The sequence below is a fragment of the Peromyscus californicus genome, unplaced genomic scaffold (genome assembly GCF_007827085.1).
Source record: "Peromyscus californicus insignis strain IS unplaced genomic scaffold, ASM782708v3 Scaffold_6__1_contigs__length_162567912, whole genome shotgun sequence".
In the NCBI taxonomy this organism is placed as follows: domain Eukaryota; kingdom Metazoa; phylum Chordata; class Mammalia; order Rodentia; family Cricetidae; genus Peromyscus; species Peromyscus californicus.
In genome coordinates, this window is record NW_026294584.1 from 18,450,512 (window position 1) to 18,687,266 (window position 236,755).

The window sequence follows — 236,755 nt, forward strand, 5'->3', positions numbered from 1 at the left end:
AATTTTCCTCTCTGTTAGTCCTGCCTATACTTCCTGTCTGGCTACCTGGCCAATCAGTGTTTATTTATACAGAGCAATATCCACAACACCTGTAGTTCATTTTTTTTCAAGGGCCCTTAGTGCTTCCTTGTAACTTGGTTTCCACCTCATCTTCTGACGTGTTTATTCCCTTTCCTTATTTCCATAAAGGCCTCCATTTTATCTATTGTTCTCCTCCCCAACCCTGGCCAGGTGCTCCTGGGGATATTGGCTTCCTCTTCATCTCCAAGGACTAAATTCTGAGTGTTATTTTAAGCAAATTTGTCCCATTCCTTTGCCAACAGTTGCTTTGGGGAAGGACATGTAACTAGTTTGGTCAAGAAAACAAATACTGAGCTGGGCGGTGGTAGCACACGCCTTTAATCCCAGCACTCAGGAGGCAGAGCCAGGCGAATCTCTGTGAGTTTGAGGCCAGCTACAAAGTGAGTTCCAGGAGAGGTTCCAAAGCTACACAGAGAAAATCTGTCTCAAAAAAAAAAAAAAAAAAAAAAAAAAAAAAAAAAAAAAAAAAAAAAAAAAAAAAGAAAGAAAGAAAGAAGAAAACAAATACTGAAATTCCAGCAGAGGCTGCAGGGAACATTTTCCTCATACCCAAGAAAATAACTCAGAGAAAGGCTTAGCATGCCAGTGCCATTGTAATGAGTGCTTAGGGCAATTACAGACAGGATGCTAGTTTCTGCTCATCGGTCCTTGCCTTGACTATGCCTCGCCTTACTTCTCATCACTATGATGTTGTTGACAGTTGCTCAGATGGAATCACAATGCTACTTGTCATCAAGACTTTACCCTTGGGGGCTGGAGAGATGGCTCAGTGGTTAAGAGCACTGATTGTTCTTCTGGAGGTCCTGAGTTCAATTCTCAAGTGACCACAACCATCTGTAATGAGGTAATGAGATTTGGTGCCCTCTTCTGGCCTGCAAGGGCACATGCAGGCAGAATACTGTATACAAAATAAATAAATAAATCTTAAAAAAAAAAAAAAAAAAGACATTACCCAAGCAGTTCTCTCTCCCTCAAGTGCTTCACTCACATGTTTTCACCTGGCTGATTCTTGGTCCTTGGAGGTTCAGCTCTCTTCAGGAATGTATGTTTGAATCCTCTGGACTCCATCTGGTGCACTCACAGAAGCTTCTGGGGTGTGCTCTGTGCTATTCCATCATAGTTAGTGTGCCATGTTGTATGTTATGCACTCCTAGTATTTATTACTGTATTCCATCATAGTTAGTGTGCCATGTTGTATGTATGCACTCCTAGTATTTATTACTGTATTCCGTCATAGTTAGTGTGCCATGCTGTATGTATGCACTCCTAGTATTTATTACTGTATTCCGTCATAGTTAGTGTGCCATGTTGTATGTATGCACTCCTAGTATTTATTACTGTATTCCGTCATAGTTAGTGTGCCATGTTGTATGTATGCACTCCTAGTATTTATTACTGTATTCCGTCATAGTTAGTGTGCCATGCTGTATGTATGCACTCCTAGTATTTATTACTGTATTCCATCATAGTTAGTGTGCCATGTTGTATGTATGCACTCCTTGTATTTATTACTGTATTCCGTCATAGTTAGTGTGCCATGTTGTATGTATGCACTCCTAGTATTTATTACTGTATTCCGTCATAGTTAGTGTGCCATGCTGTATGTATGCACTCCTAGTATTTATTACTGTATTCCGTCATAGTTAGTGTGCCATGCTGTATGTATGCACTCCTAGTATTTATTACTGTATTCCGTCATAGTTAGTGTGCCATGTTGTATGTATGCACTCCTAGTATTTATTACTGTATTCCGTCATAGTTAGTGTGCCATGCTGTATGTATGCACTCCTAGTATTTATTACTGTATTCCGTCATAGTTAGTGTGCCATGCTGTATGTATGCACTCCTAGTATTTATTACTGTATTCCGTCATAGTTAGTGTGCCATGTTGTATGTATGCACTCCTAGTATTTATTACTGTATTCCGTCATAGTTAGTGTGCCATGTTGTATGTATGCACTCCTAGTATTTATTACTGTATTCCGTCATAGTTAGTGTGCCATGCTGTATGTATGCACTCCTAGTATTTATTACTGTATTCCGTCATAGTTAGTGTGCCATGTTGTATGTATGCACTCCTAGTATTTATTACTGTATTCCGTCATAGTTAGTGTGCCATGTTGTATGTATGCACTCCTAGTATTTATTACTGTATTCCGTCATAGTTAGTGTGCCATGTTGTATGTATGCACTCCTAGTATTTATTACTGTATTCCGTCATAGTTAGTGTGCCATGCTGTATGTATGCACTCCTAGTATTTATTACTGTATTCCGTCATAGTTAGTGTGCCATGCTGTATGTATGCACTCCTAGTATTTATTACTGTATTCCGTCATAGTTAGTGTGCCATGCTGTATGTATGCACTCCTAGTATTTATTACTGTATTCCGTCATAGTTAGTGTGCCATGTTGTATGTATGCACTCCTAGTATTTATTACTGTATTCCGTCATAGTTAGTGTGCCATGCTGTATGTATGCACTCCTAGTATTTATTACTGTATTCCGTCATAGTTAGTGTGCCATGCTGTATGTATGCACTCCTAGTATTTATTACTGTATTCCGTCATAGTTAGTGTGCCATGCTGTATGTATGCACTCCTAGTATTTATTACTGTATTCCGTCATAGTTAGTGTGCCATGCTGTATGTATGCACTCCTAGTATTTATTACTGTATTCCGTCATAGTTAGTGTGCCATGCTGTATGTATGCACTCCTAGTATTTATTACTGTATTCCGTCATAGTTAGTGTGCCATGCTGTATGTATGCACTCCTAGTATTTATTACTGTATTCCGTCATAGTTAGTGTGCCATGTTGTATGTATGCACTCCTAGTATTTATTACTGTATTCCGTCATAGTTAGTGTGCCATGCTGTATGTGTGCACTCCTAGTATTTATTACTGTATTCCGTCATAGTTAGTGTGCCATGTTGTATGTATGCACTCCTAGTATTTATTACTGTATTCCGTCATAGTTAGTGTGCCATGTTGTATGTATGCACTCCTAGTATTTATTACTGTATTCCGTCATAGTTAGTGTGCCATGTTGTATGTATGCACTCCTAGTATTTATTACTGTATTCCGTCATAGTTAGTGTGCCATGTTGTATGTATGCACTCCTAGTATTTATAACTGTATTCCGTCATAGTTAGTGTGCCATGTTGTATGTTATGCACTCCTAGTATTTATTACTGTATTCCGTCATAGTTAGTGTGCCATGCTGTATGTGTGCACTCCTAGTATTTATTACTGTATTCCGTCATAGTTAGTGTGCCATGCTGTATGTATGCACTCCTAGTATTACTATCAAACACCCTGCCTATTTCTCTGATCGATTATAAATTCTTAGAAGGTAAAGAGTGGACCAAAGTTGATCCTTCTCTGTCTTTTGACACATTGAAGATAGTTAACAGAATATTACCAGCATAATAGAGTTTAAATTTATTTTCCAAGTACTAGATTTATGTGCTTGTATAAATTTCCAAATTACCCCTCCACATGTTCCTTGCATTGCATCTGCCTGCCATGCTTTCTCATTGTATATTACAAATAGTGCTTCATGTCACATGCTCTAAAGCTGATCAACTCTTCTTTAACTGTGATACCATATATGCTGTGAAATTTTTTTCCTGGGTTGCTTGCCTTGATGTTCTCACATACTGCTGCAGCCATATTTAGAGTACAGCATTGTAATGAACTCTTTGTATCATTGACCCATGGCATAACTACAGTAAGGTGACAAGGACTCAATAGATGTGTAATGAGAGCATAAGAAAGTACCTGGTCAGTTGGAGCCATCTGCATGAAAGATTTCCTGTGAGGAAAAACTATTGTTCCTGCTGGTGTGGTGCAGGGTTTTGCACATACCCAGCAGGCATTATACCAGTGAATCACAACCCCAGTCTACTGTGGGATAAATTAAAACTAGGCAGAGACCTTTTATTTTCTGCATGTTTTGAGAGCAAAACTGAGGCCCAGGGTATCTGAGTCTCAGTTTTACTATCCATAAAATGTCTGGTGACTACCGATTTGTAACTTACAAAATAATGAACGTTATTTTATAAGTAATGAAAATAGCATATATAGGTGCAATCACACTTTCAAAATTCCACTTAAAGAACAAACAACTTGAATAGGGTCTTGGTGAACTGTAAGGAAAAAACAGCTCTCAAAGTTATTAAGTGACCTTGGGAGTCAAAGGAGCTTGGTTATTGGAAACAAGGTAATTTATTTGTCTCCTGCAGATGGCATTTTTATTAAACATACAGAGGAGAGGGCATGCAATTCAGCTCAGTGAAGTTCAAAAGGTACTTATTGTGTGGGTTCTAAAATGTGTATGTCAGGAAAGAGGCCACAGGGGACTCTCAGAAGGGCAGGCCTGCAGTTGGGTCACTGAAGCCCTAGCTCCTGAGACAATTGCTTATGTTAGATGTGAGGAGAGCGTCTGCTGGGAATGTTTTCAGGCATGAAAACAATCTATCAGTTTACCCTCTGTCAAGAGAAAGCCCTTGGGCTGTCATCTTTCCTGGGAACATATTGAAATGTAAAAGTTCTTAGACATAAACAAATAAACAAGTGAGTAAACTGTTTTCCGGAAACCCAATTGGATTCGAAGCTAATACAGTTCTCAAGAAAAGGCTGACAGAAGATACATTGCTTTGTGCTCTGTTTCTGGATGCCACGTCCAGAGAATCACGTGGTGTCTTGGAAAGGACCGTTGCCCCAGGCTTGGAGCCAGACAGCAAAGTTAGTTACAAGATCAGCTCTGTCACTCATCGTCATTAGGGAATCACTGAAGCCTCACGGTCTCAGTTTCTCTCACTGTAAAGTGAACATACTTGTTTTAGTCTACAGGTTTGTCGTGTTCTCTATGAAGAGCGAGGACATTAGGTATGCGAAAGTGCTTACAGATGTCAAGGTTAAGGGACTGAGGGTATGGTTGAGTGGCAGAGCATTCCTCTCGCATGTACAAGGTCTGGATTTTATTTCCAGCACTGGGCTAAAAGAAAAGAAATCAAGGCTAAGTTCATAGTCACAATACACAGTGTGTTTATAACGTAAGAAGAAGAGTGGGTAAGAGAATTAAACCCACAGCTAATTCCTATGTCTTTGCCTTTGTTTTCTTATTGTCTCATGAAACTAAAACATATTTATGCAAATGTGAATGTGAACTATAGGTGAATAAAAAGAATGACATGAATAAACATGATTATATACAATAATGTAGAAGCAGAAAATAAATAAAAACTGGGAGAAAGCACAGTAAAAATAGCTACCCATCTGCTCAGTATTTACTGTGTTGTCACTCAAATTTTATTATTGTAACATAACTTTTGAAGGGATATAATCTCCCGGGATGAAGACTCATGTGGACCTGTTTTCTGAGACTGCGCCAATTTAATTGAAACTCCTTATTCACATGGAAATACAAACAGAAAACCAAGGAAAACTGTATGTTACAAGTTTCTGATTGTTGCTTGAAATCCACCCATAGGTTGTGCTGTTTGAAAATAATAAGCACTGAGGTCAGGATTCTTTTCCAAATGATCAGTGGTAACATAAGCTAAAATCCAGCAAGAGCTAAGATTGTGTTTAGTAATAAGAAGAGAATTTTAGGCTGTTTTTTAAAGATTAATTTGTTAATTACGTGAACATCTGGGTTTTGGTTCATCACTTCCCTTGGAAACCTTGATTAATTTATGAGATTTTCATCCCCATTTACTAAAAAAGCAGCGAGTCATCGTCCAGCGTTCCACACCAATGAAGGCAAAAGTTAATTGGATTCGAGGTTTTTTCCTATTTCTCCCTCCAGCAGTTCCTTGCTGCTGCTCTGAGTGGAACCAGGCGCTAAGGGATTCTGTCTGTGTGTGAGAGAGAGATACAGAACTGAGAGGAATTACAAGTGATTGGAAAGTGAGTTTGAAAAAAATATTATTTGGTATTTCCTTTGGTTTGGGTGAGAAAAATCTCGAAAGAAGAACAAAAAAAGCTAACTTCAGGACTAGTAAACATGTTTTCTTGGTGCATGCTTGAAAAAAAAAACTATTTGATTTGGGAATCATGTGTATGCATTACAAGAAAGGGCTGTGTAAGATTTTCTGTGGATTAAAGTGTTTAGGGTTTGGAAAGAGGAAGTCAGCGATGCCCAGAGCTTACAGTCTGCCCTCCTAGTGAGAGATGTATCAGCAGATAAAGGCCCCCGCCCCGCCCCCCAGGAAAAGGGGGCAGGAGACTGAGAAAGGGGTGGGGGAGAGGTGGGTAGAGCTGAGGCAGTTAGCTGATTGCCAATATGGACAACTGCCCGTGGCACTTAAGAAAGCACAGGCAGCTGAGATGGCCATTAGGAGAGACACACCTGCATTTGTAGCTTGATCTTGGTGGCATAAAGCAATAGTCACCCAAGAAGGGGAATTCAGTACACCACTTACAACCTCACTTCTGCCTGCCCTCGTATCTCTCATCTGGTTCTCTCCACAGCATTAGTTTTTGAGTTACATTTGACCTTGTAATCTACACATTTATATGAACTATTAGAAACTTTTTCTGGGGCTTGAAGGAGTATGTTACACATATGAATAATGTTGGGAAATTCTGAGAGGTTGTTTCTGGAAGGTAAGACAGGGATTTTAATTGTGTGAGGGCCAGTGTTCTGCATACCCAGATGTATGGCTATGTTTATGGTGACCATGAATTCGTTTTCTAATCAGATGGGATAGTTCATGTTTTTACTAAGCACAGAAGAAGGGATTTGTGGTAACAAGGATTGACTTTTTCATCAGAAAGATCTGTAAAGGTGGCAGAGCTGGAAGACAGAGAGGAACTGTGAGATTCAGTTCTGATTTTACTTTTACCATATGCCTTTACGAAAATATAAGACAGGAAAAGCATAGTGGTTCACTTCAAATATTTTAAAAAAGAAATTACATTAAAATGTTCTTTTTCTGCATAAAGTAGCCAACCATGAGAGAATAGGTTTTGACTTTTAATAATTTTCCATAATGTTCATTTTATTTGCACAATGGAAAATAAGAATAAAAAAATCTTAACTCTTCAATCTGACTTTAAAATAAGACCTTACAATCTAAAGAATCAAGGCTATGTAACAGCAAAGCAGAACAATCTGTTTCAATTTATTCTTTCCTTGAACACAAATGAAAATGAGACTTTACCAAGCCATTTCCTTAAACATTTTGCCAGTCCTCTCAAAAACACCATTGATAACAAAGTTTATTGACAACACAGACTTACTTTTGTGTTAAGCATCCTCAATTGTTTGTGACACAAATAGCAAGAAATCCGTTTGGGACAGAAGAAGGTGTTTTGCTATCATGACAGTAACGAGCATGTGACAGAACAAAGCTTATCACGAACATATACAAAGGTGAAGTCTCTGAGTTCGTAGGTGGCACAGGGCAGTGCCAGCGTGCATGAGAGTGGAGCCTAGGTGAGCACTAACTGGAATGCTTGAAAGCCTTCACCTACAGAGCAGCTGCAGAGCTCCGTTGTCTTCTTCCTCTCGGTCTAACTGATAAGCAGCGTCCACAGAGGAATAGTCCCACCATGTTCATCGGTCACACAGCCATTCATTGCCTGTGTGTCAGAAAACCTGCCTGTGAGCTGGCTTAGGCGCCTCTACTCCGCATTTACAAGTGTGACTGAGGCTGCCGGGGCGTTATTTCTTCACAGATTCCTGATGTTTTCTCTCAGAATGTTTCTTCATTATTTCACTCCAATATACCATTTTGCCCATGGAATCTCACCTGGTGAAGAGATACATGAAATGTATTAAATGTTCTGTAGATTTCTAGATTTATGGGTAAAAGAACCTTAACTACTTTCATTCCTTTTCATAGCTGTGAAGATGAAGAATATGAGTGTTTTGAGCTGATTTAAGAAAACTATATCAATCAACAGTATAAAGGGTAAAAAACAGTTTTGTAGATAATTAAATTTTGGAACTTAAGGTTTAATTATCTAAATGTCTAGTTTTCAAGATAATAATGACCATGGGAGTAGCCAACCACATTTTGATTTGTTTTAAGGCCCACTCTGTGAGACAGAATCCTTACCTGGTACTGCTAAAGTAGCCCAGAGTCTGATACTAGATAGGTGATGGCCTGGGGAAACCTACTACTGTTATTCTGCTAAAAGAACATAGCAATCAAATGAATCCTAACGATATATCATCATATCCACACACAGCACATTGTTCAACCCCATCAGAGAAGCTTTCTCTTGCAGTAGATGGTAAGTAACAAAGACACCCACAACTGGACACTGTACTCATCCCTAAATGGAATGTCTTTATCAAACCTCTCCTCTCTTGGCTCAGGGAACTGAGCAGAGGGGGGACAGAAAGATTCTAAGAGCCAGAGGTGGTGGATGATGCCAAGAAAACAGCGTCTTCCAGACACAACAGGACTGACGCACATGGGAACTCACAGGGTCTGTCAACGTGCACAGGTTCAAACCAGGGGAAACTGTAGCACCGAGAAGGGGAGTGCACACACAGTCTCACCTCTAACCAAGAAGCTCTTTGCAATTGATGCTGGCTGGAAAGGGAAAACCAGTTTTCTCCAATGGTGTGCCACACTCCAGGGCAGGCCCCATGCCCGGGAGTAGTTGGCTAACACAAAGCAGACTCTGGATTTTTTGTTTGTTTGTTTTTTGTCTTACTGATTTTTTATCTTTTTATTTGATCTTTTTGTTTCTGTTGTTTTTTTTTTTCAGAGAGAGAGAGAGAGAGAGAGAGAGAGAGAGAGAGAGAGAGCACGAGCATGAATTTGAATGTGTAGGGAGGTGGAGAGAATCTAGAAGGAGTTGGAAAGAATATGATCAAAATATATTATGTAAAAAACTGAGTAAAAATTTTTGAAAAGATACTAACAACCAAACGGGTTTAAAACATACTGGGCCAAGATCATTTAATGGTATCAATGAATAATATTTCAGTAAATGCAACTCTGTGTTCAATAAACAAATTATTGAACTGAGTACTAGCATATGAATAGATCAATTTACTGATTTGTTAAACAGGAGTCCAGTTTGTCAACATGTACTAAAAAACAAACAAACAAACAAACAAACAAACAAACCAAAACAGTCTAAGGATCAAAGAATGAAATTACTTAACCAGCTTTCCTACCTTAGAAAAGATTTTCAGTAAAGGTTAGAGAAACCAGTTAGTTAGAATTCTTCCCCTAGAACCAGCTCATTCACTTTGGAAGAGAGGGATGGGACAGAGCCAACACCTTATATGCTCATTATTAATGAAATTGATACATAGAGAAAACCATCTCTGCATCTGCAGGCAACATTTACACTATGAAAGAATTTACTTTATGAAAGCTCTTTTGTTAAGCAAAAAGGAGTCCACAAAATTATGAAATCCTGAAAAGACTGGGTGTTCTTTAATCCTTCTCATTGGGACAGCCCAAAGACTCTGGTAATAGTTGTGGATTTATGTAAATAGGTACAAAATAATTTTTGGTGAAAAATCCTTAAAGTATTCTATTTTTTTTTAATTTAGAATAGGTAGCATGAGTCTGTGTTAAAAAAAAATAAAAATTTTGAAATGTTGGCTTCCTGACTGTATGAGTTAGAAGGAAAAACTTGAAAGGGATAATTTATTACTTGGTGTAGTAGAGATGCTGTTCATGTTCACATCCTTTAAAAAGGAATTGTAGATGGGAGTGGGATAGTCTTACTGAAATAGAGAGAGAGGGAGGAGCAAACTCAAATGTCAAGGGTAAGAGAAAGCCATTGGAGCACATATTGAGAAACAAAAGAACAGATCTCAGAAGACAGGGGACCTCTGAGGGGATGCATGAGTGGAGTTGGGGGTCTGGGTGGCACAGTGTGGAGGGTGAGCACTAGGACTGGAGTGGCACAGGACCTGATGTTCTGGGGGTGATTGCCTATTCAAGCCTGGAGTCCTCAGTGGCAATTTAAAATAGTTCTTTGCTTGAGAAAGTATTCACTTTGTTTTCAATCATCAGAAATTGTTTCTGAAATAAACTTTTATTGGACTAAGGATTTTTGAGGATTTTCTCATTTCAGACAGGCATCTGTTTACATAGAACAATTTTTAAAACTATTAGTTTTTTGAGACGTAAAATTAACTCTTCTACTTTATTTTGTATCCTGAAGTTATACCTGCTATATTCACAACTTTACATTTATTTCAGTGTTAGGAGCCTTTCTTAAAAGACAAATCTTGAGTTTCCATTGGTTTGTTAGCATTCTAGTAGTAAAAGTAGATACTTAGAACACAGAGTATGTAGAAAAACAAGTAAATTTAAATTGGAGAGATTTTAAAATTATCTTAAAAATTTGTGTGTGTGTGTGTGTGTGTGTGTGTGTGTGTGTGTGTGTGTGTATGTATGTATGTGATGTATAAATGTGATGTGTTCCTGTGTGTTATCATGCACATTTGGGTGGGTGCATGTGCAAGTGTGTGTGTGTGTGTGTGTGTGTGTGTGTGTGTGTGTGTGTGTGTATGCAAGGGGAAAGATCATCATCAAGTGTCTTTCTCAATTGCTTTTCTGACTTATTTATTTATTTACTTATAAATAAATACTTATAAGTATTTGAGACAAGGTCTCCCTGAACCTGGAGCTTGATGATTGGCCAGACTGCCTGGCCCACAAACTCCTGGGATTTTCCTGTCTCTGGTTTAGAGCTCTGTGGTTCCCAGTGCTTGCTGCTCTACCAGGCTTTCTACGTGGGTTCTGGGATCCAAACTCAGGCCCTCAGACTTTCATAGCAAGCCCTTTACAAACTGAACCATGCCCCAGCTCCGGGATAAGTTTTATGTTTATTTTTTACTGGATTCAGTCTTAGAAAGTAGACATGATCTCAGGAGTGCTAGATATAGATATGTTAATTAACTTGATTTGATCATTATGCCTTGGGCCAAAACATTATATTGTACCCCCTAACTAAGCACAGCTAATACTTATCAATCAAGCTATTTTTCATCTACCTGACTTCACACGCATTTTCTCTGATGGGGCCCTCTGAAGTTTCTCATCACATATTTAACTCTAAAACAACTGCATTGGCCCTGTGTGTGGGTTCTTTCTCTATCAGAAAATTCTCACTGCACCCCTGTACTCTTAGCTGTTATTTTTAATATTCACCCAGAAGTGAACAGGAATTACGACGTTGGAACTGTTCCATTTGCCAGAGGGGAAGTTCCTGTGTGTGGTTATTGACGTTCTTTTCAAAGTCAACAAATAACAGCTAAAGAAAGGGTGGAAGATGATTTGTGGCAGTTAGGCCTGCAGGCAGCTACACACACGTTAACAGAAGTTGATTTCATTATTTCAAAAGACTGTGGGCTTAGCTCCTCCATGTCAGAGAAGAGACAGGTCTTCTAGTAACAGCCTTGAGCTTAACTGGGTAAGTGGTTTGCTGCCTTTAGTCTCAACACAGGTTTTGTCCTCAGAGGAATCAGTTGTATGTACCCAGAAATAGTCAGCCTTGAACGGAAAGATGTGCCTGGACCATTCTCCCCTGGTAGCCTTTTGACAGCCTCATCTTTAGTGACGGAGCATCGTGGCTATAAAATGATGATGGTCACTGCAAAGCCATGAGGATAAGTAAGATGGCTTGAGCCCTGGCCTGACTGAGCCTTTCATATTCAGATGTGGATTTCTCGGAGGAGACACACTGAACAGCCGAAACACACGCAACAGACAGGCAATTGCAGAACTCTGCCTCTTGTCTACCTGCATGACTCTAGGTGATATTTCTATACTTGCCTGTTCCATTTCTCAAAGTTATTTTCAAATGAGGATGTATCTTGAAGAATTTCACATGTTTTGAAGCTACACTTTCCTGTTTTAGTATTTGGCAGGGGCGGGGGGGGGGAGCTTCCAAAAAACCTTCAGGAAAACAGAAGCTGACCTCTGAGATCCTCCATTTCACCCACCAATGCAGATTCAGACTTACTCCAGATTGTCTTGTTGGGCAGGGATGTGCTGAATAACTTCATAAATGGTTCCATGAAAATCTTGCCCTGTCACACCATCAGAGGCTGGGGCAGACCTACTTGGCATCTAGAAAACACAGCACATTAAAAGAAAAAAACTTAGCCCAAGATTAGCTGGAAACATGCCACAGCTTGAGGACGACAGAACAGATGAATGAACGTTCACCACCTCTGGAATGTGACTGCCTCCTTGCTACAGTTCCCTGCACTCACACTATGTTGTTGATTTATTCCAGGAATAGCTTGGCAATCCTACCACATTTTCATCATTTAAGAAGAAAGCTGGAAACATTGTACAGAAAATAAATAATAGGGAGAAAAGTAGCAAAAAGGGAGATTAAAAAAAAAAACAGCTTGGCAGCTTAGAATCAGAGAGCACAAGTAACCGTTATATTATATCTTAATTGTTCTTTTGGACACGTTTTGCCAATCACACGTGCAAGAGTGGCTTAACAGAAAGAATAATGTGAAGCCAGAAGTCCTCGTCATATCGCAAGTGAGTAAAATGACAGAGTGACACTTTGGTTTTAATGTTACGGTAACGGCTTTGAAAACTAAAGGCTTGCCTGAACATGGAAAGAATGTAGTGTATTTATCTGCTCAACATCATCCTATACCTTGTTGAACCCTGCATTTCACGTGTTTTCCTCCCATCCCTCATATTCTATAGTTGCTTTCTTTCTGTAAACATTATCTTCTGGATTACTGCCAGTCCGGTCTTCCTTCCCTCTCACGCCCCAGTTTAATCGCACTTCTACATATCTTCATATCTACACAGCACCCCTAGGATGTGTTTACCCTGGGCAAGACTGAGGCACACTTTCACTTTCCAATTTGAGCTGCCACGCTATACTGGGACGCCTTCGTTGTATGTGGTTTGGGGAACTTTTCATTCCTCTTCCTAAAGTTCTCATGGGAAGTCCTATGACCACAGGCCATGATTTCTCTGGTCATTTTATGTTGAGATTTTGATAGAATTTACAATTGAGATTGATTTCACTTTCCTTGACATGAAGATGGTCAGGGGCTATGGTAGATGTATGCTAACATATATGATATAATATTAGAACTGTTGAATAAAAACACAGTTGTTAATTTTATGCATTTGTCTTCTGTCCAACTCCTGGAAGAAGTGCTAAGTGGATAATGAACGGCACAACGGGGGAAGAGAGTAGCAATCCATCTTACATGTACTGCAATAACCAAAGAGGTGGTTTTGGTTTTTAAGATCCAAATAAGTTAGCAATTACGTTGATTTCCCTTCTTATTGACAAGTTTGAGATGTTTTTCTTTTATTAATTGTTTTCTTCTCATGTTCATTGCCTTGGGCTACCAATCTTCCCAGGTAGATGCCATCCTGGCTTCTCACTCAGCTCCTTCTCCCCATGCCACTGTCCTCTTTTCCCCCTCCAGCTGTTCGCTTTGATTTCTCACTTCATCCCCAAAGCACATGACATGGTCAATTTAGAATGTCAGCGAAATTCTCAGGAGGTTTCTCATTCGATATGAGTATGGCTGCAAATCAAGTTATGCCATGGGTTACAGAACTAAGCCAAGCCTCTGAGATGCAACTCAGGGGCACATTTCTCTGCTTCAAGTTCCTGAACACTAAGGTACTTGGAGGCAGCGGGGGCTTCAAATAGTACCCCAGTCTGTGTACTGATTAATCACCAGGCTAAATGTAAATTTCTTACATAACTCTCACTCCTTTATAATGAAGTACTTGGAATAAAATGTGTGCATTTTTGAATAAAGATACTCGTTTCAAAACTCAGTGTGCCCTTTTAGCTCTTCATCCCACTGCTCTACTCTCTGAAGCTACACCTTAGAAGGGGGCTTTCTGGCACTGGGTAAGGTCTTTAGTTAACAGATCAACAAAGTATTTATTTCGTCTTTTTGGTTGTAGATGTGAAGAGGGAAACACTCCTGTCTAAGGTTGAATAGGGCACTGCAAAGTCTTTGTCAGATGTGTCTCCTCTTCATCTGTGACAGTGTGGGTGACTCACCCTCGGGGAGGAGGAAATCCAATCAACTCCTCTCCATTACTCACAGGACATTTCTGAAAGAAAGTCTGTGGCCAGGAAACTCACCGGATGAAGCACACAGGGTGATAGAATGCTTAGAACAAAGGGGCCATTTCCTAATAGCAAATAGGTCTTTTCTAAAAAATGGAAGGAAGAACACCCAGAAGCAAGCAATTCATTTTTGGTTCCACCCAAGTGGACTATTATAGGGGAATAAGGAGACAGAGGAAAAACCTGTCCTTTACAAATCTATGAGTGCTCATGAGCTAATAATTCAGGGACACATTCTACATGAAACTGATTATTTACAATTTTTTTAAAAAAGAGACTGACTGAAAACAAATGATTTCAACTGTAAAAGCCCCTACCTTTAAAAATGAGTGCTCCTTTTGGGTAATAATAAAGATATATACCCATCTATTATTAGGTTTTTACTCTACGACAATGTCCTTATGACAAGCAAGGATGTGATTGAATAACTTTGGAAAGTTATTGAGAGTTAGGAGGCAGAAAGGAAGGAAACTGAGGAATAGAGTAAGTTCTGGAGAGTGAAGGGCTGAGGTCACTGAAACAGCATGAAATAATTTAAGCCAAGGACTCCTGGTCCCCTGTTCTTCTTTTCTCTCTCTAGTCAACCTAGTTACTTCTTTATTCATAGACTATATCAGGTAAAGAGTGTTTATTAAATAGTGTAACCTCCTTATTTGTGTCACTTTTATTGTCTCAATAAAAGAAGAAAAGTGAGAAAAATGCCTTAGCTCCACAAATCTCAGTACGCAGTGAGGCCACACTGTGGAATGCAGTGAGGCCCAGCGAAGCCACTGGACATTACTGCCCTCCTCCTTCAACGAATGCTGCTTACACCTCTGGGGAAGCAGAATTCTACTTCTCGGTTAATCAGCCACTAGGAAAACCAACCCTGGAAATACCAGACGCATCTGGAAAAGCCACAAATTCGTATATCCCGAAGTCGCCCAGAGCATCTTCATGGCCTGAAAGGAAAAATGACAGACTTAGAGATGCAATGCTCTCCTTTGATATTTAAACATTCATGCCTTTATTTTCATTTCTTAGGAATAGTCGCAGAACTTATCTTCATTGTCTGCTTCAAATGACATTTGCATGAAACCATTTAATACTCCCTAGTGCCATATGGGCCTACTGGCATTGAATGGTTTGGGGAACAAGTTCTCAAGAGGAAAAAAGAAACTGAAGCTGACCGATTATTCTTAAGGTCTGATGCGGATTTTTGTATTCCATTCTTAAATATACGGACAGGATCAGGGATTCAAGAACACTGAGGACTTAGCCTGGAGGTCATAGCAACCCTTGATCCACCCATGATATCTACTGTGCTGCGACAGATCTAACAGGGGACGTTAGAAAAGAGTGAGTAAGGCCAGAAGCTACACAGACACCCAAAAGCCGCTGCAGCACAATGGGGACACTACCCAAACTTTATCTGGGAAAAGAAGAGGGTGGAGGTGTCTGGGAGGAGCCAGAAGGTCGGTCTCGGGACCCTTCCCCTCTGTGACACCCAGTTACTGTAGTAAGAGAGAGAGGACTAGATAAGAGGAAGAGCCAGTTTCTTTTCTTTCTTTCTTTCTTTCTTTTTTTTTTTTTAAAGAGTCACATTAGGCTCTTCACATCATTTTATTTTAATTCTCATAGCAGCTCCAGGAGGAAGTTTTTATTCCTGTTATATAGATAAGGAATTTGAGGTTAAGAAAAATAATTTTCCCAAGGGAAATGTGGCAGATAGAGGACCAAAACCTGACTCTTGATGACACCGCCATCTGAGCCTAAGCTCCACTGTTGACTCCGAACAACTCAGGACGGAGCCAACCATGGAGGTGGTGAGGGTTGGCTGGGGACAAAGGAGCATCCCTGCCCCTGATCACACCTCCGGTTCTTCCTCTCCTTAGGATGGGCTGCCAGAGTTGTGCATCCTCCAGAAACTACAAAAGGCTCCCTCTGCTCTTACAGACTAATGATGAGAGGGCTAAGGAGAGAGAATGGAGCAGAACTCATCTTCATTTCTCTGGTCTTCCGTTGCCCTGTCTGTGTTTAGAGTTGAGAGTCCCTCCTGAGCTTATCCTACAGACCTGTTTGGCTCACAGAAAACCACTCCAGAGGCAGCACTTTGTAAAGGGGAGACACTGAACAATGTAGGGACTGTGGCTGTGCTAACATCACCTTCTATGAATTCTACTACAGTCATTTACATAGCTGTAAATATCCCCAATAAACACCGATGATTAGTTAACATACATTGCTGTGGATAACACTCCTTTCCAGCCTGGCCATTACCTGAAAAGGTTTGAGCTTTTCTGTATTCCGACTCTGGTCTGAAAAGATAAGTAGATGTATTAATCAGGGGTTATAATTGAGGGGAAAATTTGAAGTTATTTTCACAGAAACATATACATTACCTGCCTTCTAGCTTCTGCCTTATAGCTAAAAGCAAAAGAGAGGGCGAAACACAGTAAGGTATATTTTTGGAATGTTTCGAAAATGTATTGCTATTTTTTTCTAATTTTAACCTACCTTTGTAGGGTTGATATTTTTTCCACAGAAAAAGAAGACACATGGATATAATCAAAAACAGCGATATTCCAGTTATACTTGCTAATGGGGACAGTGATTTTCCTTTTTGTGCAAGCTTCTCCAGCCCTAAAAAATAGTAATAAATTACTATATAATCTGAAATGCTTAGGACTGTTCTCTACTTAAGTAAGACTCCATTGCCTGCTTCTCTCTCTCTCTTTCTCTCTCTCTCTCTCTCTCTCTCTCTCTCTCTCTCTCTCTCTCTCTCCCCTTAGTCTCTCCTTCATCCCCACATGGATGGGACACAGTGATTTAAAACATAATCTCCAAACTCCCTGGGGACATTTGTGCTCGGAGATGTGGCAAGAAACCCAGGAAATACTGACGTAACATCCTAGTCACAGACAGCTGTTCCTGTCACACTTCTCATTTGTGTTTGCCGTGTCCGTCCCAGCTCACTGTCTCTCCACCCTCGGATGCAGGATGCTCTCCCTGAATTCAGTCTTGCTGTTTTAATGATTCAGGGGCGTGATCTTTCCAGGGACACAGTGGTACATATTTAAGGATGTGAGAAGAAGGGTGCCTATTTCAAATATACTTTACCAATTTTAACCAATTAAGAAATGCCAGTTTCCCAAATAACATGTGCGTGCAAGTTTCAATAAAATATTTAAAGTCAGGCCTGCCAGATGGCTTGGCTCAGCTGGTAAAAGTACTCAGTACAAACTTGAAGACCTACCTGAGATTAATACTGCAACCCACTGTGGAAGGAGAAACCTGTCTCCTGAAAATCGACCTCCACATGAGCACTGTGGAACATGTGCAGTGCCACACACACACACACACACACACACACACACACACACACACACACACACACACACATCACACATCACACATCACACATCACACATCACACATACACCAATACAATAAAATTTAAAATGTAAAATTCCATCTTGCAACTAAAAGTCACTTTGTTTTGTAGGCCATTCCTTTTATTACTAGAACTGTATTAAGCATGGTGCTAATAGCTGTAATACACATGCTGAATGCTTGCAGCAAACCGAGCTCTGTGCTCAGAATGCATGATCCATAGTCACTGCTGAATCACCTTGGTAATGTTATTAGAGAGCAATTCTATTATCATCTCTTCTGGATGAGGAAGCTGAGCCTTGCAAAAGTCACCTAGGTTATAATGGTGGGGATAATCCCAGGCTTTTTGCATTCTGCCTCTTTCCAATGCTGTTTGACACAACGTATTGACTGAGGTTACCTTAATATCAGCTGTGGGCTATGATATGTCTAGTCATTTATTAACCTGTGTAGGAGGAAGTAGTTTGTGACCTTTAACAAGCAGCTCTGATATTGATGTGGGAATGATTGGTGGCAGTTGCCTGTCTGCCCAGACTGACGGGGACTGAATTTATGTAATGCCACCTCCATTGCGGACACAGCCTGGGAATCTGGGTGTCATGAGGAATATAGTGGCAACTTAGGTCTGCAATAAATGCCAAACCAGCATCTTCTTCTTCTTCCCCCATAAAGGTTCTGTTGAGGACTCCAGGAGTTAAAGTGAGGGGGAGCCCTTAATCCTCTCCTGTTCCCAATATGGGGCTATCTAAAATTCTCTTGATTTTCCCCTGTAGAATACTATCATTTAAAAATGTCCCATCTTTTTCAACTGTAGCATAGCTGGTAAATTCCAGATTCTAGCGGACAGGTTGCAGAAACCATGCTATCCCCTCTGACTTGACCATGCACTGCTGGTCTCATAACCTCTTTAAGGCTGAGACAAGGATAGTTCCTATTACGAAAATTCTGTGCCATTTTGGGGTCACTGTGATCCTTTTAACTCTCCACCAATGTTTATATGAATACCCTGCTTGTTCGTTAGTGAGGCAAGTGATTTCTCTGCTGACCTGGATTTTAATCACACATTTATCTGAAGTCTAATTTTGTCACATCATGGTTGAATGTCACCATAGGTTAACTCACCAGTGTCGAAGCATTCTGTTGAAAGGATCACTCTCCCTTTGGGAGACATATTTCCCCTAGGCTAGTACCAAGGCCCTAGCTTCTTCCTTCTTTTGTCATGAGACTCTGAGAAAATTCCAATTAAAAAAGATTTATTATTATTATTATTATTATTATTATTATTATTATTATGTGTGTGTATATGTGTGTGTGTGTGTGTGTATTCCACTTCTGTGCAAGGGTCTCTGGAGGCCAGTAAAGACCATCATATTTCCTAGAGCTGGAGTTGCAAGCAGTTGTGAACTTTCTGATCTGAATTTGGGTCTGCTGGAAGAGCAGCAAGTATTCTTAACAGCCAAGTCATCTCTCCAGCCCCAGAAAGTTCCAAGTTTTAACACCAAACTTCAAATGTTTTAGCCTTTTCACCTCACAACAGCCACACTATTAAAATTCAGAACCTCTAAACATAATTAAGTGCTAATATATTTAATTATTCAAAAAAACATTTTAGTATACTTTTGGCCCTTTTTAAATTTTTCCTTAAAATAAAAGTATGTCAATGATGACTGTTTCAGACTATGCTTGATTCACTCTGGCAATCCACTTTTGCCAAGTACTTCTATGATTCTTAAACCTGGCAACAGGTTTAATACAAAATAATTGGCTGTCTTACCCTAAGACACAAAGGACACATATTCCTGTCCTTCATTTTTAACTTCTCCTTCCTTTGACAAGTAATTCAATTTGTCGATTCTCTTCTATAGAGGGTCACAACCTTCCCGAATTCCTCGTTCCTCCTTGTTTCCTTTGACTTCTTCCTTATTGCCCTCTCATGGCCTCCCATTGGCTTCTACTCTTCTGCAGTCAGAGACCCACCTTGTTGTGACCAATTCCTGTCAATCCAAAAGCTTGGCTGTAGTGAAGGCCAGCATCCTCTCCACAGAGAGGGAGGAAGCAAATGGCCCTTTTCTGAAAACAAATGATCTTTCTTGGCTCCCTCATCTAAAGAGCCATAGGTCTCTGCTCTTGTCCCTGTCTCTCCATCTAGAATACACATCAAAGGGCACCGTTGCTGCAGTCTCAGCCTTAGACAAGGGTGCTTTTGGATACATGAGCTTCTAGAACTCTGCCTTGAAAATAGAACAGGAGGGAAATTCTAGTCTTATTGCTTGGGGAGTATATCGGGACCTGCAATGCGGGTCTGAGTACTTAGAGGAGCTCCCTTCTCTCCTTTCAGAGTTTATGTTATTCATTTGTACGTAGCATACCATCCTTCCCACTAGTTAAACACGATGGACTCATTTACCAAAGCCAGAGTGCAAATGATATTTGCCCCCTCCTTAGGCAAACAAATAAAATGGAATAACATGTTAAGTGTAAATATAGGTGAGAGGTGTGGTATCCATGGTATCGCTACCCTGCTGCTTGAGGCTGCACTCCACACAGGACAGCCATATGCTACATAGGCAGTGTGTCTATTTCTAGATGAGAATGGAGCCCCGAGAACTCTTCCATCCAATCTGTTCACTAATTATGGCAGCTGCCTCATGTCCCTATGGAGATGAAGATGCCGTACTCTGGGCTGTGTTACCTCCACACTCTTCATGGCCCCACTTGACAGATATTCTGTGGTAGGTCCTCAAGCAGCTATCATCAAAGGTCTCAGGATCCAGAAGTCAAGGTTAAGGTTGTATCTCAATCTTTATCTTAACTGACCCAAAGTTGAGAAATTTGTAGCTAAATAGGGGAAATTAACCATTTTTTCTTTCTATCTCATGTTCTTTCTTACTTTTTTAATGAAAAGATTTGGATTATAATTTTGGAATGACTGATTTATCTACATTACATATAAATCTAAAACACATGTATTAAAGATACTTCTTAAACTATGTTCCACATGTCCTCAGGGAATTGTAATTATACACTTGAATATCTTCATTAAATACAAAACTTTACATTCCAAGTTGATGGCTACATTCATATATATATATATATATATATATATATATCACAGTTGTAATTTAGGTTCAGTTAATACTTTAAAATATGGATAGTTGTATCCAAAGAAGTCCTTAATTAAGGTAGAAAATTACTACTTTCAAATATAAATGCTAATTTGTTATTTTAATGCCTATTATTTCCTTGTAAAAACTAGTCATTACTTTTGGCTATAGATATTTCACTGTTTCTCATAAGTAGGAAAGAGTATATCTTGTGGACAAAGTATTTGCATGTTTATACATTAAATTAGCTGAGAAGATTATTCAAAGAAAACTACCTTGAATATAGATATCCACATTTTAAAGTATTTACTGAATGTAAATCACTAATGTCACACACACACACACACACACACACACACACACACACACACACACACACTGCTTTATACTCATGATCCTATATGTATTGATTAAAAGGACAACATTCACACAAATAGCTTAATGACCTAAAAAGAGTAGAATTTTTAAGATCATTAAAAAGGAAGGCTTTGAATTCAGATGCTATTTTGTCATGCATTTGTGGTGTGACTCTGCCAATTGCTTCTGTTTTCTTTAGATATCTGCACTGAGTCACAGAAAGGTCAATTAATCATATCTCAAATTAGATGTGAATCATAGCCCGCAGAAGTGGAAGTCCCCATCTGCTTAGCTTCACACAGTCGAAGACAGAGAGCTAATTGTCACATTCTCTAGCTTTCCTCTCCTTAACTGAAAGTCGCCAATAAAACTTTTGATTATTTTCTGTTCTGGCTGTTTTCTTTCCATGTCTGTGACCCTGGAGTCATCTTTGACCCCCTTTTACTTTCTCCTCTACATCTTATTGACGAGACTTCAAGGCAGTTATATAGTTTTGCCTCATTAAAAATAAAGAGATTCATCTATTTCCTGCAAGTTGCCTCTGGAGACACAAAACTTCAACTTGACTCTAGAAAATCTTAAACGCAAACATCTCACCCTTACAAATGATTTCCAAGTCCCTACAAGTCTTAATACAGCTTGTTTATCAGAATGAATTTTCTATCCGTGTTCAGATGACCTTGTAAGCAACGGTCATGTGTGTCAGTTTGTGTGTGTTTAATCTGTATTGCAGAAATCCATTCATTTTGAAACAGAAACATTGAACACATCACATCCACACTAGTGATTTTCTTCCTCTTTTTACTGTTGTTGGAGTCAAAGCTCTGTGAACACTGAAGACTGGGAAACAGCTATGAAGACCGCAATGAGGCCACTAATGTTGACAATCCTGGATCACTCTGGAAAATCAGCACCTGTTCTCCTTATTTACTGCAATAACAAATGCTAGTCTGTGTTCAGGTCAAACAGGTTTTTGAGACTTTGCTAAAGACAATTACCTGACAGGAAGACTGTAGCTGTCTTTGGTAATAAGATCTCAGTCAAATACACGGGGCTTCTGATATTATGAACACTTCCTGGCTGAGTATTAATGCAGAAAGTTTAAGAAGTGGGGAAGTAAGTCTCAACTGTAATATACTACTCCATAGTATATCTGTATTTTTCACTTGCAGTGAGTAAAGAGAACAAGTCTAACATGATACCAAGATCCCACCAAACAATCCCATATATGCTTTGGTACACTCACTCACTCACTCACTCACAGCTTGTTTTGAACTGAGTTTCAGTTAGCTACATGATGAAAAGCTGGTTGAGTCTATAAAAATATAGTAAATTATAAGGCAAAAGATGTTCTTTAGTTGTCTGTATGTTTGACATATTACATTTTGATCAGGGATTATTATTGGGGGTTGCTTGATTCTCAGTTCCTATCTCTTAATTGGCCCATAATAGGTGCCAAATAATGGATGAATACATGCTAATTTTAATCATTTTGAACACATATTCTTTGGAAGGTCTACAAAGAAAATATGTTACCTTTTACTGCCCCAATGAGGCACAATTTAGGTAAGAATTTGTAGCTTTATTCTCTAATATACTAGGTGCTAGAACGAGGTAGTTATGTATAATTCAAATTCAAATGAACAAAGATGAAATAAAATTAAAACTTTAATCCTCAGTTGCATAACCATGGTTGAATTGCAAAAAACTAAGCCAGGTTAGTGGCTGCCATGTTGAAAGTGATAATATTGACAGTTTCTTCCTTGCATAAAGTTCTACTGGACAACAATATTTTAGGCAGTAGAGTCTTCCTCATAAAGATGTTCATAAGATAGTATATGAGTTGTGATATACTTGATTTTACAAATATGAATATCTTAAACCTCAAATAGTTTTAAGAGAGCACACACTTCTTCATCAACCTGTAGTCTTTGTACACTTTGATAAGTCTTTGTGACTCTCTAAGATCTTCTTAATGAATTAAAATTCACTGGAGGGAAATAAAACCTTAAATAAGTAGCTGCCACACTGGCATTAAGTATTATTTGAGTTCAAATGTCAACCCTGCCAGTCTGGAGTGTCTTAAAAGACAATTTGTTTGTTTATCTGTTTATTTTGAGACAAGACCATGCTATGTACTCCATGCTGGCCTTGAAACTGACAGAGGATTCCTCCTGCTGCAGCCACTTGAGGAACTACTGCCTAGGTGATTTTCATGCAAGCAGCTAAATGGCTGTAGATGGCATGTCTTAGCCTAAGGATTAAAAAAATACCTATGCAAATTGGTATTTATTCTTGCTTCCTTTATTGAACACAATATACTGAGCTTCTCTGTGTTATGTGTCTTATTTTGGGCACCAGGGATAATGATGTGGAACAGAAGGCATCTGTGAATTCACGATTGTTATGTTTTGTATACTTGTTCCTTCACCAATGCAATCATCCAAATCATCTTTTCCTATTCAGACCTGTGGGTGTTTCCTTAAGTTGAATCTGGTTTGTCTTTTTTCTGTATGCAAGGATACTGAACATAATAGAGGAAATAATAATGGAAGATTAAAAACAGGAAAGGGTGAAGGGGGAAAGGAAGAAGGGCAACAGAAAAGAAGACAAAGTAGAAGAAAGGAGAGAAGAAAGTAGATTTGGGAGCTAGAAATGTAGACTAGACAGAACTTGGTGACTGAGGGCATAAGTAACAGGAAAGAGGAGTTTGAGGTGACATTTTGTTTTCTGCTAAGCTGGTAGATTATAGGGAAACTCACTTTAAAAATGGGGCAGTACAGGAAGAATAATTATGGAGAAAGAAGGAGAATGGTCCACTTCTGCTAATTTAGATTTATCTTCTGCTTTTAGAACCTCTGAAAGAGGTATCTAGAAGGCAGATGAGAGTAGAGCCTTAGAGCTTTGAAGATGAAGATGTACGGTGGCTAGTGTTACAAGACATTATGGGAATGAGTAAAATGGAACAAGAAATTGTGCCAGAGAACAGAACCATGCTCCACAGAGAAGCTCTGTGATAGGAGTTTGCTACAAGTCCCTAACAAGTTGCCATTCTTGACTTTTGGGCCCTGGCATTTCTAAGATGTAACTTCTAGAGGATGTCAAAATTTTAGACTTATGAAAGTCGTTTCCAAGCAGATGAGGCTCTTGGTAAATACTTTATTGATTTCAGGCATGTCAAGGATGAAAAAATGAGGAACCAATGAAGACCAAGGAACAAGTGGAAAAAATGGAAAACCAAGACCCCAACTCATTCTTATTTGCCCTTCTAACCCGACTTAACAGTATACATAAACTCTTAACTGAGAAGTCTGTTCCTTTTATGTTCCTGCTTGTAAAATCAGCAAAGCAATAACACACACTTAGAAGTAATTTACCGACTCTTCATAGCTCCCCAAAAGCTGGATTTGTATTTCCCTCTATTTTGTTTTGAGTTTTCATTCTTCAAGCCTCATGGCTTAGTGAATTGAGAAAAGGGACCATTCAAACAACATCAAAATTTTGTTCTCTTCTCCATAAGCATTTGGGAAATCAAGGCTGGCATGCTTTTGTGTTTTATAAAGGGTTGACCTTTCACACACTTACCTACAGAAGTGATGATGACGGTGAAATGAGTTTCATCGCGCCTTCCGGTTACGTTGTTGTAAGCACAGCACATGTAGTCAGTGGTCTTCTGGGCCACTTTCTCAGACGCAACTTCTAAACGAGGCCCATGTTTAATGACATACGTTGTATTGTCAGACCTTCGGATCCAGGAGTAGGTGTTGGGGGGATAAGAATCAGCGGAACAATCAAACAGGATGGCTTCTCCTAGGTCAACAGTGAACACTTCTCCCACTTTCAGCCCTTTGTCAGAATTAACTTGAAGTCCGTAAGGTCCATCTGTATTAAAGCAAAAAGAGATGGAGAGTGTGCGTCATATAAACAGTCACAGCACAGTTTCAGGGCTTGAAGAGCTTAGAGTCAGTTTACTTTCTTTAAAGTCTTCATGTGGACTTGAGAAATACGTCCTCATTTAAACCCCCGATTAGATCTCTCTCTGTTTTATTCTGATATTTGCAAAAATGCAAAGTACTTGATTGGACATGTTTGTGATAGTTAAAGCCTGAAACTTAGCTTGCAGATTTACAGACACTGCCATCATCAATGTGGGGCTAATTGATAAATTGGGGCATATTGATAAATGCACACTGTTGCTAGGCAACCTCTGTCTTTCCGGAATAGGAATTACACTTGAAAATACTTTTACAACAAATAGATACTACTTTCTCATTGGCAAGCATACTTTGAGAAGGGTCTGTTTTTCTTCTTAATGCCAGGTCATGCAAATATGCAAATATTTATTGAAGACAGAGTTTCAGAAGGAACACAGATTTGTGCAAATAGGTAGAGAGGTGTTTCAGATTTTCTTAAGATTTTAACATATTAAAAAATCCTTTTAAACTTCAGATTCCATTTGGAATACACACACACACACACACACACACACACACACACACACACTACACACACACATACCACACTCACACAACACTCACACACGTATACACACATATACACTACACACTCACACACTACACACACTCACACACGTATACACACAAACACACTACACACACTACACACACTCACACACTATGTACACAACACTCACACATACATGCATACATACACACACATACTCACACACTCCACACACACACCACACTCACACAACACTCACACACACATACACACCACACACTCACACACTACACACACACACACTTACACACTACATACACAACACTCACACACACATACACACACACACTCAATGACACATCTGTGTCATTAAAAGATAGTCACTGAAAAATTAAAAAGCTATTTAACCATGGCTATTTGATGTTTTCCCACACAGTTCCACACCTATGACAATCCCTAAGGCAGCAGACCAGATGAAGACACGCACCACATGGCTTCTTGTAGAGAATAAGAACAATATTAAAAATACTTCCCAGATACAAAGTTTCTCCTCTAGTCTAAGTCATTTTGGACATGGCTACACTCACTTTTCACTTTACATTAACTGACACTCACTAGACACTGGCCATGGGAAGGGACTCTGTAATCAGACATATAACTTACATTTTATTTTGAAAAAACTTCATGAGAGATGCTAATATTCTCATTATAATGTTCTTAAATGTAATTTCCCATAGTCACATATCTGTTAGATAGCAGTATTAAGACACTTAAAGCAATAAGGTTTATGTTATATAATTTTTCTATGTCAGAAGATTGTTGATTAACCATTTGTTTTATGATAAATTACTGCCTCATATAATTACGTAATTAGTCAAACAATCATTTAATAAACAAATGTTTGAGAGATAATAAGTATAAAATAATTTGTAATTATATATTTAGGAATATATGTGTATATTTGTGACCATTAAAAAAATGGGCCATGAATTTGAGGAGAGATCAAGGAGGTACATGGGAGAGGTTGGAGGTAGGAAAGTACAAGGGGAAATAATGTAATTATAAAAATTATAATATATTTAGTACACAAGAGACATAAACAATTTGCATTGCTAAGGAATTTACACACTGGGTAAAATGCTCAGTATTTTCATTTTTTTAAATAACTATCTCTAAATGTATAATTGTGTGGATGAAAGGACTAGATTTTAGGGTAACATTTTTCTCAATCATGAATTAAGTGTTCTTTAGAAGTTATTTATAGTTTTGGGATCTTTTCATCTTTTAATATAAAAATATGATAAACTGACTGCCAAAATTATTTATGCCTTTGAAATTATGAAAAAATACTTTATGCTACACTCTAGCATTTGAGGCTATTGGCAAGCTGATCTTAATTAAGTTTGTAGATTCCTCAGAGTGATTCTCCACTGTGCCATAATTTTTTGACCCATCTATCATTGTGAAGACAAGTTTCATAAGATATAACAGAAACTGGAAACACTACTTTATAGATTATGTTTAGTTATATAGCATGTCTTCTTTCTGAAGAGATAGGAAAATGTGAAGTGTCCCCACAGCATTATATTACTATGGTTATACCAATAAACCTATTATTAGAAAGAAAGCTGAAGCTAGCTTAGTCAGTCCTTAGCATCCTGAAATATTGGTTTACAGGACCCACTCTGGATACACAAATCGGTAGATGCTGAAGTCATATATAGAAGATAGTATACTAATTGTATATTATTTACATATATCCCCCTGTAAAATTTAAACATGCCTAGATTACTTATGACACTGAATACAATGTAAATGTTCTGCAAATAGTTGTTATGCTTCATCTCTAGGAGATGATGTGCAAAAACCATGTGTGTATGTTCAGTACAGGTGCAATGTGGGAGTCTAGCTCCCACCTTTTGAAGGATTCTTGCGTGGAGGAGAGAGAAATGAAGAAATATTAGGTAGAAAGATAGACCTAGATGATGAGGAGAAAGACAGAGACACAGGATAGCTTCAGGAAGGCCCTGGGTCAATATCCAGCCACCCAAAGGTTTATTCAAAAGGACTTTTTATAATATGCCAAAGGGAGAGGCTAAAGATCTCCCCCTTGCAAGATCAAAGCACAAGATCATACAGCCAAGTGTAGATCCTTCCAAACACCTGGTAAACACATCTGTGGCCAAATCATCTCCTTAGGCAGCCCTGCTGGGTAAAGCAAGCTCAGATTCTCTGACTCTAAGTAATTTGGGCCCCCACAGTGCAATTTTTTCAGTATTTCAATTTGACTTTGGCTGTATCTGATGATGTAAAATACATAGATGTGGAGTGCTGGCTTGCCTCAAATTGAAAGCAATTGGAGGATGGGGATAGATGATGATAATGAGGAAGCCTGGATGCCCCTTTCTGTGAGTGACCTAGGGCTCACCACACTGCCCTCTCCCAGGCTGTGTCTTGGGACAAGTCACTGTGACAAGGGGCTAAGAACACTCAGCCTCTTATCCTGAGCTCGGCTGAGGAGTGAGCAGTATGTCAGGAATGAAAAGCCGCTTTTACTGATTCAGAAAAAAATCAACATCAAGGTGTTCTTATGCACAGTACTGTTCTAGGCATCACAGGAGGAACTGGGATGTTGAAAAAAATGGCTCCTTAGACTATGTCTTTTTCTCTATGCTGCAGCAGGGGCTCTTCCTTCCTCTTGTCAGCACCGATGAGATGTAAGACAGCGTAGCCAGGGGCCACTAACTGCTTCACATGGAAGAAAAGCAATGGAAGGAATGTGTGTGGTTTGGAAGCTCAGGAGACCTATGTTCCTGTGCACGATCTGAAATCTGAGAACTGTTGTAGAGCAGAGCAATGCAGATTTGAGAAGGAACACAAGAGTGATCATTAAAATAGGTCTTTCTGTTTGGACCCCTGTGTTCCCACTGCCTCTCAGGGTTTACAGAATATGCCCATAAACACATGTGAATGATGGTGGTGCCTTTCAAAGTGTGCTGGTCTTCTTCTTGGGAGGAACTCCCCCTTGGAATTGTCTTAAGATCTTGCAATATATTTGAGTGTTCCCACAGAAAGCATTTCTCTAATCTTGGAGGGTGGGTTGACTCTCTAGAGGAAGTCCATATGTAGAGCCATGGTTAGATGAGTAAGGTCAATAATTTAATAAAATAACTAGTTTTAAATAAAACATACTTTGAAAGAAGAGAATCTTATTATGCAGCTTTCTTCTCTCCTCACGTCTGTTGATTTTGCTACTTCCTTATTTGTTGGGTTTCACGGTTGGCATCATCTTTTCTCTTTGTCTTAACATATGCCATATCTGGCTCCCCAGCATCAACTTCACATCTCTTAACCCTCTATGTGCCCTCCTTGCCAAGCATTTCTTCCAGTTCCTAGAAACTAATACTTTGAGGCATTTGAATTCATTACTTCTGATATAATTTTATAAAATGTATATTTTATCTGATTATAAAAAGGAAATGCATGTTTATTGCAAAAAATCATAAAACAGAGTGTGGCACGAATCTTAAAAGGTCTTATTAATAAAAACAAACTCAGGAGCCAGGTATTGGGGTGAATGCTGAAAGATCAGAGAGACAGAACAAACCACAGTCTCACCTCGCCAATTACTCAGCTGATCCTGTTTCCTCAGACTGGAAGCCTCTGAGTCCTCATCCAGAATGAATCTCAGCTGAACTGTTGCTCAAAAGCCTAAAAGTTTAACCAGGCTAGTTCCTGGTCCTCACACCTTATATATCTTTCTTCTTCCTGCCATCACTTCCTGGGATTAAAGGCGTGAGTCACCATGCCTGGCTGTTTCCAGTGTGACTTTAAACTCACAGAGTTCCAGATGGATCTCTGCCTCCCAAGTGATATGATTAAAGGTGTGTGTGCCACCATTTTCTGGCCTCTATGTCTAGCTAGTGGCTGTTCTGTCCTCTGATCCAGATAAGTTTATTAGGATGCACAATATTTTGGGGAACACAATATCACCACAATAGAGAATCACACCAATGAAAAGCTATCTTTAATTTCCTAAAGACCCAACATCTGTACAATCATCCCTTTCTCTAGTTACATCTCTCTCTTTCCCATTATTCTCTTCCACCTCCTCTTTTCTGCTACTCCTATTCTTCTCACTCCTTTCTCTGTGGCTGTGTTTGGGTCTGTGTTCATTTCTTTCTCTGTGTTTCTTCCTCTTAAACACACAAACACACACAGGCATCCACTTCATCTCAAACTGTTTACATTCTATTCTCCCCTGACCAGACTATGATGTGATTTTCTCTAGACTGCTTAGCACTTCAGCACTTCAGACAGAACATCCTTCTATTTTGATAGAGAATTAGCATATTATTCAAATGACCTGGCAGCCCTGTAGGAGACCTTCAGAGCGGCTCAACTAGAGTGGCCTCTGATACAGATAAAAGCAGATGGATGATTCCATTTGGCTTTGGATTATGGTTCACCGTCTTGCCTTTGGCAGAACACTCTCAATAGAAATGAACTCTTTGCCTTAGGGATGGCTGTTTACTAAATGACTTGTAAAATCACATATCATCTGTTCTCTTTAACAATTTATGACTGGGTGGGAACAGTACCTAAGTTTCCATCATGATGCTGCTTGCCACCCTGCGAGGGAGCAGATGGTAAGTATTTACTGTAAATGACCTTTTTTCCCTTTAATTTTTATCACTTAGAGTACTCCCCGCAGCAGTGCCATGTGTTTCACACAAAATGTAGTGGTTATTGGGTTATTATTTACAGTTGGAGCTAGAAGGCATTTACATTTTGTAAGCCATAAGTAGATATTTGCTGACTTTTTACTTGTCATTGTATTCCACCAAGGCTAACACCAGATTATGACATCATGACCCAAGGAACATATAATCAATCTTGATAGATTTTATAACTTTTCTAGCCACAAAAACATAATTCCTGCTTTGCAAGAAGAAAATGTCATGGAAACAATGAAAACAGAATAGATAACTCATGATGGAATTCTAAATCATTATGTGGCTATCTATGGGAGACGATTAGACTATGACAGTCACTTGATTACTGATCTTTGTCTGACCACAGAGCCATGGAGTAAAAGTGGGATCTGAAGCATGACATGAACAAAAGAGTCTATTCCATTTTAGCCAGGTTTACCTGAACTCCTAATGGTGTCGAGTATTGCCCTATAAAATTAAAGATGCTTAAGCCGTGTGGAACTCCTAGGAGAGCTTGTTGTACTGGTACTTATGAATGGAGAAGAGTCAAGGAAGATGTACTGTAGTGAGGACCAGAGAGAGACGTGTGCAGGATGCTGTCTTTGCACAGAGAATTGAATTTCTTAGTGACACTGAGGAGGTGAGAACAGGCCAGGACAGATGGGTCTTTCAGTAGGAGATAATGAAGGAAGAGGAGTAATTACATACAAAGGGAGCATTGGGGAATAGCATCAAACAAGGAAAATATTCCCAGTGTACACGGAATGAGAAAACTGCAAACGCCTCGATGCCACCTCTATAGATCAGTGACAAACACTCATGCGTGCTATTTAAACTTTGTCACCTGAAACCAAGAAAACAAAGCAAAACAAAAACTAGTAATAAAACTTTGATTCAGTTTGTCTGTTCATATTCTCCTTTCCCAGTGCTCACATAGCTCACATATTTATTTTTGTGCTACTTGTCTTTGAATTAAAGTTTTAACTCATGTCATAATAGCTTACGTAGTAAAGAAATACAGATACAAACTGGCTGCACCGTTTCTGAACCGTCCCTACGATTCTCCGCTAGCCGTGCAGCACTGCTATAGCTTAGGCTTTCTCTGTGCAGCTGTTGCCTCTGCTTTAAAAACAGACAGAGCATTCTCAGAGGGCTATCTGGAAAAACCTTTTAAAACCTTTCAAATATAGCTATGAATTAAGCTATAAAAATAATTTGCCATGGTTAATTAAATACAAATCAGGTATCATAGCTCATGCTTGCAATGTCAGTACACAGGAGGCTGACTGGAGATTACCCTAAACTCAAGCCCAGCCTACGCATCAAGTCCCGGGTCACCCTGGAATGTAGAATGATATGCTGTCTCTAAAACAGATGAGCAAACAAACAAAACAAACCATGATCTGTCTCAGTCCTTGAAAAACACGTTTACTTCCTCTTTGTGTCTGGTCTCTTGCTGCCTGGGCATATGATGGTTTTCCAGACCTTTCCACTTGCTCAGCCATATTCATTGTTACACATGAACTCAAATGTCACACTATGAAAGGAGGCTTTTCTTTAGTAGGAAGCAATGTTTTCAGTCTTTGTATTCACATGGGATAACATTATAATGAAACACTGGCGGACCACTCTACAGCACTGACTATGGGCCAGTCAAGGGTTCTATCACTTTACATACAGTAGCAGTTCAGTCCCCACAATTACTCCATGAAGTAAGTTTCCAAGATCATCATTAAATGAATGAAGAGAGCGATGTTCAGAGAGATAAGCTTGCCAACCCAGGATTGAACCCTGGCCCATGACTCCATAGTTCTTACTCCTGTTTGCTATGCTTCTTATGACACATATCTAAATAGCCATGATATTTTACTCCGTACATTTTATCACACACAGCTTCTGTCTTCTACTAAAATATAGGATCAATGTCCAGTTTTAAGATTCAGTAATTCTATTTCCTTCAGTTGAATGGCCAGTTTTCAAGCAAAGCCACTGGGTATATCTTTATCACTCCTCTGTCTTCCTACCAGTCCCAGCAGCTCCCTTCCCTGTCTCAGTGCTGGTATTCAGTTTTATTTTAAGTATTATCTGGTTGCAGAAGACTACATTTTATTCACATGCTATTACTTTTCTCTAAAGTTTTTTTTTGACACATGTCCTTGAGAGAACTCTGTCGGTGTTCTAGTGGAGAAAACAGATGCACATATATGAAGCAGATGAAGACAGATGCATTGATAATAGCACCATCTTCTCTTTAGTGAGTGCTTGTTTGTATGCTTCATTGTCTATTTTTTTGGACAATATCTCATTTAACCTCAGGAATACAGTGAGGTAATTTCAAATGTCTCCATTCTGTAAACGAGGCCCAGAAAGACCAGAGGATTTACTGAGGTCACGTAGGTCATTATCAACTCCATTTCTCATTCCTGTTGTCTGACTCATAAGCACTAGGTGCAGGGTTGTGTGTCTCTTCTGCTATTATGAAGATGTATTTGATGAGTGTGCGGGTATGTGTGCCAGGCTCAGTTCTCCTCTTAGGAGATGAAAGCTGCACCCTCATGCCACATCTCACTTTTCTTAGCTGCATAGTTGCTTTTGCAATCTTACACTAAGTCTTCCCAAAGCGGTAGGCTGTTGGCTTTCAACTGAAGAGGTACTGCCCCACCCACAGAGGTCATACAGCAACGTTCAGAGATAGGTTTTAGTTAGTGCTGGCATGCATGCACTGATGGAGGACAGAGAGGCTTCAGAATGCTCTAAATTGTCCAGGACAGTCCCACAGCAAAGTTATCCAGTCCCCCAATGCCACTGTTGTAAAAGTTGACAAACTCCGTGTTATGTTAAACTTTGCATACAATACGAAGCATCTTAGAGGGTAGGTAAGGTGACTCAGCGGGTAAAGCTGATTTCTTTCAAGCCTGACAATTTGATTTTCCTTTCCTAGGACCTACACGGTGGAAAGAGAGAGAGGACTGACTCTCGAAAATTGTCCTCTGACTTCCACAGGCATGCTGTGGCATGTGCACACCTAAACACACAACACACACACACACACACACACACACACACACACACACACACACACACACACACACACAATACATAAATAAAATGGAATCCTATTAGAGGTAGTGCTATGGCTCTGTAGTGACTAGAAAAATAATAGAATAAGGAAAAGAAGGAACATTGCTTGGGGTTGTGATGGTGATATGATACAACCTGAAGAGTTTGACACATTTTATTTGTATGTGAGATTCGATGTCAACAATGAAAACAATAACTGAAGAGAATGAAAATTCAGAAGTAATTACTAATATTCTTGGGAAAACACTTGAGATTGCTCTGAGTAGGATCCTTCCTGAACCCTTCTTTCAGAAATGGGAAAATCATTTCTTGGCCTTTGGCTAAGATCAAGTGTAGAAATGCTGGAGAGAAAACAGGTGTATGGAACCCTTGTCCTTCAGGGCATTCTTCCACACGTAACCCAGGAGTGCTCCTTTTCCGTGCAGTCCACAGAGCACATCCCACACCCCCAGGAGCCCATCATTTCCTCTTCTTTCTGAAGGGAGATGAATGAATCAGCATCTCTTTGTGGTACTGGATTCTTGAGACTGAGAATTCCACTACACATGATCATTCAATGGTTAGAATCACAAATTTCACTTTGAATGCCTTGAGATTAGTGGTTCACTTGATCTTCAAAAGGTAAAGTTGTGTCAGTAGATATATTTATTTCTGGGCCAGACAATTCCTAGGTGACCTGACTATACCAAGTACTGAGCTACAATACTGGTAAAGACCAAATGACATCTGGTGCTGATATTATCTATACCTATCCCTATGAGATCTTCCCATAAATATTGACATAAGAAAAAAAAAAGGAAGTTACTTACAATATATGGTAGGCATAATGATGTCACTTTCCATCTCACTGACAGGATTTGACACAAGGCAGCTGTAGTTCCCAATGTCCTCCTTCGTCACCGGAACAATCCAAAGGGTGTTGTTTTGGGGAGAAAATGAGTGGTTGGAGTTGATGCAAACAGGCTTCCCATTTTTTCGCCACTGGTAAACTAGCCTGGTACCCCCTTCCACCTGGCAGGTCAAGGTAATGTTGCCCACATACTCCACAGCCCCAGAAGGAGGATGGAACTGAACCACTGGCTTCATGACAGGATCTGTAATATCAAGAGACATAGAAATAATCACTTTCCATCCATGGAGCTAGAGTACAACTCTAAGAAGCCTTTCCAATATTGAGTCCTGGGAAAATGATTCCAACATTTTAATATTTTGTAAATGTAAACAGTTTGGATAACAGTTAAAGAGGACATTAATCAGTCACAGAAATTTAAAAATGGTAAAATATGAAATATCTTTATACAGTTAGAGCTAATCAAATTCTAGAACTTGAATTCAAGTATTGCCAATTAATCTGTTTACTTTTTATATAGTTAATGGTTGAAAGCCCAGAGTTCCACTTTCCTATTCACCATGCTTTCTCTACCACCAAAGCTTCTCTCCCCTCACCATCTCTGAACTTAAGGGGTCATGCAAATGCTTATCTGCTGTAAAGGTACACTCTCACAGGCAAAATGTATACAGTTATTTCCCTTTCCTGACTTGTAATGTACCAAAAGCACCTGGCAAGAAGGGGTGTAGCAACCTCACATTTTTATTCACCATCTGAAAATTAAATTATACAGCTCACATATGGTATATGTTTGAAAGCATGTAGGGGAATTTTTGGAGAGTGGCATATATGCAATTTCATTAACAAGCTAAAGTCTACATTTTTGTCAACACTGAATCAATTTGACAGGAGGACATGATATAGTATTGAGATTTTATTAAACTTGAAATGTAAAAGAAATTCCTGTTAGAAAGTTGAAGCGATAAGAAACTAGCTTTAGTTTATGAATGTGGCACTCAGTCGGCAAACGTAAAGGAACACAAACATTTCTTCACTGACTTGTAGCTCTAGTATATGGATAGAATTGGTAATCACATATGCATTCACTATCATTTCAGCAACCTCATCAATCTTCAAAGTTCTTTACCCTGTTTGATAAAATAGTGATTTGTGGGCCAGCGAGATGGCTCAGTGGTAAAGGCACTTTCTGTCAAGCCAGAGTTTGATCTCCAGATCCTACATGGTGGAAGGAGTGAAACTACTCCAGCAAGCTTCTTCTGACCTCCACATGTGCTCTGAGGCATGTTCAGGAACACACACACACACACACACACACACACACACACACATACACACACACATAGATAAACAGAACAGACATAAGAAAATAGTTACTTGTTCAGAGTTAAACAGCAAAGAGAAGAGACCTTTACACTTGTCAATGTATTGTTCCTGCATTTTAGAAAGATAGATATTAATAGTCTCTATCTCTGTAAGCTCACAGGACACAGAGAGGCCAAGGTTGCAACACCTAGGCAACCTGCGATTGGATCCAGTACTTCAGGTGTTGATTTCCCATCAAGCCTGCAGTTGAGTTTGATGCTTTTTTTCCTCAGGCAAATCTCTCTTATATTATTGTTACATGTTTTTTACAATGGAAACTGCATGAGGGCCCAAACAGACCCAATTCTCCAGCCCAGGGCAAATAGAAACAAATGAAAGATAAGGAAAAACAAGGTTGAAGAAACTAGGAGGGAGCTGAACAACTTGGGAACATCTGGCATTTTTCAAGGTGGATGTCGTCTACTGGTTTGTTCATTTAATTCAGTCCTTTGTCTTCCCTGGCAAGAGCAAAGGGTTTGCAATATCATCTTGAGCATGTTATTATGTTTTAAAAAGAAAAATGAATTGTGTACACTGGTTATAGTTAAACACACCCCAGATATCTCTGTGTGGGGTATATGTGGTATGAGATAACTAGGCAACTGTGACATGGAATAGTCATCCATATCATGCCCTTGCCTGGAACAAACCTGAAGTTTTCCTTTTGAGCAGGCTTAGGTTCTTAAAGCCTGTTTACTACAGTTTTTGGTTCCATTTCACTAAATAAACCCAACATTACAATGCACAGGTAAGGGCTGTCCTGTTAAAACCTGTGTGAGAACTGGCGCAGGGGGACTTTGTGAAAGCTCCTGTCAGGGATTTCTTCCCTTTCCCACAATTGCTTTGTAGACGTCTGGTCCCCCAGCCATTGTCTTAGTCCCCTGGAGCCTCTTCTGCTTCTGCCTGTCTCCTTACTCCACAGGGGCTGCCGAGTCGGCTATGGCCAGTGCGGTTCTGAGCACCGAGAAGAAAGCAGCAAGAACACAGACAAGGCTCCTCTTTCCATAGACTTCATATTCTAGTCATGGAAGTGAAACAATAAAAAATAAATACACATACTATTTACAGGTGATAGTAAGTTTGATGGAAGTTTGATGAACAAAGAGAAAAGTAAAATTAAAGAGAATGAACAGTGTGTGTGTGTGTGTGTGTGTGTGTGTGTGTGTGTGTGTGTGTGTGACAGAGAGAGAGAGAGAGAGAGAGAGAGAGAGAGAGAGAGAGAGAGAGAGAGAGAGAGAGAGACTAAGATGAGTAAGATGTATTTTTATACAGAGTGGAGAGTGGTTAGAAAAGGCTTCACAGATATGACAACTAAGATGATGCCTAAAAGAAATAAAGGATGTGATATTGAGTAAAAGTTGTCTGGATAGAGTGAAGAGTGAGAACAAAGGACCCGAGGTGTGAGTGTATTTGTCCTGCTCAAGGAAAAGCAAGGGACCAGTGTGGCCAGAACAGAGAGTATAGTGGTCAGAGGCAGAGGATGGGGTCAGATGGTTTTGAAGATTATTATTAGTACTTTGACTCCCATTTTGAGTGCAGTAGGAAGCTATGACAGGTGTTTTATGTGACAGGAGGCAGCAAGAGAAGAAGTACAGAGGCTGGAGAGCAAGCTATTATAGCAGTTAGGAGACAGTTAGAGGTGTGAGCAAGGCAGTGGTAAAGGGTAGGCGAAAGCAGCTGGAGTCTATTTTTAAGCTTAGCCAATAAGTTTTTCTTTCAGACAGGGTGTATGTTATGAGAAGATGGGATGGTCAGTGATGTATGCAAAGCCTGGGCCTGAGGAAGTAATAGAATCAATTTAATGCTTACTAAAATGAGATACATTGTCAAAAAAAGAGAAGACAGAAAAATAAGTTGAATTTTGTACATAGTATGTTCAAGGTATGCATGCCACTTATAAATTTTAACAATTAAAAACAAACGCCTGATGGTTAGCTAACTCCAGTCTCCCTCAGAGAACATTTCCCCCAACTTCTATTGTCCTTACATAAAGCCTTTGACTCATCTTTAATGTTGCACCAAATAAAAATCTTCATGTGATTAAAAACAGGGGCCTTCCCAGGATATAGTCTACAAATGAGAAAATAAAGTGTTCATACCTCACTCTTCCAGCAGCTTTATATAAGTCCTAAGAAAACAGTAAGTTTCATTTATTGCTTGAAATCTGTTGCTGGGCATTGGGCACCTCCCTTTTATACATATATAACTAAATCTCAGGAAGCCTTATGAGGTAGGAGATTGTATTAGGGAAATTTGAACATTAATTAATTCACTCAGTGTGGGTAGAGCCAGGACCTTAAATCCCAGCAAGTTTGGTATCCTGAGCCTCTGCTGACTCGACCTAGCCTCCAATCTACTACCACAGAGGACTCACCATCAACAGTGACTTGTATCTTCTGACTTGAGGACAGGGTTCCATTTCCCTGGATGTTGACCTTCACAATGTAATTGCCCTCATCGGTGAACTGCAGCGGATTGATGAGGAGAGAGGCATTGGGTGGCATCATGGTGAACTTGTGCTGGTATTCCAAGTCAGGAACCACAGACTCATTCACAGAGCCCAGCAAGTATTTGGGCATCGTGTGGGATCTTTCAAACAGCCATATGATCTGGATGCCAGATGCTGGAGTGTGGAAGCCATAGTGCACGGGGAGGTAGAGGGCCTGTCCCCTGATGCCATGGACAGTGTGTGAAGGCACGGTCACCTTCAGCCCCGAACAAACACCTGCTATAAAGGGAAAGAAAACTGTGAGTACCCTGAGCCACATCTCATAATACAAAGGTACAGTTGCAGCGAGAACTCAGTCAGATGATAATCCCTTTCAAAGAAGAAGGCTTCTAAGTATTGACTATTCTAGTACCAGTTACAGGTAGAGGTAAATATTTGTCTCTGAAACCTTCTGCATTTGAAAGACTACACCCAGTGACTATGCTGGCTGCATGACTTCCATAAAAACAAGGCAAAAAGGAGAAGCAGAAGCTATTATCTCCTATCATTACAGAATAATAGAGAAAGGAGAACCGAGAAAGATTATGAGCTCTAAAGTTCAATAAAACCATTAAACACATTTGAAAATAGACCATGTCACTGTCATATTCTGATGAAATTATGCAATTTCTGAAATATTAAGGGATTACTTCCCTGCAAGAAATTTCTGCAAAACCTTCTGAATTAGCTTAATACTCCATTTTTGGAAGTCCCTCCCTGCTTTTAGTCAAAGCCACACCAAATCTGAGTCACCTAGTAAACAGCATGATAAACTACATTCAGTTAAAACCAGTCATTCTTTGCCCATAGAGGACTCTGATTGGTGTTTGAGGAACAACAAGGGGCAGGCTTGGATTTAACAGAGTGGGGGAGGAGCTCAGAGAGATAGGAGGTCAGTGGTAACCAGGACAAATGGGGAAGGATTTTAAGAATGCAAGAGTCTGGGAAATTTCACTTTATATGAAATGAAAATGTAACTGGAGTTTTGCTATCAGAAGAGGGGCATGACTTTTCTAATGATTTATTTGTTTCCCACTAGCTGGGATGAGAATGGACTGAACAAAGAGAAAAGCAGGAACACCAAGGTATCTCAGGAAGTGACTTACCAAGGCAGGCAAGAGATGAGGGTGTACCGAGCCATGGTGTGCTGAGCAACACGAGAAATGGCTGTCTCTACCTAAAAGATCAGCTACTGAACTGCAGGGTGGGATCTATAACACAAGGAGGAGTAAGGAATGTCTTCATGCTCTTGAGTCATCTGGGAGAATGGAGATGCAAGCAGTAGATACATCATTGGACCGAGAAAGAGAACTACTAGTTTTGGGAGTGGGATGGGGAAATCAGAAGTCAGTTTAGGGCATACTCATTTTTAGATGCTCACTAGACATCTAAAAGGCAATGCTGAATGAATATAGTGATTATGTTTTCATTATTAAACTCATTAAAGGTAGTTTAGGAGAGAATTAGAGGCCTGAAGTGATGTGAGGCATGGAGTTTTTCCCATGTACAGTCTTATGCCGTACTTGTGTTGTTTGGGTCCATGAACTCACTGATATGCCTTTGTCTTATATTTGCATATTGCTTCTTAACTTCTGGAACCTGTAGATGTTCCAATATATATCATATATACATACACACACATATATACATTGCAAATGGCATACACACACACACACACACACACACACACACACACACGCAGGCACACACACACACACACACACACTGCAAATGGACCATTAGCAATGAAAAAAGTCCTTTCAGGATACTATATTTTTAGAACTCTAATTGAAAACTCTTTGCTTCATTTTATATGTGTGTGGTATTGGTATGAAATCACCATCAGAGGAACATTTGTAATAATAGGGTTGTGTGTGTGATTTAAATGTAGGCTATTTTGAACACCAAAAGAAAAAAACAATGGCACAAGGCCAGTGAGGTGGACTAGTGAGTAATGGTACCTGTCATCAAAGCCTGATAACCTGAGTTCAATCCCCAAGACTCAGAAGGTGGAAAAAGAGAGCTAACTCTCTGCTTCATGTTGTCCACTGACCCACTCTCACACTGTAGCATGTGTATGCACACACACACACACACACACACACACACACACACAGAGAGAGAGAGAGAGAGAGAGAGAGAGAGAGAGAGAGAGAGAGAGAGAGAGAGAGAGAGAGAGGTCAAAACAATTTTTTAAAAATATTGTTGCAGAAGGTTGAAACAGTAAGCGTAGATGCTTTGAGTAACTTTGTTGTAAAGGGGGTGAGAGAAATGGGGTGTAGGCTGGGCTGTAGACTGAAACTGAGCAGGTGAGAGGAGGTGGGAGTTAGGGCCAAAGGTTTTCCATTTCGGTTTTGTTACACACATAAAATGATCATCCTCTTCAACTGCCTTCCATTTTCACTGTTTCCAGGAAAGCTCATCTAAATCAACTTATGGAAGGCAATTGGAACAAAGAAGGAAATGGTACAAAGGTCTGTTTGTCTTTTGTGGTGATTTCCATGGAGAAGTTCATGCATGTTGATGCCATTCTGTGAGGAATCAAGTTCCACCCACAGTGAGTGCTCTCTTCCCTTCCCAGAGTGGAGAGCTAGACACGCAGTGCAGTCAAGCTCCCAGGCCTCTACATGGACTTAGGATAAAAACACACTGCTCATTCACTTTAGTCCATCCACGTCAAAGGTATTACAAGGTGCACGATTTGTTTCTGCACGGAAGAGTACAAGATTGTTAAATTCGGAGTTCTCCCAACTTGAGAGATTAAAAAAGAGTGAATAGGGTGCTAGAATATCTAAAGAGTAGAGTTGCTTGAAGCAAAGGAGTAGTGGATTCTTCAAGGAAGTTGTAGGAGGAAAAAGGAAGATGGGTGAGTAAGCCAGTGTCTTAAACTAGTGGTGTCAAAGATGTGTGAAGCAGAGGCTGAGATGGGAGAAGTTCGAACAGCCGGACACTTAGAAAGACACTGGTCCTGTCCCATGGGGCCCCACAGCCACCAGTCCACAGTTCATGGGCTTCCACTAGTGTGGCCGGTCATCTCTGCATGTCCTCCCATCATGATCTTGACGTCGGAAGATGGTTGTTTGGCTCAAGCTGTTTGGGGGGCACCAAGGCAGGGGGATCGGGATCTGTCCCTGGTGCATGGGCAGGCTTCTGGAATCCCGTGCCTGTGGTATGACACCTTGCACAGTCTTGGTGCAGTGGGAAGGGGCTTGGACCTGCCTAGGCTCAGTGTGCTGGGCTCTGCTGACTCCCCATGGGAGACCTTGATTTGGGGGATGTGGGGTTGCGGGGTGGCTTGGGAAAGAGGGCTGGGGGGTGGGAGGAGGGAAGAGGGGGGATTTGTGGATAGTATGTGGAGTGAGTAGAAAATTTCTTAATAAAGAAAAATGAAAAAATAAAAAAAGACACTGGGCTTTGGGATGGGAGCTGGGACAGGAGCAGGTCCCGCCTCGGATGTGTGTTTGCTGGACAAATAAAAATGCACCTCTGTGCCTTTAGTTGAAAATAGGGACACAGAGTTTCTTGATAAGCAATAAATAAAAACTAGTTGTTAGCTCATTATTTCTATCTTTAGGAATGCCAAGCATAACTTGCACTGTGCCTGTTGGGCTGCTGTCTTTTTTTTTTTTTTTTAAACTTGACTGTGTATGAAAACATCTACCAGCCATGTGTCAGGGTTCGTGTCTGACCTTCGACTCCCTCGGAACTGTGTTCTCCAGTAATTCTTAGATTGCTCACTTGCACGTGGCCCTGAAGTAAAGCTGCTCAGGAACATGTACATTTTCTAAACTTGCGGAGGGGATGTTTTATTGGATATTTTGCTAAAGTTGGAAATGTGAAGTTGCAGCAAAGGACACATATTTAATCTTAAAATAGTGCTTAGCCAGCAAACATGGCCTTGGTAAGCAAGCCGTTTTAAGTCTTTGCTCATTGTCTTGTGTGCGAAGAGAAATACTGGGCGATGCCTGTACCCTCTCTCTGCTCTCTAATTGTTCAGGTGCTCGATATCCTGACGTATTTTTCTCAGAGTAGCCACTACTTACATTTCAAGAGGAAAGGTTCAAAGGATTTTGAAATAGCGAGTCACAGCATTTAGTCCACGTATTAAGTTGTCAATTCCTGGATGTCCTCTAACAAATTGGCAATTCCGTGTTTGTTACCAAGCAATCAAGGGGCTATGGTGGGAATCACATCATCGCCTTGAGAACGCACTGAGAAGAGCTGCGTGGCTGCTGACATAAGTGAGGTGATTGCCTCTGGCACAGAGCAGCTTTGTCACTGGCTTACTGGTGCGTTTAAGACATTTCCCAGCTCAGCCTAGGAATCCCTGCTAGACTGAGGTGGGGATGGATATATGAATCTTGAATGCCATTTCAGCCGCTCCATTTTTCTCATTTGGGAGAGGTTCTTGCTTTTCCATTTTTCTATAATTTAGTGTATGTAATTATAGTTGGAAAAGACTAGTTGAGATTACATTAATATGCTGGGAGTGGTTGCTAGGCACTGCATTACTATGTGGTGACATTATCACTAGAATAGAAATGTTACTAACTTTTGAATCTCGAATGTTGGCTCTCAACTATGAGCAGGATGATTTAGAGATTCTGAATAAGTTATAAGGAGAGACTTATATTTCACAAGACAGTAAATATAATGCAGATACTGCAGTCTGGAGACAAATAAAGCTACTTCAGTAGATCCTGAATGGTGACACATGACTTTAATTCCAGCACGTGGGAGGAAGAGACAGGTGGATTTCTGGGAGGTGGAGTACAGTCTGATCTACATAATAAGTTCAAAGCCAGCCAGGGCTACACAGTGAGACCCTGTCTAAAACACAACCCTCAGCCCTTCCAAAACAAACAAACAAACAAACAAACAAACAAACAATAAAATTGTTTTGAGACAGAGGCTGTTAAATGTACCTCACTAAAATGCTGGCCTGGAACTCAGGGGTCTCCTTCCTCAGCCTCCTGAGTGCAGGGGCTAGAGGTGTGCATCATCACAACAGGTGAAAGTAACAAATTCATGTGGCATTTTCACTCACCATATAAATGCGGAAAACTAGTTCACTGGGCTATTTAAGAGAATGAACCATATATTCAAGTCTTCAATAATATATTGCCAACTGTATTTCTGAATATATTCAGTGCTTTCATATAAAATGAAAATTCCTTACCAAATATATGTGGTTATTTTAAAATATGTACAGTATAGTGAGAGGTGATACAGCTTTTACAATAGTAGTTTGCTTAGAGATTGCTTACATTATTATTATTATTATTTTATTATTAGCAACAGGATCTTACTGTGAGATCTTGGCTAGTATGTAGGTCAGGCTGACATAAAAATCAGAGATATGCTTCTTGCCTATGCCTTCCAAGTACCGGGATTAAAAGTAGGTGCCACCATGCCCAATTCCTATATTATTTTTACAGGACAATTTATAGGTACCGAGTGTCAGCAAGGAATGAGTTTCCTTTTATCAGCACCTATAATCTCCCTATCAGGAAAGGCATGAATCCACTGATATGACACAGTCACTGGGAGATTCTGAGACTAAACAGGTAACATTGTTCTCTGTGGTTTTAGAAGCACATATTCTTTCTATTGATGTTTCTTGCTATAAATGTAACAAACCCACGTCTTCAAACACAGTGGTTTACTAATTTAAAAAAAATGAGGTTCACCTTGAGAAAATTTTAATTGCTCTTTTCTAGTTGCATGAGAAAACATAAAGGACTAAAGCTTTCCTCAGCCTCTGTCTGTGTGAGCAGATAAACTTCAAGAAAGCAATATTAATGGAATTTTAATTTTCAATTGGTATTCCAAACGTTTGCACATAAATGAAAATTTTCGTTTTTATTAGGTTGACAAATACGTCCTGAGCTTAAGAGAGCTGTTAAGACCTTCTGCCTTTTAGGCACTAATAGCAACTGGGGAAAACATTGGAAATACCACTCATAACCTGGCATTCAAAATTACAGCAATAACCTCACTTTAGAGACTTCTTAAGATATATAGTAACAGCACCTTCAAAAATATATAAAGTTAGGAATACTTGAAAGTACACTGTAAGAATTATCCATGTTCCAACAACAGAGGGCTTCTGTGAGCAGTTTTACTGTATTGAATACAAACATTAGGTTTTACAAAGTGACCTCTACAGCAGCTCTGAATAGTTGGTATTTATTTCCCCATTACCACACACAGTATTAGCAAACATAACACAACTGTTGTTGACTGAAAACAAACTCATGCATCTTTAGAAAAAAAATAGAAATTAGAAATCTGTATTTTGAAGAGAGAGACTATTCATACATTTGGAGCTTACTTTTAAAATCTTTTAAAAATACAAAGAAAATTCAGTACTTTAAAATTAAAAGGATTTGCATATTCCTCATTTCCTTTACCACTTGCTGCCTTCAGAGAAAGTGAATTTACATAAAGAGGGGAATCGTGGTCAATAATAACATCTTTATTTTTCAATTTGTGATTTCTCCCAACTGTATTTTAATTTTATTTTAGTCAAATTTTTCAATTGAATTGGTTCCTGAGTTCTTCTTAAGGCCAATTACAAAATCATTATTTGTGAAAAGCTAGAGTCCCACTATTTGAAAATGAAAAGCAAATGAGAAACCAATGTAGGATCACTTATTAGGAAAGGATGATGTTGAAATTATGGTAGCAGATGTTTTTATAACCATTTTAAAATGTAGAACATATTGCATGTTTAAATTTGATAATATGACCATATAGCAATTGAGATGACCACAGTTTTGGGGAACAGGCACCTTAAAAATTTATGTCAGGTAGTTTTATGTCAGTGATATTTATATACATTATATACAAATGTGAATAATAGTCATGTTAATAATGAAATCTAACAAATAGTGACAGTAAGGCTTTAAATACCCCAAAAGTTCAAAGCTCAAATTGCTTTATGTATCTATGTTATTCTTTAAAGAATAAAGCCCCCCTTAGAGTTGTATCAGACCAATGTAAACAAAACAAGAAACTAACTTAACCTTTTAGATCTATAATAGCGAAGATGAAAAATGGGACATTTGTTGAAAAGAATATTGATGAATAAAAGCACAGAATGATATAGAGAGTTCAAATTATGATAAAAAAGAATGAGAGAAAAATATTAAGATACAGCAAAAAAATAGAGCTAGTCATTGACAAAGAGAAAAGCTAAAAGTCATTTTGGAGCACTGAGCCTCTTAAACATATTTCTGTTTTGTCAGTTTAGCCAGAACTTCACATTTTCCCACATTTATATGAAAGAAGAACAGTTTGGGTGTGATCTTTAATTTAAGCAATACCTTTAATTAAAAGAAAAACACCACTATGAATTGCTATGAATTTCATTGTGTGTTTTTAATTTAATACACTATTAGAACATTTTTCAATTAAAAATTCACAATTAAAGATCACTGAGCCTATCTGTAAGCCCCGGCAAAAGAAGAACCCCCCTAGCTTTTTATACTGCCTTAACTTTCTTAGCGAGTCCCATTGACAATAGCTGTTGCTCCAAGGAAACAAAAGCAATCATTTCTTGAACCTCATTTCTCTTACATGTTCCTCTTTCTTTGCTGGAACAGTGTGTTATTGTTAAAAGGTTCTGAACTGTTCTTCAATTATCTGAGAAAATCTACAGCCCAAAGCAAATATTTGCCTTATGCCTACAAAAAATAAGCCACAAAGAAAACCAACAAAACCCCATAACCCAAACCCCAAATACTTAAAAGCCAGTTCATGCAGGGCCTTACCTATAAGAAGAAAGTATATTTTGCAAAGAAAGATCCCAACCATGCTGCTGAGGGGCTCCATGAGAACATCCTGCCCCATGCATACGGCGCCCTGTTCTCAGTGGCAAGTAGGTTCATGGACCAGCAGCTGCTGGTTTATTTGCTAGGGAAATTAGCAGTGAGGTAACAGACCCTATCCTGCCTCTTGCTTCTGTGATTTGAATACAGAATGAATGTGTATACAAAGGACACAGGGAGTAGGAACACCTGTTATATGCTTTGCAAGAACACAGGGCTGTGGCTTTCGGAATAGTTTCTTAGTGATTCTCAGTAATTTTTCAGTATAGCTTTAAAAATTATACTGAGTTATTCATAATCAGGAGGAGGAAGACACTCTCTTTGGGTGACCTCATGATATATAAATCCCAAATATGGTTTCATGTCATGAAAAATTATGTCATTGCTTTGAAATTTGAAAAATTACTTTCTATTGAAAATTGAAGTACTTTATGAATTTGCCATGTAGCTATTCATCTTCATCAAGTTACTGATTATCATGTAAGGACTGTACCAAAGAACCAAAGCAGATAATTAGAGTATTTTTTAAATGTATTTTTTCTTTGTTATATACTCTATTGCAAATGGCTGTGATAGTTTTATTGAATCTACAGATTCATAGATTTAAAAACAAATCACAGGTATGTTTCTAAGTAGGGACGAGGCATGCATTGTGTATTATTATAATGTATAGCATATGCCAACAGATAATACCTGAGGCCAAATTTTCTCAGTTGAATCTTAGAAGAAGTGAACCAGCAATTCATAAAATCTTTACCTGTGTGTTCTGCCTACATCTTCCCATCCTAATTCCTTTCATTATCATGGAAGTAGATGGTCTGAGAATTGCTGCTTAATTTGGTAAGTTACAAGTGAGCTATCATTAAGAAGGCCCAAGCTTTCTGTGTGAAATGGAACATATGTTAAAAAAAAAAACTTACTTAAAAAGCAAGTAGAATTTCAGCACAAGTTGTTTTCAACAGTGAAGTTCCGCTGAAGGAATTCAGTGACAAGAGGAAGAAGGAAGGCATAGACTTTCATTCTAACTGCTTAAAGGAAGACTGTTGTTCAAATATTAAAAATAAAAAAGGGACAGTGGCTATTCTGGGCACCAACTTTAGAAATACTCTTTATATCAAAGTTCCCAACTTGTGAAGAAAGTGTCTAAAGGCAAAGGCACTACTGTTGGGAAACCCAACTCCTTTATACAAGTCAGTCATTTTACAATGCTCCATTCCTCAGAAGTATGTCAAGAATATCCTCAGCACCAAGCAATGACAAGTTTCTCTGCACTCTGAATCTTGCACACTCATTTATTGCAGCGTTAACCATATTCGCTTCAGTTCATTTGCTTAGATGTATACTTCTCAGGTCCTTGACTACAGTGAACGTCTCAGTCATGGACAGTTGGCACCTAAGCATAGTGCTCATTTTCCTTAACATGTTTCCCCAGAAATAAACTCCTTGCATTCTTTAGCCTAAGCTGTCTTCTTCTTAGTTGCTCCTTTAAGAAATTCACACTAGGGGTTGGGGATTTAGCTCAGTGGTAGAGCGCTTGCCTAGCAAGAACAAGGCCCTGGGTTCGGTCCTCAGCTCCAGAAAGAAAAAAAAAAGAAGAAATGCACACTAGTTTTCATATTAAACGACCCATTGGAAAGAAACATTGGACTTAGATACCACACAAGCTCCCTCACTCCACTTAGATCAGTCTTAACAGAAGCTGCTCCTATTAAATAAAATTTTTATAGTGTCCTTAAACCAAAGGATCATTTGTTATGAGGGCTCCAGGATCCTTGCCAAAATGTGAGAAACAAAGACAGTAGAGTGGGTTTTTCCTAGTGTCAAATGTACAGCATTTAAGGGATTTGTAAAAATTCCAGTATTTTCCTCATTTTACCTTAAAATATACATTTTGTGACAGAAGATAATAGGTGTTATAATAAGAATTTAAATACCTGAATGAACCATTCTTGTGCTGTTTTTCCTGTCATTACATACATTAAAAAATTTGCAGTACTTGGGTTTTGTACAGACTGTATACCTTGACCAAGCGCCCTCTAGTGGTAGGTTGTAAATATAACGGCTTACGAGAATAATTTGTGAATTCAGGAAATTTACATTGAATTCACGCAAGCAAATTTAACTTCAAGTGCTGCCAAACTGACAGAATTCTTAAAAATAGTTCCAAAGTGTTTTGTCAGTATAAGAAAAATTCTCGCAGACACATGGCATCACTCAAGGCAGAGGCCGGTAGATCTCTGTGAGTTTGAGGACAGCCTGGGCTATACAGTGAGATCCTGTCTGGGGCTGGGGACAGGGGTGGGATGGGATTGTCTCAACGCAGTATTTTATAGCAAGTTCATAATCAATCAACTGTTTTGGTTTAAAAAAGAGGGGGCTATATCCTCACTGTTTACTGGTCATAGTTATAGTTGCATTAAAAATGATTAACCTACAACAATCTCTGTCCATGATGATTGCATTCCCAGGAATGCAAGGAGTCACTGGGAATGCATGGGGGGGAAGGGAGGGAAGGAGAGAGAGAGAGAGAGAGAGAGAGAGAGAGAGAGAGAGAGAGAGAGAGAGAGAGAGAGAGAGAGAGAGAGAGATTAGAGCACGACTGCTTTCTGACCTCTCCAGTCACACATCCTTTACTGTCTAGTTCATTTAAATGATTAGGCTGGTTTTGTTTTACACAATGGACATCTACTACATGCATTTCAAGCAGCTATATTCTTTAATACAGATCCCTTAATGGAATAGAAAAAGCAACAGAGGAGAGTTGGTGACATCCTTAAGATGACAGGAACGGTTGTGTATAAGATGAACTGGAGGGGGGGAGGCATTCATTATTATAATTAATACTGTAATTACATTTGCTTCTGAGGAGTTGTACAGTCTGCAGGAAGAGCCGACCCCTAGAGGAGGCAACTGCATACGCAGATTCCTGTGGTAGCCACCAAGCCTCCCAGAGGGCCTATTTTTCTAATAAACGTTAAACTGATAAAAGGCACTGGTGTCATGATTTAGGAATCATTCCTCAGCACAATACAGGAAACCTTTAAGCATCTGAATAATCAGTTTACAATCTGCAATAATCTTAGACAAGTTCCTTAGTTTCCCCACACCCTTCATTTTTAACACGGAAATAATAGTAACTCCATAAGGTGCTCGTGCATATGGGCTTGGGTGTGTGTTTCTTTCTTTTTATTTTTATTATTTTTGTTTGTTTATTTGCATTTTTTGAGAGAGAGAGAGAGAGAGAGAGAGAGAGAGAGAGAGAGAGAGAGAGAGAGAGAGATTGGAGTTGGTGGGTGGGGAGGCGGGACCAATCTAGGATGAGTTGAGGGCGGCAAAACCTGATCAGAAAATATTGTATGGAAAAAAATTTGTAATTGAAAAAGAGGAGAAAAAGGTTCTCATGCAGATACATGAGGTCATACACATGAAGCCATTGACAGAGTCCCTTCCAATTTGTAAATTTTTCAGTGTTACCTGAAAATTATTAGCTCTGAGTTTGCTGCCCCTCCCATAGTCTCATGATTTGAAATCCTTATAAAATTGAGTCTCCTAAGCTCCCCTATTACTTTCTCCTTTGTAACCACTAACGAGAGATGACTTTAAAGTGACACGTGCTCTCAGAATGACTGACAGCTGTCTTGACTTGTCTTTGCTTAAGCAGGTAGGAAAATGATAGTTGATTTTATTAGAGCTCTTTACAGGGAATGCCAAGAATGAAGACGAACCTACGGCTGGCCATCAGCATCTTAGGTACCTGCCTCCCCGCTTGCCCCAGGCCACACCCAGAGCCACTGGGAAATTCCACGTTCTAGACACGGTCTCGTTACCCCTCCCACCCCCAGCCCAGTGCCTTCTCTAGCACTCCTGGAGGGCGTCTTGTCAGTCTCCTCAGAGTTTGTTTAGCTGACTGGCCAGAACGCCTAAGTCTTAAGCTCCAGCCTCGTCTAAGCCGGTTCCAAGCGCAGGTGGTCACTCGGACCAACGAGATTTGCTGTTGGCTAAAGAGTTGCTTCTTGGGAAATGTAGTACCCAGGCCGGCCTTCTTCTACGACTGCAGCCGGAAGACTACACTTCCCAGCATGCTCAGCGAAAGGAAGGCTGACCCAGGCGGGCAGCTCCACGTGACTACTCACTATGGCTTCCCTGTGTTGTAGCCGGGTGTCTGGTGGTCTTGTGTGATTTGTTAGTTCTCAGCGCCAGGGTAATCGTCTCTCGACCTCGACATGCAAAAAATCAAATCTCTAATGACCCGGCAGGTGAGTCTTGTAGTCTGAAGCAAACAGGTCCTTCCTCCTGGCTGGGAGAGGAACCGAGCTCCCAGACCCCGGGCAGTGGTGGGCGGAGGCTTAAATTATAGGTGGTGGTAGGTCTTAGGGGCGCTGGGCAGCAAAGTAGTACCCTGGAAAACTCACCTGAGCCTCCTTAATCCGACCTCGACTTTTTGTGGGTAGTGTCCTCTTAGACACAGTCATTTACACAAGGCCAGCCAGGGAGTTGGGCTGTCTTTGTCTCCCCTCTGCTTTTGCTTCCTTTCCAGGACAGCCTCAGCTGCTTTGCAGCATCCCCCTCTTCCTGACTGACGGTGATTTGCCAGTAGGTGTCCTGGGAAAGGACATGGGTCTGTGCAATAGAGAAGACTGGAAAAGAGCTAAAGTGAAGAAACGGCTATTTGTAGACAACATTAGTACCGTTGTGGTTCGGGGGCAACTCTCCAAACCTTGTAGATGTTTTCTGGATGTGAAAATGAAAGTTAACAGTTGCTTTTCTGTTCCTCCTATCTCAGTGTACCGCTGTGAAGGTCATCAGTAAGTTAGTGTATGCGAACATTCTTCGTGTATTGCTACTTTAAAAAAAAATCCTTGTTATGGCAAAACAGTGTCTATTTTGTTCTTGCCAGAATAATTCACGAATAAGACTGCTCTGTGTCTCAATTTCCTTCAAGAAGCTGCAGAAATTTATCTTTTTTAGGTATTTATTGGTAACTTTATTTCAGAAACCTGTTTTGACTGTAGCATATATATATATATATATATATATAATTTGCTATTTTTTTCTTCATTTTAATAAGAAACAAGCATAGTTTGGATGAAAGTTTTAAGTCAGTGTGGCTTAAAATGTTGGTAGAATCCTTTCACTAAAGTGTCACTTGTCATGTGTTTTCCTAACAAAAGAGAACAGGAATACAAATGACTTCCTTACATACTTGAAGATTCAGAATTTTAGCGATGGTGGGACAGTTTCGTAGGTGAGTAGAGGCATCTAGCAGTCCTTCACATTTGAACGCTGGTGCTTCCTGTTGCTTCTTACCTGAGAAGGAGTTTGGAGGCTGCTCCATCCTGAGTGGGGAGGAGAGAGAGCAGGTAAACTCAGAGCTGACATGCAGCCCCTCAGGTGCTAGCCAGTTACGTGCTGGTTTTCTTTCTGTCTGTCTGGTCCTGCTTGGTAAGCAGTATGCTCATTTGTCTGTTATGCCACTTGTAAACTGCCTTGGGGCTGCTGTCCCTAAAGCTGGTGCTCAGTTCTATTTGGTGCCTGGGTTACCAGCGGTATGTAGTAGCTTTGGTGATTTGATTTTTGGTTTTGAACCTTACCTTGTGAATGAGTGGGAGAGAAGAACCAAAAAATCCCGGGTAACTGATGATAATATATTTATTGTTTGTAAATGTAGTGCAGACTCTGCTGAACTTGCTAATTCTTAAACCTCAGTCAGTTTATTGAATTATAGTAGGTTGTATCTGTGTTTAATTGGAGAGGAAAAAATCTTCAGATCATATGCAGGAAGCTGGAGCTATACTGTAAAAAAAAAAAAAGTAAGGTAAAGTTAGGAGGTTTATACAAGTGTTTGGCGCTCCTAATTATATGTGTTTAAGGCTCTGCATATCTAAGGTTTCTACATATTTGATAATTATGCTGTTAATGAATATTAAAGAGAAATGAAATTCTGGTGTATGAAATTTTAATTTTATTTGTGTTCTCTCTCTCTCTCTGGCCATTTTGATCTTTCTTTGCAGAAGATTCGCAGGGAAGGATGCACTTTGTTATCTGGCCTTATTTAGATGAGATCTGTTACTCACCATTCCCCATTATGCTGGCCTCTGTTCTTTCAGTTCAATCAACAAATTGAATTGAGCATTATGTGCCACGCACTATTCCAGGTTTGAAAGAGGCATCAGTGAATAGAATAGACAAGTGCTAAGGCAGACATGGTGAGCAGTGCTTGAGGGAAAGAAGGTAAGCAGGCTTGGGAATTTTGACAATTTAGGATCAATTACATCTTTACATGCAGGGTGGGCATAGAAAGCCTCAGTGGAAAGATAATGCAAAAGACCTGAAAGAAGTGAGGGGGTGAGCTAGGTGGGCAAATACCAGCAGAAGAACAGATTCAGATGCCCCGAGGCAGGAACTGTTATGATCCAATGTGGGCAGAGTAAAGGGAGTAAGGGAAAAGACTTTAGGAGATGAGGTAAGGATGAGGGCATAGAGCTGAAGGCAGGAAGCAAGATCACACTGAACAAGGTAATAGAAATAACGACTTTTATTCTGAGTGAAATGACAGACAGAGGAGCCATGTAGTCTGATAGAGCACTCCAGAAAGGCCATTTTGGCCCCTGTTTTAGTAATAGACTGAGGAAGGAAAAAGCAAGAATCGAGCGACTACTGCAGTGGCCCCTCTGGTAAAGAGTATGGGCCCTGTCCAGGGCGCTAGGGGTAGAGGTGCACAGAAGAGGCTGGATTGTGGACCTGTTGTAAATGGAGAGCTAGAAAAATTTCCTTGTGTGTGTGTAAATGTCAAGGATGGTCCAAGTTGGTTTAACCCCTGTAGATAGACGACTGAAATTGACACTTTCTGAGATGGAGGAAATGGGAGGGGGAGTGATTTGAGTAAAGAGGCTTTTAGACTTGTAAAACGCTGCTTAGATATTTAAATAGAGAAAAAGTGGAGACTTCACCAAATGTATCTGAGTTTATGGGCAGGAATCTGAGGCATAGATAAACCTTCAGGAGTTACAAGTCTATGGCTGTAACTCCTTAAGTTATAGAAAAACAGACAGACAGACAGCATTGCCTGAAGTCAAGTGGAGTGACTGTAGATATATGAAAAGCCTTTTTCACTCGATGTTGAGAGATAGATTATGCAGAGTAGAATATGAAGGAGCTGTCAGTTTTATGAAGTCTTAGCAACTCGAATGACCACCAGCATGTAGCAGATGCTTAATAAATATTACTGAATATTCATTAAGCTAGATAGAGAGAAAAACATAAAGAACAAGGCTTTGAAAGCTGCTGTAGATCAACCAGGTAAGACTTGGGTGAGAGTTAGATTTGGAACCTGACAACAGCACTTACTTACTTTCACAAAAATTATTTATTTAACTTTTATTTTATGTCCATTGTTTTGCCTGCATTCATGTCTGTGTGGGGGTGTCAGATCCCTGGAAATGGAATTACAGACAGTTGTGGCTGCAACGTGGTTGCTGAGAATTGAACCCGGGTCCTCTGGAAGAGCAGCCTGTGCTCTTACTGCTGAGCCGTCATCTCTCCAGCCCTGACAACAGCACTTATGAAGTGGTAGGGAAGAAATTCTGGCTAGGGTAGGCTCAAGAGAAACATGGGGGAGAGAGTTGGAGAGAAATTATGAACACTCAAATCTTGCTAAAAAGAGAAGGAAACACAAATAGTTGCAGATGTCTTTTTGCTCTGATAGAACATAATGACTAGTCTCCTAAGAGGAACAGAGGTTCGTATAGCTGTAATGGAAGTGTCTTTGTTGTTGATCTGATTTGGACAGAGAAAGTGCAAAGGCAGGTGTATTGATGCTGAAATTTATATATGCTTAAATTGTAAAAAAAAAAAAAAAAAAGCAAAGAAGAGAATAAAAGATAGTGGATAGTGACGATAACAAATGTTTTTGTTTACTAAAAGTAGAGCACCACAGTTACAGCAGGGAATTGGTGCCTTAGATGAAAATAGCAGAAAGCTAACTTTATTTTGGTAAGAACTAAAAAAAAAAAAAAAAAAGAAGATGATGATGAAAGGGTTAATAGCCTGTAGTCTTAAATTACAGTTGAGTGCCAGATATATTTATAGACAGCTAGGTCCTTATTTTTTTTTCTTCATTGCTGTTTTGTTGAAAGAAAAGCCATTTTTCTGTGATCCTAGTAATACTAAGAATAATGGTTAAAACTCAAGGAATGTTTGCAAGGTAGCTGGTCCCACTTTGGTTTCTCATGGGAGCTGTCTCATTCTAACAATCCCTGAGTTATCACATGGTTGGGGGTATAATCACAAAGCATGGCTGGCTGGGAAGGTTGTGCAAGGCTGCAGGAGAGTCAGGGTACAAACCAGGTGGTCTCTTCCATTCTCCTGGCTCCTGACATAGGGCTTCCAACTTTTATTCTTATTTTGTACATTTGGCAGAAAGCTGCCATGCTTACTCTTGATAATTATGTAGTAATTTAGAGGTGAAACCTTTTTCTAGATACAAGTACATATCACACTTGCATTCTAGCATCTAGGGAAAGAGGCAGACATGCTATATTCACGCAAGGATTTCTGTCAGATTAGTTAGCCTTGAAAACATGTTTAAAGACATGCTAATTACACTTTGAAAATGGTATTTGAGTAACAGTATCGTTTGAATTATCATTGAGTAACAGTATCATTAATGAAGTTTTACTTCCTATGTGTGTAGTGTATAGCTAATATATGTCTGTGGAAGTTTAGTTGTCTAAGTCAGCCTCGCCATTTTTGATGCTGTGCCATCATGTGAGAAACCCAGTGTAGGACAAACAGCCCAAGTCTTTCGACAGGCTCCAACACGTACTCCATTGCAAGGCATATTAGACTACAGTAAACTTTAATAAAGTGTTCCTGGAAACTACAGACTGCAGTAAGTTGCATGCTCCCATGAGAACAAAGTGCTGAATAGTTGGAGATTGGAGCCTGCACAATAATTTCTACCCAGTAATTCTGTCTGCCTGCCCCCCCCCCCCCCCCTCTCTCTCTGTCTCTGTGTGTGTGTGCGCTCTGTTTGGGAACTTTGCTAGACATTGGGCAATAGAGGCAAATACCATTTGCTTTCTCCTTTAACCTGAGACTTAAAGTGTGAAGGAAATATGTGCACTTAGTATTTAAAACTTCACTGACTGGGCTGAGAGATTGTTTTGAAAATGTCTATAACTGTGTTTCTGAAGCATTAACAATCCTTTGAGTCACCTGAGGTGCTAGTTAAAATGCAAATTCCTGATCCCAGTCCAGAAGTACCTATTCCTTAGGTTCATGGTAGGGCCCTGGGATCTTTAAAAGTTCCCTGGATGATACTACTGGACACAATCTTTAGTTATGCTGGTAAGTACTGTATGCCTTGAAGCATAGGGATTTAGGAAGATTCTTAAGATGAGATACTTTTGAAGCTGGTGGTGTGTTGGTTTTCTATTTTTTGAGACAGGAGAGAGAGTGATAACAGGAAATAAGGATGGGTGGACTGGCTACTCTGGGAACAATGGTAGAAAATATTGTTATAAACCTGTAGATGTGGCTGGTGTTATTTCCTTGCAAGCAAGATAAGCACCCTACATCTTACAGAGAACAGTATTTGAGTCTGAAGTAACTGACAGAAGCACACCATACATTTTGGTGACTGAGGACCCCAAAAGGTCAATATGAGGCACCTAAAGGGCAGTGCAGCTATGTTAGAAATCTCTCCTCAAAATAACGTCTAGCTGCTTTTGCCTAAAGACTAATGTCAGTTCTTTAAATAGCATATTTTAAAGATGGGACTTTGAAATGGAGTGTAAATGCCGAGTTCTTTCTTTCTTCCTAATTTTCCTTGGTATATGTAAGGCTTTCAGAATCCTTTACTTGATGTGCATATAGAAGGTAGCACAGTGCTAAAGAATGGCTGGAAACAGTGAGACGTGGAGTTTATGTCTTATCTTAGGCAGCAAGAATTGGCTACATTAGTGAGAAATAGTCAAGGTTAACAAAGGGCTTACCTATGCTTTAATTAGCATTTTTAAAAGTGTTGAACTAGACCGGTTGGTTAGTGTATTTTTATCTGTAAATCATGAGACTGTGGCTTGCTTGGATCCTTTTTTAAGGTGAATTTGTTAATGATTTAAATAATGGTGTGTTTATAGACAGCTTTGTCATGTTTCCTTCCTTTGGTTGTTTTAAAGTTGTGGTTAAGTTAGACTTCTGCTTCTGTGCTGATGGGTGCCACATGACACTCTTATTTTAAACTACTAACAGCACATCCTTGCTTTCATAGCAGACCATATGTATTGTGATAGTTGGTCTTAGAATGTATATTCTCTGTATTTTCAAGAAGGTAAATCTCATTTTAAAACTGTCATGGCTGTTTCACTAGGTGTGTTCAATCCTTTTACAGTTCTTTAGCACAATTAAATTGTGTTTGTCTCATTTTGTCTTTTTTAAGGGTCTGAAAAGCCCTCCGGAGAGCCTCAGTGATCTTGGTGCCTTTGAGAGTCTTCGGGTCCCTGGAAAGGTATTGATCTCCATGTGTGGTGTGACTTCTCACCTCCACAAGAGCAGACTTACTGCCTCTGTGTACTAATTGCTTCCCTGAAGCTCTGCTTCCCACAGCAGGTGGTTGCTGGGCTAAGCCAGGTGCTGTTTGTGCTTTCATTATGAGGGAGTCAGTGGTAGAGTCCACACTGCCAAATTAACAAAGTTAGGGTTTATTATATCAAATTCCTGGCTTGAAGGCAGATATACATGTATATTTTGCTTACTTTGTTGCTATAATTTAAAAAGTTAAAGTAATTTATTAACTGACTTTTTAATGCTGTAGCATTCTGAGCCCTGAAGTATATTTAATTATGTTTTTCCTTTGGGCAGAGAATTTTGAATAAGCCAGTGAAACCCAACTTATACTAAGTCTGATGCATTTCAGATTTTAATTTCCTAATATTCATGTGAACATCTCAGTTTACAAGTTTAATGTTTGCCACTTGAAAGCTAGCTGGCTTTCCCCTGGAGACCGTCAGCCATTGTTAACCCTGCTGCCGGTGTCTGTGCTGCTGCTGCTGCTGCTGCTGCTGAGAGCTGTGCTGTGGATCACAGCTCCGCCACAGATAAAGGATTTCAAAGGGTTTTAATTGGAGGATTAGAGTGTGTGTGTGTGTGTGTGTGTGTGTGTGTGTATGTGTGTGTATGTGTGTGTGTGTGACTTTTTTTTTTTTTAACAGCTGTTTTTTTTTTGAACCCAGGGTCCCCTGCTTGCTAGGAAAGTAATCTATCACTGAACTAAACCTCCAGCCCCTGAGCATCATAATTAAAAACACTCTTCTGCTGTGTCTGGCATCTCAATACAAGAAGCTTTTTTTCTCTTACTATAGTTTCTTTGACATTTTTATTTTATTATATGGGGTTACATAAGGGCATCTTCATACAACTCTGTAATGCACTTGGGTACATCCCTCTCCACAGCCCGTTATCTGCCCCTCTGAGCCTTCACCTCCTTAGCAGTCCCTTTTGCTGTGCAGATGGTTTAGCTTCTGCTTTTATGCCATTTGTACGTAACCAATTTTATGTATTTTTAGAGTCTTGGACCTGTAAATGAGAGAGAGTATGCACTGGCTGTCTTTGAGACTGAGTTACTTTGCTTAATATGATCATTATGTCCGTTTTTCTGTAAATTACATAATGGCTCAAGAACCTTCTATTATGTATGTCAGTCGCATTTTCTTCATCCATTCCTTGTTGGAAACCTCTGTTGGCCTCATAGCTTAGCTACAGTGACTAATGTTACAGCGAACATTGAGGTGCAAGTTTGTCTCTACTGTGTTGCTGGAGTCTTTGGGTAAATGCACAGAAACTGTCTACGGAATTGCATGGTAGGCCAGTTTTTAGTTGGTTATGGGTGGACTGGTTTACAGTCCACTAGCAGTTCCCATCCTTGTCAACATATGTGCTGTTTCCTTAATACAGGACTTTGCTTGTTCAGTTATCCCAGGCCTCTCACACCCCAGTGTCCGCTCTCATCTCCTTCAGACACCTTCACCACTGGAGTAACATCTGCACTTACTGTTAGTCTTTATTGGAGTTCATACACAAACATAGTGTCTCAGTATGATAAAATGCCAATAATCCTTTTGCATGAAATAGTTCAGACAAAGACTTGGGCATCATATATATGTGTATATAATTATATATGTATATAAAATTATAAAATATGTTATAAATGGATGTGGTGCAGTTAGGAAGTAAGGACTAACCATACATCGTGACTGATAAGCAATTGTCTTTATTTATTTGATGAAGAAAAAAGATGATTATACATTATGGACATACTTTGAATTTAATTGTGTTATGTTTCAGAATCAGTGTCAGGTTGATGAGTGAATCTCAGTAAAAATATATGAATTTCTTAATAGAAATGGTCTGTTGTCGTTAAACGTCAAGATCCGATTTTTTTTGCAATAGTGGTGGCAGTGGATTTATGTATAGTTTTCCTGTGGACCCTTTACTGTGTTTCTTTGAGATATCTGGCCCTGGGTAGAAAGTACAGTCTGGGGTCACAAGATCAGCAAATGAAAATGGTTCAGGTGAATGTCATATCTAAGCACTGGTCTTTTTGACACATACTAAGGAGTTCCTGGATGGTAAAGTAGCTAATAGGAAGTGATGCCTCTGATGTAAGCTGCAGCTAGCCTTATGATAAGAAAGCCTCCCAAGCTCCTCATGCCTGTTCATTCTCTGCTTGTTGACAACATCACAAGAACTAGGGACTGCAGGGCTGCTACCCTCTCTCTGAATGGCTCTACACACACAAGAGTACAGTCCAGAATGGTGGTGCTCTGGTTAGTAGACTGAATTTGATGTGAATCAGGCTTGCAGTCACTACTGAGCTTGACAGCTAAAAGAACTCTGGGATTGCTTACTGAGTGTGGCTTACTTTAACTTTAATGTAGAGCATTACACATACATACATACACATATATATCTATGTGTGTATATATATATATATATATATATATTATTCAGCATTCTGAAGGTTGATGTTTTCTTCTTGTAGTCTCCCTGTGAATTTTCATTAACAATTTTGAGCATCAACTGTGTTCTAGACACACTGTAGGAATTGGCAGTACAGCAGTGGAAAGACAGGTCCTTCAGGAAAGCTGAGGCTTTGCTCTTGTTACATTCATGTCAGAGAAGGCACATAGTAAACAAGATGATTGTAAATTATGACAAAACCTTGAAGGAGAGTACGTGATGAGATGAACTCAGTGAGGCTGGGCTGCTCTACTTGAAGTGTGTTCCCCTCATGTTGTTTTACAAGAGTGGTGTATGTTTCAGAGATTTTCAAATTCTGTAATCTGTCTCTTGCATGCAGTATATTACTGGGGTTAAAGCTACTTAGTGGTGGGTTAAGATGAATGTGTTGATACTTAGTTTATGCTACTTACGTAATTTAAATGCAGTGAAGAAATATTTAAATACTTCCACTTAATGGCATCACCACACACATAAATATATAGGCAGAACATTGAAAATAATCCCTCTGTTCAAGAATGAGCTTGTTTCTTTTTCCTTTTAATGCTATAGCATTCCCGAACCCCAGAGTATATTTAATTACATTTTTCCTTTGGGGGGAGAATTTGAATAAACAAGTGAAACCCAATTTATACTAAGTCTGATATATTGTAGATTTGAATCCCCTAATATTCAGCTCCGTTTTACAAGTTTAATGCATGAATTCTTTTTTCTTTATTATAATATCGTTCAAGTTGAAAGAAGAAACTCTCAATTCAGGAAAGAAATAGATTAGCTTGAGTTGTGATATATTGCAAGGCTTTAGAATAAAGAATAGAGTGTATGGGAGTGGATTATTAGGATGGATCATATTACTGTTGGTTAGGTTAAAAATGATTAATGTTTCCAGATTCCATGCTGGTTCAATTCCCTAGGAAAAGGAGGGCAGTGAAGGAGAACTGAAGAGCCAGAAGACCTGCTTCTTTTGTTTGTTTGTTTGTTTAGTTGTATTTTTTGAGACTTGTGCAAGTACTGTTGGTGGTTGGGAATCACCTTCATGGTGGTGGAGAGCAAGGAGCAGTGCGGGGCAGGTGCACTCATGCAGGGTCCTCTAGAGACTGACTTAAGAGGGTGATGGGGTCTCTGCTGGTTTGTTCCTCGGATTGAAGGCGAGCCTGCTGATAAGGTGATGCAGACCTGAGCTGGAGAAGTGCAGAAGCGTTGAGTTGAGGGACACTGAAAATACAGAGTCCAAGACGGAGGATCTCACTAGATGTGGGAGGTGAAAGACTGGAAAGCACTGAGGCTGGAGGTGCTGTGATGGCTTTTCTCAGCACAGAGCTTATTCTTTTAAGAGGGTCTAGAAAGACCTTAAAACTAACGAAAAATGAAGAGGGTCTGCACTGGATTTTTTCTGCCTGATTCTCCGTTTGTGCTGTCCTTTCCCTCCAGCATTAGGGTCTCATTATTGGCAGACAGTTTAATATTCATTGAAGCTGAAAATTATTTTTAAAGATAGCTTAAAAATTTTAATGTTTCCAACGTCATTATCTTCAGTGTTTTTCATATAATAAATTTAGAAATATAATAAAATCCTGGACTTGGGTTGACTTTTCTTTTTCTTTCTTCTTTTTTTTCTTTCTTTTGGTATTTGAAGACAGGGTTTCTCTGTGCAGCCCTGGCTGTCCTGGAGCTTGCTCTTTAGACCAGGCTGGCCTTGAACTCAGAGATCCACCAGCCTCTGCCTCCCGAGTGCTGGGATTAAAGGTATGCGCCACCACCAACCACCACTAGACATTGGGTTGACATTTTTAACTGATTACAAAGAAATAAGTACAAATATTTGGCAAAGGATCAAATAAAAAATTTGTTTATTTTTTTGTGATTTTTGAAACTATTAAATGCAATAAATTTGTGTGGTTAAAATCATTTTTTATTCATTACTTTTTGCATAAAACGATTAAAATTCTTTTATTACCTAATTTTATTTAAGTCTAGATTAAAATAGTCATATTTTAACAGCCTTGTACAAATGTTCATAAATTATTTAGCTGAGTCCTCCTTCCAAATTGTAATGTAACCAGTCCTCCACTAGATGGCACTGAGAACCTGAAGAAAACAGGATAGGCTTTAAAGCCTGCTTATGTAAAGCACAGAGACAAACTGAGGAAGCCGCTGCATTTGATAGATTATTACTGTTGTTCTAGTGGGAATATGAGAAAATGTGCCATTTCCCCATGTAATCAAACATCTTGCAATTCATTATAATCTTATGTGGTACATGGTTTTAGGGTATCTGAGATCTGAAAATAGGTTTTGAATTGTTTCATTTGGAAGTAGATCAAACCTATATCAATCTGTTCAGTGATTTATGACTTTAATAATACTGATTGAACATTGAGAACCGTATTTTTTCTTCCTATTCTTTGTGTATAGATTTTGGCAACTAAATTTATTTTTTGCTTTCAATTAGAGCTCTAACGTGATGTTAGCTCTATGAGACTGCAGCTTCTAGCTGCAGCAGTTATAACAGAGTGTCATTTTTGTGTTGCCGTCCTGGCTGGTGGAAGAAAGCTAACAGTTCAAAAAAGAAAGCCGAGCAAGCCAGGGAAACAAACGGCAAATGTGGGCTTTAGAAGAACAGGGTCTCTCCTTCCACTGTCCTTCCAGCACACACAGTCAGTCTCTGCCTCTGTCCGTCTGCCTCTAGACCCTGCCATCTAGGTACATAATCAAGCATATGTAAACTGTGGTGTGATAAGGGGGGAGTTGAGGTTCCAGTATTTATTAATTTTCTGCAGAGTTTTGATTATAGCCTATGAACTGAAGAGTTTCATGTCAATTTACGTGACATAATTATGTAATTTGTTTGAATAAAAACCTAAAACTAACTGTTAGGTGTTTAAGCTGTTGTGTGTGTTGACTTTAACTGTGAGGGGGGTGTTGTGCAGTTACAACTAGTTACTTTTGGATTGACTTTGGCTCAATTAGTACGGAGTTTTGGATAATTTGAAAGTAGTAGCTAAATGCAAAACTTAGTTATTTTTTTCTTAAGCACAGATGCATTCTCTTAAGACATGATTCCTTAGTATGAAATTGCTCTGTAAAGTGATCGTCTAGTTCCTTAGAAACCATAAACGTCCTAGAAATGTTTTCATAACATCTTTCATTTGAGGGCTTAAATTGTTTTATGGATTTGAATCCCCATAAAACCTTTTGTTTTTATGTTGAGATAAGAAGTAGCCTGGCTAGAGCAGAGATACTGACTGAAATATCTGTTATGATCGTTTTTCATAAAGTTACATTCATATGTGCATTTTATGTGTTTGCTCATGTAGCTTTATCTCCCTCCGAGATAATCAAAGTGGAAGAGCAGCCTCGGTGGTAATGTAGTCAACCTGTGTGAGGCTGCTGGGGAAACAGCTCTAAGCATCAAGAAACTGTTGGCCTGACAGTCTACTAAAATAATCCTGCTTGCTTTATGCTGTTAATAAAATACTGAACGTTTATGCTTACTGTTGGTACAGTGTCTGACACAATGGCATATCTTATATATTTTAACTAGAGGAATACATAATTCTGACGCATATACATACATGGATGTTTTGCTTCTTGGTGAACATGTATTTTTTTTTTTTTAAATCAGGGCTCTTTATTGCTTGATTTCAGAGTTGCGTTTTGTTTTGTTCCTCGGTTTAGACTTGAATTTCTCTCTGTTCTTCTGTCAGGTTGAGAGGTGTCTTTTGTCTCTGTCCTTCCCTCTGCTCAGCCTCTCCAGGCTGTTTATTTGTTCGTGGTCCCTCGTTAGTAACCGGTTAGGGCAATGCCGAATTTCACTCACCCCTGGCTGCTGTCATCCAGGAGAGTTTTAACATGTTGAGAATAAAATGGCTGTTGTTAGCTGTAGCTCCTCTGACTGAGCAAGGGAAGGCAGTGGAGCTTGTGAAGCAGGCTCGCCAGCTCCCGATGGCAGTGTGGGGCGAGCTGGTTTGCTCTTCTGCTTCTCTGCGTTCGCTTCCTCTGTCTGCATTTAAATCTGTGACTTGAATTGTTCCTTTCCAGTTTTAATTCTGAGGTGCATTGATGTACATTTTCTGTATTTTAGTGATTAGCAGTTAAGTGTTGTTGCATTTTATATAGCCTTGTTGGCAGATTAGGTTTGGATTTTCACATTTTAGAGAGCATTTACACTACATTAATCTTAATACTCATTTAATCATATACTATAAACCAGAACACTTACTATAAAATAAATCCTTTAAACACTTCATTAATAATAAACAGTTGGCAAGACTGAACTATTTAATTCTAAACTTAGTTTAACTATCTCATTATTGTAACCTTTTTTCTTAACATATTTTGATATGCCATGAAGAATTTTATTTGGTTCTGTTTTTTGTTGTTTGCCTTAATATTTTTTGTAGGAAGTCTTTTGTTCATTTTGTGTATTATCTCACACTTATAAATTACTTTGTCAGATTCTGATTTAGATAAAGAATTGCATATTTTTATACATCTCCAATGCTAGGAAGTGAGTTTTTAATTCTAGCAGAATTTTGCAGCAGTTATATAAAGCTATGAAATACAGCTTTTTCTGTTTATTTTTCTCATTTGCATACATAAAATACTCCCAAGTCATCTAATACTTTCGTTATTTCTTGCTAATAGAAGCATTAAGAGTTTATGCACCATGTTGCCTACTAAAACTGTTTTTGTTTCCTATTCCATTTGAATACAGTTGACTGTTGAATATAGTTTGATCTGTAATTATCGGCGTGCTGTGAAGCCTGGCGCTGCAGAGCATAGTGATGAAGACTAAGGAGCGGTTGCAGTTTGAAGTGTGGGGTCTGACTGAGCATGCAGCCTAGCGCCGAGGAAGCATTTAGGGAGTGATTAGGTGGAAGCAGAGCCTGACGGCTGCACATGCAGCGGCACAAGAGACAGTGGCTTCTGAACAGTTTGAATGAGCTCAGCTGTGTGTTTCACAGGGAGCTCGCTAGATAGGCTGAAAGGAGGGTTATTTTATTGGGATACAGTGGCATATCTGAGTTTTTAGTTTGGATGGAGTTCTCCGTTGTATGTTCTGTGTCTTTTCCTGCCTTGCTAGGTTTCATCGCTGCCCTTTTCAGAATGTTGTATTAGAGTATGAAGGATTCCATGGTAGTTCTTTGTGTTCTCTGATGTTGATGGAGTAGATCTCCAGGAAGGAATAGCGTCTGACCTTTGCACTTATACAGATTGTACTGTTCTTATAAATTCATCACATTTTGAAATGTACATTTGTGAGATATTTTTAAATGAAATCACATTTTCCCTTTGGCAATTTTAATAACTTTAAAACAGATGAAAAATTAAAAGTGTAGGTTTGAAGAGGCTAAATCATATTTCCAAGGTTCTAGAGATGCAACTAAAGGTAGAGTCCCTGGCCTCAGGTCGTCCACCCGGTACTGACTGCTGGAGAGCATCAGCGTGGTGTCATGTGCCAGTGCCAATCAAACCCTTAAGATGATACCTTTGATCATTTCATGTACTGGATTTCTGGCTTAGCTACAAATGGTAGTTTCTAATGTTACTGATTTTGTAATGTGCAACATTTCTTTTTGAATGGTACGAACTGCATTTATTTGTTTGTGGTGTTTAGGCAACATTACCCTCCTGAGGCTTGTATTTCAGATGCTTGTGTCCCTTTAAGGGACGGAGGTTTGCTAGAGAATTCTGAGTCCCTTTCCTTTCCATCCCTCTCACTTTATATTTATATCGAATGAGTGAAAGCTGCCTGACTTCCACAGGTGGTGTGGAACACACACACACACACACACACACACACACACACACACACACACACACACACACACACACACATCCACACCCTATGCCAAATTTGAACACCACTCACTGGGTGTTAGAGTTGCAAATAACTTCCCCTTCCCATCAGCTACTACCCGAGAAGTGCAGCTTTCACACGTGTGTGTGTGTGTGTGTGTGTGTGTGTGTGTGTGTGTGTGTGTGTGTGTGTTCAGGTGCTTGTAAATGTTCACATGGGTATGGACCAGAGGCCAAACTTTGTTGTTCTTCAAGAGCCTTCCACCGTATTTTTGGAGACCAGATCTCTCACTTGGATGTCGGACTGTATTAAATAGGCAGTGTGGGATGGCTGGAGAGCCCAGGAATTAGCCTGTCTCTACCTCCCTGCTGCTGAGGTTATAGGTGCAAACCTCTAGCCCTGTGGGTTCTAGGAATTAAACTCAAGTTCCATGCTTATGAGGAAAACATGTTAGCAACTGAGCACTTTCTCAGGCCCAGGATGCTGGGTTTCTTGCTGTGCTCATGGTACCTGTCACATACTGTTGTCCAGAGTACGCATATTGTTGGCCCATTCTGTTAGAGTATTTTATAAATTGAGTTTGGTGTACACAGGCTTGCTTTTTATTCCTGTGTTCTCTTTCCAATGTAGTAGGATTTTAAATTTAAATACTACATTGTTCTTTTAAATTTCTGTCCTAACACTTTTAGCTTGAATTTACAATAGGAATTAATTCTTAGTTTATAAATTAAAAATATAAAATGTTATGCCTTAACATTCAAGCAAATTATTTTTAATAAATAAAAAGTATGCCCACAATAAATCATAGAACATCACTCTGTATCCTTTAATTGGCTACAAATAGTCTAATGATTTTATCGATTGACTTAGTGATGACTTAGGCTGGTGGGCTGGGTTAGCGCTCTGGGATCCATGTGGAAGAAGGAGTGACCCGGCTCCTGCATGTCGTCTCCTGTCCTGCATGTGTGTGCTGTGGCACACCCTCCGAGTAAACAAACAAGTAAACACAGTTAGTGATGATTCATTAAGATTTCTGCTAAACAGTATGTTAATGATGGTAAGTTTTTAAAACAATTGCTTCTTTTTTGTACTTAAATATATTTGATATTAACTCTGAAAAGTTGGATGTTTATACTAGTTGAGGGGCTTTTGGCATTTGATAGCTGTCAGGAGGAGGAGGGTTAGTTTTCCTTAAGAGTGCAGCCCAGGGTCTGTCAGAAGGCCTCACGCCTAAGGATGTTTGCAAAGCACAAACTGGACTTGATGGGTTTCAAGTATAAAGAGAATACAAAGTTGGGCAGGTAGATAAGAGGGGTGGGTCTGGGAGGAGGGGTGGGGAGCTGAGAAAGGTTGAAACACATTAGGTGGAATAGTCAAAGAACCAGTTAAAAACAATGTCTTTGTTTTGCTGTTGTGTGTGACGAAGTCTTTGGCTTCTCTTAGACAGTCTTGCTGGATAGCTCAAGCTGCCTCATCCTTCCAAGGATTGGGATTATAGGCATGTGTACCATAGCTGGCTTAGTGTAGTATCTTGATTAACCAGTGTGGGAAGAAGTAGATATTGATAAATTGAGGACATTTTCAGCTAACCAAGGGTTTGTCAAAATAATTCGATGAAATTGCATAGCATAGGGACACTAATACTAGAGATAGGCATCTGTCTGTCAAGCTTCTTTAGAGGACATGGATGGAGGCCTCATTCTGTATCATGAGAAAGAAGACCTTTTATCTAATACTCAGCTTTGATACACAGTCAGATCCTGAATTGCAGTGTTAGTACACATTGAAGGAAGCATCCTGGAACTCAGCGTGAAGTTTGAAATCTATCCTTGAGCCAGTGATTCTGAGCTGCCCTCTCTGGTTTCTAGCAGAGTTAGATGCTGGCTGCCAGAGTTCCGGTGCTGTGTCCCAGAGGTCATTGAGAAGGTGTTTTGTTATGTGTGATTAGACAGATCACAGAATATTATTGATGGGATAAAATGTGTGTCTGTGATATGTGCCTATGATAGATTCAGGGAGTTGCTTGCATTTCTTTTCTTAAACATTAAGTTCTTTTAACCTTTTTGGCGTACGAGCAATTCAGAATACAATCGGAATTCTTTCTTCCTCTCCAGTAGAAAAGCAGTGTTTTAGTGTTTGGCTATTTCCTAGTTTTCTGGTTCCTAATTAGCTTGTGTCCTTGGTCAGAATGGCTCTCAGAGGTGCATGACTGGAGACACAGGTCATTTGTTCTGTGTAGATGGGATTTGAACAGTTATACATACTATAATTATGACTTTTTTTTTTAAGGAGGAATTCAGGGAGCTTCGAGAACAGCCGAGCGACCCTCAAGCTGAACAAGAGCTAATTAATAGTATCGAGCAAGTCTATTTTTCTGCGGACCCATTTGATATTGTTAAATATGAGCTGGAGGTAAAAAGAAACTTTGATTAAAACACATCTAAAGCTTATTTTCTCAGTGCATAGGAATGACTTTGTGAGATGGGAAGTTTGGAGGGAACTAATATTTCTTAATAACACTAATGGATCTGTGATTATCACGATATGAACTTAGTGAACTATCAGCCCGTATTATTAAGTGCAGCCTGAGAGTGCTGGGTGGGGAAGCACTGCTGTGCCTTGGGTTTTCATTGCTCGTGAGCAGCACGTTGCAGTGCTGCTTCTCATCGTGTTTTCCACATTACCTAATATGTTCAGAAAACGCTAACTTAAGTGAAATTTAAAATGTAATTGTTTAAGATTTAAAATAAATGCTTAGAAAAGCTATGTAGGACCTTTTGTTTGTACACAGGGCCTGACTCTAGGTGTGCGGACTGACTTCAGCTCCTAGGTTTAAGTGATCTTGCTACTCCAGCTTGGCTAGGGCACTGACTCTTTTGATCATGACTATGTATTGTGCTGAAAAGCCTCTGTACAAAACTGTCTGAATGCTGACAGTATAAACTCATGGGACTCCGTAAGAAAAGTCAGAATAGCAAAATGTGTTTAAACTGGGAATTGGTTTCCCAGTATATACAATTGCATGTTCTCTTGCTGCTTCTCCATGCTGACTTAATTCAGAGTGTTGCCTGTCACTGTGGTATTCAGTTTATTCATAATATTCCAGAGGCAAAAGTCTACGTTGAGATTTCTTATAATTAAGGGTAGCAGGTAGAGTGAGGGATCCATGTTAGAACTTTTTCTTGATTTCTTCTGGCCTGGATCATTTGTAAACACTCCCTGTTGGAAGGCTGGTGGAGTCTGGCTTCCTGGAGGAAGGGCAGCAGCAGAGGGTGTGGCAAGACTGGACAAGGTGGAAGCAGAGGCTTGGGTAAGACAGCTCCGTCGGCTTTGTGCCTGGAGTTGAGCGAACGTTGGAGGATGTGGGATGTGCCACTGTTGCACATCCACTTTGCAGTGCTCTAGTTGGAGGTGTTCTGGGAAAGGAAACCAAATTTGTTGAACTGCTTAGCTTTTAAGTTTTTTTTGTTTTTGTTTTTTTGCTATAGAAGCTTCCACCTGTTCTCAATCTGCAAGAATTGGAGGAATACAGAGACAAATTAAAGCAACAACAAGCTGCAGTAAGTACAAGCATTTGTTTTTGGTGAAACTGTACATGAAAAAGAGATGTAATGTTTACAGAGAAATCCTATAGATTAATACATACACATCCTGTTGTCTGTCATGATCCAGTGACGCGTTTGTGTTGTTCTATGTCGCTGCACTTTTCTTGCTGTTGCTTTGGTAGGTTTCCTTTTGGAGACTGAGGCGCTGTCTAGTTCCAGGATATACTCAAAGGGTTTAGAGCTTACCCCCAGGTTAGGAGGCACCTGTAGGTGCCTGCTTTGTCTCTATGACTTCCCTATCCAGGATTTTGTAGTGGAACATCTCTTAGTCTCAAAGTAAAAGTCTCACTTACAGTTGAAATATAGTAAAGAGAATGTAGAACTATGAATCAGAAAGTCATAGTTGTCACTATGTAACTGTGACAATGGGCAGCTTGCCTAACTTCACTGACTCTTGTTTTTCTTGTACAGTGATAGGTGGGCTCACATTTCCTTTAATGCTATGAAGTTCTGTGATTCTATACTTCCTTTGTGTGAAGCTGAACTTCTATGAAGTTCACTGGAAGATTAGTTAATGATACAGTGGTCTTGTAATTATTTTAGGCTAGAGTTTGGGTTTAACACATGATTGTTACTAACACATCTCCAAGTCAAGGAAATAAATGCTCCTCTTGTCTCTTACACACAGAGGAGCGCTAGGAGGTCTTGTTGGGGGTAGGGTAGCAGTGGTGTGTACAGTGCAGACTAACAGTAACCATACCACCAGTCTCCTTGTGAACTCAGCGGGATAAAATTAGAAGGGCTCTTTCTGCGCGTTGTACACATTTCCCTGTGGCAGATTTTGTGATGTAGAGCTAGAGCTTCCTGACTTCATTTTCTTATGGCTCCTCCTTGACACTTTCTTATGGGAATTGTGTTGTCTAACTTAAGCTATTGTTAGTCCTGCAGAGTCTTTAGAATTGTTAAAACAATATTGAGGATTAACATTGAGGTTTCTTCACTATCTGGTCTAAAGCTGTTTAAAGCTTGTTTGTGTTATCTTTAATGAAATACTTCTTAGACAAAAACAGTGTATATAGAAAATAGTTTACATCACTTCAAAGTTGTTATATGTAGATTAAACAAACATTAAAGGGTAAATGGAGTTATTTAATATGCTTCAAAGTTTGTCCTCATATGGCGTGGGGAAGGGGAGCTGACTGTGCACCCACTAAGTACCTGCCTGGCCCAAGCTTGGTACTAGATGTTATGAGTAGTTGAAAAGGCCCCTAAAGTTTAAGAGCCTTATGTTCAAAGTCATTTTATTATTAACCAGTGCACATTGATATTATTCATGGAGTTGGAGAACAAAACCTTCATAGTATTCTAACTAACCAACAAACCCAAACAAACTGATGAGGAACCCCATGTATTTTTAGCTTTTCAAAGTAGGGCAAGAAGTGACTTGTTTATTTTCTAATATGGTGTAAGCGGCAAGCAGCTTCTCTTCCCTACAGATGAATTATCTCTGAAAACTCAGTTAATTAAGTTTTATCTGAACAAATTCATTCATCTTTCCAAACCAGACCCTTCCCCTTGAAAATGATTGTGCTTTTCTTGGTGTTTGTTAAGTCAGAAAATGAAGCACATATTCCCAGCATTCATAGGGCCCGACATTGAGTTTCTAGTGAGGTTATGTCTTATGTTGCTGCTATGCTAATTTATACTTACTTCATAGCCTAGGTAAATGTTTACAGGATGATCATTCTAATACTGTTCCAGAAGTTATCACGGAGACTTGTATTACTGACTAAAGTTTGAAGTATATAGTATAATGGAAAGTGTGAGGGGGTTTTCATTATTTCTTCTATTTGATTGTATGTTCTTGTAGGTCTCTAAAAAAGTAGCAGATTTGATTCTTGAAAAACAGCCTGCTTATGTAAAGGTAGGAAACTCTTTGCCACTTATTGTAGTAAAATTTTAAAATTGGTTGGGTGACTTAATTGAAACTTAAGATATACAAAAGTTATTCTTTTGTCTGTATTCTATAGCAATATAGTGTGTGCCTGTGTACGCATATGTGTATGTGTATATTGTAACATTTTACTAAATTGAATATAGAAGAACCAATGAAAATTGCTCTCATGAACTTTGTGTCAGTTGTATACATTGGTAATTCAATCTGGGTCATTGTGAAAGTACATTGCTATTGGAACTCTGTATAGCTGGATCTCTGTCCTCACAAGAAACAGAGAGCCTTACATTGGAGAGAAGGTTTGTTGGATAAGAATGCTTGAGGCATATGCATGGGTTTGGATTCCAGTACCCATGTGAGGAGTTGGGTTGTTTATATGTGTGCCTCTAACTCCAGTGCTGTGGGACTTGGAGACAGAAGGATCACTGCAGCTTGCTGTTTGCCAGCCTAGCTCTGGGTTCAGTGTGAGACCCTGTCTAAAAGGACCATGAAAGAGTGACAGAGCAGGACATCCAGTATCCTCTGGCTTCTGTGTGCATGCACAATTTCTCATAGTGCACACATATATTGAAAAGGGAGGAAAAAAGAAATGAAAAGCTTTCAAAATTCATGGAAACCCCTTAGCAAACAGAAATCAGGTTTGTCATATCCTTAATTACATTGTAAAGTTATGTTGGGCAGAAACATACATAAATGGATATATTATTGGTATGTATTCCTTCCTGAAACAGATTGGATTTAGATTTCCTTCCAATACTGACTAAATATTTTGTCATTTGTCATTGTGGAAATCAATTGGAAGTAGGTATTTTAAATTAATTTTCATGTAATGTTCTAACAGTTTTCAAGTTGAAGTATCTTTGTTACTAGTTTGTTTTCAAAGCTGGCTTTTCTTTGAAAACACTAGAGTCTTTGCTAGAGTGTCCTTTGAGTAGGAAGACAGCAAATGCCTGAGACCATAATCTGTCTCCTCTTGGCACAGGAGCTTGAAAGAGTGACTTCGTTGCAGACAGGTCTTCAGCTGGCTGCTGTTATCTGCACAAATGGGAGGAGGTATTGCTTTCTATGAGTTTGTTCGCTAAGCTCAGAACTATTTCAAGAGCAGCTGTGAGATCTCTTGTTGATCCTGTGGTATTGTTGATATTGTTGATACCATAATATGTAGAGTACCTTTCAGTAAGCAGACAGGTAATCTAAACCTGCTGAATACCCACAGATTTCCTTATAGTTTAGAAAATCGATGAAACTAGTACTCCCACTGTTCGTAGTGAAGAACCAGTGCGTTCTCCCCGCCTCCCTCCCTCTCTCTGTTATAGGCTATTTTTGTAATATACAATAGAAACAGATTATAAGAAAAGAAAAAGAAACAACAAACACTATATCAGTTCCAGTTTTTTTTTTATTACTAGGTTTACAAATAATAAGATTATTCTGTCAACCTTTGCACTGTTTTGAGACGCCTGTTCTTAATCGCTGTACTTTGTTTACCATGGCCATGAGAGTTGATGGGTTGGCACCAGTCCACCCACCGTATGTGAGTGACGCTCCTCATTTCAGTAGTAACCCAGGTCTCTAGCTCATTGCTTGCCTAACTGCTGTGTGGGTAGTACTCCCGTCGCATAGGAAGTTCTCATGCTGTTGTTCCCATCCTCAGACACTTGAATATTGCGAAGGAAGGTTTTACTCAGGCCAGCTTGGGCCTTCTTGCAAATCAAAGGAAGCGTCAGTTGCTGATTGGACTTCTGAAGTCATTGAGAACCATAAAAACGTTGGTATGTATGAGTCACTTTTTAAAAATTAAAACTTGTAGACTAGAGAGATGGTTCAGTAATTAAGAGCCTAAACTGCTCTTCTAGCAGACGTGAGTTCAGTTCCCAGCACCCACTTTAGGTGGCTCACACCTGCCTGTGACTCTAGGTGGCATGGAGTCTAGAGCCTCTAGCCTCTTCAAGCACCTGCACTCACATGCTGATACTGCCCCACTCTTACGTACACATAATTTAAATTAAAAAAATCCTCAAAAAAGTAATAGTTTCAGAGTTGAAACAGATTTGACCTTTGATTTTTTTTCCTTTTCAGCAAAGAACTGATGTACGCCTAAGTGAAATGCTAGAGGTAAGCTAACAAACTTTGTAAATTTCTTGATGCTAAATTAATATTACAAAGAAAAATTATAGAGGATAAAATTCTGATTGAATTTGATTGGTATCTGCCATAAGGGGAACATTTAACAGGAAAGGTACTCGAGCCTTTTTTGTCAACATATTTGGAAAATGAAGTTTGTTTAGGAAAACATTTACTTTGTAGTGGCCTTTGCATGCTGGCTTTAGGCTTTTGCCTTTGTCCAAACAATCAAATTAAATTTCACAATGAACTTATAGAAGTGACTTCTGAAATGAGTAATATTTTCCTTATATTTGGTATTTCATATAGTAATTAGTTTCTTAAGCTAACCATCTGTTTCTCTTTGGTATTCTCTGTCACAGTAAGCCTTAATAAAGCATAATGACAAATATTATGGAAAATTGCACTTGATCTTCCTGGGATAAGTACTTTGTCATTGTCTTAGCGTCATGGTGTTTGGATTATATCTGCTGGATTTAAATACAAGCATAAAGAAATATTTTTGTGGTTTTCTGTATAACCAGTGTTACTTCTAAACTCTAACTACTCCACTAGGCTCTGAGACATCTATGGGAAATACTCATTTGACATTAAATTACTATTTGGCTAACAGCATGTTCTTAAGTTACTCTGTTAATTAGTTAATTACTATGACAAAATGCCTGAGAGAATAAACTAATAGAAGGGAAATTTCCCCTCAGGGTTTCCAGGTTTCAGTTTATGGTCACTTGGGTCTGTTGTTTTTAAGGCGGTGGTGAGGCAGTCCAGCATGGCAGAGGACCTAGCAGATACATATCACTTTACTCGTCTCTTGGCAGCCAGGAAGGGGAGAGGGGTGCTGAGGGGAGGGCACATCCGCAGTGACCTTCCTTCCAGTTGGCCCTACTTCTTGAAGACTGCACTACAGGCTGGCCACCAAGACTATCACATGGGACTTTGGGCTGTAGTTCAGTTTTAAGCTATGCAGTTATCAATATTTTTTCAGAAATATTTATTGATCGCTTGGTGGTAAAACAGTTGAAACTTACTTGTGAATAGAATTCTGTAGCTGGAATGTTTCTCTCCGGGTTCCGCCAAGCCCCCGCAGTCCTGCAGCCCACTTATAAAATAATCACTCAGAAGCTTATATTACTTATAAACTGTATGGTCATGGCTCAGGCTTGTTATCTAGTTCTTATATCTTAAATTAACCCATTCTGTTAATCTGTAAGTTGCCATGTGGCTCGTGGTTTACCGGTATCTTATCATCTGCTTCTTATCGCAGCTGCTAGCAGCAGCTCCTGACTCAGCCCTCCTGTTCCCAGAATTCTCCTCTCTCTTTGTCCCGCCTATACTTCCTGCCTGGCTACTGACCAATCAGTATTTTATTTATCAATCAGTCATCCATAGCAGAATGCAGACTGTTTGGCACATTTTTTAGAAACATTACAAGAAGATACCCAACAGCTAGAGAAAATCCTCCCTGGGAAGCAGCTCTGACTCTGTAAGTCATGCTCTGGGGAAGGTGTTACCCAGTATTCGAAGGAGCAGAGTAGTTGCACAGTTTTTCTCTATGTATATTTTAGACCTGAGGTTAGTTGTCTGTTGTGTTCGTCATCAGTCATTAGCAGTCTGCTGTTTGATTAGAGTCATATTGTTGGGTTATCAGCAGCAGTGTGTTCTTATCAGGCCGTTTAAGGTCCTGTTTCTAGTCTGATGTCTTCCACTCTGTCTTAGGAGGAGGACTACCCAGGAGCTATTCAGCTGTGCCTAGAGTGTCAGAAGGCTGCCAGCACTTTCAAACACTACAGCTGTATAAGGTAAGGCATTATATACATTTTAACCCGATTCTATTGTCAGTCATTTTATTTAGGGCCTGTTCAGCATATGATGTTAATAAGCATTGAGGCTTAATATGGAGTTCTTGGTTTAACACTTGTGTTCTTAATGGGCACTACAGTAAAGTAATGCACAGCTGTTAAGGTATGGAAGAGCAGATGCTTTTCAGTCCTTCCCCTTGTTACCTCTTGAAACTCTTTTCATGGTCTTTTCAGTCTTAGTGATGTCATTTGGTACACATAGGTGAGAATAAATCTGTTGCCATCTTCCTTGGATCTCTTGAGGACTACTCCTCTAAGCCAGTGGTTCTCAGCTTGTGGGTCGTGACCCCCTTGGGGTCATTTCACAGATATTTAATATCAGATGGCCTGCATCTCAGATATTTACACTGTGATTCATAGCAGTAGCAAAATTACTGTTAGGAAGTAGCAATGGAGTAATTTTATGGTTGGGGGTCACCACAACATGAGGAACTGTACTAAAGGTTGCAGCATTGGGAAGGTTGAAAACCACTGGACTAAGCTTTGTCCATCATGGAAATAGTGAGAGTATTATTTCAGCTTGTTTTAAAGATCCAGATGGTTCAAATGGTTAGTCTTTTGGAAAATTTAAATATTATTTCAGTTTATATAATAACCATCTTTGTGGTATTTAATGATTGCATTTTAATGTGTTTTGCTTCTTGTTTGAAGTGGATATTTTAAAAATATACAATACTGAACTGGCTGCCATTATTAACTGTCATTATTAAAAAGTTTGACAACAGCATTTCCACTTAACTGGATTATCTAAGTGAATATAGAATTTCCTCTAGTATGTTGACTAAACTCAGGAGTTCCTTTCTTCCCTTCTCCCTCCATTCTTTTTAATATTTTTGCTTTGCAAAGGTGGGAATTGAACCCAGGGCCTTGCAAAGATACTTGGAACCTTCTGACATGTTCTGAGTTCCAAAAAAAGCATAGAGTGCCCATTTAGTTATTTTTTTGGTACATTTGTTACGGTGGTAATAACTTGGCTTTGGGAGGCGGTTGTGTGTCTACTGAGTGCTTATACCAGGTTCTTTGCTTTGAATGTGGAGGGACTGTGGGGGCCATACACAGTGCAGCCAGTACAAACCTTTGTGTGCTCTTGCATGGACCGGATAGGGCTAGAACTGGGCATGCAAAGTCAACAGTGCCCATGCACTAGGAGCACTGAGATCTCACCTTCCTCCAGGAGTCGCCCTTGGGGTCTCCTAGGAGGACCTGAAGGAAGAAGGGACTGAGGGATTGTTAGGACAAAATAAAGAGCTATGGATGAGAAATTCCTACACCATGAGTGCAATCTTAATTTTATTTGCCAGGCAAAATGAGGACTGAGAATATCTGTTGTATTTATCAACAAAGCAGTCATAACCAACCATTTTGGGGTCAGATTTAGGGAGAGTTGGCTAAAGTGGAGGTGTAAAATGAGGAAATTTTGTGAAAACACGTGGAATTAAGAAAGAAACTTGAATATTTGGAAGATGATGGAAAAGAGTAAGAACTGGAAAGTAAAATAAAACATAAAATGCCAGGACTTTGCAAGGGTTGACTTTACAAAGGTCACTGTCTATTACAGGAGGAAAAGGTGAGCATAGAATTTGGAAGCAGGAAATTGAGGAAGCTGGTTAGCTGTTGAAACTATACTTTCCATTAATTAAAAATTCTATTTTAGTTATGCTAAAGTAAATGTCTTATATAACAAGATTTGGCTGTAAAATGTCTGAAAGTAATTCCGATTTGGGCTTTTTAAAGTTAATAGGAAGTGCCTCTCAAGGACTTTTATATATTAGTGGATATTGTGATACACGGAAGGGGTGTTATCAGACATGAAATTGAAAGTGATCTGAATGACAGTCTCAATTAATAGTTGCTTGGTCTTAGAAAGCACACATTGTTTGTATACGTGAGAGAGAGTGATGTGTGTGAGGCTTGTCTTTTTCTATAAATGGGTAGAGGTGCACTTGTATGTGCCAAGAAAGTTGGGGTCGTATGTAGATAGAGTTTTCCTGCCTGGCCCACAGTCAGGACAAATCTCTATCACCTGCCAGTCAGTCCCACAGCTGCTCAGACCTGACCAAGTAAACACAGAGACTTATATTGGTTACAAACTGTATGGCTGTGGCAGGCTTCTTGCTAACTGTTCTTACAGCTTAAATTAATCCATTTCCATTAATCTATACCTTGCCACGTAGCTCGTGGCTTACCGGCATCTTCACATGCTGTTTCTCATCGTGGCGGCTGGCAGTGTCTCTCTGACTCAGCTTTCCACTTCCCAGCTTTATTCTCCTCCTTGTCCCGCCTATACTTCCTGCCTAGCCAATGGCCAATCATTGTTTTATTTATTGACCAATCAGCAACACATTTGACATTCAGAACATCCCACAGCAGTCGTATGAGTTCACCCTAGTTCCCTAAGAAAACTGCTGAATGGAGTTGGGTTTTTACCATATGATTTCTCTAACTGTGCAGCTCTGTAGGGCTGTTTGCTCTCTGCCCATAGGAGCACAGTTTGCTTTGTCCTGCCTAGCTCTGCCACTTCCCATTTCACTCCATCTCTCCATGCTACTCCTTGTTCCTGTTTGGGAGAAACATATGTTTCTTTCTTTTTAAGAAATAGTTACTCAATTTTGAGATTGATTTATAGTTTGATGTATTAACAGTTACATATTTATGGAGTACAAAGTGATACTGTAATTTCCCTATATAGCATGGAATGATTAAATCAATCCAGTTAACCTATTATGACCTTAATATTTGATTTTCTGTGATTAAAAACATTTGAGTTTTTATTTCTATAGCAATATTGAAATAGACTGTCTTCAGTTAGTGACATTCTGTCTTTTGTGCAACAGATCTCTAAAATGCAGAACTTGCTCTGTGTTACTAAGGCTTTGTATCCTGTGATGATCCAGTGAATCCCCAGTGTGTAGACCTGAGAATCAGTAAAAAACAATTTGATACTCTATTAATCTTAGGAGTAATATTTAATTTACAATTGAATCTCTATACTCGAATTTTAAGTACTATTTAAGTCTTTGATTCTTGTTGAATACTAGAGAATCATTAATATTCTCCTATGATTATTTATTTGTATTTATCCATTTATTTTTTTATTCATCCATCTAGCTATCATCTTTCTATCTCTCTCTCTCTCTCTCTCTCTCTCTCTCTCTCTCTCTCTCTGTCTCTATCTCTGTCTCTATCTCTATCTATTTTGAGACAGAGGTTGCCAGGAACTTGCCATGTATGTAGGCTGGTCTCAAACTTGTGCCTCTGCATCCCTAGTGTTGGGATTGAAGGTGTGTGCTACCATGCCTGCCTCATGAACTACTTCATGATTTAGAACATTTCTGCATTCTGATAGATTTTTTTTTTTAAGTTTCAGTTAAGTTTGTATGAACCATGTATCCCCATGTCTTAATTTGGTCTTGATTGTTTGAGGGTTCTAGTCACATGACTCCTTGATTTGAAGTAAAATGGAAAGATTGAGGTTGAGCAAAGAGGTCTAGTGGCCTAAGAGGAGGTGCAGAGTAGATTAGAGACAACTTGGGCTGACTCTTAAGGTTCTGAAAGCAGGAAAACTAGAATTCACAGTTTGCTTTTACGTAAGGAAACTGGCCCTGTGTGAGAGACCTCACCTAAGATGCCTGCAGTTTAACAGTCACTGTTCCAAGTGAGACTTGAGGCACTCCGTTGGCTACAGAGTAAAAGGCAGCAAGCGCCTCTTCTGTGTCTTTGTTGAGATGTGCTGTTTCAGAATCCTTAATAAAATAAACTATAATACCAATTTTGTTCACTTTATGACTGACAGAGAACCTCTGCAATGTTATTTGAAAATTCTTGAGTTGATTGACATGGAGCCATATAGTTGAAATTTACTGGGAATAAGATTCACAATGTGCTTATGTTAAAGTGTATCTGAATGAAGTATTTAATTTCTTTTTCACTTGAAATTTATCTAAATCAGTTTCAAGGAAAGTTGTCCCTAAAGTCATAACTACTTTATTACTTTTTATTTCATTGGAGAGAAACTTCTTGGCAGACCCTGAGAGCTCTGTGTTATGTGTGGGAAGTTTGTGAACTAGTTTGTTCAGTACCGCACTTTACCATAACACAATGTTTAAAGACTCCTATATGTTTTTTCTCAGACTATGATCTCGACAGTTTTCCGAACTTCAGTTATATGGTAAATGTCCACAGCTTTTAGCTATGGACACATCTGTGCTGAGGATTTTCCTTCTTTGTTTTCCCAAATCGCTACGAATAAGAATTCATAACGTTTGGAGATGTTTGACTATTTAGCATCCTTCGGTGTGGACTTCACACTTTGTTCTGATTGATTGTGTTAAGTTAGGCAGGGGACTTCTGGACGAAGTGAGGACAGAGATACGATTATAGCCAAAGTCAGCTTCTCAGTTCTGCTGTGTAGTCTTCACACCTGCCTTGGGAGGTTGGAGAGACACTCCATGGCTTCTCAGGGTTGTTGGTCTAGTTTACAGTGTTGGAAAGTTAGGTCTTCTTTGAGGCTTGTGGATAAATTCTCCTTCCCATGAGTAGATTTGGAACCCTCTAGGGTGGCTCTAAACTAAACAGACTAATGTTTTCATGGACCATGGATATAAACTATAAATTTTGGAATTCCATTTACTTATATTCATTCTAAAAGTCTTAGAACTTGCCCAAACCACATAGAAAGATGTGATAATTGAGTCACAGGTGGTCAGTATGTGTTAGACTCAGGAAATCCTAGAGCTAGAAGTCTTTTGGCGTTAGCCTACTTTCTATACAGACTGATGCCCGGAGATCTTAAGGGAATTGACTTGAAACCAGAGCAGGCACAAAGTTCAGCCCAACGCTGATTTTCTGTATACTATCTTGTCTTTTTGTATCATCAGATTTGTATAAAGGTTTGATTTATTTTCAGTCTTCCTAAGATGTGTGTGTGTGTGTGTGTGTGTGTGTGTGTGTGTGTGTGTGTAGAGCAGGTACATAAAAGCACTTAATTAGTTATTTATGGGTACATTATCTTTACGTTTTTCTCTAGTGATGCCTGGACTCAGCAGAAGCATTCAGTCCATTCTGTTGGGCTTGCAGAGAGCTTTTAAAAGCTCTTAGCCTTCCATCTTAGAACTAGTGTTTTTTTTTTTTTTTTTTAAACCACAATGTAGCTTTTATTTATCAAAATGTTTATGGGTAAATCTTTTTAATATACTTTGATTAAGTGACTAAAATGACTTGAACTCAGCATTTCTAAGTGATACCCAAGGACTTCTTTAAAAGCTGCATAACTAATGCCCACTCCTTTATCACTCATTTCTCTCTGTATATTTAATTAGTAGTCAATTGTGGGCAAACTGCAGTTGGAGATTTTGAGAGCCTCTTTAATAAAATGAAATTGATTTCTAGATTTTATATTTATAGGCTTCTACATGCTGTTTACATATCATGCTCACAGAAAGAGAATGTTGCAGCTATAAATAAGAACTGCAGTAAAACAACAGCTAGATTTACAATTTTACAAGTAACCATTTTTATAGTGACTGCATAGTATGAATGGATTCAGAGACGCTTCTTTTCCTCCAAGTGAGACTGTTCCCTAAAAGGAAGTGATTACCAGTTCTGCAATGCCACCGTGTTGTCATTCTTGCTCTCTGTCGCTCTGGCTCCAGCTCCAGCTCAGGCTCACATGGCAGAGGAGAGGCTCTAGGTTTAGCTCTGCCTATTTCTCTGTTGCCGAAGCACCTGCAGACCCAGAGTCTAATGGGCTGTTTTGCTTCTCCTTCTCCTTCTGTCTTTATGATCTTAGGTATTAAAGTAGAAATGGGAGCTAAAATGATTTTTCTTGGCATTGCAGATATGACCCACAGATTTTTGTTTGGCCAAGTCAGGTAGTGAGTTTAGGCCTGGGGAGTCACTGAGGAAGGACTTGTCTCCTGGAGGCACAGTCACAGTCCCCATTGTTTAATAGAGGGGACGATGAACAGAGTAATGATATCTTTGGGGAACAGAAGTGAGCAGAAGAGAATCTCCTAGAGAAGATGACGTTTGGGACTGGAAAGCTAGGTGGGTGTTTGGTAGAAGAGGTATTCTAGTTGTGAGAACTGTGAGCAGGAATAGAGGTTGTGAAAGTCTGGGGTTTGGTCAGGGAAGTGCGTGCAGTCCATATAGATAAAGGATAAAGCATTGAAAAGTGAATGGGAAGTCCAGGGTCTCACACTCCACGCTGACTTTTGCTTTGTCCTTACTTTTTGGGAAGCTACCAAAGTGTATATTGAACATGGGACGTTGTTGTCATCTTACTTTTGATTTAGGTACTGCAAACTTCCTTGTGTTTAAGAACCAGGCAGGCAACAACAATGTGAAAGTGTGGATAAAGACCACAGGGCGTAGGGCAGGAGGGCTCATGGGCTGGGAAGAGCTTGTTCTGGAGGGGTTATTTATTTATTTATTTATTTATTTATTTATTTATTTATTGAAGAAAATCTGCATTCTGCTTATAAGTATTTCTTTAACCTATCACTGTGGATCCTAACATGAGTCAGTTCTGGCTAGAGATCTGAATATTTCTAAGGCATAAACCCTGAAATGCTGGGGGCTTAAGGATCTAGTTTTGCTCACTATTGGTTTTACCAGAGAATTTAACTGCCAGCATCTGAGTTTAGGTGAAAAAATATATATGATAAGCATGGTATGTTTTTAAAAAAGTAAAATTTTCTCTGTAGGTTTGAACATTTATCCTTCAGAGTGTCAAAGACTTCATGCTGCTGGGTTTCCTTTCTGGTGGATTGCTTTGTACCTTTATGGCTGTCTGTATACCTGGCTCCTTACGGTGTTAGCTCCTTGGTGTGCATTGAGAGGCTCTGGAAGGAGCAAGACAAGGAGCCCATGTAGGTCTATAGTATGAGAATAGGGTTGTCAAGGGTGCTTTGGCAATGAATGTTCCTCTTTATTAAAAAAAATTATAAAATTCTTCCAGAGGCTAGTGACATCAGAAGTAAACTTTCTTCTTCTTTTGTATGTTTTTCTGCCCTTCAGCTACTAGAGTGCTTTGATCTTATGCATGGTGAATTGTGCATTGTGATCCTCCCTATTTGCATGGTCTACTAGGAATTTGAGAGCCAAGTTTATCATTAGCAGATAACATTGGAAAAAAAACCTAAGATTTCAGTGTGTTGAACTAAATCTTATACTCATTCTTATTACTTTAAAAAATTTGTCAGTGTTTTTTTGAGATTGAATTTATTTTATTGGACTTCAGAGACCCTTTTTTGATAATATATAATTAAAATAGTATCAACTTGAAGATTTTTGTCTGTTACAAATAGGCTCCGAGAATTGTGTGTTCACTTTGAGTAGATGTGTGCACAGCCCTGTAACAGCTGAGAGATAGCCTGCCTGAGTGTGGACCGCAGTAGCCTTTAAAGTTTTCCAGAGAGCTTATTAGAATATTCCCCTCTTTCAAGCATTGCTTGAATGTTCCATTTGTTGCACATCCAGCCAGAGTTGGAGGATGCAATCTTGATTTAAAAGTATCTTCTGGCCATTCTGCTTGTTACTTTGCTGTCTTTCATAGCTGCTTTTCCAGAATGACTGATGGACTCAAGTGCCACTTATTGTTTTATTTTGTTTCTGTGCATTTGAATATCCCCTTTGCCAAGTGTCTGTTGGAGCCATTTGCCATATGTCCCCTCCATCCTTTGTCCTTTCAGCCTCACAGTCTCATTGCTGTGACTTTACAATGAGGCGTTGCTAACCTTGTCCTGTGAGATTGTCTCAGCTGCTCTTAGCTCTTAAGTTGCTACAGAGACTTAGAAGCCACTTACTGGTTCCTCCAAATAAAGAAGGCTTGCTCAGCTTTTGATTAGAGTTGGTTGTTATAGGAGATCACTTTGGTGAGCACATTGGTGGAGATTTTATCTGTTACCATGCTGTGCTCTGTCATGTATTTAAGCCTAGTTTACTTCAGCTTGGCATTGTATTACATAGCTTTTGTTAACCTTTCTAGGTATATGGTCCCATTCAATTGTATTTTTAAAAAGTTTGTTTTCTATTTCTTTATTCCTGTGTTGTAAAAATTAACTTTATTTGTGAAATTTTACTTTTTATTTAATTATGCCTTTTAATTTTAAAATGTACTGTGAACTTTTAATTCTTAATTCTCTATAGATTCTTTAGTTATTTCTTTCTCTTATCTAACTGTACTGCTTGCCATCAGTAGCCCATATTACTGCACATACTGTAGGTACTGGCTTGTTCTTCACTCATCAGCCATATTTACTTAGCATTTAATCTTTAAAAACAGATACCTCTAACACTCTTTTCTTTGGTAGTGAGCTGAATTCAAAGCTGCAGGATACTTTGGAACAAATTGAGGTAAGGAGCTTTACAACAAGTTGGGCAGCATTTTCCTTTTGGGGGTGTTTGTCCAGGTAGTCACAGCATTCTTTTCTGTGTTTGTTTTGTTTCTCTCACCCCTAGATCACTACATTCAAATCTCTTGTGTTTTATTTGAAATGTCCATGTATAGTCAGAGTAATTCACTTGTAAACTAAATAATGTTTCTAGAATTAGGGGCCTGAAGGCAGAATTTGGAAATGTCACTGTTTCTAGAAATAGTAATCTCTAAACTGGAGATAGATGTGTTGTCATGTTGTAGTATAATAGAAACACTTTCCACAGTAATTTATAAATTACTTATCCTTTGGCCCAGTAACTTGATTTCATTGTAATTATTAACTGGTTAAAAACCCTCCTAAATTCCAGAACCTCCTAATACCATGTTCAGATTAAAAATGTAGAAGTAGGAAGAAAAGGGTTTATCATGCAGCTTCCTCATCCTCCTGCTTACATCAGAATCCTCCTGCCTTGTTGGCAGTATTTCCAAAGCAGGGGGCTCATTTTAATAAGCAATAAGTTACTGGATTCTCTTCTTACCTTTTGCTTTCCTGGTTCGGGTACCATAATTGTACAAGTTAGATTGTCAGATGACCTTTTGTTAAAGAAGTCCTTGTTCATAAATAGTTATTTGCTAATTATAACAATGTCTGTTTGTTTGTTAATCACAAAAGCAACTGACTTGAATTCTGTAAGTAAATAGTACTCAATATTTTTAATGAGGACTTTCTGTTGAGAACTCAGTATTTATTCAGTCTTTTTTTTTTTTTTTTCTCTTTTCTTTTGCTACTTTGAGTCAGGGTTACTGTGTGTAACAGCTCTGGCTGTCCTGGAACTCGCTCTGTGGACCAGGCTGACCTGGAACTCAGAGATCCACCTGCCTCTACTTCCCAAGTGCTGGGATAAAAGGCATGTGCCACCACTGCTGGGCTCTCTATTAATTCTTAATACAAAATATTATTATATGCATGTAGAAAAATCATTGTTTAAAAATGAAATCATTGTAATAGAAACTCAATAAAAAGTACATTTAAGATGGAAAAGCTAGCTGGGCAATGGTGGTGCATGTCTTTAATCTCAGCACTCAGGAGGCAAAGGCAGGTGGATCTCTTGAGTTTGAGGCCAGCCTGGTCTATAGAGCTAGTTCCTTGAAACTCTGTCTTGAAAAACCAAAAAAAAAAAAAAAAAAAAAGAATAACTTAATTGGGTGTGTATTTTCAAAGTCAGTGTTTGGTTGAGAATTACTTTTTCTTGATTGCAAAGTGATTGTTGTATTATTTTTTTATAGCCCCATACATTCAGTTTATATAATTATGCAATTTTAGCAGATCTTTGAGGAAATATAAAGCTAAGAAATACTATAAAGTAAGGTCTCTTGAAAAACTAAACTTACTTTGTTTTTTTCTGAAATGCATAGGTTTCAAGGCAAATAAATTGATAATAATGCTAATTTTTTTATATAAAACTTAAATATAAAACTTAATTAAATGGCTGATTATAATTTACTTATACTTGGTTTTGACTAATCCAGTATAATGGCAAATAGTTATTAATTATGAAGGAAGGGAAGGTAGTCTTAATATTTTCTTTCCATTGCTTGAAAACAGTTTCCTCATCACCTCTTTTTCTATTGATTGCATAGGAACAATTGGATGTAGCTCTTTCCAAAATCTGCAAGAATTTTGACATTAATCATTATACCAAGGTTCAGCAAGCTTATCGACTTCTTGGAAAAACACAGGTTAGTTCTAAACAGAGTTCATAATTAGGAACCCATCAACCTTCATGACTGAGTCTGAATATTACCAATGTGGTCCTTACAAAATTTCATTTAAAGTATATTTTAGTGCTGAATTAATAGGGGTAACATGATATTAACAGAGTCTCAGAGTGTAAATAATGTGACTGAAACAGGCTAAAAGTTTGTTTTGAATGATGTTTCCCAGGTTTAATATTTTCACAATTTTCTGTAGAATTTAAGAAAGTATATTATACTTGAGAGACTGAGACAGGAAGACTGCACACCAAGGGAAGTTTGGGCTGCACAGCAAAAATCAAACCTGTTTTCAAACAAACAAACAAACAAACATTGGCAAAGGAAGGAAAGAAAAGTACAAGCAAATCAAATTCAATGAGAGATTACATGTAGTGTTTTGTACCTTAAGTCTTGGTCCTCTGATGTGCATCTTAATCTGGGGCTTTGTTTGTTCCTAGATAGCCTAGCCTGACTCCCTCAAATGGTATATAAGCTGTTGCTCATTGGGTACATTTATCTGTCAGATAGGTCCATTCATCTAGCAGATTTCCCCAATACCGACGCTTGCCATGTAATATGCACTCGTTATCCCAAGTCTTCCATGAAAAACATGAAACAAGGGTCATGCATGTCCTCTGTGTCTAGGATGATGCATGTATTCAGTCAACTTTTAAACATGATAGACACAAGCTTTATTTCTTTTTCTTTCTTTTAAATGGTGCCGTGTTTTGGAAGGAAATTTAAGACTTTTACGAAATGTTTTAAATTCTGTTTACCATTTAAAGTGCCTACTTTTTGTATCTTGTTAATTTCCATTATCTTAAGCCGTGTCTTGGGAAAACTGCAAGAAGAAAGTCACTTGGCTTTTCTGAGTGGCATGTGTAAAGACCTTTGGAAATAGAATTATGACTTTTAATTTCCTCCATAAGATTGTTTTGTGTTCATTAAATATATATTTGTACCTACTTGCCATATTGCTCCAGGTGCCAGAAAATAGACTATCATATATGTTCTGTTCTGGTGAGGGATGCTGTCTTATTCAGTGTTCTATTGCTGTGAAGAGCCACCATGACCAAGACAACTCTTATAACAGAAGACATTTAATTGAGGGTTTGCTTATAGTTTCAGAGGGTTAGTTCATTGTTACCATGATGGGGAGCATGGCAGCGTGCAGACAGACATGAAGCTGGAGAAGTAGCTGAGAGCTTCACATCCTGATCTGTAGACAGCAAGCAGAGAGGGGGGTCTAGGTCTGAGTCAGGCTTTTTGAAACCTCAGACCCCACCCCCAGTGACACACCTCCAAGACCACACTTACTCCAACAAGGCCAAATCTCCTAATCTTCTAATCCTTTCAAACAGTTCCACTTCCTGATGACTAAGCATTCAAACATATGAGCCTATGGGGGCCATTCTTAGTTCAGACCACCACATATACACATGTTAAGTTTGTAAGTGAAGATGCTGTCAGGTGCTGTAGGAAATGCTACAAAGAACCATAACCAGAGAAAGCAAAAAGAGTGGTGAGAAGTGCTGATTTCAATAGGTTGGTCAGGAAGCTGACCATTGAGGAATGTCCTGAACAGTATAAGAGAGTGTGTATCTGGTAGGACAGAGGACACAGAGCTACAACTATAAATGACATGGTTGAGAATGGACAAGAGTACCAGTTAGAAAACAGAGCAGGAGCAGTTTCACAATTGACACTCAGCCTGAGTCGGGGGATGCCGTGGCTATGTGAGAGCTTCTTTGCAAACAGTCTATACCGTAGTTAATTATAAGGATGATAATGATCTCTGTGTTATAGTTATAGTTGATGAGGGTTTTCTTCTGTGTTTTGTCAAATCATTTGACATTTATTAAGACTATGAATTACATCATTTATTTTTCTTTCCTAGACTGCAATGGATCAACTTCATATGCACTTCACTCAAGCCATTCACAACACTGTGTTTCAAGTTGTGCTTGGCTATGTGGAGCTGTGTGCAGGAAACACAGATACAAAGTTCCAGAAGCTGCAATATAAAGACCTCTGTACGGTATGCGTTCCTTTCACCACTGTTCTTCACTCCCTTCGGTTTTAAGGCAGTAGCTCCCCACTTCTTTGTACCTACTCTCCGAAGATGCCACTGAAGTCAAAAACAAACATGTTTATCTTCTTTTTCTTTCCCAATGTGGTGCTTCATACAAGGCAGGTCAGGAGTGGACGTATTGAGAGTGTGCTTTAGCAGGAGGCTTGGCTGACATAGCTCGGAATGTGAAGAACAGAGGCTGACTGCTGGAAATGGTAGTGTCAGTTGCTTTTACAGGGCAGGTTGGGGAGCAGCAGAACCACAGACAGAAACCAGGCATCTCTTAGCTACTCATCCTTTTGGTTTTTAAAGCATCTCACTCTATAGCCCAAAGTAGTCTTGAGCTTGTGATTCCCTCCCTTAGTCTCCTGAGCTTCAGAGCTGTGGGCACATGCCACCACCTTAGCTTGTTTGGTTCCTGTTAAATGTCAGGTGCCTTGTTGAGACCGTTGGATGAAAGAGCTCAGGCAGGTCAGGGCTGCAGCTGCAGAATTGGAAGTCATTAGAATCTGCTTGTAGTTAGAGCCCTGAGACCAGAAACGATTGAGGAAAGGGTGAAGGGAGATGAAGAAAACATTAAGCTGTTGGCTTTGTGGCATTCTGGGTCTAGGTTATGGAAAGGGGATAAAGAATCTGAAAAAGTAGCTGGCAGGGTGGGAGGGCAGCGAAGAGGGTGGTGTCACAGCAGTGTGCAAGAAGGGTTTGGAGGATGGCGCTGGACGCTGAATGCAGTGGCAATGCATGGGCCCAGTGGCTGCAGTGTGGATGCCATTGTGTACCGTGGTCACTCATTCCAGCTTGGTCTCTCCTGGACAGTGTGAGCCTCTTCAGACTTCAGAGAAGGAAACGCTAACACTTCTAGAACGTAGATAGCTGCTTTAAAAAATATTCCAGGAATTAGCATGAAGAATCAACTAATCTTCACTCTTCAACAAGTTCATGTAAAGTACAGGACACGGACACACACATGTCTTTTGGGAACTGGAGAAATTTTCTTACTTTTGAATATTCTAGCCGGGCAGTGGTGGCGCATGCCTTTAATCCCAGCACTCGGGAGGCAGAGCCAGGCGGATCTCTGTGAGTTCAAGGCCAGCCTGGGCTACCAAGCGAGTTCCAGGAAAGGCGTAAAGCTACACAGGGAAACCCTGTCTCGAAAAAAACAAAAAACCAAAAAATAAACAAACAAACAAACAAAAAATGAATATTCTGGAACAGTGGTTCTCAACCTCCCTAATGCTACGACCCCTTAATACAGTTCCTCATATTGTGGTGACCTCCAACCATAAAATTATTTTCATTGCTACTTCATAACTATAATTTTGCTACTGTTGTGAATTATAATGTAAACACTTTTGTGAATCGTAATGTAAATATCTGTGTTTTCTGATGGTCTTAGGTGACCCCGTGAAAGAGTTTTTCGACTCCCCAGGGGATCTCAACCCACAGATTGAGAACAGCTGATCTAGAAGGTGTATTTGATATATTAGGGAGTTAATAATGACAGGCATTTATGCGGTTGGAATATCTTTTTAAAATAATTTTCTAAATCAGGACTGTTTTACCCATTTTGTGGTTATTAACTTTGAGTCTGATATAGTTACATAATTACATACTTGTCCACTTTTAAATAGAGCCATCATTTGATGTTTCTGAACTTTGAAACATTTATTTTTTTAATCATATATATTTTATTACCAAAATAGTCACCTTTTTTTTTTTTATTTTTTAGTGGGGCTATAATTGATAGATGACTTTAAGTGATAAAGCAAGTTACTACAAGTTTGCAATTTCTATTAAACAGAAAATAATTCCTACTAACTAAAAAAGGTATTTTAGACAAATAAGGGTCTTTTTACACTGGTTAGCTCTGTTGTTTGTATCGGTTTGTGCATATTGTGTATTTTCATATGCTTTTTAAAGTCAAGACTTCATGAGATGGTCCTCTATATTCAAATTATTTAAGGCTGCAATTTGGACTAGGCTTAATGTATTTTGATGAGTGAAAAGTTATACGTAATGTTATGCTTAATTCCCTTTTGTGTTTCTTTTGGATTATTTTCACTGAGAAAAAAGACTGATGATAAGTGATCTTTCGAAGTTGCTGTATGCTTTTAAATTATCAAATTACAAATATCATTGTGGATTGCATCTTGATAAATGCTTTTTAAAATTACTTAGTCAAAGCACAGGGACAAATAGACTAGTGGAAACACATGAACTGTGAACCAATAGCTGAGGAGTCCGTATGGAACAGGACCAGGGCCTCTGGATAAGTGAGACAGTTGATTAGCTTGAACTGTTTGGGAGGCCACCAGGCAGTGGGACCAGGACCTGTCCTTGGTGCATGAGCTGGCTTTTTGGAACCTAGGGCCTATGCTGAGACATTTTGCTCAGCCTTGGTGTAGGGAGGAGGGGACTGAACCTACCTCAACTGAATCTACCAGGCTGAGCTGAATCCCTAGGGGAGACCTTGCCTTGGAGGAGGTGGGAATTGGGGGGTGGATTGGTGGGGAAGTCTAGGGGGTGGGAGGAGGGAAGACGGGAATCTGCGGTTGATATGTAAAATTAAATTAATTATAAAATATATATATATATATATATAAAAGTAAGATAGTGAAAATTACAAAAAAAAAAAAAAAAGAAAGCATACACACATGTGAAGTATTCCTCAGTGTGCTGTCAACAGAAATGAAATAATCTACTGGTAGAAAACTATTTGAAACCTGCTAAAAAATTGCCATTCTTAATTCAACAGTGTTCTTATATTTAAATAATTGTTTTTATGGTCATTTCAGACACCATAACACACTTTATCATTTGAAACTTTGAAATATATGTGTCAGGGTGCATGCTTTGCCTGTTTTATAAATGCTGGTATCTGTTCGATTGAGGCTACTTACCAGCAATTAGAAACACCTAGACTGGTACTCAGGCCTTCTGCGCCGGCCGTTCTTATGCAGTACACTCTTACATCATCTTCTTGTTTATATGCCTGTGCAGCGCTAATGAACAAGGGCTCGATAGTGGGGAATGGTAGTGTTTCCCTACGAGCTGTTTGTGTTTTTTGTCTGGAAGCTAGTCAGGTGCTAGGAATATTTGTCAAATGTTCTATTTAAAAAAACATAATCTATGGAGCGTCATATTGTCTCTGGTGTTCTGTAGGAGTCATGGCTTCAAGCCCAAACATGTCCCATCCAGTTCTGTGCTTTGTCTGCGACTGCTCAGGTTTCTGGTGGTTAGAAAGTGCATATGATATTGACATTACATACAGCCTGGCACGTGAAGAAATCATTAGAGATTTGCAATTGAGAGGAACTGTCTTTTAACCTTAGAGCTGTCTTTTGCACTTAGAGATGGAGTTCAGGATCTGCATAGATGCTTTAGTGATGTTTTGACTGGGCATTGCCGCTGCAGCAGCATTTTTTCCAGTGGTGCTGATGACCTTGTGGCTCTGGTGTTTGCTTAATCTGTGACTCTGCGTGTGTGTGTGTGTGTGTGTGTGTGTGTGTGTGTGTGTGTGTGTGTGTGTGTGTGTGTGTGTGCGTGCGCGCGCAGCGCGCGCGAACTGGCACTGTGGATTTTGGGTCTCCGTGAGATACCAGAGCATCTGTTCTCTGCATGTTTGTTAGGATGTGAGTGGAGTGCTAAATCTAAGTGTGAAACAACAGGAATTCTGTAAGGACCTCCTAAGAATTCCTGTGTGGTGTGTTTTAATAGTAAAGCATCTTTCTGAGTTTTTTGAGTAGATACTTAATAGTATTTTCTTATGAGTACAGCTGTATAATAAATAAAAGACTGTTAGTCTCTTTCTTACTTTTTACTGTAGCAACTTTGAAAAGATGATATTCTTCCATTGTATACTTAAAGTTGAGAAAGATTGCTTATATTTATGGCTGGATGTACACTATACTTGAAAATCACCTAAATTCACTGTTTATAATCAAGGCTAACATGTCACTGCTTTTGAGAAGTTAATTTCTTCATTTGAATTCTGATGAGGTATGCTACTGCCTGTGGTTAATACTAGAGAGGGGAGGTCCTAGGCTTTCTCTGAACTGATTGAGGTGGCATGAGAGGCCAGATCTGTTGAATTTAAGCCATTAATCAAGATTAGATTAAGGAGCCTTCATGGTATTCAACACTTGCGCACTGTGACAGCCAGGATCAGATCCAGATCCCGTGGCAGGGTACTTACTGCCATTTATACTCATCCAAGTTAGGAGACATGAAAATCATTTCTGTAGATGTGGAAGTTTTTCCTTTAATAGTTATTTAAAGTAATCCTTTTCTATGCCAAACACTGTTTCTCAGAGACTGCATTTTTCTTTTCTCTCACTGTACCATCTTCCCTGAGGTGAGCATGGAAAATAACTGTAGAACATGGAGAGATACTAGAAATTGCACTTCTGTTTCCTATCCTTAAAGACAGTTCAAGAAGAGGTATTTTACTGGGTTAGTATTTTCTGAATTGATTCATTCATGATTAACTTCACTTTTCCATCTATGAACATAGAACTGGAATTACAATGTCCAGCCACACACAGTCTACCTGGCCTGAAGTAAATGAGCCCTTCAGTCAGAACTGGAGCTGAGCTTCCTTGTTAGACATTTAGTAACTGATGACTTATTTAAGCAAATGATGAGGTAGGAGGTCTGGTACTCTCTCTCTTTTATGGAAGGTGAAACAGATCCAAAGTGGTTTCTTGTGTAAGTAGAAGTGACTGGCCAGATATGGAACTAGTTCCGTGTGGAACCAGGGCCTCCAGTTTCTTAGGTGAGTCTTCCCCATCATGCTTTAGAGGGCTGAAGGTTTGATTTCTAGGTGGAAGTTTTATAGGCTATTAATCCAGACAGTAATTTTGTCTGGCCGCTTGTTTTCTTTGCCTGCCTGTTTTATGATTGTATGTGATTATATTATCTACCTATTTTTTCTGTTTTGACTCTTTGGTCATGGTTCTACATGCCTGTGTAATATAATAAGGTTTTCTGTGAAATCTGGAAATGCATTTAAAAACATTTATTCCTTGACAATTTCATACATACATACATATATTGTATCTTAGTCATGTAGATACCTAACTCCCCGTCTCACTTTCCCCAGACCCCCAATATAAGCCTCCCTTTCCTAGTCTTTCCTAACTGCAGTCTTCTTTGTGATAATTTGAGGAGTCTGATTAGTGCTGACTGTAAATAAAGGATTTCCTTCCCAGCAGCAAGTAGACAATGCCCTGTCTCAGTTACTTTCCTATCGCTGTGAAGAGACACCATGACGAGGGAAGGCAGCTTATGAAAGAAAGTATTTAATGGGGCTTGTTCACCGTTCCAGAGGATAAGTGCATGACCATCATGCTGGGGAGCATGGCGGCAGGCAGGCAGACATGGCATGGAACAGTAGCTGAGAATTTACATCTCATCCATAAGTTGGAGGCAGAGACAGAGCTAACTAGGTTGGGGTTTTGAAACTTCAGACATCCTTCACCCATGACACATATCCAATAAGGCCATACCTCTTAATCCTTCCAGCTGCAGATCAAGCCTTCAAATCCATTATCATGAAGACTAGTACAGCCCCTCAGTTAAGGGTGGAAGTCTGTGAGTCCCTCCCTTCTCCTGTCCATGTGGAATTGTTGACTGGTTTGATCTTGTGCAGGCCTTTTATAGCTACCGCTAGCTGCCACGAGTTTGGTAGAGAAAGAGCCAGGTCATGCTGACAAGATAGCGTTTCATGCAGAGATCTTACATTCTTTCTAGCCTCTCTCCTGTGATGTTCCTTTAAGCCTTGCAGGAATTGATACAGATGTCCCATTTAGGTCTGAGCACGCAGAGTCACTTACTAGCTTTTTGGCCAGTTATGAGTCTCTCCATTGATTGCTGCCACTACAAAACTGAAACTCCTTGACCAAGGTTGAAAGCAGTACCTCTAAACATTAATACTTAGAAGGCAGATTGATGACAAACCCAGTTAGCAGAACAGCAGTACGAGGTTTCTGTCCCTCCTCTGCCCAGGTCCTATGACCTGCCTAGCTGTGGGCTTTTGGGTAGGCTTACAGTATCAGGCGTGAATTTCTGTATCAGGAACAGACTCACATCTAATCGGAAAGCAGTTGGTTACTCCGATAACTGTCCTGTCACTATTAGGTCTATAGGCACATCTTGCTTGGCAGGTCATTATAGCGGCATAAAGATTTAACCACAGAATAAATTCATGACTTTTCTCCCCCAGTGACCTGCATAGCACCTTTCAACACTGTGAAATCTAGTCAGCAGAGAGGATGTTTCCATATCAGCCCCAGTTTAATTTTAGAGGTGCTTTTCATAAACTAATTAGAATATACAGGTTACAAGTGATTTTTTTATTTTTTTAATCTACGGACTGATTTGTGTTTTGCAGACAAGGTCTCACTATGTAGCCTGTGCTGGACTTGAACTTGTAACACACCTGCCTCTGCCTCTCTCTCTTCACTTAGGTTATAGGTGTGTGTCACCATGCTTGGCTTGCAAAGGTTTTTAAGTACATGTCTAAAAAGCTTTTTTTTTTTTTTTTTTTGAGAGTAGATGCTAATTGCTTGCGTGGTATAGTGGAAATGGCTCAATTTTATTTCAAAATGAGTCTTATTCCCAGCATATTACAAGCACAGAGATTTAATATGTCAGAGTTTATATATATTGGAAACACCATTTAAAACTTTTTTTTTTTTAAATAAAATGGTCTCTGTAGTTTGTACTTTTAGAATATAAACTTAGATGAGAATTATCTTAATGTCTTGTGTTAAATTTGTTAGTCTCATATGCTTGTAGACATTGATGTATTGGATTATAATAAAATTTGAGTTCTTTTGGTAGACATTTAGACAAGGTCATTGATTTAGTTAGATCTGTGATTCATTTATACTTGAATCAGTGACAGACAGGTTTGCTATAATTTCACTTGTTTTTGGAAAATATTACATATATTATATCTGGCTTGATGCATCTATTAAACAACAGTAAGCTCCTAAGACATAGCATAGGAGAGGAGGATTAACACATAGTATAGGAGAGGAGCCCTAAGACAGCATAGGAGAGGAGCCCTGAGACAGCATAGGAGAGGAGCCCTGAGACAGCATAGGAGAGGAGCCCTGAGACATAGCATAGGAGAGGAGCCCTGAGACAGCATAGGAGAGGAGCCCTGAGACAGCATAGGAGAGGAGCCCTGAGACAGCATAGGAGAGGAGCCCTGAGACAGCATAGGAGAGGAGCCCTGAGACACAGCATAGGAGAGGAGCCCTGAGACATAGCATAGGAGAGGAGCCCTGAGACAGCATAGGAGAGGAGCCCTGAGACATAGCATAGGAGAGGAGCCCTGAGACAGCATAGGAGAGGAGCCCTGAGACATAGCATAGGAGAGGAGCCCTGAGACAGCATGGGAGAGGAGCCCTGAGACAGCATAGGAGAGGAGCCCTGAGACAGCATAGGAGAGGAGCCCTGAGACATAGGATAGGAGAGGAGCCCTGAGACACAGCATAGGAGAGGAGCCCTGAGACATAGCATAGGAGAGGAGCCCTGAGACAGCATAGGAGAGGAGCCCTGAGACATAGCATAGGAGAGGAGCCCTGAGACAGCATAGGAGAGGAGCCCTGAGACAGCATAGGAGAGGAGCCCTGAGACAGCATAGGAGAGGAGCCCTGAGACAGCATAGGAGAGGAGCCCTGAGACATAGCATAGGAGAGGAGCCCTGAGACAGCATAGGAGAGGAGCCCTGAGACATAGCATAGGAGAGGAGCCCTGAGACAGCATAGGAGAGGAGCCCTGAGACAGCATAGGAGAGGAGCCCTGAGACATAGCATAGGAGAGGAGCCCTGAGACAGCATAGGAGAGGAGCCCTGAGACATAGTATAGGAGAGGAGCCCTGAGACAGCATAGGAGAGGAGCCCTGAGACATAGCATAGGAGAGGAGCCCTAAGACATAGGATAGGAGAGGAGCCCTGAGACATAGTATAGGAGAGGAGCCCTGAGACATAGGATAGGAGAGGAGCCCTGAGACATAGGATAGGAGAGGAGCCCTGAGACAGCATAGGAGAGGAGCCCTGAGACATAGCATAGGAGAGGAGCCCTGAGACAGCATAGGAGAGGGGCCCTGAGACAGTATAGGAGAGGAGCCCTGAGACAGCATAGGAGAGGAGCCCTGAGACACAGCATAGGAGAGGAGCCCTGAGACATAGTATAGGAGAGGAGCCCTAAGACAGCATAGGAGAGGAGCCCTGAGACATAGCATAGGAGAGGAGCCCTGAGACAGCATAGAAGAGGGGCCCTGAGACAGCATAGGAGAGGAGCCCTGAGACAGCATAGGAGAGGAGCCCTGAGACATAGCATAGGAGAGGAGCCCTAAGACATAGCATAGGAGAGGAACCCTAAGACAGCATAGGAGAGAGGCCCTAAGACATAGTATAGGAGAGGAGCCCTGAGACATAGTATAGGAGAGGAGCCCTAAGACAGCATAGGAGAGGGGCCCTGAGACATAGGATAGATAGGAGAGGAGCCCTGAGACATAGCATAGGAGAGGAGCCCTGAGACATAGCATAGGAGAGGAGCCCTGAGACATAGCATAGGAGAGGAGCCCTGAGACATAGCATAGGAGAGGAGCCCTGAGACGTAGCATAGGAGAGGAGCCCTGAGACAGCATAGGAGAGGAGCCCTGAGACATAGTATAGGAGAAGAGCCCTGAGACATAGGATAGGAGAGGAGCCCTGAGACATAGCATAGGATAGCACATTGTTTAGAGCAGAGGTAGTAGATTTAAGTTTTAAGTTTGTGGTTTGATAAACTATGATGTGATGTAGAAATTCATTGGTGGACTCTAGCAGCCATCTGTATAGTTCTATTTTTTATTTATTTATTTATTTATTTATTTATTCATTTATTTATTATTTTTTAGAGAAAAAAATACACCTAATGCTATCATCCTCTCATCTTCTAGGGAGAATGTTGGGATATACTTAGATGAAATACATTTGCATAATATAAATGTAAATTAAGCAATGTAGATTCTGAAAATTTTTAAAATTGATCTCTGTGGAGTTCTTGTATTGGGTGAATGATTGCCAAGGTACAGCCTGGAACTCTTTGAGTTTTGTTTTACTTGGCCATACACTTTTCATCTTTCCTGATCTTGTTCTTTCTAATATGTATGTGGCAGGAGATGAGTCAGGCATAATGATGTGCTAAAATAAATTGAGAAAAAAATTAAAACTGGCTCATGGTTAGCTAGCAATTATAAAATAAGCATGTGAAATTATTCTTCATAACTACATGGTATTCTTTTATGTGTATGAATGTATTTTTTTCTGCAGATTCCTGTGTTTGCGGATTTAGGTAGACTTCAATAGCTTTTAGTTAAACATTTTGTTATGGTACATCATCGGGATAAATTTCTAGAGGGGCGATTGCTCCGTTGAAGTGGAAGTACATTTGCTGTTCTGTTAGGTGGTTCCTGTTTGCTCCATGAGATTATACCGTTTTAGGTTCCTTCCAGCAGTGGAGTGGGAGTTATGTTTGGCTGTGGCTTTCTTTGTCTACTTTGTCTAGTTAAAATAAAATGAGCTGCAGGGCAGTGTGGTGCACACCTTTAATCCCAGCACTTGGAAGGCAGAGGTCAGGAGATTTCTGAGCTAGAGGCCAGTCTGGTCTACAGAGTGAGTTCCAGGACAGCCAGTGATACATACTGAGACCCTGTCTCAAAAAACAAACAGGTGAGCGTTCTTTCCCAGGTTTCAGGTTGTATTTTGCATTTCTGTTTGTGATAATCTTTCATTTTTGATCTGTCCCCACCAAACTTTGTTGTTGCTCTTCTTGTTTTTGAGAGGGAGGTCTTTTTGTACTGTCTGGGATGGCCTCAAACTCATAGGTTCATCCCCCTGCCTCAACCTTCCAAATAGGTAGTACTGCAGGCATACTTTGTCACATCTAGCTTTTCACACTCTTTAGAGTTATGTCTAGATGTAGGATATTAATTCTTTATGATATATGTGAATTTTTTTGAGTGTATCTTTGCGTTTTGTCTTTGTTTATAGTCATACAAATTCTGTTTTTTTAATGTAAAAATTTGTCAGGTTTTAGTTTTGTTCCCTCTGCGTTTTGAGGTGTACAAAGGAGAGAGAGTTTTGTTTGTAGTAACACTAGAGAGGAAATTTTTTCCTAGTGCTCTATAGTGGTATTTTTTTGTTATTGTTGTTGTTTATATCTCTTATTTAGAGTATATTCTTGTGTATCGGTAGGAAGCGGGTCTCATTTAGTCTTTTCTGTTGGCTGTCTAGTTGCGCGACACCATTTCTGAAAATGACTGCCTAATGATGTGAGGTGCCACTTCCATCATACACTAGGTTTTTCTGAGAGGCTGGGGCTTTAACAGTTGGTATCATAATAAGGTAATGAATTAGCTTTGTATGGTATGTTAATAAAAACTGAAATGTTCTAATCAAGAATAAGCTTGACTCTCTGTTAGCTCAAGTCTTTTACATTTTTCAGGGTGTCTCATGATTTTCGTCATGGAGTCTTTGGCCATGTATTGCAGAGATTCTTCCTAAAGCTTTTTGTCTCTTTTATTGTAAATGAGATGCCCCATGCAGTGTAAATCTAAATGATTGTTATTAATGTGAATCTTATTTTTTGCATGTTAATTTTATAACCTGTGGCTTTGCTGGGTTATTACAGAGTGAGTTCTGTTGACTGTAGGAGCTTGCAGTTCCTGTGTCAGTTAGTCGATCGAAGGAGGGTTTGGTCTGTGTAGCTCTAGTCCTTTGGTCTACTTGTATTGGCCACTGCCTCCCAAAACTGTGAAGCAGTGCTGGAGGTAGAAGTAGCCTTAACTGTTTCTTGACCATAGCAGTTGTGCTTTCAGGAATTATGAGGTCACTCTTAATTTATTCATAAGTTTTTAATTAGGAATGGCTGTTGAATGAATGATGGTCAGCTTTTCTGTCTTGGTATCTGTGAGGTAGTCATTTTTTCCTTCTTAGATCTATTAATAGAGCAAATATTAATTGGTCTTGTAATATTAAACCAGTCAAACATTTCTGTCATAAGTCTTACATTGGCAATATGATTCCAGAGGTTAAGTCTTCTACTTTGTGGTTCAGTTTGAGAAATTTGACGTGCTTCCACAAAAGTATTCTGAGACATCCAGGTTAGTGTTCGGTAAATGTTCGGAGATTGGTGGGGGTGAAGTCGTTCTGGGACTAACAGGCCTTTTGAGAGTGAGGACCATGGATGTATGAGCATCCCAAGCAGCAGCCTGGCAAGGACCTTGGGCATGTTAGCATCCTAACCAGCCCCATGAAGCCTGTGGGCCTGTGAGCATCCTGAGCATCAACCTTGTGAGGGTCATGGCCATGCAGGCTTCCCGAGCAGCCCCATGAAGCCCGTGAGCATGTGAGTATCCTGAGCAGCTCTGCTCTGCTAGCACTTCCCTTGCAGGACTACTCACTCCAGTCCCTGAGCCCTTCTGTGCTCATCAGAAGAGTCCTTTCTGGTGGGTTGATCACAAACTTCAAGGATCTAGAAAATCTAACAATGGAGCAAATGTTGCCTTATGTCAGATGGGAAGCTTGCAAGGTAGAACAGGAAAAGGAAGGCAGGCAGAAGGCTTGTTTTTATAGATGTGGAAAGATGGGAGCAGGGCCCTCGTGCGCATCCCTTAGAGCTTTGCAGTGTTCCATAATCCGTGTGTGTAATAACTTGCTTTAAAATGTTTTACTTTACTGGTACATCTGTAGAATTCAGAGATTGTCAAAATGTTTACTCATTTACACAGATGAAATCATTGGATGGTAAATCTAGCTTTCATTATGCCGTTTGTGACTCTGCTCCAAGAATAAATATAGAGCCATGTCTAAATGTTTAGACATGTATTTGAAAAAGTATATATATTTGGTTGTTTACCACTCTAGTTAGTGTGAACCTGGGAAAGCGAGGCCTAAAATGAGGTAGACTAAAGTCTCATGCAATAGCCAGCTTTATCCAGAGAATCAGACAGTTGATACTCTGAGGGTGAAGAAAATCACATGAGTAAGGTGTTCAATCACAAGGACAAGCCACACGTGGAAAAGCCATGGTTTTCCAGAGAGGCATATGAATAACAACTGCTGAAGTAACTCACTCCTATACCGGGAAGGGCACGAGAGCACATTCCAAGAACAACCCATGTTATGGAAGAACAGAGGTTACAAGACTTGTTCATTTGGAATTTTCTCACAAGGTCTCAGATATCTCACATGACTCTATTCTTGGACTGTGTTCTGACGTTTGAGGAAGTTAAATGTATGTTTTAAGAACACTTATCAGTTCAATAATTTCTTGGATTGGTTCAGGGACTACAATTGAATCATACTATGTGGACTGTTATTACTAACGAGTAATAAAAAGCTATGTTGAAATGGGTATTACTTGAAATTTTTTTCTCATATTGATTTTCTTCTTATGCTATACCCGTGGAAGAAATTTCCTTACTTGTAATTTTACTTGAATCTGATTAATAATAGAACATTTCATTTTGATTAGCTGTGAGTATTTAAGAAAATATCATTCTTGGGAATTGACTCCTTTTCTTCAGCATGTAACACCAGACAGCTATATTCCATGCCTGGCGGACCTGTGCAAAGCACTGTGGGAAGTGATGCTCAGCTATTACAGGACAATGGAGTGGCACGAGAAGCATGACAGTGAGGAGGAGACAGCTTCAGCATCTGGTAGGAGATGGCTTTGACTCTTTGTAAGACTGAGCTGCAACATGTGCCACATTTCTGCCATAATGGTGAGAGAGACAAGGCCCACCCTTAGGATTGAGGCATTTTAGTGGCCATAGATTAAATGTTCAGCAGAGAAGGTTATTCAGACACTATGAAAGCTCAGTTTTCTTTGCGGATTAACTGGTCCAAAGGACTTTTCAAGTGCCACATAATTCCATTTTTGAGGGTACATGCTGATAGCTATAGTGCTGAATTGTTTTGAAAAAGTTTTTTTTTTTTTTTTTTTTTTTTTTAGTGTTATTGATTGTAAACCTGGTAAGACATTGGTCCTTTTGGATTTACTAGGAAAGCAATACTAAATAGTCACTATTACTCTAATTTGCAAGTTGTGAAAATAACGTTAGGTTCTAAGAATTAATAATTATATTGATATTTTCCTTTTTGAAAATACAAGAAGACAGTGTCATGAGAAATTTAAAACAGGGCTGGAGAGATGGCTCAGCAGTTAAGAACGTATACTGCTCTTCATGGGACCCAGGTTCAATTCCGAGTAACCACATGTCAGCTCCCAACTGTCTGTAACTCTAGCTCCCGGGGATCCAGCACCTCACACAGATGTATATGGAGGCAAAACACCAATGCACCTTCACCTGAAATTAAAAAAAAAAGCAAACTTTAAAGCATTCATTTTTGTAAGGAAAATAAACTTAAGTAGTTATGGTATACAGTGCTAAGTAATAAAGAAAGTAAGAGCTTCTAATTTTACTAGGCATTCTTTTTAAATTTATGTCTTAAGTGACCCTCTTCGAACAATAGCCAAAATTAAATATTTCAAATAATTAGAGGTTTGTGAGATGTCTCAGTCAGTAAAGGACTTGCCCTCAAGCATGAGGACCTGAGTTTGGGTCCCCTGTAACTGTAAAAAGCCATGTGGGTAGCTGTAGTCCCTGGATTATAGCTGGAGTTATTGGTCAGTCAACTTAGCCAAGTCAGCATATTACAAGTTCAGGGAGAGACCCTGTCTCAAAACATAAAGTGGAGAACAACTGAGGAAGATACCGGTGTCTTAAGTCACTGTTCTATTGCCGTGAAGAGATGCCATGACCAATGCAACTGTTACAAAGGAAAACATTTCATTAGGCGCTTGCTTACAGTTGCAGAAATTTAGTCTATTATCATGATGGGGAGCATAGTGGCATGTAGGCAGGTGCTGAAACAGAAGGTGAGAGCTATATCTTGATCTATAGGCAGAGAGAGAGAGAGAGAGAGAGAGAGAGAGAGAGAGCCTAGGCCTGGCATGGTGGGACTTCAAAGTCTACCCTCAGGGACACACTTCCTCCAACAAGGCCACACCTCCTAATCCTTCTCAAATAGAACCACTCTCTAGTGACTAAGCATTCAAATATATGAGCCTATGAAGTACATTCTGGTACAAACCACCATATTCTACCCCTGGCTCCCATAGACTTGTAGCCATATCATAATGCAGAAATACATTTAGTCCAACTTCAAAAGTCCCCATAGTCTATCACAGTCTCAATGTTGTTTAAAAGTCCAAAGTTCAGAGTCTCTTCTGGGACTCATAGCATTCTCCTAATTTTAAGACCCTGTAAAATAAAAAACAAAAAACAAACAAACAAAAAAACCCAAGCTGGGCAGTGGTGGCACATGCCCTTAATCTCAGTACTCGGGAGGCAGAGCCAGGTGGATCTCTGTGGGTTCGAGGCCAGCCTGGTCTACAGAGCAAGACCCAGGACAGGCACCAAAACTACACAGGGAAACCCTGTCTTGAAAAAACCAAAAATAAAATAAAATAAAATAAAAATAAAAAAGATTACATACTTCCAACATACAATGACACAGAGAAAGGGAACATAGTTTGGAAATACTGGACCAAAGCAAGATTCAAAACCAGCAGAGCAAACTAAAAAATTTTGCATCTTCTTGTCTGATACTGAAGTGTTTGTTCTTCAGATCTCTAATTCCTTTCAGCTTCGTTGACTGCAAGACATTTCTCTCTCCTGGGCTGGATTCATACCCAGTCTTCAGGTGTTCTTGGCAGATATCCCAGGACTCTGGCGTCTCCCAACATCTTGGGGTCTTTATCAGGGGCCTATGGAGAGTGTAGCTGAAGTTTTCCTGCCTGGCCCACAGTCAGGACAAATCTCTCTCACCCGCCAGTCCCAAGCCGCTTAAACCCGATCAAGTAAACACAGAGACTTATATTGGTTACAAACTGTATGGCCGTGGCAGGCTTCTTTCTAACTGTTCTTACAGCTTAAATTAATCCATTTCTATTAATCTATACCTTGCCACGTGGCTTGTGGCTTGTGGCTTACCGGTACTTTACATCTTCCTTGTCCTGATGGCGGCTGGCAGTGTCTCTCTGACTCAGCCTTCCACTTCCCAGCTTTATTCTCCTCCTTGTCCCGCCTATACTTCCTGCCTGGCCACGGGCCAATCAGTGATTTATTTATTGACCAATCAGCAACACATTTGACATACAGACCATCCCACAGCACCTCCCCTTTTCTTTTCTTAAAAAGGAAGGTTTTAACCTTTACATATCTCCAAAGTCAGCTTGGTATATTTGGGAATTTGGGCGTAGCTTCTCTTACTACTTCCTGCTGGAGGGGGGCGCTGTTTCTTCTGGGGAAACAAAGAAAATTTTAGGATCATGGAGTAGTCCGTGAGGCTGTATCGTCTGAGCCAGTTGCCTTGAAACGGTTCTGGATGTTGGATCATCTGGGCCATGGTGTCATCGGAGACCTTTCAGGTGGTCTTGGCTGGTCAAACCTGATGTATCTTAATCTGGAACAAATCCATAGCCTCTGGCTTTCTGTGGAAACAAAAGCAGAGCCTCCTTTCCAAAGCAACACATCCTTACATCCAAATTTTGAAGTCAAGGTACCTTTAAAATATACATTTTGGCATAACTCAACAGCTTTTACAATCAAATGTTTTTCTGCAGTTAAAAATCCCAAAGACAACACAATCCAAATTCTCTGTGTAATATTCATCTTCACGTGGCTTATTTTTTATATTAATTTTACTGTCTCTTTAAAGACTTTATTTTTTAAAACTATGTATTTGTTTCTATACTGTATATATCACCTTTTTTTTGTCTCTTTCAAGCCTACGAATATTTTACACACATTGTAAACTATTACATCTGAATCTGTCTTATTGTGAATCTGTTGCTTTAAGCTGCAGCAGCTGTGGCTGCTGGCTCCGCCCACCTCAGCTTCCCAACATGGCGGCGGTACTGTAGTTTTCCGCCAGCTCTGGGAGCTATCGTGGGTCTATGCTTTTATCCAAGCAGCGTGTAGCCCAGAAACCTCTTTTTTTTGTTTTGTACTACCAAAGGCTAAATCTACCACACAGCTTAATGTGCCACTTGCAGAGGCCTCATTCCTGCCATACTGCAGATCAAGCATGCACGCACGCTAGGAACCCGCCAGTAGCTCAAACCGGCAGCTGCCGCTAATTTGAGAGAGACAATTAGGAAGCTGTTTTTAGCTCCGTTTTAGAATCTTTTTTTTCAGGTTTTAGGTGGAAACTCTTGCCACCACGTTGGACGCCATTTGTAGCTGAAGTTTTCCTGCCTGGCCCACAGTCAGGACAAATCTCTCTCACCCGCCAGTCCCAAGCCGCTTAAACCCGATCAAGTAAACACAGAGACTTATATTGGTTACAAACTGTATGGCCGTGGCAGGCTTCTTTCTAACTGTTCTTACAGCTTAAATTAATCCATTTCTATTAATCTATACCTTGCCACGTGGCTTGTGGCTTGTGGCTTACCGGTACTTTACATCTTCCTTGTCCTGATGGCGGCTGGCAGTGTCTCTCTGACTCAGCCTTCCACTTCCCAGCTTTATTCTCCTCCTTGTCCCGCCTATACTTCCTGCCTGGCCACGGGCCAATCAGTGATTTATTTATTGACCAATCAGCAACACATTTGACATACAGACCATCCCACAGCAACATTTCTCTCTCCTGGGCTGGATTCATACCCAGTCTTCAGGTGTTCTTGGCAGATATCCCAGGACTCTGGCGTCTCCCAACATCTTGGGGTCTTTATCAGGGGCCTATGGAGAGCCTGCTCCAAGGCCACCTCCATGGTAGTGCAAGAAAATCCACGAAGGCAGCAAGGGCTAGACTTTTTCTATCTGAGAGTATTTAGAAATAAGTTGCTATCTGTCTGACTGGTAAAATAAGAAAACACGCATGCTTTCTGATGTTAACTTTCTCTTTTACTTCTTCTTAATAATGGTCTCTGACTCTTTTGTCTCCATACAGCTACATATCTCCACATTGCTACATTCTGTACATACAGTTTTATGTCTTTCTTTATGTCCATACGGCCATACATCTCCATACACAGTTACATCTGTTGTCACAGGTCTACACATCTTTACATACATTTCTCTTCTGCATCTCTTTTCTATACAGCTTCGTCTTCTTTGTCTCCACACAGTTACAAATCTCCACACGGCCACAGCTAAACCTCTCATTTCCATAGCTCTCTCAGCATACAGCACTTACACAGTTCCTAGGCACAGCTCCTCTACAGCAGCAGCTCTTTCACACGGCTCTCTCTCATACTCACACACATACTTATTCTAGATTATTCACTCACTCTTTACTCACTCACTCTTTCACCCACTCATTCCCTCACACTTCTCTCATGCTTCTTCATCTCTCACTCAGCACACACACACACACACACACACACACACACACACACACACACACACACACACTCTTCACTCACATTCTGCAGCACTCTCACATAAGTCTACACAGCCATCTCTCTTCACATTGTGGCTGCTCCTCCTTCACAGCCAAACTCTGGACAGTTATATTTTCAGGGCCCTACCCATTCTCAAAACACAAGGTGTAAGTCACATGGTTTCTCTTAGGCTAGTAATGTCACATTGACCCATGCATGTAGCTCTAAGTTGGTGAGGGGTCCCAGACAGTAAACAATTGTCTGAACCTTGAGCTGTCAGGGTACATGCAGAAAGGGAGCTACTGCAAGGACTGTGTCTTGATGTAAATAGCCTGGCCTTGATTTAGCAATAAACAACACCTGGGAATTGGTCTTTGTATACATTCTGTAGCGGCAGCTTAGTCTGTTTTGGACTAGTTCTAAGGTCTTTGCAAAATGTTTAAAAGGCTGCCTTTGAGACTGAGAATGCTGTTACTTTCCTGTGTCAGTAAAGAAGAATATTCTGGTAATATTTCTGTTCATCAGAATTACACAGCTTAAACAGAAATCCATAGTGCCCAGAGATGTAAAACACACTACCAAAGGGCTGTGGAAAGCTCCCACAGCTGTTCTTTTTAGGGAGGCATAGCAGTGGCACCCGAGAAAGTCACAGACAGAAAACAACCGGTTTCCACAGCCAGGGATCCCAGGGCTTTGCCTGGTGGGGCTCCCCATCAGGGAGTTGGGTGGACTTGTCAAGCACTAGTTGTCACCTGCTGTATACTGCCACAGCCCTCAGCAGGTCTCCAAGGCAATCCAGGCTTCACTTTCAGAGTTTCACACAGTGGCCTCTCCAGGCCTCCATGCAGGGACACCCCTGACACATGCCTGGCCTCAGAGGCTTTGCTTAGCCAAAGAGGAAGATCTCACAATCCCTTTCTTGTATCCTTGTGTCTAAATCCAGAACCACGTACCCAAAGCTGACAGGTTCTGCTGCTTGCTAGGGCTGGAACATAGCCTCCATGCTCAATTACGTCTACATCAGCTTTCTGTTGTTGATGGTTTCCTTCTCTGCCTAAGCTTTCCTTTAATTCTTTTTCACAAGTTGGAAGCTTAGCCATTTGGGGTCTTGCCCTGAGTTCACTGCTCCCTTTATTCCATTATCATCAGGCTTTTATCTTTTTATCTCCTTGAGCACTGGATTTGACTCCAACAAAACATTCCCTGGTGTTCCTTTTCTCCTCAAACTGAACATTCTGTATTTTTCTTGCCCTACTTGCTTCTTTTTATTATAAATCTGCATAAAAGCAATCACTAATAACCATATGAAATAGTCAATACTACTAGGCTGTTACGAAATCTCTGCCAATGCCATCAATCAAAAACTCTTCAACTTAGCCTCAATCAGATTATTAGGACAGGGCCAAAAAGCAGCCACATTCTTTGCCAAAATATAATAAGAATGGTCTGAAGGCTACTTACCAATATTCTTACCCTCTGAAACTTTTTGAGCCTGGGCATCATAATTTACATTACTCTCAGCACCATTGTCTTCCATGCTTCTACTGGTCTGGCCTATGAAGTCAACTGCTTACCTAATCCAAAATCCCAAAGTCTGCATACTGCCAACAAGCAGCATTTTCAGGCCTGTCACAGAAACTTCTGCGTTAGTCATTGTTCTATTGCTGTGAAGAGACACAATGACAAAAGCAACTCTTATGGAAGAAAGCATTTAATTGGGACTTGCTTAACACTTTCAGAGGTTTACTCTGTTATCATCATGGTAGGGAGCATGATGGCAAGCAAGAAGATGCTAGAGCAGTATCTGAGAGCTACATCCTGATCCGAGAGATCCTAGGCCTGGCATTGAGTTCAAAGCCTGCACCAGTGACATACTTTCTCCACCAAGACCACACCCCCTAATCCTTCTAATCCTTTCAAAGAGTTCCACTCTCTGGTGACTAAGTATTCACATATACAAGCCTATGGAAGCACAACAACCGGGTGGCTTCCACAAGCACATGCACACATGTGCACCTGCACACACAAGCACATGCACATACACCCGTGCACCTGCATGCCCATGCACATTCACCTACACACACAATTACTTTTAAAACAAAAAATTCTATTAGCATTTGTTTAATACAGCATAAATCATGCTGTGTCATGCAATTTAATGCAGTTATTTTTTTTTTCTGAACTTATTTTTGATAACTTCCAGTCTCTGGGGTATCTGGTTTCTGTGATTTGGTCAAACAGGAAATATCCAAATTTTACTCTTTGATTAAACAGAATTTTGAAGCCATGTTTTGAAGGCACGTCTAATCATACATATAGACAGTAAAAATTAAGAGGGGAAAATTGTATCATGGACTAGAAATTTTGTAGGAGAGGGTAAAGAGAGAGGGAGGAGAAAGGAGAGAGCATTGAGGCAAGCCAGAATTGCAAGCCAGTGGACTAGGAGTGCACCTCAGTGGTAGAGTGCCTGCTGAGCATGTGCAGGGCCAGGGTTCAGTCAAAGCTGGAATTCCTAGGCTCACTGAGCCAGGGTTTCATGACACTTATTCTGCTTTGTTACTCTTTGACATTTTTCTAGGTATGGTTCTAATACATTATTTAAAGATAAACCTAAGGACAGGTTTCAGGTAGAATTAGCATACACGTTAGATAGAAGAACTCCTAGATATACATACTTACAGACCCAATACAAATGTTAAAACAAAAACTATAGAGAACAAGATATGACCTTTATGGTGATGAAATACTGAGTCACACCAGATTTGGGCTAATATTCATTTAGACTGTTTTGCTGAAATTCCCTCTTCTAATCTATATCTTAAGAGAATTTGGGTTTTCTGACTAATTCAGCAGTCCACCAGCAATATCTAGGACTCTGAATAGTTACATGCAGACATACAAGAATACAGTGGTAAGAAGCAGAGATATGAAATTATTCCCAGTCCCTTTGTAAAGCTGAAGGCCTCTAGAGTTCCTTTTCTGTAGCTCTGTAGTGGTACTGATTGGCATTCTAATACTGTCCTAAAGAAACCACTAAAGATGTAGTTTAGATGCATAGCTAAGCTGTTGATTCACCACAGCTAGAGCATGTATGCAGTCAAGCTCTAGCAGCGCTAAAGTAGACCAAGCATGTCTGTTGACTGGCAAGGATGGTCTTTTCCTAGTTACCACTGGACACCTTGCTAACCTGGGAGAAGATAATAGACTGTTGTTCTGCTGTATACTAAAGCTACAGTCTCTTTAATACAGATGTGTGTTTGTGTTTTCAGGAGGGAAACTTATTTTGAGGAACAATATTGATCTTGCTTGTTGGACTGAATATTGCTAAATTGTTCATCTGGAATTATTAATATTATAGTTCATTATAAAAACATAATATAAATTATGGAAAATAAAGACATGCAGATTTACCTCCTTCTGTCTCTCTTCTTGTTAGCATACACATTACCTGACAGTTGAATTAATTGATTTTTCTAGTGCTCTGACATCAGCCTGTCACATGGTCGTGAAGTAGGTGGTGTGTGGCTCTGGGACTGCACTGCCTTCATTGGACTCCTAGGCCCATTCACACGTGTAGTTCATAGTCTTGGGTATATTTAGCATTTCTCTAAGTTATCTCTGTATCAAAGGGGTTTAATCCCAATGCCTGATTTTACTATTATTTTGAATGCACATATATTGAGCATACTTTCTTTTTTATTTTATGTGTATGTGTGCCTGTACACCATGCCTGGTGCCTGCAGACACCAGAAGAGGGTGTGGGCTTCCCCCAGGACCAAAGTTACACAGGTTGTGAGAGCCATGTATTTGCTAGGAATCTAACCCCCTGGAAGAGCAGCCAGTGATCTTAACTGTTGAGACACATCTCCTGCCCTGAAAAAAATTGTATTTTATCTTAGGTTGGCTCATAAAAAAAATTTAGGGAAAAAATAGATTGAATTAAAAACATGCCGTGTTTTGTTTTCAGAAGGAAGTCATGTGATGAGTGCTGAAGAGACCAACTTTGACCGTGGCTATGTAACAAAGAAGCTAGAGCACGGCCTTACTCGGATATGGCAGGTTTGGGTTGTTTTCGTGTTGATTTTCACAGAAGCTGGGCTCAAGCTGGGCTCCAAAACACTCACGTTATAGTTGCTGTAGAAATTCTTTTTCTAAACTTGGTGTGTTTGTACTCTCTGCAGGCTTAATCATATGTTCACTCGTCTTTGGAACAAGGCTATCATTTAACTTAATTTCTGTAATTAGTTGATAATTATATTAACTACCAAGAGCAATAGAAAAAAAAAAGTCTCTTAGTTTGAAAATTTCCATTAGAAATATTCATGTGTTGCATGACTAAGGAATTCATGCTTTTCTAAAAAAAAAATTGTGCCCTTTTTATTGAGCTGTCCTGTTTATTTTTATTTTCTTTAGTTTTCTTGATTTCCTTTTTTGCTTAATTTTAGGAAAGAAATAAGTAGGTGACATTTGGGTCAGAATATAGGGAAGAATAAATTTTAGTTCCTCACCGAGCTTCTTTGAGGAAAACTCTATAGTTTTTTGGTTTTTTTAATTTGGGCTCCTGTCAGTGTACGCCATTTGGACTACTACATATAATAAGATACCCTAGACTGGACTGCTTCAAAAGAATAGGAATTGTTTCTTATAGTTCTGGGTCTGGGAAGTTTAAGGTCAGAGTTCTTAGAGTTTGTGTTGGGTGAAATTCTGCTTTCTATTTCACAGATGGTGCCTTTTGTTGTGCCTGCACTTGGTAGACCTGGAAAGCCTGTCCCTGGGGCATCACTCTAAGTCCTAGTCACAGGGACCCCTCCCCCATGACCTACAGCCCTTATGAGGACCTGCCTTTCTGTTGCTCTCACCTTGAGGGTTCAGACAGCATCACATGAATTTTAAGTAGACCTAAATGTGAGACTGGAAGACATCTTTTTACATTTTCTTTCAGTTGACTGGTTCAGTTGTAATCTGAAATTTACTTAAAATTTGGTTCTTCCTAGATCAAAGTGTAATTTCTTTGGAATCTTTGAAGCTTTGAAAAACTGCCCATGCCCCCAATTAGGTTGCTTTTCAGTTTAATTGTCTAATATAGGGTTTCTTTAAAAAATCATTTAGGGAAACATCCTAAAAATGTAAATTTCCTGAAGAATCACTTAATCTTTGTAATTTAGTGCTCTGGTTTATGACAATCATATATTGGATTACACAATTTGAATTTATATTTTAGCGTTTAAATATATTTACGTTGTAGTTATAATTATTTTGACTTCTATAATGTCTCTTAGGACAACATTAAACTATTATGTATTTAACAATTATTTGTGATTTGGGGCTCTTTTTGTTTGAGCGTTATATTTGAATATATATGCTCATGTTCATTAAATACACACCCAGGGCCAGGCATGAATTTTTTATGATTTAGTCTCCTTATAGACCTTTATTGTACTTAATTGAAATTAGCATATTCATGGTAGAATTTCTGGTAATCAGTGGTGCCTTTTGTAATGCCTGGCATCTTATGCAGTTAGTCTCATCTGACATGACATCCTCATAGTATTCCTGGTAAATGAAAATCTATTCAATGTGAAATTTAGTACAACATTCACACTTAAGTATTTGGCCAGTTTATGGAAGTCATTGTCCTTTTAAATGTGACTGTTGTGTTCTTGCCTATCATACTCCAGTTTCAAGTTTTAGTGTGTTGTTATTTCCTCTACTCCTTGCCAACCCCTGCCTCCTCTACTCCAGTATTCAGCCTGTTCTGTATTATTATTACTTCTTTTGTGAATTATTTGGTTTTATAGATTCTTAGTGACTTGTGGTAATGAGTAGTCCCTTATCTGTTATTTTTCTTTTTTACTTATTTAAGTGCAGATAGTATTATTATGATGCCATACTGTGATTTGTATCTTTTTTTCTTACGCTGTACATATAGCCTTGCCCATGTAGAGATCAGCCTAGTGCTCACGTGGCAATTTTGTATATCTGCCTCTAAACTGCATATTAGTTGTTCTATCCATAATGCCTAGAATATTACCTGAAGTGTTTAATAGACACTCAGGAAATGTTTTTGTTGTATTAAATTATTCTATAGTTTCTAATTTTGACCTTTTGAAAATATATAGGAATCATTAATCCATTGTATATTTTGTTTGATATTTGAACAGTAAACATTTTCTTTCTACTAGTTAAGTTTCTTCTTCACCACTTTCTGGATAATTCTACTTCTGTCTACTTCATTTGTTACAAAGCATAGAGATAAAAATGTGACTTTGAAGGAAGATAGACCTTAGGTTTGCCATGTAGCAGGCACAAGAGCTCAGACAATAATACTTGAGCCCCCTAGACTCTGCTCCTCAGAGGTGGAAATGCCTGCCAGACAAAGCTGGTTTGATCCCATATATAAAGTTATTAGTGTAGTGTTTTTGACATGGTTAAATAATCACAAAGCAGACTTTTAAAAAAGTTCAACCACTGTATATGTTAGATGTTTACTGTTTACTGTTACTGAATTATTTGGCTTATTTATCTGAACATTTCATTCATTTATTTTAAATAGTTTATAGTATATTTAATGTATTACAAGTCTATCAGGATTCCTCATAACTTTTATTCCATCCTTACATAGTTTCACTTTTAAAAACAATTATTGCCTATGCTAGGTGAATTTTAGAATAATTGTTTAGAAGAAAAATTCTTGCGATTTTGGCTGGAATTTCATGAATTTGGAAAATTGGTCTCTATTGGTTAGTCATCCATCCACTCAGGCCCATTACTCTCAGTTGCCTGATGCTTATTTTGCAGTTACTCATTTTTAAATGCATTATATTTGGGTTTCTAATGAACCAAAGCCATATATACATAATGATTTTTGTTCCATCTCTTATAAGAATATAATTTTTTGAAAAGGAATTTTATTTAATACTTAATTACGTGTATATGTGTCTGTGTGGTTATGTGCACCTGAGAGTAGGTGTCTTCAGAGTCAGAGACATGGGATCCCTTAAGTTAGAGTCAAAGGCAGTTGTGAGCAGTTGGGGCATTGGAAATAGAACTTGAGTTCTCTGTAGGAGTAGTGTTTGTGCTTAACTGCCGAGTCATCTCTTCAGCACATGATATCCTTCTTATAAGAATTGTGTGTGCATATATGTGTGTCTTTACATTAAGTAGAATTTAACATAGCTATGCCAAATTTTAGTGAGATTGTGGCCATTACTATTTCTTAAAATATTCATGAAACTATCCTTATTAGGTTTGTCTTAAAGATAATTGGCTGTTTGTCTATGTAGATATGTTATCAAACTAAGAATCCATTATTTCATTTTAATATGTTACTACAGAATAAATTTACTTATTTGTTTGTGTCTTACAGGATGTTCAACTAAAAGTAAAAACCTACTTGCTTGGAACTGATTTATCTATATTCAAATACGATGATTTTATCTTTGTTTTGGATATAGTCAGCAGGTAATGTGAGATACTGTCTTCTGTAGCTTAATTCATTCAACCATAAGAATAAAAAATCAGAAATTAATGAGTTTTCTGTCTAAATTCTTCATGGAAGAGGATGTAATTACTCATGACTGATGGACTGGGCTTGTAGGGTCTTTATAATTTTTTTCAAATACCCAAATTTAAATTTCTGTGTGTTATAATTGTTAAAGAAAGAACCTGAACTGTTTTTGTTTTTTATAAGGATGGTCCTGAAATTTATATAGCTCTTTCTGACCAACTAGGTTGATGCAAGTTGGAGAAGAATTTTGTGGTAGCAAGTCTGAAGTTTTGCAGGAGTCCATTAGGAAACAAAGTATCAATTATTTCAAGAACCACCACAGGTAAGAAATACAATAAAATATTTATCTAAGACTTCCTCTTATAAGATTAACTGATATAAAGCCATTTTTAACTTTTAATAAATAAATTTATTGTATCTCTTTGTAGGATAGTTAGGGATACTTCATCCAGAATGTACTAGAAAGTATTCACTATTCATTGTAAATCTAAAATTCTTTGTTGTGAGTGGGTTGAATGTAGGATATGTTCTGGCAGCCACTTCCCAAATAACCACTCAGAGACTTAATATTAATTATAAATGCTCAGCCGATATGAGCTATTGGCTTATTACTAACCTGCTCTTACAACTTAATTAACCCATTTCTATTAATCTGTGTGCCTTCCTGAGGCTTGTGGCTTTTACCTTTCCTGCATATCCTGCTTCCTTTCCATCTGGCTGGCATCTGACTCTGCCCTTCTTCCCAGTGTCCTTAGTCTGGTTCTGTAGCTAGAGTTTTCCTGCCTGGCCCACAGTCAGGGCAAATCTCTCTCACCTGCCAGTCCCACAACCGCTCAGACCCGACCAGGTAAACACAGAGACTTATATTGGTTACAAACTGTATGGTCCTGGCAGGCTTCTTGCTAACTGTTCTTACAGCTTAAATTAATCCATTTCCATTAATCTATACCTTGCCACATGGCTCGTGGCTTACCGGCATCTTCACATGCTGTTTGTCATCGTGGCGGCTGGCAGTGTCTCTCTCACCCAGCTTCCTGTTCTCTCAATTCTCCTCTCTGTTAGTCCCGCCTATACTTCCTGCCTGGCCACTGGCCAATCAGTGATTTATTTATTGACCAATCAGCAACACATTTGACATACAGACCATCCCACAGCATGGTTCTCTTGCCTAACCTCATCCTGTCCAGCTATTGGCTAGTCGGCTTCTTTATTAAGCCAATCACAGCAACATATATTCACACAGTGTAAAGGAATAGTCTACAGTTAAACATATTGAAGTGAACATTGAACTGGTTTCATTAGAAGTAAAAGTTGATCATTACATCAGGGTTACAGAAAGACTCTAGTCACTGGTCTGTGTCTTTACACATATTGAGCAAGTAGTAAGGAAGTGAGAATATAGAGGCAGCACTCAGTGTGGCATGCTTCTGCACATCTGCATTCCAGGAATAAGAAGGCTTGTAGCTGATGTGCTACTCAGACCCTAGCTGCAAAGCTAAGATTGTATGCCGGGTGATTAGGTGTTCTATGAATGGAAGAAGACGCGAATGAATGTTACCATGTACTGTGATCATTTACCCAAGCCATACCAGATGGAGAGAAAAAGGAAAAGCACTGATTATACTCTCATTTTTAAAATTTGGAGAGAGAGTGCAAACACACATGCCGTGGCATATGTGTGGAAGTCAGAGGACAACTTCCAGGAGGGCATCCAGTCTCCTTTTCCAGTGTGTGTGAGTGCTAGGGCTTGGACTTGCCTTCTCAGGCCTGGCAGCAAGTGCTCTTACCCACTGACCCATCTCAACCCCTAGATCTTTCTTGATGTAAGCCAGCTCCCAAGTTGTATTCTTACATATTTTACCATTAAATTATTTATAAATTACTTTTCATTTTTACAACTAAGTTTTGAGTTTGTTATTCTTATTTGGAGTGTCATTGTTTGAAATTCTTTCTCTCCTTGTTTATTTGTCGATACCTTTGTACAGAGATTATGTATCATGTTAATAGTGAGATTATTGGGTGTCAAAAGATTGATTGTTAAATATATTTATGTTAAAGAGAAAAGGCTTTTTGATAAAAACTTAGATTTCTCTGCCAGTTGTCTGCCTTCCCAGAGTGCCTTACACCTAGCATAATCACTGGGAGACTTCTGCTGTTCCTAGTGTTTGGAGGTATGGGCACTGTCAAATGCTGATCTGGGGAGTGGTGTCCATTCTGCATTGTACTGTTGGGATTATCAGAGGGTGTCTGCCTCTCTGGTAACCATATGTAGACATTTTGACTTTAGACTCTGATCATGAATTGTTGAAATTCCCCACTGAAGTTTATCTTGAGGAAATTAGAGAATCCAGAAAAGAGTTAATTATTATTTCCTAAATACTCAGCAAGTTTCAGGACTTTAGACATATGTTCAGAGCCAGCTTCTCACTGATGAAGCTACACTGTGTTGTTAGAACTGGACTGGGAGAGAGGAGGCTCAGGTTTTTGTTCCACCTCTGGTGTGTGCCAGCTCTCAGTGGACAGGTCATTCAGCATCTCAGGGCTGTCCCGCCTGTGCTTCCTGCCTGGCTACCGGCCTGTGGGATGTTCTGTATGTCAAATGTGTTGCTGATTGGTCAATAAATAAATCACTGATTGGCCCGTGGCCAGGCAGGAAGTATAGGCGGGACAAGGAGGAGAATAGAGCTGGGAAGTGGAAGGCTGAGTCAGAGAGACACTGCCAGCCGCCATGATGAGAAACAGCATGTGAAGATGCCGGTAAGCCACGAGCCATGTGGCAAGGTATAGATTAATGGAAATGGATTAATTTAAGCTGTAAGAACAGTTAGCAAGAAGCCTGCCACGGCCATACAGTTTGTAACCAATATAAGTCTCTTGTTTACTTGGTCGGGTCTGAGCGGTTGTGGGACTGGCAGGTGATAGAGATTTGTCCTGACTGTGGGCCAGACAGGAAAACTTTAACTACACTGGCCAGTCAGTTCTTCATTAACCAATGAGAGTAATATATATCCACAGTGTACAGAAGGATTATCCCACAGTATTTCTGTCTTTTTGTTTGTAACTGTCTTGGTAGAGGTAAGGGGTATCTTGTGGTTTCTGTTTGCATTTCCTTAATGAATGAAGATACTGCCAGCTTCCTATGCTTATTGGCTTTTTGAATATCTTCTCTGCAGAAGTGTCTTTAAAGCCCTTGCCCATTTTTAACTGGATTATTAGTCTTTTCATCGTTAAATTGTAAAATTTTATAGTTTTAGTTCCTAGTTAGACTCACTTTTTCCCCTGTGGTTTTACGCATGGACGTAATCATTTTGAGAAATTACTAGCTGTTGCCTGTCCAAACACTGCTTCAGCTCCTTCTTCCTCTCTTCTCCATGTGATTGCATGAACACTAGATCTTTTGTTCCCTCCCTCCCTTCCTCCCTCCCTCCCTGTCTCCTATCCTCCCTCCTCCCTCCCTGTCTCCCTCCCTCCCTGCCTCCCTCTGCCTCTGTGTGTGTGTGTGTGTGTGTGCGCGCGCGCGCGCGTGCGCATGCACTGGCCTGGAAGTTGGCATTGATTGTCTTCCCCAAATTACTCTTCACTGTATTTTTGAGACAGGGTATTTTACTGAGTCAAAGCTTATAAATTCTGGAAGATTGCCCCCTATTTCTATTTCCCTAACACTAAAATACAGGTGTCCATCTGGCTATTTACATGGGTGCTTGGGAATACAGACTCAGTTCCTCATGCTAGTGTAGCCGACATTTTACCAATGGAGCCATTTTCTGGCGCATGCCCACTTACTCCGTCTATCTGTCTGTCTCTCCCTCTGTCTCTCTCATCTATCTGTCATCTCTCTACCTAATGTTAAGATCCTTTCTGTTGACTCGTTTTACTTACAACTTGTGCTACAATTTGTATCTGTTTTCTACTGATCCTTCTTCTGATAACCCTGATGTGCTAGTTTACTTATCCAATCAGGCTTTAACTGAAGGTATCCTGTTTTTCAGTTCTCAAATGTCTTTTTGATGCTTGGCTTTTAAAATTTGTGTACTTATTGAGATGAAGTCTCTCTGTGTAGCCCATACTGTCCTGAACTGATAATCTTCCTGCTTCACCCCATGAGTGTTGTAATTACAGGTGTATACCATGATGTCTGTCCTTGTTTGTTCTTTAGCATTACAATTATTGAATAAATACCTATAACTTGAAATCAGGTGATGATACCTCCAGCAGAGCAGATTCCTGGATATTTTGTATTTCTATATGAAGTTTAAGTTTTTCAATTTCTGTGAAGAATTCTTTTAGAATTTTCATGGGGGTTGTGTTGAATCTGTAGATTGCTTTTGGTAGGTTGACCAGTTTCACAATATTAGTCTTGCTAATCCAGGAGCATGGGGCATCTTCCGTTGCCTGGAATCTTTTTCAGTTTCTTTCTCTCACATCTTAACTTTTTCATTGTACAAGGTATTCTTCACTTCTATGATTAGATTTATTCCAGATTCCTTCTTTGGGTGTGTGTGTGGGGGGGGGGGGGGGGGGGGGGGGGGGAGACAGAGGATGCCGAGGATAGTGAATAGTATTTTCTCCTTGCTGTGAAGGCTCATGATTTTTAAGTGTTAATTTTGTAGCCTGTAACTTTGCTGAGTATATTTATGAGCTGTAGTCCCTGCCTAGTTGTCCCAATGTTTAGAAGTGTTCCTGTGTGTCTAGATCCATCTGTTTTACTCACTCTTGGTCTTCAAATCTGAATTTATTAGAAAACGGCTAGGCTTTGTTTTAGCATGGTGTGGTAGCAATAGCTGGTGGTGTATTGGAGGAAAAAAGGGGAAGCACCAGGCTTTTATTCAAGTAGAAGTAAAGTTTTGTTTTTCTACATTTTTCTATATAATGCAACTTTATTCAAGCAGAAGTAAAGCTTTGTTTTTCTGCATCTTTCTATATAATATAACGATGACTCGGAACATAAAGTAAGAGCAGTGAAGTAGTATTTAAAGCAATCCATGTGGTGTCGGTAGTTAGTAGACTGTCTGGAGTATAAGTGCTGACCTGCTAAGTTTTAAGTGCATTGTAGAGATAGACACTGTAAAAGGCCTTTTCAGAATGATATTTATCTTGGTATTGTCACTTAGTAGCCTGACACTTGTCATATTATGATACACTAATACATAAATGTTTGTGATTTTATATGACCTGATAGTTGTTTTTCTATTTCAGATTTGGTATATGAATAGTTAAGACAAATTTAAGTGCATGAGTTGGTGACAGGTTTTAATTTAGTTCTTTAATAAAAATCGTATTTCTTACACATCATTTTTACGCTTTCAAAAATATTCAGCTTAGTAAATATTTGACATATGTTTATTATGTTTCTCTTAAGGATCATAGGGTAACTAACAGAAGCAAGCTCTTGTAGTTTATATGCTAATGTGAATGGTTTTTGTAGGTGATTATGATAATGATAATTCTGTTGTTATATTGTATTTTGTTACCTCAGTTCTTGTATTTCCTGTTCCATTATTCCTTAAGACTATTTGTGTTCTTTTCTTTTCTTTAAGAATACGACTTGATGAACTGAGAATGTTTCTAGAGAATGAGACATGGGAGCTTTGCCCTGTTAAGTCAAATTTCAGCATCTTGCAGCTTCATGTAAGTTTTTCTTAAGAACAAAGAAATGTGTCTTCTAGTAACTACTTTGAGTTTTTTCTTTTAATAACAACTTCTTGAGCTCCTTCCTTGAAAGGGATTCCTAGTGGCCATTTGATAAGAATTAACTGCTGATGGACTTGAAGTCTACTTTACAATGTTGATCTTACGTGCTTCAGTAAACACTTTTGACTAAAGAAAGTAACAATTGCAATGAATTTTCTTTTGAATTCAGAAGGGAACCCACTGTTTTATATAAGTTTTTCAGAAAATGAGTCAGTTGTATTTTGGTACCATGTGATAAAAATGCTTATTTATTTCAAATGTGGAGGCATTTTGAATTTCACTCAGATTAAGGATGCTTAATGTAAGTGTCCATAATTAATACCATGATTGATCCATATTATTAAATATAGAAGTATGTTTAAATAATCCTGTTAAATTCATAAGGAGTAATTTCATTCTCATGTCTGTTTTAGATCAAATAGAAAATGATAATATATGTTTAGTACTTTAAAAAAAATAGTACAGTTTTCCTTGTTTACTGTTACTTTCATTTTCTATATTCAAAAAAAGTGTTGTTGGGTTTTTTTTGTTTGTTTGTTTTGTTTTCTAGCATAACAAATGGATATTCCACCATAAGAAACTTTTGTTTCTTTTAAAAAAAATTTTAAAGCCAGGCGGCGGTGGTGCACATCTTTAATCCCAGCACTCGGGAGGCAGAGCCAGGCGGATCTCTGCGAGTTCGAGGCCAGCCAGGTCTACAGAGTGAGATCCAGGACAGGCACCAAAACTATACAGAGAAACCCTGTCTTGACACCCCCCCCACCCCCCGCCAAAATAAATAAATAAATAAATAAATAAATAAATATTTTAGAATGTTTTCTGACACTTTTCTGACAATTTTGCAGGGTATTTCAAGAAGATTAAATGAATTTTATGTTTGATGTCTTATCTTCAAGGTCTCTCATTATGTGTATTCAAATATATTAGCAATCACCCATTAAAGTTCTTTAAAAATTTCTGCTTACTAATGTGTTGAATAAAGGCTTCTGAACACACACACACACACACACACACACACACACACACACACACACAAATACTTATTTATATATATAAAATACTAGCAATTTTTTGAAGGCATGAATGGGCATTTAAGTTATAGCACAGTTACAGATTTGCTTGTATTGACAAAATGTTTCATAAATGAAAGAGACACTTATAAGAAATGCTCATTTTATTAGTTAGTTAGGTTCTTTGGAAAGAACAGTTGTGAAAAACTCTTTAATTAGTTTGATTGAAATACAGTGTCGTAAATATTCCTGCATCAAAGATTGTGTTGTAGTCCATGGCCTGAGTACATTGTCTTTAGTGGTTTTCTTCAGGTGGAATGGCTTCTAGAAGAAGAAAAAAAAGAGTACTTTATTAGTAGTAGTTTTCAATTTTATTTTATATATGGGTGTTTTGCCTTCATGTATGTTGGTGTACCCCACATGGCAGCCGTAGGAGACCATGGACTCCCCTGGATCTGGAATTAAAGAAAGTGGTTAGCTGTCATGTGGCTGCTGGGACTTGAACCTAGATCCTCGGAAAGATCAGCTAGTGCTCTTAATTGCTGAGCCATTTCTTCCTATATTTAATTTTAATAGGGAGATAGTCTTTCTGTTCTGTAGTTTCATATCCAATCCTATCATATTGCTTTCCTAATATGACAATAGTAAAAATACTAACAGCAATGACTAGTATGTGCTCAAAGACGACAAAAGTAACATAAATTGTAATTGACATCAATGAAATAACATTAAATTAACAGAATCTTTGACTTCTAAAATAGTTATAATTCCTTAACATTTAAGATTTTAAGCTTAACATTTTAGAGTATCTATTTAAATAATTTTATTGAATTTTTATTTAATAGGTTAATTAATAGATTGATGCTGCATATTTTAATGTGTACTTGGTATAATTTTAAGAGAACTTTTACTAGAAACATGTCATTTCCAACTAAGCAAGCATTTTCTTTTCAAAATGGTTGCCTTAAAAAACCATTTAAAACTTATTATTCAAATGCATTCCTGTGGATTTGTAAAAAAAAAAAATCATGTTGTTATATTAAACAATTGTTTAGAATTATAAAAATAGTGTCATGATTTTCAAGCATTGTGTTGGATCTGATTTAGCATGTAGTTGAAATTTATAAAGAAAGCTGGGGCTGAGACATGGTATAATGATAGAGTGAACAAGTCAATGTACTTTGTAGAAATTTAAGGAACTTTTTAATACTACCCTTGGACCTTTTAAGATTAATACTGAGTACTGAGTATGACAGACATTTAAATTTGAGAGAAATATTGTTAGGTGTAGAAAAATGTTTATTTTTGTGGTAAGTTGTCAAGTCAAGAGCTTTGTAATTCAGATGAACTTTAGAGATTATTTGACTCTTTTCTCCAATTAGCTGTAGCCTTGAACTTGGCACTCAGTCAGTCCTTCCAGACTGCCTCAGTTTGCTCATTTTTGTAATGTGGAAGTTGGATCAGGTATTGCATCTTTTTAGCTCTGTCATTTTTTATTTCTCCAGTCTGGATTGGTCCTCCCATTTTAAAGATGAGGAAATGGATGCAAAGAAAAGGCAGGTGGCATTCATAATGGCCTGAATATAGCAGTCTAGGAGCAATCTGGCCAAATGAATGTTTGTGCTCTTTGCTTCTTGGTCTATAAAGGAAAGTAAATGATAGTTACAGGTACCAACATAAAAAGATAGATATGTACTTGATCCTCTTGGTGTGGTGGTAAGAATGTCTTACATGGTGCAAGCATGAGTCAGCAGTGTCTTAGCAGTTGATCCTTTGAAGGATATTGTGGGTTAAAAAGTATCCTACCCAGACTTCTGTGGCTCTGTCATTCAGATTTCTTGTCATTTCAGAATGTGTCTCTAACTTTCCTTCACGGAAGGCCGGAGTTGCTTGGCCAGGCCACTCTGACTTAAGTGGCACTCTTGACTAAACTGTCTTTTAGAATGGTTATGTGTTTCCAAGATTGTGATCTCAGACGACTTGCAAGATGTAAAGATAAATAACTTGAAGATCGTGTTTTTCCCCCTGTTCTAACTCTACATTTACATTAAGGGGATAAGTTTGTATGCTTAGATTTTATTATTTTTCTAACAGCTATTTCATCCTTTCTCAATGTGTAGGAATTTAAATTCCTGGAACAGTCTCGCTCCCCATCAGTTTCACCTAGTAAGCAGCCATTGACAACTTCTTCAAAACCTGTGACTTTGTTTGAGCAGTACTGTAGTGGTGGGAATCCATTTGAAATTCAAGCCAACCACAAAGATGAAGAAACAGAAGATGTCTTGGCTTCTAATGGGGTATGTGACGTTTTTAAAATGCTTTGTGAAACAGAAGTGAGTTTTCTTTTTAAAAGTGTTCAGAAGTGAACTGCTAATTTGCTGGATTGCTTATCTGTTTACTGTGGCTAGAGTTTTCCTGCCTGGCCCACAGTCAGGACAAATCTCTCTCACCTGCCAGTCCCACAGCCGCTCAAACCCGACCAAGTAAACACAGAGACTTATATTGGTTACAAACTGTATGGCCGTGGCAGGCTTCTTGCTAACTGTTCTTACAGCTTAAATTAATCCATTTCTATAAATCTATACCTTGCCACGTGGCTCGTGGCTTACCGGCATCTTCACATGCTGTTTCTCATCATGGCGGCTGGCAGTGTCTCTCTGACTCAGCCTTCCACTTCCCAGCTTTATTCTCCTCCTTGTCCCGCCTACACTTCCTGCCTAGCCAATGGCCAATCAGTGATTTATTTATTGACCAATCAGCAACACATTTGCCATACAGAACATCCCACAGCAGTTTACTACTCACATTCTTGCCGTATACTGTGTCCCTACAGAATGCCTTGCCTTGTGTAGATAATGACTCTACACTGTGCTTATTCACAATGGTGGCCTGAACTATAAATTTGTTCTTGTTGGCTTGATATTCTTATCAGTGTATTTACCTAGTCATGGTATATGTCTTCTCCTTGAAATATTTTGGTAGCTTACACAGAGAGATGACTGAGGGACTAATGCACCTATATTTCTGTCATGACTCCACTTCTGAGTAACCAAGTTGGTATTTTATTCCATGTCTTTTTTTTATCTGAGAATAAGATTGTCTTAATCAGTTTTCTATTGCTGTGAAGAGACACCATGACCAGAGCAACTCTTATAAAGGAAGCTTTAAATGGGGCTGGATTACAGTTTCAGAGGTTTAGTCCATTGTCCTCATGGTGGGAAGCATGGTGGTACACAGGCAGGCATGTTGCTGGAGAAGTTCCTAGAGTTCTACGTCTAGAGCTACAGGTAGCAGAAAAAGAGACACTGGGCCTGGCATGGGCTTTTGAAACTCCAAAGCCCACCCACAGTGACAGGCTTTCTCCAACAAGTCTACACCTCCTAATACCTCTCAAATAGTGCCATTCCCGGCTGAAAGACATTTAAGGAATTGCTCAACATCCCTAATCATCAGGGAAATGAAAATCAAAACAACTCTGAGATACCACCTTACACCTGTCAGAATGGCTAAGAACAAAAACACTGAAGACAGCTTATGCTAGAGAGGATGTGGAGCAAGGGGAACTCTCCTCTACTGTTGGTGGGAATATAAGCTTGTACAGCCACTTTGGAAATCAATATCATGCTTTCTTAGAAAATTGGGCATCAATCTCCCCCAAGAACCAGCTATACCACTCTTGGGCATATTCCCAAGGAATGCTAAATCATACCACAAGGGCACATGCTCAGCTATGTTCATAGCAGCATTATTTGTAATAGCCAGAATCTGGAAATAACCTAGATGCCCTTCAACTGAAGAATGGATAAATAAAATGTGGTACATATACACAATGGAGTACTTACTACTCAGCAGAGAAAAACAATGACATCATGAGGTTTGTAGGCAAATGGATGGATCTAGAAAAAAATCATCCTGAGTGAGGTAACCCAGACTCAGAAAGACAAACATGATATGTACTCACTTATAGGTGGATACTAGATGTAAAACAAAGGATGACTAGACTGCTACTCACAACTTCAGGGAGGCTACCTAGAAAAGAGGAACCTAAGAAAGACACAGGGATTGCCCAATGACAGAGAAATGGATGAGATCTACATGAGCAAACTGGATGTGAAGGGGGGGTAATGAAGGGCAAGGGTCAATGGAAAGAGAGCTTAGGGGAGTGGGAGATCCCAGCTGGATCAAGAACAGAGTGGGAGAACAAGGAAAAAGAGACCATGATAAATGAAGACCCCATGGGAACATTAAGAAGCAAAGTGCTAGAGAGGTCCCCAGAAATCCACAAAGATACCTCCACTATAGACTACTGGCAGTGGTCGAGAGAAAGCCTGAACTGACCTACTCTGGTGATCGGATGGCCAAACACCCTAACTGTCGTGGTAGAACTCTCATCCAGTGACTGATGGAAGCGGATGCAGAGATCCATGGCCAGGCCTCAAGTGGAGCTCCAGGAGTCCAATCAGCGAGAAAGAGGAGGGATTGTATGAGCGAGAGATGTTGAGACCATGATTGGAAAAAGCACAGGGACAAATAGCCAAACTAGTGGAAACACATGAACTATGAACCAATAGCTGAGGAGCCCCCAACTGGATCAGGCCCTCTGGATAAGTGAGACAGTTTATGAGTTTGAACGGTTTAGGAGGCCCCAAGGCAGTGGGACTGGGACCTGTCCTTAGTGCATGAGTTGACTGTTTGGAACCTGGGGCTTATGCAGGGACAATTTGCTCAGCCCGGGCGAAGGGAGGAGGGGACTGGACCTGCCTGGACTGAATCTGCCAGGCTGAGCTGAATCCCCAGGGGAGTCCTTGCCCTGGAGGAGATGGGAATGGGGGGAGGGCAGGGGCAGGAGGAGGGAGGACAGGAGAATCCGTGGCTGATATGTAAAATTAAATTAAATTATAAAATAAAATAAAAAAAGATCAAGGTCACCCTCTGGTACATGAGGAGTTCAAAAGTTTGAGGCCAGCCTACATAAGACATTGTCCCAAAAGTTAAAAAAATAAAAATAGTGCCATTCCTTGATAATTAAGCATTCAAATATATTGGACCATTTATATTCAAACCACCACAGAATTACGGCCTAGTTGCCTGACAGGGGTTTAAGCAGTTAGGATTCCGAAGTTTGATCTCTTAGCAATCCTTTGAGCAGCTTGAAATAATGTTCAGTATAGGAATTGCTTAGCTTGTAGGAAGGGTTTAGATGCAATAGCATCACATCAGTTTGTTAGCTGTGTGGGCCTTGACTCCTTACTTTATATTTGTGCCTCCTGGTCTGTCCATATTCGTAGAAGAGAGCAGTTCCTGTCTCACAGTCTTCTGTAGCCTGCTTTCAAAATCATGTCATTTGACCCAGGATATTACTTGGTGTGTCCTTTTGTTCTCTGTAATTTCCAGAGGAACCCTCTATGATTTTTAATTTTATACTTGATGAAACCCAATGAGAATTGTTTAGGTCTGAGAAAATCTATTTTTATTTTCTATTTTAGTTTTGAAACCTATTTTCGGCAGATTTTTGAGACAGCGTTTCTCTCTGACTCCGACTGACCTGGATCTCAATATGTAGACCAGGCTAGTCTTGAAATCACAGAGATCTACCTGCCTCTGCCTCCTGAGCAGAATTTTTGTCTGTATGTTAATAGGATCACCTTATGTCTCAATACAGGGAAATGTCATGATTTTTTAAAAAACAATTTTTAGAGTAGAATCTAATCTTTCCAGATACAATCTAAGTTCTTGAGACTCTGATTCATATCTGAATAAGGCCTGACATTTTAACCCAGGAACAGATTATCCAAAAGTAACTGAATTAGGGGCACAAACTTCTGTCCATGTTGTCATCATGTTGGTCTCCTCAGCTATATATGGGGTTAAGACTTAACTGTGTATATGGTTAAGCTCTATATGGAGTTTTTAGGATTCAAGAGATAGAATTACTGAGAGAACTTGGCACAGTACATTGTCAAAGCTTCAGGGAATGCTAGCCAATATTTAGTCACTGCATGTCTGACACTGATGATGACGATGGTGTGTTACCACTGTTTCCTTGCTGGTATTGGTCCATAGTGCCATAAGGGCAAGGAAGATGTTAGGAAGGAACCCTTATCTCAGGAGTGAGCCTCCCAGGAGGCCTCTTGCTGCTAAGTGTTACCTTCTCAGCTCTTCATGTAGCTGAACATCCTCATAGTATGCTGAGTGTATTTATGAAGCTAAAGTAGTGGTGTTAGGGCTAGAATTGGATCTTCAACCTTATAAAGAGTTAAAAACCTGAAAGCAAATATTACAAAATCACCAGAAGATAGTTTCAAGTCTAAAATACATACATTCTTCCTTCTTTGAGGTCCAGTGGGGTATTAGTTGTGGCTGTGAATATTTGGTTTAAGTTTTATTTTACAAATAAACAACACAAATGATATTTTTGTTTTCCTTTTCTTTTGAGCTGGTTAAAGTAAGATGAAAAAGAAAAATGGGAGGGGAATTTGATTCTTCATGGTGAAATTAAAACTACATTAAGAATTTTCCTTTAGCCATTTCTTTAAACTTGCACACGTTTTTGTGTTAAGAGACTGAGGTAAAGTGATCCTGTGTGCCATTGTTGCGTATCCCACTGTGTTCTCTTCAGTATGAGTCTGATGAACAGGAGAAGAGTGCCTATCAGGAGTATGACAGCGACAGTGATGTTCCCGAAGAGCTTAAGCGGGATTATGTGGATGAGCAGACAGGCGATGTACCCGTGAAGAGGTGACTGATGGGGACTGGGTGGTTTTTGCGTTCCTTTGAAGGTTAAGAGAGAACAAAAATTAAAATTTTAAGTGGTTACTGATAATGTGGCAATTCATGTACCTTAAAAAAATGATTTCTGAAAGACTTGAGTATGTAGATTTCCCCCAATAATAGTGAAATTTCAGGAAAAAGAATAAAATACTTATAGGAAAAATTCAAGTTAAGCAAAGCCTAACTTGGTGTTCCACAAATCAGTTTACTTGATGGAATTTGACTGTTACTGGCTCAGAAAGTATTAGTTGATCCTACTTTGCTAAACTTGCTTAAATGTAGCTTTTCTTTTGATTTATATAGTGTATTTAACATTATAAAAATTACTCTGAAATTTGCTCATTCAGTCAATGATCTTGTCAATTCTTCTGTCCCATAGAACACTTTCCTTCACAGGTATCAATCTATTTTTCTTTTTTTGTATATTGATTGCACAGAGCAATAAGTCTTATCATATTTTTGTGCATATGTGTATCATTGCCATTGATTTTTGCAGCAATATTCTAATTTCTTTTTTAATTTTTATTTTATTTTATTGAATTTAATATATGAGTACTACATTTACATCATTTCCAGCTCATCCTCTTCCCCTTCCAAGTCTTCTTATGTTTCTCTTCACTCCCTCTCAAATTCATGAAGTCTTTTTTAAGTATTATTGTTACACACATCCATCATACACACATGCACACAATATAGTCTGCTCAGTCCATTTTATGTTGATCGTTGAGACATGGCTTTAGGGCTGACCATTTGGGATTACATAACCTCTAAGGGGCTTGTCGATGAGACAGACTGATTTCACTCTCTTAGTAGCCAATAATTGCCTGAAGCTCTTTGTCTAGCACTGGGGTCTCATAAAATTTTTCCATCCATGTGCTCATTTCTTTAAAAAAATTAGAGAATCACGCCAGTGGAATGGCTTAGTGGGTGAAGGCATCTGTCGCCAGGTGTGATGACCCAAGTTTGAGCCCCAGGTTCACATGGTAGAAAAGAACCTGTTCCTGTCGTTGCCCTGTGACCTCCACACATGCACCGTGGCACTCACGCCATTGCCACCCCAACAAATAAATGTAATTAACAGAATAAGAAATACTAACACAAGCAAATCTCTTCTCAAATTGTAAAAGTTACTCTATCATCTCATGAAAATATTGAGCCTAATCAAAGAGCTTTCAGTTTAGAGATCAATCATTTTTGCACTGATCTTGTAAATACAGTGTCTCCTCTACTTTTCCAGTCTTTTGGAGTCTGTATTTGATTTTTTTATTAAGCTTCCCTGCTAGGATTAAGTTTTGTTTTATGATAACCTTTACTCTTCAAAACTATGATAATTTTATTAAGAATTTTTGTCACCTCTATCCAGTTAAATGGACCTGGTATTTTTATGCTGAAGTGAATTAATGTCAGATATTTTTAGTTAATAGCACACATATATTTAAATGATAGATGTAAGTATACTTTACACTTAGTTAATAATTGATTAACTTGGAACCTTGACTGAGATAATTCTTCAATTGTGAGCAGTCCATATAGTTGTAAATATATTGATTGGGAAGGTTTGGTTTTATTGGGTTTTGCATATTTAAGACATTAACAGATCTTTGAGCTGAACAGGATGATTTTGTTGAATTTATTATTGGATATGTTTAGGAAATATTTTGGCCAAAGGGAAAGCTCCGTTTTAGTTGAAATTGACATGTAAGGTAGTGTCTGCTGCTCATGGATGTGAATTTCCATTTTTTCTGGAGTTACTTTAGCTCCTTGTCTCCAGACTTTCTCACCTTTTAAACTGTTCCTAGTTGTGCATTTAGAGTTTTTTCTTAGATATAAATTTGATTCACTTCCATGGTGTTTTTTCTGGTTTATTGGCTCACTTTTGCATTTAGAAAACCCCTATACTCCTGGGACTTGATGCTTTTGGTGGCCTGGTCTCTGCTTGCCTCTTCCCTGGCACTTGCCTTTGCCCATGTATTGTACATGGCAGCATGGTGAAGTTCTGTTCAACTCTGTTTTCTCTACCTGTTACATAACCACACCCTTTGAAAGTATTTTTACTAATTTCTGAGAATTTTATTCATTTTGATTATATTCATTTTTTCCCTGTCACCTCATACCCTTAAAAAGTGGCCTTACCATATAACTTGTGCTTTGCTTTTGAAAATACTGTCACCCATTAACCTCATACTCAGTCATCATATCTTCCTTTAATTCCAATTCCATAGAGGATGTTTTTTTCTCATAAGTTTCTGAAATCCATAGATTTGATACATTTATGCCTAGGCATATAACTTTCATAGAAAAACCTGTGTTTCAGAAATGATGCAGATTTTAGAATGGTTGCCATTCCCACACACCAGGCTTAGTGCACAGCTCCTATACTGGCTCAGCCTCACATCAGACACACAATAAAAGCAGCCCATCTGCCTAAGGCACATCACAAAAACAACTGGAATCCTCTAGATGAAGAACCCCAGGACTCCGAACTTGAAAGAACACTCACTTCATCAGGGGATCCTAAGGAGTTAAAAAAGTAACAAACAACTCAAGGAATTTAAAAGAAGAGAACAGTAAATGACTGAGTGGTATAGGCAGAATTTTCTGTCCCTCTAGCCAGCTTCCAAGTAACCACACTTACTATTAATTATAAATGCTCAGCTGATAGCTTAGACTTGTTACTAACTAGCTCTTACAACTTAAATTAACCCATATTTCTCATCTAAGTTCTACCACGTGGCTCATGGCTTGTTACCTCATTTTCTATACATCCTACTTCCTCTGTACCTGGCTTGGGACTCCTCAGACTCCGCCCTTCTTCCCAGTATCCTCCTAGCCTGGCTCTCCCGCCCAACCTCTTCCTGCCCAGCTATAGGCCAGTCAGTTCTTTATTAACCAATGAGAGTAATACATATTTACAGTGTACAAAGATTGTTCTACAGCACAGTGGTATCCAAAAAAACACAGACATAAGTGGAATAAAATAGCAGACTATTTGGAATTTGTAAACTAAATTCAGTAAAGAGCTACAAATGCTGACAGGTACTTAAGGTGGAGTCTTCAGAATGCCTAGAATCAAAGAAATACATTTCTAGAACTTCATTACTTTGTTTATTACTTCTCCTCCCTCTGGGCTGTGAGTTCACCTGTGTGTAGGATTTCAGTAACTAATTTGTGAGTAGGAGCTAGACGATAAGCGGAGTAACTGACTGGTTTATTAGTCTGCAATCTAAAGGCATTTCTCCCTTGTTTTCCATATGAAGTGTTTCACGAGAGACCCTTAAGAGCAGGAAGAAATCAGATTACAGTCTAAATAAAGTGAACGCGCCCATCTTAACAAACACAACATTGAATGTAATAAGACTTGTTGGTGAGTAGCCGTACCTTTCTATTTTTAAAAATTATCTCAGTTACATTAGTTTGCTTTAGTTACCGAATTATTCTTACTTAAATTTCTTTGGACGATTACTAGTGTCTGCTGCAGGGAAGGACTTAGGAATCTTCTATGTCAGTGGTTGTTATCTTGTGAATGCTCACACAGTAGCACACAAATGTCACTGTCAGTTTCATTCACTTCTTCAGTTAGCTACTTTTCCAGTTTTCGTATCTTCTAATTTTTCTGAAGCATTCCAGTTGATTGAGTTAGAGGTCTGTGTACAAGGTGATAGTGCCAGTTTCACAGCACCATATTTTTCAGTTTAATTGCCTCATAGAGCTTCCCAGCCTTCCTGTCAGATAAGCAGAGTGAATAGTGATTGCCTGCTCTTCTCAGACAGAGGGTTTCACAGAGGAAACATCCCAATTGCAGGATGTGTCTCGTTACAGATGAGACCTTTAGATGATCTCATCGAAGGCAAACAGGAACAAATGCCATCCTAAACATACAGCTCCAAGGGGGATATCGATTTTTAATGTCGGTATATCAACATCTTGCATTCTTTCAGCCTTTATATTTCACAAATAGGTCCATACATTTGACAGATAAGTTAAGAGAGTTTCTCTCACAGGGCTGTCTACACCAATCAGGGATTTTAGCAGGTAGCTGCAGGATCTCTGTGTTCTATTTGTGAAGATGCCATTTATCTACTGCCTTGTTTGAGTAACTTCAGTTCGGATGAAATGCCCTATGTTATTTAAGATAATTTCTAAATATCATCAATGAATATGATAAAATGTGCAAAATGCTTTAGTCCTACTTTCTTTAGAGAAAAATATGCAAAAATCATATTGAAATAAGAAGAAAAGGTATACATTTTCAAGCCCCAGAAAAAAAGACAGATTCTAAAAAGCCATTCTGTGGCTAATTATTGTCAGGGGAATTAGCTTTTCTTCTTTTATCCAGGAGAAGTAGCAGAATTGGCATGAATAACTCTTTAGAATTTGCAGAACCAGAATTGGAAGGGTGCTGAGAGGTCATCTGGTGTAAGTCCCCCCAAATGAGATTTTCTTTCAGTGGTTGTCCATAATATGTGATGCCTGTCAAGCTTTTGTTTGATGACTCAGAGTCGCTCGAAGCTAATCACAAGGCTACTTATTCTACTGTTAGACTGATCTATTGCTAAAAGTCCCTTCCCTGTGCTGAATCAGATTCTTTTCCTGGTTCTATTTGTTAGAATTGGTCTGACTAAAAGAGCCTTTTTTTGTGCTCGAGATTTTGCGCTGTCACTTCTCAGATATGTGAAGGTAGTCTTTTGTCTGTACTTCCTGCTGCCTTCCACCCCCAGCCTTCACACTCACTTCTGTGCTCTTTATGATAGGTACTCTAACCCTGGCAGGAGCCTTGTCGTCTTTCTTCACTTCCTGGGACTTAGAAGTTTTTGAGGGATTGCATACACGGCTTGAGATAGTTTGTCTGGTTTTGCTGAATGTGTTAAGTTAGAGGCAGCTGTGCCGTATCAGCTTTAGCCACAGGAAGTGTTTGGGGCAGTGCTGTAGCCAAGAGGTGTGGATGATATCCTGATAGGGAATGGGGAAACATAAGGAAAGTCATGCCGCTGGCCACATATAAAGGGTCTTTTTTTTAAAAAAAAAAAAAACCTTACCCAGTTCAGGTGACTAGAGGAGTCATATTGCATCTTAGTCTGAATGTTTTATTACATTAAAACAAAATGAGCAAGGATGCTGTCATGTTTCCTTCTGTTAAATCCAAGCATCAAACACAACTCTTCCCTTTTTGGTTGATGTAGGAATTTGAAGGTGTGTATTCTTCAGCGTCTATTAGAAATCATTCCTATTCTTATGCCCCACCCCCATCTCCCCTCTGTGGACTTTTCTGTCTCCCTGAGGGTGCTTTTCTCATTAGTTTGTGAATACACATAAAGTAGAATTTGAGGAGAGCCACTCAAGGCAGGGGCAGGAGGTGGGGGGTGGGGGCTGGGAGGTAGGGAGGTGAGGGGTGTCTCTGACTACTGAATGATTGAAGACTGAATAGCAAAGGTAGTGCTTCTCCTTGTAAATAAGAGAAAAAAAAGTTAGTGGGGCTCCCCATTTCAGAGGCTGGGGAGACTTCCTACTGATAGGGAGAAGTGATGGCAGGATGTGCGATGTGAGCAGAAAGGCTTATGTTCCTGTGAGACGCATTTAGAGAGCCTGTCTGTCTGTCTGTCTCACCAGGGCTTTGGCACTCAAGGGTCTGCTCATTGAGGCAGCTTTCACTTGAACATGGTTGATAGGTTTGAAAGACAGGAGATACGTTGGCAGAGGCCATACTTCTACAGAGCTTACAACAACAAATATACACTCAGACCTCTGCACTTAAAATGAAAGCAAAATAAATTGGTCTTAGGGATACTGCGGCAGAGTGTGGCTGTGGTGTGACTAGTGTGGTGTGCATACGATGGAAGAGATCCATTCCTTCATTGGCACATTTATTTTTCACTGCCATTGTTATTTTCTTATTTATTTTACTACTGAGGATTTTAATTTGAAAGATAATGTATAGAAGAGGTTTAAAATTAAAATGCCTCAAAGTTTAAACAAAGCGCTTGAAGTCCAGATCCCCTTCTTTGGAGAAAGCACCCCACTTCCTTCTGTTTTCTACTAGAAGTGCTCATGTGCTTTTCCAAGTATGTGTAGTATACCACCTCCTTATTTGGTTGATTCTACTTTGGTTTCAAGACTTCCATCACACTGTGCATACTATTCTTTATCATGCCCTTTCCCCATTTCATATTCCATGAGGTTTCGTTGACAATATCTTGGTAGGGTATATTGCAGTGTGTTCCAGTCTCTCTTCTTCATGCTCCTGACGTGTAGATGTGTGTAACTTCGCTTACCACTCTCTATCTTTGAACATTTGTTGTTTCATTTGACATGACAGGACATGACAAACCATGGCACGGCAAGTACTCTGGAAGAAATAATTTTGCTCATGTGAAAATACAACTTTAGGACAAACTGGATTAAAGAGTGTACACCTTGTCAGCTTGATAGTCATTCTCAGTTTGACTGCAGAAGTTCTATTAGTTTGCCCTTCTGCCAGCAATCTGGGAGGATTGGTTTCTCAGTCTCACTAACACTGTTCATCGCATAGCTTGAGATGTCTGTCCAATACTCTAAGTGACATCTCATTCAAATATGGATTTAAGAATGTTTGAGTTCGCCGGGCGGTGGTGGCGCACGCCTTTAATCCCAGCACTCGGGAGGCAGAGCCAGGCGGATCTCTGTGAGTTCGAGGCCAGCCTGGTCTCCAAAGCGAGTACCAGGAAAGGCGCAAAGCTACACAGAGAAACCCTGTCTCGAAAAACCAAAAAACAAAAAAAAAAAAACAAAAAAGAATGTTTGAGTTCAAGCCTCTTTTCATATGTTAAACTACATTTCTATTTATTTTTGAACTCTTGTTTATATCTCTTACCCACTTTTCTCTAATAAGGAAGTTATATTTTAATCTTTTTCCTCTTCTTTTGAGCGTCTCTGTTTCAGGCAATCTGCTCTCTACTGGATATAAGAGTCATGGAAAGGACTTAGTCCTTGCACTTAATGAGACCAACATAGGAAATAACACACCAAAGAGAAAACTTAGGTTGTTTTATCAGCATAAATAAGCAGAGAAGAGACAGGGAGAAAGAATGATTAATTTTTCCCCTTTCATTTAATGATTAAATGACTTATTGGGAATGGGACTGACATTCTAGTGGACTTTGAAAGTTGATTATATTCTCATAGATGAGGAAATTGATAAAGCCATTCTAGATAGAAAGAACAATGTGTGCAACACATGGAATGTTTAGAGTGCACTGTGGTTCAGCTGGTAGGCATGTGTCAAGCTTGTTGGGTGGGGGTGGGAATAAGATCAGGGAAGATGTGGCCGAAAGGTAGGTAGGAGCTACTGAAAAAGATCCCATGGTGGAGACATAAGCTCATTTTAAAATTAGAAAGCAGTATTTTCATACATGGTGTGTAAGGAAAAATGTATGCTCTCTTTAGACTATATACAATATTAACATTAATACTGGTATTTCATACATGTTATTATAATATATAAATTTGCTTTAAAAACAGCTTTAGATTATTTCACTTTTGTAGATCTCCAGTATCTATAGAACCTTAATGTTTAAAATTTTGACTCTTAGGGAAGCTCTTTCCCAATGGTCATTACCCGAGTGCCAGGAATTCCCTCCACCCTGGGTGCTTCCTTTACCCTCTGCATTCCCTTTCCCACATAGGAGGTGTGGATATTGATTGAGGAAGTCCTGTTTCCTTGTCTGTGTCGTTCTGGAGGTAGCCACATTCTTCTCTGTGTCTTCTGTTGATGAGTTGGTCAAGGCAGACTGCTATGTCTCTTAATTCTAGGTTCTGTCCATGCTTACATTTGGTTTCTTTTCTCTCCTTCTGTGTCGCTGTCCTAGGTCTGGAGTTGTGAAGAAGGGTTGAAGTGTTTCTGTGAAGCCTTTCCCTATCTTTAGATTGGACTGGGTTTCCATTAGGCAGTATCCCATGCTCCTTTCTAATGCATTCATCATAATTATAATTTTCTTAAAGTAACATCAACAGCTGAGATTCTAACCTGTGTATCATCTGAGAATGTTTGATGTCTTGGAATTCTTTGTGATAGCCTTTTTAAACATCTGGAACTCAGAGACCTTATGGGATGTGTCGGGTAGGTGGGAGAATCCAGGCTGTCCTTTCCTAAAGCCAACAGGTTCTTAACTTCCATGCTTCTCAACCAGAGGGGAAATCATGGATACTAATTCCCATTTCTGGACAGAGTTAAGTTATTCCCAGACTAGAAAAGAGATCATAGAGCTTGGAAGAAGACATAGGACTTTACCATAGTGCATGGCATTCACAGCCTCTCCTGACCATCTGGGTTGTGTTAGCTAACTGTTCAGAGGATAGCAGATGCAATGGCCACTCTTTCTGAAGCTGGCGTGCTGACTTCAGGGCCATGCCTTCTGCATCTGTCAAGGCAGTAAATCTCACAGGAGCACCCTGAATACTGTGGCTCCTGAGAAAAAGCAGGAGACATCCCGAAGCTCCCTGACAGCAGTGCAGAGGTAGACTCTTGGTCTGTTGGTCTTGTCATTTCTCAGAAAAGGAATGTGAGAGCTAAATATTTTGCATTCCTGTTGGTCTGACAATGTCTTTGTTCTGCTCCTTCCTTTGAATGATAATTCATCTGTGAACAGAGCTCTCCATGAGAAGTCCGGTTTTCTTTGGAACTTTCTGAGTGTTCTCCTTGTTCCCGTGTAGATGAACTCCTGTTTCCCACTGTTGCACTAGTGCCTAGTCTCTTGAATTGGCCCTGCACTCTCACTTTTCCCTTAATCCTCTCCCACATTCTTGTCATCTTCCAGGACCTTTTAGGAGATTTCTGTTGTCCATTCCATTTGTTTGCTTGTTTGTTTTTAAAATTCTATTTCTAGTCCCTGAGAGTCCTTCCATATTCACCCTGCTTTTCTCCATCCTCTCTACGACTTCCATGATTACTACTCTTCTGTGGCTGCATATCTTACTCTGTTTTCTGTCACCAGCTTCTCTGTAATGTCAGTCCCTTAGTGTCGTTTGATTATCTACTCATGTCTAAGGTCATGGTCTGGACAGCTGTCATGGGAATCTTCCCAGTAATTTGAACTGGATTGGTCTAGTTGCTGCCTCTCAGTGAAATCTGTGCTTAGAAGCATTGTGTAGAATAAAGTAGGCTCAGCCGGCGTCCTGGCAACCTTTGCTTTATTGGAACAGAGCCCTGAATCCCAAGGTAAGGTAGATTGTAATCTGGTGCCTGTACCCATTTCATAAGCCTTGGCTTTCTTAATAAGTTCAGTTGCTCAGCTGGTCGTTTGTCTTGTCTGAGTTTAGAGAGCTTTATTATAGATTCCTAAATGGGAGCCTAAGAGGGAGAAAGAGAGCCATGATGTTTGGGTTAGTTACGGAGGTCATTCACATGGCAGAGAAGCAGCCACGTGGACTGCAAAGGCACTTTAGGGAAATGGTGAAAACATCAAAAATACCAGCACCCAAAAGGAAAACTGGAGGGAAGAAAAGGAAAAGTTACCTGTCTGTAGGCAGGGTGTTCATTTAGGGGGAGACAAGGAAACAGCTCTCTTTGTCTTTGCTGACCAGAGAACAAAAAACATCCATGGAACTGGTAATTTGGGTAACCCTATCACCAAGTCTGCTTGTCCAGGTTCTAGCCCCCGTTCTCATCAGTCTCCCCTCTGAAGATTCCCTAACTGACATTTAGGCACTGTGGTCCATCTGTCTTGTTTGTTCAAGCTCAATGGGATTGTCAGATTGGCTTTTGGGGTACCCCTCAAATGGGGCTGTCTAGGTAACTCTGAAAGTGAACCGTTAGTCCCATTTGTCTTATGAGCTGGTGTAAAGAACAAAGGAAGTTGTTGGCTGGTGCCTGGATAAGGGGATGTAAAGGCAGAGGGGATTTAGGAGAACTGAAGTTGGAGCCCTTTAGGCAGAGGAGAGTATTCATCGTACTAGGGGTAGACATGTGTTAATGCAGTGGCTTACCATTATAAGACTGAGGCAGAGAACCAGGAGATGCCAGAGCTTCTCAGATGTCTTAATTAAAGTCTATTAGGATCATTGGATGGGCTCGTCAGACATCTGTGTATCCATTGGGTTCATTCTCAGGGTATTTTTTCCTTCGACTTCCAAGGTTACACTAGTCTAAGAGTAATAATCTACTTTCAGGTGCTTCTTGGTAAAATGGCTAGAATCACAGTGTGAGGTCCCTCTCAAATGGTATGAAGGGGATGTGGTGTGGGGGAGATTTACCCATCATTCGAGTTTTAGGTTAAAACACCAGAGGGCATGTCTCTTGACTTCAAGTGGTTTGTAGATACCACAGTGTTGGAATTGAGCCAAGGAAGTGATACCCTATGTCTGGGCAGCATTTTCCTTATCAAAAAGAGATTCACTAGTGAATGTGAATTTAAGCCTCTGTCTACAGAGTACAGTCCCTTTGGTTTTTAAAGATCATACCAATCTTTTTAATCCTTGGTTTTACTTTCCTGTTGGGAATTTAAAACCAGGTAATGTATATGGTCAAAATTAACATTTCTCTTTTTTTTTTTTCTTTCTTTTTGCCTACCTGCCTGCCTGCCTCCCTTCCTCCTTTCCTTTCCTGTCAAAGTCATTTAAGGGTTTGATTTTCAGGGACCTCTTGGGCTTAGGAAGAACCCTCAGTTTCCTCTAGCCCTTTTGTTTGGTTAACCCTTGTTTCATCTACTGAGAATGTCACCTGCTATTTAATTTTTTGTTTTGTTTTTAAGAGAAAAATCGTAAGGACATTGGTTTTGTTAGGTGGGTAAGCTTGGCAGTCATTTCTCCAACTACTGATGGGAGGACATTGGGGGTGGGGAATGAGACCAGTGCGGTGTGTCTCCCATGGATCTCTTTCATCGCTCTCAGCCTGTCCCTCACTTTCTATGCTAGCTTGACTCTGAAGTCGCTGCCTGGCTGGGTACCTTCCACCTTCCCCATGGCGCCTTCAATGGCTTTTTGGTATCTTAACATTTTCCATCAACCTGTTTCTATCATTTTTATTTTTAAGATGCATTTTGATTATCTTAAATAATGTGTGTGTGTGTGTGTGTGTGTGTGTGTGTGTGTGTGTGTGTGTGTGCGTGCGCGCGCGCTCACGCTCTTGGTTTTACAAGTGCCTGCAGGAGGCTGCTGGATCCCCCTGGGGCTGGATTTATAGGGTTGTGAGTCTCCTAACATGTATCCTTAGAACTGAACTCTGGCACTTTACAAGAGCAATACTCTTAACCATTAAACCATTGACCCAGCTCTGTTCATCCATCATCTTTTTTTTCTAGAATAGGAATTGGCAAACTCTTACATATGGACCACATTCATTTTGTCAATAAAGTTTTATTAGAATACAGGCATACTCATTTGTTTACACATTGCCAACTGTGGCTGGCCCCTATTGTTTTATATTAGCAGAATTAAGCAGATTAAAAAAAAGACCAGTGGCACAGTACATTTGCCATAAAGACTGTGTGGTGTGCAAAGGTGAAATTACCTACCACTTGGTCCTTTGTGGCAAAGATTTACCAACCCATTCTGATATTTTGAGACTTTTCTTCTCCCCCACCCTTCATCTCTCTGTGTGTATGTCTGTCTGTCTGTTTCTCTTTTCTTTCTTCAAACCTACCTTTCTTTTCCTTCCTACTTCTTTCTCGTCTTAGACATGGGCTTAGTTCATTGTAAAGTCTTTAATTTGGTTAGACCTGAGGATATATGTGAGCTTCCCCCAGAACCTAAGACCGTGGGCCTGCTCTGCCCCCTTGAATTGGGAAGACAGTCCTCCCTCCCTGATGTGTGCTGTGATACCCTGGGGGCCTCTGATCCATGCTTTCACCTGCAGTCTTTGGAAGTGTGAGAGCTGGGACTCTGCGTAGTTCTTCATACTTTAACACGAGGCCAAATGCATTGTTGTATTCCAAAAGGGCTTATTGATTCATGCTTTTTTGCTTTTTTAGTATTGAAAAAAAAATGGTTTTGCTTTTTTAGGCACACATTTTAAATTGCTTTTACCCACTGAGAAATCATCTATGTGTCTTAGGATTATATGAGCAATGGTTCATATTAGAAGAGATGAAGAGAAGCTGTGTACTTTCGATGTGTAGGAGCCCTGATTTTCTAATTAACCACCTATTATTTTCTTTAAATGACTGGAGTAATAGGCTGTGTTTATACTTTTCCTTTCTGAGGTCATGCTACTTTACCTGTTACCAGGTTGCTGCTTAGAAAATTGTGTGTTTGTAGCTGAGTAGATGCTGGCAGAGTGACCTTGAAATGTTCAAGGAGCAAGTCTTGCAGGTATTTTTCAAATGTGACTTTTAGGGAAAGGTCTGGATGTATGAAATGATTGTGAAAGTTATTTTTAAACAAAAGAGTTGCAAACAGGCATATGAATAGATTGATTGGTTGATGATTGATGGGTTTTATTTCACTTTGATATATTTGCATTTATTTTCTTCCTGACCATCTGATTCTTAGAACTTTCTGTCGTAAAAGTTAAGATAATATACTCTCACTTTGAAGAAATGGCATAGATAGCAGACATTTCTTTTCCTCTACTGCAGTTAATGTATGGTTTTTTGTTTCTGTTTTTGTTTTTTGAGTCTTGTTATCTTTAATAGTGCCAATTTAAAATCTATAGCTACAGGTTACATGGAGTTGAGCCAGGACCTGGGTTATTTTGAAATTCAACACATGGTCTGGTTTAATATTTTATGTCTACAAAGGAAGTATAGATAAAGCATTTTTCATGGGTCTACATATTTCCTGTTAGAAAAGAAACCTAACTGGAGACTTGGAGTTGTGTTCTTGATAGTTAAAACTGCACTCGCTCCTCTTCTGTCCTTCAGATGAGTTGGTAAATGGTATTTGTCTCTTAATTTTGAGGGGAAGCTCAGTCTGAGCAGATGTTTAGAAGAGGACGTAAGATTCCCTCAAAGGAAAGAGTGAGAGTTTGTGTTATTGACACTTTGAGGCTATTGAACTTACGTGGCTGTGATGTGTTAAATGTTGTTGACCTTTGACACATGATTTCACAGGGCTAAGTTTGAAGGGCTTGGGTATTGCTTCCTGTGGACACTTTTCTCAGTTTTCTCACACACTTCCTGTGTGTCTGTGATCTTCTAGATAAAAAACAAACAAACAAACAACCTTTTCCTCAAGTATCTTGTATATTATCTTACTGCAGTTAAATGTTTTTGAAGACATTATTTTTAGTAGAATCATTGAGAACAAGGGTTGTGTGTTTTTACAGTGTCATCTGCAGAAGAGTGAAGGAGCCCATCAGAATTTGACAAGCAAGCAATGCAGTGTAATAGGTAGTGTAATAGGTAACACGGTAGTAGGAGCATTCCAAGAGCTGCCTTGTAGAACATTGCAGAGGTCCTGGAACCGTTTTAATTACTGCCAAGTACTAGAAATTCCACTCATGTGAGGAGGAATGCAATATTTCACTATTTAAATATTTTAATGTAACATTCTTATTGCCTTTCAGTAATCATAGAGTAACAATTTAATTTTGTTCTAATTAATCTTTGGGTTCTTGTTTCCTTTCAGGGAAGTACATGCAGATGATGAACATTCTTAAGCCAATCGCCTTTGATGTTATCCATTTTATGTCCCAGCTGTTTGATTATTACTTGTATGCAATATATACCTTTTTCGGTCGGAATGATTCAGTAAGTCAACTTTTGGAGGGAAAAAAATCTCTTTTCAAATGCATTCATTTTCTCAAAGTGAAGTTTTTATATTTAAGTTATATATGTATTTAATTACATATATATGTGTAAGTTTTATATTCTGTGTAAGTGGGTAACACTATTGAGAATTATTCATAAATTTTGGAATTGTTCTCAGATGTCTGTCTGATTGTGTGGTTTATATATTAATTTTAATCTTTGATATGATAAATATTACATATTGTTCATATCTTTGGCAGAAAAAGTGAAACAGCCTTTTCTAACCTTGATATATTTTGGCAATGAAAAATGTGCAGACTTCTTTATGTAAACTTGGACCTATGTATAATTATTGCACTGTAACTGAGACAGCTTTTTAAGTATTGGCTCACAACTGTAGCATAGATATTTATTAAGGAATTAATTTTGCTAACTGGTACATCTGCCTTCCTCAGAATTATGTCTCCTATACTTTCTTTTCATGTTTCAGGCTTTTCCTGAGTTTATCTCTTTCTACTTGAATGTTAGTGACTTATTTCATGCTGGAAAGTATTGCACAACCTGCCTGCATTTGTGCAAGTTTTCTGTGTGAGAGTGGACCCCTGATTCATAGAAAGAACTTTGTTATTGATGTGTTTCCTTTTTGAAAATGTGTGAACTTTAATGTATACTTACACCATTTCTATGAATATTTGCATCTTTGTCATGGCCACAAGTATACCAAAGACATGATCTTTTAATATAGGTTCTGATGACCCATATTTTTAATTCTGGAATGTTTCCTGGAAAGGATGCCAGTGCAATCAGAGACAAAGTATCAACAAACTATTGCCCCAGAATTTGTTACTTTCAAGTATACTAAGCATCAGTCAGAATTTAGAAACTGGTGGCTGGAGAGATGGCTTAGCAGTTAAGAGTGTTTCCTTGAAGAAGCGTTCAGACTAAAGGGTAATGATGCCAGATGAAAACTTGATCTTCAGATCTGGACCACTAAGCATATCCTAATAGTTTTAAAGACTTGATTATGCAGGATATAATCTAATGACAGTGTAATTGGGTTGGAAATAACTAACAATAAGATAGCTAGGAAAAGCCCAGGTATTTGGAACTTAAGTGACGTACGTCCAGATGAATGGCTCAGAGAAGAAATCACAAGGGAATTAGAAGTTCTTTGAACTGAATGATGATGATGAAAGCCTAACATACTGAAGGTTGTGGGGCATCTCAACTAGGGCTTTGAGGGAAGTGTCTAGACTTAAATGTAACAAGCAAAAAAGAAAGTAGAAAAAATGCAAATTAAACCCCCAAAAGAACAGAAGGAAGTAAATAGTAAAGAGAAATTGAAAGCAAGAGGACAGAAGTCCTTGAAACCAAAAGCTTGTTCTTATACAGAGTGGAACTTGATAAGATGCTGACCATACTGGTGAGGGGTAGGGGCAGTGAGGAGAAATACTCCGTTCATGACTTGGGACAACTAGAGTTCATATTCTTCCCTTGTAGGAAAAAAAAAAGACATAGCTAGTTTAGAAACTGCCATGGCAGTAACTTATAGAATTATAATTATATTTATTATGTGACCCTGAAATTTCACTTTTAGATATTTATCCAATAAATGAAAATAAATGTAATGGTCAGACAAAGACCAGATAGCATTATGCAAAAACCCAAACTGGTACTCAGATGTGCAGTTGGAGATTGAGTTATGTTTACAGTGTCAGCTAGAATTAAGCAACTCAAAGTACCAACGGTCTCACACCACAGATGAATCTTAAAGGCATACTAAGTTTTAAAAAGTCAATAAAAATAAAATTCACTCTGGGTTTGTTTAGGAAAACACAAACCATAGCGATACAGGGAGGTCAGAGGTTAAGGATGGAGAGGAGATAAATGCATAGCCTGTGGTGGCATTTTCAAGGGGAGAGAACTCTGCACGTTAGTTTAGTTGCATTGGTTGAAAGATCATAACAGTTATTGAATATCACACACTTACATTGATGGATTTAGTTTCATATAAATTTTAAGAGGGGAGAGATGAATTAATGAAGCGTATAAAGCCTGAATAAGTAAATCAGCTCACACGGTGTGTCACACATCTGCTTTAGTTTGAGCCTTTTTAGTCTTGTACCTTGGGTGAGAGGAAAGTAAGAATAAACATGTGTGCATGTTTGTACATGTGTCTGTTCACATAATCACACACTCATTATTTCTGTGGCTATGTTAATGAAATTGTATTTTATAGTTTACTACTAAGAACATTTTTAGTTTCTTGGGTCACAGAGGATGGTTTAACTTTTTTTCCAAATACCTGTATGTATTTATTATTATCTTTCAATTAAATTTAATTTCATCCATTGAGTTATTATACAAGGGACTGACTAACTTTATGGTTTAACATTCAGGCTTTCTCATTTATGTGCTGTGGGATGGCGGCTGTGAGTGCTTTGACTCTTTGTAATGAACAGAAATCAGTGCTGTCAAATGTTTGATAGGCCCAAGAAGATTTCATTCCTAGTGACAATAGACTTTCTTTAATTTGTGTATAAAAAAAAAGCAATGCTTTGTTTTTGTTTCTATATAAACACCAGAGATAATACATATCAAAGTGAACCATCTTTAAGAATCTAAAACCTTAACTTTTGTTACTCAAAATACTAACTTGTAGGAAAAAAATTCTGATGCACTCTCTCCTAATAATTCACAGGCTCCTTAGGTGTTATTGTGACTTTCAAGGCCATGGATAGTTTGTTGTTTCATTTTGAGCTAAGATTTGATTTTTTCTTTTGGATGTGTTGGCATTTAAACTTTAAATTCTGGAAACCTGCAGACGCTCAGTGTCTGAGCTAAAAAGCCCATTAATACTTCAGGTCTTCTGCAGCAGCACCTGCAGAGCTGTGTGACGTGCTTTTCCTCATTTTCAGTTGGAATCCACAGGACTTGGCCTCAGTAGTAGCAGACTAAGAACAACACTCAACAGAATACAAGAAAGCCTTATTGACCTGGTAAGTAATGAGTTGGAATTAATTCACTGGAGTTTGTGAAACAAATAGTCGTAAATTAGCTGTATATAAATGTGCATCTGTACACCTGTGGAGTGTCTGAGCTCTTTAGTGTTACAGTGTTTAGTCTTACAGGAAGTAAGAACCTGTTGCTAATAGTCTGACTGATCTCTGATTGGATAGATACCAAAGATCTATGTTCAGGAAGTGTCTGACTTCACTTACAGTCATCTTGAAATTCAAGAGCAAAGTTTGGGTGTGGTTTTCTTTGTAGTAGGAACTACTGGGTTTTCACTGGCATGTCAGATGGTGGAATGCATGGTTTAAGATTATATAGCAATGTGAAGGTGATCCTCAGTAGTTTTGAAGCTAGCATAAGTATTGAAAACTAGAAAGGAACTTCTTTCTTCTGATTAGTCACTGTAGTGAGAAATATCTTGCCAAGACATCTGTCGGCCTCTACATTGACCCAGTCTTATCTTAATTTTCTTTTTTTCCTTTAACTTACTCAAAACAAGTATTCACATTCCTCTTTTTTTCATAATGTTTACATTGCATACATACTTATGTTATTGGAACTTTTATAAAGCAATGATAATGTATCTTTTAAGAAATAATGACTAAGTGTGGTGTGGAGATGCATGACTCTGATCCCAGTCCTTGGGAAGCTGAGTAAGGATTATTGAGAGTTCAAGGCCAACATGGACTATACAGTGAGACTCTGTCTTAGAAAGTATTTAGGTATATAAATGATGAAATAGTAAAACAAAATGGAAAAGAAAGAAAAGCTAAAATGTTATATGTCAAGCATTATTATTGTATTATGAATTTGTCAGTATACAAAAGCAGCAATTCTTATCTCTTGTTCTTAAATTGTATATTTTGTTGTCATGGGAAGGCATTTAGACAAAAAATATCCTGTAATATATATAATATCATGTTGGGCCCTGATGAGTGCTATGATGAAATCAAATGGAGAGTGCTAAGATGGTGACCTTGAGCAGTGATGGAGTATCTGAGTGTTGCTGCCTCTGATGACCATTGCTAACAGTAGAAGAAATAAGTAGTGTCTACCTTTTTGGGATAATTTAGTCTCACACATCTATATCCTGAAGTATTTGCAGGTCGTTAATTCCAGGATCCCACATATACCACCTGTGTTCACATCCCTTATGTAAAAATAGCATTATATTTGTATATAACCTACACATAACTATGTATTGTATATCATCTGTACTTGACATATATCCCTAACACAATGTAAATGTTTTATAAATGGTAGTATGTTGTGTCCTTTCGAAGTAATGACATTCAGTACAGATGTGTACCCTACCCCTCAAGTATGTTTGAACTGTGATTGGCTGACCCGTGAATATGGAGGGCTGACAGTGTAGCTGTAGTACTGCATTTACCTTGACTCCTCCTGGGAAGTGTGCATAGACTATCCTAGGGTCTTTGTATCCTGGTTTAGTTTGACTTCTTTAGGTTTTGCTATTCGTTAATCTTTAATCTTCATTTTCAGATAATGGCTCCTTTTTTTGACCCAGCATTTATTTCCTTCTTACCTGCTTGCCTTTGTTTTTAAAGTCAATTAGCTTTTGCCTACTTGGATAGTTCTCCATGTTTCATTATGCATTTTCTTTGTCTTAGAATGACTTTGGCCATCAGATCTTATTCTAGGTAGTTCTTAGTACTCAACTAAAGTTTTTCTTCTTACTGATAGAATGCCTCAAGACCATTGATGGGTTAACTTCTTCATTAAAATCATTCTGTCATTTCTCTATCACTTGTGCTTGTTTGCCGTAAGGTGTATAATGGAATCACATAACCAAGTAAACAGTGGTCCCAAGCTAGTTCTTCTCTGAAACACATTGCTATTCATCTTCCTGACATTAAAATGCCCATGACATTTGCCTAATTCTTGTGGTGATAACTGAATGAATTTGTGTCCTACGTGGTGAAATTGTCAAATTTACAGTCTTACAGTTAAAAAACAGTATGCCTTCCTTTCTTCCTAACTATTTTTTTAGCATATTTCCTTCTAACATGTTGCTTTATCTTCGGCACAGTGACTGTGTCTTCATCTACGGCTGTTTCAGCCAGCAATTGTGACTCTGCAGTTAACGGCCTGCTTCTCTGGCAGTGGCCTGACCACTCAGGCCATAGCCTGGCAGTAATTCTGTTACCACAGGCACTGGCTTTGTTGCTGCTGCTGCAGGTAGCTTTAACTAAATCTCTACCTTTCTATTTATAATTAAGGCTTGAGAGTCAAAGGCTGGGACGAAAACCTGCTAGTTTGGAGAGGCTGAGTAGCAGCTAGCTGACCTTCTTTCCTTGCTGGTATCTCCTAAAAGGGCCATTCTTCGGCTGGGGGGGGTGGCGGGGGGAAGCTGCACCACTTAATACCCCTCGTGTGTCTCTGTCTCTTCCAGATGTCCTCTGGTGCTCTATGATTACTTTCTGTCAACTAGTTGCTCACCCAGCTTCCTGATGTAAGGTTAATTTTATTTAATTAATGCAAATACTAAATGACTGAATATCCCCAACAAACATGTCCTAATTTGAAGTGCTAGCCTTACCATCTCTTAAATCAGCAGATTGGCTGTAGGATATGGAAACCATCAAGCCTTCATTTGGTCCTCAGTTTGTAAGGATTACTTGTGAAGCTCTGCCCAGTTCCCACTTCAGGAAAGCACTTCCTAGGATACAGTTGAAGTTTTCAAGGCATTTTACATTTGTTTCTAGGTGGTATTTTTGTTTCCCTGTTAGTCTCTATATATTTTTGCACTGAGAAGCCTTGATTTATTGTTTTAGAAAATCTGGTTTGCTCTTTAATATACCTTGATCTAAGATTGTTTTTAAGTTAGCATATAAACTTTAATTCACTTCCACAGTGACAGAAAATATAGTGGATATTGTTTAGATAGGCAAATAACAGACCTATCAACGTGGAACTAAGTAGAAATGCTTTTTCTTATATTACTCCTCATGCCAGTTAAAACCTTAGACTTTTTAAATTTTATTTTCTCTATACATATTTTCTGATTTTCACTTTTAAATTATAAATGGCAAATAGAACCATTTTGATTCTTAAAAATGCTACCTGAAGTAATTTATCATAGTGTTGGAGATTATGGGGGTCCAGCCCCTTGATAGTCCCCTCCCAGGGTCTGGGAAGAATCTACAACCAGCTGATAATCTTTGATGAGAAGAAATAAATCTATGTACATGAAACTCCTAAGTCCATACATTTTATTATTTTGTGATGGTTCTCTCTCTACACAGCTTCTATTCTGCTCTCATGCCTAGCTCCTTTCTTGCCTGATTTCTCTTTCTATTAATCTACTGTTCCCTCTAAGTTCTGTCTTAATTCTCTCGTCTTAATTCTGCCTCATCTAGGTCCTTTACATCTTATTCTTACCCAGCTAGTACTTCCCCATCTGACTCTTCCTCATCTTCCATCTCGTCCACACGTACTCTGTGGTCAAAATCCTCCTTATCCCTCTCCATTCTCCGGCTCTCTATTCTCCACATGCCTCCTAAGTCTCTCAGGAATCCAGCTAGAAACCCAAGTAATCGCAGTCCCCTGGTGGAGCAAGATCACCAGGTTTGAATTCCTGTGTGGTCCTAAAGGCAAGTAAGAGTTTCCTCAGGCAGTGATTGCCAGGCTTCCAGGATCATACGGAGGGGTGATAAGAATCACATAGAGGGACAGTAATTGTTAATTATCATTTGCAACCCAAAGGGGAAGTGACTAATGAATTCACTAAAAGCTAAATTTGAGTAATATCTAAGAAGAGGGATCTTATGTGCTCCACTATAGTCTTAAACGTGATTGGTAGAAAATGTTAAGAATCTACAAGTTGCTAGGTCAATGGGAGAAAATAAAACTGCCTTCTTTTTTCCTGTGGCTCCTCTGTCCAAACTATCTGCTGTTTTTCTGCAGGGTGGGGGAAAGTGTGCTCGGTCGCTAGGCAACCTGTGTACAGCTAGATACCTCTGGTGATAGTTAAAGGGAGATCTGAAACTAGAGGTAAGATTTGGGAAAGGAGGAAGTTAAGCTTAATTGGCACATCCACCAGGCCTTCTCAAACAGGTAGCCTGGACACTAAAGTCTGTTCTTAGGGAATACAGAGGTATCTCTGATAGGGTACTTAACTCCATCTGGGGATGGACCTGGCCAGATGCTGCCAATGATGATAATTACAGGGAGGCTTGAACTGGGGTTCTGGCTGAGCATAGCTGTAAGAGCACAAGGTTATCTAAATATTCTTTTAGTAGCAGGGAAATGGTGCCCAATAAATGATGAAAAAGCTACAATAGCACACAAGAAACTCATAGCAGAAAACGGCTGATAATCAAAAACCAAATATCACCAAGGCTCCTTGAGCCTCAACTTGACCTCTGGAAGGCCCTTGGCTACTTCCAGGTATTAGCTTTGTCATAATCAGCTGAAATTCTACTTTGTATATTTTTGCGGCTTGCAGCATCATAGAAATTCAATTTAAATTTTAGAAAATGTGTTTTCCACATCAAGGGAAAATCTGTAAGGTCTAATAGAGGAAAAGTTCATGGGGAAGTGGCTGCTGCTGATCCCTGGTCAGAAATAGGTCTTTTATCTTCTGTTCAGTGACTGTCTTAGTCACTGTTCTGTTGCTGTGAAGAGACACCATTACCAAGACAACTCTTATAAAAGAAAGCACTGAATTGGGACTTGCTTACAGTTACAGAGGTTTAATCCATTCTCATCATGGTAGGGAGCATGGCAGTAGGCAGGCATATAGGGCTGGAGAAGTAGCTGAGACTTACATCCTGATCCCCAAGTGGAGAGGGGGTGGGTGCAGAGAGACAGAGAGGGACAGAGAGACAGACACTGGCATAGGCTTTTGAAAACTGAAAGCCCACCCCCAATGACACACTTCCTCCAACAAGGCCACACCTCCTAATCCTTCTAATCCTAGCCAAGAGTTCCATTCCCTGGCATTCACATATGAGCCTGTGAAAGCCATTCTTATTTAAACCACCACAGTGATGATAACTAAATTTTTTAAAACCTGTGGCCAACTTCCATTGTTTGTTTGAGACAGAACCTTGCTGTGTAGCCCATGCTAGCTTCAGACTGTTGATCTCCTGCTTCAGCCTCTTAAATCTGAGATTACAGGTGTGCACTACAACATCCAGCTTGAACATTATTTAAAAACTTGAAAACACTATTTTCAATTTACCCAGAAAATCTATTCGTTTAAGTTCTTTTTATAGTGGTAGGATAACAGCAGCAAAGGGTAAAAACAGGACTTCTGACGTGATTAGAGATTAAAATTTCTCTTCCTCTGTTCATGAGGCTGCTGTAAGCTAAACTGCAGCACTACGACTCCCGTGCACGATAAGCACTCCATTCATTTATGTCAGCCTGACCACTTCTGTGGGTTGATAGTGCAGTTGAGTGTATTTTCTTATGTGTAACTCAGTGTAAACAAAGAATTGCCGGAAAACTTGATGACTAATACGTCGGCGATACCAGGAGCAAAGGAAAGCGCTATCGTAAAAACTTTCCAGTGTTCTTTGCATGTATCTGTGGCAGCTTTGTAACTAAAGGGTGAGACCGACACATTTGTGTTGAAAGGACCAAGGAAGCAGTTAGGCAAGCACTTCAGCCCCTCCCCACAGTGCTTTGCCACTGCTCGTGTACATAACATATGTTCTATTAAACTCTGAATTTCTTTTCTAGGAGCTTTTTCAAAATATAATAAATGCATGTTATTGCAAAGTCATTGCTAGAAAAGGTGCTATAAGCCAGGCAAAGGTTATAATTGATTAATATCAGTAGCATTGTTGGGCATTATTTGTGAGCTATGGAGTTTTTTTTTAATGCAATTGTAATGTTGCCCCCTTGAGTCCCCCTCAAAAAGGGTAAATGAATTTATCTTTCTTTGACATTGACTGTAACATGACTACTTAAGTGACTGGTGTGAGGACAATATTCTCCGCAGCAGTTTTTCATGGTTGTTTCATAAAGCTTGTCCACCCAGATGTAACTCTATTCAACTATTTGGAGTGATAAGGACCCAGGATGGCCAACTTCTGGTCTCCAGGTACTCCAAGTTGCCAGTCAAGCACCCTAGCTAGGATCTCAAGGCACTCTCACCTCTAGACCGCTTATGATATGAAATACATTTTTGTGATGTTCAGGAATGTGTGTAACGTGTACCCTGCTTACTCCTTGCCTGGCACTTGAGTGCTGGCAAAGGTCATTTAGTGATGAGAAGATTGCATGTGAGCCTGGTGTCAGGTGAAGGTGAAAAGGATTTGAACTTGAGCATTTTCCTGACCACTGAACTGTCAGTGCTGTTGGCTACATGGCTGTTTATCTGTTTCAGTGCCGCTCTCCTCAACAGTGCCAAGGAGTGCAGCATTTCCATCCACATCTCTCACCTAGATTCACACTGACCATCTTTGTTCTCATAAAAATCTGAACCAGATGTATACAGTGCAGTTAGTTATGTTCAAGTTTATAACTGCATTCTAGTCCTGCCTTCTTGAGATTATACCAAGATTACCTTGGCTAAGCTTTGATTGTGAAATGGTTACTCAAACCATACATCACAGTGTTATCACTAGTCGTTAAGGATCAGTCCCTTGCCTTCCAGATTTTGAGAGATATTTCTCTGTGAAACAGCTGTTAGTTAATGAAGATTCCCTGCATTGGCCAACTTTGGGTCATGCATGTATGGTGCCATGCAGTGTTGGGTGATCTGTGTCATCATTTTAATTTAGTATAAAAGGAAAAATTCTAGTAGTTGCAAAATATAACAATAAGAAAGAAGGGCTGAAGCTCAGTGTGTATCCAGTGCATGCGTGTGCCTGTGAGTGTGCTCACTATAGTTCCGTCGTCAGAGCCATGCTTTAGCACTAGTAGACTTGCTGTTTCAAGTGTTGTGTGTGTGTGTTGTCTTTCTAGGAGGTTTCAACTGATCCTACTGCCACACTCACAGCAGCAGAAGAAAGAAAGGAGAAGGTACCCAGCCCACACCTCAATCAACTAGTGATTTTGACATCTGGGGATACATTATATGGGTTGGCAGAGAGAGTGGTAGCCACAGAATCCTTGTAAGTTGTTGAAAGCAGTTACTTTGCCATAACTATTTAAGGAAAATTATTAAAAGTAAGCCTTGTGTAATTATACTTATTGCTATATAATACTACTACTCCTAAACCACTTAAGCATTATTGTGAAATATATGTTAGCATAAACTACTAATTCAATTTTTTAATTGCATGGGAGTGTGTGTGTGTGTGTGTGTGTGTGTGTGTGTGTGTGTGTGTGTCCATCCATGTGTATGGAAGTGTTCATATTTGTGCAAGTATGTGTCTTTGTACATATAAGAGCCAGATAACTATCTCGGGTATCATTCTTCTGATGCTGTTAACCTGGGTTTTGAGACAGGGTTTCTCATTGGCCTAGAGATTGCCAAGTATGGTAGATCAGGAGAAGAGTGAGCCCCAGAGATCCCCCTGCCTCTGCCTTACCAGACTGGGATTACAGTGCACCATCACCCTTAGCCTTTTGTGGTTGGCTTTAACTGTATAAATGAACATAAGGGAATATGTTACATTGTGATAGTTAACAAGATGATCCTTGTTAAGTGAAACTTTAAGAAGTGAATGGTATATTTCTATTCCCTGTTGGCCAGAGAATCTATAATAACTGTAGTCCATTGTTAACCGTTAACATAGAATCACTTTTTTCATCAGCAAGAATGCTTGCTGATCTTTCTAAACCCCTAAGTTAGTTAAAGCATATAACCTGTTTATAAGGTGCAGCCCAGTGTAAGGTAAATATTCTCTTGTGCATAACAGAAAGCCAAGAAGAGCGTTTTTCAGTGGTAGTGCATCTGCAGGCAATAAATAGTCCAGGTGTACTTACCACCTGCCACTCCTGCACCCAGAATAGATGTGCCTGCCTCTGAGGAGCCTGTGTGCTGTGTTAGTAATGTTTGGTTACTTAAGACAAGTATCCGTTTTGAATCAAGTCTTTTGTATGTATTTATCGAATGGAATCTTTGAAAGAAATCCTCCAAAAGGCAAGCCACGGACTGGAGAGTTAGCCTAGTGTTAAGAGCTAAGAGTTAAAGAGCTCTTGTTACTTTTGCAGAGGACCCAGGTTCAATTCCCAGCATTGATATGGTGGCTCGAAATCATCTATAACCCCAGTCTCAGGGTATCCAATGCCCTGTTAATGACCTTGCTGGGCACCAGGCATGTACATAGCATACATGCATATATATAGGCACAACACTCATACATAAAATAAACCTTTTTTTAAAATGAGCCTTATTTCATTTTTAGGGTTTTTGTTTGTTTGTTTTCTTTTTTATGTTACACAAGCTCATATCTTAAATGAGAAAGGGCATATCTCCATGACTTGGAGCCTGATTGTGTCCCTTGAAGTGACTCTTCCACTAATTGATAAGTGTCATGTTAAAGAAACTTGTCCAGCTCCTAGAACAAAGTCACTAAAGTGAAAGCATTTTCAGTTGAGTTTTGATCATAACAAATTCATTACACAGCAACAATGACAGGTTCTAAATCCTGCAATTTGTTTATGCCATGGTTATTTATCCTCTTTAGGGTGTTTCTGGCTGAACAGTTTGAGTTCCTTCAGCCACATCTGGATGCTGTGATGCCTGCAGCCAAAAAGCCCTTTCTGCAGCAATTTTACTCTCAGGTCAGAGATGGTATGGTCTGTCATTTCAACTGTGAACAAGGCAGAGCCGGCATCATTGAAGTTGATAGTTTATCACTGGAGATCAAGTTCCAGGGGAGCTGGATAAAATATCCTATTTATTTATGGCTTCCTATATTAAATAAACATCTTAGTGAGCATTACAAGTTTTAGTCTGGTGAGATAGATTAGATAGATAGATAGATAGATAGATAGATAGATAGATAGATAGATAGATAGATAGATAGATAGATAGAGTGAGCCAATGAGAATTTAGAACACTGTTGAAAGTGCTTTGAAGATCAGTAGCTGAAGATAAGTTTAACTCAGACTGGAAGTGAGCTGAGTTGGGAGAAGGTTGCCTAGCAAGGCTGTCAGGAGGAAGTGTGTCTGTGTCGTGTTTAAACTGGACCCAGCTGGGTAGGGAGCAAGTTGGAGAGACAGTGAGAAGAGAGCATGATGCATATGAGTCCGAGGAAAGCTACAGTTGTCAGAGCAGGGAAGAGGAGGGTGGTTGGAGTGATAAGCAGAAGCCTTGTTACCTAAAGTGCTCCACCCTAGAATTAGACTTTATTCTAAGGGTACCAGGAGGGTCTTGGAATGATAGAAAAGAGGTGAAAAGCTTGGCTGCATGTGTGTTTTGGAAGGAATCTTTGGAGGTTTATGAAGAATGTTAAGTGGTATCCTAGGGGCGGGAGGTGGGGGAGTAGGGCAATTGAAGGCTGTGAGTGAGGATGGAATTCCAAAATAAGGTACCAGGAGAGATTGGGGAAGTGGGAACAAGGCCTTTATCTCATGTTAAAATATTTTCTTAATTGAAATCTCCAAATATATAATTTATATTTTTGTATGTGGTACATACTAGAAAAGGACAAAGTATTCTTTTTAGGTGTAGCACTTTTAGAAGTAATTGTTTTTGTTTCTGTGGACCATTTCAGACAGTCTCAACTGCCAGTGAACTCCGCAAACCCATTTACTGGATTGTGGCTGGTAAAGCTATTGATTATGAACAGATGCTGCTCCTGATGACTAACGTGAAATGGGATGTCAAAGAGATCATGTCACAGCACAACATATATGTAGATGCATTGCTGAAGGCAAGTGTTCTGGGAACTGTCTGCTAATGATCACTTTGTTGAGAGGTGGGCGGGCTCTAAAATGTGAGATTCTGGTTAATGACTGCTCATTTCTGGGATGGAGCATGGGGTTCAGTTGAGGTACGTGGGCTCTGAATTCTGTACTTGTTTTCAGTTGTGATACTTACAGATTTGTGGGGGTTTTTCATTTTTATTTTTTTGACTTTGCTCCCTAGTTTCTAATGTTAAATTCATTTGAATATTGCATGCCATGGCTGCCTTCCTGATAGGACCCCAGTAGCCACAGCTCTAACCCAAGAAGGTGTTTCTACTTCGAGTCATTCCTACAGCTCTGTGTGTATTCTTTTTGACAGGATCATGTTCCTCACTCCAGGTTGTGTTTTCTAGAAATCACATCACTTTTACAAGGTCTTAGGTGATGAGCTGTGTGGGGGTGATGCCTGCTTTTATATGTTCCCTAAAGAGAATTGCAGTTGACCTTTTTGTCTTTGTGAATCAGTTGATACTTTTGACCACCTGACATGTACCTGAGCTGATAGAAATCTGCCAGTACAGTTGTCAGTCAAGGAACCTGTGTGACTTTGAGGGATATCCTAGTCAGTGTCAAGAGAGGGCCCACAGATGAGTGTGTAATATCCAGGGTATATAATGCTTGCATCGGACAAAGCAGCCAAGAGGGGAACGATAGGAAGTAGGTGGGAGAGGACTATCACCTGATTGCTCTGGTCACAGGAGCCTACTCACAGAAGGAAGAAAAGGTACCACGTGGAATATCTAATAAAGAGTATCCAGGAAAAGCAACTTTCAGAAAGATTTTTTCATTCCTGTCAGCATAGAGAAATTGACCCATAGAGTCCTGGTTTTAATCTCACTTAAAATCATTCTTAGTAGCTGGGGTACCTGAGAACCAATGAAGCCATAGTTTAGAACATGGATTAGGTAGATTGGTCTGCTGTGCCTTACCACAGCTTACAGCACCCTTCTGTAGGGCTATCAGGCGGTCTCCAGACTGGAAGGCTGTGCTTAGTTGTATCTAGGAGTGCCACTGGGATCCAAGGGGTGAGCAACAAGTGTAAGTCTTCTGGCTTTGCTCTCCTGAAACTGAGAGATTCTTGTCTTTGAGATTTCAGTTGCCACTTTAAATTTGGAATGTAAAAAAATAAGTGCAATTTTAAATAATGATGTCTCCTCATTTCAAAACAATATGGTTTTTATTCTGTTTTTATGACATATTTCCTTGGTTTATTGAAACAATACACAGGGTAGGGTAGGTGGGGTTTTTTTGTTGTTGTTGTTGTGTTGTGTTTTGTTTTGTTTGTCAGAGTTCAGATGCCTAGAAAGTCAAGTGTCAAGGCTCAGACAGATTAGCTGAGTGGGCTGGGCTGATTTTTCACAGATCTCATCTTCCTGTTGCATGCTCATGTGATGAAAAAAGGGGTATCTTTTATAAAAGCATCAATCTCCAGGCATACCTCATACCCAGTTACTTTCCAAAGACCCCACTTTCAACACTGTCATCCTGGGGGATTGGGATTTCACAAGATGAACTTGAGGTAACAAAACATACCAAACATCAGACGCATGGAAAAAGGAAAAGACTTCTTGCTCAGAAGTACAGTGCTAGAAGGTACTACTTGATTTCACATCTTAATTCCTTGAAAAATGATTATCCTAAAGCAGAGCCAATGTCATTCAGATTATTAATCTGAACCCATCCTTTTTAGTGGCCCAAGGCCATCTTTAAATTTACAGGTTGTCTGATACTTTCTATTCTTTGCTTTATTTTCCTCAATTTAAATTGTGCAAAAACAAAACCTGATGTTGTTGCTTTTACATGTTCCTGAGTAAAATTCGGTGGTTTATTTAACAAGCTATACTTGTGAATGCTGAACTTAGCAAAAAATATTGTTTGTGGATTAAGCCTATAGCTTTCTAAAGTAAAATATTAATGAAAATGACCAAACTATGACTTGAAATCCGAAGTAGTTTACTGTAGCAAATGCATGAATAAATACCACGGCCAGTGCTGCTGCTCTGTGAGGTCTATGAATTGAAACAGCTGATGGAGAGCAATTACTTATTGAGCTTTGATTTCAAAAAGTCAGCTTAGTGGATTGGAGACACATTTCTTAAAAGAAATAATTAAAAGCAATGAACTGTTAAAAAATAAATCAGCAAGGAAAGCTGTGACTTGGGAAGTAGCCAAGAAGTAACAGGCAGGACAGCTGTCAGCCACACAGCGCACCTGGCCTGACCCAGGTGATTTCCTCCTATGTCTCGTTAGGACCTCTGAACACATGTTGCGCCCAACTTGCTAAACATCATGTCATTTCTCTGTCCAGAAAAATCCCACCTTAATCCTTCTTCAATTTATGTGACATGCATTGCCAGGGAAGAGTCAGTGGCATTCCTTTTGTATGTGAACATCAGTTGAGAGTAGTCCAAAGAGACCATCCACTGAAAGATGAGTTAGTTACTGCTGTTGTGAAGTCACTCGTGTTTCCTAAATTAGCTCTTTATGTTTTCAGCTTTAATATAATCTTGTTGTGAAAGTTAAGACAATAAAAATGCTTAGTTTTTCAGTAGCTAATAAAAATGTTTAATGGTGGTTTTCCTTTGTACTAAAGTTTTGTGACTGACATAACTTTCAAATTCTTTTGCATGTAATAGTGTATTTAATGTTAAATAATGATTAGGAACAAAAACAATTTATCAGATTATTTTCTAGGAAGTGTAAATACTGACACACTATGAATAATTAATTTTGAGTTGAAAGCTTGTTAAGATAGATTTTAAAACTATGTCTCCAGATTAAGTCAGTTAGCTTTTTTTAGTCCACAGTAGACAATCAGAAAATTTTGAGATGTAAAAGTATTTAATCATGGTTAAAATTGTTTAGTCAATTGATGATGCTTATTTTTCTTTAGATAAATGTAATATGTTCTGTGCTATAACATAGTTTATGTTTTTCTTAAAATGTTTGTTCATTTATTTACTTATTGTGTGTGTATGAGAGGAGAAGAAGAAAGATCTGCATGGGCATGAGGTCAGTTTGTGAGTCGGTGTTCCGCAGCCAGGGCTTCACCTGCTGAGCCGTTTTGCCAGCCCTGTTTTTTGTTTGTTTGTTTGATTGATTTGTTTTGTTTTTTAACTTTTATACTAAGTCCAAATTGTCTGTGACATTAATCCTCTCCCCCCCCCCCCTTTTTTTTGCTTCATTTAGTTAAAATCTACATGTTTGGATCTTTTTTTTTTTAATCTTTTTTTTTTTTTTTTTTTTGTGTGTGTGTGTGTGTGTGTGTGTGTGTGTGTGTGTGTGTGTGTGTGTGTGTGAAAATACTGTGGCATTAAAATTATAGCCATGACTTTTGTCCCTCCTAGGAATTTGAGCAGTTTAACAAGCGGTTAAATGAAGTTTCTAAGAGAGTTCGGATACCCTTGCCTGTGTCAAATATACTTTGGGAACATTGTATACGATTAGCTAACAGAACTATTGTGGAAGGGTAAGTGTTAAGAAAGCATTCCTTGTGTCTTAAATTCTAATGTAGTATATGAATGACATATTTGGTTACTAGATAGAGATAATGATCAGTAGCTGACATGCTTGAAACCAAGTTGGAGAGGGAGCCATAGGTCACACTGTGCCCATCCCTGTGGGTTATTTTGTGGATTTTTATCTAATAAGTTTTATGAGTATTCCTAACATTTACTGAATATTATTTACTAAGCCAAAGATTTCACAGATTTTGTTGGCAAATCCTGACTTGCCTCTGTTTATAATTGTCACTGGGAAATCTTGGGTCAGAAAGTCCAGACTTAGAGAGGGTGAGTAACTTGGCCAGGTGTACTGTGTTCAGCGGCAGAGAGGGCTTCTGAACCCCTGGTGCTCCATGGCAAAGTCAGTCTTCAGCACCTGTGTCATCGCCCGTCCTGACTTCATCTCCCGTAGAGTCCCAGTTTGTGCATGGCAGTGCTCCCATTTTGTGCGTGGTAGTGCTCCCACTATTTTTACGCCATCCCTACTCTGTCTACATCATCTGACAGAAAGAAGACAATTTGCTCAATTGGCAGCTATTTGTAAGACCATGTACACATTGAATTTTATACCATCTTTCATCTGATTTCTCTTTCCTTTTTCCTTGTTATGAAAAGAATGCCTTGGAAAGTGGGAAAGTCATGGGGATGGCCTAGTAGAAGCACCATGCTTTATATAAGATGGCTGTGTCAACAGCCACAGCTTAGAAGTATTAGAAAAAAAATTGTTTAAATAAAAAATGATAAATATTTGTTGTTTCCACACAAACCACTTTATTTAAAAAATAAAATACAAAAACCCATTGATTACTAAATAATCTGTGATTTTTTTTTTTCTGGTCAATTTCTTTAAGAAAATGGCTCACTTCTTAACATTGAATATATCACTGACTTAGTAAAATATTATACTGTAGGGTTAATATATCCATTATTACTAGACATCCACCTTAAAACTCAGTATTTCAGTAATGAGGTGTATCAGAATACATCCATGAATTATTTTATTATGGAAAGTATGTACAATGTTGATGGGAGAATTATTTCATTTGTTCCTTTTTCATTGAATTGCTGTAATATTGAAATGTTTTCTAACTTGTATGACTTCAGAGTATTTGAGCATAGTTTTAAAAATAATTCTTGGTAGCCAGAGCACCTAGTTGTCTTTCAGACGACTGTGTTAACTGAATGCAGAAAACTGTAGTCCATAGGGCAAAGAAGAACCTTTGAGCGGCTTACTTTCTTTGTTTTGCAAGTGGGGAAAGCAAAGAGTAGCTAGGACTAGTACTAAAGACTAAACAGATAGGTGAAGGAATAGCACGAGCACAGCCCATTCCTGGGACACAAGGCTGCTGTACTGTGAAGGAATAGCACGAGCACAGCCCATTCCTGGGACACAAGGCTGCTGTACTGTTTTTCTCAGCATCTCATCACTTGTTATGTTATCGTGTGTCTTTTAGATACGCCAATGTCAAGAAGTGCAGTAATGAGGGTCGTGCCTTGATGCAATTGGATTTCCAACAGTTTTTAATGAAGCTTGAAAAACTAACTGATATTAGACCCATTCCTGATAAAGAATTTGTGGAAACATATATCAAAGCCTACTACCTAACTGAGAATGACATGGAGCGCTGGATCAGAGAACACAGGGTGAGAGCAGGGGTCAGATTGTGTTCTTTTCCATTGTGCTGTTCTTGTCTGACTCAAGAGAGTAATACAAAGAAACGCTGCTTAGGTTGGCTTCACCGTATTCACACTAGCTATGTGATGTCTTACCTCATCTCATCCTTTTGAGTCCTAGAATTAGAACATGAGCTCTGATTTTCCTGTGCTGCGTCACAGGTTGAGACTGAACGTGGTTGGTATCAAAATAAATTGAGTGAAGTAACACTGAAATGATTCATAAGCTGTAGAACCTAAGTTTTGTACCCTTAAACAGTGAAATGATAACATCCTCATCATAGTGGCCTGTAGGGATGATTTGAAAATATTAGTACATATGGCTAGACTCTTATCAAGCATTAGATTTTGCCTTTAATATAAGTTTGATTGTTTTTCTTCAGTTATTTAAATGCTGAATTTCTGCAGCTTAATTGAATGAACACACACACACACACACACACAGCAGAGAGCACTTCTGTGTGATCCTTGGATCATTTGTTAGATAGACAGTGTGTAAAGGGGTCTTGAGGAAAACGTGGAGAGGATTAAAGGAACCTGCAACATGCAGGGGTTTCCTAAGTTCAGAACCAGCCTTGGCTTCATAGTGAATTTAGGGCCACCTTGGTCTGCATAAGATTCTGTCTCAAATAGGACAAAATAAAAGCAACCAAACTAAGCAAGAAAGAAAGGAAGGAAGGAAGGAAAGGGAAAGAACAGAAAAGAAAATCACCGAATATTAATACTTGTAATAACTCCAGTGTTCAGTTGATACTAAACATGGGAAAAAGCTGAGTAATGTTTTATTTCATTTGGGTAAGGAAGTAAGTTGTCACTTGTATTTACCTTATTTGGTTTATCCTTTTGAGTTTTAACATTGTAAAAAGATGAAATGATTTTTGTAAATGCCTAGTGCTTGTTGGAAGCGAGTTGAGATGTACATGCTACTTTTAAGGACTTTTTGATAAATAAGCCAAAATTGAGAAACACTTAGCACTCTTTTCCCCACTGATATTTGAGAACCAAAACCACTATATGCAGATGGGCTGTTAAATGTTCACTTGGTTAGCAGAGTGAGCTGCTGGTGTTCAGTGTTGGTGCTGAGGGAGGGTTGTGAGCATGTACAGAGTGCCTATGGAGGGACAGAAAGAAAGCACAGCTCTTACCTGTCTATTGCTTGATGCAGAAATGATGCCACCTTTAGGGTTTATTCTTTTAATGCTGTAAGTAAACTTTGTAGCTTGGCATTTTAGAAGCTTCAACTAGACAGTATTTACAGTTCAGTGACATTTTCCCAATAGCAGTAGGGAATTTCTTACAGGCTCTTTCCAGCTGAAAAGCTGGGAGCTTCTAGAACTACTCATCGCCAGAGCAAGTCCAGTGCTCAGTGATGATGGATACTGAGTACTGACCAGACAGAGGAGATGCCTTGCCAGGTGTACATGTGAAGTCATCTGCTGAGGTTTAGAATGAGCTCTTCCTCGTACTTTACCATGCTGCTCTCTTTAACAATGTCTTTACTATAAACAGGCCTTCTTATCTCTTTTCAGGTGAAAGTGCACAATTGTCCCTCCCTATCTTAACTCCTGTTGTTCTAGAAGAAAAACACTCTGCAGCATTTCTACCCATCCTCCCAATGTCCTCTTGAACACATAAACTAGATAGACTTGGACAGTGAAAGATATTTAGTCTTCATTTTACTAATTGCCTAATAGTTATAATATGAGAAGTTGAAAAGGAGTGACTTTGGGCTGGAGAGGTGGCCCCCCAGTTAAGAGCACTGTCTGCTCTTGCAGATTTGACTCCAGCACCCACATGGTGGCTCACAAACATCAGTAACTCAGGTCCAGGGACTCCAGCACCCTCTTCTAACCTTTGCAGACACCAAGCACATGTATACTACACATACTTATATAAAGGCAAAATACTCATATACATAAAAACAAAATAAATAAATCTTTTAAGTCTTCTAGGGTATCTTTCTGCTTCACTGCCTTGTCTTCATATCATAAAGGAATCATGGTTCTGTTGGAGATACCAACTGAAGTATAAAATGTAGAGTGCATTTTAAAATTTGAACTGGCAGTATATTTTGATAACATAAAGACTACCACAAAAACAAGTATAAAGCATGTGTGCCCTTTAAAGCAATAAACAGCATGTTCCATCACTTTGTATTATTACAACAGATTCTGTTGCTGCCTCCTCCAGTGTATTCTGCCCTAGCTCCCACCTTCCTAGCACAGTAGACAGTTGCCTTTGGTGCTCCAGCTATAACGTCGTCCACTGTTCACCCTGGCTTACAGTGCTCAGAACCACCCACCGGCATCTGATATCTGCCTGCTCTCCTCTTGCACTCATCAGATGCATCAGTTTTCGTAGATTGGGTGTTGAACTTGTATTTGCTTTCTTTGGGCAGGAATATTCAACGAAGCAGCTGACCAACCTGGTGAATGTTTGCCTGGGATCTCATATCAATAAGAAAGCAAGACAAAAGCTCCTAGCAGCCATAGATGATGTGGACAGACCTAAAAGATAATGGCCACAGCTCTCTTTGCTCAGAGGCACTGATCTTCTGCCAGCGGATAAGACATGAAAGGCCATTTTCATGCATTCCCGACAATTCTCTGCTAAGAAAACTTTGAGCATGTCCTTTTGAACTGGAAAATGAAAATACTCAAGTGTGTGTGGTGTTCTCAAGTGACTTTTATATGCCCCAGTCTCTTCAAATTTTGCTCTTTTTTGTTGTAACCTTTTCCTGAAATTATCTTATTGTCATAATTATTATTATGTGGCCACAGTTACACATTTTACAGAAGAGTGTATTATAAGTACATAGTCAGAAGGAACAGTAACTAATGTGTCTATGAATAGTTTTTAGCAGGTGTCTTAATGAACATAAGAGGATGAATGTACAGTATTTCCTAATTATGAGCATTGCATGAGAATCTAAAAGAACATGGAAGTAAAATAGTTGAAAATCAGTATGTTCTCTGTTTTTAACTGTCAGAGCTTCTGCCAGGGTTGATTTGGTTATAACAGTGATCATAAATGATGAAATTTAATAAATGTTACACTCAAATGATCGGCTGTGTGAACTGCATTTTGATATTTCTACCTGACAGGAAGAAACAGTAATGTCATTTTTTTACCGTGCTTTCATTTTAGTTCTCTTCTGTCCTGAAACACCTGGTGGGAGGGCATTTCATTGCACGTACTTTTCCAGTGCACAAGCAGCATGTTGAATGACTATTATAAATTTCCATACATGCATATATATATACACACACACACACACACACACACACACACACACACACACACACACACACACACACACACACATACGTATAAGCTTTGCTCTCTCTGAATTCATTTTTTAAGACAGCAAAATCTGAGTTGAATGACTGAAGGTAGAGTTGTTGTTAGTCATGTATAAGTATGGGTCACACATATGCCTTCCTTAAATATTTTTTTGTAACCCAGTGAAATCTTTGAGTGTATCAATACGGAGCTTTAGAACCCAACTCATTGCTGTGTTTTGCTACTCTGAACTTTTGGAGTCGAGCATCTTCTGATAATGAAAGTCAATGTTGAATGTGTGTTCTTTCTCACCTGGAGTAGAGCTATCTAAGCTGGGGGGTGTTGGGCCAGGGATTACTGTGTAGGATCCTGACATCAGTGGCCCCAGGACTCTGAGGAACTTCATTAGAAATTGGCCTTGTGTCTAGTGAGTCTGAGGGGATGAGGTGAGGAGCACTGTTTGGCATATGGTTGGGCATGGGGCTGGTAAGAAGACAGTTGCCACTTATTTCCCTCAGCCAAGAGACAGAACAGTGTGATGTGAAATCCTTTCAGCATTGGCTGGGGCGGGGAGGGGGGGATGGGGGGAGGTATCACTGATTCGTTTTATTTGTATCCAGCCTTGGGCTCAGCAGTTATCTGTCATCCATTTAAAATTTTCTTCTTGTAACAAGAGGAGTTTGGTGCGCTATGATCTCCTTGTGATAGGAAGTTGGGTACTTACAAGGTAAATTCCCCTTTAGCCTTCATTTATGTGCAACTAGTTAAAAACAAACATGAGATCACCTTGGTCTTGATGTTTAAATGGCATATTCAGTTAGGCAGATAAAGAGCTGATCAGTCTTATTTCTTAATTGACTAGGAACTGCTAATTTTTTTAAAATAGGGATTTTATTTTTAATTTCCATTCATTTCTACTTTAGCTACTGCTGGGTAAAATGAACAACAGTGACCTGCCTGTTAGAGCCTGGTTCTTTCCAGGTGGTAGGACTAGATAGAAAAGAAATGCTTCCTTTGAGACAAGGGACTCAACTACGTGCTCGGCAGACTTGTGCGTCCACCCTTGCTTTACTCTTTCCATCTTCAGAATCAAAGTGGGAGCTTTCCTTCTTCGTGCTTTTTGAAAAAGGATTGTTTTGTTTTTGCATTGAAAGGCACCATAATAAGCTCAACATCAAAACAGTAACAGGAGACTCGAATCACAAAATTACCTAATAACAAGAGAGCTACCAGACATTTCTGGAATACATTATACAGTGACATTGAGTGACAACACTATAATATTTTGTGAACTATGGTAAACAGAACTGAAAAGCTGAGAGATTAAATGGAATTAATTTGTTCTAAAAAATGACTGCAGGTAGCCCCTACCCCTAGTCTATAAATTTTTTTTAATTCAGAGATTTTATGTGAAAGTGTCATGCAGAATTCAGAATCTTAACTTCATATGGGAGCCTGGTATCCTTTGAGAAATTATACTTACACAAATATATTACATCACATTTTAAAGTGCTAGGAAGATGCACATCAGCTCAAATGAACTAATTGGTATGCATTTATTTAGAAAGACCTGCAGAGCACTCACATCCACCTTAATCATCTCATTTAATCCTCTTACAAATGAAACTTCTGTTGAGGAAAAGCCTGTGTAGTTTACCAAATCTTTAGGAAGAATCTCCTTTTAATTTTTTTTTATTTAATTGAATGCTAAAGTGAAACTTTAAATAGCTTTCTTGCACTTACCTACTGAAAAGTAGTCATAAAAAGGCTTATGATTCAATTCGCTTTGAAAACATAGTTATTTTCTGTAATAAAAAAAATTGAACCTGAATATGAATTCCATTTGTATCCAAAGCCAACAGAAGTGGTAGAGGGGTAGGGAGACGTAAACATATATCATATTACTTTGAAAATTAACTTTGATATAGATTTTATAGTTGATTTAATGGCATTTAGCTCTTGACAGTGATTAATGATTAGTGAATTATTATTACTCTGGTGTAATCATTGTAAATGTTAAGACTAGTTCAGCTTCTAATGGATTTTTTTTCCTTATGGAAAATATTTCAGTTCTAATGGTCCACAGATTTTTTGAAGGCTATCAGAAAGTTCATTTTTAGACTACATCTTTTACTATGCAGCCCAAGAAAGCTTCAAACTGAGGCCCCTCCTGCTTCTGCCTCCCCAGTGCTGGCATTACAAGTGAACATTTTCATTTTGGCAAGGCTGGCAGCCCAAGAAAGCTTCAAACTGAGGCCCCTCCTGCTTCTGCCTCCCCAGTGCTGGCATTACAAGTGAACATTTTCATTTTGGCAAAGCTCAATTCTAGAGCCTACACAAGTGTACTATCGTGTATCAGAAGACATTTATTTGGGGGGGGGGGGAGTCCCTGCTGCCTACCTCACTTTATTTCTGTTGTCTTGTGTTACTAATAAAGCCCCTGACCAAAATGTGTCATTTCTATGAAACTTACCTTCTCAAGGACAGGTGTGATGGAATAAGGTGGGTCAGGAGCATTGGAGGACACTATGACAATCCACTTTTAATGTGTGTGGGAAGCCTTGTGGAAGGAGCTGAATGGCTGCCCCTGGGAAGTTGGGTAGATTGTGGTAGGCTGAGAGAACATGATCGGGATGCTGTGGAGGGAACAGCAAAGGGGCCCTGTGGCTGGCACAGTAAGAGAATGAGCAGACAGGCTGTGACAAGAAGAATCCCATGTGAAACTTTGTAGAGAACAGAAACAGATTGAGATTTGACTCAAATGCGAAACACCTGACCAAAGAGGTGGTGACTTCAGTTTTTAGCAAATCACTGTTTTTAAGAAGGCCATACAAGGGTCCCCAGCAAAGCGAGATTACCATAGGAGTGTAAGGCTGAGTATGGCCACAGTGGTAGTGGTGGGTGTGGTGAGATGCTGTCAGACTTCAGAGGACTTTGGAAGTCAGCAACAGTAGAATCTGTTGATGCCCGAGGGGAAGAATTAAACTTGGTTTAAGATTTGCTTGAGAAAATAGAAGTCTTTTGAAAGCTGAGTTTTTGAAAATCAAGCGGGTGTGGAAGCTTGAGATACTTAAGGAGGAGGTGTTGAGGCGGCTGAAGACACCTGAGACAGTTGACAGAAGATGGAAGAGCTGCCAATGCAAAGATGAGTTACAGTGTGGCACAAAGCCAGCATGAATGGGCCAATCTGCTGCAGCCAGGAATGCTAGTGGTGCTGGCCAAGGTGCTGCTTCTGAGTTAATGGTTGCCTGCCAGGCAACTGATCAGGAGGAACTGCACATTGCAGAGGAGTGGGTAAGCAAAAGTCTTTCTTGGGGGAAATGGTCGGGGGGAGGAGAAGGTAGGAGGGTGGAGACAGAAAATGGGGAGAAGGGAGAGCTGGAGGGAGGGTTTTTTGATTGTTTGGTTTTAAAGCAAATATGAGAGAGAGCAGTTCACCACCTAAGGCCCACCTGGGGTCTCAGGCCTTGTAGCTGTTTCACTAGGAAGAAGCCATTGTGTCTCTGGGTAGATGTGTTTTGCCATCCAGGCAACCAGGGGAGGTCCAGAGCCAGCTATACTAGAGCATCTGCTGTCAGGTACTATCTGGATTGAATTGCTCTTGCATTTGGACAGCTTCTGCCCTTGGTGCCTAAATCTGGTAGGATAAGCAGGTACAATCCCCATTACATTAGGTCATATATCAAAGTGCCAGCTGTAACTCAGGAATGCTCCCATTCAGGTGGAGCCTGGGGACAAATGGTGAAAAGACTGAGCAAAAACAAACAAAACAAAACAAAAGTAAAAAGTGTGCTTGAGGATCAGAAAGGCCAGTATCTTGGCCCAAGAAAGAGGCCGGGGTGGGGGTGGGTGAGGGCTGTATTGAGAACGTGTTGTGCAGCCAAGGAGGAAGCATAGGTCTGTAAACAGCATATGTGGGCCAGTACTGAGTGACAGACATGCATTTGGAGAAGTGGACAGTGCAGGCCAGGCAATATCTAAAGCACTGAACTGCCACTTAGAACTGCATCAGCAGAAGGGACCACTTCTGCTGGCCTGTTTGCTGGTGTGCTGGCGGAAGCAGTACATAGAGGAGAATGGCCTAGAACTCCCATGTGTGTGTCAGGGTACAGCCTAAGCAGCATCTATCTAGATAGAATCTTACTTCACTCAAAACACTAGGACGGATGAAATGCAAGCACCCAGGCCCTTGGACAGGAGTTCCTGCCTACCTGGCTTGAGCAGCTGGTCTGTTCCTTTGGGGTAGGATGGTCAGGTACAAACTTATCTTCCAGAGCACCTGTCCTGGATCTAACAATGATTGGACTCTTGTTTATTGACTTCTCAACACTGTGAAAAAAAAAGATTGATCCTCTCATGCCCATTGAAGATAGACATAAATACACACATATACATACATATATATACATACATATACATACACACATATGTGTGCATGCAATTTAAGATGAAATATTGGCAATTTAAAAGAAACAATAGCTAACTTCACTTCCTTAATTTTTAAAATCACCTATGGTCTGCAGACTGTGAAACTTGACTTGTTTTAATAGACTGTCCTAGACCAGTGGTTCTCAAAAGCAGTAACCCAACAGTTTCGGATTACCTATGAACTTGTTAGACATGCAGATTCTTGTGCCCTGCCTAGTTTTGTGGGAAGAAGCTCGGCACTGTTTTATCAAGCCCTGGGGCACACCAAAGTTTGAGAACCATTGCATTTGGCTTCAGCACTTGTGCTGACCAGTCCCTTTTCTGTCACTTTGACATAATACCTAAATTAAATAAAGGAGGAAATTAAGGCCCAAACCACACCACCATAACCCACCCCCACCTATCCTCACCCTTGTTGCCTGATGGACGTGTTGCAGGTTGTTTGCCTGGGACCTCCCTCTGATGACAAAAGTGCAGTCCAGATACTTCATCAGACTTGCTGCTAGGCTTTTCTTTCCATTTTTAGACAACACTTATTCCTCTTTTGCCTAGTTCAGTATAATAAATGTAGTTCTTTCCACTAGATGAATCGTAGAACACTGACCTGTGTTTAGACTGGCTGCCATGTACACAGACTACAGCTGAATGGGAAAGATGCTTCTTGGGGGAGTTCTAACTGATGCCTGAGTTATGAGTGATGTGACAAGTGGAGCCGTGAGGATAGCTAATGTGAAGTATCATACTTTACAGCAATTCAGTCTTTGATTCGCTGATTAAATGAATCAGACAGAGACAGAAACTATGATTTGGTGGAGGTAGCTAACCACCCAGACGGCCATTGTCTGAGAATCAGCTGGTTGCAAATTTTCAGTTTCCTAATAGTCCCTCAAATATAGGAAGGACTCAAACATCTGGCAGGATTGGTTCATCCACAACTGTCCTTACAAATCCTGCAGCATTTGAGGAGGCACCTGTTTCTATTCCAAAACCACAGCTGGGCTCTGCAGGAGGCATGCATGCTCCATTGAAGTACTATTCATTCCTTAAATAAAAAAGTTGGGTTGCTAAACTAAAGATATTCTAAGAGTTCCCTAAAGCTCTATGAACACGTGTGCATGCGGGCACACAAGCACACAACACATAGATACTGTTAGGATTTTTTTTTTCCTAACAGAGTATATCAGGATGACCGTCTTCACCAGTGCATCAGCCAAAATTCCACAGATGAAAGAGTCATGGGGACAAGTGACTTCTGAAAATGCCTGAAGTATGTCCTTTGTTTTGTGTTCATATTCTCCTTCTCTCTGAAGCAAATTGGAAGAACTATAATTTCTGAGGAGTTTTAAATATGTATCCCTTTTCCAAAAGAATATGTATGCACTTATAATTGATAGTAACAATCAAAATGTAAGCTGACAGTCACTAAGACTATTTGGTATTCCTTGTCGCCAATCTATTTGACCCTAAAATCTGTGTGGTATGACCACTGTTGTCTTCCCCAGATTCTACGAGGGAAGAAACTAGGAGAGCCACTTACTTCTGTTTAATTCTTACAGAATGAGTTGAATGCAGAGGTGGACTTAGGTAAGATATGTAGGAGTCTATTTTGATTCCATAACCTATGTGTTTGCCTACTACCCTATAAAGCATTCCAAGTATGTGAATTTTGTTTGGTTAATTTAGGAAAATATATATATTATCCTATGCAGTTAATATGGATTTTCTCCTAATATGAATTTGCTCCTGCCTCTAGCTTACTGAGAGCTGGGTGTGTGTTGATGGCATTCTTAGGTCCTTACCTGGTTTCTGGTCACCTTTTTATGCCATCATGTGAGAGAGCATTTTATTTGCTCTAAAATGGGAATGGTAGTACCTGCTTCCTAGGGGTGAGAAAGGAAATATGAAAACATCTTAGAACAGGGCTTAGTATATAAGTAAATGATATGCATCATCAACTGTATTTGTGGACAATGAAATCACAGCTGGAGTGTTATTCATTTTTCAAAGTCACTCTGCAAACGTGGAACCAGAGCTTAAATCCAGTGCTCTTCCTGTCTGCATCTATTACCACGTGACTCAGAAATTGCCCACTGTCAGGTCTCATCACATTTCCACAGGGCACCTGGTGTGCTTGAATTTCATGGCCATATCCATTTCTTGGCTGGGTCTTTGTCTTCTTCCCAAAGGGCTAGTTAGCACAGTGCACAATGCCTGTGGATCCTTGGTGAGATCCCTTCAATTTTGTGTGCCTCTACATTTAATATTAGAGCCTATTGCTAGCAAAAAAAATAACAGGCCTTGCTTTGTAAATGTTAGAATCCATGGTTACACCATGTACAGGCGAGTGCTCGAAAGTATTTTCTTTTATGCATTCTTGTGGAAAATTCCCTGAAGGACCCTCTTCTGACTGCTAAGAAATTCATGTGACACTGTCACTGTTGCCAGCCATACCAGCTCCAAAGGAAATTCTAACTGGTATGCTCAGTTCTACCTCAGTTGTGGAGAAAATATTCTCTTTAAGGTATACTCCTCTCCCGACCTTCATTCAGGGGGGTGAAGCATGGGCTGCTGAGTGAAAGGAAACCTGCAGGGAATAGAAATGTCATACTGGGGCAGCTCAGCAATGAGTTCCTTCCATGCTGTCCCCTCGCCCCACGGCGGCTTGTCCCCAGTTCCTGCTACGTTTCTTCTGTTCCTTCTCCTTCCCAGACATCTTACTGCATTCTGTGCTTCTATCCCCAACCCTATCTGATGATCAAAGCCACAGAAGAAGCAGGTGGTGTGAGAACATATTTTAGCTCACACTTAGATCAACAGTGACTCAGATTCATTGTTTCAAATTTTTTGAAAGTTGGACCAAATGACACTGAATGCTAGGGAGAAGCAAAGAAAACGAAAATGTGTGAAAAGTCAGCCGTTGTGTTCATGTGATGGGGAAACGATGCTGGTGTTGATCAATGTCTGTCACTGTTTTCAGTAGGGGTCTCCATAGTTGGAGATTTATAACTCAAAGGACTCGATATTTCCCCCTCCAGTCTGATATGTCTACACGTACATCCCTCCTTCTCCCTGCTTCACTGCCTAAACAAACAAATATGCCACCTGCTATCTGTTTCTATAGATCATGGGGTGGTTATTTGAAAATTCATTTAGGCTGAGGTGCATCAGTTACCTCTTCTGAGTCATTAATCTTTGCCACAAGGCTTGTTGTAAGCAAAATAACTGCAACTCATGTCATTGAGATTTAAGTGTGTGTCAATAAAATTCTAAATGAGATTATAACTAGTGACCATCCACAGATGCAACGTTGGCAGCACCTGATGCACTCAGAGAGTACCTTACCACTGGAAACTGACATACTCAGTAAGTTGTACCTTATTGGAAACTGACATAGTAAGTACTTTATTGTTGTAAAATATTTTATTGAGTGGCCATTTAATGCTTCTCAGAACACTTTGGAAATAAACCCATTATGATTTTTATAATTTAAATTTCATCAATCACTTGGAGCATAGTAAAGAATTATAAGTGTCTTTTAAGTGTGAGATGTTTGACTAGTATTTAACCACACTGATAAGAATTTGGATCTTATGTTTAAAATGCTTAAAGCATCTTTTTAATTTAAAAAAAATTAAGCCCAGATACGTTTTGTCAACTCTTTTCTTTTCCTTTGCCCCCTTCCAATCACCCCTGCCTTCAGAATTTAAGTTTATATTAAGGATTTGATGAAAAGGAATTTTGGAAAAAAAAAAAGATGATGTCATACAAGGCTTTGTACCAGAGAGGAAGCATGTAGGCTTTGACTGTTTGAACTCTTGTTTTCTATGCTTTGGGGACAATGTGTAAATGTGTGTAGAAGGCACAGGTTTAGCAGTGATACTACTGTACTAAAATTGTCTGCTTGTAGACAGTAAATAGTATTTTACTCAAATCAGATATTCTTGTGAATATAGAAAAGGGCAAGATCTCTCCTCTCCATGATGTGGGAGCTCCATGATGGATATTCATATAGGTGGGAGTGGTGAAGGGCAGGTGGTGTTGGCTGTCTTTTGTGAAGCAAAAGTTCAATATCATAACGTTCATCAGCATCAAGTAATGACAGAGACAGCTAAAATAGGCAGTTGTCAGGGGGACAAGATACAGTGCTGGGAAGCTTCTAGAGAAAAATAGGTTTTGAAGCAGGTAGGAAACTTAGCAATCAGATATCCAATGTCCATAGACCTGTATGGCCAGGAAGAAAAGTATTTTCTGCAGGAACCCCAGATACTTCCTGAGGATTTCCAGTGATAGCAAACTTGCTTCTTTTCAACCATGAGGGTTTTCAGGGATAGCCCTGATCATCAGAGGGCTTCCTTGACATAAAGTTGCACCTCATAGTACCAACACTAATTGGCTGTGTTCTATCCTCTGTCCAGAAGTATCTCCCTTCCATTAATGCTATCTACAAATGTAATGACTGTTGGCCAACAAATCACATACAGAATTTTAACCATTTTGAGCATGTGGTCAACTACACATCTTAAATTAAGTTAATCAGAACTGTGAAAATCTATCTCTTTTGCTGTTTATTTGTAGAGTGGATTATCTTAAATTTATATTTAAAGTAATTTCCTTCTAAATATCATTTTGTTTTTTGAGTGGTTAATCTTCATTGTCAACCTGATTGGATTTGGAGTAACCTGGGAGTTGATAATATTCGAGAGAATTTTATCTGAAACAAGATGACCTTCAGCATGAGCAGCTGAGGTCCTAGACTAGGGAAAAAAGACTCAGCAGGCTGAACACCAGCATTCATCTCTCATTGTTTTCTGACTGTGGGTGCAGTCCAGTCAGCTGCCTTCTACTCCCAACATTATGCATTTCCTGCCATGACGAACTGTACAAACCAAACTGTAAGCCAAAGTCAGCACTTCCTCCTTTAAGTTACCTTTGTGGAGTATCTGATCAAAGTGATGGAAAAGATAACTGCTTTTGTCAGGTTGCAGACTGTCTAGGATTTTTTAAAATTTAAATTGCATCGTTCAAAATATGAAGTATGTCCCATTTTTATTCCTAGGTCTTCATTCAAGTGGAGAAAGTGGAAATATTTTTGTGAGGTTTGTTGGAGGGCTGCAGAGATTTTTGAGAGAAATCTCAGTGTACAGCTCAGGCTGGCCTGAAACAAAAGATCTTCTTGTCTCAGCCTCCTGAGTGTCGAGATCACAAGTATGGACTCCTGTGCCTCACCTAATATTCTGACATTCTTATTACTTGAAAGCATGTTCACTTTCGGTGTTGACCATGTATTTTTATACATGCTCATGAATTATTCTTTAATATTTGACTTTTAAAGCCTGCCAAGTATTCCATGAGAAGGTCACAAGATAGTTGGACAGGAAGTCTAATTCCTCTTAATAAATTGAACATTATTCATTAATCCCAAATTTTGGGGAAGTCTCTTCCATTCATATAATTTGCAGAAGTTTCTGCTAGTCCTCATTTCTAGTTCTTTTATAAGTACAAGGATTTGTACTTTGAATTCATGTAAAGTAGCCAACAGTTTATTAACTTAATGAAATGGTGTTAACATCTGACTTTCATTTATCTTAATTGCATTTTATTCCCTTTCTAATTGTGAGTATTCATTTAAAAAAAACCTAACTGATATGAGTTCATAAACCTTCAGCTATGACTTATTTTTCTCCATTTTTCCTTCTCAGGGTGCATGCAACCCCCTGAGAACTGTGCTGACTTCCTGTATTATAGACAGTTCTATACATTCTATCCCCTTGGAGGGTCTCTGCCACTCATTTGTGTTTCACATGAACTCCAGGTACACACTTCTGGTGCTTTCTTGTCTTTCCCAAGGGAGGTAAGCTGTGCAGACATTCTGCCCTCTGCTGATTCTTCTGATTCAGAGTGATTGTATGGAACCATGTAGGTAGAAGTGTGTGTGTGTATGTGTGTGTGTGTGTGTGTGTGTGTGTGAGAGAGAGAGAGAGAGAGAGAGAGAGAGAGAGAGAGAGAGAAGAGAGAGAGCAAATGAGAGTGTGAATATGTGTGAATGTGTGTGCATGTATGTGAATGTGTGTGCATGTGTGAGAGTGTGTGTGTGTGTGTGTGTGTGTGTGTGTGTGTGTGTGTGTGTGTGTTTCATTAGGACCTGAATTCTTTTTTTTTTTTCAGGTCCCAACTGATTTATTTATTTATTTAATGAAGAAAAATTTTTAATTCATTTTACATACCAATCAAAGATCCCCCTCTTTCCTCCTCCCACCCCTCCAGCCTCCTGATCCCAACCCACCCCCATCCCCTCCTCCAAGAAGGTAAGACCTCCCATGGGGAGGTACATTTAGTAGAGGCAGGTCCAGGCCCCTCCCCCTGCCTCAAGGCTGTGCGAGGTGTCCCATCATAGGTAGTGGGCCCCAAAAAGCCTGCTCATGCACCAGGATGGATTCTGATCCTATTGCCAGGGGGCCCCTTAAGCAGGTCAAGCTGCACAACTGTCTTCTTAAGGAAAAGCCTTGGCCTGAATCTGACACTTAACTATTATTTGTGTCATTCTGGGAATTTTACTTTTGTAAGTGTTCCTAAGCATACTTCTTACATCTGTAATGTGAGAATTATAACATCTGCATCGAAGACATTGAGACAATTTATGTGGAAGTCCTCTAGGCAGCTCCTCACACCAGCCATGCTCTGTTCAGTAGCTGCAGACAGCTCTCTATCCTGTAGTTTGGTGGTCAATACATGAATGCGCCAGTTGAAACTGATTTCCTTTTATCCAGTGCTCCTTGTTTGGCATTGTCTGAACACCCAATGCCACTTTTCCCATGCTTGTAGACCTTTTTCTCTTCAGAGGGACCTGTGCCTCTCTCTGTTTTCTCTTCACCTGTCCCACCCCTCCCAGGTGCAGTGTTACTTCAGTCATGGCTTCATGTCTTTCCTCGCCTGCCAAGACTGGTGCGTGTCTGAGGCGTCTTAGTGATTTCAGTTCCACCGAGAGTTACTGGGAACCTCATTTCTTCAGGTCGACACAGTGGAGCTCAGTGAAGAGCATGGTGGCTTGGTGGTTTTGTTGTAGTAGAGTGTTGAGAGCAGGCTGTGACCTGCTCTAAGTTATTCCACATTTGTACAGCCTGGGTATATGATATCCATCAGGGATCCATAGGCATAGGGGGACGCAAAAGGGCCTCAGTGCATAAATCAAAACCCTTATGAGTCTGGATAGCTTCACTGACATAGACTGTTGGACAGAAATACAAGAGGCAGACTTACAGATGTACCAAGAGTTAACCTTGTTCTCTCCAAAAATAGATGACTGGAAAAAAATCTTTTTACCTTGTTAAGGTAACTGTACCATGTGTGTTTTTTTATGTAATTGTTTTTTATGTAATTCTTTATATGTCATTCTATGTTGACACAGAATGTACAAACCTCAGTCTGCCCCCCAAATTCCCTAACGTAGCTGAGTAACAAAACCTGTGACCACTTCTGTTCTTCCCATTCATTCTGTCTTATGCTGAAATTGTTGCTTTTTATTTTTTATTTCTTAGCATGCCTATTTTATACATGTGTGTATGCATGTATGTGTGAATGTGAATATTTTGAGGATACATATATTAAAAGGCCTATGGTAACATAGTTATAAACTTAGATACTCCTAATGTCTTAAAATGTATTGAAATGGGACTTGGAGTTTCTTAGGTGTTTTATGAAACCTTAAAATGCTATTTGCTTATATAATACAGCGCTCATTGGAGTCAAAAGTAAAAGTTTCCCTAAGTCCTGAAATGTTACAACTGCTACATAGGTTTTGATAAGGATTTCCTTCCAAACAAGTTCTGAGAAAATTAATTTAAAACATGTTTAATCTTTTAAAGTCAAGAGTAACAGAAGAGTAATTTGGTGTTAAAATATTTTGTACCAATCAAACTACCTAGAAGTAACATACATGAAAAATCTTGTATTAGATTAATTGCTATGGATTTCTTTTTATGAAACCAGAATCATCCTGATACCCAAACCACATAAAGATACAAAGAAAATTACAGACCAATCTTCCTGATAAACACAGATGCAAAATTCTTTTTCTTTCTTTCTTTTTTTTTTTGTTTTTGTTTTATGTTTTTTTGAGTCAGAGTCTCTCTGTGTAACAACCCTGGCTGTCCTGGAACTCACTTTGTTGACTAGGCTGGCTTTAGATTCATAGAGATCCACCTCTTTCTGTCTCCTGAGTGCTGGGATTAAAGGAGTGTGCCACTATGCCCAGTTCAGATGCAAAAATTCTTAATAAAATACTTGCAACCGAATTCAAGATAACATTAAAAAGATCATTCATTATGACCAATTAGGCTCCATTCCAGAGATGTAGAGGTGGTTTGACATATATAAATTAATAAATGTAATTTGTTGCATAAACAAACACAAGGGCAAAATTTACACGATCATCTTAATAGATGTAGAAAAGGCCTTTGACAGAATCCAACATCCCCTTAAGATCAAAGTCCTTAAGAGGCTAGAGATGGAAGTAACACACCTGAACACAGTAAAAGCTATATGTTATGAACCTATGGCCAACATCATGCAAATGAAGAAAAAGTTGAAGCATTTCCACAAAGATAGGACAAGACTTCTCTTGAGATGATCCTGTGCTTTTTGTCTGCACATCTGTTTATATAAGGAATTATATTTGTGTTCAACACAGTGCTTTAAGTCTTAGCTGGACAATAAATCAAGAGAAGGAAATAATAGGCAAAAGGGAAAAGAAGTTGAAATATCCCTATTTGCAGACTTTGTGATTCGAATAATAAGAGACCCTAAACATGCCACTGAAAACATTTAGAACTGATAAACCTCTTGCAAAATAACAGGATACAATGTCAACAGACTGAAATCAGTAGCCTCCCTGTACACCAATGACATACAGAAAAAGAAATATGTAAAATAATGCCATTCACAATGGCCACACAGACACAGACAGACACAGACATACAAACAAACACACACACAAATACACACACACACAGACACAGGCACACACACACACACACACACACACACACACACACACACAGGCACACACACACACACACACACACACACACACACACACACACACACACCCCTCTGAAATAAAGATAACCAAGGAAGTTAAAAAACTCTACAATAAAAACTTTAAGGTGCTGAAGTAAGAATTTGAGGAAGATACAAGACGGCAGAAAGATGTCCCACACTCATTGATTGAATTGATATTGTAAAAATAGCCATCCTGCCAGAAGCAATCCACAGATTCAATGTGATTCCAATGAAAATTGCAGTTATTCTCTATGGATACAGAAAATAACAATCTCAAATTTTATACAGATCCACCAAAGCGCACGGATCACCAAACAATTCTGAGCAAAAGAACAGTGCAGGCAGTATCTCCATATCTGATTTCTAGATATTAGAGTCATAGTAGTACAAACAGCAGGGCACTGGCAGGTCACCAGACACAGATTGGTGGAACAGAGGACTCAGATCAAACTCCACACAACTACCGCTACTTGATTTTTGAAGATGACGAAAGATGCCTTGGAAAAAAGAGCCCTTTCAACAAACAGTGCTGAGAAACCTGGATTTTAACATGCGGCCAAATGAAACTAGAACCTATCCTTTACCATTCATGAAACTGAACTCCAGTTGGAGCAAGGACCTCAAAACAAGACCTGATACCATGAAAGTGCACGAGGTAAAAGTAGGAATCATGTGTCGACTTACAGTTCCAGTAAGGACTTTCTGAGCAAGACTCCAGGGCACAGGAAATAAGACCCAGTAATTAACAAATGGAATCTCATGAAATAAATAAGCTCTGGACAGCAAAGGAGACTTGTCCACTGAGCGAAAAGGCAGCACACACAATAAGAAAGCAACACTTTGCCAGTTAGTTAAACATCTGACAGAGAAATGGTGGTGTTGCTGTTATCAGGATAACTGGCTACTCTCTGATTACACTGGAGACCCACTCCATAGGCGAGAATCCATGCTTGGATCCGCTCCCCCTGGATCTGGTCCTGCCCTCCATCCCTGCAGCCTCTATGGTCCTACATCCGGCATTGCGTACTTCACTTGGCGCTGATGCTCAGCTCAACTCTCACTCTGCAACTTGACTCTGGTGGTGTCTCCAGCAGAATCCCAGTAAGATTTGCTATTTGATCTGTCCAGAGATTCCCTTCATATCTCTGTCAACTTCTCACTTCTGCTTCTCAGAAAGGCCTCACTGGAACGCCGTGGACTCTTTCTGAAGACTAACTCTTGAAGGCATGCTTTAACCTATTTTTGCGTGGACAGCTAGGGATGCAGTAGGTGGGTAGATAGATGATAAACATGATAAAAGTGAGTAGATAAACTCATTTGCTGAGTGATGTGCAAAAAGGTTTGGAGGAAAAACTTCCTCAGGTTTATGATACAGTTTGTTTCTGGCAAGGGAGGGCCTGTAGTCCTCACATGATTTCCTATTAAGTTTGTTGAAATATTGAAATAGTGTATCCCTGGAATAAGCCCTATTTTATTATCATACACAATTTCTCCCATCCTTTGCCAAGCTGATTTGGTAATATTTTTAGGGGTCTTTTATTTATATTCTAGAGGAATATTGATTGGTTTGTATTTTTTCTTTCCTGAGCTCTGAACAGTTCTGGTATCAGTTAATAGCTTAATTAAACGAAGTGGGGACTTTTTTTCTTTTATTTTCTAGAAGAGCTTGCTTCTAGAAGAGTTGGTATGAACTCTCCTTTAAGCATTTGGTACAGTGCTTACAGTCAGAAACAAACTGGCTCTCAGGATTTCTTTTTTGCCACAACTTTAACATTACAAATTCAGTTTTCTTCTTAATGCACAGAGGGATTTCAAATAATTTAATCATGTAGAATCATTTGTGATATCGTCTATCCTTTTATGACTACAAGGTCTGTACTAGTACCCATTTTCTTTGTAGTGTTACCAGCATACTTGGCTAGCTTTTCTCTTGTTTTGTAATCCTTGCTAGAGCTTTGTCAGCCCCATTGAGCCAGTCTTGCCAGGAATCTTAGTTTTGTTGTATTGACTTTCTCAATCACCTTAATGCATTCAATTTTGTTGATTTTTGCTCTAATTTTAATATTCCATCTTTTATTTCTTTGATCTTCTGTTTTGTTGGGCACAAACGTTATTACCATGAGATGCTGCCTCCTTTTTGATGGAGGCAGTTAGTGTTGTAAGCTTCACTCAGCACCAATTTACCTTCTATCCATGAGTTTTATTATGTCCGATTTTCACTTTCACTCAGTTCAATTTGTCTTCTGATTTTCCTCGAAGCTTCTTCTTTGATCTACAGATCGTTTATAACTGTGCTGCTTAGCTTCCAAGTGGTTAGAGATACCTCTATTCTCGTTTCTGCTATTGATCCCCTTGATATCAGTTCAACACAGAGAAAAGAATGCCAGAAAAGCAATTTGAAAAAAAAAAAAGTCAACACCCATTCATGACAGAAACACTCAGAGAAGGAAGTAGAAGGAACCTACTCAAGTTGACTTAAAAATGCTACCAGTGATGCTGGTGTTGACTGTGACAGGTTGAGTTTGTTTTCACTTAAGACTGGGGAGAAAGCAAGGATGTTTGCTCTAAACACTCTTACTCACCGTTATCCTGGGATTTATTTAAATAGTCATCAAGATGGTTTGGTAGTATTGTCAGGGTGGGCATATAGACCACTGAAACATAATTGAAAGTACAGAGACAGGCCCACATATATGTACTCAATGGGTTTTCAACAGAGCACAAAGACAATTTATTGCAGAAAGAATGAAACCCTTTACAAGTGTTCAGAGAAAGTGGATATCTCTACACAAAACAAAGAGCACATACACAAACACAGATTGCCTAACACACCCCAAAACAAAAGTAATCAGGCTTAATGCGCAGTGTGTATCACATACAAAAATTCACTCTAAACGAGTCCTACGCCAAGTTCAAAACAGGAAATATTTATAAATTTTCTTCCCTAAAAATTAAAAACTTCTGCTCTCTAAAAAACAAATGAAGAAAAAGGCCATGTGTTTGATAAGGAATTTCAATTAGAGTCATATAGAAGCAGGTTCTCTAATCAGGGGAGCCAAAATCCAATTAAATCAGCAAACTATTTGAATAAACTGTAGTTCACTCTAAAAGATCTACTGACTGACAACGGGGCCATAGAAAGACACTTAACATCTGTCCTGTCTTCAGCCCGTCCCTCCACTAAGAACCTGGAAGAATTATGAGGGTCTTCAGGGCTCCTGCAAATGAGTGAGGGACTTGTCTCTACTGTTCACTTTGACTTTCATCAATACAGACTCTGCTGCAGAATTCATAACTGTGCCTTATACTAGAGTTACCTTGGAGACAATTTGTTTGCTGTCCTTTATGAATTCAAGAGGCTTAGAGTCCTCCTGAGTGTCACAGGGCTCCACGGGCACCAACCCAAGGCCCTCTGCTGTGTTTTACCTTTTTGTGTCCTGCATAAAAACAGGCTCTATGCAGAGGCAATACCCAGTAACTTCTACATCAGTTGTGATACACAAAACCTCGAAGAATCTCCTTGGGGAAGGGCAGCCACTCTTTGCAGAGCGTTACTCCCACACTTCGTTGGCATTTTCTTTTTTTTTTTTTTTTTTTTTTTGGTTTTTCGAGACAGGGTTTCTCTGTGTAGCTTTGTGCCTTTCCTGGAACTCACTTGGTAGCCCAGGCTGGCCTCGAACTCACAGAGATCCGCCTGGCTCTGCCTCCCAAGTGCTGGGATTAAAGGTGTGTGCCACCACTGCCCAGCCGGCATTTTCTTTAGAACAAAGCACACAGAGCCTCTGAATGGCACGTGCTACTGTCATAAAACATCGTATTTGATATCATGCTGTCCTATAGGGCTCTATTCAAGCTTCATCTCTAGGCCTGTTGTTGATTTTTCACAGAATATTTCTAAATTCTCAGTCCAGGCTGGAGAGATGGCTTAGCAATGAAGAGCATTTGCTGCACTTGCAGAGGACCTGGATTCTGTTCCCAGAACCCATATTGGTCAATCCACAGCCACCTATAACTTTAGTTCAAAGGGATCATCCCAGCCTCCATTGGCACCTGCCACACGCGCGCGCGCACACACACGCACACACACAATAAAAAATACATAAATTTTAAAATAAAATTCATTCAGTCCAGCCAATTCCTGCCATTAGTAAATAACAGGGGTAATGGAGACTGTCTTTGTGTCTCTGTTTGACAGTGATTGAATACTACATTCTCAGAATTAATTCTTAGTATTCAAACCTGTCAGTCGTGATACAAGAGATCAACTGTGTCTGTTTTCTCTTGGGGGCTGGTATTTTAACTAAGTTTTATGATCTGTGCTTCTCTAAATGTACCTGTTTCTTCCAAAGAATGAGTTGGACGAAGATAGGGATGGGATAAGAGGTGATGGTTGAGATTTCGTTATTATTTTCGAGCGGTCAGCTGGTGTGTAGTCTATTTGATCTTTAATGGAGGAGGTTTATGATTTAGTTCCTTAATGTCAGACACAATATAAAGGGAATCTGTAGCTTCAAATAATATCAATAAATCCTAATTGTGCAAAATGTCCTTAGGCACGATTCAGAGTACATACATAGACTCACAGCACAGAACTACTGTTTTCAGTTTGATTCCTGGTCCTCTGAGGATGCCATGAGTGGATATTGATTAGATGAGCAAGGGAAATCTTCTACTTTGGAATCATCATCAAATAATTGATTTGGTTGATTTATTTAAGGTATATTTGTATTTAGAAATATCATGCTTAATTTTCTCTGTCAATTTTATCGATTTTCCCAGGTGGGGGTTGGGTGTCCAGACATCTTGTCAAACATTATTTTTGACATTTCTGGGTGAGATTAACATTGAAATCAGCCAACTGTATAAAAAATATTACCCACTTTACTGTGTTTGAGTCTTGCCCTATCAGTTGTAGCCCTAACTAGAACAAATTGCTTAACTGTCCTCAAGGCAGGATTTCTCATGCCTGATTGCCTTTGAGCTAAGGCAACAGCTTTTCCTGACTTCAGATCTGAACTAAAACATTAGTTAGACCTGCAGCCATTCTGACTGTAGCAATACCACCAGCTCTCCTGGCTTTCCAGCTTATCAACTAGCCCTACAAATCTTGGGATTTGACAACCTACCATAACTGCACAAGCCAATTCCTTGTAATAAATTAGCCTGTCTCTTTCTCTGTCTCTATGTTTGTCTCTCTGTCTCTGTCTCTGTTTCTGTGTATTCTCTCTCTGTATGTCTCTGTCTCTGTCTATGTCTCTCCATGTCTTTCTGTGTCTCCCCCTCTCTCTCAAACACACACACACACACACACACACACACACACACACACACACACACACACACACACACATTTTCTGTTGTCTTTGTTTCTCAGGAAAGGCACAATTCTACATTTCCTTAGTGTGAATAAGCCTTCTAGACCCTGTAGAGAGATGAACATGGGTTAGATTTTCTGGTGTCATTGTTCCTGCTGAGCCCAACAATTTTAGCTTCTATGACATTTGCTGTTTCAGGAACAGACCCAGGATTTTAAAAAGCCCTGCTCCGACTAAAGCCTTGCCTCCATGCTGCTCCAGGAAAATCTTGCTGTTCAGAAGAAAACTCAACACCCAGATGAGTAAACCTGAAAAATAGGATCTATTTTCAATGCAAAAGGAGTTAGACTGTATGTCTAATCAAATTGGTAGCCCCCCCCAATTCTACTGCTGACAGTGAGCATTTATTCCTATATCAGTTTATAAGTAAAATAATACAAAACTGAGCATGGGTTGAAGCTCCTGGACTGACAAAGCAGCTCGAGCCAGTTGGACAGTGCCAGATGTTTTAGACAAAATATGTCAGAAGGTGTATTCTAAAATAAATGCACAGGTTTGGAGAGAAAAATGTCCTATGTGGTAGATTTGTGTAAAAATGTCTATTGTAGATTTGTGGTAAATGGATGTCTGAAATGAGTGGGTCACAAAGGACTTAAAGTCAGAAGGAAAAAGAAATCATGACTCCTAAGAGTAGATCTGAAGTCACTGTGGGGGCACAAGAAAGTCATTGAAAGCTTATGTTCAGTGCTGAGTATCCTCCAGAGACCCCAGACTGTGGAATCCTCAGCTTTCAGAAGGACACCCATAAGAAATTCCAGCACAAGCCCTCAGCGAAAGCAGCCCCCACAACCAATTTGATTTCCTAGTTCAGTTAGATTTTCAGTTTATTCCCACTTCTTAGAATTGAAGACCACACATTTTCAAGTGGAAAACACGGCTTTTCCATGCATTTTCCACACCATTTCTTACACAATAGCATTGTTCAAAAAGATGGACATAAGCAGAAGGATTTCATAATGCCACAGGATGTTTAGAAAAGAGGATCTCCATATCGAGTGCAGTACAGCCCTTAGTGTTTACTACTCCCCAAATTGTGGGGTTTCATGGTTTCATCCAGTTACCATTTCTGTGTTGACATATAATAACTCACCCATGATGGCACCTACTTTGAGCTAAACTGACTAAAATCCGTTGCTAGGGTTGTAAACACTTCATTCCCAGTCCTTGCAAAGGAAACCTTGAGTGTCACAAACTCACTCTGTCTGAGCCAGTTCAATGTCAGCCTTTTCAGCTGTGTGAGCCAATGCTCTGTTTTGATATTTTATCTGTGTACCCCAATAAAGCTTATCTGAGGATTAGAGGGAAAAGCCAGCCACTGTAGTAAACATAGAAGTCAGGCAGTGGTAGCACATGCCTTTAATTCCAGCATTCAGGAGGTAGAGATCCATTTGGATCTCTGTGAGTTCAAGGCCACACTGGGAACAGAGCCAGGCATGGTGGCACATGCCTTTAATTCCAACACTAGTTAACCATAAAGGTTTGGAGGTCTGTACAGATAGACAGGAAGTGGCAGAGTTGGGCAGAAAGAGGAAGTGATGTAGCTGGGCAGAGAGAGGAAGTGAGATGGCAGGGACAGAAAGGCATATAGGTGTGGGTATACAGGAAGTAGGTCTCTTTGGAGGCTGAGGAGTTGGTGAGGTGGGGTTGTCTGTGGCCTGTCCTACTCCTCTGATCTCTTCTCACCCCAATATCTGGCTCCGGGTTTTTTTTTTTTTAATTAATAAGATCATTTAGCAGTTTGTCTTCCAGTGCACTGCTTTTCTAACCTTAAACTGACTTGCTTTTCTGTACTTGCAACTAAGTCTCTCACTTAATAATGTCGTCCAAACCACTCCTGTTGTATTCACTGTTGCTGAAGAGAAAAACCACATGGCATCTTTATACTTCACATATAAATTTAGGAATTTTCTTATTCTTGCTAAGCCTCAAATCAACAGAGCCAGGCATGGTGGCTGGTAGAAAAAACAGATTTAAATACATTCCTGTAGTTCAACAGGAAATATTTTTGATTGGTGTTTTCTCAGAGATGCTTTGTGAAGGTTAGTTTTTGTCTACTTGACACAAACTATTTACCTGGGAGGAGGGAACCTCAATTGTGAAATTGCCTCCATCAGATTGGCCTGTAGGCATGTGCCCTAGAGTTTACTATTGCTGTGAAGAGACACCATGACCACAGCAACTCTCATAAAGAAAACATTTAATTGAGGGTGGCCTGCTTACAGTTTCAGAGGTTCCACCTATTATGATCATGGTGGGGAGCGTGGCAGCGTGCAGGCAGACATGGTGCTGGAGCTGAGAGTGCTACGTCTTGCAGGCAACAGGAAGTCGACTGACTGTCACACTGAGGGAAGCTAGAGAGAAAGTGCTGTGGGATGTTCTGTATGGCAAATGTGTTGCTAATTAGTCAATAAATAAAACACTGATTGGCCATTGGCTAGGCAGGAAGAATAGGCGGGACAAGGAGGAGAATAAAGCTGGGAAGTGGAAGGCTGAGTCAGAGAGACACTGCCAGCCACCATGATGAGAAACAGCATGTGAAGGTGCCGGTAAGCCACGAGCCATGTGGCAAGGCATAGATTTATAGAAATGGATTAATTTAAGCTGTAAGAACAGTTAGCAAGAAGCCTGCCACGGCCATACAGTTTGTAACCAATACAAGTCTCTGTGTTTACTTGGTTGGGTCTGAGCGGCTGTGGGACTGGCAGGTGAGAGAGATTTGTCCTGACTGTGGGCCAGGCAGGAAAACTCCAGCTACAAATGGCGTCCAACGTGGTGGCAGGAGTTACCACCTAAAACCTAAGATTCTAAAACCGAGCTAAAAACAGTTCCTAATTGTCTCTCTCAAATGGGCGGCAGCTGCCGGTTTGAGCTACTTGTGGGTTCCTAGTGTGCGCACTTGACCTGCAGTTTGGCGGGAATGAGGCCTCTGCAAGTGGCACATTAAACTGCTTGGTGGATTTAGCCTTTGCTGGTACAAAACAAAAAAAGAGGTTTCTGGACTACACACTGCTTGGATAAAAGCATAGACCCATGATAGCTCCCAGAGCTGGTGGAAAAGGTAACACTGCCATGTTGGGAAGTAAGGTGGGTGGAGCCAGCAGCCACAGCTGCTGCAGTTTAAGGCAATAGATTCACAATAAGACAGATTCAGATGTAATAGTTTACAATGTGTGTAAAAGATACGTAGGCTTGAAAGAGACAAAAAAGGTGATATATAGAGTTATAGAAACAAATACATAGTTTTAAAAAATAAAGTCTTTAAAGAGACAGTAAAACTAATATAAAAAATAAGCCACGTAAAGATGAATATTACACAGAGAATCTGGATTGTGTTGTCTTTGGGATTTTTAACTGCAGAAAAAACATTTGATCATAAAAGATGTTGAGTTAAACCAATATGTATATTTTAAAGATACCATGACTTCAAAATTTGGATATAAGGATATGTTGCTTTGGAAAGGAGACTCTGCTTTTGTTCCCACAGAAAGCCAGAGGCTATGGATTTGTTACAGATTAAGATACATCAGGTTTGACCAGCCAAGACCCCCTGAAAGTCTCCGATGACACCATGGCCCAGATGATCCAACATCCAGAACGGTTTGAAGGCATCTGGCTCAGACGATACAGCCTCATGGACTATTCCATAATCCTAAAATTTTCTTTGTTTCCCCATAAGATACAGCGCCCCCCTCCAGCAGGAAGTAGTAAGAGAAGCTACGCCCAAATTATATGTAATTTTACTTTGTTAAGGTTAAAACCTTCCATACTTACCTGGCAGGGGAGATACCATGATCACGAAGGTGGTTTTCCCAGGGCGAGGCTTATCCATTGCACTCCGGATGTGCTGACCCCTGCGATTTCCCCAAATGCGGGAAACTCGACTGCATAATTTGTGGTAGTGGGGGACTGCGTTCGCGCTCTCCCCTTAAAATAAAAAAAAAAAAAAAAAAGGTTAAAACCTTCCTTTTTGAAAAAAAAAAAGGGGGGGAAGTGCTGTGGGATGTTCTGTATGGCAAATGTGTTGCTAATTAGTCAATAAATAAAACACTGATTGGCCATTGGCTAGGCAGGAAGTGTAGGCAGGACAAGGAGGAGAATAAAGCTGGGAAGTGGAAGGCTGAGTCAGAGAGACACTGCCAGCCACCATGATGAGAAACAGCATGTGAAGGTGCCGGTAAGCCACGAGCCATGTGGCAAGGCATAGATTTATAGAAATGGATTAATTTAAGCTGTAAGAACAGTTAGCAAGAAGCCTGCCATGGCCATACAGTTTGTAACCAATACAAGTCTCTGTGTTTACTTGGTTGGGTCTGAGCGGCTGTGGGACTGGCAGGTGAGAGAGATTTGTCCTGACTGTGGGCCAGGCAGGAAAACTCTATCTACAAGAAAGAGTCCTCAAAGCCGGCCCCCACAGTGACACACTTCCTCCAACAAGGCCACACCTCCCAATAGTGCCATACTCTTTGGGGACCATTTTCTTTCAAACCACCACAGTATGTCTGTGGGCATTTTCTTGATTGATTGGTGTGGGGAGGGTTCACTCCACTGTGAGCAGTGCCAGCACCTTGGGCATGTGGTTCTGGGTTGATAAGAAAGTAAGCTGAACAGCTGGGTGGCGTGGTAGACACCTTTGATCCCAGCACTCAGGAGGCAGAGGTAGGCAGCTCTCTGAGTTCGAGGCCAGCCGAGTTTACAGAGCTGGTTCCAGGACTGCCTGGGATACACAGAGAAACCCTGTCTCTAGCCACACCACTCAAAAAAGGCAGAAAAAAATGAATGAAGCAAGTTGAGGTTGAGGAAGCTATGGAAGCAAAGCCATAAGGAACATTCTTCTGTAGTCTCTGCATTAGTTCCTGCCTCAAAATTCCTGCCTCTTAGTTCCTGCTGTGGGTTCCCTTGATGGAGAATTATAACCTATGTAGGTTCCCTTGATGGAGAACTGTAACCTACATGGCTTTCCTTGATGAAGAATTATAAGTCTAACAAACCCTTTCCTCCCCAAGTTGCTTTTGTTCAGTGTTTTTATCACAGCAGTAATATGTAACTAGAACATGCTTTCCATCTTCCTCAACAGGAGTGTCAACAATAAGCCACTTACAATCACAGTGTGCTACCTAATGCATCCCTGGGAAGGATAAAGTAATTATCAATTACATCATTTGTGTTAAAGGCATGAGTTATCTTACTGTCTATGCAAGGCAATAATTGGTGTTGGTTTCTTTTATTTTCATTGATCTAACACTTTGTAATGAAGACTGAATATTCTCTGAAAATTTAGATGAAAAATGAGACAATATTTCAGTTAAATGATGTGAATCTATTTTTGTTTTGTTTTGTTTTCAGGACTTAAACAGTAATTATTTAAAAAGAAAAAAGAAAAGAAAAGTCTGTTTCAGAGAAATTTAGACAAACATTTGATTGACATTTTTATCTCCTGAATATTTCCTTTACTCTAAAATGCTTTGCATAAATATGCCCAATCCAACAGAAGGAATAACTGACAAATATTTTAAGACCCAACAATTAGAGTTTTTCCTTGTTATAGCATAACTTCTTATTTTGATAGTTTAATGACAGAATGCTTCTTTACTTTGGGATAATAACATTTTATTTTGTTGGACTGAACTCAATCTGCGTTCCTCTGATGCCTAGGATAACAGGGCTTTTTTTTTAAATTTTTATATAAATCATAAAGGATACATACATTTTGAATTTATGATATTTTTCAGAAATTATTTTTATTGTTTACTTCACATTTCCTACATGTCCTAAAATTATATGTACTTCTATAATTCAAATTATCAGAACAGAAAATTCACCCTTTGACATGACACATTTGAGAACATATTTTTATTAACAAAATAATGTAGCTTACAAATGCTTTGTTATTTTGATGTGTGTCAAAGCAAAAGGTTAATAATTATAATGCCTTGTAATCCTGTTTGTTTTCAAAGCGATCTGTAAGAACTTATTATGTAAATAGATTTAGCCTGGCATTTTCTACATGGGGTGTTTTGCAAATAGAGTAACTTGGAGAATTTTGCTTTTAAAAGTATTTTTTTATTCTTTACTTACAAAATTTCCATCATGTTCAGATTAAAAATGGAAACACTAAGAATGTTGAAATAATGCAAATAATATGGAACTTTCTAGAGCAGCAGTTCTCAGCTTGTGGATCAAGACCCCTTTGGGAAACCCCTGTCTCCAACAATATTTATGACTTATAGCAGTAGCAAAATTATAGTTATAAAGCAGCAAAGAAAATAATTTTATGGTTGGGGGTCACCACAACATGAGGAACTGCATTAAAGGGTCCTATCATTAGAAAGGTTGAGATCCACTGCTCTAGAGGGATAAACCTGAGGAACAGAAACATAATTGGTATTATTAGTAGATAGAAGATTGTATTCAAATCTTGAATGGAAGATGAATGTTTGTGGCATTAAAAAAAAGTATAGTCCAAGGGCTTTCATCACAGCTGCCGAAGGGAGGTTGTCTGTTTTGTCTTACCACAGCAACATATTCAGTCTGGCCACTTTATTAACTGCAAGTTGCAGGGAAAATGGAAGGAGGTCAGAGATAAGTACCAGCTATGACAAAGCACCTACACAGACAAATACAGCAAAAACCCAGTGTCCAGTTTGGAAAGAGCTGGGTCACAGGAAGAAACACGTGGTGACATCAACATGTTTGACAGAAGTAGCTTCATTAGCGAGTGGAGAATTGAGCTCAGTGGGATTGTGGGAAGGACAAGACAGCAATTAAACATGGAGAGTGAAACTTAGAAGTACACATTACAGACACATTGGCCTTCCCTATACCTGATGCCAAGTAAACAACTTCAACATGTACCCAGGGCCAGAATCTTAGCTTCTTTCACTTGTGATATAAGATTCTTTCATTGTAATGAAGGATTTGCTTTATTTTACTCTCTGCTCAATTTTCAGAAGCATAAGCTCTTCCTTTCTTCCAGGACCAGCTCCCACAAAGATTTCAGTTCTAAGAAATCATGCAAAGGACAGGCAATTTCTGCCCCTTACCCCCTGAACAGGCACACTTTCCTAGTTGGCTCAAGGACCAGTATGTGTTGATGACCCTGACAAATAGGGCCAGCTCAGTTATGTTCCAAAGGTCATACTTGTCTATAGATTTTTGTGTACAATCTTTTTGACCAAAACCAAGAAAGCTATCACAGCATTTGAATGTGTATTCATTTCATATCTTTGTTTGATTTATAAAAAAGTATCTGAGGTAATTTTAGCCTAAAATTAACCATTTTAAAGGCCTGAAATATCACACTGTATTAATATGTGAGATATTATAACCAAAAATTTAGTTTTAAAATACTGGGAAAACAGTCCAGTAATAAATAGAATCATTTGCAGAGAAACACAATAAAAAACCAGATAGGTAAGTTTCTCTGTTTGTCTTGGATCATGAACCCTTAGAGTTTCTTAGGAGTAAAATAGAAAAATTGTCCTAGTTTCATAAATGTCTTGGTCAAGGGGGTGGGAAGGAATCGGGAGACATGGGAGGAAATTAGTAAAGAGAAAAATTCTTGAGCCAATCATCACTCTCAGGTGCCTACAGGAATGACACTTTGTCTAGTAGATTTTTACCCAAGAGATTTGTAGGAGACAAATATAAGAACTGACAGTTTAAAAACAGCCAGAGAGCTTACTGGAAAAGTGACCTTTCCACTTAGGAATAAAGACTTCCTAGAACTATAGGATTCCTTGTCTGATGACTACGGCCTGCTTCAACCAGGTGAGGCATGACTTATTTCGTAGGATTTTAAACACTTCACTCACTTTAATGCATAAAAACTAATAAGTGTGCTGAGTTAAACCAATGTTTCAAGCCAGGCAAATACCTGTGCACAGCAAAGGTGATAGAGTCAGCATCTTGTCATCGATGTCTGTTTTTATTTATAGATTATAAACCTTGTGTCTATAGAAGTGCATGATGGATGTGGCTTGTACAAAACAGGCATTCAAATATTATGGAGGATGCAAAGATGGTGACATCCATTTCCTATGTCCACAAAAGGCAGGATCTTCTCCCAGAGTTTAAACCAGTATCTGAACCATGCCCCTTTCTCCTTTTACTTTCTGGACCAGACATATAAGTAAAGGGAAACTCTTGTGTTATTAGATCTTGTGTTATTAACTCTGGGCTTTGGGGGAAATTTGGGGTCTGGTTTCATCAGGACCCCAACTGTTGAAATGTCTGCCTATAAGTAAAGATAGGAATTCACATGTAGTCATCAGAGCCTTTAAGAGAGTCAGTGAGGAAGTATTTAGGAGTAGTAGAGTATTCCCTGAATTCTTCAAAGGGCTCAACTTTCAACTCTGGTTACTATAGCAAAAGGAGCAGAATGGTTTCACTGTATAGACAGCAAAGTCAGGGAGAGAAGGCATGCAACTTACCTGGGAAGCAGCAGGAGAGGGGCTCCTGAAGCATGGAATAATGTCCCTGGAGCCAATGAGTGCATCAGAGCGCTTCCTACAGGCAGATGCTAGCTCTGTTTTTGACCCAGGGTTAAAAACGCAAGAGAAAATACAGTAAAATGTTTGCTGGATAAATTAAGGTTGATGAACGTGGTCATAGGAACAGTCATGACAACAGTTTTCAGCCTGAAGATGAATAGGAATCTGACTGAGGCTGTGGAATCAAAGTGTGGACTCAGACACAAAAGATAAGCATAGTAGCTAGTTTTATGAATCTTGTCTGTGCCATAACATATTGTATGGTCAAGCACTAGCCTAGTTGTCTGTGTGAACACATATTTAAAGAGAAGATTGTTATGGAATAACCTTTTTGTACACTGTGAAGATGTGTCTTTGACAAGCCGCTTTCTGATTGGTTTAAATAAAAGAACTGACTGGCCAATAGCTAGAGAGGAAGAGGTTAGGCAGGAGAGCCAAACTGAGAGGATGCTGGAAAGAAGAAGGATGGAGTCATGGGGAGTTGCCTGGAGACTTGGAGAGAAGCAAGATGAACATGCCTTGCTGAAAAAAGGTGCCACTACATGGCAGAGCACAGATGAGAAATATGGGTTAATTTCAGATGTAAGATCTAGCTAGTAACAAGCCTAAGTTATCAGCTGAGTATTTATAACTAATGATAAGTTTCTGCATGGTTATTTTGGGAGCTTGCTAGTGGTCCCAACAAAAGACTCCACCTACAGGAGATTAATATTTAAATCATTGAAATGTTGAATAAAAGATCATCACTTTCCATAATGTGCAGGGCCTTATCTAATTGATGGAAAGCTTTAAGAGAAAGACATGAAGTTCCATTAAGGAAGATAGAATTGACCTCCAATTTGCATTGGACTCGCAGTACAACATGATCACTAGATTTCTAACCTACCACATGGGAGTCAACCAGTGAGTCAAATCACAGAAAGCAGATTTTCCTATCTTGTTTCTTAGTTGTTTTTCTTTTTTCTATTTCATGGCTTTTTGTTTTGTTTTGTTTTTCTTTTCTTTTCTTTTTTGTCCCTAATTTCTTTATCAACACTGAGGGGACTCTTGACTTTTTTTTCTTCTTCTTTCCTTTTCTTTCTTTCTTATATTTTTTTCTTTTTCATTTTTTGAGACTGTGTTTCTCTGTATAACAGTCCTGACTGTCCTAGAACTCACTCTGTAGTCCAGGCTGGCCTCAAACTCACAGAGATCCACCTGCCTCTGTATCCAAAGTGCAGTGCTGGGATTAAAGGCATGCATCACTGTCATCACAGCCCAGCTCTATTTCTCTTTTATTGAAAACTGATTTTTTTTCTTATTATGGTTTCTCTTCCACTAACTTGTACCCTCCCATCTGAATCAACACTCTTTTTGTCTCTCATTAGGAAGCAAGCAGGCATCTAAAAAATAATAGTAAAATAAAATAAGATAAAACAAATAAACTTGAATAGGACAAAACAATCAGACAAACAAAAGAAAATGAGCCAATGAAAAAGCATGAGAAAAACATATAGGTTCAAAGACACACATATTTATACACATAGGGATACCATAAAAAGTCAAAACCAAAAGCCATAATATATATGTAAAGGACTGTAAGTTAAAAAAAAAAAGAAAAGAAAATGCCCTGGAACACATAATGAGACAATCTCCAAAGATGTCACTGAGTTCGTTTTGTGTTGGACATCTACTGCTAGGTATGAGACCTGCTCTTAAGAGTGGTCTGTATCTTCAGTCAGACTGTTGGCAAGAACTAATGTTTTATTTGTGAGTAGATATCAATTGGAGATGGCTTATGGATTAGGGAATGGCGTCATGTGTCCATTTTTCTACTCAGTGCTGGGATCCTGTCTGATACAGACCCATGGAGGCCCTATGTATGCTGCCACAGTCTCTATGAGTTCATATGTGCAATGGTCCTGCTGTGTTCCTCAGTGTCCTCCATCTCCTCTGGCTCTTGTAATCTTTCCACCTACTCTTTCAAAGTATTTCCTGAGTCCAGAGGGGGGAGATTTGATGGAGATATTCCATTAGGACTAAGTGTTCTAAGATCTCTCATTCTTGGTACATTGTCCAGCCGGGGTTCTGTATTGTTCCCATCTACTGAACAAGAAAGCTTCTCTGATGATGGATGAGCAAGGCACTAGATCTATGAGTACAGCAGAATGTCATTAGGAGTCATTTTATGGCTATGTTCTGTAGTGGGTAGCCATTCCAGCTTTGATCTGGAAGTTCCAACCCCCATTGAGACTTCGGCAACTGTCACGCCTACAAGGCGGGGCGAAAGGAGGCGCCTGGGGACCCGAGATCTGGATCGGCGGGCGCTCTCTCTGTTGCGGGACCCTGGACTGGAGAGGTGGACCAAGCAGAGCTCCAGAGAACACCGCTGGACTGCGATACACCTTCCCCAGACCCCGCGACCTACCTATCCCTTAATTTGTAAGTTACGCCATTAAATAAATCTCCTTTTAACTACGTGGAGTGGCCTTAATAGTTACACCAATAATGTTCTTTTAGCAGAACACTAGTATTTGGTTTTCCCTTAGGACACTGGCCTATATGGTTTCAGGTTCTTGGCCACTCGAGCAGTGTCAGGGATGGGTTCCATCTCATGGAGGGGCCTTAAATCCAATCAGATATTGGTTGTTACTCTCACAAACTTTATACCACTATTGCACTAGCTCATCTTCCAGGCAAGTCATCACTGTAGATCGAAGAGTTGTTGCGGGGTTGGTGTTTTTTTGATAATGTGCAGAATGTCTTCAATGAACACTAGTCCACAGGGAGGAAGGCTTTATTTAGGTAGGCACCAGCTCAACTTCTCTGTGTTCAATGAGTTGTGTGGGTGTTGTCTTCAGCAAAAGGTTCTTATCATCAGTTTGTGTAGAGCAACCAATTAGCCTTGGCAATAGCCAGGTTGTTGACTCTTTATTTTCTAGGTCCCCATATAATATATAGTTGGTGACTTTGTGCAGTGGTATGGTACATTAAAATTTTTTAAGCTTTTTTGAGATTTGTTTATTAGTTGAAAATCGATTTTTTATACAATATACTCTGATTATATTTTCCCTCTTCACTTCCCAACCCACCCATATCCACATCTTTTCTTTCTCTTCTCATCAAAAGACAATCAAGGCATCTAAAAATAATCTTAATAAAAAATAAAACCAAACCAAAATAGGACAAAACAAACAAGAGAAAACAAAAAGAGACAAAGAAAAACACACAAGAAACACATACAGACACCGAGAAACACATATTCATACACACAAAAATACAACAAAATTTGAAACTACAATATATAAGCAAAAGACATTAAATTTTTTGACATAATTATAGATTTGCATGCAGTTGTAAGGAATAATATGGGGGTTCTGTGTATACCTGACCATTTTTTCCAATGTTAGCATCTTAAAAATTTTAATTACATTAATTGACAAAATGTAACTGTATTACATTTATGGTTAATGTCAATATATGTATACAATGTTGAATGATTAAATAAGCAAATTAACAGATGCTTTATCTCATTTACTGGACATTTTTTGTAATGATACATTTAAATTTTACTCAGCTGTTTTAAAATGTACTATTGATATTGATTGTAGTCATCCTTCTGTGATAAATCTCACAAAACTGTTCCCCCTATCTAGCTGAAACTTTCCATGGCTTAAACTAATAACTTCACGTAGCCTCTTTACAGCTCCCAAGTATGCTGTGAGTTTTACTGATTCACATTCTACACTCAAATGAGACAGTGTAGAAGCTGCATTTTTTTTGTGACTGGCACTTATTCTTGTGTCCTCAAGGTTCATCCATCTTCTTCCAAATGACAGAACTGCATTCTCTTGAAAGTCCGGCTAATTTTCCATGGTGTATTTGTACCACACTTTCTCATCTATTCAGCTGCTGAGGGACCCTTCCTTTGAATTCATGTCTTGGTTGTTGTAGACAATGATGAAATAAGTAGGAGAATCTCACTGACCACAACTGATTTCAATTCCTCTGTATTCCAAGACGTAGGACTGCTAGATCATAGAATATTCTTTTTTATATTTTTATTTTATAATTAATTTAATTTTACATGTCAGCCACAGATTCCCCTGTCCTTCCTCCTCCCACCCCGCAGCCTCTCCCCTAGTCAGCCCCCCATTCCCACCTCCTCCAAGGCAAGGTCTCCCCTGAGGAGTCAGCCCAGCCTGGTAGATTCAGTTGAGGCAGGTCCAGTCCCCTCTTCCCTATACCAAGGCTGAGCAAAGTGTCTCATCATAAGTCCTAGATTCCAAAAAGCCAGCTCATGCACCAAGGGCAGGTCCCAGTCCCATTGCCTGGGGGCCTCCTAAACAGTTCAAGCTCATCAACTGTCTCACTTATCCAGAGAGCCTGGTCCAGTTCCATGGGGGCTCCTCAGCTATTGGTTCATAGTTCATGTGTTTCCACTAGTTTAGCTCCTTGTCCCTGTGCTTTTTCTAATCATGGTCTCGATATCTCTTGCTCATACAATCCCTCCTCTCTCTCGCTGACTGGACTCCTGGAGCTCCACCTGGGGCTTGGCCATGGATCTCTGCATCTGCTGGATGAGAGTTCTATCATGACAGTTAGGGTGTTTGGCCATCCGATCACCAGAGTAGGTCAGCTCAGGCTTTCTCTTGACCATTGCCAGTACCCTATTGTGGAGGTATCTTTGTGGACTTCTGGGGACCTCTCTAGCACTCTGCTTCTTCCTATTCCCATGGGGTCTTCATTTATCATGGTATCTCTTTCCTTGTTCTCCCACTCTGTTCCTGATCCAACTGGAATCTCCCACTCCCCTAAGCTCTCTTTCCCCCTGCCCTTGCCTTCCATTACCCCACCTCACCCCCAGTTTGCTCATGTAGATCTCATCCATTTCTCTGTCATTGGGCGATCCCTGTGTCTTTCTTAGGGTCCTCTTTACTAGGTAGCCTCCCTTCAGCTGTGAGTTGCAGTCTGGTTATCTTTTGCTTTACATCTAGTATCTACTTATGAGTGAGTACATACCATGCTTATCTTTCTGAGTCTGGGTTACTTAACTCAGGATGATATTTTCTAGTTCCATCCATTTGCCTGCAAACCTCATGATGTCATTGTTTTTCTCTGCTGAGTAGTACTCCATTGTGTATATGTACCACATTTTATTTACCCATTCTTCAGTTGAAGGGCATCTAGGTTGTTTCCAGGTTCTGGCTATTACAAATAATGCTGCTATGAACATAGTTGAGCATGTGTCCTTATGGTATGATTGAGCATTCCTTGGGTATATGCCCAAGAATGGTATAGCTGGGTCTTGAGGGAGATTGATTTCCAATTTTCTAAGAAAGCACAATATTGATTTCCAAAGTGGCTGTACAAATTTGCATTCCAGCCAACAGTGGAGGAGTGTTCCCCTTGCTCTACATCCTCTCCAACATAAGCTGTCTTCAATGTTTTTGATCTTAGCCATTCTGACAGGTGTAAGATAGTATCTCAGAGTCATTTTGATTTGCATTTCCCAGATGATTAAGGATGTTGAGCAATTCCTTAAATGTCTTTCAGTCATTTGAGCTTCTTCTGTTGAGAATTCTCTGTTTAGCTCTATAGCCCATTTTTTAATTGGACTGTTGGGTATTTTGATGTCTAATTTCTTGTGTTCTTTATATATTCTGGATATCAGGCCTCTGTCAGATGTTGGGCTGATGAAGATCTTTTCTCATTCTGTAGGCTGTCATTTTATCTTGTTGACCATGTCCTCATGCAGCTTATAAACACCTTCAGTAATGTAGCAGGATACAAGATTAACTCAAAAAAAAATCAGTAGCCCTCATATATACAAATGACAAACAGGCTGAGAAAGAAATAAGAGATACATCACCCTGTACAATAGCCACAAATGATATAAAATACCTTGGCGTAACTCTAACTAAGGATCTGTATGACAAGAACTTTAAGTCCCTGAAGAAAGAAATTGAAGATGTCAGAAAATGGAAAGAGTTCCCATGCTCATGGATAGGTAGGATTAACATAGTAAAAATGGCAATCTTACCAAAAAGCAATCTACAGATTCCATGCAATCCTCATCAAAATCCCAACACAATTCTTCACAGACCTGGAAAGAACAATACTCAACTTCATATGGAAAAACAACAACAAAAAAAACCCCAGGATACCCAAAAGAATCCTGTACAATAAAACAACCTCTGGAGGCATCATGATCCCTGACTTTAAGCTCTACTATAGAGCTACAGTAATAAAAACAGCTTGGTACTAGCATAAAAACATGTGGGCCAATGGAACCAACCTGGAGACCCTGACATTAATCCGCACACCTATGAACATGATTTTCGACAAAGAAGCCAAAACTGTACAATGGAAAAAAGAAAGCATCTTCAACAAATGGTGTTGGCATAACTGGATGTCAATGTGTAGAAGACTGCAAATAGATCCATATCTGTGACCGTGCACAAAACTTAAGTCCAAGTGGATCAAAGACCTCAACATAAATCAAGTTACTATGAATCTTATGGAAGAGAAAGTAGGAAGCAGTCTTGAACGCATTGGCACCGGAGATCACTTCCTAAATATAACACCAGTAGCACAGACACTGAGAGAAACAATTAATAAATGGGACCTCCTGAAACTGAGAAGCTTTTGTAGGCCAAAGGACATGGTCAACAAGACAAAAAGATAGCCTTTTTTTTTTTTTGAGAAAAGTCCATGTGGTTTTCTACAATGCTTTACTAATGTACATTTCAACAGAAAGTACCAAGTTCTTCTTTTCTCCATATACTTTCTAAGCTTTGTTTTCTATCATCTTCTTTAAAATATATATATTCTGAGGAGAGATTTTCCCTTTGATCTTAATTTGCATCTTTCCTAATGATGCTGGACATTTTTAAATGAACTTGTTGGACATTATTATGTCTTTTTTTAAAGAGTTGTCAGCTCTGATGTTTTGTTGACTTTAGTTGTGTTGTTTTCTTGCTTTTTGTTTGTTTAAGCTCCTTATATATTTCAAATATTAACATTCTCTCAGATGTATCCTTTGCAAATACTTCTCTCCTATATAGTTTGCCTCTTTACTCAGCTCAATGTTTATTTTGCTATGAAAAAGCATACCCACACTGCGTTTTTACTTTTGTCATTTGAATTTTGAGGGTCATTTCCCAAGCAAAATTTTCTCAGACCAATATTGTGAGGCTGCCCCACTATGTTTTGGTCTTACGTGTAAGCTGTCATCTATTTTGAGTTACTGTACCTGCTCTGATACAATGTTCTACTTTCATTATTCTGAAAATAAATAGCCAGTTTTCTCATCAACATTCATTGACTTAGTGACATTTGTATATTGTATGTCTTGGTGCCTTTGTCAAAAATCAATTGGATATAAACATGTAGGTTTCTATTGTTCCATGTCCATCCCTTGATGATTTTTAAAAATGTCACTTCCATGTTGTTTTGCTTATAATTACTTTGTGTTTTGAATCAGGTATTGTGATACCTTCAACTTTGTTCTGGTTTGATTTTACTACTTGTAGTATTTTGTAATGTCATGCAGATTTAAATACTATTTTACTATTTCTGTGAAAAATGGCTTTGGAATTATAATTAAGATTGCACTAAATATGAAGCTAACTCTGAGTAGTATGGATGAACATTTAAAGAATGTTAATTCTTTCAATCCATGAACAAGAACTATCTTGTCATTTATTTGTGTTTTTAAACCAATATTTGTATTTCTCAGTATAAAAGTTTTTCACTGTTAGTTAAATTTAGATTTAATTATTTTATTTGTAGTTTTTACGATAAGTGAGATTGTGTTATAAACATCTCAGTTATCCTTTTTGGATAGTTTGCTATAAATATATAGAAATCACACAGAGTTTTGTATTGATTTTATATCCAATAATTTTATTGAATTTGTTTACTAGTTCTCTCTCTGTCTCTGTCTCTATGTCTCTCTCTCTGTGTGCATGTGTGTGTATGTAGGATTTTCTATGTAGAAGATTATGTCACAGAGATAATTTTACTTCTTTGTTTTCTCTTGGGTTGTATTTTATTAATTACAGAGGGAACAAGCTACTCAAAATATTCCACTAAAATGATTAACTGAAAAGCTTGAAATCACTACACTTTCAATCTGGATACTCATAGGATGATACCAGGGAAAAGGCCAAAGGGACAGACAAGAATGTCAGCCTTGGTAGTCCTTGATTGATGGCTAGGTGTTAAGAACTACAACCTAGGCTGGATGTGCTAGCACATGCTGTTAATCCTAGCTCTTGGGAGAAAGATGCAAGAGGATCTTTGTGAGTTCTAGGCCAGCCTGCTCTCTATAGTGAGGTCCAGGACAGCCAGGACTACGTAGAGAGACCCTGTCTCAAAAAAAAAATCACATCAATCAAATGGTAGGTTTAGATTTGGGGAAGGATGGAATGGAACTGGGGCTATGAACTGTGACAGTTCCCCTGCTTTGATTAGCAGAAATACAAGGGCTATTAAGTCTGAAGTGCATTCATCTCCTAAGAGTGAACATTATGTTTTGGAAAGATAATACAGTGTGAGTGTGCCTATATGTCTCCTTCATTATGGTAAAAAGCAAATAGCTATATTTAACTTTATTTCTACAGTGCTTTTTTTTTTTTTTTTTGGTTTTTTGAGACAGGGTTTCTCTGTGTAGCTTTGCACCTTTCCTGGAACTCACTTGGTAGTCCAGGCTGGCCTCGAACTCACAGAGATCCGCCTGGCTCTGCCTCCCGAGTGCTGGGATTAAAGGCGTGCGCCACCACCGCCCGGCCTCTACAGTGCTTTTATTGGCAGACCTTGACATTAAAAAACCCCATTTAGACCTAACAGAATTGACTTAAACTATGATGAGTTATTTAAAAATTACTCTGGGTTATTGCATCTGGGTAGACTGTTGAAGGAGACAGCTCTGAGGTGGTACCCTTGTCGATGGTACCATTGAAGAGGAAGCCAGCACTATGTTATGCATTGGGTTCTTTTCTTCCTTACTTAGTTTATATAACAAGCCACGTGGACTCCAGGACATGTATGCAGACAGACAGACAGACAGACACACACACACACACACACACACACACACACACACACACACACACACACACGCACACATGGGGAGGGGGAGAGAGAGAGAGAGAGAGACAGACAGGCAGACAGAAGACCAACAGCAAAATGCTATAATCAAGAGAAAATGGAGAACAGCATGCATTACTCCATTTGTAATGCACTGAATCCAGCTCATGAAGTATTTGTTTGTTTTAAAGATTACTTTATTTATATGTTTGAGTGTTTTGCCTACATGTATGTCTGTGCACTGTGTGCATGTGTGGAGCTCAGGAAGATCAGAAGTTTTGGATTCTGTGGAACTGGAGTTACAAGTGGTTGTAAGTCACCATGTGGGTACTAGGAACTGAGCGAAGGTCCCTTGCAAAAGCAGCAGGTGCTTTTAACTGCTGAAACATCTCTCCAACCCCAGGAGGGATTTTTAAGGGACTGAAAAGTGGCTGAATTATCTTAGAATGAAAACTTTATCAGCATTGTTAGCAAATTTACAGATGAAGACAGAACAACTAATTTGTAATTCCCATGAGCAATTCTCCTTGCTTTGCAGGTAACATGAAGCAACTTTCATCTTAAATTTGCTGAGTGTGAGAAAAAATTAAAAATATTTCCTAAAAGAATAATATCTTCAGGTGATCAGTCTAAAATGAGTTATCAACTATAAACAGAAGCTACAAATCCAACTGGCAACTAGTAATTGATGGAGAGTCTTAGAGTTGAAGCAATATTTGAAATTTTTTTAAAAAAGGAAAAGTTATAGACAATTTTAGTTGTTTTACAATATGTTTTATTTTATAATTTTGATGGGAAATGAAATCATTTCTGGTCCAAACAATAAAACAATTGAGTTGATCTTGGAAGGTGCTTACTGCTGATGCTCGGGCAGTACCTTTTTGCTTACCCTTACTACAGAACGGTAGAATCTGAGATACCCCACTGCTTGCCAGGATTTAGAAATATTAACAATTGTATACTGAAAAGGTGTGATGATCCTGAATACCAGAGGCAACACTCAGGGGCTCTGTGAGAGCTAACCAGGTGGTGTACTCATTGGTAATGTAATGCAGGTCTTGTGGGTGGATGTGGGCTTCTCTCCCCTGGTCAGCTCATAATGGAAGATTTGATGTTTCTGACTGAGATGTCTGCTATCTTTGGTACAACATATAGGTAGTCCTCTTGTCCCTAAGGTTTAGTGATTATTTTGAAGATTGCATGGCAGGTTTTGTTGCTTGGGATAACTTGTGGACAGAGCTGCATTTTGATGATCTAGTTTGAGTCTTGACTTTCTTACTTTACTACAACATCATCTTTACATTTTCTCAGAGTTATGTTCTTACTCTTCTTACCACTGAGGGACATTCTGTATACCCAGCAGGAGGATGGGGGCAGTGGAAAATTCACACTGAACTCATCAAGAAAATGAGAGAGAAGATCCATGCATCATAACACAATTGTCTTGTATTTGAGGCTTCAAAAATAAGATTTCAGTTGCCTTTGTCACAAAAAGTGACTATATATGATGATGTATATATTAATTTGTTTCACTTTTATAACCACTTTATTATCTGTATGTGTCCCATTAGACCATCTTAGAAGCCTCCAAAACATACAAATAAAGATTATTTTTAAAAAGACAAATAAGATGCTTTTATATTCTCTATAAATTGGGCTGGAAAAAAGTGGGACCCAGAAGCCAGCTGAGATCCAGGTATATTCCTTCTCCATTCTTAAGAATTTCAGAGGCTTCAGAATTCATCATAAGGTTATAGTAACTAATACCAAATTTCTGGGCTTGATAACATTTCTTCTATTCATTTATTATTGAGTCTGTCAGGAAATGGTGGAAATATATTGAATTTTTTTCTTTACCTGGAGAGAGAAATTGTATCTGTCTGGGATATTTCACTTGAGTGACAATCCATGTCACAACTAAAAATTAAATGTATAGACAAAAATTTTGTATTCTGATTACTATTATAAAAGAAGTCTTACTAGTTGAAAAATCTCTTGGGAATTTCCTGAGGAATTAAAGATTCTTTAAAAGTAATACTGTTTGTCTTACTCTTTTCTTTGTCTTACTTTTTTCTTTCCCCCAAGGAAAAAATGGATGAGAGTGTAAGAAGTCAAAAGTCAATCATTTGAGGATAATGTATTAATTTAAAGGGATCAGTTCATTGATTGACTTAGGATGATATAATTTGCTCATGGAATGAGGGCAGAAGTTGTGCATTCTAGAATATTCTTGCAGATATGTAGTTATAGTCATGTTTATTAATCAATCTCTTATTAATAGAAATGTGGTAGACCTTGATGTGATAGACTTTATGTGAAATATTTTGATCATTCTTAAGCAACTCAAAAGATCTAAAATGTGTGATTTTACACAGGCATTGTAAGGGTAGATGATGGAGAGACTTTCTCAGCTATCTGAGATACTTGTAGAAATATGATGGGGAAAGGGCAGGTAGAGTTAGTTACTGGAATCTAGGAGATCAAAGGAGAGATAGCCTATCCTACCTTCAGAGCTGCTGCTTGCCCTTCCGAGGTGAGGACCTCACAGTTCTTATATCTTGGTGTAGAAACATACAGTAAGAAGTGTTATTGGTGTGACTGAAGTCTAAGCTGCTTAGTACTTAGACTTTGCTGCAGAGCATCTGGTTGATAGTTCTGATGGGGCTCAGTGCAGATGGTTCTGAGAGAGCTGAGAGAATCTGGAGTAAACAGGATGAACATTGATGTTGTCATCCATAATTCACAAGAGGATGCTGAAAGTATCCACTGACCATTCAACCACCAGCCAGAATTCTCATGGGAATCTAGCTATGAAGGGAATTTGGGATATGTGTAGTAGTGCCCAGAGTTTCTGATTTATCATCTAAAAGCAGAATAGAGGGTTGACACCAAGAGACATCTATCCACAGACCTTCATCTTAGTCCTACCCAGTCTTCAGAAATGTTGGCTTGACCAAGTTGTCCAAATTCATAGCTGGGAGTAGAAAGGTTGGGAGTCTTTGCAGGGACATAGGGGTGGACACCTTATTCCCCCTCCATTGTTGTAATCTGTTTGCAAACAAAGTGAACATTCTGGTTTTGATATATTCTCATTAAAAGAAGTGTTAAAGATGCAATAAGATATCCCAAATGATAAATAACATTTTACTGAATAAATCAAATAGGGGAGAAAGTGTTCAGAGATAGCATATAGCTTACACTATTGAAAGAACTGTGATTTGATTTCTTTTTCAAATTTGAAACAACATATTCAGAATGGAGGGGAAATACGTGGTTACTATGAAAATTCAGAAACAAAAGAATTTAAAGAAAATAAAAATCACTGAATAGTATATTCTATCATCTAGAGTTAGCATTAGTTAATCTCTGGTAATAATCATTTCTGCATAGACTACTACAAAATAAAAACAATTGCTACACTTACAATTTCAAAACTCTGATCACTATTAAATAAACTCTCCATGTTGCCTTAGGACTGTAAAGCCAGAATAGGCCTAATTTTAGCTGTGGCAATGAACACATGGCATGCCACAGGGTCAGAACATTACTGTTTGAACACCAAACTCAGGATCCTTCCAGCAGGTTCTCTTTCACCTCTGGTTTAGTGACCATTGCTTTCTTGGTGTGTTAAAAGAAAACAAAAGAAAATTTTATAATCTACGATAAAAAAATAAGAGACTAAATTTCAATTTTATTTTCCCAGTGCTGTTCAGTTTTCTGAAAACAATTCAAGTGACAGCCAGACTCCAAAGGCAGCCTGCAGGATCCTAGATTTTGCTGACTGAAAAACAGATGAAAGCTCATTGTGTAGTACCATTTTAAGTTAATAGCAGACACTCAATTAATTTGCCAGTTTCAGTAAGAGTTGCCATGAATACTGAAATTACCATATTCAAGATGTTTTTCTGTGAGAGTACATTATAAAGTTAAATGCATTCCTTAACTGTTTGCCAACTAATAATTAATGTAACTGAAGTAGAAGTTTTTTGTTAAATTGAAAATTACTTTTAGTTGTACTATTGTTTAAGAAAAACGATTTGAAAACATCTGGATTCTTTTTTCTTAGCTCATGGTCCTAGTTTATCATGTTGCTTTTTCCTTTTGTAGATGAAAAGATAGTGATTTAAATAGGCTGAAATGTGAAAGTGACTCTTCATTTTCCATACTTACCAAAAGAAAAGAGAATTTATAGGATTTTTTGTAAAGGCTGACTTACTCAGCAACTATGTAAGTGTTTAGGGTTCTTTTGTATAATATTAGTTGAAGATGTGTTGCATTTGTTTATGCTGTGGAACATTTGTTTAAAGATGTGTTGCATTCTTTTATGTTGCATTTGTTTAACTCTGTGAAGCTATGTTACTTTGCCTGTCTAAAAATACCTGATTGGTCTAATAAAGAGCTGACCAGTGGATAGCTAGGCAGGAGAAAGGATAGGCAGGGCTGGAAGACAGAGAGAGTAAATAGGAGGAGAAATCTGGGAAGAGAAAATCCAGGAGCAAGAAAAGAAGGAGAGAGGACATCAGAGCCAGCCACCCAGCTACACAGCAAGCCATTGAGTAAGAAGTAAAGAAAGGTATATAGAATAGAGAAAGATAAAAGCCCAGAGGCAAAAGGTAGATAGGCTAATTTAAGTTAAGAAAAGATGGCTAGAAATAAGCCAAACTAAGGTCAGGCATATATAAGTAAGAATAAGACTCCATGTATTTATTTGGGAGCTGGGTGGCAGGCCCCCCAAAGAACAAAGAGTAAGAAAAAAAAAACAATAGGATTCATCCTAGTAACACTTTTGATGTTGCATCTTGTGGCTAATGTAATATGTGTACTTTACTCATGAACATTCAAAATCTTGCAACATTATGAATTAACATGACAGAACCTCACACATGAAAAGTATTTCTATTAAGAAGGATAACAATATGCCTTTAGTAACTGAAGTGTGTCACAGGCTTACCTCACCAGTCTGCTGAGAAGACTAAGAATTTAAACACTGTTCATTCTGTTGTTTTCATTCCTTTTGGGAGAAACATCCCAGAGTTGCATAGTCCTCATGAAGCTTCCTTCTATTTAGTCTGTTCTCAAAATCTTAATTAGAAACTGATGCCTTATCTAATTATTCTTTATCAATAAAAAATTGGGAGTCAAATATCAGGTTAAGAACCTGAAAGATCAGAGAAGCAGGGGAGCAGCCATGACTTCCTACCTCTTCCATCCCTTCCGCCGAAAAGGGCCGAGATCATCTCCCAGACGTAATTTACTACTTCTTGTCTCCTATCTGTCTACAGTCCTCCAAACCTCTATGGTTAATTTTGGTCAGCTAGTGGCTAGCTCTGCCCTTTGACTCCAAGCAAACTTTGTTTGTCAGAACACAATCAAAACATCACACAACATTTTCCCTTCTCCATCTAAATAAAAGTGAAGGTTTTAACTAACATAGTAAAATGATATACAATAAATACAATAACCATATACAAATATATATATATAGGTAAGAATTACATTAACAATGTCCAGCCCATTTGCATTTGGCAAATTCAGGGAAAATACTCCATTGTCTATCCTATCTTGGTGAGTCCAAAGTTTTTGTACTTAATTCACTTTCTGTCCTAACTTGCATTACCAACCCCAAACCATCCTTTTATGTCTCTCAATCTTAAATACTTTATACTTCTTTAGTGAGTTTCTTTTCTGAATATGGTGACAAGAAAAACTATAACTATAACTATCTAGTCTTCAACTCCATCAGAGACCTGAGAAGGATATAATATTACCTGAGTAAACAGTTAATACAGATCAAACAACTTCCAAATCTAAGAAATGACAGAAACAGCTGGCTGCCTAGACAGTCACCCAAGGTTCCTCTGTAACATTAGGGGCAACCATCTTTGGTCTGCAGGTCTAGAATATCTGACAGACTTTTCTGTGAAGCAGGATTTTTGGACTTGTCTTGGCAAAGTTCGGCAGTCACTTTCTTTTGTGTCCTGTTTGTCCAATTTGGACAGCATACTGCCAGCAGTGAAGGCAAAGGCAGTTTCTTGCCAGGGAGTCTAACTTTTACCACAAAGAAAATAAACTCCGTATGGAGTTTCTTCGATGCCATTATCTGCTTTGAAGTAGATTGGTGCTGCCAGGAGCATTCATGTCTCATTGCCTTATGCTATTAAAATATCTTAAATGCCACATTCTGTAGATTTCTGAAGTATCTGAAGACCACCTGTCTATCTAAAATACATCTCTGACCTTGAAAATATACCTAACATGACTATAAGTTTGATTGTAATAGGTGACTAATTATTAACCTGAATTTCTTTATTATCCTAATAGTCTGTAATAATAACTTTCAAGGACTAGAAATTTACATTACATTGTTAGATGAGTTGTATAGGTACAATATCTTGAACAAGAGTAGAAACATATGTTCAGTAGGTTCTAACAAAAATAACCTTAAATTTGTATCCACATACAAAAATATCTTAAACAAGGGTAGACATGTATAAATATGTATAGACAGTATAAAAATAATCTAAAAATTGTATTAATATACAAAAATCCATACCAATGTAAAAGATTTAAGACTAGTAGTTGCTTTTTTTGGTTTAAAAGTAGATTCAATAATCTACCCTTTTATACTACCATTTCTATACCCCCCCTTTTCTTTTCATGACAGGATCCCTGAATCTAATCTCCTTTTACCAATAACAACTTGTAACCAACCCCTCTAAATAATGACAAATATCCCTAACCCACTGAATGACCAAAAACTGCCCACCCTACCTCTTGAGAATGTGGGCCATGTTCTTAAAATTATTTCCTATTGTCTGGGGGTGATGACATCTTTAGTGGATCCTGAAAAAAATTAGGATAATTTTCAAGTCCTGGGAGAGGTAGCTGTATCATTTTTTTGTCCAGTCTCTGTGTAATGGGAAAATGCAGGGCTTATCCCAAGTCCTGGCAAGAGTAGTCTATGAGGTTGGACCATCTCAGCTCCCCAACTTGAAATTGTTCTGAGCAGTTTGTAGTCTAAAACTGATCTCTGGGTGGTGTTTGCCAGCTTAGTGGTATTACCACAATCTGTGTGGAATCATTGTTGTGGGGTCCCTTCATCCTTTTGGAGACATCAAAGGTTGCTGTTAGGCACAGTCATGGTTCACTGCAGAAAACTTAAACATTTTAAACGTCATATGCAGCAGATCTTGAAAAGATTAAAGGATCATAATTCATTACATTCCTCCAGAGTACAAAAATTAATTTTTAGTTACCTGACAGAGACTCAAACCTGTTTAGCCAGAAGGTTTCTCCAGTCCCACCCAGCCCTGTGATCCTGCAGCTGCTTATAAAATGATCATTCAGAGGCCTATATTATTTATAAACTGTATGAGCTAATGGCTCAGACTTCTTGCTAGCTTCTATTTGTGAGTCTAAAGTTTCATATCTAATTTATCTTTTATCATAACCAAGGAGAATTATAATTATACTATTTAGTCTTCAACTACATTAAGGACCCCAGAAAGATATCATATCACCTAAGTAAACAGGAAGTACGTTGTAAGCAACTTCCAAAAATCTAGAATGACAGAGATAGCTGGCTGCCTGGACAGCCACCCAAAGTCCCTCTGCAATGTTGGGGCATCCATCTTCAGCCTATAGGCCTAGAGTTTATTAGTCACTTCTCCCTGTGTCCTGTAGACAATCTGGAAGTTTCCACTGTGAAGCAGGATCCTGAAGGACCATCTTGCCTTGTTTTGGCAAAATTTAGTGGTCATTTTTCCATGGGTCCTGCATGTCCAGTCTATACAACATTTTGTGAATCAGTCCAGGCAAGAACAGTTTCTTGCCCAAGTTGCTATTTTTGCCAAGAAGATAAACTCCATATGGAGTATCTTCAATGCTCATCCTCCTTTTTGAAGTAAATCAGTGCTGCCAGGAGCAGACATGTCTCATTGTCCAAGAAAATCTAGGTTTTGAAAACCTTTTTAAATGCCATATTCTGTAGGTTTTTGAAGTGTTTGAAGATAACCTGTCTAATTGAAATATATCTATGTATACCTAGAAAACTTAACTAACATGACTATAAGTTTGATTACCATAGATGACTAATTATCAATCTGTATTTCTTAATTATACATTACAATTTCTAATGAGCTGTACAAACATAATAGATTAAACAAGAGTAGAAATATATATACCGTATAACAAAATTAACTTTAAATCTGTATCAATAAACTAAAATCCATAACAATGTAAAACATTTTAAACAAGTTGTTGCTTTTTAAAAGTAGATTCAATAATCTATCCTTTATCAATTATTTCTACATCTCTTTTTAAGTAGATTCAATAATCTAATTGTCTATATCCTCCTTTTTTCAAACAAGAACCCTGAACCTAATTTCCTTTATTTACCTTTTTCCTGACCATTAACAATTAACGACATGTGACCAATCATCCTAAACAATGACAATTATCCATAACCCATTGAATGACCAAAAACCACCACCCCACCTATTGGGAATGTGGGTGTCATGTTCTTAAAATAATTTCCTGCTGTCTGGGATGAAGGCATCTTTAGGGGATCCTGAAAAGAAAAAAATTGGGTTAATTGTCAAGTCCTGGGAGAGGTAGCGGTATCATTTGTTGTCCAGTCTCTGCATAATTTCAAAAGTGCAGGGCTTATCTCAAGTCCTTGCTCGAGTAGTCTGTGAGGCCAGATCATCTCAGCTAGCCATCTCAAAATTGTCCTGAGCAGTTTGTAGTCAACAGCTGATCTTTGGGTGGTGTTTGCTATCTTAGTGGTATTACCATTGCCCTGATGGAATCATTGTTGTGGGGCCCCATCATCTTTTTGGAGACTTCAAATTTACTGTTAGGCATGGCCATGATTCCCTGCATAAAACTGATATAGACTCAAACATGAAAACATGTACAGTCAGCTAGATGAAGCCTGTTTTCTAGATTTAGTTAGTACTCTATATGAGTATTAATATCATGACAAAGGAAGAAAAGCAGAGGCAGAGAGATTCTAAGCCACTGCCAAAGGAGCAAAAAGATGTCAGCCTATGAAGCATTAGACTCACAAATATAGAATAGATGATAAAATATTTTCTTTAATTTTCCCAAATACAAATAGACTAGATATTGTAACTGTAATTCTTCCTTGATAACTATTTATTATATATAATTTTACTATATTAAAGATAAAACCTTCCTTTCAGATTAGATAGAAAAGGTGAAGTGCTGGGGTGTCTTTCTGTACCCCGTGAATATATGTTGTTCCCATTGGTTAATAAATACGCTGCTTTGGCCTATCGCAAGGCAGCTTAGAGGCAGGTGGGAAATCCAAGGAAAGAGACAAGAAAGAAGAAAGGCAGAAGCAGAGAGATGCCAGCTTGCTGCCCAAGAAGCAAGATGTCAGCAGACTGGTAATGCCATGGCTATGTGGCAGCTTATAGATTAATAGAAATGGGTTAAGTTATAAGGGCTAGCTAGTAAGAAGCCTGAGACATTAGGCCATACAGTCTGTAAGTAATATAAGCCTCTGTGTGTTTATTTGGGTCCAAGTGACTGCAGGACGTGAGTGAGAGAAATTTGTCTGGACCACTGGGGCTGGGAAGGACCTGAGAAACTTCTGACTACAAACCTGAAATCATGTACAGGAAGCTAGATGAAGTCTTTTTCTAGAATTATTTATTATTCTATATCACCATTAATATCATGACAAAAAGTTGAAAATATCTATTAATTTTATAAATTTTGAGATAATTTTTATACCTTAAGACAAGTTTTAAAGAGTCAATATAAAACCAAAGAATTATGAGATTAGTAGCAATAGAATAGTCCCTTAATTTTGGCTTTTCTTTTGTCCCATATCAGGTGACTCTTCTGACATGAAACAGATTTTGGATTTTCCTTTAACAAGCATGCTTGGGTTTAGAGAAGGAGAGAGCCATGTTCCAGCTCCAAAGCCAGCTTTAATTTTTAGAACTGGAACTACAAAAAGACCATTTGCATTATGTGTCTGTGGAGAACCACAAAAACAAACATTTGGGAAGATATATGAAATTTTATCTTGTTGAAAATGTGAGATTCCAATAGGCCAATTTACTCTTTTTCTTGGGACATTTTCTCTGGATGATTTGTCCTTTTCCTTCAGATGTGCCATTTGTCCAGTGGTCTTCAGATTCCTTAGTTGGATGCCTTCATGCTCCTGGAAAGACGAAAAAACAAAACAAAACAACACAACAACAAAAAAGCAAACAAACAAAACAACAAGAACTCTGCCCGACCCCTAACTTTAGGGAGGTTCCCTTTTGACAAGTTATATCTGATCAAATGAAAAGAATTTGTTAGTCTTGTAAATTAGTTCAGATTGAATGGTCATGCTGTTTGATGAACTATTGCCTCTTCTCATCAAGAGGTCGCTCTTGTTTGAATATAATCTTTATCAATTTTGATGGTATTCATAGCTTTTCTTCTGTGGAAACAAAAGCAAAACCTCTTCCCTAACGTAACACATATCCTGAACAAGTAGAACATTTCCTTGGCTTGCTGTCAAGTGATGGAAAATCTTTTTTCAAACCCTTGCTATTAACATGGCATTTCTTATGAAATTCTGAGGCTTCTAGCACATTTCCTACCAATAGTTGTTCAATTTCATCATTACCTTGTGCTAGAGGGCCTGGTAGACCTGTATGGGTTCTGATATGGTTTATATATAAGGGATGATTTCTATTTCTGATTATTTCTTGTAATTAAATAAATACCAAAGTCAATTCTGAATCATCTGGAATAAGTTCAGCAGTTTCACTATGTAAAACAACTCTTTCTGAATATTGAGAGTCAGTAACTATATTAAGTAGTTCTGGAAAAATGTAATAATACCATGAGAGTAGCATAAAATTCTGACTTTTGAACAGAATTACCAGAGCTTTGAGCCACTTTACTTAAATTTCTGATTTATGATCTGCTTTTCCTGATTTATTTGCATCAGTATTGAATGTAGGGCCTCTCGATATTGGTGTTCCCCATACAATGTGAGGAAGGACTTAATTGGTTCTTTTTATAAATTGAAGTCTCTTGGCTTTGGAATATTTGTTGTTAATATCTCCCCCAAAATTATTGCAAGATCTTTGCCAATGTTCATTTTCTGCTCATAAAGAGGAAATTTCAGCATTAGTAAAAGTTACTACAATTTCTCTTGGGTCCATTCCTGCTTAATTGAAGAAGTCTCAATTTTCCTTTTAGAATCAACTCAGAAACCTTTTCTACATAGGCATTTAATTTTTTTGCTTTGTTTGTGTGGCAAAAATATCCATTCTAAGATATTATTTTCCCTCTGCATTGAAATTCCTGTAGGAGAATGAGTAGAAGGTAAAATAACCAAAATACAACCAAGCTTTGGATCCAAACAATCCACATTAGCATTCTGTAATTTCTTTTCTACTAAAGCCAATTCTCTTTCAGCCTCAGCTGATAATTTTCTTGGACTATTTAAGTCCTTATCATTTTGTAAGGTTTGAACTAAATTTCTTAATTCTTGAGTTCTCAATCCAATTGTGGTCCACAGCTAGTTAATATCTCCCAGAGATTTTTGAAAATCATGATGAGTTTGTAATTAATCTCTTCTGATTTGTACTTTCTGTGGTTGAATCTTTTGTAAACCTATCTTATATCCTAGGTAATTAATAGACTCTCTCTTTGTATATTTTTAGGAGCAATTGTCATCCCCTAAAAGGCAAAATTTTCTTTACTTTTTCAAAAATTTTCTCTAAGGCATCTGCATCTGAATCTGCTAGTAAGATACCATACATATAATGGTAAATTATAGATTGAGGAAACTGATCAGAAATTATTTCCAATGGCTGTTGTTATTGGTGAAATTATTAAGGCCATTCCACGTAGTTCAAAGGAGATTTATTTAATGGCGTAACTTACAAGTTAAGGGATAGGTAGGTCGTGGGGTCTGGGGAAGGTGTATCACAGTCCAGCAGTGCTCTCTGGAGCTCTGCTTCGCCCACCTTCACCGTCCAAGGTCCCGGAACCGAGTCAGAGCACTGCCCATCCAGATCTCAGGTCTCCAGGCGCCTCCCTTGGTGTGACAATTGCCAAAGTCTCAATGGGGGTTGGAACTTCCAGATCAAAGCTGGAATGGCTACCTACTACATGTTGTACAAAATATTGACACAATGTAGGGCTGTTTAACATTCCTTGTGGAAGAATTTTCCACCAATATCATCTACATGGGAATTATTATAAGTAGGCACTGTGAAGGCAAAGTTTTCTCTATCCTATTCTTGCAAAGGTATAGTAAAAAAGCAAGCTTTTAAATCAATCACTATAATAGACCATTATTTAGGTAATAGAAAAGGCAAGGGAATTCCAGGCTGTAAAGAGCCCATTGACTGAATCACCTTATTAATAGCTCTTAGATCTCTGACCATCCTCCATTTTCCAGATTTCTTTTAATAACAAATACAGAAGAATTCTAAGGACTGGTTGATTCTTCAATATGTTCAGCATTAGCTGCTCCTTTACCGGATGTTCTAAGGCCTGCAGTTTCTCTTTTGTTAAAGGCCATTGTTCCACCCAGATAGATTTGTCAGTTAATCGTCTTAAAGGTAGGGCTGTTGGTGTCTTTGAAAGATCAACAGCTGTTGTGTCTTGTTTATGTACAACTTGAATCATTGATGACTGTTCTTTATAATGCCTTTTAATATTTTTCTCAGAAGCATACGTTAGTCTATAGTTTGTTTCTGAGATTGGAGGAATGTTAATCTAGGTATTCCATTGCTATTACAAATCATGTCCCCATAAATTCCTTGCTATGTTAGCCACATACAGCTTTAGTTTTCCTCTCTGTCTTTCTGGCCCTATATATTTGACCCATATTGTACTTGGTTTTATCTGAGACAAAGTTCCAATCCCTAAAAGCTGAACATTTACCTCATAAAGAGGCCAATTTGGATGCCAAGATTTTGGTGCAATTATTGTTACATCTGCCCCTGTGTCTACTGACTCCTCAATTACAATGACATTTGTTTACAATTTTAGCTTTGGTCTTTGATCATTTGTAGAAGTTTGCCAAAATATTTGCTTTATGGTTTCTCCTGAAATTTTTGTTTTATTTTCTAAAGTTGTTCTATCATCCAGAGCAGTATTTTTTTTTACAATAGGAATTAGGTCCTTTAATTGCTCTGTGGAGGAGTTTCCCCCATGGTGACAGGGAATGATTGAACCAAATTTGACATGGGGGCCTGTGGGAGGCTCCCTAAGGCATTTTCCAATGGCAAAGAGTTACCTTGTCTGTCCCTTGTTGATCTGCATTTACTGGTCCAATGTCTGCTTTTGCAGCACCTTCTACATATTCCAGAATGCAGGGGCCTTCTGTTTGGATTATCTCTAGAAAAAATATTATTTCTAGGAATGACCTGCTTACAATCCCTTTCTAGATGATCTTGTTTACCACAATTAAAACATCTGAAATTTTGATTTTCTTCAAGCCTTTGGAAATCACCTCTCCTATCCAAGTATCATCATGGCTATGAGATTCAATATTGACTGTATCTTGGATCCATTCCTCTATGGGTGCTGATCTTGCCTTTAAAGGCCTAATTACCCTTTTGCATTGTGAATTAGCATTTTCAAAGGTCGAAGATTCAATTAGTATTTGTCTAGCTTCTGGATTTGGTATCATTCTATTTAAAGCTTAGGTCAATCATTGTAAAAAAAAAAATCAGTGAGGTTTCTTTTGGGCCCTGTATAACTTTGGTAAATGACTCTTTCCAACTTCAACTCTGTCTCAAGCACTCAAAGCTGCTGTATTGCATAGAGGCTAATGTGTGTTCATCATAAATTGACTATCTTTGTATATCAGTATAATCACCCTTTCCAAGAAGTTGGTCTTGGGAAATTTCAATATCTCGAGGCCTACTTTGTTGTCCAATGGTCCTAGCCTCATCTTTCCATCAGGTTTCCCACTGTAATTGAGGACCAGGTTCCAATACTGCTGTAACCAAGTCTTCCTAATTTTGTGGGATAATCCTGTTACTAGTTGCCCATGGATTTAACATGTGCCTCACAAAAGGTGAATGCATGCCATATGGTACTATCTCTTTCTTAAATCTCCTCAAATCTAACATTTCCACAGGAATTCAGAGAGCTTTCCATAGCCTTGGGGATACCTGCCATTTGGCGGTTGTTCCTATATGATGACTTGATAAATTAAGGTTGGTGTTTTAATATCCTTGAGATACTCCTCTCTAATTTCATAATGTAATGGTGATGTTGGTTTTCCTTTAAATTCCTCTGTTTGTGTCTGAATATCTCAACGATCTGTTCTAGTAAGTATTTTCTAAGGCTTGTAACTTATCAGTCAAAATTGCATTTTTTTTTTAGTAATTAGTTGTAGGGATTGCATATTACCAGTAGTAACATTTTCTAAGACCTGTATCTTATGAATAGCAAGTTTTTTTAAGGTTTATAACTTATCAATCAATTTCTTATATTTGGCACTGATGTCAACCAAATTTTTAGGGATAAAACAAGAATCACCAAAGTGACAATGATTATAATTGATATTACATAAATCCCAGCTAAGTTAATTATCCCCTCATTTAATTTCATTTTCAAGCCATCCATTGCAGAATCACACAGAGACCTAAGTGCCTCCATCACACTATTGTTTCCCATTTTTAATGTGGGAAAAAAACCTCTTTTCTTTTCTTTTGTTTTTTTAACTAATTTCCTTCTTTAAGATTTCCCAGTTGTCTTACTAAATCTGCTGATGATGACAGTGAAGTGTGAAGGTGGCTGTCTTTGAGTGGCACAGTTGGGCAGAGAATTCAGACGGTGCACAGCCTGACTGTGAGCTGAGAGTGTGTGGTGGTTGCAACAACAATAGAAGCCTGAGCGGCTGTCAAGGCAGCTACCTAGTGTGGCAACAGCCTGAGGAGGGGGTCCACGGGAAGCCTACAACCCACGGTGAGAGGGAGAAAGCTGTCTGAAAAATGGAAGCAGGGGATCTTTCAGAAGAAGCATGTGTGGCAGGAGCCAACCAGCTATGGGAAGGTAAGTCTGGCAGCATTTGGAGCCAAGGTGCCTCTGGAATATGGGGTCTGTGGAGTTTGAGTGGCAGCCAGAGACTATTGTAGAGAGACTGCAACAGGAAAATCCCAGACTTGTTCAGAGGGCTTGGAGAAAGAAAAGGAAAAGCTAGCTGGCAGTGTGGAGGCACTGGAAGGTACAGCTCTCTTGCCTGCCAATGACTGCAAAGCTAGGGGCAAGCAGTTATCTTGTGAATTTGTGCCCCAAGTTGGATGCCAGATCTAATTATTCTTTATCATGATAGCAAAAAAACAAACAAACAAAAACAAAAGCAAAAAAACGTGAGTTAAATATCAGGGTAAGTACCTGAAAGATCAGAGAAGCCGGGGAACAGCCACTAGTGACTTCCTACCTCTTCCATCCCTTCCTCCTGTGAGCTGAGAGTGTGTGGTGGTTGCAACAACAATAGAAGCCTGAGCGGCTGTCAAGGCAGCTACCTAGTGTGGCAACAGCCTGAGGAGGGGGTCCACGGGAAGCCTGAGGTCTGAGATCCTCTCCCAGTCCCACTTTACTACTTCCTGTCTCCTATCTGTCTACAGTCCTCCAAATCTCTATGGTTAATTTTGGTCAGTTAGTGGCTAGCTCTGCCCTCTGACTCCAAGCGAACTTTGTCAGAATAGAATCAAAACATCTCACAACAAGAAACAAACAAATAATTGCTTCTCTTCTAGTCACAGCACCTCATGCCACTTAGTGGTTGTTGAACAACAGTCAAGTTAGCTTAATTTTGTTACACACAAAAAAGAAATATTGCTTCCTTTGATGTAGTTTTTCAGAGGATTTAATGAAATGATAGCTCTAGAATGCTTAGCATAGCTTCTGACCAAAGTAAGAGCTCCATTTGTCATGACTGACTTGTCTGTGAAGCCATGTTCCTCTTTCTCTCTGTAAAATACTTTCAATACTCATGACATGCTAAAATATAGCCAAGAAGATTTGGTCAAGGAACAACAGCATTAGCATGACCCCATGATCCCCTGGTGATAGAATGCCTCTCCAGACTCGCTCATGAAGAACTTGCATTTTCACAGCATCTAGAGGGTTCATCAGCATGCCCATGTTTAAGACGCACTTGGATGAGTACACCTGTCTAAGAAGTATTTACTCTTGAGTCATTTGATACCTTTGCTATTGTAATTATAAAACTCAGTGACTGCCACGTGATGGTGCATGAAATATGCAGAGATATCACTGCATTAAATGTGAGATGGCTGTGAAGCTTGGAATAATGCTAAAATCTATAAGGATTTTTATGCTCTTTTGAGTTTTTCTCATCTGTGAGTTAGCCGTTAGACTTTTTTTTTTTTTTTTTTTTTTTTTTTTTTTTTTTTGATTTTTTGAGACAGGGTTTCTCTGTGAAGCTTTGCGCCTTTCCTGGAACTCGCTTTGTAGACCAGACTGGCCTCGAACTCACAGAGATCCTCCTGCCTCTGCCTCCCGAGTGCTGGGATTAAAGGCGTGCGCCATCACTGCCCGGCTAGACTTCTTTAAAGCAATTTAATGTCGTTTATGTACTGGCCAGGACCACCATTGAAAGTGTGTTTTCAGTTCCAACAATGAAGGGACCAGAAGGAGTTTACAGTAGTTGGTTGTTCACTAACCACACACCTGGACAGCCAGTTCTTTCTTAAAGAAGAGACAAAGCAATGTTCTCATTTCTGCTACAGTCTCAATCATCTTCTACTTCTTTTTAATCTATAAAATTATGGGTATATGTATGACAAAAATAATCTGCACAACTATGGGCACACACAGCATAAATAAATAAACCTTTGAAATCAATGTTTCTTTTATTTTGTTGACTGAAAATGTCTACAGACATGAAAATTTTGAGCACTGGGGACAAAGCTAATTTATACATTTTAATGGTGGTCTTTGGAACTTAGCAACCCCTCATCATGTTTTCAGCACACCAGTCTCTATAAATTTAGTCATTAATGTCTGTCCTTAGAGCTTTGAATTGAATCTTAAATGATCTTCTAATTGGTAATTTGCTAACTATTCAATATTCTAAACACAGATTATCTTATTCAGGATGTATGGTATGTATCTCACCACCAGGAAAGTACCTGAATGCAGTATAATGCGTTTTCTACCATTTCTACTAAGTTTTAAAAGCTAGGAATGATCAATAGAGAAGAACATCCATCTGAATTATCTATTTATGTCTCAAGCTCTGTCACATAAAAGCAACCTGCTGTGGCAAAAAATTTGAGGTAGAAAGTTTGCTTAGGTCTGACTACTGTCAATGTATTCATAACTAATGCTGTTGGAAAGTTGACAATGAGAGTATCCATCTGATAGGAGAGGAAATGAAATTGATTTGTTGACTTCCCTCAATGAGTCAATAAAGTTAACTATGTAATTAATATGTAGATGTGTTATGTAAACACTACCTATTTTAAATTTCAAATTGCTGTTGAATTAGGCATTGTCTAAGTTAGACAGATGAATAGTGTGATGCTCAGTTACCAACTGGTGAGGTACATGTGAACTAAGTTATATTCAAATCTGGATGCTGTATTATTTTTCTTATATTAATTTCTCTCTCAATAATAAGGTAATTCAAATACATATATGTTTAGAATGTCAAAATAATATTCTTTATCAGACACTGCAATGGGTAAAAACAATGTTAGGTGTCTAATATCCTACATAGCCAGTGAACACATAAACCAAGATTTATTCTGGAGGTCTCCAAAACTTATAAACCAACTTTCCCAATATTGTTCTATTTGAGGGGATAAAAATGGAGGTAAAGAGGCTCAGGGAGTTTGTTTTTTTGGACCACTGCTAAGGACTCCACAATTTTCCTTTGCCCTTATCAATGGCAGAACGAGGATGATTGTGTGCTTCCAGTTACAATCCAAAATGGACATGCTTTGGGTTATAGAAGTGGAAAGAAAGAGCACCCTTAGAGAAAACTTGAAATTCCTAATGAGGCTTAAGCAAAGGCTGTTTGTGACCTTCATCAAGAAGCCTGTGACTTTGACACTGACCCAAGTTACCTTTGCCTGACAGCGGGTGGAAAGAGTTTTCATTAAGTGTGGCAGAAATGAATGGTCTCTAGGAAACTAATGTTGGCCCAATGAAAGAGACACTGAAGTGAGGAGGCACTGGAGTGAGAGTGCGTGTCGTCAGATACTCCAGGTAAGAAAATGTCAGCCGGTAAGAGAGCTATGCCTTTTGGAGCTATCTTTGGAAAGGATCCTGTGATGGGGTAGGAATTCCCGGGGAATGACTTCCAAGAACCTCGCAGGAAATGGTAGAGTCTACAAACCCAGAGGTAGGGAGGCCAGAGAAGTAACCCAGGCAAGATTCTACTGTCTCTCTTATTCTTGCCTTCCCAAAGACCAACACTTGAGGGGCAGAGATAACAGTTAGGGTTAGGAGGAGAGAAAGCCAATCAGACCCCACATCCTGCGGCTGCCTTGCTCTCTGCTTGGTCTAGCCCTGAGGGCACTATAGAGAGGAGGGATTTTATATTGAAATGTGGCATTTATGATTAATATATTTTTGTGAGTATCTAATTCACAAAATGATATCTTTTTGTGAATGAGAGGGAACCATTTCAAACATTACACAACATAGGGAAAAACCCCGTTTACAAAGTGAATTTAAATAAAGTAGAGGAGGAAACTAAAGTCCTTGTAGTTTCCCTCCCAAGGTATGTTTATTCATACAACAGATTTTTTTTCTTTTGAATTACATGTTGTTAAGCATGCATAACACACAGTTTATTTCATATTTTGACCTCCATCCTACTCAAATCTATTTTGGGGGATTGCGAGAATGCCAATGGTGATTCTGTGTGCTATTCAGTCACTTTTTCTATTTATTTATTTATTTTACATCCCTGCTGAAGCGTCCCCCTCATCCTACTCTCTCAGTCCCTCTTCCCCATCCTCCCATATCCTCCTCTTCTGTCTCCATCCAGGAAAGGGCAGGTCTCCTATGAGTATCAATAAACCACACAAGGGATTTATTGTGTCTGCCGAAGTGTGGGCCAGCTGCTGCTTCCCATAACACTCACCAAAGTGCAGATGGTGTGACAGCTAGTGATAGAGTGAAAGGCTTGAGTTTGAGATTAGAGACAGGAATGATTACGGTCATCCAATGTCTAGCAATTAGCACAGTGCCTTTCATCTCAGAATATCATGCATTTCAAAGGCATGTGTTGAATTCAGCATATTCTACATCCCTTGTGTTACAAATATGAAAGATTATATCCAGAGAACTGATGTAGCTTGATAAAGGGAAAATGGAGGATATCAACCCATAACATTCTTTTTGTTTTCTACTTTGGTGTAAGAAGTTTATAAAAAAAATATAGATTTAGCCAGATGTAGGAGTTCATGTCTGTAATCCCAGTACTTGGGAGGCTCAGGAAAGAAGATTTCTGTGTGAGATTAGCCTGGGCTACATAATGAGTTCCAGGCCAGCCTGGGCTACAGTAGTGAGACTGTCTCAAAACAAAACACAAAAAATAAGTGTGGTAGACAATTCACCTCTTGTGGTCTGTGGATCCAAATGTAGTACTCTCATCTACTTCTCCAACACAATGTCTGCCTGCACGGTGTCATATCCCACCATGACGATAATGGACTAAACCTCTGAAACTGTAAGCTACTCCAGTTAAATGTTTTCCTTTATAAGAGCTGCCATGGTCATGGTGTCTCTTCACAGCAACAGAAACCCTAAGACAGCCATCTTTATCACATTGCTGTGACTTTTAGAATTTCCGTAGTAGGAAAAGCAGGAGAGAAAGCCTTTCACTCCTTTGCACTGAACATGACAGGTGTCATTTTCCATTCTTAGGCAAGAAATAGCACATTTATCCACAGGGACCAAGAAAATGTCCAATCTGCCCATGACTCAAAGAACTGGACATGATGAATCTAGCAATTTCTACAACATGTAGAAATTAAAACTCTTAAAATTGTTTTTTCTAAAGAACTCAGAAATGATCTTTGTCAACTGTAACAACACACAGAACTACAACTGTAGGTAGGTGGTCATATCAAAATATACTTTTAGAAATTCTTAGTATGCCACATGTAAATTTATACCTGTTTATGGGAGTGCTGCAAACAGATACTGTAACCACACTTTGGAGCCATCTGGTAGAGCAATCTGTGGCACTGTTGTGGTGAAAGTCTTGTGCTAAGACACAGTGTCTTGTTCCAATTGTTTCGCCTTATTTTAATGTGGGGATGTTTCCAACTATAAACAGGACCCCTGTTTCTAAATACTGGATTCTTTCTCAGCAGGAAGGTCACACTGTTTTGTAGGAAGCTACAGTGTTTCATGTAATCTAGAGTGGTCTCAAACTTTCTATGTAGCTGCTGATGAACAGGCAGTCCATCTCTCTCTACCTCCCTGAGTGCTAAGAGTACAGAAGTGTACCACCATGCCCATTTTACACAAAGCTGGAAATCAAACACAGGGCTTCCTGAATGTTGAAGGAACAGCTGAGATTTACTCACAGATCAGATCACACGTCTTTCATAAATTATAAACCCTAAAATGAATGGGTTTGTCTGAAGAATTTCAAAATGTGGCTTTATTCCCTTTTCTATGAAGAAACTTCTGTAAAGCAAACTCTTTCTGACATCAGTTCTGAGGACTGAATACTATCATTTTTCATCATGAACAATGTGAATGTTGTTTACCATTGTAAAGAGACAAGGTAAGAGTTTAGGGGCTGATTGCAAATGCAATGTGGATAAAATAAAATGGACTTATTTTCATGAAGTTTCTATGAATTATAAACACCCCATCAACCCAACAGTATGCTTTGGGGATATAAAGATTTGGGATAAAGTCAATAGTGAAAATTTATCAAAGCATTTTTGTAATTTTGTGAAAAGTTATTTGTCATTGTCTGGAAAACAATGAATATTTAGCTGTAGATAATATCCTGTTCATACTACTGATGCATAGACTTCTTTGCAGGCATGTGCATTTTTATAACCACTCAGTGCACTTGCAGCATCTGAGGACTTTAGGAGAAGTGGAATCCCAGGCACCAGCCTCCTTACCCTTTCAGCCAGGGTCTTGATGATTCCCCAGCCCATTATCATTTGAGAAGCAAGAAGCTGAAGTTTATATTTATATTATTCTCCATAGTTATTCCAATTCCAGAGACCCAAGCAGAGCCCAGGAATCAGCATTAAATAGATGCATTAGTGATTATGCCATTGCCAGCACACACTGAGAGACATCAGAGGGTAAAGAACAGAGGCTACAAGTTAGATTTTGAATTTTGGTCTGCCACTTACTACTAGAGGTTACTTTCAGCTTTTGGTTAATCTCCAGATTTCTGAAAATGTTGAATTTTGGGTATATTTGTGGCCTATCTTCTCATTGCTTTATGGAGGAGCAGAGTTTTGGAAGGTCTATTCTGTCATTCTGGGTATGCTTCTATTTCTCCCTCAGTTTTACAACATACTTCCAGGTAGCTCACATTCTAGCTTGATTTTTCACTTCATTTTGTACTATTGATAGTATCATTTTCCACCTTTTGGTTTCTGTTACTAGTGTTTAGGTTCTCTTGTTGACCCAATTAAGCCATCGGGTGAATTTTGGTTGCTCTTTCAGAGTTCTTATATTTTGATTTCTGCACTCTCTGCCTGACTACGGGTGGATTTCTTTCATCTACATTCTTGGTTTACTTTTATTTTGTTCTTTCCTTTTCAAAAAGAAGAATTGTTTATTTTGACTTACAGTTCCTCAGGGATCCAGTCTGTCACCGCAGGGAAGACATGGCAGCAGACAGTGAAGGCCCAGGGGCGGGAGGGAGCAGGAAGCTGCCTGGTTAATTCGCACCTGTGCCCAGGAAGCACACAAAGCAGGGCTAGGCTGGAAAGCCTCAAGCCTTCCCTTCAGTGACCTGCTGCTTTCAGCAAAGCCCTACACCCTAAAAGTTCCACAACTTTCTCAAACATTGCAGCCAGCTGGGAACCAAATGTGAGCCTATGCAAATGTTTCACATTTGAATCACAATGTTGTTTGCAAACTTACTTTTCATTTAATACTATTTGTTGAAGAAAATCATATAGAAGCACACACAATCATTTATTTAAGAAATACAAGGCATTCTACTGCATGGATACTCTATCATTTTTTTTAAAATTTAAATATTTTGAGAATTACATACATGAGTACTGTATTTACAAAATTTCCCCTGTCCTAACTATTACCTCTCAAATTCATCACCTCTTCTTTAATTATTGTTGTTATTCCCACCCCCAAAGCCCCCACACACAACTCACATAGTCTGCTGTGTACATTTAGCATTGCTCATATGTATATCTGTTTAGTGTTGGTTGCTTAGGATTGGATAACATATCTGAGGATACACCCTGGAAAAGACTGATTTCCCTTTTCTCTGCATCAGTCAGTCCTTTGTACCTCTTCATCTAGGGCTTAGGGTCTTGTGAATTTTCTGCATCAACACTGGCATATCATCTGGTGTTGTCATTTTGCAGGATTTGTTTAGGTGATCATATCTTGAGATCTCATGGGTGCAGCTTTCCTATAATCTATAGAAGATACTATCTCGTAACAGACACCCTAATCCTCTGGCTCTGACAATCTTTCTGTCCACTCTTCTATGATACTACCTGAGCCTTGGGTAGATGGATTGTGTTTAGATGTACCAACTGGGTTTGACAACCCACAACCCACAGGTTCTCTGTAGTTTGATTAATTGTGAATTTTGTAATGTTTTCCATCTACTACAAAATAAGATTTTATGATGAGTGGCAAGATCTACACTTATCTGGGAGTATAAGGATAAATATTTAGAACATAGTTAGGAGTTGTACTGGTTTAGGAAAGTGGCATTTGTAAATTCTTTACTAGACTTCATGAGTTCACCGGCCAGTGGTTGGTTGGCTGAGTTTGCAGTACCAGGCATGGATTCTCTGTTATGTGGGCCTTTGTTAGATGGCTGTTGATTATGTGCTACTCTTGTATCTTTGGGGATATCTTGACATGCTGGTCATTGTTGTAGGTTGTAGGCATCACAACTGGGCAGGACTACTGATTGTTTTTCTCCCTTAGCATCATAGCACCTTCTGATACTCTAAGAATTAGTTCTCAGGCAGACAGCTTCTAGGTCAGTTTCAGCTTGATTCCTTCAAGTCCTGTGTCTGAAGTGTGTGGTGTCTTCAGCAATAGGGTCTTACATGCAAGTTGTGTGAGACAACCAATAGCAAAGGCAGCAGCCTGGAAGTCTCTTAAAACATACAAAGAGTAATACATCAAGGCATTTAAAATATATGTTGGTGGAAGCATCATAGAAGCAAGTTACAGGTAGGTGGAATACCCTCAACTACACACCTCAGATGCTATCTGATAGCACTCTTTGCCCTTTGAATGTTGGAGGATAGGGGTTTGTTAAGTTGATACATTCCAGGGCTGGGCATGGTGGTGCACACCTTGGATCATGGCACCTAAAAGGAAGAAGCAAACAGATCTCTCTTAACTTGAGGCAAGTCTGGTTCACATAGTGAGCTTCAAGTCAGTCAAGGCAGTCTCAGAAAACAAACAAAAGTTAATATATTTCAAAGGTAATAGGTCTGACACAGAGGTGAGCAAGGGATGACTATTGGGCCAGAGATAGCTCCAAACAAATTGTAATCAGGCTCTGGAGCTGCAACATGCAAAATTCTCCACAGTCACTGAAATTTCAACCAGTAAATTATCCTTGGTAAACAGAGTTTCCTTCCATGTTCACAATTCCCTTTGTTGACTAAGCATCACATTTTGTGCATGTGGGCAATGAAGGGGTAAACACATATTACTTATTAAATATTATAATGTCCCACATAGCTAAGAGGGATCATTCCTAGGACCTGATATAGATGAGTCTGAGTAGCAGGCAAGATGGTAGTCTTCATGAGAGAGTATAACTGGTAAAGACATTAATAAAGAAACTCCTGGATCATATCTAAACTTCTAGCTATCATGACCTGGTTCTGACTTTTAAAAAATGTGTATTCTGTATCTGACATAGCTTTACATTTGACATGTAATGGGGTTATTATATTTAAAATTAAAATAACCAAGAACACCATTTTGCCCAATGAAGTGAAAGTAACAGATGAAGGAACTATACATCCTACCCAATGAAAAAAAATCTCTCACATGGGTCATAGTATTCCTTAACTAGACTGATGATATATGTTTCTTGTGATATTTACACTCATTTGTACCTTATGGAACATTTCATTTGATATTTGCAGCACTTGAAATAGTTCATTATCTTTTTCACTCCAGTCTTTCTTGTTGCTGGTTTGATGCCATAGCTATTGCCTCATGTGGATAACTCTAATTCTAGGAAAGTTTGGTTTTTATATCCCCATATTATCATAATTTTTATCTGTGGATACTGTATTGAACAGTTTTGCTATATTGGTATTGTACTAGATTTAGTTTGAAAGACAAATGGAAAGTCACATTATAGAAGAAATTAGATAACAATATAGTAGTAGTTTTTAAACCTTTAAAAATTAAGATTTTTTTTATGCACTAAGTATCAGTAACAGTGATAAAAACAAGAGGTCAGATCTGTTAGACATCAGAATGTCATAGTCCTTGTAGGCATAACTAAGTCCTACATTTTTTTAATAGTTAGAAATGGAAATGGGACTATAGAAGGAGTCACTGTGGTATTGTGACTTGTAAAATAAGGTACTTCCTTTTATTTTAATTAGCAAAATTGAACATTAACTAGTTTCTTAAAAAAAATCTCAGCTAATTGTACTACAGGACAATTGTAGATTAGACAAAGTAGATTCAAATTTAAGAAACATCAGTACTTAAGGTACAAAACATCAGAGATGTGTTATTAGACATTTATGAAGAGTTAACCCAAAATTTTGGGTTCCTCTAGCTAGAGGAAATGGAGTTAAAGTTCAATTGAAAAACTGGATTTCAATAAAAAACAAATCCAAATTATATAGAATAATGGGAAATATGTTTTAAAAATCAAGACAGTGAAAATAGTTGACTTTTTTCAATATGAAAACTAGTTTTGAATAAGGTAAGGGTTTGTGTTAAATAATCATAATAAAATCATGGTTAATAAAACATGGTTACTATCTTTCTTTATAACTTCATTAAACCAAAATTAGCATTATTTTATCCTTTAGAACCAAGTGTAATAGCAAATATTATAAAATGATTTTCAAAAGTCTAATTAAAAAGTATTTAGGAAACATGAAAAGTGAGAGAAATGTTCAGTTGCTTTGGGTACTCACTTGTCAATGGTGTTGAAGATTCAACATTTCTGAATGCTACACAAGCGTGTCCTCAGACAAAATTGGCATATGTTTCATGTGGAGCAGTTTAAAATCACCTTGATTTTGTAGTCCATGAGTGGTTTAGAAGAATGGAGTCTTTAATATGGTGTCCCTTTTGCTTTTAATTGATGAAATTATGTTTTTCTTTATTCTCGAGGGGAATAAGAGACAGTTTGTTCTAAAGCCAAACATGAAAGAACATGGCCCAGGAACACAGATTTAGGTTACCCTAAATTCTGGAACATGGAAGTAGTTGGTTTTTATTTTTCCTTTGATATTTTTCTTTCTGTTTTTTTTTTTTTTTTTTTTTTTTTTTGGTTTTTCGAGACAAGGTTTCTCTGTGTAAGCTTTGCACCTTTCCTGGAGCTCACTCTGTAGCCCAGGCTGGTTCTTTCTGTTTTTAAAATGTAGGTACTTACAGATAATTTCCCTCATGGGACTGATTTTAATGTGTCCCAGAGATTTTGTTTTGTTGTGTTTTAATTTTTGATTAATTCTGAAATTTTCTTTTTTATTCCTTGATTTCTTCTTTGACTCATTCATCATTCTGTACTGAGCTATTTAATCTCCATGAGTTTGTATAATTACCGCTGATTTTTAAACTTTACTGTGTTGTTGTCAGAATAAGTGAAGCTATTTTAATGTTTTTGAATTCACTGTTTGCTTTGTTCCTAAGTGTGTGGTCTATTTTTAGAGAAATGTCCATTGGCTGCTGAATAGCAAGTGTCTTTTGATGCTCAGGTGGACTATTCTGTAGATATCTGTTACAACAATTTGCTGCATTATATAATTTAATTTTGAAGCTCCTGTTTATTTTTTAATCTAGATGTGACTTTTCTATTGGAGAAAGTGAGACACTGAAATCACCTACTTAGTTGAAAATAATATATGTATTTAAGTCCAGTAGGTAGTGTACTTTGTGAAATTGTCTATACCCATAAAGGTGCATATATGCTTAGGATTATAGTGTCTACTTGATTAATTGTTTTCTTGATTAAAATGAAGTCTGTCTTTATCTCTTATGATTAATCTTAGTTTGAAGTCTATGTTGTCAGATACTAGGATAGTAACACCTGCTTGCTTCCTGGCTATATTTGCTTGGAATATCCTCTCACTTTGAGGGGGTTCCTTATGGTGATATTTTATTTGTACTGAAATGTGATTTTATGTGTATGTTAATAAATAAAGTTGCCCGGGGGTCAGAACTAATAGGAAGCCATAGCAGAAGTCTGGCAGTGGTAGCACACGCCCTTAATCCTGATCACATGACAGGCAGATCTCTGTGTGTTCAAGGATACCACCAGCATGGAGACACTCGCCTTTAATCTAGTACTAACCATAGAAGACCTGGAGGTCTATATAGATGGGCAGTGACAAGGAGGACATGTGGTTGGGTTTACAACCAATGAGAAGGCAGGACAGAAAGTCTATAAGAAGACAAACACGCTGCCGGGCGGTGGTGGCGCATGCCTTTAATCCCAGCACTCGGGAGGCAGAGCCAGGTGGATCTCTGTGAGTTCGAGGCCAGCCTGGGCTACCAAGTGAGTCCCAGGAAAGGCACAAAGCTACACAGAGAAACCCTGTCTCGGAAAACCAAAAAAAAAAAAAAAAAAAAAAAAAAAAAAAAGACAAACACACAGGAAGTAGTTCTCTTGCTGAGGAGGACAGCAGTGGCAGTGAAGGGTAAGGTTTTTAGCTCTTAGCTATTGCTCTGACCTCTTGGGCTTTCATCTCTGCATTGGCTCTGTGCTTCTTATTTAACAAGACGGTTACATCTACAGTTCCTATCTTTGAAGGTAAGGTGATTTTATTGTAGACACTAGAAAGATGGATTTGACTTATGACATGTGTTCAAGATCTACTTCTTTGCCTAAAGCATTTCTTTATGCATTCTGAGTATACAGATTCACCTTTTACAGTTAGATATTCATAGCCCTGAAGTCTTCTGTCTGTGTAGGATTAGACATCACATGCCCCATTATGTTGGTCTATTTTTCTAAAACTACTGGCAAACATTGCCTCTCTGACTTGTGCTGCCCCATTAATTATACAAGTAAAATATTTGGAATATATATAAAAATTTTAAGATTGATATGAATTATTCCTGAATATATTTGATAGGATATATCTGTAAAGTCACATCATATAAGACAGTAGTTATTTACTATTTTACACAAGATTTATAATTTCTGTTTATTTTTCTATACATATTAAAAATTAGTTTTTAATCTAAATTTTTAAGTTTAAAATCTAATTTTGGATGTAAGCTTTAATTTTTTTAAAATTTAGTTATCAATGTGTATGCAAATACCTCAGTGACCACATTGTTTTATACTCTTTGTGGTATATTAATTGTTCATCTTCTTATTAAATATTCTTAAAATAATAGTTTTTTTTGTTCGTTGATCAATCTCATTAGAGATCTTCTTCCTCAATATATTTTCCAAAGGTCAAATTCGCATTACTTCTGAATAGTCTGATACTGAAAGCATGTTTATAAATATCTCCTGCTTTAAAATGCGATTCAGGATTGTAGAATGGTACTTCTCCTATTTTAATATCACATTAGTTTTATTTCATTTTTATGTGTATAAGTATTTTTTCTGCATGCGCATATGTGCCCCACATTCATGCCTAATGTTGTGGAAGTCAGAAGAGGGCTTGGAGCACTTAGAACTGGAGTTATGAGTGGTTGTGAGCCACCACATGAGTGCTGAGAACCGAACGCAGGTCCTCTGAATGAGTAACAAGCAGTCTTAAACTTGGAGTCATTTCTCCAGCCCTAGGTATCATATTATTTCAAATATTTTATTGGTCCTTGTTTTGTTGTTTCCCCTATCAATTTCTCCTTAAAAATTCAAAATCAACAACATGTTTGATTCTTTTGTTTGACTCTGTTGATCAACTTCTTGTTTCTCCTCAATATACCCAATGTTTGAGTTTCCTTCTATATTTTAAGCATGGCACCAACATTTAAAACTGCAACACTGCGTGCATTGAAATAATAATAATGCTTTAAAAATGTCACAGCTGGTTCAGATGTTCAGAGCACTTGTTCAATCCTAAGGTCCAGAATTCTGATTCCAGAACCCACTTATCAAGCCAGCCACCCCACTAAGTCCTGTAACTCCAGCTCTGAGGCATCCAATGCCCTCTTTGGGCCTATGTGCCTGCTTCCACACAAGAATGCATATACTCACACAAACACAATAAATAAATAAAATTTAGAAAAAAGGATGGACCTATACATTTTTTAAGACAAAAGGACCTGAAAGATGGCTAACTATCTGTGTTCTATTCTCAAAACACTCATAAGAGTGAAAAGGAGAACTGACCCAATATTGTTGACCTTTTACCTCCATATGTGCACTGTATTGTGCTTGTATGGATGTGCAAATCATTCTCCTCCCTCTCTCTCAAGCACACAAACACACACACACATGCACACCCACAAATTAATAGAATAGGACAATCTATGTGGCAGTAATACAAATAAGTCTTGTGTGTGTGTGTGTGTGTGTGTGTGTATATATATATATATACATATATATATATATATATATATATATATATATATATATTTACTGATATCCTTGGAAATGAGCATTACTCAGAAATACTGTTTCCAACATTTGATTATTTAAACTATAATTTTGTAGTTGATTTTAGGTTCTGTTGTGTGATGGCTAGAAATCTATGGTGTGATTCCAATCGTTTGCAACTTATATTTTTTTCTTAAACATAGGTTTAAGAAAAATAACTCTACATATTCAAGAGTAATGCCTTTTTCTATATGTTGAGCATACTGCTTAATATATTTATAATTTCTCAAGATTGACACCTTTTTCCCAGGTATTTTGTAACACTGCTCATGTCTGCTTGATATGCTGAGACAGCCATATTAGCACCTTGTCACAGCACGGATTTCTTCTATTGTTCTCTTAGTGCTGCTTGATGTAATTTGAAGCATTAGTTTAGGACATACATGAGTTTATTGTAGTTATCAATTTTCTATATACTTATTACTTTTGCTAAGATATAATTTCCACTTTTATGTGATGTTGTCTGAATGTTTGTGCCCTCTCAGAATCCATGTATTGAGGCAGAATCCCTAATGTCACAATGCCAAGAAGTGGGAAGTGACTGAGTCATGGAGGCACCTACCTCATCAACCAGGTTAGTGTCCTCATGAAAGGAAGCCTGAGAGAGTTCTGTCACTCCTTTCCTCCATGTCAAGAATTGGAAATGCTACCATCTGTGAGGAGCAGACTTTATAAGACATTGACTTTGCTGAGTATCTTGATGTTGGAAATCAAGTTTCTACAACTGTGAGCAATTCATTTTTTTTTTTTTTTTGCTTTTAGACTATATAGCCCATAGTATTTTATTATAGCTGCTTGAGTGGAATTAACACATTGCCCTTTATGATTTTTTGCCTAATGTTACATGTACTCTGATATTATCTGAAGACAGCCTCTGTCTTAGTTAGGGTTTCTATTGCTGTGAAGAGACACCATGACCATGGCAACTCTTACAAAGGAAAATATTCAATTGTGGTGGCTTGCTTACACTTCAGTGGTTCAGTCCATTATCATCATGGTGAGACATGGTGGTGTGCAGGCAGACATGGTGCTGAAGAGGTATCTGCTACATGTTGATATGTAGGCAACAGGAAGTAGACTGAGAGCCACACTGAGTGAAACTTGAACAAAAGAGACCTCAAAGCCCACCCCCATGGTGACACATTTCCTTCAACAAGGCCACATCTACTTTAACAAGGCCACACCTCCTAATAGTGCCACTCCCTTCGGGATTATAGGAACCAATGGCACTCAAACTACCACACCATCTTTTGTTTATGTTTCTGCCACAACCTTTCTCATTTCCGTTTGGTTTTCAGTTTTCTTTTTGTGTTTTCTAGTGTCTCTTGTTGCTTTTAAAACTTTATTTTGTTTTTGAAATGCAACTCTCTCTCTTGTTAGTTGGTGATCATAACTACATTGTTATAATTATTATAGTCTCACGTGACCAAGGACTCATTCATCTATGTACTCACATTCCTTCCTAAATCACTTGCTTCTCTGCTTTTACTTTTCAAGAGAAAGTTTTGTGTGTCTGTCATATTGAGCTCTTCAATCTTATTAACATTAAGAAGAGTTTTAGTTTTGTGTAGTTATTTGGGAATATTTGAGTGATTCCTTTTTAGAGTCTTCAACTTTTTGCATTAAAATTTTTGGTGTGCAAATTAATAGATTTCACTGTGACCTTTAAATAACTTCATAATTTGCCCATATTCACCCCTCCATTACTGACTGTACCTCCTAACCCCCTGTCAGTCTCTCTTCTCTACATCTAGCTTTTTGGTTTTATATATTTAAATCTAAATTCTGCATATGAGAGAAAACATGGGATATTTTTGTTTTCCCTTCTCTACTAACTTCCTTTTTCCTACTTTTTCTTTTAATCAAGTTGTGGGGATTTTAAACCACATTTTAATAAATGTGTGTTCAATTCTCTATTTTCACTTTTGTGTTATTTTTGGGACTTCTTTTGCCCAGATACCGAGGCTTTCATCTCTGCCTCTCAGTTCCGATATTCTGTTTTTTAAATATAATTTCTTTCTGGAGAGATTTAAAATCTGATTTTCTATTTCATTAATTCATTTGAAAGTTGTGTCCATGTCACTAATTCAACAGTATTTACTTTCACTCTTGTGCCTACTATCACTTCAGCGATTGCCTTTCTAGAACCTGTCGTCCCACTGGGCTCTTTTATATAATCCCTTGTTTTCCCTCTGTGTTGCAAGCAGTGCCATTTAAGTCCTTCAACATATATTTTATAGGTTTCTGGATTCATCAGTGTTTCTTGATTGCTGGCAGAGGGTATACTTTGTTGTCTTCTAGCTATCTTTTGAACTTTCTAGTGGCCTTGTCCTGAAAGCTCTTTTTTGGGAATCTCTAACATCTATGGGGGAATGACTGAGGGCCAGAGTTTAACTTTTTGAGTTCTGGTAACTTAAGACAAATAAAGGAGGTGAGTCAAAGGGCGAAGATGCAGTTGCCATGCAAGGACACTGGGTCTTCCCTTCCACTGACATTCTACCGGACAGCTTCAGTATGAACACTTAGGAAACTTCGTGAAGGAAGAGACTAGGATGGGGAAAACCGTCATGGCTTAAAGCCTACCAGTTCCCTGGGAGCTGAGAAGAAGAAGCATGAATGTCCTGGGTAGCTGCTCAGTGAATATTTGTATGAATTCCTTGGGTCTTGGAGGCTTTTCAACTGCTCTGAGAGTATCTTATGAACACTGGGAGCAACAATCAGACTTGATACAAAGGAATGTTCCCAAGAACTGGAGAGAGTTGACGTACAAGACACAGTGAGTCTCTGTCTTCTATCCTGTCCTTTACTGAACATGGTTTCTTCCCGTTTTCTTTAGCTGGCCTTCCACTCCTCAAATGCACACTGACTCATGAAGCTTTGTTTTAATCTTTTCTCATCTGTGTTGCTTTTCTCCCACTAGTTGATCTCTTTTATTACTAGTGAGGTAATTATGGAATGAATGTGTTTTGTCAAATTCTGTAGTTTCTTTGGGTTTGACACCCCAAAAGGGTATCTTCTAACCAGTCTGCCATCTTGGCTAGCCCTTCCATATCATTCCTCAGAATACCTTTATTCATCACTGTGGTAGTTTTTCTTGTTATTTTTAATTCTTATTTTTATTTTTACATTTTTGGGAGGGGGAAGTCATAAGGGTGGGGGATGACATGGAAGAACTAGCAAGTGAGTGTGATTGGGCTGCATGATGTGAAATTCTCAGAGAATCAATAAAAATGTTATGTTGAAAAAAAGGGCCCCCATAGGCTCATGTATTTGAATACCTGGTCCCCAATTGGTGGAACTGTTTGGGAAGGATTAGGAAGTGTGTTCTTGCTGGAGGAGGTTGTCACTGGGGGTAACATTTGAGGTTTAAAAGCCCATGCTACTCCCAGTTAACTCTCTGCCATCCACTTGTGAGTGGAGAAGTGAGCTCTCAGCTACTACTTTGGTGCCATGCCTGCCTGCCTGCTGCCATGCTCCTTGCTGTGGTAGTCATGGACTTCAATCCTCTGAGACAGTAAGTCCTAAAGCAACTTTTCATTCTGTGAGTTGCTCATGGTGTCTCTTCACAGCAATAGAAAAGCAACTAAAACAGAAGTTGCTAACAGGGAGTGGGCTATTGCTTGTGACAGGCCTGACCATGCTGTTTTGGGGAGGAACATGCAAGACTTGGGGACTTTGGATTAGGAAAGAGGTTGAGCACTCTAAGCATGGTTTAGTGGGTCATCCTAGTGGGAGCTTGCAAGACAGAAGTGCTGAGAGCAATGAGGCCTAGGAAGGCCCATCTCAAGGGGTTTCAGTGGGTAACAATATTAGCAACCAGGTCCATTATTCTGATATTCTGGCAAAGAAAGCATCTGCCTTTTGTCATGTTCTAAGAATCTTCCTGAAGATAATTTTAAAAGCCAGCCCCAAATAAATGCTTTCCTTTATAAGAGTTGACATGGTCAAGGTATCTCTTCACAACAATAGAAACCCTAACTAAGACACCAAATATGTGTATAAAAGCCACATTCAAAATGGAGAAGCTGCAACCAAACACTGTGTGAGAACAGAAGAAAACTTAAAATGTGTATGTGCACACTTGTGTGTGTTTATGTGTGTGTGCTCACATTTGTCCATGCATGCACAACATTTGGAAATTAGAGGTGGGTACTGGATGCCCTGCTTTATCACTCTCCATCTTATTCCCTTGAGACAGGGTCTCTTACTGAACTTGGGACTCACTATATTCTGGTTAGATTAACTGGTCAGCAAGCTTCATCAATCTTGTCCCCACCCCTCTCCAGCCAGTGTTGAGATGACAGACATTTATGGTCATGAATGGCTTTTGACATTGGCACTAGGGATTCTAACTCACTTCCTCGTATTTATATAAAGTACATGTTTACCCACCAAGGCATCTTCCTAGTCTTAGATGCAAACTTTGAAATTGCAAATGCATTTCATCCAAAGAGTTCTTATATTTGAATAAAATTACAGACCAAAAATTAAGATAATTTTGGACCCAAGCCATATATGTTGCAAACAATCCCTTCTGTTCTTTCAACCAGTAGGAGACAGTCTTTTGGTGTCCTTTAAAGTTAAAAAATGAAGAAAGAGGACAGCTATACTTAAGAGGCAAGAATGCCAAGTTAAAAATCTTGGTTTAAGGAGTTTTGTCAAATCCTAGCTCAGCCACTATTGTGGATTAAATATGGAATGCTTTATGAGCTTGTAGGTTTTAACTCTTCGTTTCCAGGAATTGTCATGAAAGCTGTAGAATCTTTAGGAGGTGGAGCTTTGCTGGAAGGAGTCGGGCAATAGGGGCATGACTTAAGGTTTTATAATCTGCCCTACATCCTGTGTATTTTCTGTTCCAGACTGTAGACACAATGTGACCACCCTCCTCATGGTTCTGCAGTGGTGCCTTCCCTATCAAGATGGACAGTTGTGGGGTCTTGCCCCACTGGGAACTTAGGTCACCTCTAAAGAGGTGGCCTGGAACCAAGGAAAGGTAAGTGTGCCGCTCATCCATTTCACAGCCTTCCTTTTACCCAGAGTCAATCAGACACAGCGAGGAGTCAAGTCAAGCAAGAACACATTTATTGTTAGGCAGTAAGCATCTTTTAAACGAGGAGTCAAGTCAAGCAAGAACTCGTTCATTGTTAGGCAGTAAGCATCTTTTATAGCAAAAAAAACTCAGAACCCTAGGAGGGGGTGAAGGAACCAACCAATCGTTTTAAAGGTTACCCTATACTCATTTCCTTGTTTACAAGTTGTTTTTGCACTGACATCATCTCCTGATCTTTGTATCTTATCTCAGCTTAAACAACTTGAGCTAACTTCCTCTCGGCACCATTTGTATCTAATCTAATCTCTGCTGAACAACTTAGGCTAACTTCCTCTCAGCACCATTTGTATCTAATCTCTGCTGAACAACTTAGGCTAACTTCCTCTCAGCACCATTTATATCTAATTTCTGCTGAACAACGTAGGCTAACTTCCTCTCAGCACCATTTGTATCTAATCTCTGCTGAACAACTTAGGCTAACTTCCTCTCAGCACCATTTGTATCTAATCTCTGTGTAAACAACTTAGGCTAACTTCCTCTCAGCACCATTTGTATCTAATCTCTGCTGAACAACTTAGGCTAACTTCCTCTCAGCACCATCTTTGTAGCTCATGTACGCCCCACAGATTCCCCCTTTTTGTTTTTAAACAAGCCTACCTTACTTTAAGGTTCAGGCTCAGGGCACTTCTTTATGAAATTTACCTGTTTGGCACCCCCCCCCCTTTTAAGTCAAGCCCAACATTTATTGAGAACACAGAAAAGCAGTTAGCAGATCAGCGCTACTGTTCCTGGGGGATTTAGTTACAAAGCAAACCCAAGTTTTAGGGGATTTCTCTAAAAAGTCTCTTTTTACTAATGTTGTGGGCAGGAGAAAAGGCTTTTACTATCTGAAGTACTGACATGAACATCTACAGAGAGAAGAGTTAAGAAACCCATTAAAGGAACAAAGAGAGGGTTATCCTTCCCTACCCCTACCCCCAAAGACAGTTGATGATTTCCAAAAGGAGGCTGTTCCAGTCACATTTAGAAATTACTAGAATCAATCCATCTTTGAGTCCAGTCCCATGGAGAATCGTCAGCCCCACACCTCCGGAGAAGGTGGGCGCTGAGTTGTCCTCATCATACATGGTCACCGGGAAGGACACAGTGACCTTCTCTTCGCTGGAACCAGTGTCCATTATGCACCATTATGCACTCGGTCTCCAGCACACACTTCTCCTGAAGCTCCTGGTCAGGGGCCCAGTGAGTGCTCACCTCCAAGCTGTCTGGGTTGCAATGGAAAGGCAGACTCTCACCTTTCAAGAGCCCAGAGGTCCTGGGATTTGAGGGAGCTGCATGCTGGGAAGGAGTCATTGATGAAGGAGAAGCACATACAGGCACAGCCTCACCAATGACATCTGTCCTCCCGCTGGGTTGTGGACCCCAGGAAGACCTGAAGGAAGATGGTGAGTAAGGGGAAGCCACCATTGTGAATGCTGATCTGTTCCCAGGAACTGTGGTCTAGGCTCTGGTTGAAGTAGAGGCCAGTGTCCTCATGGACGCAGATCCAATCATTCTCATGCAGCCATGTGTGAAAGGTGCTAGAGAGATGCTGGCCCAGGCGAAAGCTGGGGACTTCTTCAGGGGCATCCTGTAGAGCGTGGACATAGAGCAGAGGTGTGCCAGCTGGCTGGTCCACATACAGCATCTCTCAGTAAGCATCCCTTGAGAAGCAGAGGTCTAGCAGGGCTTTGCCCAGCAGTGGCAGCAGCCAAGACAGCTTTAGCCCCAGCCCCAGGGTGCCAGAAGTCACTTTCGCCATCAGCTGTGCATGCGAAGGCTGCAGTGGAAGAGTGGGTGGGTCTCAGAGGTGGGGTGTGGCCACACCAAAGGCCATCTCCATATAGTCATCATTGTCCCCAGGCTCCGAGGACATTGAGGAACTTGCCTTGGGGCCCTGGGAAGCAGATGCTGGAGGCAGGTAGTAGAGCTCTCCTGGGGCAGGTGTCAGAGGCTGCTGCAAGGAAGAGGGGGAGGCCAAAGGACGTGGGGGCAGTGGTGGGTATGAGGATGAGATCTCTGGGGAGAGAGGGCCATCCATGGAGTCCACTGTGTCCCCACTATGGGTGCCAGGCTTAGAGGACTTGGGAGAACTGAGGTCCTTTATGAAAGGGGAGTCCAATCCCCAATGTCCCAGGATCCTCTGGCCAGGTCCATTGCCAGCATTGATCACTGCCCAGGTCACCTGCTGAGGCTGGTGTGGGTCCCTCTGAGACGCAGGTGGAGCCAGGAAGAGCTGGACGACCATCAGCTGGAGTCAGGACAGCACACACTTGCAGTTAGCGCAGTCAGGGTTACTCTCATTGGGAGGGTTCAGCTTCTGCAGTTTGTGCTGCCGAATCTCACGGACGAGTGTGTAGAAGGCCTCCTCCACACCCTGCCGGGTCTTGGCTGATGTTTCAATGTAGGGGATGCCATAGCTGTGGGCAAGGTCCTGGGCCTGCTGAGACTCAACAGTATGAGCATCCAGGTCACACTTGTTCCCCACCAGCACCATTGGCACATCATCTGAGTCCTTTATTCGCTTGATCTGCTCTCTGTACTGATGGATGTCTTCAAAGGACTTGGTGTTGTTGATGGCAAACACACAGAGGAAACCCTCCCCTGTGTGCATGCATTGGTCCCGCAGGGTAGCACATTCCTCCCAACCTGCTGTGTCTAAGATGTCCAGCAGACATGCCTCCCCATCAATGACCACCTGTTTCCGATAGAAGTCCTCTATGGTGGGAACATACTCATCCACAAAATAGTTCTGGATCAGCTGGATGGTCAGGGCACTCTTTCCCACGCCTCCAGTACCCACAACCACAAGCCTGTATTCTGTCATCGATTCTATAGGGACTGTCACTCCAGGAGCTCTTACCCCACAAGGGGCACGAAGGAGTGGCTGGGGAGCAGAAGGCCCTGATGCAGGTGTCCTTGTAGCCCCGAGACCAGAGCGTGATGGCTGCGGGGTGCAGAGCAACTGAATATGGGGTCTAGTTCCCCCTTTTATTCTATTGAAACAAAAATATATTTAAGTTCAATATCTATTTGTCAGAGGATATTTGGCTCTAGGCCTCTGGGGTTAACTCTCTGCATTTGTAAAGGGGGTACCTTTAGGAAAGGCTGACAGGCTGGCATGGACTATCTTTTAAGGTCAATATCCTAAATCCTGATGCCAGCTCATCAGCTCGGTGGTTTCCCTTGGACAGAAATCCTGGGAGCCCAGAATGCCCTCTCATATGCTGCCCCCAGGGTTGCAAGGCCGAGGGCCAGAATCCCTTGGGGTGCAGGGCTCGGGCGCAGTGACTTTTACTTTTGCTTTAACCTCTACTGTATATTTCTCTGCGCATCTCTCATGCTCCTCACTGAATTTGGCCCAATTATTTTTTTCTTTACTCTCAGAATCTCCCCCGTCCTTTTTACCCCCCGCCCAGGGCCCCCTGTTTTTATTTTTTCCTTTTCTAACCCTTGGGGAGAATCATTCTCCCTCTTTGACTCCTGAGAAGGGGTGGCAGAGAATCCAGGTGAAAAGCCACCTTAAGGGCTGTGATAGTAGGGTAGAAGCCCAGGGGGTGGCACTATGGTACCTGCCCTGGATCTTGCTCTATAGGCCAGGCTGGCCTCGAACTCACAGACATTTGCCTGGCTCTGCCTCCCAAGTGCTGGGATTAAAGGCGTATGCTACCACCACCCAGCAAGCCCTCTAGACTTAAGCATATAACGCAGAGCCTTGGGGGCTGGCTTATCACTTGAGGAAGTTGAATTACCCATGCTGAGGGGTTCACTTACCTTGGAAGACCACCTGGCCTCTGCCGAATGTACTTTCATGTCCAATAATAAAGGCCAGGCATGGGGTCTTGCCCTGCCAGGAACTTAGGTCATCTCTGAAGAGGTGGCCTGGAACTGAGGAAAGGTAAGTGTGCCGCTCTCCCGTTCCTCAGCCTTCCTCTTACCGGAGACAATCAGATGAAGCGGACAAAGCAAGAACTCATTTATTGTTAGGCAGCAAGCCTCTTTTATAGCAAAAAACCTCAGAACCCTAGGAGTGGGTGGAAGGAACCAACCAATCGTTTTAAAGGTTACCCTATACTCATTTCCTTGTTTACAAGTTGCTTTTGCACTGACATCATCTCCTGATCTTTGTATCTTGTCTCAGCTTAAACAACCTGAGCTAACTTCCTCTAAGCACCATCTTTGGAGCTCATGTATGCCCCACAGACAATATCCCTTTTTTTTTTAATAGAAATTATAACGTTTTCAATGTATTCTTTGAGATTTTCATATTTAGATCATATCCACACCCTCCCCATCCAACTCTTCCGTAGTCTCCAAAGACACAACTCTTCCAACTTTGTGTCTTTTTTTAAAATCATTGAGTCCAGTGACTGTATTCATTATTAAACTATTAACCAGACTGATCCTTCCTCCCTAAGGTTGCTCTTATCAGGCGTTTGATTACAGTATCAAGGAAAGTAACTAGTATAACCACTAACTGTGATGTGTGGACAAGTTCTTCAACTTTCCTTTAAGCAGTGTTCTCATCAATAAAATGGGAATAAAGAGTGGACCAGTTGGTATAAAATGTAGAAGAGCTAGTGGTTATTGGTCTGTTTTATAAAGTTCAGTGTTTCCTTGAATTATGTTTATCTTCTCTGTGTTTACATATATTATCTCTTTAAGACCTAGTTGTCCATGATAGTACACAGAGGTCACAGTGTTTTGGCACAAGGATAAGTCATGTCTAGCAAAATTCTTGCTGCATGCACATAGACTAACTACCCCGTTGGCTCCATAAATATTTTTGGACTTTGTAGCTCAGTCTATGCCTAGGAGCATGGTACACATGTGAGAGGTCTGTGTATTAGCTTTGGTTAGCCTGACTGGCAGGGTTGAATTGAGACGTAGTGGTCTATTTGTGACTTTTTTTTTTTTAATAAAAGACATTTCAACTGGCTTTATTGAATTTCTATTGAACACTTAACTAACATAGTCTGAGATTTGGAGGCAAAATTTCCTAATTAAAAGATAATAGATCATTTCAGCAATGGAGACTGCAGTGACATTAGGTGGCATCGCTGGTCAATAGGGAAGGAAGGATGGCTCAGTTTGAGTTTCATTGGAAGGGCTTCTGGGAAAGGTAGATAGAATGTATTGAATTTCTTTAAGTGGAAAATGGGCATTGATCAGGACCACAAGGGACTGGCTGGCCAACATTTAAAATAAAATCTGAAATCCTCAAAGACATTGTTAATCTAAGTGAAGGAAGATGTAACATGAGAAAGGTTTTCAGGTAAAACTTTGCTATAGTTTCAATGGTGCTTTTGGAGATATGGAAAGGAAATTAATTCCATGTTGCAAACAAAAAATATTTTTAAAGTTTTTAGCTTAAAAATGTGGGGTTGGAGAGTGGTCAGTGGTTAAGAGCACTGGCTGCTCTTGCAGAGTTACCGAGTTCAATTCCCAGCATCCACATGGGCGCACACAATCTGATGCCCTCTTCTGGTCTGCCAGCATATATGCAGATAAAGCACCTCTATACATTAGTAAATAAATAAATAAATAAATAAATTTTCAAAATCTTTAAAACAAGAAAATGCTTCCTAACTTACAATCTGATGCCCTCTTCTGGTCTGCGAGCATACATGCAGATAAAGCACCTCTATACATTAGTAAATAAATAAATAAATAAATAAATAAATAAATAAATAAATAAATTTTCAAAATCTTTAAAAAAAGAAAATGCTTCCTAACTTACAATCTGATGCCATCTGCTGGTCTGCCAGCATACATGCCGATAAAGCACCTTTATACATTAATAAATAAATAAATAAATAAATAAATAAATAAATAAATAAAATTTCAGAATCTTTAAAAAAAGAAAATGCTTCCTAACTTCCTTTGCCATTACAATAACATTATTATTTTTTCTTTATGTTTCCATGTCATTTTCCCATGCTCTACACTTGTTATCAATCTATTACATCAATTTTACCCAAACCTGAGGTAGGAGTAAGACTACTGGTTTTTTCTTTCAAAAGAACAAATCCAGTTTTTCTTCATTTACTTGATTACATTTCAAATGTGGTATTTGATCTCTACTTTTTATGAACCACCTCATTTTAAACCCTAAGGTGTTAAGTCACATGATAAATAGTGAGCCATAGTATACTTACGGAAGGACTGAAGTTTTCCATGTTGTTTTCTAGGGAATGAGTCCTAGATACAACATGGTGTAGATGTTGTTCTGAGAACATTTCTGGTGCTTGGAACTCTTTGATGCCACTTGGAAGGAGACCTCACATTTAGCCACCACCATCTCCAACAACACACGCCATTTTGTTTTCCCACCCTCATGATATCAGTGGTTAAGTTTTCACCCAGAAGGTTTTGATTTGACCCATGACACAGAAAATAAGCAGTCATCACTATTAATAAATGTTAGACTTATGGTACAATGGGACATACATGAAACATCTGTACCAATGAGTAATGAATGAGGTGTAGCTTCATGGTGATAAACATTTTATCATATCTTTTCTAATGCCTCACCTTCCTCAGGATTATAGTATCCA

At 39.2% G+C, this 236,755-nt stretch overlaps 3 protein-coding genes and 1 non-coding gene across 5 annotated transcripts; 2 read left to right on the forward strand and 2 right to left on the reverse strand.

Annotated features, from left to right (window-relative positions):
* Positions 1 to 6,360: 6,360 nt before the first annotated feature.
* On the reverse strand, positions 6,361 to 45,863 carry Hepacam2 (HEPACAM family member 2). 2 transcript variants are annotated; one of them, XM_052720273.1, is made up of 10 exons: positions 45,723 to 45,863; positions 37,834 to 38,187; positions 34,057 to 34,341; positions 24,573 to 24,869; positions 16,651 to 16,776; positions 16,536 to 16,560; positions 16,414 to 16,451; positions 15,022 to 15,095; positions 12,040 to 12,146; positions 6,361 to 7,844 (listed from the first exon to the last, which is right to left on the reverse strand). In XM_052720273.1, the coding sequence occupies exons 1-10, from the start codon at positions 45,799 to 45,801 to the stop codon at positions 7,841 to 7,843; spliced, it is 1,389 nt and encodes a 462-aa protein (XP_052576233.1). In that variant the 5' UTR covers positions 45,802 to 45,863; the 3' UTR covers positions 6,361 to 7,840. The 2 variants fall into 2 exon arrangements, with proteins under 2 accessions (XP_052576233.1, XP_052576234.1); XM_052720274.1 differs by lacking the exon at positions 6,361 to 7,844 and having other exon boundaries at positions 12,036 to 12,146.
* A 4,028-nt stretch (positions 45,864 to 49,891) lies between these two features.
* On the forward strand, positions 49,892 to 159,465 carry Vps50 (VPS50 subunit of EARP/GARPII complex). The gene is made up of 28 exons (XM_052719185.1): positions 49,892 to 50,035; positions 56,218 to 56,286; positions 66,889 to 67,011; positions 68,088 to 68,159; positions 70,015 to 70,068; positions 71,081 to 71,151; positions 71,753 to 71,870; positions 72,178 to 72,213; positions 73,939 to 74,021; positions 82,394 to 82,436; positions 84,100 to 84,198; positions 86,111 to 86,251; positions 98,871 to 99,006; positions 107,706 to 107,797; positions 111,105 to 111,199; positions 111,469 to 111,567; positions 116,783 to 116,873; positions 120,067 to 120,243; positions 124,566 to 124,684; positions 127,975 to 128,081; positions 138,254 to 138,375; positions 141,294 to 141,374; positions 148,330 to 148,478; positions 150,000 to 150,096; positions 151,032 to 151,190; positions 154,572 to 154,693; positions 156,182 to 156,371; positions 158,800 to 159,465. The coding sequence occupies exons 1-28, from the start codon at positions 50,003 to 50,005 to the stop codon at positions 158,917 to 158,919; spliced, it is 2,898 nt and encodes a 965-aa protein (XP_052575145.1). The 5' UTR covers positions 49,892 to 50,002; the 3' UTR covers positions 158,920 to 159,465.
* A 22,841-nt stretch (positions 159,466 to 182,306) lies between these two features.
* LOC128100233 (U1 spliceosomal RNA) lies at positions 182,307 to 182,470 on the forward strand. The gene has a single exon (XR_008214745.1). It is a non-coding gene; the product is annotated as a U1 spliceosomal RNA (small nuclear RNA).
* A 49,985-nt stretch (positions 182,471 to 232,455) lies between these two features.
* Positions 232,456 to 233,049, reverse strand: LOC128099475 (GTPase HRas-like). Its single transcript, XM_052721426.1, has one exon. The coding sequence runs from the start codon at positions 233,023 to 233,025 to the stop codon at positions 232,456 to 232,458; it is 570 nt and encodes a 189-aa protein (XP_052577386.1). The 5' UTR covers positions 233,026 to 233,049.
* Positions 233,050 to 236,755: the final 3,706 nt, after the last annotated feature.

Excerpts from the sequence above, each read along its gene's own strand:
- LOC128099475 (XM_052721426.1), bottom strand. The coding sequence starts at position 233,025 with ATGACAGAATACAGGCTTGTGGTTGTGGGTACTGGAGGCGTGGGAAAG.
- Hepacam2 (XM_052720273.1), bottom strand. The coding sequence starts at position 45,801 with ATGGGGCAGGATGTTCTCATGGAGCCCCTCAGCAGCATGGTTGGGATC. Across the intron at positions 16,777-24,572 it reads CGTCATCATCACTTCTGTAG|GGCTGGAGAAGCTTGCACAA; the intron begins GTAAGTGTGTGA and ends ACTATTTTTTAG. Across the intron at positions 16,561-16,650 it reads AAAATATCAACCCTACAAAG|CTATAAGGCAGAAGCTAGAA; the intron begins GTAGGTTAAAAT and ends TTTTGCTTTTAG.
- Vps50 (XM_052719185.1), top strand. The coding sequence starts at position 50,003 with ATGCAAAAAATCAAATCTCTAATGACCCGGCAG. Across the intron at positions 70,069-71,080 it reads AACAGCCTGCTTATGTAAAG|GAGCTTGAAAGAGTGACTTC; the intron begins GTAGGAAACTCT and ends CTCTTGGCACAG. Across the intron at positions 128,082-138,253 it reads GAATGTAATAAGACTTGTTG|GGAAGTACATGCAGATGATG; the intron begins GTGAGTAGCCGT and ends GTTTCCTTTCAG.